This window comes from Pipistrellus kuhlii, unplaced genomic scaffold (genome assembly GCF_014108245.1).
Source record: "Pipistrellus kuhlii isolate mPipKuh1 unplaced genomic scaffold, mPipKuh1.p scaffold_m20_p_44, whole genome shotgun sequence".
NCBI lineage: Eukaryota > Metazoa > Chordata > Mammalia > Chiroptera > Vespertilionidae > Pipistrellus > Pipistrellus kuhlii.
The window spans coordinates 483,543-728,531 of NW_023425545.1; the positions used below are offsets into that span (position 1 = coordinate 483,543).

Genomic DNA, 244,989 nt, shown 5'->3' on the forward strand with positions numbered 1-244,989 from the left:
CCTTGATGGAGGACAAGAATGGGATGAACACAGGTTTGAGAGCTCAAAACGGTTCTTAATTCCTGTGCAGCACTGTTTTGAGTATGCCTGCATGGCCCCTAGATGGCAAAGGCAACTTTTAGGGGAGCGCAGACACTTGCGGTGTTAGGGGCCCATCAGCGGACAATTCCCAGTGCTCTCCAAGCCTGCCCGCAATGGCGGGGCTACAGAGCGAGGCGAGGCGAGGCTCAGCCACGCAGAGCCTGCAACCTGCAGCAAGAGAGCAATTCCTCCCCTTTCTATGCCCCTGTTCCCTTCTCAGAAAACACAAGCTTTGTGAAAGAGGAGTAACAAAGGCAGATATACTGAGGCATTCAGGTCTATTTTAGGCCTCCAGTAAAATGTCTTTAGTGTTCTCTCTTCTCAGGGCAGTACGAGTCAATGTGCAGACGGAAATAAGAAAGTGGTGTGCTGGAGGACAGGAATGCACATGAACCAAAAGCTAACCAGGAACTCTAAGACGGGGAGGACGCAATCCTTCCTAACTCTAGCCCGAGGCAGGGGCCTAAGCCCCTTTCTATTTCATTATATTAAAATGAAATGTGTGAACACCAATATGCTCATGCCCCCTTTACCCAGAGAGGGCAAATGTGGATATTTTAATCAAATTAAACTGGTCAATGCTATTCCAGCCACCTCTAAACTCGTTTTGAGACCCTAAAGAGTTATCAAATCAAATCAGAGCCACTAAAATGAAGCCGGTTTCTCCCTGAGTAATCAGATGAAGGAAGCACTGTTGTTTTTTACTAACAGCTCTTAACACAAAGCAATGGCCCTCCTCTTCACTCAGCTGCTACACAGAATTATTAGACGAAGGGCAACTACTGTATTATCACTTTTTTTTGGAGTAAAATCACAAGATTACTAACAGCTAATGGCCACGATTCAAAAGCAATAATGGCATTATGACTTCATATGCCAGTTATCTACCCAACTGGAAAGAACCAAATATACGGATTTTTCTCTCTCCCCAGAGAAAATCTGAAAGTAAGCGGGAGCACTGTGATTCACTCTCTCTCCCATCATGAATTTTCTGGGGGAATGCTAAACAGTATCACCTTCTCTAATTATAGGGTGGGGAGAGAAGGGTTTTATACTTGTTCAAGAGGTTACCAATTTATGTTGGATAACTTATAAAATGTTCAAGGTCTTGGAAAAACTTCGGTGACAGTAAATAGGGGAAGGTCTTGTCTAAAAATTCTTTAAAATCCGCAAATCCCTCCTTTATTTTGTTGCTTTAGTGCTAAATATGCAATGGGATAAACTTAAAGAGAAAAATATGAACCATGAGGCTTCCATTCAAGTTTCTATGGTGAGTTTAATAGAGAAATCAGTTTGTATTTTAAAAAAACAATGCCCGGGCAGCGTGGCTTAGTGTTTGAGCATCAGCCTATGAACCAGGAGGTCTGATTCCCAGTCCCCGCACATGTGGGCTCGATCCCAGTAGGGGTGTGCAGAAGGCAGCTGATCAGTGATTCTCTCATCATTGGTGTTTCCATCTCTCTTCATTTCCCTTCCTCTCTGAGATCAATAAAAATAAAAAATAAATAAAATAAAATAAAAACCGCTTGGCTCCAAAAGGTTTTCACACAGGCTACAAATGTAGGTATTTGAGTAGCCAATCTTATGATATCACTGGCGGATTATCTGCTGAAAACAGTCATCACGTATGGAAACACCAAATTACCTCCTCGGAACACCAATGATACAGAGTAATCGCTGTCTAAGTTACAGTTGCTCTGATTTCTAGCTCTCTAAGGAAACAGAATCAGGAGATATCCGGCATTCTAAAACCTGTAGCTGGTCTGTTTGTTTTCTGACAGTTTTGTGCTGACGGGGAGAAGACCCTCAGAGAGCTTGGCATGACAATAACAGCTCTGAACATAACGCACAGTTTTCTTCTCCTTAAAGAGCTTTTCAATCTCACCTTTTATGAAGTCCAGCTTACACATTTTACATTAAATTACTGTGCAGTCACTTCAGAGAGCTCTATGCCTTTGGCAATGAGCCCAAATAGTCACTCTCCATAGGTCTGCATAACTTAAAACAAAACAAAAAAAACAAAAAACAAAAAAAAAACACATACAAAAACCTAGTTATTTTTGAAAGGACCATATTTCTACATTTCCACCTTTTTCCTCTTTGTAAAATTCTAATCATTTCATTCAGGGATAGTCAACGAACAGTAGCAGTTTCCAGCAATCAGACTGAGGTTCAGAGAGGGGGAAAAAGTCAAAGCGTGAGACATGGTGAACAGGCAAACACTAAAGTTCAAGTTTTCCTCCTGTAAAGTGACATATTCGCTAACACCCGCCTTGTAAAAAAGGGAGCTGCATATACAAAAGGGCAGGCTGCTCCAGGTAAACAGCATAATTAACGTGCAGGGGGAGAGTGATCCTCCTGTAAATAGTGGGGTTCCAACTGAGCTGCAAACTGGAAAGCAGCTTATTTTTTTCCTAAACTGTCAGCGGGTTTCTTTTGTGCAATTATTGTTTAAAATGGGTAATTGCTCCTCAAGTTTCTTCTAAGAATATCGAAGTCTGACTTGTACAACAGTAAACTGAACCTTATTATTTAGAACTCCACTGGTTTTTTTTCAAAAAAGAATAAAGACACACTGAGTTCTTTAATGAGTTTGGCATGTATTTCTAACAACCTCTCTAAACGAGGGGAAATTAATTTCTAACCGACCAGGATCATATTCCAGAATGCAAACATCTTTTCACTAGGTAAAAGAAGACTAATGGAGTGCTTTTACATAAATACTTCAAGTTTAGGTCTTTCAAAACATCCTCTAATTTTTTAATAAAACTCTCCAAGGTAAATCCACCTACTTCCTCACTACAGTCGTATTGCTTTGACTTCACTTGAAATAGGACCAATATCAACAAGCAAAGAGAAATGCTCGAGGCGTTCACACAAAGGCAGTTAAAGACCATACATCGCACACACCACCCCGAAGTCATATTTCACGTTCTCCTCGGCGTCCATCTCGGCTCCCCGGCCTCACGCGCTGGGGAGTGCTCACGGTGGGCACCGGGAGGAGGAGCGCGGCTCCTTTGTGCGTTACCCGGCGGGAGGAGGAAGGTGAGGACACAGAGGCCATCTCGGCATTCGCTTGGCAGCAACGCTTACCTTGAGGATGTCCCCCCTTTTGAAGCTCAGCTCGTCGTCTGCAGTGGCTTTGAAGTCATATTTGGCGATGGCTTCCATTCTGCGCGCTGCTCAGGGCTCACAGCTAGCAGGGGGAAGGGAGTCTTCCCTGCCCAAGCAGCCGGCGGGCGCTCAGCCTCCTCTCCGCTCCGGCTCCGGACACAAGGCCGCCTGGACCAGAAGACGGATGATTGAGAGAGTGGCCGGGACTGAAGCAGCCCCGCCCTGCCAATAGGCCAGCCGTCCCAGCCCCCACGCCCCCTGGTCAGGCTGGCTCAGCCCTCCTCCCTCCCTTCCAAGCCAGAGCCCTGATCTCCTTCCTCTTTTCAGCCTCGGGCCCAGGCGACTGACAGGCCCGCCGGCCAATGGTGGCGGCGGCTGAGCTCCCCCAGAACACACTTCCTCTTCCTTCCCGCTGGGCGTGCGCGGAGAGGGACCCACCGGCTGGAGTCCGCTTGGTTCCCACCTTCCCTCCCTTGCCCGTTACCCTCTCCTCCAGGCACAAAACAGAGTCCCCTGAAAGCAGGCTCCCCCTGGGGATGGCCCCTCCTTCCCTCCGGTAAAAGGCCCGGCTCCCTCCTTTCCCTGCCGGCCTTCCTGCTTTTCAGAAAACGCTGGGTGCCCATGCCCAGTCCAAACGGAAGCAGTGCCAGCTTTGGTCCTGCGCTGCTTCTAACTCTTCTCCCAAACTAGACCTTGGCTGCTCCTCGGAGAGCAGGAGAGCGAACACAGGGTCTACTTTTTACTCGGTCTACTACCTGAGCATAGACACCAGAGAAGGTCCCACAGCCTTTCCTCTCCTTTTGCCGCTGAGCCTTCTGCTAGTCTTGCAATAAGGCCCCTAGAGACCCTGAAACTTTGGGTCTCGCTCGCCCTGGAAATGGACCTCCAAGGTTTCGTGTTCCAGAAGCAGCCCCCACGTTATTTTTTAAGTAGCCTACGGAGAAAGCTGAAGTCCTCACCTACATGTGAAGGAAATCCTGTTTCTAGAATGAGCTGTCAGAAATGTCTGGGAAAAGAAAGTGCGGGGAGATGGTGCCAGGAAGCCAAACAAGCCTCCCCGGTTACCGGAGCCACTGCCCTGTGCGGGCAGCCTCCGGTGTGCACAGGTGATGGGACTGAGGGCACCGCAGACCATCGCTGCGGAGCGGCCTCCAGCCCTGAATGTGGGGCACAGCCCAGACCTTTGCAGAACTGAAGGAAAGAAAGCCCCATTCTTACTTCCCAGCCGCTGTTTTCATCCGGCTGAAGAAACGCAGCAAACAACCTGGATCCTGGCAGAATGGGGACACACTATTTATAGTGACACTAATTACCACCCAGCAGAGAACCCATTTGAAGGATACAAGTGATTATTATTCCTTTGTCCTAAAGTTACCAAGTGGGGCGTTAGTCAAGCACAGCTGCAAAGGGACTAAGCGGAAAGCAGGGGGAATGTGAAGATGGAAGAAAAATGAGTGTCACCCAGGGGAAAAGAAATTACCTGGTAACAAAAAGGCCTTCAGTCAAATTCTAAAAGCCAAACGTGCTGCTGCAGGTAAACTAACAAACCAGACCAACGTTTACTGTCAGGCCAGACCTAGGACGTCCTTTGTGGCACTGGCCCCAAGGGAGCAGAGGAAGCAGGCTGTCATATATTATCAAATATAAAAAAGACCAAGATCAGTCTCAGAGTGTTTATTTTTGCATGTCTTCGAAACCCCTTACTTATACCCTCTGTAGTGTAATTCTTATCAAACTAATCCACGTATATAACTTTAAAAATCCGAGTATTGAAATTCATGAAAAAGAGCAGTTCCCTACCCCAACGCCCACAAGTACCGTATTTTTCGGACCATAAGACGCTCCGGACCATAAGACGCACCAGTTATTAGAGAAGGGAAATGAAGAAAAAAAGATTCTGAAACAAAGTGTCCTAAAATATTTTATGTGCATTAAAACCCAACATCACAGTCATAAACACATGTAATCAACCCTGTAAAGTAAACAGCAGCATTTAGAACCATTTTAGAGCCGGGCAAGCACACAGAGACCACACAGAGCCGGGCAAGTAAAAAAAACTGTTTTTTTAAAGTATATGTGTAGGCTATATTTGGACCATAAGACGCAGGGACTTTTTCCCCCCACTTCTGGGGGGGAAAAAGTGTGTCTTATGGTCCGAAAAATACGGTAATCACCCCCAAATTGGTTTTTAGCTTTCTCTTTGGATTCACTTACAATGTTTCTAAGTAATATGCTCCTGTTGCTGTTTCTTAGTTTATTCCAGCCATCATCTCTCACCTAACTACTGCACCCCTGCTAATCTCCTCTGTCCCATCCCAGCGGTGCCACATATTCTGGTGTAAGCAGTATTACAACATGAAATACTGTTCATTGGTGATTTAGATAATGTATTGCAATTTCCTCTCTAGGAAGTCCTTTAGTTTTCCCCAGCATTAGTAACCGCTTTTCCTCTTTGGCTTACTTTCCAATGTGTGTACCTACATTTGAATGGTTATAAATGCTCCGAAATCTCTGACACAGGCCCATCCATGTTTCCGCAGGCCTGGCTGCTTATCTGAAAGGGTCCCCAGGTCTGACTGCCTGGACCATGTATCAATGATGGGACTATGTATCAATGATGGGACTATGTATCAATGATGGGCAGATCTAAAAAAAAAAGCACAGAGTTTCATTTTTGCAAAATGGAAGTCAGACAGAAGCCCAGAGCCCTGGCACTGCCCAGGCACTATGCCGTCACAGGGCACAGCCGCCTGTGGTTCAGGATTTCAGACAACTGCCGTGTAACTGCACAGCCACACACAACACCAGGACCATGTTCAACACTTGTTTTACTGCTGTTACTCAACGCATCTCCCACAGGCTTCCCAGAGAAAGCCTGACAAACTAACAAGTGAAAACCATGTTTCAAGTGACCATGGCTTTGTCAGATACAACTTGATAGAAATGAAATCCAAGCACAACCGATATTTCCGTACCAAAGAGCATCTGGGGGAGAGAACTTGAAGATGTCAGCTTCCCGGGCCAGAGGGACTCCAAAGGGTGTGTTCCATTAAAGACAGAACAATACTTTATCACATACGCAACCCTGGTTATGAAAGGCAGAAATCTGGGAGTGAACACAATGTATAATCCTTCCAATAGCTGTTGCTGTTAACACCCTTCCCAAGCAGAGGGCTGGGAGTGCTCTCCACACGGAGGCCTAATGAGAGGAAGTCTCAACCTTCCCAGTGGCAAATGGCCTCATGAGGCCATTGTGATTCCTGACAGACCCACCTGTAAGGTCTCAGCAGAGCCTCTGGCGTAAGCACTGAGGTGTTAACTAGCATCCCCGGTCCCTTTTGGCATAGTATTAGTCCCCATGTTTCCGCAATCAATCTAGAACTTCTATCTACGTACAGACTATCTAATAGGCAAACTAACAGGCCTCTTTAAGCATTAACTTAAAATTACATTGCTCCACACCACAGTCCTAACAAAGTTCAAACATTTACACACACAAAAACTAATCACATCTATAGTCATGTATTCTATTAGGCTTTTAAATATTTACTCTGCACACACAGAAAAGTATACACTGAAGTCGAGTAATTTAAAGCCACATTCGTCTCATTATCCTATGGCTGCACTCTGTAACAACGGTTCTGGTCCTCGGACCAGCTGCATCAAAATCACCCTATGTAGAGGCTGATCCACTGAGGGGGGCCTTCTGGAGTTCTGCAGTGTCGTGGCCTTAGGCCCAGAACCTAGTTTTATGTAAGACTCACTGGTAGTTCTTACGCCTGCCTCATTTTAAGAATCACTGCTGTACCACTATCAGGGTGTCTTAACCAGATTTTAAACTCCGTGTTCCAGGGAAAGCACTACAACATCTTTAGATAACAGAAATCATGCATGTCCACTTGGCACAACTGAAGAAAAGCCAACTTTGACAAAACCAAGACTCTCGATGGTCAGTCAGTAGCGCCAGAAAGTTCTGAATCAAGCAAGGAACCATTACTTCCTCCCAGGAGCGCATGGTGGGTCTCTGGTCTGTGTTATTGCATTTCTCCAAAATCGATTCCTCTTCTGCTCCAGTAATAATTAGAACTGTGGCTGCACGACATGCAACACGATAACAGAAATCACCGAGAGAAACCTCTAAGTACCACCAAACCAGTGGTATTTAACACCCAATAATCCTTCCCATCTGAATATACTTCTCAGGAAGGCAACAGCCTCAAGCATTGAAATGCTTGCTTTTAGTATCAAAGAAAGCTGATTAAAAGCACTAACTTCTTTTTATTTTATTTTGGAATTCAGAAAATTTTGAACAAGCAAGACAAAAAGTTTTTTCTTTCTCTCAAAAAAAATCCAACAACAATAAAAAAGAGGGCTGATTCTAGCAGATGTAGGAAAAGATGCCCGATTTTTAAAAGCCTGGTAAAGTACACGTGAGATGAATTTAACACTGTACAGTATGTCAACTCTAACTTAAAAATAAAATTCTTTAAAAAAATAAATAAAATAAAATTCTTTTAGCCTGGTCCAAAATATTAGTGCTATTGCAATGGGCAAGTTTTAACTGATCAAAGATCTAAATAAATTCTGTTCCCTTAAATGGTTCATGTTATCTTAATTGTACTGAAATACAGGTCTATGGTTGGTTTCCGTTTTTGATGTGTTTTACCTTGACCACCCTCCCCCCTAAAAGCCAGTGAGAAGTCATACATACAGCCCTGATCGACCCAATCTCCCTAATACAAAAGTGACACCGGAAGAAAAACATCAGCTGGCACAAAAGCGCGATCCTAAAATAAAGAAAACAACTAAAACACAGACGAAACGAGCAAGTTGACCTAGTGGCAGCATCGATCACAGAGGGATGAATTCAAGCCTCGGAGCCTCGCAGTTGCCAGCGGGAGAAGCGAAGGCTCGGTGGCTCTCCAGCAACCCTCCTGGCTGGCGGAAGGAGCACCGTGGACGCTGGGAAGCAAAGGATAAAGCGGGGAAAGGGGCTCATTTCTCCGGAGAGAAAACGCGATCATCAAATGAGAAGACGAACTGCGCAAGGAGCAGAGAAACCTCAAAAAATTATGCCAGCGAGGAGACGACGAGAAAGAAGGGGAAGTAGGTTAGAAAAAGGGGGGGGGGGCAGGCGCGGAGGGGGGGCGGCAGATGACTTGCATGACACGCGAGTGAGCCTGTCGTCAGTGGAAGGGAGAGGAGCACGAAGAGGAACGGGGACAAGAAAGCCAGGGAGACGGATGCTCGTTTCCCCCGTGTCTTCTCCGCTCCTGCCTGAGTGCCCACGGGACCGGGAGACCCGGAGTGCGCTTCCCTCAGCCCCGCTGCACCCCGGCCTTTCACAGCACCCGGAGCCGGCCGCGGACACCCCCCAAACAGGCTGGGGCGCAGGCGGCTCCCAGCCACACATGGCGAGCGTCACCCATGCAAACCACCGCCCGGCGGCTCTCCCCTCTCTCGCCGGAATCTCTCTTCGGAGTGTTCCAACCCCTCAGCCGCCGCCGCTTATTTTTCTGGGCATTTTTCAGTTCGAAAAGGGGGGCCGCGTGGGGAAGGGGGGGGACAGAAGTACAGGCATCTCCACTGTCTCGGCAGCAAACGTTCCAGCGCACGGGAGTGACAGGGTTGGGGGACTCCCTCCCCTCCCGAAACTCAGCCCCAAGACACCAGGCAGATGGGGTCCGAGGGCGCCGCTCGCCCATGTGCAGCCGCAGAGAATCCCCCGCCTCCGGGCCGAGTCAGACTGACTCACGGGATGAGCAGCCGTGCTCGCGGGCTTCTCCCGAGGTCCGTCTGCGCAACCCCCCGTGAAGAAGGCACGAAGCAGGCCCAGGAGCCCCCCGCCTTCTGCTCCGGGGTCCGGGGGCTCCGTCCGGAGCCGAGGGCCCCGGGAGGACAGTCCCCAGGAAGGAAGCGCCCCAAAAGAGGAAACGCGAGTCCAGAGTCCCGGGGACCCCCTCTCCTGCCCCACACCTCGCCGTCCCGACCCCCAGGCCCGGCGGCCTCGGGAGGCTGAGCCGGGTCCCTAGGAGCCGACTCCCGCTTCGGAGCGGGGTTCGGAAGACGCACCGAGCCAGCGCCGCCGCGGCCGGCCCCGCTCACCGTGGCGCAGCTGCTCCGCTCCGCACCGGCCCCTCCACAGCGGAGTGCGTGGCCGCCGACCGCGCTGCTGCTCCCCGAGGGCAGCGCCTGTTCCGGCCGCTGTCACCGCCACAATCTCGGCCGCCGCCGCCGCCGCCCGGTCGCTGAAGCAGCACAGCCGCCTCGCTTCCGCTCCTCTCGGGAGTCCCGCGAGAACTCCTCCGCCCGGTCCCGCCCCGCCCCGCCCTGCCCCGCCCCCGCGAGATTTCCCCCGGCGGAAAAGGCCCAGAGCGCATGCGCCCCTCGGCGGCCGCCTACCGCTGTTAACCCTCCTAGACGCCAGGGCGCCTGCGCATGGCCGCCCCGCAGCAGGTGGCACCCACATGGCTCCGCCCCCGAGTCGCCTTAACCCATTCGGTGCCGGAGCCGGTAAATTACAGCGTAACCCTGAAGGAGGAAGTCTGCGCCGCCGAGTCACTTCCCTTCCCCTTCCACCAGACCAAGGCAATTGGGGGGGTCGGGGGAGAATCTCCCTCCAGCATGCAGTACCCTCAAATAGAGGACCTGCTCTTGAACTATTTGGGGATCTGGCCCCAGCCCTGCAGTGTTAGATAAATTGACAGATTCATTTGTTCACTGATCGAATCCCCCGGCTCCGCTGAGCAGGGTGCTAGATAGATAGAAGGTAACGGACAGAAACCCTGGCCCTCGAGGAATTCAGGGTCCACGGGAGTGGAGGAAACGTAAACAAAGAATGCCACCAGCAATGCTGCAATCAGCTGGGGGGTTGCTGAGCCAGCCAAAGGGGTGGGGCGGGGGTCGCTCCCCTGCCCGTCTCAGAAAGGCCTTCCCAGGGAAGGAAGATGCTGTGGGTGGTGATATCTTGCAGGACGAGTAGGAGTTCGCTAGACGGAGACGCGGGGCGAGGCGTCCCGGGCGGAGGGAGCAGCCGCACGCACCGAGCGCACCGCGGCCGGAGGCGTGGAGGTGAGGCGTTCCGGGCAATGCTCAGCAGCTGATTCCTGTACTGGGCGGGGGGAGGGCCAGGAGATGGCGCTTGGAGGAGGAACTCGGCTTTTCTGTGCCAAAAGCTCTTTCCAATTAAAGGAGAGAACAGAACGTGTCTCGTGGCAATGGGCGCTCCGGAAGCCAACAAAATAACGCTGAAGCGAGAATAAGCACACGTCTGATTCTAGAGAAAACAAGCCCGTCGAAATAAGGAAAATAAATCTTCTTTCTATTGAGAGTCAACTGCATGCAAGGAGCTAGGCAGGGGTGGACCCCACAAAGCCTGTGTTCAGCAGTTTGTAATCTAGAGGACAGCTGCCTAGACCCGTGGTCGGCAAAATGTGGCTCGCGAGTCACATGCGGCTCTTTGGCCCCTTGAGTGTGGCTCTTCCACAAAATACCACTGCCTGGGCAAGTCTGTTTTGAAGTAGTGTTTAGAAGAAGTTTAAGTTTAAAAAACTTGGCTCTCAAAAGATATTTCAATCCTTGTACTGTTGATATTTGGCTCTGTTGACTAATGAGTTTGCCAACCACTGGCCTACACTGAAGGCAAAACAGGGCCCTCGAACTACATATAGGACCTTGAAGGAGGGAGCCAATTACGTGGGTGTTTGGCCCGCCATGTGGAGGCAGGAAAGAAGAGAGATGGAATGGGACAGAGTTTAGGGTTCAGAGGGAGGGGTAATGAGAGACAAGGCCAGCCTCTGGGGCTTCAGGTTTCATTGGCAAGTGATGGGCGACCTCAGAGGGTTTTTGAGCCAATGTCTGATCTGAGGCTAAAAGACCAAGAGGGCTTTCACTGATCACTTGACGAGTACCAGAGTAACGGTCTTTCTGCAGAGCAGGTCCACTTCCCCATTTTACAGACTCGGAAACTGAGGCTTAGAGTGGTTAGTATCTTACCCAGGGGAACCCAAATATAGTAGACCCAAGATTTACACAGACACTTTTCTTGTTCTAAAACCCATAAATATCCCCCGACACACACACACACACACACACACACACACACACACTATGATACTTTGTTCTAGAATGGTGGCCAGAAAAAAAAAAAGAAAGGGAAAGACTTAGTTGCTGAGCAGAGAGGAGGGGAAAGTGAGGGAAGAGTTGCAATTCTTTGTTTTGAGAACAACAAGAAATGGGTTGGTTAGCAGCAGGTGAGGGTGTTTTACAGGGGAGGGCAGGTGAGGAGGTGATGGAAATGCAGAGTTCACCCTTCAGGCAGACATGCAGGCAGAAATACCCAGGATGCTGCGGGAAAGCTCCACACTTCCATCCATTCCCTCCAAACACTAACCGAGCATCTCCGCAGACAGCGGGATAACCTGTCACAGAGCCTCTAAGAACGTGACCCTCTTCGCCCTGCCGGCTTGGAGGGCGCGCAGTAGGGAATCTGCCTAGTCCTGGATCAGGGAAAAGAGAGGAGGGAGGTGTAAGCTGAGAACCTGGTGAGGCTGAGAAGGAAAGAGTGTTCCAGGAGAGATACTTCTCGAGATAATGTCTCAGGTCCTTTGCAAGACCCTTGGGGACCTGGCCTCTGCCTGCCAGCCCTACCCTGCAGGCTCCAGCCAGCTCCCTCTCCCCCAAAACGGCACCCCTGCGGTTTCCTGCAGGGGCCACAAGCTCATGAGAGTGTCCCTATCTTTGCATAGGCAGTTTCCTCTGCTCAGTTGGCCTCTGTCTCGTTCTTTGGGCCCCCAAGTCAGCGTTAGGGTTTCTCTCCCCCAATTCCCGCCGGACCTCCAATTTCATTGCAGCATCGTTGCTGCCCCGCGGCCTCCCGCCCCGTGCTCTGCGAGCTGCCGGAAAACAGGACTTTTCACAATCATATTCCCGGCCCAGGCACAATGCATGGGGCGGGTGCATGGATGGAGGGAGGGATGGGAGAACAAAAAAGTAAATAATCGAGGTTGACAGGAGATAAAGACATGGCAGCGTCTCTGGGCAATGTGATATTTGAAGCTGAGGAAGTGGGTGAGATCTCAGAAGAGACTAGATGCCCAAGAGAACAGGGGGAAAAAAAAAAAAAAAAAAAGTACGCACTTCCTTTTCAAATGCAACCCTGATAAAACAGACTCGGAGTACATCTGTGTAAAAATACGCGCATACGGGCCAGATTCGGAAGGGGAACATTTAAAAGTAAAAATACGAATCGAGGGGGAGGTAAGGGCAGAGGGTGGGGTGGGAACCGGGTGGAAGGGAGCTATGGGGGGGGGGGGGAACAATTGTAATAATCTGAGCAATAAAGATTTATTAAATTAAAAAAAAGCAAAAACGGCCGAAGCCGGTTTGGCTCAGTGGTAGAGCGTCGGTCTGTGGACTGAAGGGTCCCGGGTTCGATTCCAGTCGGGCATATGCATTGGTTGCGGGCATATCCCGGGTGGGGGTTGTGCGGGAGGCAGCTGGTTGATGTTTCTCTCTCATCAACGTTTCTAGTTCTCTGTCTCTCTCCCTTCCTCTCTGTAGAAAAATCAATAAAATATATTTAAAAAAAAAAAAAAAAAAAAGCAAAAACGAATCGTGTTGACATAAAACAAGTGTGGGCGACCAAACAAGAAAAAACCACCACACAACCTAGACCACCCACCCTTCAACAGCTGTCACACTGTCTTTCTGATTAAAAAATTCTCTACAGACACAGATTCAGCAACCTGAGAGAACGCTGCCCAGGATCATTTTGGGCAGAGGAAAAAGCCACGCTGGGGACAGTAGGATTGTGAGTGTGTGTGTGTGACAGGTTAAATAACAAACAGAAATTGGAGCAACAGGCAAATTGTGAAGTAAAAGGTACCCTGGTGTGAAAACCTGTTGTAACCGTAGCAAAACTTGCCAGTGACAAACTGCTCAGTCAGGGACTCCGGAATGCACAAATGAATCACCACCACCAAGGCCCTCTGTTGGGTTGGGGCTTACGGTGGTTTTTAACGGTAGAAAAGGGTTTTTCCGCTTTGCTTTTAGTACGTTGTGGTGCTGCCACCTGCTGGTAAGAACTAGGCATTGTCCTGGCACGTACTGAACCTTCAAAGCTCTCAGGAGACTAGCCTCTTGGCCCCACCCTTGGGAGCTGCCTCAGACCATCTCTGGTGCATCCCCTGAGCCCCGTTTCTTTTCTTTTCTTTTTTCTTTTCTTTTCTTTTCTTTTCTTTTCTTTTCTTTTCTTTTCTTTTCTTTTCTTTTCTTTTAAAAAATATATATTTTATTGGTTTTTTACAGAGAGGAAGGGAGAGGGATAGAGAGTTAGAAACATCGATCAGCCGAAACCGGTTTGGCTCAATGGATAGAGCGTTGGCCTGGAGACTGAAGGGCCCCGGGTTCGATTCCCATCAAGGGCGTGTACCTTGGTTGCGGGCACATCCCCGGTGGGGGTTGTGCAGGAGGCAGCTAATCGATGACTCTCTCTCATCGATGTTTCTGGCTCTCTGTCTCTGTACAAAAATCAATAAAATATTTTTTAAAATAAAATTAAAAAATAAATCTTAAAAAAAGAAAAAGAAAAAGAAACATTGATCAGCTGCCTCCTGCACACTCCCCACTGGGGATGTGCCCACAACCAAGAGACATGCCCTTGACCAGAATCGAACCCTGGACCTCTCAGTCCACAGGCCGACGCTCTATCCATTGAGCCAAACCGGCTTCTGCTGAGCCCACATTTCTGAGTTTCCCTTGTAGGGGAAGAACCAGCTAGCCAGTGACAACCTAAACTTGGTCGTTTGAAATTCTACTCCCACCTGCTCAACTCATCTGGGAAGTTTTCGTCTCAGAATGTCTTTGGCTCAGGTTGTGAGCCGAGGCTGCATACACCTCCCAGGCTCGGAGGTGGCCTCCGACGTCGAGCCGTCCTTCCTCTCCCTTGGACTCCACCTTCATCACTGCCGCAGGCCCACACGCCATCCTTCCGTGGGGGCTGCCTGCTGACCATCACCCCGCCCCCCAAGTCATTGTCCACGTGGCAGCCAGAGTGGGCTTTTTCCGAAACACAGATTGAGCCGTAGCTGGCGTGGCTCAGTGGATGAGAGTTCGCCTGCGGACTGAAGGGTCCCCGGTTTGATTCCGGTCAAGGGCACATGCTGACTCAATTCCCAGTAGGGGGCGTGCGGGAGGCAGCCCGACGATGATTCTCTCTCATCATTGATGTTCTCTTTCCCTTTCCCTCTCCGAAATTAACTTAAAAATAAAATAGCAGAGCTGAAACCAGTTTGGCTCAGTGGATAGAGCGTTGGCCTGCAGACTGAAAGGTCCTAGGTTCGATTCCGGTCAAGGGCATATACCTTGGTTGCGGGCACATCCCCAGCAGGGGGTATGCAGGAGGCAGCTGATAGATGTTTCTCTCTCGCCGATGTTTCTAGCTCTCTATCCCTCTCCCTTCCTCTCTGTAAAAAAATCAATAAAATATATTTTAAAAATAAATAAATAAATAAATAATAAAATGCAAGCTCTCGTATCCCAGCGAAAGGCCCTGAAATATGCATTTATTTTTTTATTTTAAAAAATATATATTTTATTGATCCCAGTGCTCCCCCTGGGATCTGAAGCTTCCTGCCCATGGCCGTGGTCAGGGTCTGGGTGGGGTCGCCTCTAGCACCGCAGTGTCAATAAGAAGGAAAAGGAAAAGCCCAGATAAGCAAATGGACTCTGGCCCCCACGGCGCTCTGTAGCAATGCCAAGGTCAAGTTCAGAGGAGGCTGGCCCTGCTCTATTCCTTCAGCTTCAGTTTCCAAATCTCTCTTTCACGCGAGCACACTCTGTGCATTAAGGAGACACCATCAATTCCACTTTGGCTCTGAGCTAAAATGCAAGCGATCTGTCCAAAGGGTAGAAATTTCCCCACGGCTCCCAAGCCCACGAGAAAGGAGCATGAGCCATTTTAATAACAGGACGTGTCTCCAAGATTGGTTTTATGATACTTCAAAAGGAAAACATTTCTACCTATGAGACTCTCCCTTAACATTCCCTCTTTAAAAATTCATTTTGAGCCTTTGATGTCCTTTTGCTTTTGAATTTTTATTTATTTTTATTTTCTTGCAAATTAACTTTTACATAGACATGAATTCTCTGAATCTGTTCTCCCGTGAAAGATGAAAACACTAAGCTTCAGGCCAGCTGGCAGGTACGGAGCCCTAATTTGGGGCCAGGAGAAGTCTGAGAGCATGTTATCCCACTTGGTCCCCACAGTAACCATACATGCAGATACTATGACGAAGCCCGTTTTATGGAGGGGCGATTGTCTCCATAGGAGAGACAGTCAGCTCTGTCCGGTGTCACTCAGGAGGATGGACCAGTCCCACCAGCGTGGCTCCGTGGCTGACCTATGAACCCGGAGGTCGAGGTTCGATTCCCGGTCAGGGCACCTGCCCCGGGGTGGGGGGCTCGTCCCCAGTGTGGGGCGCACAGGAGGCGGCCGATCGGTGGTTCTCATCATTGATGTTTCTATCTCTCCCTCCCCCTCTCCCTTCCTCTCTTAAAAAAATCAATAAAAACTATTTTTAAAGAAAGAGGATGGACAAAATGAGGACAGAATCAACCTCTGACCCTGGACAGACACAGTCCCAGGAGCACTCGGGGTGAGAGGCGAGAGGAGAGGAGAGAAGGCGTCGGAGGAAAGGAGAGCCCGGGAAGTGAGGAGGGCAGGCAGCGGGCGCAGGCACTGAGTTCTGCGTTGACGCAGAGAGAGCAGAGCAGAGGGAAGAGGGCCGGGGAAGAGAGTTTATTTTTTTATTTTTTAAATATATTTTATTGATTTTTTACAGAGAGGGAGAGGGACAGTTAGAAACATCGATGAGAGAGAATCATCGATCAGCTGCCTCTTGCACGCCCCCTACTGGGGATGTGCCCGCAACCAAGGTACATGCCCCTGACCGGAATCGAACCTGGGACCTTTCAGTCCGCAGACCGACGCTCTACCACTGAGAAAAACCGGTTTCGGCGCAAAATGTTTCTTAATCAGAATATTTTAGGCAGTCACCTCCCATTTTCTTTCTTCATCTTCGCAATCCCACGTGGACCCATTTCCACAGTGTTGAACACAAATGAAGCCAACATCTCTTTTATTTTAAAAAAATATATTTTATTGATATTTTACAGAAGAGGAAGGGAGAGAGGGACAGAGTGTTAGAAACGTCGATGAGAGAGAAACATCGACCAGCTGCCTCCTGCACACCCCCACCGGGGATGAGCCCACAACCAAGGTGCATGCCCTTGACCGGAATCGAACCTGGGACCCCTCAGTCTGCAGGCTGATGCTCTATTCACTGAGCCAAACCGGTTTCTGCTCATTTTTGATTCTTAGAAGTATATTTCCAGTAGGACATGAGCTCAGAGGGAGGGTGGGGATAAAAGGGAGAGATCAACCAAAGGACTTATGTGCACACATAGGAGTCTAACCAGTGGTTGAGGACAATAGGGGGGTGGGAGCATGAGTCGGAGGGGTGGGGGATTGGAATGGGGGTGAGGAAAAATATGTGATACCTTAATCAATAATGAAATTTAAAAAAAAGAATCTAGAGGCTTCTGTTGAGACAAGGAGTCCATTTCTAGGGCAATTCCTATACGGGCTGGGAAATGGGGCAGTTCCAGGGGTTGCCAGTAGAGGTCACTCTAATGGGCCAGCTCTTCCCCCAGAGGTTGGAGAACTAACTGGAAAGGAATGCTTGGCTTTTGGCTCCAAAAAAAAAAATTTCAACCTGGCTGCCTGGACTCGCCTTGAGTGCCAGGAAATGCTGGCTGCTAGTCCCCAGCCGCAGAGCGTGGAGGAAATATCCAGTTGCATCCCATACCATGAAACCCCACTTCCCGGGAACTCGGACAGAAATGGGGCTGGACACCGCAGCCTTCCCCTAGCTCCCCCCAACCCCCGAATCGCTAACCTCGAGTTTCCATTCCTCACGGTTACCAAAGAGCAGAAGTAACCTTTTCCGATTTGCTTCATAAACCCCCAGCGTTGCGTTTTCCTTGCCTTCTTCCCTGAGTCACGCTTCCCACCTCTGCCAGGCTGTTCCTTAGGTTTTATGGCCCAAGAGCATGAGGTTGTGGACTTCGCTCTCTCTCTTCTTTTCTCAGACATATTCCAGGTTTCGGTAGCTCAGTGATGAGGTATCTGGGGTCCCCCCGGCAGAGATCCTGGGTGTCTGAACATTCTGTCTCGGGAGCCTGAGTGAAACACAGCAGGCGGTGGTGTGTTGGAGTCCGGGCCTGGCCCTCGGCTCTTAAAAATGTCCGCTGTCGTTATTATCACTGTCATTACGGCGTCTGGGTCATGACGCTAAGAAAGTGGACAGCCACCCCGAAACCGGTTTGGCTCAGTGGATAGAGCGTCGGCCTGCAGACTGAAGGGTCCCAGGTTCGGTTCCGGTCAAGGGCATGTGCCTTGGTTGCGGGCACGTCCCCGGTGGGGGATGTGCAGGAGGCAGCTGATCAATGTTTTTCTCTCTCATGGATGTTTCTAAGTCTCTGTTCCTCTCCCTTTCTCTCTGTGAAAAAACAATCAAATATATTTAAAAAGAAAAAAAGCAAGTGGTCAGCCAGGACCCAGAGGAACGTGGCTGGGTGCAGGGATGCGATGCGGCCCCAGGCCCCTCCCGAGGTGGCCGGACAACCCACACCAGGCTGCTCCTGGGAGCCACCCTCCCTGAGTGGTTGGGCCACAGGAGGAGGAGAGGCAGCGTGGCATCGTGAAGCCTGTAATTTGGGGCTAATAGATGCCAGTTACGGGCTTCGTTTTCTATGACCATGGAGCCGAGAATGTCCATTGGCCGCCAGAATAGTAGCAACTGTATTGCTTCTTCTTCTTTAAAAAAAACAAACATACAGCCAAAACCGGTTTGGCTCAGTGAATAGAGCATCAGCCTGCGAACTGAAAGGTCCCAGGTTCAATTCCGGTCAAGGGCATGTATGTTGGTTGCTTGCACATCCCCGTTGGGAGTGTGCAAGAGGCGGCTGGTCGATGTTTCTCTCTCATCAATGTTTCTAGCACTCTATCCCTCTCCCTTCCTCTCTGTAAAAAATCAATAAAATGTATATATTTTTTATATTTTATTTATTTTTTACAGAGAGAAAGGGAGAAGGATAGAAAGCTGGAAACATCGGTGAGAAACATTGACCAGCCGCCTCCTGCACAACCCCCACCGGGGATGTGCCCACAACCAACGTACATGCCCTTGACTGGAATCGAACCCGGGACCTTTCAGTCCACAGGCTGACGCTCTATCCGCTGAACCAAACCGGTTTCAGCTCACCCCGATTTTCCTGCATTGCGGGCGACCAGACGGACCCCAGCTGATCGAGCTCGGGTTTGCTTCCAGTGGAAACTTCTGGACGCAGGGCTGAGCCCTGGAATGTGTCTCCAAGGCCGGGGTGATTAACGCTCCTCTGTCGGACAGAAGCTGGAGGCCAGAGGGCTGTCTTCGCTCTATATATACACACAGTCACCCTCCTAACGGGACTGCAACCAAGCCCCCTGCTTATCCCGTAAGCAGGTGTGTGCTAGGCCTGGAGCGGGTTTAAATTTACCAAGTGGGGCCCGGATAAATATAAGACCTGTGCCTTTTACGGAACAGACACTGGGCTCCGGCGGGCAGGCGGCCGGGGGCAGAATGCGGGAAGGAACCCTGGCCTGTCTCACATGGCCCCAGCCCTGTCTCTCCAGCCTGTCCCTGGGACCCCGCGGCAGCTGAGGGCCAAGCTATGCGGCCTCAGGCCCGGGGAATGCGGGCAATGTGGGCTTGGCCAGCGGGAATGTCGGGAATGAGTCCACAGTCCGGAGTTCAGATCGCACGGTGTGGCTGCGCCCTGCCCCGCCATCCTCCCCCAAAGACCAGGGCGCTGTGCTCGGGGCTCTGAGTCCCGCCTCGGAATCAGATTGCCTTTCGGAGCCCAGCGTCTTATTATAGCCGGAGAGACGGCGCCCAGACTGGCTCGGACTGCGGGACACTCCGAGCTATTAAACTCTCCCCCCCCTAAACTTGGGGTCCGACAAGACCACACGTGCAGTTGTCTTTATTATCAAGTTGCTGTGACTACTGTGTAGCAAGCCACCTCATCGCTATGTCCTTCAAGACGAATTTCCCCACAGGCCCGGCCAGTGTGGCTCAGTGGTTGAGCGTTGACCCATGACCCAGGAGGTCACGATTCGATTCCCGGTCAGGGCACATGCCCGGGTTGCGTGTTCGATCCCCAGGGTGGGGTGTGCAGGAGGCCGCCGATCCATGATTCTCTTTCATTATTGATGTTTCTCTCTCTCTATTTCCCTCTTATTTAACTTCCTTCCTCACTGAAATAAACAAAATGTATTTTAAAAAACACACAAAACTAGCTGAAACCGGTTTGGCTCAGTGGATAGAGAATTGGCCTGAGGACTGAAAGGTCCCAGGTTCGATTCCGGTCAAGGGCATATACCTTGGTTACGGGCTCATCCCCGGTGGGGGTGTGCAGGAGGCAGCTGGATGATGTTTCTCTCTCATCGATGTTTCTAGCTCTCTATCCCTCTCCCTTCCTCTTGGTAAAAAAATCAATAAAATATATTTTAAAAATAAATAAAAAAACACACAAAACAAACCTCCCTCATAAGTAGTCCTCGGAGGGTGCTCAGGAAACTCATCTATTAGTTGCCTCCACAAAAGGGAATGAGGAGGTAGCGACTGGGGTGGAGGGAAACCTGATTTTCACTGTACACTTCTTCGTACCTTTCAAATTGTTTATGCATCCCTGACTGGCTTGGCTCAGTGGATAGAGCATCGGCCTGCGGACTCAAGGGTCCCAGGTTCAATTCCTGTCCAGAGCATGGGCCTTGGTTGTGAGCACATCCCCAGTGGGAGGTGTGCAGGAGGCAGCTGGACGATGTGTCTCTCTCAAATTGATGTTTCTAGCTCTCTATCCCTCTCCCTTCCTCTCTGTAAAAAAATCAATAAAATATATTAAAAAAATAAATTGTTTATGCACGAATATTACCTATTCCAAGATAAATCTAATTATTTTTCAAGCATGAGGTTTATAAGACTCTGTGTGGAATTTAACTTAGATCCTTTTCTTCCAAATCCTCCTCCCTCCCCCCTTTTTCATTCGGTTCTCTGTTGCCTTAATGATCAGAATGACCGCGTGTCCCTTTTACTGACCACTTCCTGTGTGTGTACCAGCCACGGGGCTCGGCATCTTCTGCTCAGTATCTCAGCCAACAAGCCAATGAGAAGGCCCTTCTGCTACCCAGACAGGGAAACTGAGGCTCAGGGAGAGGTCCCATGCCCAGTGAGCGTCAGATCTGGAATTCCAACGCGGGTTTATCTGACCGGGCCCCTCTCTAACCCTCACAGGTTCCTGCCTCAGCAGCTGCAAGAACATTGGAGTGTTAACTGCTTATTAGGAACTTCCTCACCAATTTCCTTGTCAGCCAAACGCTTAAACCCTGAAAAGGCACAGACGGGATGAAACAAAATCAATGCACGTGCTTTGCCCTGATAGCAACACTGGGTTTTCAGCCTCTTCAAGGGGGGTGGGGGTGGGGTGGGGGTAAGATGCACAGATTACTCTGCGGAATGACTGACTAGCCCACTCATCCAAGTGTGAGACCTCTGGTTGCCCCCAACCTAATCCCCCCAACCCCCTCTCTAGCAAGGACCCTCTCCGTGGGACGCGTCTTAAGCAGCATTCACCTGGGAAAGGGTTTGAGATACCACCGGCAAGTACACCAGCCTTATTTCTGGCTTAAGGGGGGAGCTCTGAGCAGAGCTGTGCGGCCCCCCGGGGGCCAGGCCCTGCGTTGCTGGTGGTTCCTGTGACCTCTAGGAGAAAGGGGGCTGCAGGGAAACATAACTGAGCAGCAGCAACTCGAGACAAGGCTGCCAGGCAGGTGGACTAACAGCTGATGACACACTGCGTGCTCTCACCAGCCCTCGTCGCCCAAAGATAGAAAAGGGGGTTCATCAACAGCCATCAATAATTCCAACTTTTGGGGGTGAAATTCAAGGCAGGGATCTGGTAGTAGTTGTCCTTACATAAAATTGCCTTAAAAAAAAAAAAATATATATATATATATATATATATGTGTGTGTGTGTGTGTGTGTATATATATATATTATTGATTTCAGAGAAGCAGGGAGATAGAGATAGTGATAGAAATGTCAATCATTGATTGGCTGCCTCCTGCATGCCCCACACTGAGGATTAAGCCCAAATCCCGGACATGTGCCCTGACCGGGAATCGAACCATGACCTCGTGGTTCATAGGTTGGTGCTGTACCACTGAGCCATCCCAGCTGGGCTTTTTTTTAATTTTTTTTAATTTAATATAAAAATTGCCTTCCTTCATGTAGCTTATTCACACAGTTAGGAGGATTTAGAATATAGTTCATATATTTGGCAGTCCAAGCATCTTCACACACATTATCTCCTCTGATGAAGTATCTTCACAGACCCAATCTCGTTGATCAACCAAGGGTCCTCGTCTTCCTGGCTTCCAATGCCCTCTCTGTCCCACTCCCTCCCAACCCCTGCAACAAGCGGCCACGTCTGGCGGGCTGCTTGGAATGGCAGGTTCCAGGAAGCAGCGGCCTGCAGGTTCTGTCCAAGGTCAAGTGTTTTTGGACATGTACTCCGTCTTATTTTATTTATTTTTATTTTATTTAATATCAGAGAGGAAGGGAGAGGGAGAGAGAAACATCAATGATGAGAGAGAATCATTGATCGCTGCCTCCTGCATGCCCCACACTGGAAATCGGGCCCACAGCTCAGGCTTGTGCCCTTGACTGGAATCGAACCCGGGACCCTTCAGTTCACAACACTCTATCCACTGAGCCACACCAGCTAGGAAGACATGTACTCTGTTTTAAACCTCGAGGGTCATGCTCGGTGCTGGCACTAGAACAAAACTGAAGCCTGATTTCTCCCACCTTCCGTCCCAACGTTTGCAAGTGAAGCAGCCAGAGTGAGCCACGTGGCTGAGAAGCGGGGGCGGTGGGGCGGGGGAGGCCAGGACGGGGAGAGCCGGAGCCGAGAAAGCTCACCCATCTCTGCAGGACTAACGGTTTTTTCCGTTTCTCAATCTGCGGCCTACAGAACGACAGCTTTGGTCAAGTTGCAACTCTGGAATAGCCTGGAATAGCCTGGCATAGCCTGGCATGGCCTGGCCAGGGGTAAAAACTAGAGCTACACACTGTACCCTCCAGGTAAGCGCGGCCTTTCCCGTCTAGTCTAGAAGCTGGAAGGGCAGTCCCAGCTGGCTGGGGTCCCGGGGATGGGGGGCGGGGTGGAGGGGGTGCGGGGTGTGTGTGCACGGCAGGCATCTGCTCCCTACAGCATGCACCCTCCTCTCAGCCTGCAGGGCAGAGGCTGTGACAATGAGTGACAAGCTTAGGGCTTATTTTCAGCTTCGACCCACAGCCCTTCATGGTGCGGCCTGAGCCAGCCCCTGAGCCTGGCCATCCCACGTGCTTGTCTTCTGGAATACCGATCCGATGGTGCGGACTCTGCCCGTCTCCCAGGGAGGCCGGGGGGCAGGGGGGAGGTCACGGGGAAAAAGCTTGGGGAGAACCCAGAGGGAAGCAATTCCAGGGTTTATTGCCGGGACAGCAAACAGATCTGAACTTCAGTCCGGTGAGGACCTTCAAGGCATGCTAAAGTTCACCTGGTTCCCACCAGCCGGCTCCTACCCCCGTGATAAACCCAAACAGAACCACGGCAACGACCCTGAGCGCTGGCCTTTGCCCCGGGGAGCCGCCTGGCCCCCGGCTGTCTCCTCTCTCCACCGCCAGCGCTGTCTGGGGCGGCACCTGTCTGCCAGCCGACCTGGGGCACAGCCGTCACCCTGCCCACAGGGACAATCCCAAAGCGCCCTCCAGCCCTCCGCTCTGAGGCTGCTGGGCCTGTGGATTCCACAGCAGCGGGGACAGCTGCCTGGGCGGGGACTGGCACAGGAGTGGATGCGGCCTCTGGCCTAAGGTGCTGTGAGAACGGCTAAAGGTTGTGAGACTTCCTGGCACCTGGTCCCTAACGTCGGCAATTTTTTTTATTAACCCTTTGCACTCCGAACCACTCTGGACATTGGCTACCAGCTACTTGACCCTACTTTGCGGCGGACACGTGCGTTGAATTAACTCAATTCCCCGTAATCACTAATAAACTGCACTGTCCCCCCTGAGAGGGGACATCCGAGTGATATGCTAGAATTCCGATGTCCCCTGAGAGGGGACAGCGGAGTGCAAAGGGTTAAGAATATTCCATTCCGCCAAAACCGGTGTGGCTCAGTGGACAGAGCCTCGGCCTGCGGACTGAAGGGTCCCAGGTTCAGTCACCGGCATGTACCTCGGTTGTGGGCACATCCCCAGTAGGGGGTATGCAAGAGGCAGCTGATGGATGTTTCTCTCTCATAGATGTTTCTGACTCTCTCTCTCTTTCTCTTCCTCTCTGTAAAAAAATCAATAAAAAGCATATTTTAAAAAAAGACCAATGAATACATAGATAAGTGGAACAACAAATCCACCCCTCTCTCTCAAATCAGTTAATAAAGAAAGCAAGCATGAATCCAGAGGAGGGTGGATGCTCTGGGGGAGGGGGGCACTTCACGAGACCTTGGAAACTTTCCTCCATTCACTCATTTGTCAGAGCCTCTGAGTGTGTGCCAGGCTCTGCTCTCAGTGCTGGGAAGGCAGCAGTGACCAAAATAGACGTGATTTCCTGTTCAAATGCAGCTTCTGTCCGAACGGAGGAGACAGCGAACAAATAAACAAGAGAACGTAGCAGACAGAGATCAGGACGCTGAAAAAAGAAGGAGCTGGGATGGTGATGGCAGGGGGCATTCTAGTCAGAGGAGACCTCTGAGAGAGGGGGACCTTCTGATTATGAAAACCTTGGGGGAGGGGCATTCTGGCTGAGGGCACAGCGAGTGCAAAGGTCCTGGGGCAGGGACAGCCGAAGCGGATTGGAGAAAAGGAAAGGAGGCCAGCATGGCTGGAACATGATGAGCAGCAAGGGGCGCAGGGGTAGGGTACAGAGTTCGAAATATGAGTCGGGATCAGATTATGTAGGGTCTTGTAGGCAACATGTGACAGCCAGCACCTAGATGGTTCGCAATGATCCCCGCCTCTAGGCAGTAAGTTCCTGAGTGCCCCCCCACCCCCACTGAATAGGGCTGCCTTGTGTAACCAATAAGATATTATAGAAATTGCTGAAACCGGTATGTCTCAATGGTTAGAGCATTGGCCTGCGGACTGAAAGGTCCCAGGTTTGATTCCGGTCAAGGGCATGTATCTTGGTTGTGGGCACATCCCCAGTGGGAAATGTGCAGAAGGCAGCTGATCGATGTTTCTCTCTCATCGATTTTTCTAGCTCTCTATCTCTCTCCCTTCCTCTCTATAAAAAAATCAAGAAAAAATATATTTAAAAAAAAAGATATTATAGAAATAACTAGTAGCCCAGTGCATGAAATTTGTGCATGGGGGTGGAGGGTGTCCCGGCCAGGGCACATGTCCAGGTTTTGAGCTGGATTTGCAGTGTGGGGCGTGCAGGAGGCAGCTGATCAGTGATTCTCTCTCATCACTGATGTTTCTCTCTCTCTTCCTCTCCCCCTCCTCTCTAAAATCAATAAAAATATGTTTTTTAAAAAGACGTATTTTTAATGCTGCGGGCGCGGGCAGCCGGGGGATGCGCTGCGGGCGGACGGCCCGGCTCGGCAGAATTTCCACACTCATTTGTCAACAGTGGAAAATGTGAAGAGATGCGAGCAGGAAAAAGAGACTGAAGCAGGCCTGACGAATGATGCGCCAGGCATGACGGAGGTCGAGTCCTCCTACTCGGACTTCATCTCCTGTGACCGGACAGGCCGTTGGAACGCGGTCCCTGACATCCAGGGAGGCTCGGAGGCCGGGAGTGTGAGGAAGCTGGCTGGAGGCACGGGCGAGCTGGCGCTGAAGGGGCGATCAGACAGGCGGGGGCAGGTGCCCCAGACAAGGAGGCTAGCAACCAGCCTGCGAGCAGTGACGGGACCACCTCATCTTGAGTCTGACCCTGCCCAAGGAGAGTGGGAGAGAGACCTGCTTCCCCACCTGGACAGGGCATCCTGCTTTTCCTCCGAGCCCCGTGTTCCAGACAAGCAAGGTCAGACCGAGGCACCCCGGAGGCCCTCACCCCGGAAAGGCCCTCTGCCCACACCACAGGCTCCATGCTGCCACCTCCTCACCGTGCCCAGGTACACTTCTAAGACACTGTAACCACAGGATGTTATTTATTCACTGGGCACTGAGCCTCGGGGGCTGGGGCCTGCTCACCGGCGGGGAGCAGCCCACCTACAGCAGCTCCTCTCCTGGGCAGCCTGGGCAGGGACCGTGTCCCAGTTCTGCCCCCTCGTCTCGGTCAAGACCTTCTGATACAATCCCTTTTTTAAAAAAAGAAACTTTAAAAAATTGTAAACCCTTTTCAGCAGAGAGGGAAGGAGCTGACAATTCACTTTTTTGTGAAAGCCATTTTAATCTAATAACTCCGCGCGTCTACACAGCTCTGAGGTTCCCTCCTGGAGCTTTACAGATCCAGTTTTAGGGAAGGGATTTTTGTGCTCAAAACTACCTGATCAACTCTGTCCTTCCTTTCTACCAAGATAAATAACACCTGGGCCGGGACCCGTTTGGCTCAGTGGATGGAGCGTCGGCCTGCAGACTGAAAGGTCCTGGGTTCGATTCCGGGCAAGGGCATGTACCTTGGTTGCGGCCACATCCCCGGTGGGGGGTGTGCAAGAGGCAGCTGATCGATGATTCTTTCTCGTCGATGTTTCTAACTCTCTATCTCTCTCTTCCTCTCTGTGAAAAATCAATAAAATATATTAAAAAAAAAAACAACACCTGGGATCCAGGAAATAAATGCTGGTGATTTGTGTGTGTGTGTGTGGGGGGAACGTACACGGTAATAAAAATAATGTATAAGTGTACGAGTGTATGCAAACCGCAGCCTTCTGAAACGCCATCATTTTATCTAGCTGAACAGGTGCAAAACGCCACCTGTGTTCGTTTTAACTTCACGTTCCTTTCTTACTGGTGAGACAGGAATTTTCCCCCTGGAAAGCGATTCCGGACACGGGAGATCCTTCTTGTGCGAATGGTCACCCGCTCTGATCATGTGGTCCATCGTTCCCAAGAGCCTGTGAGTGGCTGAGACAGCCATGGATACCATACTGATCCGCCATCCGAAGAATGTGGGTCCTGCCACTGAGATTCCTGGCTCTGCCTGGAATGGCGATGCTCCTCTCGGCCAGGTGGGAAGAATTTAACCCCAGGGGGACCTTACGCAACCACCAGCTCACCCTGCGCCTTTACACTGATGATGATGATGGTGAGGCTGAGAGGCGGCTGAGGCCCAGGGTGCTGGGTGGGAGGGGGACGCTTGTTGCTGCTTGGATGCAGGCGGGCGAGTCGCTCCTTGTTAAAAAATGCAGAGCAGCTGCGGAGGTGGGCACGTGTCTGACTCACCCCCTATCTCCATCTAAAGGGCGGCCTCCGAAACACGCAGTGCACGTCTGCTCTGCTCGGTCCTTTGCTCTGCATGGGTCTTTCGAGGCACCTGGAGCTGAACAGAGGCGCTTTGTTTGTATCCCTGACACCCTGAGATCCCGGCTGTGGAAACCGAGGAGCCATGCGTTCCTCCCTCTTTGTCCCTGAACTTTAGTCCAATCAATGGCTAACGTGGCCTCATCTACCTGCTCAATCTCTCTCCTACATGCCTGTGTCTTGCCAGCCAGGCTGCTACGCCCTCCACGCAGGGGCTATGCTGCTCAGACTCTGGTCAGGTCTCTCCTCGGGGCTTTTCAAAACTGTTCTTACTGCCAAAACCGGTTTGGCTCAGTGGATAAAGTGTCAGCCTGTGGACTGAAAGGTCCCGGGTTCGATTCCGGTCAAGGGCATGTACCTGGGTTGCAGGCACATCCCCAGTAGGGGCTGTGCAAGAGGCAGCTGATCAATGATTCTCTCTCATTGATGTTTCTACCTCTCTATCCCTCTCTCTTCCTCTCTGTAAAAAAAAAAAATCAATAAAATATATTAAAAAAACAAACAAAACTGTTCTTGCTTCTCTGCAATCCATTCTCCACCCAGCAGCCAAACCGAGGATTTTGACAAATGCCAGTCAGATCGGGTCCCTCTGAAGCTTAAAACCCTCCCATAGTTTTTGGATACCCTCAAAAGTGTGTGTTGTTGTTGTTGTTTTTTTAATATATTTTTTATTGATTTTTTACAGAGAGGAAGGGAGAGAGATAGAGAGCTAGAAACGTCGATGAGAGATAAACATCAACCAGCTGCCTCTTGCACATCCCCCACCGGGGATGTGCCCGCAACCAATGTACATGCCCTTCACCGGAATCGAACCCGGGACCTTTCAGTCCACAGACCGACGCTCTACCACTGAGCCAAACCGGTTTTGGCAAAAGTGTGTTTTTTTTGTTTTGTTTTTTTACAAAAATATTTTCATTGATTTTAGAGAGGGAGAGGGAGAGAGAGAGAGAAACATCAATGAGAGAAAATCATTGGTCGGCTCCTCCTGCACACCTCACTCTGGGGATCGAGCCTGCAACCCTGGCATGCGCCCCGATGGGAGTCGAATCCGTGACCTCCTGGTCCTTAGACTGCCCTCAACCACGGAGCCACACCAGCCGGGCAAGCTCTGAACTCTTCGTCTGTTGCATAAGACGCCGCACGAGCTGCCCCTGAGCGCTCCGGCCTTGCTTCCCACACCGCACGCTTCCCCTCTCCTGTTGCAGTTGCGTAGTTATCCCCGTTAGTCCTCAGTCTCCTTCCCAGGCCTTTGCACTCACCGCCTCCTCCATCTGCAAGGTCTGTCCTCCTTTCCTTTTTTTTTTTTTTTAAATATATTTTATTGATTGTTTTTTTGTTGTTTTTTTAAAATATATTTTATTGATTTTTGCCGAAACCGGTTTGGCTCAGTGGTAGAGCGTCGGTCTGCGGACTGAAAGGTCCCATGTTCGATTCCGGTCAAGGGCATGTACCTTGGCTGCAGGCACATCCCCAGTGGGGAGTGTGCAAGAGGCAGCTGGTCGATGCTTCTCTCTCATCGACGTTTCTAACTCTCTATCCCTCTCTCTTCCTCTCTGTAAAAAATCAATAAAATATATTTAAATATATATATATATATATATTATTGATTTTGTATAGAGAGGGAGAGAGATAGAGAGTTAGAAACATCGATGAGAGAGAGTCATCAATCAGCTGCCTCTTGCACACCCCCTACTGGGGATATGCTCGCAACCAAGGTACATGCCCCTGACCGGAATCGAACCCGGGACCTTTCAGTCCCCAAGCTGACGCTCTATCCATTGAGCCAAACCGGTTTCGGCTATTTTATTGATTGTTTTTACAGAGAGGAAGGGAGAGGGATAGAGAGTTAGAAACGTCGATGAGAGAGAATCATCTATCAGCTGCCTCCTCACACCCCCCACTGGGGATGTGCCTGCAACCAAGGTACATGCCCTTGACCCGAATGGAACCTGGGACCCTTGAATCCGAAGGCTGACGCTCTATCCACTGAACCAAACCGGTTAGGGCTGTCCTCCTTCCCTTTGCTTGGCTGACTTGCAGTCATCCTTCGGATTTCCGCTGAAGCATCACTTCCTTAGGAAAGCCTTTCTGAGCCACCCAAGAGGCAGTCACCCGGATGCAATGAGAGATGCTGGTTTTCGGCACTTCACACACCGGAGACGTGTTTACTTATTGGTTTAAGATGTGTCTCCTCCACGAGAATACTGACTGGAGGGCAGGGATCCTCTCGGTTTTGTTCACCATCATAGGCCTAGCATCCAGCCCACCGGGAAATGTGGGCTGAACCGTGGGGAGGTAAGCCAACAAGGATGTATGGTGCCATCGGTCAGTTTGGAAGGGGTTCATTCCAGGCTGGTTTAACAACGTTGTAACAGCTTTCTTAAAGTCCAGTGACGTTAAAATTAGCTGAAACCGGTTTGGCTCAGTGGATAGAGTGTCGGCCTGCAGACTGAAGGGTCCCGGGTTCGATTCCGATCAAGGGCATGTACCTTGGTTGTGGGCACATCCCCAGTAGGGGGTGTGCAGGAGGCAGCTGATGAATGACTGTCTCTCATCGATGTTTCTTTTCTTTTTTTATTTATTTTTTAATATATTTTATTGATTTTGTATAGAGAGGGAGAGAGATAGAGAGTTAGAAACATCGATGAGAGAGAGTCATCAATCAGCTGCCTCTTGCACACCCCCTACTGGGGATATGCCCACAACCAAGGTACATGCCCTTGACCGGAATCGAACCCGGGACCTTTCAGTCCCCAAGCTGACGCTCTATCCATTGAGCCAAACTGGTTTCGTCTGTTTCTTTTCCTTTTTTAAAAAATATATATTTTATTGATATTTTATAGAGAGGAAGAGAGAGGGATAGAGTTAGAAACATCTATGAGAGAGAAACATGGATCGGTTGCCTCTTGCACACCCCCCACTGGGGATGCGCGCACAACCAAGATACATGCCCTTGACCGACCGCAATTGAACCTGGGACCCTTCAGTCCACAGGCCGATGCTCTATCCACTGAGCCAAACTGGTTTTGGCTCATCGATGTTTCTAACTTTCTCTCTCCCTTCCTCTGTAAAAAAATCAATAAAGTATATTTAAAAAATAAAATAAAAAATAAACAAAGTCGTGTGAAGTTGAGTGTTTCAGCTAAATCTCTTAAATATTCCAGTGGCACTAAAGGAATGAAGCAGTGATTCCCTGTGAGCTGTGCTAGCTAAGGGGAAGTCCCCGGATGTTACTACACTGGCTCCTGTAACAGTGACAACATCAGAGCGGGAGAGAGCCTCTGATGGATGGTTCATTAGCTACATGGCAGAAAGTGTCCGGAGATCAGACGACTTAATGCTGAAGGCATTTCCTCCCCCTCCTCCTCTCTCTTCCTTCTCCCCGTCTTCTCTTTTCCCTCGAGCCCACCCCTCCTCCATCTTCTGTTTTAAGAGAGATGAGAACTGTAAATGTTGATTCAGCTAGGGGGAAGATCCAATGAAAAGGAAGCAACTGAAGTTGCTAGAGAGAGTGGATAATTGGGTACTAATTCACTTATTTAGCAAACATTTATCAGGCACCTACAGTGTGCCAGGTACTTTGTTTTTGTTTCTTTAGATTTTTATTTATTTGTTTAAAAATCTTTATTACTGAAAATATTACATTTGCCCCCTTTTTTCCCATTGACCCTTCTAGCTTGCCCCCGCCCCCAGCCCCAGGCCTTCACCACCGATTGTCTGTGTCCATGGTTTTGCATACATGTGCGCTTTGCTTCTGCCATCTGAGCCACTTCTATAAAGGAGTTCCCGGAATCTGAATTCAAATATTAGGACTGGGCTTTCCCCACCCAATCAGAGCTGTGCAGCTATCTTCACTGACCAATCAGAGCAGCTCTATTCCAACCAATCAGGACAGCACCTTTTGGATGCACCAAACTGTGAGGATCTGGAGTCCTCATTTGCATGAGGATAGGCCAGTCAAGGACCATCTACAGAAGTCCGTTACCCTCTTTTTTTTTTTTTTTTTTTTAAATATATATATATATTTTATTGATTTTTTACAGAGAGGAAGAGAGAGTGATAGAGAGTCAGAAACATCGATGAGAGAGAATCATCGATCAGTCCCCTCCTGCACATCCCCTACTGGGGATGTGCCCGCAGCCAAGGTACATGCCCTTGACCGAAATCGAACCCAGGACCCTTCAGTCCGCAGGCCGACGCTCTATCCACTGAGCCAAACAGGTTTCGGCAATAAAAACATATTTTTAAAAATGCAATATCTGACTAGTCAGATTTAAAAAATATATTTTATTTATTTTTTTCAGAGAGGGAGAGGGATAGAGAGAAACATGGATCAGCTGCCTCCTGCACGCCCCTTACTGGGGATAAGGGACCTGACCTTTTTCTCCTTAGTTTGTCAAGTAAAAAAATGACAACAGCCAACACAACAATAGCGGTCAGGTGTGAATAAATCAAAATTATACTTTTCCCCCCCAAATTGGCAATAATATATATTTTGGTGTGCCACAGAATTGTAGTAATTAGTCTATGTGCCATGAGATGAAAAAGACTGAAACCCACTGATTTAGGGGATGGTGGTGAACCTGTGTGGCTGCAGGACAGTTTAGCCTGTGGGCGTTAAACCTGGAGCTAAGACTGAGTTGATTTAGGTCAGCGGTCGGCAAACTCAATTAGTCAACCATCAACAGTACGACGATTGACATTTCTTTTGAGAGCCACATTTTTTAAACTTAAACTTCTTCTAACGCCACTTCTTCAAAATAGACTCACCCAGGCCGTGGTTATTTTGTGGAAGAGCCACACTCAAGGGGCCAAAGAGCCGCATGTAGCTCGTGAGCCGCGGTTTGCTGGCCACTGATTTAGGTCTTTAAATGACTTGGCCTATTTGCAGAAACAAACTGCAGAGGATTTTTGCCAGCAGGAAAGTGACATGATTCTACCAGTGTTTTTTTTTTTTCTTTTTCTTTTTTTCCTACCAGTGTTTTAGGCAACAGCGAAAAGAGTTCAAACATACAAGATTAGGTACTCAAATGGCATCTTCTTGTCCAGCTGAGAAAAGAGATTTTTAACTCCATAATTAAATTCTCTTAGGGGGAAAGGGCACTTATTTCTCAGAGCCACATGACCCTCTTCCCATTTTATAAACAGATTTAAAAAAACAACACCCCACACAAAACAAACAAATCTCCAGACTTGGATCTCTGGGAAAACAGAAGTAAATACTGACACAGGCTTGCTTTGTTTTCCCAAGAGAGGTCTCCTAGGCGATTTCTCTAATTATCTAGGGGGGGAAATTTAACTTGCTTTTTCCCTTTTGAGGGGAGAGCAGCAGTGTTACCTTCGATTCACCAGCTTGAGTTTGGACGCAGTCTTAGTTCCTTAGGGACTCTCTCCGAGGCCTCTGAACAAGGTGTCTCTAGGCATTTGTTCCCAGCAACAAGGAGGAAGGTTAGAAGTAGGAGGCTGGGGCCCTCTCCACCAGGCTTATTTAAAAAAGACAAAAACTAAGGCGGTGCCCTTAGCTGGTTTGGTTCAGTGGATAGAGCGCTGGCCTGCGGACTCAAGGGTCCCTGGTTCGATTCCGGCCAAGGGCATGTACCTTGGTTTCAGGCACATCCCCAGTGGGGGGTGTATAGGAGGCAGCTGATGGATGTTTCTAACTCTATCCTTCTCCCTTCTTCTCTGTAAAAAAAACCAATAAAATATATTTTAAAAAAACATTAAGGCGGGCTGGGGAAAGGGAATAATCCCGTAAGCATCCCCATGGAGGCAGAAGCTGTGCCCTCGCCCCTGGAAAGGACCTCTGCACCTGGGTGATCCGCCCAAGGATGCACAGGGCTTGCCCGCTCCCCGGCTGGCTTCCCTGGGCACTTAGTTCCGCCAGGCTCCCAAAGGGGCGGTTGCAGCTTCAGCCTGGCGCGCCGCGCAGCCAATGAGAAGCCAGGAACCCGCGCCCATCTCTAACGCTGACCAATCGGCGCCCAGGACTTTAGCTTGCGAATGGCGTCTCCGCGGTCAGCGAAGGGAGCCAAGCCCCCTTCGAGCTGCCAGTAACAGACATGGCGGCGCCCCTTGGAGGAGGGGACGCGGAGTGAGGGGGGAGGCAGGGAGGGGCGTGGACGCAGGCGAGGAGGACAGACCCCCGGGCCCGGGTAAGTACCAGGAGGCCCGTGGCCCGAAGCCAGGGCGCCAGGGAGCGTGGGGCTCCGCCTTCCGCGTCCCCTGCATTCTCGGCCCGGGCGACTGACTGGAGTCTGGGGTCTGCGCCCAGGCCGGGGCCTGGGGGGTCCCTCCGGAGGGGGCGTCGGGGGACTGGCTCCTGCCTCCGGCTCCTGGCCTCAGCTTTCCTTCTCTCAGCCGCTCGCGCTCGCCCTCGGCCCCGGCGGGGCCCACGGCGTGTCCCGAGCCCGATCCAAACCTCCCGCCAACAAAGAGACCCGGCCCCCGCTGGCCCCCGGCTGGTCGGCGTGTGGCGGCCGGGCCGGGCCCGGAGGGCTGTCTCCGCGGACGGACAGGCCTCTGGGGGCAGCCCCGGCCCCCGCCCGCCTCGACCCCAACACACACCGTGGTCTCCGGGGCGCGCCCACCGCGGCCGCCGCCGCCGCGCCCCGTGCCCGCTGCCCGGCCGCCCCACCCCAGCAGCAAGCTGCAGTGTGAAGCATGCCCTGCCTTTATATTATTATTATTATTATTATTATTATTATTATTATTATTTTTTTTGCTTTTTGCTTTTCTTTCTACCTTCCCAGACTCGTTTAAAGACTCACTAGAAACCAGCCGAGGACCACCGTGCGTGGCATCCTACACACTGGTGTCGGGGCTGTGTTCTCACTCCTCTGCCGCACACCCTACCGCCCGGTTCTTACAGCCCGTTCCTCCGGTGCCGCCGGGCTCACCCGCCCGGAGCCCCGTGTCAGCGGGGGACGCCCCGCGCCCCTCCCGTTGGTGCGGAGCCGCCGGCGCACCGGCCTGTGCATTGGCGTGGTCACGTGGCGCCGCATCCCACTCGGCAGAGTTTTCCGAATTTTCGTGTGGCTCTTGGGGGGAAAGAAAGGAAGGAGCTCGGCGTTGAATCTGCTTCCCTTCTGGTGTGGGAGCCTGCGGACTGGGGGAGAGGATGGCTTTCTCAGGCTTTCTCCCAGACACCCAGCTTCTGAGGCACAGCTCGTATGCCTGGGCTCCTAGAGGAGGCAAGTGAGGAGAAGGGAGGTGTTTTGTTGTTTTTTTAAAACACGTGTATTTCATGTGTGTGCATCGTATCTGTGAGCTCTGACCTCTGAGAGGAGGGGAGTTGTTCCTTGTGTATTTTACAGATGTGGAGGCTAAGTGCTGGAAGAGGCAGAGAGGCAGGGCCAGGGTCACCAAGAGCCAGGGGTGAGCTAAGTCGAGATCCCTGAATTGTTTGTCTCGGAGAGCCAGGTGTGAGCGGACGAACTCAAGTTCCCTAACTTCTCCAGGCCTCTAGCAGGGTAGTTGGGAGCTTTAAATGAGATTGTATATAAGAGGTCCCTAGCATGGGGTCTAGCACTTACTAGGTTTTTTTTTTTTTTTTAATATATTTTATTTTTAACAGAGAGGAAGGGAGAGGGAGAGAGAGTTAGAAACATCGATGAAAGAGAGACATCAATCAGCTGCCTCCTGCACACCTCCTACTGGGGATGTGCCCACAACCAAGGTACATACCTTTGACCGGAATCGAACCTGGGACCTTTCATACCACAGGCTGAGGCTCTATCCACTAGCCACACCAGTTAGGCCTTACTAGGTTTTTAAGACATTTTTGCATTCACTAATTTTAAGTAACCAGCACGTAGGGAGTTCATGGGCTGATTGCTTGTATAAATATTTCTTGTGGTCTCTCTCTCTCTCTCTCTCTCTCTCTCTCTCTCTCTCTCTCTCTCTCTATTTTGGGCCATCAGTGATTAGCATGATCCTCAGGGAAGGCAGGGAGGGGTGGAGTCAGGGCAAAGTAGCCTCTTCCTCCATTTTCGGGAACCACTGTGGTGTCATTAGAGATGTTACTAAGGGGCAGGTGCCGTGTAAGAACGGGGCAGGGGCCTAGGAAGTCTGAGAGCCCCCGAGGAAAGAAATATCACTGTGCTCTGTCTTTCCGGTAATCTTAGCAAGAGAAGAGCTGCTCTTAGTATTCTAACCAGATAGTTTAAATTTCTTTGAAAAAGAAAACAACCATGGGCCAAAAGAATCAAATAAAAGTGACCTGTGGATTAAAACACTGAAAATCACGGTGAAGACCAGAACACACCAGAACATGACTGTCACTAAGCCTGTAAAAGGGGGGTAGCATTAACTCCCCACTACTCCGCAAGTCTTATTTCAGCTGCCATGTCAGCGTTAGCTTCCCTGCTCACGGGTTCTCTTTGTCAGAACCACAGAAAGGAGCCCTGGCTGGTGTGGCTCAGTTGGTTGGGCATCGCCCAGTCCGTGCCCATGTCCAGGTTGTGGGCTCCGTCCCCGGTAGAGGGCATTCAAGAGGCAGCCTCTTGGCCGAAACTGGTTTGGCTCAATGGATAGAGCGTCGGCCTGCGGACTGAAAGGTCCCGGGTTCGATTCCCGTCAAGGGCATGTACCTTGGTTGCGGGCACATCCCCAGTAGGGGATGTGCAAGAGGCAGCTGATTGATGATTCTCTCTCATCGATGTTTCTAACTCTCTATCCCTCTCTCTTCCTCTCTGTAAAAAACCAATAAAATATACTTAAAAAAAAGAAAAGAAAAAAAGAAAGAAAGTAGAAAAACAGATAATTAAAAAAAAAAAAAGAGGCAGCCTCTTGAATGCCCTCTACCGGTTTCTCATCTATGTTTCTCTCCCTCTCCCCCTAAAAATCAATAAAAAATCTAAACAAAATAAAAGAATTACAGAAAGGAAAACTGTTTGAGGTTGGGTACCATGGAGTAGTGCGTTGGCAGGGAGGTGGAGGACAAACCACCCCCTTGCTAATCAGCTGCCAAATAATTGAGAGTTAACTGCCCTTGAACCCCCACCCCCACCCCGCCCCTTGTCTGTGCTGACCCGACATCAGAAGATTAGACGGGAGAGCCAGGCCTGGGCCTTGAGATGCAAGAAAACAGAAAGGCCTTCACATGTCTATTTTGAGAAGTTGCTAGGGAGAGCCAGCTCCAAGGGTGGAGAATCAGCCTTTCGGAAAGCTTAACCCCTTCAGGACTAATGAGAAGTGAAGGTGGCAATCCTTGGGCCCCTCCACCCACCCATCCCCCATCCCACCACACTCTTTCCTTAACGCTGGGCTTGGGGGACAGCTTCTATAGGCAGAGGGAGGAGTGCTAATGTAAATATGACCTACACCCAAGGCTTCGTTGAATCTCATTTGGTAAGCCAAGTATGAGCTCTTACTAAGCAGCTGGAGCCTCTACCAGGGGTCCTCAAGCTTTTTAAAGTGGGGGCCAGATCACGGTCCCTCAGAGAGCTGGAGGGCCGGACTATATGAACTACTAATTCCTACTGTAACACCTCAGCTGCGCTCACTGCCCAAAAAACCTGGCAGGCCGGATCAGACTCCTCTGCGGGCCGCATGTGGCCCGCGGGCCGTAGTTTGAAGACGCCTGCACCCCTTTCTTGGCGTTCAGATGAGAAGGTTCTAGGTCATGGATGGCACTTCTCCGTTGGTAGATGTGTGTCAGTCTCTGGTTTTTTTTTTACTGAACTTGTTGGGGTGACATTGGTTAATGGAATTATATGGCTTTCAGGTGCACCATGCTGTAATACATCAGTATGTCAGTATTTTTTTAATCTTGTTATCGTGTCTTGTCTCCAGGACAGCGGTTTTCTTTACTTGAAAAGGCAGGCGCCTTTAAAGCCGTTGTTTGCATCCCAGTTTCCCGGGAGGCCGGATCTGTTGACAATAGCGCAGGTGAACCGAGGGACGCCAGAGCGAGGCCGTGGCTGTGGCAGGGACGTTTTCTCCCGGAAGGACCTGCCAGCCGCGCTGTGTGGTTTGGGTGATCATCAGGGCTTGGTGTAATCATAAGCTTTGCCAGAGACGGTAGTAAACAGTGGGTCGCGTGGCGCGGTGAGCAGGGGAAGGGCCGGAGTTAGACCCGCGGAGGCCTGCACCCGCCCGAGCGCATCTCACACGGTCGCTTTGGGTTTTGCTAGCTCCAGAGGCCTCAAGCGACCGAGGAGGGGCCGCCTTGGGAGGAGGCCCTCTCAGGGCCTTGGGGGAACTAGAAATCTTAGTGCAATCAGGTGAATCCAGTTTTCTGAATTTCAGGATCCTCTTGATAAAGAGACTCACGGTAGAAGTCTTCCTTAGCAGAACAGAAAAATATTGGGAACCACTTGGAAAAGGTGCATACTGGAGAGAGACTCAAAGGTCTCTTTAAATAGAGCATAAAACATGCTCAAGTTGATATGGAGTATCTTTTTTTTTAAAAAAAATATATATTTTATTGATTTTTTTACAGAGAGGAAGGGAGAAGGATGAGAGTTAGAAACATCGATGAGAGAGAAACACCGATCAGTTGCCTCTTGCACACACTCTACTGGGGGTGTGCCTGCAACCAAGGTACATGCCCTTGACCAGAATCAAACCCGGGACCCTTCAGTCCGCAGGCCAACGTTCTATCCACTGAGCCACACCGGTTAGGGCAACATGGAGCATCTTTTCGTATGCTATAAGCCACAGGTTTCTTAGTTTTTAATCTCTCAGGGTTGGAAAATAACATTAAATCCATCTGTTTCTCACCCTGGCCGGTGTGGCTCAGTTGGCTGAATGTCATTCCATGCACTGCAAGGTCAGAGGTTCCCGGTCAGGGCGCACGCCCAGGTCGCAGCACCTGCTCGGGTTTTGGTTTGATCCCTGGTTCGGGTGCATCCAGGAGGCAACCGTTCGATGTTTCTCTCTCTTCCTCTCTCTCTACAAAAATCAATAAAAACGTTTTAAAAAGTAGCGTTGTTTAAAAAAAAAAAAAAAAAAGTATTTTCTTATTTGCTATCTGATGTATTCATAATGTCCCGGCCTCTGCTTAGATCTCTGCGGTGACAGGGAACTCATTCCTCTTCGGGCAGCCTATTTCTATTTTAAAAAATATTTTTCTAATTATGTGAAGGATGAAGCTCGTATTGAGTCCCACACTACCTCCTTATCTCTCCCCCGAGCTGACCTAGTCCCTGTTTTCAGAGTCTCCCGGAGTAAGCCTGGCCCTCCCTCCCCCTCGCAGCCATCTCTCTCTCCTGGTCCTGCTCCCACCCGAGGGTTTTGGTGTGTGTCTGCTAGTGAGTGTCTTCCTACCATTTCTCACGCGATGATTTCTCCCATCTGACGGCCGCTGTCTGGCAGCATTCCGGTTTCGTCAGTGTCCTCCTTACAGTGTGTGACGGACAGATGAACAGCATATTCCAGGTGGGAGCGTTTTCGTACGGAGATCAGCTTAGCCCGTCTGTGGATGAGGCCTGGATGTGAGTAGAATCCGGACAGCCGTGCCGCTGGTGTTGAAATGGCTTTAAGAGGAGTCTTGCACGATAGCTCTGGAACCTAAATGCGGGACTTCGTATTGAAACAATGACGGTTTAAATGAATCTGTTAGATGTGGCCCATTATTTCAGCCTGTTGAGATCTTTTTGGATCTCGACTTTCGTCTACTTTCCAGGTTTATGCCATCTAGGAATTTGATTAGCATACCATCTGTTTCCTCACTCAAGTCATTGATCAAATTATCAACGAGGACGCCACCCACATAGAGCACTGAGGCTTGTTATTAAAACCCTCCCCCGCCTCCCCCCAGAAAACCTTCCCCCATGCCCAGCAGGTGTGGCTCAGTGGTTGAGTGTCAGCCCATGCACCAAGAGGCCACCGGATTTCCAGCCGGACCCCCAGCAGGGGCTGTACAGGAGGCAGCTGATCTATATTGATGTTTCTCATCTGATGTCTCTATCTCTCCCTCTCCTTTCCGCTCTCCCTAAAATCAATAAAAACAAAAACCTCCCCCAGCAGGACATGCATCCATCCATTAGTACTCTCTGGGCACAGCTTTGGATGAAAACAATTCCGCCCAATTGCGGTTTTGCTATGTTGGGCGTGGCTAGGACGCAAGCTCAGCTCATGAAGGTTATATTAGAAGGGCGGAGGACGGTCAACCCCTTACCTCACCTTCAACCTAAACCCATGTGGTTCATGTTCATGCCAGTTTCTGAGTTTGGCCTCAGGAAGCACCCAGTCATTTGTTTTCCTGGGTTGTTTGCTGCCTTCGCGCTAACCAAACAAGCCAGGTCAAATCAGCATCTTTTGAAAAGACGCCTGCATTTCTCTGGTGCTTTTGTTGGTTCTTGCTTGGGTTGTTCTCCCTCTTCTCACTCAAGCTTTCTTAAAGGCACAGTGCAGGCCTTGCTTCTTTTGGGAGCGATCCCTGGCTTCCCCCTCCCCTCCCCCCCCAGTGATCTCTTTCTCCCAGACATCCCGCAGCACCTGTTTGCAGTCCTCATTTAGTATTTTAATGCCCACTTGCATTTTTGTTATAATTTTTTAAAATTTCTTTATTGATTAAGGTATCACATATTTGTCCTCATCCCCCAATCCCATCCCACACCCCTCCCCACGCATGCCCCCACACCCCCGCTGTGCGTGACCACTGGTTAGGCTCATATGCACGCTCACAAGTCCTTTGGTTGATCTCTCTCCCTTACCCCCACCCTCCCCTGCCTTCCCTCTGTTGTCATTTTTTACAATAGCCCCAAGCTGGCTATATTATGTAAATCCCTTGAGGGAAGGGACCACATCTAATATGATTTGAAAACGTGATCATTCCTTACACTTATTAAATATATGCAGTATTTTCTTTAATGAATCATGGTTGTTTTTTGGTTTCTTTTTTGTTCTAAGAAATCTCTGCTTATCTTAAGATTACCCCCACCCCCCATATTTTCTTCTAGAAGTTTTGTAGCTTTTTTACATTTAGATGTGTGATCTATGTTGAGTTTAACTAAAAGACAAAAATCATTTACCTTTCCATATAAATTTTAGAATCAGTTTGTTTAATTTCTACAAAAATGTCTGCTGAGACTTTTTTTTTTTTAAATATACTTTATTGATATTTTACAGAGAGGAGGAAGGGAGAGAGATAGAGAGCTAGAAACGTCGATGAGAGAGAAACATTGACCAGCTGCCTCTTGCACACCCCTACAGGGGATGTGCCCGCAACCAATGTACATGCCCTTGACCAGAATCGAACCTGGGACCTTTCAGTCCGCAGACCAACGCTTTACCACTGAGCCAAATCGGTTTCGGCCTCTGCTGAGACTTTTGAGATTGTATTGAATCCATAGATAATTCAGGGGATAATTGACATCTTAATACAGAATCTTCCAATCCATGAACATGGTCTTCCATTTTTCCATTTATTTAGGCCTTCTTTAATTTATCTCATCAGTAAACAGATCTTATATATATTTTTGTTAAAGTCATCATTAAGTATTTCATGTTTTTTGTACTATTGGGATATTTACATTTTTCATTCTGTATTTCATAATAGCCTAGTATAATTTATGTTTGTGTTTTGTATTTTGACCTTGTGTTCTGCAACCTTGCATGTTTATTTGTTCTAATATCTTATTCGTGTATTCCTTAAGATTTTTTATACATACAATCTAGTCTTCTGCAAATACAGTTTTACTTATTTAATTACAATCTTTATGCCTTTTCTTTTTCTTCTTACTTTTGAGTCCTCATTTTTCATCTCAGCAGTACTTTGGTCATATTTCTCGTTTGCCGATAACAGTAATGACAACTATGTATTAAGACCTACTATGGCCCTGGCCGGTGTGGCTCAGTGTTTTGAGCATCATCTCCCACACCAGAAGGTCACCATTTCAATTCCAGGTCGGGGCATATGCCCAGGTTATGGCTTCCATCCCAGTTGGGGTGTGGCTGGGGTGAGGGGGTGAGTGCAGGAGGCAGCTGGTCTATGTTTCTCACATCAATCTTTCTAAAATCAATAAAAACATTTTAAAAAAACACCTACTATATATCAAATACTGTTCTCGATCCTCTGCATGTAATATTTTACATAGTTCTTGCTGCTCCTCTGTGAAATAAGTATTATCGTTTCCATTCTATGAACAGGGTCATTGGGGCTCAGAGAGACACGTCCTTTGCAAAGGTCAGTTAGCATCTGATAGTATTGGAGTCAGGATTTGAACCCAGTGGTATTTGGCTTTGTTCTCTCCCCCTCCCACCCTACCTCCTCTGTGGGCCAGGCACTGAACTGGCCCTTTAAGGACCCAGCTACTGGTTTCAGATCAGACAGTTGAGGACAGCTCTCTGCCAGAACCCCATGTATGGCGTGATGGGAAAACAGAGACTCAGAAAAATGGCCCGCTCCTGGCTGCCCTCTCTGGACCTCTGTGGTTCCAGCTGGCCGCGGAGTTATTTCCCTCCTTCATTGTTGGCAGGAGTGAAGCACAGTTGCCATCCGGTGCCTTTCCCGGTGTGGCAGCTACCTCACCCAGGCCTGCTGGCATGGTGTCCCGGGGACCTTGAGCTGTACTTGTAAACAGGGCCCGGAGGCCTGAGGCAGAGCGGCCTTGGGGAGAAGCGGATCGGCCTCTCAGGATCCCATCGCAGCTGCTGCCAGGACCCAGTGCCCTGCAGGGCCCGGCTGCTCCCAGCGCCCTGTCCGTCTCTGCCCGTGGGGCTGGCTCAGCTTTGAAAGCCCTGGCGGGAAGGGCAGGGTGGGCAGAGACTTGGCAGCGCAGGCCGGGAACATGGGCACCGATGCCTCCTGGTGCGGAATTGGATGGGACTTCAGAGAGGAGCTGGTGGCCGCGGAGCCTGGGCCTTCTGGCTGGGCTCCTCCGGACACAGCTTCTTTTGTTTCTAGACAGCGCCTTTCTGGATCATTCTCCGGGCTCCTGACCGGCCCTTCCTAACGAGGCTCTGCTGCCGGCCCGGGGAGAACTGGTTTAGTCAGCAGGTTCCCGCTTTCTCCAGGAGCACCTGGCACCAACGCCGATGACTCAGTGGCGCTCTTTACCCAATACGCCCCGCTCTGAGATCACGAAAGTGTGTTGGCAGCAGGATGGGTGGGCGAGGGTCAGGGGTCGTGTGGGGATTGTATGTCCTTGTGGACATTTGCCCGGGTGCCTGGTGGCACTGCCCTGTCAGCAAACCACACGGGGGGCCTGGCTGTCCACGGGCATGTGTGAGTTTCCCAGCACGTGGACATAGACGGATGCCCGGCTCCTGGGGGCACCTCGCCCGCCCTTGCCACCAATCTCCTGCTTATTCCAGAGGGATCTAGATTTCCATCTTACCCAACAGCTTACCTTCACTTTCTAAAACGCTGATAAGCCAAAGGCTTTTCCTGCCTGAGTCAGCGAGTGAAAGGGTACAGAGGGGTGGAGACATAGACACCTCCGAAAGTGAGAGTGAAAAGACGGACAGCTTGCACCCCTCCCCCAGCATCCTCGCTGATGGCCGCGAAGCTGGGCTCCGGAGCGGGGCTGGCCAGGGCCCCGGGGGGCAGGGCACCCCCTCTCCATCCACCGCTCTGTCCTGTAGATCAGTGTGTCCCAAACTTCTCTCATGATGGGAATCACCTGGTGGAGTTGTTAAAATACAGATTCCTGAATCCCAACTAAGAAGTGCTGAACTAGAAATTTTGGGAACATATAGGTAAAATTGTATACTTAACTAGTGCTCTAAGATTTTACCTATATGTTCCCAAAAATTCTAGTTTAGCACTTCTTAGTTGGGATTCAGGAATCTTATTTAACAACTCCACCAGGTGATTCCCATCATGAGAGAAGTTTGGGAAACCCTGCTGTAGATGATCGCCTTGTGTTTCACAAGCGCCTCCTGCTCCGAGACCGGCCTGATGTGATCTCTCTCTCCTCCTCCCCCCACAGATGCTGTGACGGTGACGGAGTCCCCGGGTTTGTACATGTCGGGGCGGAGCCTTCCCTTTGGGGGTGACCACGCGCACCTGGGCATGCCTGCAGCACCCGGGGCCCATGGAGCTCAAGGAGAAGGTGCGGTAGGCCATCGGGTCCCTGTGGGTATCGGCTGGGCGTCTGTCGGACTCTCCCTGTTTGCGTTCGCCTGGGAGGCCCTCATTCGGGGCCTCTAAACCCAAAGTGCAAGACAGGCGGGCTGTGGGCCTGGGGGTGTGAGTGCGCTCCCCAGGAGGGTGCTGTGCTGGGCTGGAAAGCAGAGCCTGGGGAGCCGGCGGGAGACAGAGATGGACCGGGAACGTGACTGCAGGGAGCAGGTTTCTGATCTGGGCTGGCTCCGAGCCAGCCTTTCACTTCTTGCCCCGGGGCGTGCGATTTTGCTTGTTTGCTCTTCGCTGGGGCTCTGTCCCAACCTGCGGAGCCCGCCGGGCACCATCCCTGTGGTTAGAGCAAAGCTCCCCGGCAGCCGGCACACGCAGGTGAGGCCAGGCCGCCCTCCCCGCCCGGCCGCGGTGCCCCGCCTCCGGGCGCTCCGCACGCTTCGCATCAGGCCCATTTGCCACCGGTCAGCTTTCCTCTCCTGGACGGAGGCTGCCCCCGAGGAGGGTCTTTCTCTCCCGCCTGGACTCCGCCACACTTCTAACGGGTCCCCGTCTCGGACTCCTCCTGCTGGGCTGTCAGAGAGAGCTGCCCAAAACGCGGAGCTGACCTTTCGTCACCCCTGCGAGGAAGTCGCCGGTGGCTTCGTGCCGCCTGCTGATGCCTGAGCCCCCCGGAGTCCCGCCCGTGGCCATGGGCCCCGCGTCCCCAGCCTCCCCAGCCTCCCCCGCTGGGGCATACCACATTTAAGCAGTGGCCCTAAAATGCTCCCGCCTTTTTTCCTGGCAAACTCCTACTGTTTGTTCTTCCAGATTCATGTAAGCGTCACCTTTTCTCCATAAACCCTCCTTCCCCTCCCCGGAGGTCCGCTGTTAGCATCACAGACCTCCGCCATCGGACTTGCTACCCTGCATTCAATAATCTGTCCCCTGGAGTGGCAGCAAGGGCTTGGTCATACTGATGCACTTGAACTTCTGTAGAGTGACCTTTCTGCCAAGGAGATCTCAGGAAGTCCGGAGAAGGAGCTGTAGCCGCCGGGGCTGCCTGGCTGAGGGCTGACTGTCAGCTCCAGGCGCCACGTGCCCCGGGTCCGGCGGGGGAACAGGCTGGTGCGCCTGAGCCTGAGGCGGGTGTGCTCAGTCTTCTGTTCACAGATGCCTGGCTGCCCTGCAGGGTGGCCTGGCCGGGCCCGGCACACCGGAAGCACGCTGGCCTCTGCCCTCGCCGCCTGGGTGCAAGGCTAGGAACCCCGAGGCTGTTGCGATGTGCCACGCGGTGGCCTGCCTGGTGAGGCCCACTGTCCGCAAAACCGAGGACAGTACTGTGCTCCGGCCCCAGCCCATGGCTGGTGAACCCAGAAGCTGGGCTCTGTGACCAGGGGGCTGGCTCCTCTCTGAAGCCGGAGGGAGAACACGGAGGGCCCAGGCCGGGTGGTTCTCAGGGGCCGCCTTTCCCGGAGGGTTTTTCTCCGTTCTCCTCGTTCTCTTTCGGGGCAGCTGAGGGCCGAGCTAAAAAGCGCCAGCAGCTGCCATGCCTGTGGACACTTCCTGCAGGCCGCTAGCCCTCTCGGCCCCGGGAGCGGCCCTGGCGTAGAGGCGCGGAGGCCGCTGAGCAGTCGGTAGCACAGGCGGCTGACGGGACCCGGGGGCTTTCTGCCTGGGCTCCCGGGCGAGGTGTGTAACTGGGCCTTTCAGGTGACCCCCGTGGCCTCGGCCGGTCATTCTTCTTGGCGGAGTGGGGGAGGGCGAGCCGATGTGGGGGAGGGCCAGCCGATGTGCGGGAGGGCCAGCCGATGTGCGGGAGGGCCAGCCGATGTGCGGGAGGGCCTGTTGTCCCTGCTCTGGCCCGGGACCAGCTTGCTGTTGCTCATTGGTTTTCTGCACCCTGTTCCCCTTCTCTTTGTGGCCTGCCGTCCTCGGGGTTCCCTTAAGAGCCCGCTCTCCCCACTGCCTCCAGCCCAGAGTGGACTTGCTGTAGCAGCAGCAGCCTGGGTGTCTGCGTCTTAGACGCAGAGCTGCCCTTTGGCTCGCTGACGTGTGTGGTGCGGAGGACCCTCTGTGCCGTCTTTCCAGGGCTCCACATGGAGGGAGAGCTTGCTTAGTTGTGGTTCCCAGGGAGCTAAAGGGGGAGCAGGAGCGGGGAGCAGGGGACAGTCCGGCATCTCTCTCCTTGCAGTTCGCGAAGGCTGCCGCGGACTCAGGGGCAGTGGCCAGAAGCTGCTCAGAAGCTGATCCCGCCTCCCCCTGGCTCGCCTCAAGGAGACTTCCTGCCCTTAACCTCTGCACTGCCCACCCCCCTCTCTTTCCCTCTCAGCCCGGTTTGGCCGGGCCCTCTGGGAGCTGGCCCGGAGGAGGGGGAGGGGAGAGGCCGCTGGAACCCTCCCTTCCCTGCGGCCGAGATGGTGTGTGTCCTCTAGGAACTGGGCCGGAGACGCAGGCTGGGGCTCAAGCCGCACTCTGTGGTCACTGGGCATCAGGCTTCTCCTCTCCCTCGGGTTGTGCAGCCCATCCTAAGGGCGGCCCACACACGTAGTCCCAGGACCTGCCCTCCTTCGCCCGGAGGTGCTGACAGCTCCCTGTGTGCCCACCTCGGGGCCCGGGGCATGCTCAGGCCCTGCTGCTGCCTGGCGGGGCGGCGGTGGGAGCCCAGGTCCCTGCCTCCTCTCTCCGCCCCGCGGCCGCCCAGGCCAAAGCACTTGGCAGGGGTGTGTGAATGCCCGGGGCCACCAGCTGCTGGCGTTGGAGAGCGCTGTGGGGCCCAGCCCCGCGGTGGCCAGCCGGCGCGGGTCCCAGGTGTGGGTCTCCTCCAGGTCCTTCCTCTGGGCCGGCTGTCCCTCTTCCGCTGGATTCTTCCGCTCGCTCCGCTCCGGGCCCTGCCCTGCCCTGGAAGCCACTGCTGCAGCCTTCCCGGTCCTTCCCCTCCTGCAGGATGTGCTGCTATTAATAACGGCGGCGCCCTCTCCCCTGCTTCCCGCACTCTGCCTGTGGGAGCTGTTGTTGGCTTGGCTCCACGCCGGGAGTCTCAGCGATTTGGGGGAGCCCTCGTGATGGCAGGCTCTCCCCTTGCGGCTCCTACCCATCCCCAGTGACTCGGGCCAAGGAAAGGCAGTCCGGGGAGGAGCCCAGGTGCTCCCTGATGCCGGCAGTTGCCCTGACAACAGCAGCGGGTCCTGCGCCGGCCCTCCTCGCCGCCTACCCCCTGGCTGCGCATCGCCCCCTGCTCGCCCCACGGTGGCCTCCTCTGACGAATGGGCCAGCCTCCCGGGCATCTGGCAGAGCATCCACAAACTTTCTCCTCTCGGCCCCCTCTCCCCCCCCCCCCCTCACCCCCCCCCCCCCCCCCCGCGCCGCTGTGCAGCCTGCCTCCTCCTCTTCCCTCCCTCCGTCTGCAGCGAGACTGGAAATAGGTTGAATTAATCAGCAGATTGGAGCTCCGCTGGCTGCATGAGCGGTCGCTGCAGCACCAGCTCCTGGCTCACACGCTCTCTAGCTCTCGCCTTTCTCCTCTCTCTCTCTCTCTCTCTCTCTCTCTCTCTCTCTCTCTCCTCTCTCTGAGGCTGGTGTTGGAAGTTCTGTAGCTGACTCCTCGTGGCTCATGCTCTTTAAACAGGCAGAGCTATGGATGCCCCTCCAGGGCAAGCACAGCAAAGTGAGTATGCCAGCGTGGGCTCACACTTCTGTTCGAATGCCTGCTCCCCGCTTGGTGCGGGAGGCTCCCGGGGTGGGTGGCCCCAGGCCTGGCCACCAGGGGCAGCTCCGGTTACTGGTGGCCGGGACCATGGGAGGGGGCGGGGATGGGAGCCAGAAAGCCGTGTTTCAGGATCTGTCAGCCAGCTCCCGAGTCCCCCAAGCAGGACGGAGCCGAGCCTCCCAGTGGGACCTGGGGCTCCTGGGTGCTGGGCCTGGGTCTCCACGCAGAGCTGGCCGGCAGCTCTGGTCTGGGTGCCAGTCCTCCTCGGGGCCAGGGAGGGCGCTTTTCTCACTGGACCACACCGGTCACGGAGACAGGGGCGACCAGGCCGCGTCTGGGTGGCGGCAGGCAGGGAAGATGGTGCAGGTGCCAAGGTCGGCCTGAGCCTGGAGAGGGAGGGAGGGAGGGCGCTGAGGCTCTGATTGGCCTGGTTACCGGCAGTCGATTCGTGGCTGGCCAGACGCAGCGGAGATTTATCACGGCTGCTGAAAACACCTGGCGTCTGGCGGCCGAGCTCGGCGTCAGTGACTCGGGCTTCGTGCGGCCTCCCCACCTGCCTGGCCACAAAGGCTGTGACCGTGGGACCCGGCACCGGGGCCAGCCAGTTCTAACGAGCGGTTAGCTACTGTCGCTGAGGCCAAGGGTCAAGGCTAAATCCATAACCATCTCCCGGGGCCTCGGGCTGTGATGCTGCTTCTCTCAAAACAGGCGCAGCGGGAAGGCAAAGAGCGGCTGCGCTGACCTCTGGGAGGGTCCCCAGAGGACAGGGGTGGGCGCCTGAGAAACCTGAGGAGGGGGCGCAGGAGAGCACAGGTGTGCTGGCTCCTTAGACCAGTGGTTGGCAAACTGCATCTCACGAGTCACATGCGGCTCTCTGGCCCCTTGAGGTTTTAGTGAAGGCCAGCTTAGGAGTACTCTAATTAAGTTAATAACAATCTACCTACCTATATAGTTTAACTTTAAAAAATGTGGCTCTCCAAAGAAATGTCAATCGTTGTACTATAGATATCTGGCTCTGGTGACTAATGAGTTTGCCGACCACGGCCTTAGACCCACACGCTCAGCTCCGGGGCCTGCAGAGCAGGGCCTGTTTAGCAGCTGGTTCCGTGTGGTTCTGATGGGCAGTCCTTCCAGCACCTGCTGCTCCCGATCCCCTACCCCCTACCCCGCAGCGTCTCCCTTGGATGGTGATCAGGGAGAAGCAGCCCAGCTGTGATGGGGTTTGCTGCCAGCCCCTCCTGACCCGGGCTTCCCAGAGCCTCAGGCTGCTCTCTCTTGGGTCCGGTTGAGCCCTGAGCAGTTAAACTAGCGGATTGGGGTGGTTCTACCTGCAAAGCATCCGTGTAAGCGGAGAAGCAGGGCTCGCCCCCTCTGGTGGAGAGGCTTCGTGTAGCCGTGGCTCTGGCCCCGGGGGCTTCTCTGGAGGCGCCTGCCTGTGGGGTTTGGGGTTTCTGAGCATCTGCGAAGCCAGAAGTGCCTCTGGGGCCTTGAGGCCGGGCAGAGTTCCCTCACCCTCGGGGCGCTGGTAGGCAAGAAAGCCCATCTCGGAGCGCACGTGGGCGCTTCAGGTCCCTGTTCTCAAACAGGCCGGACCCACCCTCGCAGTCTCCCTGCCGGTGCCCAGGCACACTGGGCGCCCAGCCTCACTCCTGCTTTGAAGAAGGTGGGCAGAGCCCGCGCGCCCACCAGCCCTTCCTGGATTTCCCGAGGAAAGGGTGGAGGGCTTCCACCAAGGCCGTCCTCAGCCTGGGCGCTCGCACCAGGAGGAGGAGAGCATGGCCCTGAGCGAACACTGACCGTCTCCGGGCCTGGGCCCTCCTGCCAGGGCCTGGCATGGGGAGAGGCTGTGGCAGGGGATAAGCCAGGCTGGGCGCGGAGAGTGGGCTGGCTCAGCAGGCTGTGTCCTTGCCCAGGGCCAGCCTGTACGGGCAAGCATTTTTGGGGGCGGCATGTAATTACAAAACGGCTTACTTTGCCCCGCTGCCTCTAATCGTTAGTCTGGAGCCAGTGCCCCCGGCCAGACACAACATGCGGGGGCGATGTGCGCAGTCAGCGCTGCGGCCCCTCCCGCCTCCGGGCCCTGCCCAGAGCATCTGCCCCCTGCGGCCTCCCCTCCCGCACCCGCCTGGACTGCAGCGGCCACGGGTCCCAGGGGCGGGGCAGAGAGCGCACGTGGACGGTTGGGCAGGAGGAGGCAGCGCTCATCTTCCCAATCCCAGAGCCGCTGTGAGATGGCTTAGCTGAGCTCTAGGCAAGGGCTCCCTCGGCGTCCGCATCCTCGGGCTGGGAAGCTGGCAGCGGGCCGGGCGGGGCCCCCTCTCAGCAGGACATGGCCCCCAGTTTGGCATCCTCTCCTCATGTCCTGTGAGGGGCGAGGCTGCCAACGCGGAGACGGGCGGGAGGAGGAAATCCAGATCGTTCGTGGGCAAAGCCAGGGCAGACCCAGGAGGGCAGCTGGGGTGATCGGCATGGAGGTGGAGGGCAATAGGCCGAGGCAGCCAGGGCGTCGCCAGCCGGACGACCTTGGCCGGGCTCAGTAGATGACCCCGGTCCCGGTGCCCCAGGCCTAGGGCTCCTCGCTCAGGACAGAATGTGTCCTGGAAGCTCACGGTGCTGCTCTCAGGTGGCCTTGAGATGGACTCCCGCCTCCGCCAATCACCGCCTTTCCTGGGGAGGCGGGCTGTGTTCCTAGGACTCGCCCCCTCCCAGCGGGAGACCTGCCATCGGGGGCTCCCTGGGGGCGCCTCACCCCCAGGAGTTCTGACTCAGTGGTCTAGGGTGGGACCTGGACATCCATGTTGTTAAAAACTCCACGTGTTCCTGATACAGATCCTGGGTGGATGGCCAATGATAAGGCATCAGTGGGGTCTGCAAAGCTACCTGTGTGTGCATTCACTCATTCATTCATTCATTCATTCATTCATCATTCACCATCCACACAGCAGGTGCGGGCTGAGCCGCGGTGTGCTGGGCACTGTGCCGGCAGCTGGCGGGAGGTGTGGGGGTGGAGGAGGCAGTGCCTGCTGTCCAGGAGCTGGCAGTCTGGTGGGAGACACAGGCCAGGCGGTCTGGAAGGACGGTTCTGAGCGAGGCGGACTGTGGGCCAGGCTGCCCAGGGGACTGTGGATACACACACACACACACACACACACACACACACACACACATACTTAGACACACACACACACACTTAGACACACAGAGACACTCACACATACACACTTAGACACACAGACACACACACACAGACACACACTTAGACACACACACACACACAGAGACAGACACACAGACAGACACACACACACAGACAGACAGACACACACAGACAGACACACACACACACAGACAGACACACACACAGAGACACACACACACAGACAGACATATACACACAGACAGACACACACACACACAGAGACAGACACACACACAGACAGACACACACACACACAGAGACAGACATACACACAGACACACACACACACAGAGACACACACAGACACACACACTTACACACACACACACTTACACAGACACACACACACAGACACACACACAGACACAGACACACACATACAGAGACAGACACACACACACACAGACACACACACAGAGACAGACACACACACACAGAGACAGACACACACACACACAGAGACAGACATACACAGACAGACACACACACACACAGAGACAGACACACACACAGACAGACACACACACACACAGAGACAGACATACACACACAGACACACACACAGAGACACACACAGACACACACACTTACACACACACACTTACACAGACACACACACACAGACACACACACACACAGACACACACACAGACACACACACACACAGAGACAGACACACACACAGACAGACACACACACACAGAGACAGACACACACACAGAGACAGACACACACACACAGACAGACATACACACAGACAGACACACACACACAGAGACAGACACACACACAGACAGACACACACACAGAGAGACAGACATACACACAGACACACACACAGAGACACACACAGACACACAGACACACACACTTACACAGACACACACACACAGACACACACACAGACACACACACACACACATACACACTCACACACAGACACATGCACAGACACACACACACACCATAAGCGCAGCCCTGGGTTTGGGGAACACCTCCTGGAGCCAGCGATGTTTGAGTCTGAAAGAGAAGTAGCTGTTGTCTGAGTGAGGAGTGTGTTCTTGGCGGAGGAGATCCAAAGTGTGTGCCGGTGAGCGGAGGAGCGGCTGCACCAGGATGGCAGGAGGGGGCTGGAGCGGGAGGAGCGGCTGCATCGGGATGGCAGGAGGGGGCTGGGAAGCCAGGGGTGCGCTCGGGCTGTGACTGGATAGGAGAGGTCAGGGGGCAGGCGGTGACACGCCTGCTCCGTGGGTGGTTTGGACAGGGAGAGGCTGAAGGCAGCAGTTTTGGGGGGAAGGAAGGCGGGTCTGGACGAGGGGGATTCCAGCTCTGGCCTGGGTGCCTGTGAGATGGTGACTGCGGGAGGGGGGCTTGGGCGGAGGCCGGGAGCGAGCTCAGGTTTGGACACGGGGACAGTGGCGCCTGGGACACAGCTGGGAGGCAGTTCCGTCCGGGCAGCTGCGGCAGGATGGGCTGTGGGTGGATGGAGGGAAGACAACAGTCAGAGAAGAGGAAACACAATGGGGGTTTCAGGCAGGAGGGAGGCGGGGTGAGGGTCACATGGACTGTAGTGTCCGCAGTGTCGGCCGGGGCCCTTCCTGCCCGCCGTCCTCGGACTGGTTCGCAGTCCTCTCTCGGGCACAGCTGCCTTTTTCCCGAGATCGTGTCCTCTCTGGTGCTGTGTGTGGCCATCCCCTCTTTTATGAACCAGTGGTTACGGAAGATGGGATTTTCTTCCTAAATTTCCCCCCAGGTACAATGGAGTGCCAGTATCTCCCTGTTAATGTCCCCCTCCGCCCCAATGGAATCTGAAGGGGCAGCGGTGCGGTAGACTGGGAGGCCAGCAGTGACTGCCTCTGATGGGCTGGGAGGTGCTGTGGCAGGGGGAGAAAGTCAAGTGAAAGGGGGGTCTGGGCCAGAGAGCACCATATAGGAAGCTTTGTTTTAAACTTGGCTTTGAAGAGCAGGAGGCTGTGTACTTCGCTGTCCTTAGTTCAGTGGCGATGGAACATGCTTACACCCCGAGGGAGGGGCTAGCGGAGGCGGAGGGGAGGGTTCGGGAGGAGGGAGGTGGGGCCTGGGACGGGAGAGACCCCCGGGCACATGCTGAGCGCTCCGGCTTCCCTGCAGGGCGAGCCCCCCTTGCCGCTGGGCCTGTCCACACGGAAGGCCCTCGGCATCCTGAAGGAGCAGCTGGAGGCGGTGCTGGAGGGGCACCTGCGTGAGCAGAGGAAGTGCCTCACCTGGAAGGTAGGGAGCCCGGCGGGGGCGGCAGAGAAGCCTGGGCCCATTCTCACGGCCCCGAGGCCCCGCGAGTCATCGCCTAAAACCCGAAAGAAGCCGGGTTTCCTTCCAGTGAGGTCCTGACCCTCCTCTGCAGGAGCCCAGCCGGCGGGCCCCAGCCAGGACCAGAGCGAGAAGACAGAGGCGGCCGGGCTGGGTCGGTGGGCGTGGGGGGAAGGTGGCCCCTTCCCACGTCCTTGTCCCTGCCTCTCACCCCTCGGCCCCCGTCCCCCCAGGAGGTGTGGCGGAGCAGCTTCCTGCACCACAGTAACCGCTGGTCCTGCTTCCACTGGCCGGGCGCCTCGCTCATGCTGCTGGCCGCGCTGCTGCTGCTGGGCTGCTATGGGGGCCAGCCGGCAGGCAGGTATGTGCTCCCGCCCAGCCTCCACCGGCTCCGGCCTTCCCTCTCCCGCCCAGCCTCCACCGGCTCCGGCCTTCCCTCTCCCGCCCAGCCTCCACCGGCTCCGGCCTTCCCTCTCCCGCCCAGCCTCCACCGGCTCCGGCCTTCCCTCTCCCGCCCAGCCTCCACCGGCTCCGGCCTTCCCTCTCCCGCCCAGCCTCCACCGGCTCCGGCCTTCCCTCTCCTGCCGCAGCCGGGTCTGCTGTCCCAGGTCCCATCTCCGGCATCCTCGGGGAGACGGGCTGCTCCCCCGGAACCGCCCCCACAGCGGCGCCTGAGCCGTTCAGGGATCCTAGCCCCTTGGCTAGTTGGTGGCGGAACCAGGCTCGCACTCTTTCGGGAGGACGGGGTGGGCAGTGACTGGAGGCCGGGCCCTGTGCTGGCTGGGCCGGTGCGAGTGGCCGTCACCTTCCTTCCCGCCAGCCACGGGGTGGAGCTGGTGAACGCCTTGGCGCTGTTTCTCCTGCTGCTTCTCAACCTGGTCCTCATCGCGCGGCAGGACCGGCTGAAGCGGCGGGAGGTGGAGTGGAGGCTCCGAGGGATCATCGACCAAATCCAGGGTGAGACCCAGGGGCAGGCGAAGGCGCTCTGTGACGGGCCAGAGGAGGGATCCCCGGAGCCCGCACAGGCGTTGCCGCTGGCCGGCGTGCTGGGGGCTCTGGGCATCGAGCGAGTGAGCAGGACAGTGCGAGCCGGGGCCGCTGTGGGTGCCAGGCAGTGGCCCGGGCAGGCAGGCAGGCTAACAGCAGCCCAGTGGGCTTGCAGGCTTTTCCCTCAGTCTCCAGCCGACAGAAATCTCACCATTCTTCAAGGCCGATCCTCCGCGCTCCCTCTTCCGTGAAGCCACCTCTGATTGCCCCAGCTCTGTGCTCCTGCAGCCCCGGACTTTCCCTAACCCTCTCAGCCCGTCTGTTTGCCTCGTTCACAGTTATCTGCTCATGTGTCTCACTCCCCCTCTTAGGTGGTGGCTCCTCAGGCAGGGCCTGTGTCCTCACCTTTGACCTTGGCACAGGGCTCAGCACGCCCTCAGCAATGGTTGTGAAATGTATCTGAACAGAACAAGGATGCAGAGAACAAGGGCTTGGGTTCAGAGGAGGGGGAAGTGCCGGGCTGAGTGGCTGGGCTGCTGTTGGCTTCATCCCAGCAGCAGCACCAACCCCAGCTTCGCGGGTCGGCCAAGCTCCGTGGTGTGTGCTGGTGCCCCGGGTCAGGTGGTCTCCCTCTTTCCATTCTCGTCAGATGCCCTCAAGGATGGCAAGGAGATCAAGTGGCCCGATGCCATGTACCCCGACCTCCACATGCCCTTTGCACCATCCTGGTCCTTGCACTGGGCCTACAGAGACGGACATCTGGTCAACCTGCCAGTGAGCCTGCTGGTGGAAGGAGACATCATCGCTCTGAGGCCCGGCCAGGAATCGTTCGCCTCTCTGAGGGGGATCAAGGTAGCACGGACGTTTCTCCTTCCCTGGGAATGCAGCCGGGGAGGCCGCAGGCCGCGGCGGGGGGAGGGGGTCCCAGGCTTGATCCGGAAGCTTCCGGGAGGCCAGCTCATAGCTTCGTGGGGAACAAAGAAGGGCTGGGCCGTCTTTCTCCTCCTTGTCCTGTTCTTTCTTCTCTGATCCTCACACCACCAGGAATCCAGCCCCACAGGCCCCACCCCGCTGGCTGCTGACGGATGGCCCTGATCCCATGGGATGCCCGCTTAGCTGGAGTTCCAGGAAGAGGGCCTCCAAGAGCAACCTTTCACCACCGCCCCCCTGTCCCCGGCAGGATGACGAGCACATCGTCCTGGAGCCCGGAGACCTGTTCCCCCCTTTCTCCCCCCCGCCCTCCCCCCGGGGGGAGCTGAAGAAAGGGCCCCAGAACCCCCAGCAGCACCGGCTGTTCCGTGTCCTTGAGACCCCGGTGATTGACAACATCCGGTACGGGTGCTGCCCTGCCTCTCCCGGCTCCCCCCACCCTGACCTCCCTCTTCCCCGGAGCCTCTGTGAGGGGGGGGAGGCGGGGGGGGGCGGTAGTGGGGACACGGACGAAGGAGCCTGTCCGTTCTGAGGCCCCTCAGGCCAGGCCTCCCAGGAGGTTCCTCTTGTCGGCACCTTGTGGGCCCAGTGATGGCTCCCCTCCCAGTCTGACTGCACGGGCCGCCCTCCTGGCCGCCCGGCTGGGCTGAGGAGCAGGAGGGACTCGCAGTCTCAGAGATGCTCGGGGCAGGTGTCAGTGAGGGTCTCCGCCTTTGCCCTGAGCATGGGGTCACCTCTGTCTGCAGATGGTGCCTGGACATGGCCCTGTCCCGCCCCACCACCGCGCTGGACAACGAGAGGTTCACGGTGCAGTCGGTGATGCTGCACTACGCCATGCCCGTGGTCCTGGTGCGTGAGGGGGCGCCGGCGCGGGGCGGGGAGTGGGGGAGCCTCAGGGCTGGCTCAGGAGTGTGAGTGGAGATGGGGTCCCGGAGTGAGCCAGCCAGTGTCAGAGGAAGGGGAGCCTCAGAGGCTGCGTCTCCTCTGGGGCCTGGCGGTTAAGGCTGCACCTCTCCCCCTCCCGACAGGCCAGCTTCCTCATCACCAACGCCCTGCGCTTCATGCTGAGCGCGCCCGGGGTCACGTCCTGGCAGTACACGCTCCTCCAGCTGCAGGTAACGCCCTCCTCTCTGTGCTGTCCTCCCTCCCGGTGGCCGCGTCCCCCATGCTCCCTGGCTGTCCCTCCTCTGCTTCCCCTCCCTCCCTCCTGCCCCGTCCCCCAGCCCTGCCCGCCTCCAGGGCCGGCCGCCCTTCCAGCGCCCTCAGTGCGGTCCCTGCCCCGCAGGTGAATGGCGTCCTGCCCATCCTCCCCCTGCTCTTCCCGGTCCTCTGGGTCCTGGCCACCGCCTGCGGAGAGGCCCGCGTCCTGGCCCAGATGAGCAGGGGCTCCCCCAGCTCCCTGGTAGGTCTTCCCGAGGCAGCGGGCCGGGCAAGGGGAACAGGACAGGAGCTGCCGGCGGAGCGGGCGCTGCCCCGGGAACAGGGGCCGGAGTGGGAGTGAGGCCCTTCCCACCCCAAAGGCCTCCAGGCCAGGCCCGGGGAGGGGAGTGCCTGGCTCTCGGCACACAGGGGGGCCGGGCTGCCTGGGGCCGCCCTTGGCCCAGATGTTGGGAGCCTCACTGGTGTGGGGCCCCCCCTGCCAGTGCGGAGGCCCGTGTGGGGCAGTGTCCTCCCTGAGCTCCCCTTCTCTCTGCGCAGCTGGCCAAGTTCTCGGAGGACACTCTCAGCAGCTACACAGAATCCGTGTCCACTCAGGTACGCTCACCGGGCCCATCCTGGAACCCTGAACGCCCCACTTTATGACCATTGGGCTCCCAGAGCCCGGGTCCCCCTCTCACACTCCCCTCCGCACCCAGCTCCCGGGGGCCCCTGGGCCGTGGCCTCTGGTGTCCCCCGTGGCCCTCTCCTGGGAAAGGTGGCCGAGTCCCAAACGGCCTCGCGGCCATTCTGCCACAGGAAATGCTGCGCAGCATCTGGGGCCACTTCCTGCGGGTGATCCAGGGCACGTCGCCGACGCTGAGCCACAGCGCCAGCCTGCTGCACAGCCTGGGCTCCGTCACGGTGAGGCCCGGGAGGCCGCCCGCAGCCCGCTCCCCTGCACCGGTGTCTCCTGGCGCTCACCGGCCCGTCTCCCCCGCCACCTCCCGCAGGTCCTGTGCTGCGTGGACAAACAGGGCATCCTGTCGTGGCCCAACCCCAGCCCAGAGACCGTGCTGTTCTTCAGCGGGAAGGTGGAGCCCCCGCACGGCAGCCACGAGGACCTGACTGACGACGTGTCCATCCGCTCCCTCTGCCACTTCGAGGTGGAGGAGGAGGTGCGGGGGCTTCCGGGAGGGCGAGGCGAAGGAGGACCATGAGGATCTGCCTCTGAGCGGCGCAGGCGCTGTCCCCAAAGGCAGAGAGGGGACGGCAGCACCCCGCCTCCCTAGTCCGGGCAGCCACGGGGGCCCTGGTCTGAGGTCTGTACCCCTGTCTCCGCAGCCCCAGGAGCGGGACGCCCTCCTGGCGGGCTCCCTGAACACCACGCTGCACCTGGCCAACGAGCAGGAGCGTGACGCCTGGCCTGCCGACGGCCCCACGGCCGCCGAGCCCTGCTCCCACCTCCGAGGCCACGGCCACAGCAAGCACCCGTCCGGCTCCAGCGTGAGCTTCAGCCGGGACCCCGAGGGCTGTGAGGAGGAGCCCGGCAAGGTGAGGGGGGCGAGAGCAGCCCCGCCCTCAGGCTCCCCTGCTGCAGGGGCCCCGGGGGTGCGGCCAGCTTCTCAGGCCCCAGGCTTGGCCTGGCAGGGCACCTCCTGGCGGCCCTTGCCCCTCCCTGGATGTTGCCTCTGGTCATGTGTGCGAGGAGGCCCCTTCCTCCTAGGCACGGCCTGCCAGTGGCTCCCGGAAAATACTCGCCCTGAGAAAGGGCCTCCATGGCTTCCTCCTTGGTCTGTCACCCTCTTAGATATTGCCCGTGTCTTTGGGCACAAGAGCTAGAAGCAGCCAGGAACTCAAGAGAGACAAGGAGGGGGTCTCTGGGCGGGGCGGGGAAGCGTGAGCACGCTGCGGTGGGAAGGGGGTCTTCTCTCAGGAGCACCCACGCCAGTCCCAGCCTGAGGCCCCTGCTCCCTCCGCACCGCCCCAGACGCAGCCGGGGCCGGAGAGCGAGCCCTACGAGGAGGAGGACTTCGTGTGCGACTACCACCTGGAGATGCTGAGCCTGTCGCAGGACCAGCAGAACCCCCCCTGCATCCAGTTCGACGACTCCAACTGGCAGCTGCACCTCACCTCCCTCAAGCCGCTGGGCCTCAACGTGCTGCTGAACCTGTGCAACGCCAGCGTCACCGAGCGGCTGTGCCGCTTCTCCGACCACCTGTGCAACATCGCGCTGCAGGAGAGCCACAGCGCCGCGCTGCCCGTGCACGTGCCCTGGGGCCTCTGCGAGCTCGCCCGCCTCATCGGTGCGTGTCCGCCCGCCGCACACCGGCCCCGGGCCTGGCGTTCACCGACGTCACCGGGAGCCCTTTTCCTCCTGTCCTTCCCCTGGAACGGGCACTGCTGTCTGACAGTGCTTCCTGCTCTGGCACAGAACCGGGGGGGGGACCTGCCAGCACGGATTTCCTCCCGTGAGGTGGAGGGTGGGGGCGGGCCAGGGGCCGGGCTTCCTCCCAGGGGCCCTGACATTGCCCTCTGCCGCAGGCTTCACCCCCGGGGCCAAGGAGCTCTTCAAGCAGCAGAACCACCTGGCGCTCTATCGCCTCCCCAGCGCCGAGATGGTGAAGGAGAGCTCCCTGGGGCGGCTGTCCTATGTCACCAAGCGGCGCCCCCCGCTCAGCCACATGATCAGCCTCTTCATCAAGGACACCACCACCAGTGAGCCTCCCGGGCTTGGCTCACGTCGGGACCAGCCTCCCAGGAGCTTGGGCCACGGCTCTGCCCTCCTCGTCCCTTTTTGGGATGAGCACAGGCAGCTTCGCAGATGTGGCGGGGAGTGGTTTGGGGAAGCAGGTGGGATGGGCACAGAGGATGGGGCTGTCTGCAGGGTAGGGAGCTCAGTGCCTGCATGATAAGCCCAGCGGCGTTCTACACAGGCTCCCCATGGCGAGGCTGGGCTAGTTCCCTCCATCCCGGGATGGCCGTGCTCCCTGTGAGGGCAGAGAGAGGGGTGGCTTGGGCACTGATGGTCGGCCTTTTTGTTCACTGCCCTCAGGCACAGAGCAGATGCTGTCCCATGGCACAGCAGACGTGGTCCTGGAGGCCTGCACAGACTTCTGGGACGGAGCTGACATCTACCCTCTTTCGAGTTCTGACAGGTGGGTGCGGGGCCGGAGCACTCGGCCCAGGCGGTCTGCCTTCCTGCCCACAGACCTGGGGCGTCCCCCGACCCCTCGCCTCACTTCCGCCTGCTTCCCGGCAGAAAGAAGGTGCTGGATTTCTACCAGCGCGCCTGCCTGTCCGGCTACTGCTCCGCCTTCGCCTACAAGCCCATGAGCTGCAGCCTGTCCTCCCAGCTCAACGGCAAGTGCATCGAGCTGGTGCAGGCGCCCGGCCAGAGCAGCATCTTCACCCTGTGCGAGCTGCCCAGCACCGTGCCCATCAAGCTGGGCACCCGCCACAACAGCTGGAGCTCCGACGGTACCGTGCGCGCCGTCCTGGGGGCCGGAGCGGGGAGGGCTTCCCGGGAATCCATCGTAGCAGAGGGGACAGCGGGCCCAGCCCTGGGCCTGGGGCGCCCGGGGGGGCAGTCACTATCCGGTGACGTGGGGGAGCCCCGTGGTCATCTCCTGTATAAACTGTCCTCCTCACGGGTTTCCTGTGACCCTCCAGCGGGACAACATATAGAAACGGCTTTCTTTGAAAGTTACACAGTAGCGGCAGTAGGGCCTGAGCCTCTCTGAGCAGACAAAAGGCAGGCCCCAGACCCCGCTGGAACAGCGGGACTCGGCTCCACTGACCCCTCCCTCCCCTCCCTCCGCCAAACACACCGGGTCTTAGATCTGAGAGACGATGAATCGAAGCCATTGCCAAGGGTAGGGCCAGCCCCCTCGCCCAGACCAGGCCGGGCTGCGGTCCCTCGGGGGCATTGTCACCGGACTGATGAGTGCCTTCCATTGTCTTTTCTCCCGTGTCTGTTGGCTCCTCCGTGCGTCCCGGCTGTGTGCGTGCGTGGCTGTGTGTGGTCCGCTGGGGCCTGCGTGCTCTTGGATTCGGGTGTGTGGCGTCTGTGTGTGGCCCGGGGCGCCTCCTGGAATGTGCTGGCTCCCGGGGTCCTGACCGGGCCGCGTGCTGGCCGGCCTGGTGTGACCTGAAGAAGGGATCGGGGAGGCTCTGGAGAAGGAAGACTGCATGCAGGCCCTGAGCGGCCAGATCTTCATGGGCATGGTGTCCTCCCAGTACCAGGCCCGGCTGGACGTCGTGCGCCTCATCGACGGGCTGGTCAATGCCTGCATCCGCTTCGTCTACTTCTCTTTGGAGGACGAGCTCAAGAGCAAGGTGGGGAGCGCCCCCCCGCCCCCCTGCTGCCACTGACCCCCGTCCCCACTGGCTTTGGGGCTCATCTGCTCACTGCTGTCCGCCTCCCGCAGGTGTTTGCGGAGAAGATGGGCCTGGAGACGGGCTGGAACTGCCACATCTCCCTCACTCCCAACGGGGACATGCCCGGCTCCGAGATCCCCCCCTCCAGCCCCAGCCACGCTGGCTCCCTGCACGACGACCTGAATCAGGGTGAGGGTAAAGGTTTGTGGTGGGGACAAGGTGGGCGTGGGGGAGCCCCCCGCCTTGGAGCTATTCTGGAAAGAACGCATAGAGCCCTCCTGGTACATACACTCCACCGGAAAAGGGCTCACACCTCCCAGGGAACAGCTGCTGAGGGAGGAGAGGGGGCCCGGGCAGGAAGTTCCATGCCACCTGCAGGGCAAGGAGAGGCCCCAGAAGGCTGGCCCCGAGGTGAGGGACGGGCTTCTGTCCCCACAGTGTCCCGAGACGATGCGGAAGGGCTCCTGATGATGGAGGAGGGCCACTCAGACCTCATCAGCTTCCAGCCCACGGACAGCGACCTCCCCAGCTTCCTGGAGGACTGCAACCGGGTACGGCGGTGGGGTCCGCGCCTCAGGCCCCTGGGAGTGGCACGTGGCAGAGAGAGGAGGGTCCCGGGGCCCTGGTCCCCGACCCCGAGGCCATGGGCATCTCTGCTTCTTCTCCAGGCCAAGCTGCCCCGGGGCATCCACCAGGTGCGGCCCCACCTGCAGAACATCGACAACGTGCCGCTGCTCGTGCCCCTGTTCACTGACTGTACCCCCGAGAGTGAGTACTGTGCCCTCGGCGCCCCAGGCAGCCTGCTCCCTTCCCCTGAGGCTGACCAGCCTGCGATGCCGTGAGCTCTTGAGGAGATGGGGTTCCCGTGCAGGAAGCAAAGGCCCCTGGGCCGGGAGGAGCTGGGGAGCCTAGTGGGCTGGAGCCGTGGGAGTGCCCATTCGGGGAGTCAGAAGCGTCACAGGACTGGGTAGGATAGTCACAAAGGGAGTCCACCTCCCCGTTTCCTGTCCTGGGGGTCTCTGCCCAGCGCCCTGCATGGGGCTCCGCCTGCCTGATTTGTGACTGACTGCCCACAGCCATGTGTGAGATGATCAAGATCATGCAGGAGTACGGGGAGGTGACCTGCTGCCTGGGCAGCTCTGCCAACCTGCGGAACAGCTGCCTCTTCCTCCAGAGCGACATCAGGTCAGGGGCACCCCCTCTGCCTCCCGGAGGCCCCAGATTGGGTTTTCAAGGGGCTGGGGCATATAGGATGGCCGATCTTGCCCTGGTTGAGGGGACCAAGGGACCTGGGCATGGTGGGAAGAGGGAGCAGGCGCTTGCCCCATGCTGCGGGAGATGGGGTCTCCTGAAGTGCAGCTGATGGGTATGCTCCCCCCTGTGCTGCTCAGCATCGCCCTGGACCCCCTGTACCCGTCCCGCTGCTCCTGGGAGACCTTCGGCTACGCCACCAGCACCAGCATGGCCCAGGCCTCGGAGGGCCTGTCTCCCCTGCAGCTCTCAGGGCAGCTCAACAGCCTGCCCTGCTCCCTGGCCTTCCGCCAGGAGGAGACCATCAGCATCATCCGCCTCATCGAGCAGGTGGGGCGTGGGCTGCCGTGGGAGCGGGCACGGGGCCTGCTTGGGGCCGGGGTGGGGGTGGGGGTTATCATGACACAGGATCTGTCTGGGTTGCCTCCAGGCAAAGCTTTCGCAGGAGCTTTGGGGCGTCTGGCTCCTGGCTGAGGTTTGTCAGCTGCAGGGTCTGAGCGAGGCCACCATCTGTCCTTCCGGTCCCTAGGCGCGGCATGCCACCTACGGCATTCGCAAGTGCTTCCTCTTCCTGCTGCAGTGCCAGTTGTCTCTCGTGGTCATCCAGGTGAGCGGGCAGCACAGACATCGTCCCCTCCCACCCACTTCTTTGCTCAGGGCCAGTCAGTCTGAGGCCAGTTGGGAGGCTGGGAGGATGCAGCACAGTCTAGGGGTCCCCAGCGCCCCTCTGACACCGCTGGGCTTTTGGAGGTGACCCCTGAGCAGAATAGTGTCCCTCTAGCCCCGCTCCGCCAGGCCAGGGCGTGAGCGTCTGTCTGGGCCCAGGGCCAGGCAGCCTTGGACTCCGTGTCCTCCGTTAGCGGAATCTGACGTGCTTCCTGGCTCTCCTGGGCCAGTTCCTCTCTTGCCTAGTCCAGCTGCCACCACTGCTCAGTACCACCGACATCCTGTGGCTGTCCTGCTTTTGTTATCCTCTGCTCAGGTGAGACGCCTCTCCCTCTGTGCCAGGCAGGCAGGGTGGGAGGTCACCCAGCACCCCAGGAGCCCGGGTTCAGGGACCCCTGCTCAGCGCTCACCTCCCCTCACAGAGGGAGCGTGTGTGTGTGTGTGTGTGTGTGTGTGTGTGTGTCCCTCTGTCCTGATCCTCCTGCTCACCATCCCCCACCGCACTCCCGACTCCTAAGAGGCTCCTCATGTGGGAAGTAAGAGACAGAGGGTCACGTGGCCGCCCTTCACCGGTCTCTGCTTTTCAGCATCTCTCTGCTGGGGAAGCCCCCCCACAGCTCCGTCATGTCTGTGGCCACAGGGAAGAACCTCCACTCCATTCCCAAGAAGGTAGGCCAGGCGGGCGGAGCCCGGGGGCCTGCGCCTTGCCCGAGGGGCTGGTCCTGGGGCAGGGAGTGATCAGGATGCGGCCTCCATCACACCAGAGGGAGGTGTGGGAGAGCTGGGACAGATCCTCGCCGGGGCGGGCAGCCCCTGCTCCTGTCCCCCGTCCGGCTGCCCCTCACTGAAGAGCCTGTTGAATCCGAGTGTCGAGTGCCGGAGGGGCCGTGGCCGTGGCCTCTGGAGTGACGGGCCTCCTTCCCCCCCACAGACCCAACACTACTTCCTGCTCTGCTTCCTGCTCAAGTTCAGCCTCACCATCGGCTCGTGCCTCATCTCCTTCGGCTTCACACTGCAGAGCTTCTGTGACAGCTCCCGGGCCCGCAACCTCACCAACTGCTCCTCCATCGTGCTGCCCAGGTGAGCCCCGCCCGGCCCCGCCCCGCCCCCACTCGCCCCGGTCCGCCGCAGGGCCCTGAGGGCTGAGTGCACACCTTGCTTTGGCAGCCACGCCGACACGGCTCCGGCCTGGTTTGATGACTTTGCCAACGGGCTGCTTCTGGCTCAGAAGCTCACTGCCGCCCTGATCGTCCTGCACACTGGTGAGGGCTCCCGGAAGGGGCCAGTGGTGGCTGGTGGGGTGCCCCGGGGACCAGGCCTTTTCCGTGGCAAGTCTGACAGGTCCCCCCCCATCCTGTTTCCTCCAGTCTTCATCTCTGTCACCCACGTGCACCGCACCAAGCCGCTGTGGAGGAAGAGCCCCCTGACCAACCTCTGGTGGTCCATGACGGTGCCCCTGGTGTGAGTGGCTCGGCTGGAGGGGCTGGGGCTCTGGCAGGGCTGTGACCTGAGGGTGGGGTTTGGGCCGGAGTTGAAGGGTGCCCTCCTTGAGCTACTGCCGTACTGAGAAAGGCGAGGGAGAGAAGAGCCCGGCTGACAGGCGCTGCCCTCCTCCTGCAGCCTGCTGGGGCAGGTGGTCCAGACGGCGGTGGACCTGCAATTGTGGACGCACAGGGACAGCCGCGTCCACTTCGGCCTGGAGGATGTGCCGCTGCTGACGTGGCTGCTGGGCTGCCTGTCCCTGGTCCTCGTGGTGGTCAGCAACGAGATTGTGAAGCTGCACGAGATCCGGTGAGCCACTGGCAGGGCGCTCCCTCTGGGCCCGGGCATGCTCCCTGAGCCCGTCACCCCCTGGGCTCTGTTCCCTGCCTCCTGTAGCCTGTCCTGACCCCATTTAACCTCCTGTCCCTCCCCTCCCCAGGGTCCGGGTCCGCTACCAGAAGCGACAGAAGCTGCAGTTTGAAACGAAGCTGGGCATGAACTCGCCCTTCTGAGCCATTGGCCACGGTGGCCACGGTGGCCCTGGTCCCCAGGGGCCGCTCCCAGACCCACTTCTGAGTCTGAGGAGTTGGTATCATGAATGTTTCAGGGTTTGCTCTTGTGCCCCTGGCACTGAGGCCCCGATCCCCGTGCCAGACCCAGCTGTCGCCTTGACCCCCAGGGCTCCTGTGGCGTGAGCCAAGGCCGTGTCAGGACAGCCGGCTTTCCGGCCGCACCAGGGCATTCTTGAACGTATGACCTCATGTGCTTAGCAGAGGGGCTCCCAGCCCAGTCCTCCCGTGGGCTGTCCTTCTTCAGGGTCCACTCAGCCCGCGCCCTGAGCGCCGGGATCCGGGCAGGGCTGTGGGCGTGCGGCCAGGGCCCGGCCGTTTTGAAGGAACACTGGCAGCAGCTCTCAAGGTCGCCGTCGAAGGTCAGGGTGAGGGTGCAGCCTCCCTGCGCCCTCCATCCTGTCTTCCTGGGACAGGGGCCTCACGGGGACCTGAAGTGAAGGCCCCCGTCACCTGGAGCTGCTCCTGTGCCTGCCTCGAGCTGGCCAGTCAGTCTCGGGGACACGGCCCAGGGCTCCATCCAGTCCCTGCAGGGTTCTCCCGGGAGAATGTTTTTATTGGTGTATATTTTTTACTGGAAATGAGCCTTTTAGGAATGAATGTAGACTGTATTAAAATTTATAAATTGTGTAAGAAAGACCGGTGGCTGGTCCCTGAGGCAGCCACTGAGGGGAGGAGGGGAGGGCCCTAGCCTCCCTCCTGCCAGCGACAGCCCCGGCTCCGGCGAGGTCCGCGCACAGACCCAGACACAGGGATCACGTAGAGTGACACTTAATTGGCGTTAGTGGGGTAGGAGGTTAATTTACAGAGCCAGGGCCCGCCATCAGGCCAGGCTGGGCAGCGGGCACTCCTGCTGTGGCCGGAAGCCCCTCCCCACTGCGTCCTCTCAGGCAGTTATAGAATAAATTCCATTTAAAATATATGCATTTCTCTCTGCTTAAAAAATAACATTTACAGTTGAAAAAGTTTGGACTTTGGGGGGGTCTGTTAGTCCCACTGCCCCCACCCCCGCCGGCTCTGCCTCGCTTCGGGCAGGCAGGGCGCCGCCAGCAAGCAGGCCCCGATGGCTTATTTACATGTCCTGTGTACACCTGTGGGGACCCAGCCAGACACGGCTCCTCCAGCCGCTGCTCCCGACAGCACCGCAGGTGGCAAGAGGACCTCGGCACGAGAACTTGAGATGCTGGCGGGGGGCCTGGGGGGGGGCAGAGAAGCACTGCCACCACCTTTCTCCCTGGGCGGAAGCTCTTACCAGGGTCCCTGACCGAAGGGTAGGGGGGCTCTTTGCTCAGGTTACACACTGGGCGGGGTTCCGCTGAGATATCAGGTCTGACAAGCCCCTTGGCCCCCGCTCCCCTGGAACTGCAATGCTGACAGCCGCTGGCTCGGAGCGGCAGGAGCTTCTGTGCTGGGGCCAAGGCAGTGGATGCTGCAGGCGGGTCGAGCTCAGTCCAGCATGGCATCCAGCTGGTCAGCCAGGGCGTCAAACATGGTGCTGATGTCATCCAGGATGTGCTTGGTGGAGGTGCTGGGGGTGCTGCGGGGAGCACTGGGTCAGACCAGCCGGTAATCAGACCGCCCGCCAGCCCTGGGCGAGGGCTGGTGCCGAGCGCCCGGCTGGTGCCAAGTGCTTTCCAAGAAGGAGCCGCTGTCCGTCCATACACCGTGCCCGTGGCTCAAATGACCTGTCCAGGCTCCCGTGCCTCTAAGCGGCAGAAGCCAGCTTCCCTGCAGGTCGGACCCAGGTGACTCCCAAGCTCTGGGCTCCTCCCCTTCCAACAGGGGGTCCCCAGACTGAGGATCTGCCCGTGAGGTCCCTGCCCCCAACAACCCCAGGACCCTGGAGAGAGGATTTGGGAGGAAGCGTTCCCCATGCCGCCACCTTCTCCCCGCCCTGCCAGCAGCCCTCACCCCTCTCGCTCCTCGGCGCCGATGCTCTTCTCCGCGGCCCGCAGTGCGGCCGCCAGGGACGAGCTGGTCCGCTCCAGTCTCCGCTGGGCCTGGCCGGAGCCCACGGCCGCCGCCCGCTCTGGACGGGGGGGCGGCACAGGGCGTGGGCCGGGCCGAGGAGCCCGCTCAGGGCCAGAAAACGCCAGCTGGGTGCAGGCCACAGACACAGGCTTGGGAGCTGTTCCTGCAGAGACAGGTTGGCTTGTGACTCAACTGGGCAGGACACAACCCCTGCCAACGTGCCCGGTGCCCGCAGGCCCTGCCTCATACCTGCTCCGGGCACCTTGATGAGGGCAGCGGGCGGAGCTGTGGGCTCCGGCTCCCCACGCTGCCGATGGCCTGCCGAGCTCTCCAGAGCTGGCCCGGGGCAGGGGGGCTTGGCGGGCGGGGTGGGAGGGCTGGGAGGAGGAGGGGCTGGAGCTCCCGGAGTGGGAAGGCTGCTAGGGTCTGGCTGAGGAGGGCTGGGAGGAGCCACAGGGGACTCGCTGGGGAGCTGGGAGGGCATGGGGACAGGGGGGACGGAGGGGCTGGGCATGGCGGTGGCCACTCCGAAGGCCAGAAGCGCCGTCTGCAGCGGCTCCCTCTCCCGGCATTTGGGCCTCCGCTTAACAGTGTCTGACTCTGTGAGGTTGAAGTCGAGGCCGGTGGGCACTGGCGTGTCTCGGGACGGGGGACCGGCCGGCTTGGGCCGCTGTTTGATGGTCAGGTTCCCCTCCTCGGCGAACGGGAGCCCCTCCCCCGAGCTGCCCCGGGACGGGGGTTTCCCCTCGGGCCCCGGGTCCTCCTCCTCCTCCGTGTCCGAGGCGGGGCCCGCGGGGGCAGGGGGGCCCGGGGGCTCTGACGGGCCGGTCGGTTCGCTCAGTGTCCGCCTCCGGGGCCCAGGGGCCCCCTCTTTGGGCCCCAGGCTCCCGTCTAGTGGAGGGGGCTCTGGGGTGGGGCCGGAGACGGAGCTGAGGCGCTTTGGAGGCGGGGGCGGCGGGCCTTTGCGTCGGGCCCGGAGGGCGAAGGACTGGCTGCGGGGAGCTCCTCGGGCTGGGGTCTGGCTGGGGCTGGTCCGGGCCAGGGCACTGCGCCCTGGTCGCCGGGTGAGGGTGGCGTAACTGCCCAAGGCACTGCCCACCGGCCCTTCGGCCTCCCCCTCGGCCTCCCCCTCGGCCGGGCCCGGGCGGCTCAGGCTGTGGGACCTGCGCTTGGGCCGGGGAGGGTCTGGGGGAGCAGCAGGGGGGCCAGCCAAGTACGAGAAGGCTCGGGGCGCCCCTGGAGGTGGCCCCGGGGCTGGGCTGGCGGAGGAGCCCTGAGGGTACATGAAAACATAAGCAGGAGGCCCTTGGCCAGGAAGCGGGGAACAAAGCTTAGGGGGCCGCTCCGTGCCCTCCGGAAGGTTCCTTTCCTGTGAGGTGCCGGGGTCCCCACTACCGGGCTGAGGGCCAGGCTGCTCCTGTGAGTGGCCAGACCCTCGTGAGCGAGCGCCAATGCTCTCCTGGCTTGGGGAGCGGGGAGGGGGCAGGGGGAGTGGCTCGGGGCCACCCCCGACCATGGCTGCCTGTAGCTCTGGGCTCAGCTCGCTGCCTTGGAAGGTGAGGAGGCGGGGGCCGGCGGCGGCAGGTGCGTCCCCGTTCTCCAGCCCCTCGATGGCCATCAGCTCCGGGCCCCTGGCCGGGCGGCAGCCGCCCTCGCCGGGGGCCTCCCCGTGCGGCAGGCCCCGCCGCAGCTCGGCCAGACGCTTCACCCCCAGCATGAGCTTCTTCTGGTGACCTGAGGGGGTGGGTCCGGGGGCAGGGTTCGCGGGGCTGCACATGGCCACCCCGCTCCCCTCAGCCCCGTCCTCTCTTCCGGGCCTGGGCCCTGAAAACGTTTTGAAGACCCGTGGCGGCAGGGGGCTCACCGAGCTTGTTGACGCCGATCTCCTGCAGCTCCTCCCAGGTGAGGTCGGCCACCAGCGCCATGGAGTCGTAGCCGCTGCCCAGCAGCTTCTTGTGGTACTGCGGCAGCCCCAGCGCGCACAGCCACTCCAGCAGGTCCGCCTGCGGCACAGCGCGGTCAGAGCAGGCTCCCGCCGGCCACGGCCCGGGCCAGGAGGCGCCACGGCCACGGCCACGGCCACGGCCACGGCCACGGCCGAGCGGGAGCTCGTGCCGCCCACTCACCGGGATGTAGTTGGGCAGCCACTCGGTGATGCTCAGCTGGGCGATCTCCGAGGCGATCTTCTTCCTGTGCCCCGGCTTGGTCACCCCGATGGCCGTCAGGTCCTGCCCCGAGGGCGGGGGGTGCCGTTAGCCTCTGCTCTGCCTGCGGGGCCCTCCCCGCCCGCCCGCAGGGACACCCACCTCCGGCGTCATGCGGCTGATGGTGGGCACGTCGTAGCCGGCCTGCAGGAAGTGGGCGGTGTAGCCCTGCAGCTGGAACTCACTGAGCCAGTTATAAATGGCCTGGGCGTCCTGAGGGCGGGAGAGGGCTGGCGTGAACGCGCCGAGTGTGCTGAGCAGGGACTTCAGTCCCTACCGAGGCCTGTGCAACCCCCACCCGGGGCCTGCGGCCCCTGCCCCGCAAGACCCCACCTTCCCCTCCAGCAGCTGCTCCGGCCGCACGTCCTGAGGGAAGAGCTGCTCCCCGGAGTGGCAGTTGGCCGGAGGGCGCTGGCTCAGGCTGCCTGTGCGGAGGGACAGAAATGGAATCGGTGGGCAGGAGGAAGGGGTGCCAAGTCCTCAGCCCTCACCCGCACCTCTGCCCGCCCGTCCAGGCCCGTTTACCTTTCCTACCTGCCAGGGCCGGGGGGTGCAGGCCTGGCGGCCCCGGGTCCTCGCCGGCAGAGGGAAGCGGCTGCACACGGGGAAGGAGCGGCTCAGCGTCCGCGGAGGTGGCAGCAGGAGGGGGAGCCCTGCCCCCGCCACACCCCCGCCCTCGTACCTGGGCGTTCTCGATCAGGAGCCCAGGGCCGTGGCCGTTGGTGCCCTCAGAACTCTGCCCGCTGCCAGCGCTGCGGATGCTGCCCACACTGCCCTCGCTGCCCACACTGTTCCTGTCACCTGCTGGAGAGGCGGGAGCAAAGGGGCCGGAGTCCCAGTTGGCCCTGCCGACCGACGGCTGCCTGGCGGTCAGACGCCCACCCTGGTGCCAAGCTGCCCCCCAGGAGGATGTACCTGGGCTGTCTGGGCTGAGGCCCACCCGAGGGAGCTGGCCGTAGGTGAGAGGGTGCAGGGGGTCGTCGGCAGGGGGCTGCGGTGTCCGGGAGAAGCTGGGGCGCAGGGGCGTGGGTGCAGGGGGCAGGCGGGGCGCGGGGACGCCCACCCGCTTGCTGACCACCTCGACGATGCCGGGCGGGAAGTAGCCCACGCGGTCGGTGCCCCGCTGGCTCTCGTGGATGTGGCCCTTCCAGCGGCCGTCAGGGTGCTGCTCGAGCACCTGGGCGAACGGGGGCCGGGGGGGGGGGCAACGGTCAGCCCTGCGGCCCCCCGCCCCCAGGAAGCCGGTCTCCGATGCACAAGCCAGCCCACGGTGCTGCCCCGGCGCCAGCAGCCAGCCCAGGCCCCGGCGCCTCTGGCACACACAGCCGAGTCCTGGCAGCCGCCCGGCCGCCATCCCAGCTGCCCCGCTTGCTAGCTACGTGGCCGGGGAAGTCACAGCCGCTTCTCTGAGCCTCTCCGCGGAGGGAAAGGGGACAGCACCCTCCTCCCCGGGCTGGAGAGAGAGCAGCGGTGCAGCTCCTGTCAGACCCCGGCAGAGCCGGCCGCAGGTCCCCGCCAGGGAAGGGATAGGACCCCGGATTCGCAGAGGAACGCCCGCGCCGTCCTCACCGTGATGACGTCCCCGGCCCGGACGTTGAGGGCCGTGGGGTCGTGGAGGTTCCAGAAGTCCTTGAGGGCTCGGACCTTCAGGATCCCCGAGGCCTCTGAGGGAAGGGGGAGGACAGGTGTCAGCCGGGGCTCAGAGCGCCTTCCGGCCCCGTTGTCCCCTCAGGCGCCTCCCGGGCCCCTGCCTCCTCCTCCTCCTCCTCCCCCACAGCATTCCCCCCCGACGGCCCAGCCCAGGAGAGCATCTCCACTCCTGCTTCCTGCACCCCCTGGACGGAGGCCCCGGGCGGGTCTTCCACACGCGCACGCGCACACACGCACACGCACACGCACACGCACGCACACACGCACGCACCCCGCAGCAGCTGCTTGATCTCCCGGCTGGCCTGGGAGGTGGTGAACTGATTCACGATGTCCAGGGCCGTCTGGTTGTACGTGTTCCGAATGTTCACGTCCACGCCGCCCTGGGGACACAGTGCGGGTGAGCGTGCCCTGAGCAGCTCGCCCGTCACTCCCACAACCCTCACCACCGCCAGGAGGCAGGTGCTGTTTCCTGTGTCACAGGTGAGGGAGTGCAGGCTCAGCGGGAGGGTCAAGGACGAGCTCCAGGTCCTTCGGTAAGAGGCAGAGGTGGGGCTGGAACCAGGTCCGTCTGCTCTCCAGCCACGTGGCCACCCCCCTGCTGGCGGGGACACCCCTCAGAGCCTCCTCGGGCAGCCTCAGACCCGGCCACACCCACCTCCAGCAGCAGCCGCACCACCTCGGTCTTGCCGTAGAGTGCGGCCTCGTGCAGCGCCGTGCCCGTCTTGGTCTGGCGGTTGATCTCGATGCCCGCTCTCAGCAGCTGCCTGCGGAGGCGGGGCAGTCACAGGGCGGAGGGGGCGGGAGAGGAAGCGGGGGCCAGGGAGGAGGTCAGCAGGGCAGGGCACTGAGGGGCGCTGCTGGCTCCCGGGAAGGGGATGAGGAAGTGAGGGTGGGGGAGCGGCCGGTACCTGATGACCTCTCTGTGGCCGTTCTTGGCAGCCAAGTGCAAGGGCGTGGTGTAGTTGGGGTCACACGGGTCCTTGGCCTCGCCCTCCAGCAGGGCCACACACAGGTGGCTGTTCAGTAGCAGCTGGGCCACCTGTGGGCAGTAGCACCAGGTAGAGCCTCCTCTTGGGACCCCCCCCCCCCCAGACGCCCAGAACCAACCCCCCAAGGGCTGCAGGCCTCACCTTGAGCCGCCCGAACTCGCAGGCCAGGTCCAGGGGCGTCTTCTTGGCCTTGTTGACCAGGCACGGGTTGGACTGGTGCTGGAGGAGCATTTCTGACTGGGGGCAAAGGGGAAGCCGAGTGAGGGGTGTGGCCTGGCCAGCCCCTCGGTGCCAGCCCTGGCCCCCTCCCAGCACCCCTGCGGGCGGGCGGCTCGCGTACCACCTCGTAGTGGCCATACTGGGCAGCCAGGTGCAGCGGGATCTGCCCGTCCAGGGACGCGGCGTTGACGGCCGCCGAGGCCCGCAGCAGCAGCCTCACGGGCTCCAGCCGGCCCTGCCAGGCGGCGTAGTGCAGCGGGCGCATGCCTGCCGGAGCGAAGGGGCTTGTGAGGGGCCTGGCCGGTGTGGGGCCCGGGCAGGGGACCGAGCAGGGTCTGGAGCCACGCCAGCGGGGAGGGAGACAGACCCGACGCCAGCGACGCTGGCTGCGCCTGGGCTTGGTCAGCAAGAGGTCCGGCCGTGCCCTGCCCACCATGGTGGCCCCCTGACAATGACCTAATCGCAACCCCCTCCCCGGATACTGGGTCGTCAGTACCCCACCCCCATGGGATGGAGACTAAGAGGTGAAGCATTTGCAGGCCCAAGAAATGATGCCAACAGGGCCAACAGGGGCTCCGGGGGCCTCACCGTTGCTGTCCTTGATGTCCACGGTGGCCTGCGCCTCCAGCAGCAGGGCAATGAGCTCCAGGCTGCCCCCCAAGGCGGCATGGTGCAGAGCAGAGAACCTAGCGGTGGGACACACCGTGGGGGTGTCAGTGAGTAGCCCCTGCCCCCCAAATCCTGTCTTCCACACCAGACCCATCCCAGGGGCCGGCAGGGCTGGGTTACTTGCCCACTGTGGGGACCCCCCCCCCCCCCCGGCTGCCGTGGGAGCGCAGAGCAGCCGGGCAGCGCCATGAAAGGGCCCAGTGTCTGGGCTGAGAGGCCTGTTTGTCTGGCTGCCCCCCCGGCCGGCCCCGGGGAGGGGGCCGTGGGAGCAGGAGCCTGAGGGCTCCCATCCTCCGGGGAGAAAAGGGGGCCTGGCAGGAATCTGACCCGAGGAGGCCCCTCAGAGAGGCCCCGGGCCCCTCCCCCCCCCCCTCCCATCAGCCGGCCCAGGACTTCAGCAAACACGCGTCCAGGGCCAAGTGAGAGGGGAAGGGGCTCCGGGCCCTCCCGCTCGGCCCTCCCCCGCGGCAGCTGCCGGAGCCGGGCTCACTCACCCGTCAGCGTCCTGGTAGTTGACGTTGAGTCTCTTTGTGGAGCCGAGCAGCTCTGGGGGTCAGAGCAGGAGGCGTCAGGACACCCTCAGCCTCACCCTAAGCCAGGGCTCCCTCTCCCCCACCTCCCAGACCCGCTGACCTCTCGGCGTGCAGGACAGCACCTGCCCCATGGCCCCCTCCTGCCAGGGCCCCGGCCCCCAGCTGAGGGCAAGGAGTGCGGGGAGCGAGCGGCCTCAGCGTGGCCCGGCTCCTTTATAGCGCCGGGGGGCGGGGCGGGGCACCGCACGCCAAGCCCTCCATGGATGGGCCCACGAGCACATGGTTAGCATTCCTGCCTGCGCGGCCAGGAGCGAGGCCCATTGTCCGGGACGGGGGCGGGGAGGACAGGAGAGCGGCGCCAGCGGCTGGAGAGTGGAAGGGCAGATGCCAGGGCCACAGTGCCCAGCCCTACCACATCCCTGAACGGAGCATGTGGAGCAGGGGGTGCCAGACAGGCCCGCACAGAGCCCCAGCTCTGCCACGTACTTGGCTGTCTGAGCTTGGACAAGTCCCAGAACCTCCCGGGCTCAGTGTCCCCATCTGTAGAATGGGCTGACCACGGAACCCGCCCACACGCAGAAGATGGGAGCTATCCCCCCTGGGCACTCCCTACCCTTCAGCCCTCATCAGCAAGACGCTGTCCTTCAGCCAAAGCTGGGACAGCCCCGCCTGGGCCCAGGCGGGAGACTGCGGGGTGGAGCGAGAGGAGCTAGAGGCCTGGGCAGGATGCTGCTTCGGCCCCGCGGGGACAGACAGGACTCATCAGGTGTGTTCCATCGGGAGCCAGGGCACCGGGGGGGGGGGTGGTCCCTGTGAGTGCTGGGGGCAGAGGCGCATGCCTGCCATGGCGGCCCCGCCTTCTGCGGGACACACCCCTGCGGGGAGGAGGAGGCTGGCTCACCCCGGGCAGGCGGGGTGCCAAGCATGCTGGTCCAGGCCTGCCCCCGGGCCCTGGAGGGCCCCGAATACCCCAGCTACACAGGGCCTCCCAACAGGGAGGGACCAGCCCCGAAGTGACGGGTGTGGGGCGGGAGGCAGGGCACAGCGCTTAGGGCTGAGCCGATGAGGCCACTGCGGAAAAGGCAAACAACCGAACCAAGGAGGAGCTCGGCGGAGCGGGGCAAGGGGCCCCGAGAACAAGCACCGGCCCCCAGCCTTCCTCTGGCCGTGGAAGGCCTGTCCCAGGGAACCAGTGGGGTCTCGGGAAGCCGGGGCTGGGGAGGCAGGAAGGGCCTGGCTCAGCGTCTTCCTGGTGGAGCCCCGCTCTGGGCCCCAGTGAAGATGACCCAGAAGATGCCTCCACCTGCGCCAGCCGGACAGCCAGGGCCGGGGCGGCCTCTCCGGGGAGTGACAAGACAATGTGACAGCGGAGACAGGAACAGGGGCCGGGCGGCCCGGCTGGGTGGCTCTGTTCTCTCCAGAACAATGGCCGGAAAGGCGGTGGGGGGAGAGGCTCGCAGGGACTGGGCCTGGGCCGGGGACCTTGGTGGGAGGGCGGAGGGGTCTGGGTTCTGGCCTGGCTCCAGGCACTTCCCCTCCGGCCGGGCTGAGGGTGGAGGGGTCACTCCTGATTTAGGCTGGGGCAGAGGATGTGAGCTCAGCGGGCCACCCCCAGCCACTCGGTTTCCTCTGGCCCAGGAGACAGTGGGAAGAGGGAGGGGGAAGGAGGGCGGGGGCGCGGCCAGAACAATCCTAGGTGATTCTGACGAGCAGCCAAGTGTGGGAGCACAGGCGGAGGGCACGGCTGGCCTCCGCTCCCAGCACAATGGCGGGGTGACCTTGGCTCTCTGGGGGTCAGGCTCCTTATCTGTAAGTGGGTGTAGTGGCAGGGAGTTAAGGGGACCACAAGTTCATGAGCTGTAGGGTCTGCACAATGTCACCTGGCCTTCCCTCCTTCTCAGAGGTCTGGGGAGGGAGACACAGGGCCAGGGCCTCCTGGGGTGTCATAGCGCCCACTCTGTGCTCACGTCCCTTTGGGGGCTCGGGGAAAGGATTGCTTCCCTGACAGACAGGGAGCCCTCCTGGAGCTCAGGATTCCCGCTGTGAGGTTCCCACCAGCCGCCAGGCCCCACCCCGTCCTCCTCTGGACCTCCCTCTGAGGCCAACGGCAGCACCACCGAGGCCTCCTGGGCAGGCTGCCAAATCCAACACAGAGGTGAGGGGAGAAGGGTGAATGCTCCCACTCCTGGGGCTCCAGGGGCCTCTTCAGCACCTTCTCCCCATCGTGCTCACCCTGCACCCGCTTCCCCAGGGCACAGGGACACCCCCACATCTCCATCTCCCTCTGCTTTGGGGCTCCGACCTTAAGCTCCCCCCTTCTAGCATCCACTGGCAGGTGTGGGTGGGATAAAGAGATGCTTTCATTAGCCAAAGTGGATCCCAGAGGCCCAGGGCCCGGGGGACCCTCTCTCCTCCAGTCCAGCGTGGTGGCAGCAGCCACTCCGCCCTGCTGGTACGGGGCTCCAGGGGACAAGTGTAGCGTCCTGGGCCGGAGAGCTCGCCCTGAGGCCGAGAGGTCTCACCCCCTGGGGTCTCACAGCAGAGGTTCCCAGGAGACGGGGCTCAGGTGTGACCCCCCACAACCGTCAGACCAGTGCCCTGGGCTCCGGGGAAACTCCGCAGATCAGCGCAGGCCACTGCCACCAGGGACACGGGGGGGGGGGGGGGGGGGGCAGGGGGAAAGGGGCTTCAGCACGTGGCTAGGTAGTGCTGGACTTTGCTTCAGGTAAACTCTGTTTAGAGCTATTTTATGGACGTGCCCGCTAACGGAAGACAGCGCAGGGATGAGCTGGTGGGGCGGTGCGGGTGGGGGCGGGGCTGTCTGTCAGTCTTTCCCAGCCCATTATCGGAAACCCCGTGGCTGCAGAGAACAATCTGAAAACCACCTGCTGGAAGAAAACCCCGAGCGCGAACGCGGGCAGGAATTCCGGTTTGTTCATTCACGGCCGGGACCCAGGGCCCCGGAGCGCGGCCTGGCCGGCGCACAATAGGCGCCCAAAACCATCTGAATGGGCCCGGAGGGTTTGGCTCAGGTTCGGCTCCCGGTCAAGGACACGTTCCCCGGCAGGGTGGGCGGGGAGGCAACCAATGGCCGTGTCTCTCACGTGGATGTCTCTCTCTCCCCCTCTCCGCCCTCCCTTCCACCCTCTCTGAAAGCAACGGGAAAAGTATCTTCGGGCGAGGAATTAAAAACCTGTTTCTAACTTGAATGAATGCACTCCAACCTTTCACTTCACAGGTGAGGAAACAGAGCCCAGAGAGGTTAGGTTAGTTGCCTAAGACACACAGCAAGCGGGGCCCGACTTCCTCTCTGGCTCTCACACAAGACAGTTCTCTCTCCCCCTCCCCAGACCCCCGTGACACCCCCTTCCTCCCCCCTCTCTCTGCAACCTGAGCTCTCAGAGGAGGGTCTCAGCCGGACAGTCCCCCCGCCCCCATCCAGTACTCACTCGTCTTTGCAGCCTTGACTTTGGCCACCAGCTTCTGCACGCCAGTCACGTCTCCGTTCTTGACGGCGAGGATCAGGTCCTGTTCACGACCCATCCTGGCCCCCAGGCCGGGCTCTGGGCTCAGACGCCCAGGGGAGCGGCCGGAAACCTGGTCTGCAGCGCTGAGGCGTCAGGGTGCCATGCCGTGGCCCTGCAGAGGGGGCCCGGCGTCCTGGGGCGCGAGTCTGGTCTCAGGCAGCGGGCCCCTTGTCAGGCACTGACAGGTATTCCCACAAGGTGCTCCGCGAGCTGCCGCCACAGGCAGGAAAGCCGATCTCCGAGGGGGCGGAGGCTGCTCGGAAATCTGGACAGATATCAGCTTGCCGCTTCCGACAGCCCGGGCTGGGCCTGGGCCGGGCGCGCCAATCTTCCCGGCGTGGCTCTGGCTCAGGAGCACCGGTGCCCACCCAGAAGGCCGCCAGCATTCCCTCGGGCAGTGGGCAGCGGCGGCGGCGGGCAGGCCTCGGGGTTCTGGAAAAGGGTCGGTGTTTTTGCTGAGGGCTAGGCCTGAGCCTGCAAGGATCCCAGAAGCGGGGCTCTGAGGACGAGCAGGTCAGGGCCTCCAGGGAGCCCCCCAACTACGCTGGCTGTCCCAGGAGCCGGGGGCAGGGGGGGGGCTGGCCACTCAAAGCGGGAAGGGAGCTGCCATGCTTGAGAGGACTCTGGAGGGGGAGAGGCGGCAATCTGCGAGGGGGCTGAGTCACCGAGGCCCCCCGGCACCTGGCAGCATCTCAACCTGGGCAGGCCGGGCAGCAGCCTGTTCTCCACAGCCCCAGGGCTGACACCCACGGGCAGCTGCGTGCCAGGAGGTGGGGCCGGGAGGGCCGGGCACAGGCAGACAGGAGGGTCACTCCCTGTGGAAGGTGCCAGCCCCCAGACGCCTCCCTCCCGCCCCACGCTTTACTAAAGCAGGGCTCTTTAGGGATTCAGAGTGGAGTGGGGAGCTCAGGGCCCCCCGTTTCTGGCAGGGAGGTTTCCCAGCACCTGTTGCTGACCTCTCCTCACGCCTCGTGCAGACTGGAGAAGCAGCTGGGCACAGAACAGAGACCAGCGCTGGGGCACTGCTGGCAAATGGGGCTGCCTGCGCCCCCCCCCCCCCCGCCCCAAGCCTGAACCTGAGGCCCCGAGCCCCAACTTCACTGCAGAAAAGCTGACGTCAGCTCCTCACGGGCCACGAATTCGCTGCCCCGAGTCCCGCGGCATGACACCGGCATGGCACCCGGGCAGGCCTGGGGCTCCGGCTGCGGACCCCTCGCTCCTCAAAGCGTCCCGAGCCCCATCCAGATGGCACTCCCTCCGAGGGCACTCCCTCCGGGGCCCCGGCCGGCGCGGGGGGAGGCGCCCCTGGCAGCGCCTGGGGTCGGGCGGGCTCCCCCGCCCCCCGGAATGCCCGCCCAGCGCCGCGCAAACCCCCAGCCCGGACCCGGCCCGGCCGACCCGGGAACAAAGCGGCGGGGGGGCCGGGCCGGGGCCGGCGCCGGAGCGATGGACGCGGGAGAAGGACGGAGTGGGGAGGCGCGAAGGAGGTCGGACGGAAGGAGCCCAGGGACGGCGGCGCCCGCGGATCCCGCAGGAAAAGTTAGTTTGCGCCCGCCCTCCAGGGCACGGCCCCCGGCCCGGGCCGCGCAGCCTCACCTCGCCCGGCCGCCCCGCCGGGGGTCCGGGTGGCCCCGCGCGGTCCCTGGCGCTGCGGACGGCGGCTCCCACGGCCCCCGGAGCCCCTTTCTCCTCCTCCTTCCCGAGGCCGCCCGGCGCCTCCCGCAGGAAATCCCGCCCCTCCCCCGTCCCTCCCGCCGGATCGGGAGCGCAGGGACCGTCCCGGCCGCGCTCCGGGCTGTCAGTCAGCGCCCGCGGCCCCGCCCCGCCCCGCGCCAGGCCCCGCCCCCTCTCTCCTGAAGCTGGCGGGTCAGCGCATGCGCCCAGGTGCAGCGGGGGTTGGCGGGGGCGGGGGAGCGGGGAGAGATCGCGTCCCTGAGTTCCAGTTGCGGAGCTTGGGCGATCTGGGGATCGAGTTTTTTAGGCCGAAAGGTGTGCGACTGGGTGGGACAGAGAGGACGTGATCTGGAGTGTGGAAACCGGGGACCCCACTTGGGGAGCCCCCCTTGGGAAGTCCCCCTTTACTCTTCGCCCCTCCTCGCCCTCCCCGGGGCTCCCGCAGTGACCTCCACCCGCCTGCAGAGTCGTCGGTGCACTGGCTGGTCGGAGCAATGGTGCCACCTAGCGGTCCGAATCGGGGCGGCCCGCGGAGGCGGCGGGGTGGACCCCCGCCTCGAGGAGGTGCTAACGACAGGCTGGGGTGGCGCTTCAGCACCATCTCGGGCCGGACAGCGCCTCCCGCCCCCTTGGGCTCTGGAAACCCGGCTTCCACCCCCTCAGAAGGGACCTAACGGGAGACCCTGAAGGAAACCCGAGCTCAGCCAGCCCGCACCTAACAGCCCCCGGCGGCCTTCGGTTTGCGGAGCCGGAGTCGGGGAGCCCACCGCTCTCCCTTCTCTAAGGCCCCTCTTTCCCGTCCTTGTCCGGCCGGATGGCGGGGACTGACGCAGCCCCGGACCGCGGGGAGGAGGAGGGTCACGCCTTTGACTCTGCCCACACTTTCAGACGCCACGGTCCTCACGTTTTACTAGCGAGGAGCCCCGAGGAGGGCTCGGGGCAGTAGAGGGAAGCGCCTACACATCCCGAAACCTGCGAACGCTCTGCCCCCGTAGTCGGGGCACACGTTTGCGCTGGGAGCCGAGCTCGGAGGGGAGGCGGGGAGCCGCGGGTCGGATCCGCAGACCTCGGGGCGCCCAGATGCGATCCATCGGCGCTAGGGCCGCGCGGAGTCCCTGCGGCGGCGGTGGGCGGAGCCTCGGCGGTGGGCGGCGCCTGGGCGGGGCGCGCGCAGGCGCAGGCGGCGGCCCGATGGAGCCCGAACCAGAACCCGCAACTATCGAGGTGCCTGCGGGGCGCGTGCTCAGGTGCGGCGCGGCCCGGCCCGGGGGACTCGCGGGGCCGTGGGGTGGGCGCGGGGCAGGGGCCGGGCGCTCAGGGCCGGAGCCGGCGTCCTCTGACCCGCGTGTCCTCCTGCCCCAGCGCCCGGGAGCTGCTCGCCGCCCGCGCGCGGCCCCAGAAGCTGCCCCAGCGCGCGCACGGCCCCAAGGACTTCCTCCCCGACGGCTCCGAGGCCCAGGCCGAGCGGCTGCGCCGGTGCCGCGCCGAGCTCTGGCAGCTGCTGGCGGAGGAGCGCGTGGAGCGCCTGTGAGCGGGGCGGGGGCGCCCTGGCCGGGGGCGGGGTAGGTAGGCTTCCGCGGTAGACTGAGCCCCACGCTTTGCCAGGGGCAGTTTGGTGGCCGCCGAATGGAGACCGGAGGAGGGGATCGTGGAGCTGAAGACGCCTGCGGTGAGCGGCGGTGCCCGGGGGCGGGGAACCGCCTTCTGGCCCCTCTCGCCCCGCTGTGACCTGTGCTGTGTGGGCCCCGCGCAGGGTAAGTTCTGGCAGACCATGGGCTTCTCGGAGCAGGGCCGGCAGCGGCTGCACCCGGAGGAGGCGCTGTATCTGCTGGAGTGTGTGAGTGGGGCCCCGGGACGGTGGGGAAGGGCGCCGGAAGAGCGTGTGCTTTGCTTTTGGGGAGAGAAGGTACACACGGCTGGGTATTCAGGGAGCTTGTAAACGGACTTATAGAGCAGGAAGCAGGGGTTCCCGTGCTTGTTAGTGTTGCTGCTGCTCCCCACTTCCTGGTTGGCAGTATCCTTGCTGTGATGCTGGGGGCGGGGGGCGGGAGGCGCACAGACATTGGAGTCTGGACGTGCTCCACTGGCTTACAAGTTGAACCGTTGGCCCCACTTCCAGGGCTCCATCCAGCTCTTCCACCAAGACCTGCCCTTGTCTGTCCAGGAGGCCTACCAGCTGCTGCTGACCGAGGGCACCGTGAGTTTCCTGCAGTACCAGGTACCCGCCACCCGGCCACTGACGAGAGTATCTACAAGTACCTGCCAGGTGCTAGCCATAGAGCCACACTGGGGCTGTGAGACAGGCAGGGGCTCTGCCGCCATGGCGCTTACCTCCTGGTGGTGGCAAGGAATGGTCAGCATGGAAGGAAAGGCGGCCTTCACAGACTGAGGGCAGGAAGAAGACAGAGGGGGGGCGCACAAGGCTGGGGTCACAGTGTGGATATCATGAGCACACGGACGGGATTTATACCTTTTTTTAAAATTGGTTTCAGAGAGGGAGAGGGGGAGAGAGATGGAAACATCAATGCTGAGAGAGAATCACTGATCAGCTGCCTCCTGCATGTCTGGGGATAGAACCTGCAAGGTGGGGGGGGAGGGGGATCGGAACCTGATCTGATTCATGGATCCTGCTCAGCCACGGAGCCACGCCAGCTGGGCAGCACATGGAGGGGATTGAACACCAGGGGGCTGTAGGAGTGTGGCCAGAGCGGAGGGCTGTATCTGAGACCCAGGGTACTCCAACATGAGGAGGTCAGGGGTCAGAGGAGAGACCAGGAGCGGCGCCTGAAGAGGTCTAGCAGCGCAGGAGGAGAGCCAGCAGGGGTGGCACCACGGAAGCCGGCAGAGGTCTTTCAAGGAAGGCGTTGTCAGTTACGTTGAAGACTGCTGAGCGGTGGAGCACGATGGGGGATGTGCCTGCATCCGTCTCTCTGGTGTGGGTCCGGGGACAGGAGGATGAGCATGTCTGGAGGGCGGAGGGGGGTGCACCACCATCTGCCCTCTTGTCCACATTGTAGGCAGGAGCTTCACTCTGTCAGCTTTAGTATAAAAAAGTTTTAGGGCATAATTATGTGCCTGGCCCATCAGCTATCAGCTTTTTGAGATTTGCATTTAAGTCAAGAAACTGCAATGTGTAATTAGTGCCAAGTAAGGTAAGCAGGAGACAGGAACTCCTTCATACTGAGACCGTAGTTTGGGGAGTGTGGTCCGACCAGTTCCCAGGATTGGAATTGAGGGGCAGAGGCGGGGTGGCGGCTTCTGTCTGAGGAACTAAGTGTTATTTTATAAAGGACACAGAACCTTTACTTTTTTCTTTCGAGGTCTTCAGCCACCTGAAGAGACTGGGCTATGTGGTTCGACGGTTCCAGCCAAGGCAAGTCCCTGTTCCATTTCCTCCTGTTTGTTCCAGTCCGGGGGTCTGGGGGACCAGCCCCAGCGTAGGAAGTGGCCTCTGCGGACCTGGGGTCCTTGGCTGGAGCTGCAGCTCCCGGACGGGGGGGGGGGCTCTGGTGGAAATGCTCCACTGAGAGGCGTGTGGGGTAATCTAGGCCATTGCAGCGTCTCCTGGGTTATCACACTGAGCCCATCTCCAGCCTGCTCCCTCCACAGGTGATTGAGCACCTGCAGGGAGCATGGAGAGGCAGGTACCGGAACAGAGCTTGGCGCTTAGTAGGTGTGCAAGCAGATTTGTTGAGTGCAGGCGTGAGGGAAGGGCCCAGTGAAGAATGAGCAGCTGAGTGGAGTTTAACAAGCTTTTTGCTAGATTAGATGCTCTTTCCTCCTGGGGCCTCTGAAGGTCATCAGCTCGGTAATCCATCATTGCCGAGAGCCACAGAGACCTGGGGCTTAGCCCTTGGGTGTGGCTCTGACCCTGGCCCACTGACTGTGTACTGGGCCAGCCCCTTACAAACTCCCCGGGGAGCCCCAGGCTGAGAACGTGGATCTGTTGCTTGCCTCGCTCTCGCCCCGCAGCTCCATCCTGTCCCCTTACGAGAGGCAGCTGAAGCTGGCCAGCAGCACCCAGTGCCTGGCGGATGGGACTGGCAAGAGGAAGAGGAGGGGCTCCGGCTCTCGGTAATGCTCCCCACACGGCCACCCCAGGAGCCCCGAGGGGCAGAGCTGTGGGAGTGCTGGCTTTGGGGCCTGGGAGAACGCATGGGTGGGTCTGAGAGCTGGGCCTGGGCAGCCCCCGTGGGCTCGCCTGGGACGCGGGCACCTCGGCAACCAGGAGCAGACGGGTGCGTTTCCTCCCCTCGTCCCTCAGGTCCGTTCATAAGAAGCCCAAGACCCTGGAGAACCCCCTACAGGGAGCAGATGGGACACCCAAGAGCCTGGGAACCTCTGTCCCCCCTTCCCTCAGCCAGGACCGCCGGTGCCCGGAGGAGGAACCCCAGGAGGAAAGGCCCTTAAAGGGCCCGGCGGGCCTCTCTCAGCCTGGGGGTTCCCCGGAGCCCGGCCCTGGCCTGGCCGGGGAGGTGGGGGCGTGCAGCCAGGAAGGGGGCAGAGTGGAGAACGGAGTCACGGGGCCTCGGAAGCCACGCTGGGACTTTGAGCGGATCTCCTTCCCCAACATGGCTGCAGACAGCCGCCACACCCGCCTGCTTGCCCCGGCCCCGGAGCTGCTCCCGGCCAACGTCTCGGGGCGGGAGATGGACGCCGAGCCCTGGTGCCAGAAGCTGAACCAGCGCCAGGAGAGGCTCTCCCGACGCGAACGGGAGCAGCAGGCAGAGGCCCAGCCCCTGCGTGAGGATGTGAACGCCGACTCCGAGGTGCAGCTCTGCTCCAGCTGGCGGGAGTACAAGCAGCTGCTGCGGAGGCGGCACCTGCAGGCCGCCCCGAGCCGCCCCCCGCACCTGTGGGGCCAGCCCGCCACCCCCCTGCTGAGTCCCAGCCAGGCCGACTCCCCAGGTACCGCCTCCCCTGCCTTTAGCCCACGGGCCCTGGCAGCTAAGAAACCACAAAGCTTTGAACAGGGCAGGGATTGCATACGACTGACCGAGGCTTAAGAAAGGTGAGGGCGGAGAGCTGTCCGGGAAGTGGCGCTCTCGGGGCCAGACTGTTCTGGAAAGCAGCAAAAGGACCCAGGTGGGAAGGTTCAGAGGTGGAGAATCAGTGCTGGAGGGGAAGATGAAAACTACGACCATGTTCTTCCAGTCATATGCAAGGTTTACTGCCTGCCCCGCAGTGTTAAGAATAGGGCAGTGATTTTCAATCAGTGTGCTGCAAAAATTTTTATTTTAGAGGAAGAAACATCGATTTGTTTCACTTATTTGTGCATTCATTGGTTGATTTTTTAAAAATATATTTTATTGATTTTTTAGAGAGGAAGGGAGAGGGAGAGAGAGTTAGAAACATCGATCAGCTGCCTCCTGCACCCCCCCCCCCCCCACTAGGGATGTGCTCGAAACCAAGGTACATGCCCTTGACTGGAATCGAACCTGGGACCTTCCAGTCTGTAGGCTGACGCTCTATCCACTGAGCCACACCGGTTTCAGCCATTGGTTGATTCTTTTATGTGCTTTAACCAGGGATTGAACCTGAAACCTTGCTGTATTGGGTGGTTGCTCTAGCCAACTGAGCTACCTCGCCAGTGCAAAAAATCTTTAAACGTGCAATATGTGACTAGTCAGGGGCACTGACCTCTTTTCCCTTAGATTGTCAAATAAAAAGTGACAGCTGCCAACACAATAATAGCCATCTGGTATGAATGAATCAAAATTAAACCTTCTTTGTCAGCTTGGCAAAAGAATGTTGTTGTTTTTTGTGTGTGGCAGAATTTTAGTAGTTGGTTTAGGTGTGCCATGAGTTGGAAATGTTGAAAATCACTGTAATAGGGCAAGAACAGAATTAACAGATTCAGAAATACTTTCAATGCTTATGGGGACATGGTAGATTAGGGTCATAACGACCAGTTATATTTCAGATAAACAACATGGGACATAGCTACACTTAAAAATCTGCTAAGTCTGGGAACCCTAACTAGATGGCAGATTTGAGAAATGTCAGGGGAGTCTGTAGCTGGCTGCGCCCCCCAACAGCTTATGCTCCCTGTCCTTCAGCCGCAGTCCTCCAACTCATCTCTGTGCTGCAGGCGACACACCTTGCTGAGGGGGGTGCCCGGTGAGTTCCCGGTAGGGCCTGTCTCCATGGGTGCCCGGTGAGTCCCCGGGTGGGGCCTGTCTCTATGGGTGCCCGGTGAGTCCCCGGGTGGGGCCTGTCTCTATGGGTGCCCGGTGAGTCCCCGGGTGGGGCCTGTCTCCACGGCATTGTGGCTGCCAGCAGGAGTTGGCAGCTGGGATTTGACTCCTAAAGTTGGGTACGAGCTGGAGGATCATTCCATGAACCCCCCCCCCCAACCTGGCTAATATCCTTGTGTCTGGGGGAGTGGGAGGAGTGGGGGACAAGGGTTCTATCTGAGATAGGCAGCTGAGCCTCCCCCTGCCCCTCCAGTGGCACCCACACCAGGACCCCAGCTCCCCTGGGCAGGCTGCTTCCTGGAACCGGTGATGTGGGAGGAAAAGGGGGGGCGGGAGAGCCCCTAAAGTTTCTCCCTCTGTTCTCAGGCTGCAAGAGAAGCCTGGGAGCTTGGAGATCAGCTTTGATGTTTACCAGGCTGACGCCGTGGCCACGTTCCGGAAGAATAACCCTGGCAAGCCCTATGCCCGGATGTGCATCAGTGGGTAGGAGACCAGCGAGCACTGCCCCCTGGCCGCTGCGAGTCCTATAAACCCAGGTGGACCTCTTCATGCCCCTGGCCAGTGTGCCGGTGCCTGAAAGGCCCAGAGAGGTTATGTCACTGCACTGAGGCCACACAGCCTGCTGGTGCTGTGGGGACCCACGATTCCCAGCCCCATTCCTGGCATTTGCACGCCGTCTCTCCTGTGCCATGTTGGACCTGGGCTCAGGGAGAACCCCCCTCTCCCTGCCCCCTCACCCAGCCAGGACTGGTTCCTCTGGCACTTAGCCATGCAGTATGCAGAGAGGAGAGCCCAGGCCCAGACTTCCTGCACCCCCAACTCTTAGTCTCCCTTCCCTGGGAGCCAGAGGGCTGGGGTCTCAAAGCCGGTGGGTAGGCTGTATCCAGGTCTCAGCCTGACTTTTATCCCCGCAGATTTGATGAGCCAGTCCCAGACCTCTGCACCCTCAAGCGGCTGTCCTACCAGAGCGGGGATGTTCCTCTGGTGTTTGCCCTGGTGGACCACGGAGACCTCTCCTTCTACAGCTTCCGGGACTTCACTCTGCCCAGGGACCTGGGACAGTGACCCGCTCCGGCAGGGCCTGGGGCCTGCTTAGGGGGGGCTTGGACCATCTCAGTGCCTCCTACGCCCTGTAGCTGCAGGGCTAGCCTGGGCCTTGGCCCTGGGTATCTGATGCTTGCAGAAGAGCCACGCTGAGCCTCCCATCTGGCTGCTGCAGTGCTTCCAGCCCCAGGACTGCCTCTGCCGCCTGCAGTGATGTCCTTGGAACTCAGCACCAGATTCTGGAGACCCAGTGAGGTGCGGCAGAGAGGACTCTGTGCCTTGAAACGAGAGGGTGCCTGCTTCCTGCAATAAAGCCAAAAGCCATAGCCATTAAAAGAATAGGTCCTTTTTCTCCGTGGCTGGATGTACTGCACAAGTCCCCCAGCCCCAGCCCGCTGTCCTTCGAACTGGTCCCCAGGCCTGAGCCTCAGCTTTGCCCACCCTCCGAGAGTGCTTTCTGCTGTGGGGACTAAGAAGTCTGAGACCCCGCACCTGCAGGGAAGGCACGGGCCTCGTCAACTAATCTTTCTGCAAGGTAGCCCAGGGCGGGGGCGGCACCCCACAGGCCTTTCCCTGAACGCCGCGGGTCCGGGCAGAAGGCCGGCAGAGGGGTGCCATGGCGGTGTGGTCGCTCAAATTTGTGCAGTGAGTCCCGCCATACACGGGCCTGGCCCCGCGCCCCTTCCGCGCCCGCCTCTCCCGCTCCCGCCTCTCCTTGCTCCAACCTCCAACCCTCAACCCCCTTCATCGGGCTAAGAACTCCCGACACTGGCGGTCCCTTGGGGCCCGGGCGCCGGCCAGCCCCAGCTGGGCCTCGGAGGGAGGAGGGGAGTCCAGGCTGGGAGCCCGCCCCGAGGGGAGGCACTTCGCGGCGACGCCCCATCCTCGGGCCACCTCGCTCTCGGGTCCCAAACCTGGCCGTGTCTCCTGGGTCCCCCACTGCTGGGGGTGGGCGCGCTCAGGAGGAGCCGGCCGGCTCTGCCTCCCCCTCAGCGCCCGGGACGGGGTGGGAGGGCCAGCGCGGAGGCCCGGCCGCTGCGAGTCCCGGAACTACTTCCTCCGGGGAGGCGGCGGGACACCGGCGCGGCGCACACCTCCGGCCGCCAGGTGCGCGCAGGTGAGCCGGCGGCGCGGCGCCTCGTGCATATTCACGCGGGAAGAGGCCCCGCCCCCGCCCCGTCCGGGCCGCGGATTGGCCCAGCGCGGGCCCCGCCCCCGGAGAGCCCCGCGCGGGGCCCCGCCCCCCGGCGCCGGGAGGGGGCGGGGCGGCCGCGGCTCGCCCTTTATGTAAATAGAGCGCTCGCCCCGCCCGCGCGGAGGTGAGCAGGAAGGAGGCAGCCGCCCAGCACCGAGGGCCCGCGGCGGCGGCGCGAGCGGAGTGAGGGCGGCGCTGAGAGACCCGGTCGGAGGCCTCGGCCGGGGGCCGGCCCGGGGTTCCAGGTGAGGCGCGGGCCGGGGCCCCCCCAGCCGGGCCCGCCCCCTCGGGGCGCCGGCCACGCGGGGCGTACGGGCTCCGGAGGGCCAGGACCCGGGCTGGGCGGGCGGGGCGGGGAGGGCTGCGCCCAGGTCCGCCCGCCTCTCCCCGGATCCCGTCCCCCCGCCGGTCCGGGCGGAAGACGCCCTAGGAAGTGCCGCCAGGAGTTTTCACAGAATTTGGGTTCAGAGTTTGCACAATCGTGTTGGCGCTGGGGAGCGGGGAGACAGGTGCCCCGCCCGGCCGAGGGCGAGGGTCGCGGCGAGGGGGTCCCCGGGTGGGTCCCCACGGGCCGGGGGTCTGGCCGGTGAGGCCGGCGGCTCGCGTCGCCGGGGGCCCCTCTCTGTCCGCGAGCGGCGGCTTAGCCCGGCGCTGCCATCTGGGCCCTTTGTGCCTCCTAATCCCCGGGCGCAGAGCCCGCGGGAGGGACAGGTCCCGGGGCCTCCCTCTGCCCGGGCCGTGGGCACCGCAGGGGCCAGTGCGGACACCTGGCCTGCTTCCCACGCCGGCGGGGGTGGCGCTGCGCGGTGAGACGCTGGGCTTGGCGAGGAGCGAAAATGTCCGACTTCCCAGAGAAAGTGTGCAAAGTTTGCTCTTGGCTGCCTCTGGCCGGCCGTCGGCAGACACCTTGAGTTCTGGCTGTGGGAGAACCGAGTGTAACCGGAGAGCCCGGTGTGGTCCCCTGAGGCGCTCACCTGACGCAGGTGAGCCCGGGGGGAGGCGGGGGGGGGCCTCCGCTCAGGCCCCTTCCCCTGGGGATCCAGCTGCCAGACGCAGGGAGTCAGCCTGGCCCAGCTCTAGGGACCCTGTGCAGGTTCACAGCTCAAGGCTGCTGAGGGGTTCGGAAGGGGAAGGGGTGGGAGGGGGAGCTGGGAGCAGGTGAGTGGGAGACCGGAGGCCCCCGGTGGGACATGGCAGCCGCAGCAGAGAGGACCTGTGGCCCCGCTCTGGTGAGACGTGGCTTTAGGGGAAGGGCCCTGGGAGGTGGTCTGTGCGGTGTGGGCAGGGGATCCAGATTGGGTTTCCTTAAGTGACCCGCCCACCGTGCCCACCCACAGCAGGCAGCACTCAAACCTGCCTCCGGGGCTCTGACCAGGGCTGGCTCCTCTGCTCAGAAGTTAGACGGGGCCAGTCTCTGTGGGGGCCGCTGGGCAGTGCGTCCAGGGCTTGGGCATGCTGCAGCCCTCCTGTCCTCACTGAGGCAATGGACTGTCCCCTTTGGTGGCAGGTTAAGGCAATTTTCATAACTTAGTAACTTCTTTTTAAAAATATATATATTGTTTTCTTTACAGAGAGGAAGGGAGAGGGACAGAGAGTTAGAAACATCGATGAGAGAGAAACATCGACCAGCTGCCTCCTGCACCCCCCCCGCCCCCACTGGGGATGTGCCCACAACCAAGGTACATGCCCTTGACCGGAACCGAACCGGGGACCCCTCAGCCCATAGGCCGACACTCCATCCACTGAGCCAAACCATTTCCGGCAAACTTAGCAACTTCTTAATTCACAATAGCAGTAAAAGGAAAACACCCATAATTCCCAATGACCCCTATTGGTTTAAGAAGTAAAAAGGTAATGGGTGCCCATCGCGGGGGAGAGGAAACGTTTTAGAAAGTGTAAGAGGGGAAACCGGGTCCCTCTCGCCTCCGTCCTGCCTCGGACATAGTATAGCGTTCATTAAGTGCTTTAGCGTCTCTACGCTCGGGTGTAAGTGTAAATGGTGCCTAGCCAGTGTCTTACTGCATGACCTGGGCTCGGCCAGGTAGCCATTCGGCACCGCTGCTGAGCCTGGTTTCACAGAGGCTGATGGATGGGTGAAAAAGGAGGCAGAAGCGGAGGGCAGTGGCCTGTCCTGACCTTGTTCATAGGCCAGTGGCCATGGTGGCTCTCCTGCTCGTCGGCGGAGCCAGAAGAGGCCCAACGGCCAGACCCCAGCTGAATGCCTCGGGGAAAGGGGAGTGTGTGTGTGTGTGTGTAGAACCTGATCTGCTCTGCTTTCTGCTCAGGGGAGGGCTCGGCTGTGGGCATTCTGCCCCCTGTTGGGGGAGGGGAGCGCATTCCTGGGCTGCTCTGTTGTCATTGAGGAGATTTTCAGAGCACTCCAGAGTGCTCTCTCTCAACCTTAGTTAGGGAATGCGTTCCTGGCCCAGGACCCTCTTCCTGGGAGAAGGTGGTGCATAGAGCTGGAGAGTTCGGGGCCTCTGCCTTCGGTCTGTGATCACCCCATTGGAGGCAGTTAGCGTCCTGGTCAAGAGTCTCCAGGAGCAATGTGGGCTGCCTACAGGGTTCCTCAGCCTTCCTGGTCCACCCACAGGTGTTGGGAGCAGCTGCTGAGACACCGGAGTTGAGGAGCAGGGTCGGTGGTCCTCGCTCCTGGGTTGGCTGTTGGGGTGCAGGGTCGGTGGTCCTCGCTCCTGGGTTGGCTGTTGGGGTGCAGGGTCGGTGGTCCTTCCTCCTGGGTTAGCTGCTCCGAGCAGCGTGGGCCACTGGTACTGCTGCCCTTCCCCAACCCTGGCCCCGGGGCTCCCCGGGCGGCACCCCTCCCTGTGCCGAGCCCCCTTTGGTGGGACCTTCCCTTCCCGCCCTGCCTCTCGGGGGAAACTGGTCCTTTGAAAAGTCACCTCACTGCTTCCCCTTCCCGGAACCACGGCGAATTCTTGAGCGAGGAGAGGCTCCTGGGGCGTGGACACGGGGAAGCTGCAAGGGACCTGACTCTACGCTTCAGGAATTCAGCAGTGACCAGGGCTGCTCTGGAAACACCTGTGCTACCGGGGTTTGATGGAAGGGAGCTCTGGGCGCAGGGCTGCTTGACAGGACAAGTGATGATATTGCTGGATTGTCCTTGCCAAGGAGCTGGCTGTCCTGGAGCCTCGGACTGAGGCAGAGCCCACAGAAGTGTACCCAGCAGAATAGTGGCCATCGTGTCCATGTGGCCCAAGCCTGGGACCTGACAACGGGGGGGGCAGTTCCCTGAGGGACCCTCTGGTCCCCCAACACGGTGTTCTTTGGCGTTAGTAGCTCCTTGAAGGAGATCTTTGTCTAGTTGGTCCCCATTCAGCCCTGGCTGTTCATTCGTTCATTCATTCATTCATCATTCCACAAGCATTTACTGGTACCTCTGCGTGTACAATGGGATCTAGAATCAGGGCATTAGCCTTCCGGAAGGCAAAGATCTGTTATCACAGGAGTCGAATGCTACAGGGTGGAGAGCTCCGCGACAGAAGCTGGTGTGAGTGATACATAGTGTGTTAGAGGTGATGTGGCTACAGAGCAGCAGGGGTAGGACGCTGCCTGGGGGGGGGGGGGGTGTTGCACCCTAAAAGGTGTCAGGATGGGCCTTGACGAGGTCACATCTGAGCGCAGATTGGCAGGGGCAGAGAATCCTTTCAGTAAAACGTGGATGTCTCCAAAGGCAGGGCACTAAGCCCTGGGGCACAGCCATGGACAGAACAGACACAGTCCCTTCCTTCTGCAGCTGGCACCTTCTAGAAGCTCCTCAGGACAGCAGCTCAGGTCCTGAGGCAAGTGGGAGGCCGTGGAATGGGGCTGGATAGGAGGGACCAGGCAGCCTACCCACCTCCACCCTGGCTGGCTGTCCACCTTCTCCTGGTGGCTTGGCCCTTCCTTGTGGGTGGCCACATCGGTCCATCCATCACGTCCCTGGAGAGAGTCTGACACTGGATGGCAGAAGGGGACTGAGGCCCCCAGAGTGGTGATGGGGAGGGGGTGGCCCATGCATTTCAACTTCCCACCCATCCTCACCCCCAGGCTGGAGAGGGAGACCCTGGAGGAGGACCCTCAGGTGCTGCGGGCTGGTGGGCGGGTCCTCGCTGAGCGTGAGACTGGCCTGTGGCTCCAGAGGATGGTAGTGGGGAGGGTGGTGGCAGCTGACCTGGATCCAGCTGGAGAGGGCCAGGTCAGCTGGTGGCTGCTGATCCAGCTGGTCCCACCCAGACTCCTGCTGGCCAGTCCCTCTGTTCTGGGAGAGAGGCCTGAACTGAGCAGAGGGTCGTGCACTCGCCAGAGTTCAGGGACTTGGTCTTGGACGCCTTTGGAATTGGCCGTTTCATAAGAATTGTAGGAGTTACGTGAGATGATGCCAGTCAGGTGTTTAACGCAGCAGCCGGCGTGGTTTACTCTGGTCCCTCTCATTACCTACAGCAGCGGCCGGCGCTCTGGCCCCGCCCCTCCTGTGCCCTGAGTCCCACCTCCACAAGGTGCCCCTGCCGCTGAGCTTTGGTTGCTAAGCTGCTGGCCAGGGGCTGCCCGTGTCTCTGCGAGATTGGGGCTCCCAGGGTAACATGGGTGCTTGCAAAGCAGCCGTGGGCATCTGAGTTGGCGTGGACAGAGGCCAGAGGGGTCAGGAGAGCCCGGCCCCTCCTCTCCCCACCGGGGAAGGCTGCAGGGGTGTATTCACACCGAGGCAGACTGCAGACGAGGCCCCGGCCGCACAGGCCGAGCACAGGATGTGGGGAAGGAAGGGCCGCTTCCCTGCAGCAGCAGGCGGGGGGCGCACAGGCCCGGGGAGAGGGGAGCCCGGACTCCTGTGTGGCTTCTGGGGGCCCCGCACACAGGTGGGCGGTGTGGCCCCACCAGCCTCTCGCTCGCTTGCTCGGCCCCAGAGGCCCAGAGGCCTGGTACGGCCTCTCTGCGGATTGTTGAACCGCCCCGGGTACTGAGGCCCTGGCCCATCACACACCTCCCGGGCAGGTGGGCCGGCTTAGTGTGCCACGCCTTGTCTCCTGGGGATCCATTAGCCCAGGTAACCCAAACAATGCCAGCGGGGGACAAGCAGCCTGGGGTCCCCCTTCTCTCTTCCTGCTGCTTCTATTGGGGGCCCAAGACAACCCACCCCATGCAGTGATTCCTTCTTTGCCTCCGCTGGTCTCTCTCCTGAGCTCCTGAGGTGCAGGGTCGGCACACACAGGATTGGGGAAGGAAACTCAGGGTGTGAATGTGCGAGCCTGTGACTAAGCTGACTGCACCCCTATTTTCCGCCCCCATGGGGGGGGCACCGGGCTGTGGGTAGCCCGGCGGTGGCAGTGGTGGGTGATAGAGCAGTGGAATGAAAGGAGATCGCAGGCCAGCTGCCCACAGGCTAGTCCACACGCAGGCTCAGCCGTGTGGAAATGAGTGAGAACCGGCCACAGGCCAGCCAGCCTCGTGTGGCCCGGCCCTAAGCCCTGAGCGCCCACCCCAGAGGCCCGGAGCAGGGCCACAGCTCAGGGTGTGGCTGGTGAGGACAGAGGCTGCTGGGCGGTCCTCAGAAGTCAGGGTTGGAAAGTGTTCCTCTCAGGAGCTCCTCTGGGGCTGTGCCCTGGCCAGGTGGCATCCTGTGCGGGAAGCCAGGGTCCTCGGGCCTCCTAACTGCCCAGTGACTTCGCCTCAGACCCTTGGCATCAGGCCTGGGGGCTCCTCGGCTTGGGGGGCTCCTGAACTTGTCTCTGCCCCCACATGCCTCTCGGTGGAAGCGGCACTGAGGCGGCCAGCATCCCAGGTCCTCCTCGGAGTCCGGGAGCCCAAGGTCCCCTATGGTCCCCCCTGCCTGCATTGTCCCTGCCTCTGCGCCCATGTGGTATCCTGAGGGGTGTCCTCTCCCCTGTCTGGTTAACGTGGCTGGAGAGGAACCCAGGCCCCCTCCCCGCCCCCCCTCATCCCTCCCTATGGCCTGCACTGGGCCCTCCCTGTCTTCCCCCCTCCTGAAACCTGCCTGACATGCCCTGCCCCTGAATCTGCCTCGCTGACCACTTCCTATTGTTCAGGGCTGGGTGGGGATATCCCTCCTCCTCCTTCTCGGTCATTCATTCATTTTCATTCATTCGACCGCCTGGCCTGCGGGTGCCACAGGGCGGAAGGGGCCAAAGTCCCCGAGTGGGAGAGAAGGCGTGTCCTGTGGAGGCGGCACGGGCCACAAACAAGGTCAGCGAGGAACCCAGGCCGCTGTGGCCGGTACCGAGGAGGAAAGCAAAGCTGGGAGTCGGAGAGGATGTCGGGAGGGTGGGAGGGAGGCATCCCGGGCGGAAGGCACGGGCCCAGGTACAGGAATGGCCGCTGCGTCCTCCTGACCACAAAGCCGTGGCCGCTGTATCTTACCTAGCATCTCCCTTATTCCTCTGCCAGCCCGAAACCATTCGCTGACTAACTAGTGAGTCATCACACTCTCCCTTGCAAGGCTGTAAGCTTGGTGGCATAAGGAATCTCGTCTGTCATTAGTGGATCCCCGTCCCAGGACGGTGCCTGCTCCGTGCCAAGCGCTGCGCCAGGCGCTCGGCATTGGTCTCGGCTCCACTCCGCCCGGCAGACCTGTGTGGAGGGAGTGGCCCCTCTCCGCAGGCGAGCTCGCTGGGCTCAGACGGGTACCCACAGCCCACCTCACTGGCGTGGAGCAGACGCACTGTGGCGGGTGAGCCCTGGCTGTTGGCGATGGGGGCCAAGCCCAGGAGCAGACTGAGTAGGGAGGACCCGTCCACACCAGGGACATCCAGGCCCAGGTTCCTGAAGTTTCTCTATAGAGAACCTGCTGGGCCAGGGTGAGTGGGACTGAAGGTGGGTCCAGCCAACCCAGGCCTGTCCCAGGTCAAGAAGGGGCGGCGGCCGAAATCGGTGTGGCTCAGTGGTAGAGCATCGGTCTGCGGACTGAAGGGTCTCAGGTTCGATTCCGGTCAGGGGCATGTACTTTGGTTGCAGGCACATCCCCGGTGGGGGGTGTGCAAGAGGCAGCTGGTCGATGTTTCTCTCTCATCGATGTTTCTGGCTCTCTATCTCTCTCCCTCCCTCTCTGTAAAAAAAAAAAAAAAAAAGAAAGAAAGAAGGGGCGGCAGTTTTCAAGCCTTGACCTGGGCAGCCATTTCTGTATTGGGAGCTGCACTGAGGGGTTGGCTGGAGTGAGGAGCCGATGCATGCCAGTGAGGTCCCAGCCCTCTGCCCAGCCAGACCTCATCAGCACCCCACAAGCAGCGGCCAGGCCCCGGCCCCCAAGGTGCTTGGCTGGCTCCGAGGGGAAGGCATGTGGGTGTGCCCGTGCCCCCGTGTCCGTGCCTTTCGGCTGCACCGTGTCACTGGGCATTTGCCCTGTCCTGTCCATCCTGCGCTGCCTCCCGGCGCCCTGAGGTTTGGGAGTTCGCCAGACCTGGGGTCAACTCCAAGTTCTGCTGGTCTCTCCGTGACCTTGGGCCGGCAGCCGGCCTCTGTGGTCTTCCTTTCCTGCCTGCCAGGTGGGGATATTCCACTCACCTCGGAGAGGCCCGAGGGAGGGGAAGGAGCCGGGGCTGGGCTCAGTAGGTGTGCTTCGTTCACAGAGAGCCAAGGAGAGGGGCGCTCAGAGGTGTGCCCACAGCCCACCTCTCTGCCCGGGAGGGGGGGGTTTGGGGAGGGTTTTTCCCCTTGCGCTTGTTTGCTTTTTGGACAGTGAGCAGAGATTGCTTAAGCAGAATGACAGAAAGTAATAGAATGAACCCGCAGGGGCCTTAGTGCCTGGGAGGCACAGGTGCTCCGGGGCGTTCGGGTGGATGGAGTGTCCACCCTGCCCTCCTGAGTGGGGCCACCTCCCGCCCATCCCCACATCCCCTCTCCCTTCCTCCCGCTCCTCCTCCACCTCACACTCCAGCCTGTGGGTCCTTGGCACAGAGCCCCACCCAGGGCCTGCATGGCTCTGGAGGACAGCCCAGGTCAGACTCCAGGGAGAGGCTACCTCCCCCTGCAACACCCCCCCCCCTTCCCGACCCCACTCCCAGCTTCCTCCCACTTCTGACCGATGACCTCGGCCTGAGAGGGGAGAGGGAGCACCCCCAGGACCTGCAGTGGCTGATTTATGAACTTGGGCACCCTCCTCCCCCTCCACCCACACCCCCCCGCACTGCGGGCCTCCCGCACAGTGGGACATTGAGGCCGCAGCGCAGCTGTGTGTCCGGGGCAGGCCCCGGAGCGGATCTGCTCACTCCCAGTCCCAGGAGCCTCCACTTCCCCGGTGTGTTCCCCCATCTCCTTCAGGGCCTGGGGCCAGGTGGGCACCTGGGAGTTTCCCGACCACCTGCCGTTCCAAAGCAGAGCGGAGCAGGGCTCCCCACTCTGCTCTGGCCCCCCCAAATGTGAAGCACAAACCTCCCCTCCCCTCCACTCCCTCCCCCTCCCGCAAGTGGTGGCCTCTGTGATGCCCCTGGAAAGTGCCGGTGCCCTGAGTGAGGGCTGTCCTCTGCCTCTTCCCAGTTGAGGTGGCACTTGGAATGCCCGGGATGTGTGTGTCTACCGAGTGGGGTGACCTCTCCCCATGGTCAGGCCTCTGGGAGCCCTGAGTCTGGCCACACGGGGGCCTTTCACGTGCAAAGTTGATTGGGTATCTTTGTTTTGGTCACTTCCCAAGAAGCCAGAAACTTCGGGGTAACCTCCTTCAGGTCTCGGCCTAGACACTCTCTCCTGTAGGACACTCTCCTGTAGGACACCCCCGTACCCCAGAGCGAGCTCCTCCCCTTTATGGCGCCTCTGGGGTGGGCCTGGGCCCCTGTGTCCTGTGGTCAGTGGGTGGCCGCTGCCGGAAGCCGGAAGCCGGAGCGCAGATGATCCCCCTCCCCCCCAGGAGGATCCAGAAATAGTTTCCCTCGGGTTGGGGAGGCATTCTCCAGTGGGCGGCCCGCTCCCGGGGCTGGTTCTTACTCGGGGAGGTTTCTCCTGGCCAGCTTCACTGGGGCCCACGGGAAGGGGGCCTGTCTGAGCGCACCCCGTCAGGTCGGGAGGCCTGGGGCCGGGCCGTGGCTACAGAGACCCCGGCAGCCTGGCAGGACAGACCCAGCGCCACCGTGGGCCCAGGCGTGTGGTGGGAGGGCCCGCACCCGACTGCATGCTCTGCGCTCCCCCTCCATCCCCCGGCCCCGGGCCTCGGCGGCTGGGAGCAGCGTGAACGAGAGAGGACACAGCCTGCCCTGAGGTCAGCAGGCAGAGCTCTGCCAGGTGTGCTGGTGCCGAGAGGCTGCTGCCGGCCGCCCCGCCCCCGCCCCCGCCCCCGCCCGGTGCGGGAGGCCTGCTGGTCAGCCTTCGCATTCCCGCCTCCCCGCGGCTGGGAGAGAGGCCTGTGAGGTTTCCCTTTCTGTTTAACCGGAGCTTTATGGTTTTTCAGAAACCAGGTTAACAATTAAGCTAATTAACCTCGGGCCTGCTGTTGCTATAAAGCCTGGCTAAATGGCTTCCTCCCCGCTTCTCGGCGCGGTTTACGAGGCCGCAGGTGGCCACAGCAGCGTCGGAGCATCACCCAGGTCTGGGCCCCGGGTACCGGCGCCGGTTCCCAGAGGATGGAGCTTGGGGAAGCCAAGGTGGCGGGGCTGACCCGGCCCGGGGCGGCCACCTGCTGGGCTGGGCTGGGCCTGGGCTGCGTTGGCCTCGCCCTGGCGCTCAGCAGCAGCTCGTCTCTCTGCAGGGGCTGCACGCCAGCACGATGAGGCGGTTCCTGCGGTCGGGACATGACCCCGCGCGGGAGAGGCTCAAGCGGGACCTCTTCCAGTTCAACAAGGTAAGGCGCGGGCTCGGGAGACAGCAGGTGCTCCGTGAGCGCGGCGTCAGCGGCCCCCGCAGGCTGGCCGGGCGCTCACAGCCTCTACCTGACGAAGGTCCTTCCTGGGCACTGCCCCACTGCCTCAGGGGAATGTGGCTTTGGAAACGGGTTTGACTCGAGGGCTTTCCCCCGGGAAGGGCATTGGGGTGCCCAGGAGTTAGGACTCCTTGTCCCAAACCTCTCATCGGCTGTGCGACCTCTGCAAATCACCCGGCCTCTTCCGGCCTCGGTTTCCCCACCTGTGGAATGGGGACAACACAGTCCGCCCTGGCTACCTCCTCGCAGGGTTGTCAGGAGGCTTAGGGACAGGAGAGATGGAAGGATATCGAAGCCTGCCACCTGTAATGATGTTCCCTGACGCAGGCCCCCGGGGGCGTGGCCACAGGCCAGGACTGTTCCCACCTCCTCCCGTTGCTTCCTCGCGTGGCCCCCAGAGGCGAAGGCAACCTTTCCTGTGGGCGGACACCTGATGCCTGGCAGGCTCCGGGCCTGGGTGCGTGGGGAGGGGCCCTGGGGGAACTTGCCAGGGTTGGCATTTGACTATCCAACCCCACACCTGTCCCAGGGCCCCCAAAGCCAGAGCGGCCTGTCACCTGAGATCACAGGGAGGGTCCCAGAAACTCCTCGGGGCTCCCCCACGGGGACAGGTGCCGAGAAGGCGGCGCTGTAAACAGGATGAGCACAGCTGCGGTTTATTGGCTGTGGGGCCGCCTGGCAATCCGCAGCATCTGAGCCGCTTCGCGGTAATTGGCCCTCTCACCTCGGCCCTGCTCTAGGGCCAGGCGTCCTCAAACTTTTTAAAGTGGGGGCCAGATCACGGTCCATCAGAGAGCTGGAGGGCCGGACTATATGAACTACTAATTCCTACTGTAACACCTCGGCTGCATTCACTGCCCAAAAAACCTGGCGGGCCGGATCAGAGTCCTCTTCCAGCTGCATGTGGCCCGAGGGCCGTAGTTTGAAGCCCCTGGGCTAGGCCGCCTCTGCCCCAGCGGGGGGGGGGGGGGGGGGGGGGGGGCTGCAGGAAGAGGCGGGCTGGGGACCCCTCCGGGAGGTGGCGACGGACAGGGTGACCCTGTGCACGGGCCCGGCACGTGGGATTGGATCGTGTAAGTGCCAGACGCCGAGAGCTCCCGGGCTCTGAGGTGGGCGGTTCTCCCCGCACACTCCTCTGTCCTCCTCCTCCTGGGCCTGGGGGCGGCGTGGCTGCCCTCAGCGCTGGCCGCGCGGCCACCGGCCTCCGAGCCCGGCTTCCCTACGCGAGTGCCTCCTCCCCTGGCGGAAGGAAGCTGTGGGCAGGGCTTTTGGGCCTTGGGGGAGAATGGGGGGCAGTGTTGGAACTGGGGGGTCTCGGGGCCCTTGGGGAGAACGGGTTACTCCCCTGCCTGTCTCAGAGCCTCCGCACCGGCTGGAGGATCGGTGACCCCTGTGTGCCTCCATGCCCCCGGTGACGGTGACGCCAGGATCTCACACCCTGAACGGTGGCCAATTTCAGTGGAAACTGGAAAAACAGGCTCCGCAAGGAGGGACAACCCCCGCCCCAAGTTCCGCTGTTGAGCGGGGTGGGGCCGGGGTGCAGCTGGCCTAGAGGAATCATCCCTCCTGTTCCCCAACTGGTGGTCCCCACACCTGGCCACCCCAGCCTGGGCCTGGTCAGGAAGGGGGAGGGGAGGCTCCTTCCATCCCTTCCTCCTTCCATTCACTTGCAAAAATTGAGCACCTACTGTATATACTGCCCAGGCCTGGGGCTCTGGGAGTCTCAGATAAGACCTTTGCCTTCCTGGTGGGAGGGAGGGGGCTGGGTTGGGAGCCGATGGGGAGAAGGGGAGAATCTGGCTCTGGGTGAATGGTGGAGCCTGGAGGGTTGGGGCTGGAAGGTGAGGCCACCTCCTGGAAGACTGGGAACCTACAAGGTTCCACCCAGGCTAGCCCCTCCCCAGGCTTCCCCCAGGCTGTTGAGTGGAGAACCGGGAAGGCTGGGGCCTGGGTGTCTGGGCCTCACCCAGCAGAGCCCTGGGTAGGGAATGCTCTGGAGGTGCCTGGCACACGGGGGCCATACCAGGGTTTGCCTCGTCCCAAGGTCGACGCACAGATGGGTGCTGTTCCCACTGAGGCCTCAGGGCTCGCCCATTGCGGAGGGCACTGGCTGGGCAGGAGGACCCGGCTCCATCCACCACCGGCGGTGTGGTTGGTCACTTCACCCCTTGAGCCTCCGTGTGTCCGGTCTGTGGTGTGTGGTGGGCCCTCCGGCCGCTGGGAGACAGAGGAGTCAGCGGCAGGATCGATGGAGGGTCGCAGGGACCCATGGGCACCTCAGTAGAGAGGAAGTGACTCCGAGCGGACAGAAGCTCGTGTCAGAGTCAAACCCCTTCCTCGGAGATCCCTCCTGGCCTTCCTCTCCCGGATGAAACTGGCCCGCCCCTCCGCTCCGGCCCTGAGCCGACTGTGCCCGCCTGGCCGCCCGTCCTGGGCCAGGTTGTTTTGTCTTGGCTTTTTCATGGCTGAGCCCCTGGTGTCAGGTGACAGCCACACCGGGCCGGCCAGGTTGCTGCCACCGCCAGGAATCTGAGCTGACCACACCCGGTCTGGGGCAGTGCCACCCAGCCAGCCCGGTGTGCCCCCTGTGGCCCTGGCAGCCCTGCTTCCCATCGCCCCAAGCTCTGGGGGCTCCTCAGCCCGCAGTCTTGCTCAGGGCGGGAGGAAGGACCCCCACGCTCTCTGACTAAGAGCCTTCGCCGTCTCCCCCCGGAGCCTGGGCCGGGGCCGGAGCCAGCGCAGACGGGCGGCTTTCTCCCCGCGCCGGGCTAGTGTTGCAGTTTGGCGGCTCCTGCAAATCTCTCCTTTCCCAGCTCTCCTCAAAGGCGCCATTGTTCTCTGCTCCCTGGCAGAGGCCACCTGAGCCGGGAGCCGGGAGCCGGGGGCGGGGGCGGGGCAGGGCCAGGTGGGCTGGGCGCTGAGCTGGGAGGCAGGGGCGGTTGGCTGCCAGGCACTGGCCATCCTTCCAGCTTGAACCTGAGCTGGAGAAGCTGGGGTCGGGGCTTGGAGGGCCACCCCGGAATCCGTGCCTGCTGTCCCACCCCCGCTGCCTGGCAGGCCATCTACCCTCCCTGCTCCGGGGACCTGGAGGGAAGGCTGCTGCCCGTGGGCAACTTGTGTGTCCAGTGGAAGCTGAGTCTTAAAAGGCTGTTGGGAGGGTCAGGGAGGGACAACCAAGGAGTGGGCAGGGCACCTGAGGTTGAGGGGACAGCTGGACCCAGGCCACCCTGCTCCCCCTCCCGCTCCCAGTTTCCCGCTCCGCCCTGTCACCTCTATTATCTACCTCGATCCTCTCCCCAAGTCCAAGTCCTTTCCCAATTTCTAACACAACCCCCCGCCCCATACCTGCCCTAGGGCCCACACCTGCTTGCCTGCCAGGTCTCTGCAGCAGGACGAGCTTTGCCTCATTCAGGGATCTGGGGGCCTTGTTCGCATGTTGAATTGGCACTGCCACCGCTCCTCTCCCCCCCCCCCCCCCCCGTCACCACACTATTCTCCTTTGAACCCACTCTCTTGGCCCCTGGCCAAGTAGGGTCATTGTGAAATTTCCCTTATTTGTGTGTTTGTGTGTTTTTTAAATATATTTTTATTTATTTCAGAGAGGGAGGGAGAGAAACATCAATGATGAGGGAGAATCGTTGATCACCTGCCTCCTGCACACCCCACACTGGGGATCGAGCCCGCAACTTGGGCATATGCCCTGATCGGGAATCGAACTGTGACCTCCTGGTTCATAGGTTAACATTCAACCACTGAGCCACACCGGCCAGGCCCCTTATTTGTTCTTAAGGGAGCTGTTAACTTAGGACACCCTGAGGGACACGGGACAAGGAGAGCCTGGGAAGGACGATGGCCTCAGGGGCTCAGTGGTTGAGTGTTGACCTATGACCAGGAGGTCAGGGTTCAATTCCTAGTCAGGCCACATGCCCGGTTGTGGGCTCGATCCCCAGTGTGGGGTATGCAGAAGGCAGCTGATCAATGATTCTCTCTCACCATTGATGTTTCTATCTCCCTCTCCCTTCCTCTCTGAGATCAATAAAAATATTTATTTATTTTTTTAAATATATTTTATTGATTTTTTACAGAGATGAAGAGAGAGGGATAGAGAGTTAGAAACATCGATGAGAGAGAATCATCGATCAGCTGCCTCTTGCACACCCCCTACCGGGGATGTGCCCGCAACCAAGGTACATGCCCTTGACCGGAATCGAACCCGGGACCTTTCAGTTCGCAGGCCGACGCTCTATCCACTGAGCCAAACCGGTTTCGGCAAAAATATATATTTTTTAAAAGAAGATCCAAAGCGTGGTCTGCCTGACTCCAGCCCGTTCTTTGAAATCCAAGAACGTTCCTACAGAGTTTTCTAGTAACTGAAGCGAGCGTCCATTCTGAAATGCAAGTTAATTAAAATAGAATGAAATTAAGAATTCTGCCCCGGGTGGCACTAGCCACCTCCCAAGTGCTCAGTGTCGCCTTGCAGCTGTCCCATTGGCCACCAGGCTCCTGCCGCCCAGTCCTCCAACCGCCAGCGGCTCTGGCCCCGGGCTGCCGCCCCTGGTCCTGGGAGAATGCTCCCGTCCCGGACCGTCTTCCCTGGCCTTGGCCTACGGGACCCCTGGGAAGCTGGACCCACCCCCCTCCTGTGCCTGCCCTCCTTTTCCTGGGAAATGTTTGCATTCCAGACGCTCACTGGCTCCCCGAGGCTCCTGCAGGCCCTGCATTTTTCACATAGCTGAGCGGGACCTGGGCGCCAGGGCTCCTGCTGGTCCCTGCTGCCCTCACAGCCATGTCCAGGGCAAAGAGCCAGGCCGCGGACGCCTCCACACCTGGTGTCCGCGAAACAGGCCCCCGTGGGCTGCTCCCGGGCCCGCCCCAGCACAGGGCCTCCGACCGTGGACCCCGGGCCTGGACAGAGGCGGGCAGATCATTTTTGTTTTCTGTGGGAGCCGGGAAGGGACTCGGCTCTGCCGCGGCCTCTGGGACGTGTCTGAAGGCCGAGTGGCTGTCGTTGCAGACGGTGGAGCATGGCTTTCCGCACCAGCCCAGCGCCCTCGGCTACAGCCCCGCCCTGCGCATCCTGGCCATCGGCACCCGCTCCGGAGCCGTCAAGCTGTATCCTTTCCGTGCTCCCAGCCCCCTGCGGCTCCCCCCGCCGCCCCCTCCTCAGGAAGCCCTCGAAGCGGCGAGGACCCTGCCCTCCAAGAAAGAAGCAAAGCAAGTTGGGGTGGCCCTTCTTGTTCAGGGGTGTCCCAGACAGCCTCTCAGGAGGCAGCCCTGCACGCAGACCCAGGAGCCAAGCTTTTCCCAGGGGAGTCCGTGGACTGGCCCCGACTCCTTGCAGACCAGAGAGCAGTGCCGGGGCCGCTCTTCCAGGTTCTCCACCCCGCACTGCCCCGCAAACACACCACACACACACCACACACACACATCACACACATCACACACACACACACACCAAACACACATCACACACACACATCACACACACACACCACACACACATCACACACACACACACACACACACATCACACACACACACCACACACCAAACACACATCAGACACACCACACACACACACACATCACACACATCACACACCAAACACACATCAGACACACCACACACACACACACATCACACACACACACACCAAACACACACCACACACACACACATCACACACACATCACACACACACATCACATCACACATCAGACACACCACACACACACACACACATCACACACACACACCACACATCACACACACACACATCACACACCAAACACACATCAGACACACCACACACACACACACATCACACACACACACCACACATCACACACACACACACACCACACACATCACACACACACATCACACACACACACACACCAAACACACACCACACACACACACACACACATCACACACATCACACACACCAAACACACATCAGACACACCACACACACACACACCACACACATCACACACACACACACCAAACACACACCACACACACACACATCACACACACACATCACACACACACATCACACCACACATCACACACACACCACACATCACACACACACATCACATCACACACACACACACATCACACACACACACATCACACACACACATCACACACCAAACACACATCAGACACACCACACACACACACACCACACACACACACATCACACACACACATCACACCACACATCACACACACACACCACACATCACACACACACATCACATCACATCACACACACACACACATCACACACACACACACACATCACACACACACATCACACACCAAACACACATCAGACACACCACACACACACACACCACACACATCACACACACACATCACACACACACACACACCAAACACACACCACACACACACACATCACACACACACACATCACACACACACACATCACATCACACATCACACACACACACACATCACACACACATCACACACACACACCACACATCACACACACACATCACACACACATCCGCGCACACACACATACAGTGAGTGGACTCCCGCTTGGCGGGGACAGCCCGCCTGGTCGAGGCTGGTAGTTTCCGGTTGGGCCGTCTTTTGTCTAAGCCTTAGCTCTGGGCCCTGTCAGAGGCAGCCGTGGGCCCAGGACCGAGGGCACTGCTCAGCCAGGCCGGCTGGGCTGCACATCTCAGCACACTCCTCCCCTCTGACCTGAGCCCCCAGGGGGAGCCAGCGCCGCTCCCCCCCCCCCCCCCAGCAGAGGCGGGAAGGCTGGTGCCTGCAGCCTCGGGCTGGGCTGGAGGTGGTGTAAACACAGCTGGGCAGGGGCGCAGTCCCAGTGCTGGCTCAGCCCTCCCTCGCGGTTAATCATTGCCAGGCCATGGCCATATCCTGGTGGCCAATCCCCTTGCCCAGACTCCTGGTCACAGCTCTTGGGGTTGGGCCCACAGGGGGACCCGTGGCTTCTCACAGGTGCCACCAAGTGGCAGCTGGTGGGCCTGTGGCAGCTCAGGTTGCAGGGCTGGGGTGAGGTGGGAGGTAGCGCTGAGCAGCCTACGTTGGCCAAGGGTCACCCCTACACAGTCCTCCCCACCTGCCTGGCTGGGAAAGCTCCCCTGGTTGGCTGTTCCCACCCTCAGGGGTCAGGTCACTGGCCAGGAGCCGCCTCTGCCCCCAGGCCCCAGGCCTGCTGTCTGGGGAAAGGGTGAGCCCCGTGTGCTACCACCACCGTATGCTACCGCCTTGCCAGGCAGGGAGGGGGGGCGCTGCCTTCTGGAGGTTTTCCTGACCCTCTGCTCGCAGCTACGGCGCCCCCGGGGTGGAGTTCATGGGGCTGCACCGGGAGAACAACGCCGTGGTGCAGATCCACTTCCTGCCCGGCCAGGTGAGGCCCTCCGCCTTCTTCCTCTCACATCTTCCGAGGAGACGGGCATCTGGGTGTGGGGCTGATGGGAAGACCTAAGAGGAGGGGCCTTTGGGATTGGGGCTCTCTGAGGCCACCCCAGTGTGTACATACTGGTGCTCCCGTCCCCTCCCCAGTGCCAGCTGGTCACCCTGCTGGACGACAACAGCCTGCACCTGTGGAGCCTGAAGGCCAAAGGCGGGGTGTCCGAGCTGCAGGAGGACGAGAGCTTCACGCTGCGGGGTCCCCCAGGGTAAGCATTCGGCCCCCCTGACTGCTCCCAGCCCGGGGGTGGGGTCACCTTTGGGGGTCCTAGGAGCCTTGGGGGACTTAGCAGGCGCCTGAGCCACACGCTCCACCCAGAGGTGCCGTGGGTGAGAGGGCAGGGATGCGGGCAGGGGTGCGCAGGAGGCTCCCGATGGTGGTGGGGGGAAGGTCTCTGCTCCTGGGCAGACTGCCATCTGCTTCCTGTCTCAGTAGAAGGTAGCCGATATCTTAGTCCCGGCTAATCTATTAAAACAGACCGCACAGCCTGCTTTCCTGGGAATGGCCTTCCCGGGGCGGGCGGGCAGCCAGGGCCAGAAGCCCTCCATGGGGTCCCTGCCTGGGCAGCCGCCAGCTCACGGGTGGCTGTCCCCCTCCCAGGGCCGCCCCCAGCGCCACCCAGATCACCGTGGTGCTGCCACACTCCTCCTCCAAGACACTCTACCTGGGCACCGAGAGCGGCAGCGTGTTCGCGGTGCAGGTGCCGGGCTTCCGCCCGCTGGAGGACCGCACCATCAGCTCGGACGCCGTGCTGCAGCGGTGAGCCCGCAGCCCCGTTAGAACCCGGGACCCTCTCCCTCCGGCCCCGGGGACGCGTCGGGAGCTTCTCTCTCTCCTGGGGAGTCCGTGCGGACGGGGAGTCTGTGTCCCCCAAAGTGAGAGTCTTAGAATTTATCAGCTCTGGGCCTCTGCCCCGGTGCCATGTATTTCACACCCCCGGGCTCCGCAGTGGGCAGCCACGACACCGCCCCACGCCAGCCGGCGGCTTCCGCCCGTGCCTGTGCCTCGGCGTCTGTGTAGGTTCCCCTTCGCGCAGGCCCCGCGGCCAGAGGTGCTGACAGCCACAACCCGGGGTGCAGAGCTCGGTCCAGAAGCTGCGCCCCGAAGCTTTGGTGCGGCGTCCACCGCAGAAGGCGGCGGATCAGGGGGTCCGGTCTGGGCGAGGGGAGCAGATGAGGCTGCGGCAGGAGAGCGGCCTGCAGTTCTGGGGGGCGGGGGGAGCTCGGGTGCTGATACTGTGGAGAAGGAGCTCCCTGAGGGAGGTCCCTGGGGGCGAGGGGCATCAGCCCTGCTGCACAGCTTCCTTTTGATAGTATTCTTTTTTTCTATATTTGATATTATTTCTTCTCTGTATTTTCCAAGGTGGTGTAATTCTCACATTGCTTACTTTTTAAAATATATATATATATATATATATATATATATATATATATTAGTGATTTTTTACAGAGAGGAAGGGAGAGGGACAGAGTTAGAAACATCCATGAGAGAGAAACATCGATCAGCTGCCTCCTGCACACGCCCTACTGGAGATGTCCCTGAAACCAAGGTACATGCCCTTAACCGGAATCAAACCTGGGACCTTTCAGTCTGCAGGCCAACACTCTATCCACTGAGCCAGACCGGTTTTGGACATTGCTTACTTCTAAGTGAAGGGGGAAAATGTTTAAATATATAAGTTGTAGATCACTATAAAACCCTTCAAAAGCTGAGCCGGTACAGATAAGGATTCAGGGGGTTGACTGCCCACTGGAGGCTGGTGCTCACAGGCCTGTGGTACAGCCCTGAGATGCGGGCTGTGGTTCGGGCATAGACATGCTCTCAGGGTCCAGGCTGCTTTCATTTCCCGCTGACCATCCTCAGTGTTGGCTCCTGAGCCAGGCCTGCCACCTCGTGGCCCCCTGTTGGCTGCAGGAGCTCCAGACTTCACATCCCCGTTCCAGGCCCGGGGGGGGGGGGGGGGGGGGGGGGGTGTCAAGGCTCAGGGCCAGGCCAGCTAGTAGAGAGCCAGGTTCTGTGGGTCCTAAGAACTTACTCTGATGAAATGCAGAAATGCACTAGGTGTGACTGTGAGGTCAGTGGATTGTACAGGAAGCATCCCTACAGCCACCCCCGAGCCTCCACATGCCCTTCCCGGCATGGGCTCCCTCCCTCCCTCCCACCACACCGACGTTTCTAGAAGCCACTTCGCTGCCTTTCCTTCTCGGCGTGCTGCCGGCATCTCCCTCCTGGCGGAGCAGCACTGTCCTAGTCTGTGCGCTGCTCCTCTCCCCCGGATGCTGTGTGCCGCAGCCTCCCGTGCTGCACGTTCGGTGCCCGAGGCCACGGGGAGTGCGTGTGCGGCTGGGCCGGTGCACGCCGGCGTGGCTAACGGCGCTCCCCTCGCCCAGGTTGCCGGAGGAGGCCCGCCAACGGCGGGTGTTTGAGATGGTGGAGGCGCTGCAGGAACACCCTCGCGACCCCAACCAGGTCCTCATCGGCTACAGCCGCGGCCTCATCGTCATCTGGGACCTGCGGGGCAGCCGCGTGCTCTGCCACTTCCTCTGCAGCCAGGTAGGGGGCGCCCGATGGGGGCAGCGCCCAGGGCTCTCCCAGACCCCACTCTCACACCCCCTCCCTGTGCGGGGCTGAGGGGGGGGAGTGGTATCAGGACCATCGCCGTGACCCGAACCTGCGCCCTCTCCCTTTCCTCCCCTTAAGCAACTGGACAGTGTATGCTGGCAGCGGGATGGCCGCCTGATTGTCAGCTGCCACTCGGACGGCAGCTACTGCCAGTGGCCTGTGAACCCCGACACCCAGCAGGGGGAGCCCCTGCGCAGCTGCGTGCCTTACGGTCAGCGCCCCGCCCTGCCACCTGGGGCTGCCCCCGCCCTGCCACCTGGGGCTGCCTTCCTGTGGGGACCAATGTCCTCCTGTTCCCAGCCGGCCTCCCCTGCATGCGGGTGGAGGCACCTGCTCAGAAAAGCAAACCTGGGGTCCAGGAAGGTGACGGCTTTGTCCAAGCCCCACGGGGGGGGGGGGGGGGGGTTCCTGGCGCCTGTGTGGCCTTCTCAGGGCAGAGCTCCTGAGCATGGGCCTGCGGAGAGGGCGTGGGTGAGAGACCTGCTCATGCAGACCACGCGTCTCTGCGGGCGGGCAGCCCCGTTCCAGCCGATTCCTGTTCTTGCAGGTCCCTTTCCCTGCAAAGCTATTACCAAAATCTTCTGGCTGACCACCAAGCAGGGGTAGGCACCGGTCTCTGTCCTTGGCCCTTCCAGATTCTCCCTGGAGAGCTGAGGGCCTCCGCGGGAGGGGAGCGGGGCGGGTGAGGGGGTGGAACTGTGTCTTAGGGTCTGACTCCAGGGGAGGAGCGGGCCATTCACACCTCATGGCCAGGTCCTGAAAAGACATTCCCCCTCTCCCTCTCTTGCCCCCCTCCTCTCCCTCCCGCCCCCCTTCCCCTCCCCCCCTCTCCCCCTCCTACCCCCCTCTCCCCCTCTTACCCCCTTCTCCCCCTCCTGTCCCCCTCCTCTCCCTCCCGCCCCCCTCCTCTCCCTCCCACCCCCTCCTCTCCCTCCCGCCCCCCCTCTCTCCCTCCCGCCCCCGGGAAGTGGTTCAGAGCAGCAGGTTTCAGACCTGTTTCTTCACAGTCACACAGGGAGACCGTGGATGAGCAGGAGGGCCTGCAGACTCAGCCCCCAGCCTGCCTGCCCCTCACCCCCAAGGCCCCCTGGGCTGCTGCAGTCAGGAAGAGATGGGGGTCTGGCCTGTTGACCCCCCTCCTGGGGACCTTGAGGGGTCACTCACCCTGAGACGAGGCTCCCTCCCGGCTCCACTCGGAGGCCAGTCACAGGCCCCCGCTGCCAGCTCAGCCAGCGCGTCTGCTCTTGTGCCGAGCGCCCCGGCCCACCGCCTTCCCTCTGTGCCCGCAGGCTGCCCTTCACCATCTTCCAGGGCGGCATGCCGCGGGCCAGCTACGGGGACCGCCACTGCATCTCCGTGGTCCATGACGGCCAGCAGACCGCCTTCGACTTCACGTCCCGCGTCATCGACTTCACCGTCCTCCGCGAGGCGGACCCCGCGGCGGGTAGGCGCGGCGGGGAGTGGTGTGGGGGGGCCGTCCTGTCTGTGCATCAAGAGGAGGGGCCTGCACAGAGGTCCCCAAACCGGCCAGCCCCTGGATACCACTGAGGCAGCAGCCACAGCCCCTCTCCCTCTCTGCCAGCCCGGTGGCTCCGTCCTCGCTGGCCACACCTCCTGCCCACTCCACTCTGCCCCTCGCTGGCTCCAGTGGGGTTTGGGCGGAAGGGGCCAGCTCTGTACCATCGGGTTTAGCACCCACCCCGCTGAGAAAAAGGGCCCCGTGTGGACATGGGGAAGGCCGCATGGCTTGGGGCAGGGAGCACCGCACGGGGCCAGCTCTGAGCCGGCCTCTGGAGCTCCACCAGGCCAGCAAAGCCCTGGGTCAGCCTCCTAAGCGGTGGCAGGCAGGACCCGAGAGGCTGCTGTCACACCTGGAGGGGGGCCTGGCGGGAGGTCACCTGTGAGCCCGGACAGTTTTGTGTCCTCCGTCCCGGTCCCCACACCGGTTCCCTCTCCTCTCCTTGGCTGCACCTAAACAGGAACTTGGTTCCCGCGCTTAGCGGGGAAGCTTCGTGTCTCACGTGACGATGTGAGCTGCGGGGGAGGAATTCCCTCTGGTCCTAGTTTCCTGGGAGTTTTGTCCTCAGTGGTGGGTTTGGGGTTTAGTCAGAGGCTTTTTCTGGCTGTGATCCGGGGCTTTTCTCTGTGGGCCTGTCCACATGGTGGTTTTTTAAGGTTGAAACAGCCTCGCACACCGGGGCTAAACCCCACCTGGTCGAGGCGTGTGTTTCCTTTCATTCATGGCTAGATTTTGAGCTTCTTTTGAATGCAGATTCCCTGGTTCCAGCCCTTAAAAGCATCAGATTCCTCCGGGCCGGGCCAGGCGAATGGCTCCCTGCTGGCCCTGGCCGGCCTGACCTTGTCCTGTCCCCCAGCCTTCGACGACCCCTCTGCGCTGGTGGTGCTGGCCGAGGAGGAGCTGGTGGTACTGGACCTGCGGACGGCGGGCTGGCCGCCCGTGCAGCCGCCCTACCTGGCCTCGCTGCACTGCTCCGCCATCACCTGCTCCCACCACGTCTCCAACATCCCCCTCAAGCTGTGGGAGCGGATCATCGCCGCAGGCAGCTGGCAGAACACGCACTTCTCCGCCATGGTAGGCCCCGCCCCGTGCCGCCTGCCGCCCACCGGGAGCCCGGCTCCCGCGCGCACTCCTCCGTCTCCTCCTCCAGGAATGGCCTGTGGACGGCGGCACCAGCCTGGCCCCCACCCCGCCCCAGAGGGACCTGCTGCTCACGGGGTAGGTGGCTGGTGCTGAGCAGGGCGTGCGGGGCGGGAGCGGCCCTGGCACTGCCCGGCCTCCCGCTCACGGCCCCGCCCACAGGCACGAGGACGGCACCGTGCGCTTCTGGGACGCCTCGGGCGTCTGCCTGCGGCTGCTCTACAAGCTCAGCACGGTCCCCGTGTTCCTCACCGACTCGGACCCCGGCGAGCACCTCCACGCCCAGGGCGAGGACGAGTGGCCCCCGCTCCGCAAGGTGAGGCCGGGAGCCCGGGCGCCGGGAGGGAGGGCGGGGGCAGGCCCGGCCCCGGGCTCACAGCCGCTCGCCGGCCTCCTCTCCCGCCAGGTGGGCTCCTTCGATCCCTACAGCGACGACCCCCGCCTGGGCATCCAGAAGATCTTCCTGTGCAAGTACAGCGGCTACCTGGCGGTGGCAGGCACGGCGGGGCAGGTAGCAGGCCGGGGCGGGGCGGGCGCAGGGGGAGGAGCGGTCAGGTGGCTCGGGTGACGTCCAGGCCCTCGAGCTTCCTTTTCGGGATGAGGGCGCAGCAGGACAGGAGCCGGCCCCGGTGTCAGGATTGGCTCAGCCCCCTGCCCTCCCGCCCAGGTGCTGGTGCTGGAGCTGAATGACGAGGAGGCGGAGCACGCGGTGGAGCAGGCGGAGGCGGACCTGCTGCAGGATCAGGAGGGCTACCGCTGGAAGGGGCACGAGCGCCTGTGCGCCCGCCCGGGGCCCGTGCGCTTCGAGCCCGGCTTCCAGCCCTTCGTGCTGGTGCAGTGCCAGCCGCCGGCGGTGGTCACGTCCCTGGCGCTGCACTCCGAGTGGCGGCTCGTGGCCTTCGGCACCAGCCACGGCTTCGGCCTCTTCGACCACCAGCAGCGGCGGCAGGTCTTTGTCAAGTGAGCAGCCAGCCGCCCGCGGTGGCGGGCTGGGTCCGGGGCCGGGGCCGGGGAGGACGCCCGGGCCTGGCCGTACTGAGGGTCTGACGTCCCCCCCAGGTGCACCCTGCACCCCAGCGACCAGCTCGCCTTGGAGGGCCCCCTGTCCCGCGTGAAGTCCCTCAAGAAGTCCCTGCGCCAGTCCTTCCGCCGCATGCGCCGCAGCCGGGTGTCCAAGCGGCGGCCCGCGGGGTCCCCGGGAGAGGTGAGGCCGCCCGGGCTGAGCAGGGGCAGCCGGCAGCAAGCCCCACCCGCCCCCCCCCACTCGCACTCGCTGTGGCTGCAAGCGCAGGCCTGGGCCCACCGATAGGCTTACCTCCTGCCCTCTGCCCACTGCCCTCTGCCACCAGTTATGTGGCCTCAGTTTTGTCCCACTCTCCTCTGGGCCTCAGCTTCCCCGATGTAAGAGGCAATGACGGCAGCACCTCAGGGCCAAGGCCTCGGTGAAGGTCACCGGGCGGGGAGTGGCGTGAGCCGGGACCAGTCTCCCCCAGGATGATGGGTGCTGAGCCATAGACGCCTCAGGGAGGTCAGGCAGAGCCCCCCCTCAGGCCGCCCCCCCCACCCCCTACCCCCGCAGGTGCCGGGGCGGAGCGGACGGGCGGAGCGGACGGGCCTGCAGAACATGGAGCTGGCGCCCGTGCAGCGCAAGATCGAGGCCCGCACGGCGGAGGACTCCTTCACCGGCTTCGTCCGCACCCTCTACTTCGCCGACACCTACCTGCGGGACAGTGAGTAGCCGGCCGGGGGTGGGGGCCCGGGCCTGCGCCCCCTGGCACGAGGGCAGGCTGGAGGGCCCCTCAGGGGGGTTTTCCCTTTGTGAGCGGTGGAACCAGGGCCTGCCTCTCCCTCCCCCGCCCGGCTTCCTGTCCGGTCCCCCCCTCTCTAGAAGGTGGGTCTCAGCCTGTCCCCTGTAAAATGGGGGAATGTCTTCCTAGAATGGCTGTGGGGTGGGACATCCCGCTGCTACGCCATGGGCCTGCACAAGCCCCCTCATTGTCCCCCCTGTCCTCCTCTCCTGTCCTCCCCCTCCCCCCTCACCCCCCCAGGGTACGGGTGGGGCGTGGGCTGTCCGCTCCTGCAGTGCAGGGGCCGCTGTCCAGGCTCAGAACCAGCAGGGTTTAGGGCCCTCGGTTGTCAGAGCCGGCCGAGCCTTCTCCCCGTCTACAGCCTGGAGGCAGGCAGAGCCGCAGGCGGAGGAGGGAAGTGAGGCTGACAGGGTTTGCCCACGTGACCTTGGAGTCACACAAGGGACTGGAAAGGCCACCTGGCTCCCCCTGACCTCAGGCCCAGGGTCACATCTGGACCTTTGCCTCTGGGCAGGCTCCCGCCACTGCCCCTCGCTGTGGGCCGGCACCAACGGGGGCACCGTCTACGCCTTTGCCCTGCATGTGCCCCCGGCGGAGCGGAGGACGGACGAACCCGTGCGGGCGGAGCAGGGTGAGTGCTGAGCCGGGGGGCGGGGGGTGGGGGGCGAGGGTGCCGCCTGCCAGGGCTGGGGACAGGGCGGTGCTGCCGGCCTCGCCCTTCGCCCGCCAGCCCCACCGCCGCCCTTCCTCCCTGCAGTCAAGGAGATCCAGCTGATGCACCGCGCGCCCGTCGTGGGCATCCTGGTGCTGGACGGACACAGCGTGCCCCTCCCCGAGCCCCTGGAAGTCGCCCACGACCTGTCCAAGAGCCCGGACATGCAGGGGAGCCACCAGCTGCTCGTGGTGTCCGAGGAGCAGTTCAAGGTGCCGCGGGGGGGGGGGGCGGGGCTCCCCAGGGGCTCACACTCGGGCACAGTGACAGTGGCTGGGACCCGCTTAAAGCTGTGAACGCAGGTGGCATGCGCAGTGAGGGGAGGAGAGGGCTCTGTGTGGTGTCCCGGGCCCAGGTCCGCGGTGGGGACCCCGAAACGGGACCCGTCCGTGGGAGGACGTGGCCGGCACCCTCCGGCCCAGGTGCGCCGAGCGCCTGTCCCGGAGCCGAGGCCGGGCAGTGACCGCCGCCCCGTGCCCCAGGTGTTCACCCTGCCCAAGGTGAGCGCCAGGCTGAAGCTGAAGCTCACCGCCCTGGAGGGCTCGAGGGTGCGGCGGGTCAGCGTGGCCCACTTCGGCAGCTGCCGGGCCGAGGACTACGGGGAGCACCACCTGGCGGTGCTCACCAACCTGGGCGACATCCAGGTGGTCTCGCTGCCCCTGCTCAGGCCGCAGGTGCGCTACAGCTGCATCCGCCGTGAGGACGTCAGCGGCATCGCCTCCTGCGTCTTCACCAAGCACGGCCAAGGTGCGCGCCGGGCGGGCGGGCGGGCGGGCCGGCCTGGGCGCCCGCTGCGCGGCAGGGCTGCTGGGAGGCACTGAGGGGAGCCCTGGTCCCCGTGTCCCTGGTCGGAAGCCCGGTTGTCAGCAGCCGCAGGCTCTGAGAGACCAGGCTGGCCTCGCCTACTAGTCTCCACCCCCAGGTTTCTACCTGATCTCGCCCTCGGAGTTTGAGCGCTTCTCCCTGTCCACCAAGTGGCTGGTGGAGCCCCGGTGCCTGGTGGACTCCGCGGAAACCAAGCACCACAATCGTCCCCGCAACGGGTCAGGCCCCGAGAAGGCCTTGGGCCGAGCCAGGTGGGTAAGGGCAGGCGGCCTTGGCCTCAGCCCCTCCCCCTCCCGATGCGCCCACTGGGAGCTGCCGCACTCCCCTCCCCTGTGAGCTCGGCCCACCCTCCTGGCGCTGGCTCTTTGTTCCCCCCTCCCCCCCGTATGCCCCTCCTCCCCTGTGAGCTGGCACCCTGGCCGGGGCTTGGCTTGCCTCCCAGGCGCCCCTGCTCAGGGCAGGCCCGGGAGCCGGCCTCATGGGACCAGAGCAGAGAGCCTAGTGCCCCCCGATCTTTACTCTCTCCCCCACAGGAACTCAGGGAGCCAGAGTGATGGCGAAGGTAAGATGGCAGGGGAGTGTGTGAGCATACCTGGGCCAGCCTCGGCCCAGACATGGGATGGATGGAGAGGGGACCCCAGGGGAACAGGGGTGTGTGTGTGTGTGTGTGTGTGTGTGTGTGTGTGTGTTTCCAGGCTGGGGGTAGAGACAGCCTCCCCTCCAGCTGGGAGCCTCCTAACCTGGCCTCTACCTTCCAGAGAAGAGACCGGACCCCGTGATGGCGCACGCTCTGCTCAGCGATGAGAGTGAGTTGGGTGGGAGTTGGGGGCTGACGGAGGGATGTTCTTGGGGGGTGGTGGAACTGAGGGAGGCAGACCCCCCAGCACCCCATCAGTGAGGAAGGGACAGGCTTGGCCTCACAGCCGCCCTCCCCCAGGGGTCCTGAAGGAGATCCAGAGCACACTGGAGGGAGACCGGGGGTGAGTCACTGCCGCGTGCAGGGGGCCCCTGAGCCAGGAGACTGCCCCCGTCCCGTGGAGGGTGACTGCCCTGTCTTTGCCCACGCAGGAGCTACGGCGATTGGCGATCCCAGCAGGTGGCCATGAGGTACGGCCTCAGCAAAGGGGAGGAGGGGCCCTGAGGACGCTGCGCAGGGGGTGGGGCGGCCGGAGGGCAGCTCCTGGGGGGGCATGGGAGGAAGAGCCCCATCCCCAAGATCCTGCCGGCCAGTGTCCATCCGCCCGGACACACACCCTGGCTGTCCCGGAGAGCTCCATGACGGGGCCCCTCCCGCCCAGCACGCCCCTGAAGGTCCATCTCTCTCTCCTCCCGCAGCCAAGTGAGCCGGCCGGGCGCCCAGGCCGCGCGGTGAACACTACTGAGGGCTCTGCCTCCGGGGCCGGCCAGCTGGAGGGGCCCACACCGGCCGGGCCGCAGGCTGGGGCGCCCTCAGCCTCCACTCTGCTGCTGCTCCGGCCCCGGCAAGGGGGGCCCGGCTCCAGGCTGTCCCTCCCCGGGCCCTGTCCGGCTCGGTCCTTTTGTCAATGTTGCACAGTTTTTATCATCCCCCTCCCCCTGCTTTTTGTAGTGGGTTGGGTTTTAAATTATAAATTTTAACTGCCTCTGGGTGAGAAAGTTTTTAATAAACACCTTATTACCTCTTCACTGGTCCAGCTACCTCAATTTTTCAACTACGTAGAAAATTCCCGAATAAAACCATCAGCTGGCTCCTCGCCTCTGGCCTGGAGCTCGTCCTGGGACCAGGCTGGCTCGGGAGGGTCCGCTGCTTCGGCGTTGGAGGCAGAGCTAACGGTCCCTGGGGTCCGAGCACTGCTGTTCTGCTGTCTTTAGGAATAAAGAGCAGGAGTTCACCATCTGGATGCGTCTGACCACATCCCTGCGTCAGGGCAGAGGGAGCCCCCTTGCTGTCAGAAGGGGAAGACACCCAGCCTGGCCAGTGTTGCTCAGTGGTTGAGGGTCAACCTATGAACCAGGAGGGTCTGGTTTGATTCCTGGTCAGCGCACATGCCCCGGTTTTCAGTCCCCAGTGGGAGGTGTGCAGAAGGCATCACTGATTCTTTCTCATCATTGATGTTTCTCTCCCTCCCTCTCTGAAATCAATAAAAATATATTTAAAAAATAAATACAAAAATCTGGTTAGCTAAACTAACTCAGAAATGAACAAGTGGCCAAAGCCGGTTTGGCTCAATGGGATAGAGCATCAGCTTGGAGACTGAAGGGTCCCGGGTTCGATTCCGGTCAAGGGCATATCCCCAGTGGGGGGTGTGCAAGAGGCAGCTGATAGATGACTCTCATCGATGTTTCTAACTCTCTCCCTTCCTCTCTGTACAAAATCAATAAAATATTAAAAAATATAAAAATAACCGAAACCAGTTTGGCTCAGTGGAAGAGCATCGGTCTGCTGACTGAAAGGTCCCAGGTTCAATTCCGGTCAGGGGCATGTGCATTGGTTTCGGGCACATCCCCAGTAGGGGGTGTACAAGAGGCAGCTGGTCGATGATTCTCATCAACATCTCTAGCTCTCTATCTCCCTTCCTCTCTGTAAAAAATCAATAAAATGTATTTTTAATAAATTAAATAAATAAAAATTTTAAAAAGGAAATTCTTAAAAAACAAAAAAAAATGAACAAGTGACATGAAGGTTCCTGCCAAGAAGCTGAGAATTGAAGATAATGGTGATATCAACAGCACCAGCTCAGGAGAACATGGCACAGCCGGCTCTGCCAGGGAGCAGGATGCTTTCTGGCGGCGGTAGGATCTGGCTAATCAGGCTGAACAAGATGTTCTCTCTCTCTGTCTCTCTCCTGAAAAGATCACAGACTCATTGACAATGGATTTATACCCACACATTAAGGATGAGCTTTGTGTTAAGTACACTGTGTTTTGAAATGTTAGCTAATGTCGGCTAACATTTCAGTTGGCGTGTTTCAGTTCTAAGAAAACATCCTCATACTGAGAGTGAGACCACTGTTTTCACTGAGAGCTGCTCACGACGGAGGGGCTTGGCAGCCTCTGGAAAGTGCGAATGAAGCTGGAGGCACGGAGAGGAAGGCAGGTCCTCCAGCAGCAGGCCGGGGGCGGGGGGGAGGGCGGGAGGGGCGAAATGGAGATGTGAGCGGCTGCACTGACAGAGCTGCCATGGAGAAGGCGAATCAGGAAGAGGGGGTCACTGCCGATCCCAGGGCCGGGGAGATGTTCAGAGCAGCGGGACACCTGGTCTGCAGACGTGGACCTTAGAAGCCAGGCAGACCCAACCACTGGCCACGGGCTTTGCCAGTGACTGGCCATATGACCTTGAGCAAATGACCACAGTCCTGGGCCTCAGTTTACTTCTCTGTAAAATGGGGCAGATAATAGGGCCTGACCAGAGGGCTGTAATGATTAAAACAAGAGTCTAACGTTACACAACACCTGGCTCCCAGGAAACACCCAACCAACGGAGTGAAAGTCGACGGTGGATGGGTGAGGCGGGAGAGAGGGAGGTGGTTCTGGAAGGAGGGAGGGTGGAGTCAGAAAAGGGCACAGGGTGCCGGCGACCACAATATGCGTGGACTGTGCCGAGCCGGCACGGCCAAGGGTGAGCCTGAGAGGGGGCCTGTAAGCCATCTCTTGGACAGTAGATTCTATCAGGCAAAGGAAGGGCGCGGTCAAGATGTTTACAGCATTCTCAAGGGTTTCCAATTCACACAATTACACGCACCTGAACTCTATCAAGCCCACGTCACTCAGACACGTGGGGCCACGAGTTCAGACCACAGGTCCAAGCTCACAACCACAGCTGTTGGCTGTCATGGTGCTGGGAAGCTCTGCCCTCCAGGCTCAAACTTGCATGTGGCCTCGAGAGGACTGGGTCCTCTCATGAGTCCCAGTCTTGAACCTGTCCACATGCTGCAGCCCCTCTCCACACAGCACCCTCCAAGCTCGTCAAGGTCATTACAAACAAAGATGACTGGAGACACTGCACAGACGGGGCTAAAGGCAGTGCGGGGTTCTGGGTCGATCCTCCAACAGAAGAAGGCTATTAGTGAAAGACTAGGAAAACACAAGTCTATAGTCCGGTTCAAGCAGGACACAAGCACTCACTTGTTAGCTGTGTCGGCCCAGGGGTTACGGAAGCTGTGAACAACCGGACAGACTAGCTATGCAGACCTGTGCGCAGGAACCCTGTACTCACTGTGCAATTGTGGGGTAAATCTAGAATCATTCCCAAATAAAAAAATAAAAATAAACTATTTTTAAAAAATGTAATGAACAGCTCTGGCCAATTATGTTCAGTGGTAAGAGCAACAGCCCTAGGACTAGTTTGTTGGTCCCACCCCTCAACAACCATTGGGTGAGTTTGGAAGATGGTTCCGCCCATCAACTACCATTGGGTGAGGTTAGAAGTGGGACAAGCCTCTCAACAACTATTGGGTGAGGTTCCAAAAGGGTCACACCTCTCCAGAACCATTAGGTGAGGTAGGCAGTGGGACCAGCCCCTCAACTCCCACTGGCTGAGATTAGCTGAGAGACCCACTCAACCACTAACATTCGCTGAAATAGGCAGTGGGACCGGCCCCTCAACTACCATTGGGTGATGATGGCTGTGGGACCCGTGCCTCAGCTACCATTGGCTGAGGTAGGCAGTGGGACCCACCCCTCAACTCCCATTGGCTGAGGTTTATAGTGGGACAAGCCCCTCAACTACCATTGGATAAGGTTTGCAGAGGGACCTGCCCCTCAACTACCATTGGCTGAGTTGTCAGTGGCACCCGCTCCTCAACTCCAATTGGCTGAGGTTGGCAGTGGGACCTGCCCCTCACTCCCATTGGCTGAGATGGCAGTGGGACCCGCCCCTTGGGTGAGGTTCCAAATGAGTAATACCTCTCCACAAGCATTGGCTGAGATTGGCAATGGGACCCGCCCCTCAACTCCCATTGGGCGAGGTTGGCACTTGGACCCGCCCTTCAACTCCCATTGGATGAGGTTGGCAGTGAGACCAGCCCCTAAACTGCCATTGGCTGAGGTTGGCAGTGGGACCTGCCCCTCAGCTACCATTGGCTGAGGTTGCCAGTGGGACGCAACCCTCAACTACCATTGGGTGAGCTTGGTAGTGGGACCCAACCCTCAGCTACCATTGGCTGAGGTTGGCCATGGGACCAGCCCCTCAATTTCCATTGGATGAGATTGGCAGTGGGACCAGCCCCTCAACTCCCATTGGCTGAGGTTGGCAGTAGGACCCGCCCCTCAACTACAATTTTGTGAGGTTCAAAGTGGGTCCCACCCCTTAAAAACCATTGGGTGAGGTAGCAAGTAGGTCCACAAGGCAGGACACAAATTAATTACAGAAATACAGATCTCTCTGAACAACCCCCACCTTTAGGCCCAGCCCACTTTTACTGGTCCCGCCTCCTCCTCACTGCTCATGGCCAATCTACCCTCAAGGACCCGAGGCAATTGTGTCATCCCTAAGCACCTCCTGACCCCCCTCCCCCGCCTTCCTCCCATTACCAGTTGGCTCTATGTGTCTCTCCAGTGCTCAGACTGTGGGATGGAAACCACAGCAGGTGTACAGTGAAGACCCTGGCAGACACCCCAGGATCCTGGTGACCAAGGCCAACATCACCAGGGATCCACGGATAAATCGTGTTGGTACCACGTGCCCTGACTCCTGATGAGCATGCTCCACACCAGTGGTGCTCTTCCCTCAACCCGTCTATTGTGAGGAAAACATCAGAGAATCCAAAAGGCATCCTTCAACTCTCGCTGTTGGCTATCGTGCTGGGAGGCTCCCTCTGAGCTGGGACTTGCAGGTGGCCACTCATCAGTCCAGTGCTTGAACCTGTCCAAACTCTATAGCTGCTCTCCCCAGAGGACAAAGCAGGGGAGGGGCTGCATGGGAAAAGTGGGAGGGATCTGCTCTGGGGGGTGGGGCCTCCCTTTCCTGGGTGTCACGTTGACCAGCTGAGGGTGTCCATGTATGTGGTGCTGTTTCTTTAATTATATTTCACAATCTCAAACGACAGCAAACTAATAAAACTCATGCAGTGTTCACTGTGCACCCAGCTCAGCCTAGTCCCAGTCTGGGGCAGTCCAGGGGCTAAGGAAGGTGGGTGGGTGCCTCCTAGAGCCCCAGGACTGAGAGGAGGGCCCAGACGGGTTCCTTCCGCACCCCTCACCCCTGCCCGCCAGCAGCGAGGCAGCGGCAGCTCAGCGTGGCCGGGTGCCAGGCCGGCCTAGCAGGCAGCGACTCCCTGGTGCCGTGGTCGGCAAACTCATCCATCCACAGAGCCAAATAGCAACAGGACGACTGAAATTTGAGAGCCACATTTTTTAAATTTAAACTTCTTCTAACGCCACTTCTTCAAAACAGACTCGCCCAGGCCGTGGTATTTGGTGAAGAGCCATTCTCAAAGGGCCGAAGAGCCGTATGCGGCCAGTTGCCCTGTCCTCGGCCTTTGCCTGCAGTGTCAGCAGCATCTCCTCTTTCCTGGGCGGCTCTGCTCCATTGTGTGGAGGGTCAGGGCCCGCGCCACCTGCATTATTGATGCTCCCCCTGAGGCCTGAGGCGGGCAGTGGGCGGGCAGGTGTGAGGCGCCGACCAGGGCGGCGCACGGTAGCCTGCGGAGGGCGTCGGAGGGCTGAGGGGGTCCAGGGCAGCCAGGTCGCAGGAAAGGGAAAGGGAGAGGAGCAAGCCACCGGGAAGCCCCTCTCCCCTGCGCCTGCCATGGGCGGGAGAAAGGGCAAAGCGCCCCGGTGCCCGGAGGGAGCAAGGAGGCCAGACTCAGGGGAGCAGGAGTCCGGCTCTGCCAGCGGCGAGGGCGCGGCCCGCGGGGACCGCCGCCGGGGCCGCGGGAAGGCCGGAGGCCGGGGACCTGCCTTGGATCCCGCCCTGGGAGGCCAGGGGAGCCCCGGTGGCCGCAGGAAGCCCCCGGCAGAGGGGCAGGGCGGCTGCCCGCGGCCCGGGGCTGGTTCTCCGCCAGCTGCTCAGGGGAGGAGGCCGGGCAGTGCCAGGCCCCGGGGGCGCGGGCCGGGGGAGAGCCGGGAGCCCGGGGACGGCCGCGGGGGGCGCCTGGAGGACGGTGTCCCCCGAGGAGAAGGGAGGAGCGGCGGGCACGGCCGCCGCCGGAGGAAAGGCAAAGGGCGGGGACGCCGGGCGCCGCGGAGCCCCGGCGGCGGGGACACGTCGGGCGGGGACCGGGGCAGCTCCTGCCCGGACAGCGAGGCCCGCGGGGACCCGGACAGCGGCAGCCGGGGCGGCGGGACCCCGGAGCCGCGGTCCAGCCCGGCGCAAACGGACGCGAGCTCGGGGGACCCCCACCCCGGGCCGGCGGCAGCGCGGGCGCAGGGCGCGCCCCGGAGCAGCGACGGCGGGAGCAGCGACTCCGAGCCGCACTGCGCGCCCCGAGACCCGGGAGGGTCCCTGCGGACCGGGCCCCGGGGAGCGACGGCGGGCTCCGGGTCCGACACGGACCAGAGGCGGGAGGAGGCCGGGCCTGGGCCGGGCTCGCCGGCAGCCCCAGGGCCAGGGAGCCGGGCCCCGGAGGCCGAGCCGGGGGGCAGGACGGCCGCGACCGCCGGCGCCCTCGAGGGCGGCCCCGCCGGCGGCCCCACGAGCTCGCGGGCTCCAGGGGACCCGAGCGCCGCCGGGGCGCGGCCAGAGGCTGAGCCCGGAGGGGCCCCGCGCCGCCGGGTGGGAGCGGAGCCGGGGAAGGCGCAGGCGGCGGCGGGCGAGGGCGCCGCGGAGGGCGGAGGGGGCGACGCGCCCGGGGACCCCGCGCCGCTGGCCGCCCTGGTGGCGCTGCACCGGCTCCGCGCGAGGGCGCCCCCGGGTCCCGCGCCCCAGGATGCGGGTCCCCATCGCCCAAACCTCAAGGAAAGGCTCCTCCGCGTGGCCCGGGCCCTGGGCCTCCTGCGCTGGCTCTGGCGGCTGCTCGGGCTGCGCGGGGCCGCGGGGCCGGGGCCGGGCCGGGGCCGGGGCCGGGCGGGGCGGAGGCACCGGCGGGCGAGGGCCCGGGGCGCGCGCGGGGGCTGCGGCGCCGTCTGGGGCAGCGCCTGGCCGGCGTCGTGGGACTCCGGGGGCGGCCGCGGGCTCCCCCTGCCGGCGGCCCGGGCTCCCCGCAGGTCGCCTGCCCGGACCCGACCCCGGACCCCAAGTTCGCGGTCGTGTTCCCCAGCACCCACCGGGCCGGGAGGGCACCGAGCAGCCGGAGCTCGGAGGACGCGTCCGCGGGCGCCCCCTCCAGGCAGGGGCGCGTCTGGCCCGGGGCAGGGGCCGCAGGGGCCGGGGAGGGGCGCCGGGAGAGCGGGGAGGGGGCGGCGGGCCCCCCGCGGGACGGCAGCGGCTCCGGCAGCGAAGCGGAGCCCGGGACCGCGGCGGCGGCGGCGGCGGCCCCGGGGCACTGGGCGCGGGACCCCGGCGCCCGCGGGGACCCCGGGCCCGGCGCCGGCGCGCTGCTGCCCCAGCTCACCCTGGAGAAGCGCCCGGGCCCCTCCCGGCCCCGCGGGGACCCCTGGGAGCCGGAGGACGAGGCGGAGGAGGCGCTGGAGCGCGAGCTGGAGCGGAGCCTTGGGCCGGGCCTGGAGGCGCCGTGCTTCCCGGGCGCCGAGGGCAGGCCCCCAGGGGCCCCCCTGGAGGACACCGAGGACCTGGCCCGGCTGCGGTGAGCGCCCTGCCCGCCGCCCGGCCTGGGCGCCTCCTCCGCCTTTTCTGCAGCCTGTGGAGGGGTCGGGCCTCCCTAACGTGGGACGGGAGGGGGGGGGGTGACCAGCAGATGTCCCTGCTTGGGACTTCCTTCTCTAACCCACACGAAGCTTCCCTGTTTGCCAGCCCCTTGGGTGGGCTGCTTACCTAGCAGCCGGCCGTTAGGATGGGCCCAGAGAGGGGCATTGCCCAGTGCCTGCAGCCAGTGGCAGAACCCCAGTAACCTGGGACCTCCCCCCTCCTCTCCCCGCCCCCCCCCCATGCTGGCCCGCCTGCCCGCAGCCCGCTGTGTGACAGCGCCGTCCTGCTGTGCCTCAAGAAGAGGTTTCGCCTGGGCCGCATCTACGTATGGGGCACCCGAGGGGACGGGGGCTGGGACTCCCCTTCTCCCGGGACCCGAGGGCCCTCCAGCACCCAGAGCATCTCCTCTCCTCCTTCCTGGCTGGCCGAACCCTCTCGGGCCCTGCAGAGCGGGCTGGGGTCTGGGCGGGAAGCATTGAGCCCCGTTCCATCTGCCCCTCCCGCCTGCTCCAAGTTCTGGTGGGAGCTCGTGCTTCCCTCCCCAGACCTTTGGGGGGCCCCTCCTGCTCGCTCTGAACCCCCGCCGGCCGCTGCCTGTCTTCTCGCCTGAGATCCTGGCCCGCTACGGCCCCCAGGAGGCCCCCAGTGACCCGTGAGTGACCTTCTCCACCAACCTTTGGTTCAACCCCCAGCGGCTAAGCCCGGGCGGGTCCCACTGACTGGGGTCCTGGGGGGACGGCGGGGCACCCCGCCTCCACCTGCGAGGGCCCAGAGGCCCCTGCGGCCTGCCCGCCCGCCCGCCCTCTCCCCAGGCACGTCTTCGCCATCGGGGCATCGGCCCGCAGCCTGGCTCAGAGCGCGGGGCGGGACGCAGGCATCCTCCTCAGGTGAGGGCTGGCTGCCTGGCCGGGAACCCACAGGCCGCACGAGGCGGGCCGGGCGGGGAGGGCTGTGTGCAAACTGCCGCTCTGCTCCACGGCCTGGCCGCTCCGGACGCTGAGGGCCTGGTGCTGGCTGGCGTCACCGCCTGTGCCCTGGAACGAGGCAGCTCGGGGGCTTTTTCTGTTGGGTCTCCGTGCCCCGGGGCTATCTGCCTTTGGGGCGTGTCCCCACTGCACGGCTCAGTGGGGAGATGCGATGGGCCCTCCCCGGAGGCCTGCCAGCCCCTCCCTCCCGCAGTGGGCACAGCGGCTCAGGGAAGACAGAAGCCGCCAAGCAGATCGTGCGCTTCCTGAGCGGCCTGGAGCAGCGGCAGGCGGGGGCCGGAGGATGTCAGGTGGGGGCAGCTGGCCGTTTCCCGGGACCACCCTTCTCCTTCCGGCCGGGACGGGGTTTTCGGGCCCTGGCGTCTCCTCAGGGACAGCCCCGGGCATTGCCTGCTGTGGGGGCACCAGCCGGGTCCCAGGCACAGAGTGCCCACAGCGGGGAGGCCTGGCCAGGGGCTCATTGCTCTGCTGGGCTGATCTGAATGCCCGTCCCCACCAGCTGGACGACGTGCTGCCCTGGCTGGGCAGCTTTGGCCATGCCAAGACAGTCCTCAACGCCAACGCCAGCCGCTTCGGGCAGGTCCTGGGTCTCTGCCTGCAGCGGTAAGTGAGGGGGGCCAGGTGGGCACAGGAGCCTGAGACGCCGCCCATGGTGGGTCCCATTCTCAGGGGCACCCTCCCCCTCCCCCGGTGTCCTGTGCCCACAGCGGGGTCATCGTGGGAGCGTCCGTGTCCCATTATCTGCTTGAGACCTCGAGGGTGGTGTTTCAGGTGAGACCCACGCTGCAACTCACCCCTTCCCAGCCCCTGGAGTGGGGAAGAGGGAGGGGTTGGGGGGGGGGTTCCTAGGCCCCCAGGCCTGCCCTCCCCAGGACCCGTCCTTGCTGCCCTGGGCACAGGACCAGGCCACGGTCCCCCTAAGCCAGGCCTTCTCCGCCAAGGCCCAGGCCGAGAGGAGCTTCCATGTTTTCTATGAGCTGCTGGCGGGGCTGGACCCCACGGAACGGGAGCAGCTGTCCCTGCAGGAGCCGGAGACCTACCACTACCTCAACCAGGTTGGGGCAGGGCCCGCCCAGGAGGGGTCTTGGTAGGGGGGTCTGAAGAGGAGCTGGGGTAGAGCAAGGCGGGGGGGCCAGGCCCTGCTGCCCACCCCTGCTGTGCCCCTCAGGGCCAGGCCTGCAGGCTCCAGGGCAAGGAGGATGCCCAGGACTTCACGGGACTGGTGAAGGCGCTGCAGGCGCTGGGCTTGTGCCCGGAGGAGCTGACTGCAGTGTGGGCCGTGCTGGCTACCATCCTGCAGCTGGGCAACATCTGCTTCTCCTCGACAGAGGTGGGCTCCCCGGAGGCGCCGAGCCCATGGGGCTTGTGTGCATAATCAGGGCAGCAGTCACGATGCCCAAGCTGCGTGTATGTGGGAGACTGTGCAGCCCGGGGCCTCCCAGCTGCTCCGGAAAGCAGGCAGACCCCCACCAGCCAGATGGGCAGCAGACCTGGAGTTTTGGCATCTGTGCCACTGCCTGTCCCACTCAGCTGCCACCCCCGGAAGCACACCTGGTACTAACTGAGCAGCTGTTATGGACCAGGCCCTGTGTAAGCCACTGTACATACGTTTTCTAATTTGGTTCTCAGGAAAACCCTGGAATGTAAGTGTGCTGGGCCAGCATGGCCATGGGTGAACCTGGGGGGGGAGGGGGAGGCAGTGAAGGATTACAAAAGACAGACGAGAATAAAGCTGGGGCCAGATGGGGCGCTGCCCTCTCATTAGAGACAGTGCTGCAGCCTGCAAACCGAGTGTTTTATAGCCAGATCCCACCAGGCAAAGGAAGGGCGTAGTCAAGATGTTTACAATGTTCTCGCGGGTTTCGAATCTCCTCAATGACTCGCACCTGGTCAAGCTTTGTTTACTTGCTGCACCTCCCGCAGCCCGCATCACTCAGCCACCTGGGAGCCGCCCTCCACAATAAGGGCTGTGTCTCCCCTTTTGCCATAAGACAGTGGCGGTTCAGAGAGGAAAGAGACGTGTGAGGCGGGCCAGCTAGTGGAGACGTGACGTCAGGACTCACACTCAGGGCCCTTGGACCCTAGAGCGGGCTCCTGCGGCCCAGACCCATCGATCTACCTTCGGGGAACCGGGCAGCTGCTGTGCAAAGCAAGGCCGGCCCCTGCCCTGAGGGACGTGGCCGCTGCCCAAGCACAGCGCCCCCTGTCCCTGCCCCCTCCTTCCCCTGCCCAGAGGGAGTCCCAGGAGGTGGCTGCCGTGTCCAGCTGGGCCGAGATCCACACCGCAGCCCGGCTGCTGCGGGTGCCGCCCGAGCGCCTGGAGGGGGCTGTCACCAGGCGGGTCACGGTGAGCTGGAGGGTTCCGGGAGGCGTGGGCACGGCCGGACCGCCCGATGGCTGGCCGAGTGCCCGTGTGGGCCTAGGCCTGACGTGCCCCGTGCACACGCTCTGCCCCCAGGAGACTCCCTATGGCCCGGCCTCGAGATCGCTGTCGCTGGAGAGGGCCATAGATGCCAGGTGCCCTGGGGGCGAGAGAGAGCCGGAGCCTCGCCTGGCAGTCCGCTGCACGTGCTCACACCCCGTGCCCACAGGGACGCCCTGGCCACGGCCCTGTACGCGCGGCTCTTCGGCTGGCTTCTGAGGAGGACCAACACGCGGCTGGCCCCGCCCGGGGAGGGAGGCAGCACGGAGACCATCACCGTCGCGGATGTCTACGGTTTTGAGGTCACCCCCTGGCGGTGGGGCCCAGACAGGGCGCCCACTTCGCACTGATTGTTTCCGGGGGCCCCAGCAGCGCCAGCTCCCCTGTGAGGGCACCGGTGACCTGTTAGCCTGCCAGTCCCCGATGGCCCATGAGTCAGCTGCACACCCTGTAGGGGCAGCCCGTCTGCCGGGCTCGGCCCAGGCCCGGCATCGCCTCTGGGGCAGCGGGAGGTGAAGGCCCAGCGCGGGGCGGCCACAGCCTCGCCTCCGGTGCACCACGGGCCCTCCAGTCCCCCCGGCTTTCACAAGCTCTCTACCCCTTCCCAGGGGGTCCTGCCTCCTCAGGGCAGGGAGGAGGGACTAGAACAAGAGGGAGCCCCCCCTGGACGGCCCTGTTCGCTGCCCGCCCCTCCAGGGTGTCCTTGGTGACCATGACAAGTGTGTGTGCGCCCGTGTGCATGCGTGCTCTTGTGTGTTTAAGATAAGGCAACCAGACACCCTGCTTTTGGCGGGACAGTCCCGACTTTGAACAATTTGTCTCGTGTCCCGCGGCGTTTTAAAAATGTCCTGATTGGGACTTTTTTTAAAACGCCGCGGGACACGAGACAAATTGTTCAAAATCGGGATGTCTGGTCACCTTAGTTTAAGAATGTGTCAAAGCCCTCTATCCAAAGCTACAGGAAGTGGGGGCTGTGCTGGGGGCCACGCAGGAAGGAGTCTGTAATCCCCTACAGGAGCAATATGCAAAGGCTTCTGGAGGCAGCAGCCTGGAGCCCTGCTGATGAGGGTGTGGGATTGTGAAAGCCAGCAGGCTAGGTCGTAGGCAGAGTCTTCCAGACCACAGGGTGTCCGTGGCTCATGCCGAGGCAGAGGGCAGGGGTGGAAACCTAGGGGGAGGCCTGACTGTGGCCTGTGCGCCTGACCCTATAGGGTGCGCCTGACCCTATAGGGTGCGCCTGACCCTATAGGGTGCACCTGACCCTATAGGGTGCGCCGTTAGCCCGGGGCACCGCTCCGCCCTGCATGCTGGGAGGATGCAGGCAGCTTGTGGGAGGGGGGTGAAGGGCACCAGGCCTGGGTGCCCAGCCCCCACCCCTGCCCGGTGCCCTCATCTCAGGGGTGCCCACCTCACTGCCCGTGTGCCCCCAGGCGCTGCGGGTGAACGGCCTAGAGCAACTGTGCAGCAACCTCGCCAGCGAGCGCCTGCAGCTCTTCGCCAGCCGGATGCTGCTGGCCCAGGAGGAGGTGAGGGACCAGGGCATGGACAGGGCCGGGGGACACGCAGAACGGAGGCCATGCGTGCAGGGAGGGCACTGCGCCGAGAGCTCTGCCCCAAAGCCCGCTTGCTTGCTGTGGGCTGCCTCGGTCCTTCTGAACCTCAGTTTTCTCATCTGTAAAATGGGAAGGCTATCCCTGCTCCGGCTCAGATGAGGTCACCCGTGAATGCGGGTGGGCTCCGTAAAAGGCCAGGTGCTGGCTGTTCCCAGGAGGAGTGTCGGCGAGAGTTGCTGCCCTGGGCGCCCATCCCCCAGTCTCCGAGGGAATCCTGCCTGGACCTCCTGGTAGACCAGCCCCTGAGCCTCCTGCGTATCCTGGATGCCCAGACATGGCTGTCCCAGGTGAGCCCCCTGGGGCAGGACAAGGAGGGGGGGAACCAATAAGGAGATGGGTTCAGAGACACCACTCACACACCTTCAGTACAGCTTGGGAAGGCAGTGGCCAAACTGGGTTCACACCCTGTGCTGGGTGACCGTGAGCAGGAGGTCTGACCTCTCTGAGGGTCCCCAAGTCCTCACTGCAGAAGAGAGGCCATCATGCCTGAGGGGCACGGAGGAGGGGACTGAGCAGCGCCCCCCAGAGGTGAGCAAATGCTGCCTTCCACCACCCGGCCTCCGCTCCCTGCTGCTCCCAGGCTGCTGCCTTACAGGTGGCCACACTGTGTCCATGGCAATGGCATTGCATATTTACTCACTGACTCTCCCGGGGTAGACTGGGCCCGCCTCTGGAGGCTTTCAGCCCCGTCTCAGCGCCTGGCACATGGTTCAGGGGCACTGAATACTAAGTGGATGAATATCTGTGCCAGGACAAAAAGGTGAGCAAAATACCCAGCCCCTCCCTTAGAGTCCGCAGCGTAGCAGGAGAGAGGTGTTGACATGCACAGAGCACACACACCGCACGGTAAGCCACGCCTGCGTGGCGCGGTGCATGGATGTGCAGCGTGGGCCTCCTCTGCATGTGAGGCCATTGAAGCTAATTGCACCGCGACCCGGATATAAGGCGGCACCTTCCCGTCTTCCCACTTCATCAGAGGCTGAAGATAATGGCGAAAAACATCATCATTATTATAAAACTCCAACGTGATAGGATTTCATTGATCGATATAATCTTAATATAAAAGTATTCACATGTAGCCCTGGCCGGTGTGGCTCGATTGGAGCGTCATTCTGTACACCAAAAGGTCCCGGGTTCAACCCCTGGTCACGGTGCATAGGGAAGGCAACCGAGGATTTTTCTCTCTCACATCAATGTTTCTCTCCTTCCCTCTCCCTTCATCTCTGAAATCAATAAAAATATATTTAAAAAGAATAAAAAGACTGCCGAAACTGGTTTGGCTCAGTGGATAGAGTGTTGGCCTGCGGACCGAAGGGTCCCAGGTTCGATTCCGGTCAAGGGCATGTGCCTTGGTTGCGGGCGCATCCCCAGTGGGGGGTGTGCAGGAGGCAGCTGGTCGATGTTTCTCTCTCATCAATGTTTCTAGCTCTCTATCCATTTCCCTTCCTCTCTGTGAAAAATCAATAGGATATATTTTTTTAAAAAATAAAAAGGCTGATGTAGAAACACCTGCAGCTGTGCGTGCCCGCTGCACCCGTCTTAAAGGCCCTGCGCCTTTAAATGGTCGGTGTTTGTTGACAGAGGCGGTTTCCTGGTCTCAAACAGCACTTTGTCGTCCAAACAGTTCCTGGGAAGAGGGAGGCGCCCTTCCCAGGTCACAGGGACTCGGGTTCGCAGCGACTCCTATCGGGGCGTCTGGGGCACAGGGGCAGGGAGGCAGGGCCTGAGGGAGCCATCTCTCTTGTCAGGCCACCGACCACACCTTCCTGCAGAAGTGCCACTATCACCATGGCGACCACCCCTGCTACGCCAAGCCCCAGCTGCCCCTGCCCATCTTCACCGTGCGGCATTTCGCAGGGGCCGTCACCTACCAGGTATGGGGGCGCCAGGGGGGCCTGGGACCCTGGTGTTTCCCTTCGGAGCTGTCAAATGGCAGGTGACAGGAGCGGGGAGGGGAGGCCCCCTCCAGGGCGTGGCCATCTTTGGTTGTAGAAGAAATACAGACTACCCCAACGCTAACCCAAACAAGAAACAGAAGGAGGATGACAATTATACCTCCAAAAAAATCACAGCAGAAAGAGAGAAAGACAGAAACACATGGCGATTGAATAGAAATATAAAACTGTTGCATTGAAGGTCACAAAGATTTAAAAGCAAGGGACAGTCCAGCTGGTGTGGCTCAGTAGTTGAGTGTCAACCTCTGACCCCGGAGGCATGGTTTGATTCCCAGTCGGGCACATGCTGGTTCCAGGCTGGTGGTATATAAAGGAGCCGGGCACATGACCGAGGTGGCCTTAAAAATGTCACAAACTGGCTTCCCCGCCGCGCGCCCGCCCGCGCGCGCCCCCGACGGCCTGGCTCACCCCAACCGGCCGCGCGCCGCCGCGCCGCCCGCGCTCCCCGCGCCGCCGCCGCCGCCGCACCGGGACCGGCCCCGGGGCGACGCGGAGCCCGGCGCCGAGCCCTGCGCGCACGCCTGCCGCGTGGAGCTGGACGAGCGCGAGTCCTTCTGCGCCAGCGAGTTCGCAGTGAACGGCATCGTGCACGATGTGGACGTGGTGGGCCCGGGCATCCAGCTGGTGACGCTGCTGGTGGACCGGGACGGGCTGTACAAGATGAACCGCCTGTACATCACCCCGGACGGCTTTTTCTTCCGCGTCCACCTCTTAGCCCTGGACTCCTCCAGCTGCAACAAGACATGCCCAGAGTTGAAACCCGGCAGCAGGTATATTGTGATGGGCCACATCTACCATAAGAGGCGGCAGCTCCCTACGGCTCTGCTCCAGGTCCTAAGAGGGCGGCTCCGGCCAGGAGATGGGCTGCTCCAGAGCAGCAGCAGCTACGTGAAAAGGTTTAACCGAAAAAGGGATGTGCAAGTTCAAGGTGCAATTCACACCCAATGCATTTGAACTTACCATCCCAGCATGTCTGGATCGTAAGAGACTTGGAATTAAGACAGGAGAGGTCTATCTTCATGTAATCATGTAATCCCTGCCCCTAAAAACCTGTGTTTTGTGTGAAGGGCCATTGTAATGGGACCTTCCTTTATAATAGGGCACATGGCTCTTTTTTATGAACTAGTTGCATAGTTCCAACTCTAATCGTGAAGTTTGTCACCTTATTTACAAGATGCTTCTTAAATGTATGCTTCTGAACTCGGTGGCAGAGTTATTCTTAGTGCTAGTCATGCACCTGGCTACTGACCTGTCCCATTAACAGATCACTGCTTCATGCTGTTTATTTTTAATTATTTTAATTTAAATACATTCTCAATAGAAATCGTTCACAAAAAAACATTTCCTTGATTTTATATACAACATTGAATAGTTTATATCACGTATCAAACCAAATGGCATACCTACAGCATCACATTTTAAGTTCTGTACATAACAGTAAGTGCACTAGTCAAAGACATGTATGGTGTCATATAGATCAAACATATGGGTCAGAGCCCCAAGACACGTTATGAAGTTTTACACTTAAAGAATATTAAAGGGCTTAATTCAAGCAAAATATTACTCAAACAAGTGTTTCTGATGTACCAAAGGGTAAGATAGCTTATTTTCATGCCTCCCTGCTCCTAAAAACCTATGTTTTGTGCAGAAACTGTGAGCTATCCCAATGCTAAACAGAGTCAGGGTGTATCTGATGTCATTTTTCTATTAAGACCAAATATCATGTTTGTTTTGTAAAGCAGTAAACCTTGCCTTGAAATCAAAAAAAAAAAAAAAATGTCACAAACTATTCATTACATCGATTTTACCATTTTAACCACTTTTAAAAAATGTGTTTATTGATTTCAGAGAGGAAGGGAGAGGGAGAGGGAGAGAGAGAGAAACATCAATGATGAGAGAGAATCATTGATTGGTTGCCTCCTGCACCACCCCTGCTGGGGATCGAGCCTGCAACCCAGGCACAAGCTCTTGACCAGAATCGAACCTGGGACCCTTCGGTCCTCAGGCCAACTCTCTATCCACTGAGCCAAACCTGCCAGGGCAATTTTAACCTTTTTTTTTTAATATCTTTTTTTAAAAATGTTTTATTGATATTTTACAGAGAGGAGAGAGGGATAGAGAGTTAGAAACATCGATGAAAGAGAATCATCAACCAGCTGCCTCTTGCACGCCCCCTACCGGGGATGTGCCCGCAACCAAGGTACATGCCCCTGACCGGAATCGAACCCGGGACCTTTCAGTCTGCAGGCTGACGCTCTATCCACTGAGCCAAACCAGTGTTGCCCCATTTTAACCATTTTTAAGGGTCTGATTCAGTGTCCACCTTCCAGCTGAGGAAGGGCACGGGAGTGGCTGCTGCCTTTTTGGCTGCTGTGACTAGAGCCACTGTGGACACGGTGTGCGAGCATCTGCTTCGTCTCTGCCCTCCGTCCTTCGGTCTCTCCCTAGCACCAGGATGGCTGGCCTCACGGTGGTTCTATGTGCCGAGGAGCCACCGGATGGTTTTTCCTCGGCGGCTGCACCGTTTTAATTCCCACCAGCGTGTAGGAGGGTTCCGACTTCCCCACGTCCTTGCCAAAATGTGTTATTTTCCATTTTAAAAAAACTGTAGCCGTCCTCGTTGGGTGTGAAACTGTATCTCACTGTGGTTTTATTTGCATTTCCCTAATGGTGTTGAGAGTCTTTCCAGGCGCTTCGGGGCTGTTTGCGTAGCTTCAGAGAAACGTCTGCCCGAGGCCTTTGACCGTTTTTTGTTTGTTTTTTTAAATATATTTTATTGATTTTTTACCGAGAGGAAGGGAGAGAGATAGAGAGCCAGAAACGTCGATGAGAGAGAATCATCGATCAGCTGCCTCTTGCACACCCCCTACCGGGGATGTGCCCGCAACCAAGGTGCATGCCCCTGACCGGAATCGAACCTGGGACCCTTCAGTCCGCAGACCGATGCTCTACCACTGAGCCAAACCGGGTTCGGCTGGCCTTTGCCTGTTTTTGAACGGTTGAGTTGGTTGTAGGAGCTCTGGGTAGTCCATCCCTTATCTGCTCTGCAGTATTTCCTCCCATCCTGTGGGTGGTCTCTGCTCCCTGACTAGTGGGTTTTGACACACAGACGTTTGTAGTTGTGCTGACATCGAATTGAACTACTTTTTTCTTTTGCTGTCTGTGCCCTCAGTGTTGTGTTCAGGAAATCGTTGCCAAGTCCAATGTCATGACGCTTTCTCCCTGTTTTCTTCTTCGCGTTTGCAGTCCCCGCTCTCCCGCCGACGTCTTTGATCTGTGCGCTTGGAGTTAACTTTTGTGCCTGGTGTCCGATAAGAGCCCAGTTTATTGCTTTGCATGTGGGTTTCCAGGGTTCCCGGCACAGCCAGCCAACGAGACAAAGGCGGCCTTTAACGCCGAGGGGAGAGGCAGAACGTTTGGCAAAGGGGCGGCCTCCACACCCTTGGCTTCCCCCGCTTCCCCGCCTTGTCGTTTGCAGGTTCACAAATTTTTAAACAGAAACCGGGATCACCTTGACCCTGCCGTGGCAGAAATGCTTGCCCAGAGCCAGCTCCAGGTGCCCTGCCGCCCTCCGGCCCTGCCTCTCCGCACTCTGCCCGCCCCCCCCCCCGCCCTTCTTGCATGGACACGCTTGCTCAAGGGGCTTGCCCTCCAGGCCCTGGCACCGTGGGCCGTGGCCTGAGCTTGCCAGGGTCTGGGTGCTGTGGGCTGGTCCACCCTAGCTCCCCCAGGCGGGGGCGGGCTGGGCTGTGAACTACCCTCCTCTCTCCCCACAGCTGGTGGGCAGCCTGTTCCAGGAAGCAGAGCCCCAGGGCGAGGGAGGGCAAGGCAAGCCCACCCTGGCCTCGCGGTTCCAGCAGTCCCTGGGGGACCTCCTAGCCAGGCTGGGCAGGTGAGAGCAGCGCCCCAGAACCAACGGCGGGGCGGTGGATAGGAGCCTGATCTGTACCTCAGGGCCCCCCCCTCACCCCTCAGGAGCCGCATCTACTTCATCCAGTGCCTCACCCCCAACCCCGGGAAGGTGAGCTCCCCCCTCCGCTCCTGGCCCAGCCCAGAGCCCTCCCTGCTGCCCCTGCCCTGCCCTTCTCACCCCTCCCCTCAACGGGCCCCGCCCTACATTCCCCCTCCCCCCCAAATGTAAGCCCCTGACTCCTCCTCAGCTCCCAGGCCTCTTTGATGTGGGACACGTGGCCGAGCAGCTGCGCCAGGCGGGCGTCCTGGAGGCCGTTGGCGCCCGCAGCGCCCACTTCCCTGTGCGCCTGCCCTTCCAGGCCTTCCTGGCCAGGTAGGGCTCCAGGGTGGGGGCGGCCGGGGGCCCGTGCCCTTCAGGGCCTGGGCACACAGGAAGGCTCCCCACGGTGACTGGTCCACGTGGGTTCCCTCCCCGTGGCGGTGCACCGCGTTCCCAGGGTCCTCTGGCCTGGCATCCGGCCCTTCCTCCTGTCACTCTTCTCTCTCCTCCTCTCCCGCCATCGCTCTCTCCTTTCCCTCCTCACTGTCCGTCCTCCCTCCGCGCCTGCGGGAGCTCATCTGCCCCTCCTCCATTCAGCAGCCCCCTCCCAGGCGCCCAGCACGTAGTAGGTGCTTTCCAAATCCTCGTCGAGTGTCTGAGTGGCCGAATGGACACCATGAGGCTCGGGTGTCCAACCACTGTGGCTGCGCCTGCTCCGACCTTGGCCCTGTCCTCCCGGCAGGTTCCGGACCCTGGGGACCGGGGAGCAGGGAGAGCCCTCCGACCAGGAGAGGTGTGGCGCCATCCTGAGCCAGGTGCTGGGGGCTGAGTCGCCCCTCTGTCACCTCGGAACCACCCAGGTGGGGGTGTGCCAGGGGCAGCCTGGCTAGGAAGGGAGAGGAGGGTTTGGGGACACGCCCAGGGTTTGGGGGTCCTTCTGGGCAGCCGGGAGATGGGCTGGGCTGGCTGGCAGGTGCCCTGGGCAGCTCGGGAGAGACCTCTGGCTGGAGGGAGGAGGCACCCCCGCCTGGCCTGCCCCAGCACCCGCTCTGGCCCAGGTCCTGCTGCAGGAGCCGGGCTGGCTGCAGCTGGAGCAGCACCGGGCCCAGCGGCGAGCCCAGGCCCTGCTCATCCTGCACCGTGGGCTGCGGGCCTGCATCTCCCGCCAGCGCCTCCGCCTCCTGCCCCGGCTGCAGGCTCGCGTGCGGGGGCTCCAGGCCAGGTCTGCAGGGGTGGGGCCCTGGGGCTTTTCAAGGTGGTGGGGCAGGGTGGGGACACGTAAGGTCTCAAGGCCAGCACAGTGCCCCGTCCCGTCAGCACTGGGCTCTCCTTACAGCATCCCTGCCCTTAGCCGTCGTCTCTGCTTGAAGACCCCAGTCACGGGACACTCAGGATCTATCTACCCGGCCTGCAGTCTTTTTTTTTTTTAAATATATTTTATTGATTTTTTACAGAGAGGAAGGGAGAGGGATAGAGAGCTAGAAACGTTGATGAGAGAGAAACATCGACCAGATGCCTCCTGCACACCCCCTACTGGGGATGTGCTCGCAACCAAGGTACATGCCCTTGACCGGAATCGAACCTGGGACCCTTCAGTCTGCAGGCCAACGCTCTATCCATTGAGCCAAACCGGTTAGGCTATGATTAGCTTTTTGAGGAGCCGCCAAACTGTTCTGCAAAGTGGCTGCCGCATTTTATCTTTCCACCAGCGGTATAAGAGGGTTCTCATTTCCCTACTTGACAATACTCATTTTCCTTTTTCTTTTTAAAACAATGACAGCCTGCCCCGGGGTGTGAGCGGGCCTCCCTGGGTGGGGACAGGAGACTGCGGTGTGGTTTGCATTTCCCTGAGACTAATGGTGTGAGCTCCTTTCATGTGCTTGTGGGCCATCGGTGTGTTTTCTTTGGACAAATTTAAGTCCTCTGTCTGCTTTTTAATTGGGTTATTTGTCTTTTTGTTGTTGAGTTGGGGGAATTTTTTTTTTTAAATATATATATTTTTTTATTGATTTCAGAGAGGAAGGGAGAGGGGGGAGAGAGAGAATCATTGATCGGCTGCCTCCTGCACGCCCCACACTGGGGATCGAGCCCCCAGCCCGAGCATGTGCCCTGACTGGGAATCGATCCGTGACCTCCTGGTTTATGGGTCGATGCTCAGCCACTGAGCCACACGGCCAGGCACCTCGGGTCAGTTCTTACAGCTTGTCTTGGCGGGGAGGGTCCAGGAACCGGTGTAAGCTTGGGCTCCCCACCCCCTTCCCGCTCCCAGAAAGCGGTACCTCCTGCGCCGGGCGGCCCTGGGACAGCTGAACGCGGTGCTGCTGGCGGCCCGGCCCCTGCTCCGGAGGAGGCGGAGGCTGCAGGTGAGGCGGCCAGGGCCCTGGCAGCTCAGGCAGAAGCCAGGCATCGGTGCCCACCCTCCGAGCCCAGCCTCACAAGGTCAAGGCCTCAGGGCATTGCCGGCTGAGCTCTTCCCACCTCTGTCTGCCTGGCCATTTGCCTTCCTCCATCCCTGCCCCCGGCCCGCGGCCCCTCCCTGCCCGACGTGTCTCCCCATCCCCTCGGACCCTCCTGGGACCCACCTGCTCCCCTCTCTCGTCTGATGACTCCTAGTTGAGGCCATAAAGCAGCTCAAAGGTCAGTGCCCAGACACTGCCCCCTCCCGGCCGCTCCCCGGCTGGACTTTGCCCCCGAGACCATTCCTTCCTGTCTTCCTGCCCTCCCACCTGCTCCTCTGCCCTGACAGCCGGGCAGGGACGCCCACTCAGGCGGGTGAGGGCTCCGGGGAGCTGGGCGCAGGCAGCTGGCCCCTCCGGGTCTGTGCTTGCTCCTCTGTCTGAGTTGGGGCCCCCAAGGGGGCAGGCGGCGGGGCCGCCGAACTGCCTGGCTGGGGAGGGCCCTCTGGGGACATCAGCTCCTCCTGTGTCTCCCCTGGCAGCTCGGGCACTGGTGTGGCTGGCACGGCGGCGGGTCCTCCGGGAGCGGGCCAAGCATGGTAGGTGGCCTGGGAGCTGAGGGTGTGGCCGGTTATGGACCCGGTGAAGCGGGCGCGGCGGAGGGGGCGTATGGGCTGGGAGGGTGCTGTCCCTCAGGGGCACCTGTGTGCGCCCAGGGTCTCGGGAGGGGAAGCCATGGGCCTGGGGGAGGCACCGGGGCCCGGGCCCCTTCCTCACGCCGGGCCCTGCCCTCCGGCAGGAGCTGGCGCGCCTGGAAATCCCGGCCGAGCTGGCCGTCCTGCTGAGGAAGGAGGAAGGTGAGTCCTGCCTGATGGGCGTCCCTCTGCCTGTGACCCCCCCTAGCCCCTCGTTCTGTGAGGGTCTGTCCCTGTGGCCCCTCCCTCTGCGGCCCCAGTCCGTCCGGCTCCCTCTGCACGGGGCCCGGGGGCCAGGGTGATGGTGAGGGCTGGCGGCAGGGCCAGAGCCGGCGCCTGACCCCGCACCTCCCGGCGCCGTCGGTCCCCAGGCCGCCAGCACACGCTGGCCCAGAGCATCACCGAGGCCAAGCCCCCCGAGGTTCCCGCAAGGCCCAGCCTGACACTGCCGCCGGACATCGACCGCTTCCCCTTCTCCAGCTTCATCGCCACCGGCTTCCAGGTGGGCCCCCGGCCGCAGCCCTCCCCGGCGGGTCCCACAGGCCCCGGATGTAAGCCCCCGCCAGGCAGCGGCTGGCTGTCCCTCCCTGTCCCCACCCAGCCCCTCCCTCCCCGCCTGGGCTGTGGACACAGCTGTCTTCCCCGGAAAACACTCACTGAGCCGCGGTGACTCACTGGCCCGTGTTGTTCCCTCTGAAGCCACACCTGGTCCACCTGTGCCCGGCTGCCGGCGCGTGTTAAAGCGTGTGTCACGGCCAGGCCACGGTCCGGCTGCAGTGTGTGCTCCAGAGCCGCACACAGAATAAGGCCTCGGTTTGCAGAAACCGCAGCAGGGGGCGGCGATGGCTGTATTTGCACCAGAACTAGGAAGCAGGACGAGAAAGGGAGGCCAAGACGCCAACCGGCCGTGCCTGGCGGTGGAACCCCAGGGTGGTTTTACTTTCTCTTTTTCTGTGTCTTCTGAGTTTCCCGTGTGCGTGGACATCAATATTCTCATCAGAACGAGCAATTAAGCCTCTTTTTAAATATGTTTGTATTGATGTCAGAGAGGAAGGGAGAGGGAGTGAGAGAAGCATCGGTGATGAGAGGGAATCGTGGACCGGCTGCCTCCTGCACGCCCACCCTGGCGATCGAGCCCACAACCTGGGCCTGCGCCCTGACCCGGAATCAAACCGTGACCTCCTGGTTCCTAGGTCGACGCTCAACCGCGTTAGCCAGGCTGAGCTGCACTTTAAAGATGGCCTTCCATGCCAGTCTGTCCTGTCTCCAGCAGGCCAGCGGGGCCAGCTGCTCAGCCTCTGGGTTGCCCTCCTTCCTTGCAGGAGCCATCTCTGCCCACGCCCGGGCAGCTGCTGGACAAGCCCCTGACCCGGCTGGATGGGGAGAACCCTCAGCGTGCCCTGGACATCAACAAGGTGGTGAGTGACACCCGGGGGCGGGGGGGGACAGGGCAGCCCGCGCCCCCTGCGGGCTGGGACCCCGGAGCCCACACCCCGCCCTCGCCTGGCCCTGCAGATGTTGCGGCTCCTGCGGGATGAGTCCCTGCCGGCCTGGCAGGAGCAGACCATGGGCGCCTACCTGGTGCGGCAGGGCCAGCGCCGGCCGGGCCTGCGGGACGAGCTCTTCAGCCAGCTCGTGGCCCAGCTCTGGCACAGCCCCAGCGAGCAGCAGAGCCTGCGCGGCTGGGCCCTCATGGCCGTCCTGCTCAGCGCCTTCCCCCCGACGCCCTCCCTGCAGAAGCCGCTGCTCAAGTAAGAGGCCCAGAACCAGGGGTCAGGTGGAGGCTGGGGCAGGGGTCAGATGGAGGCTGGGGGGGTCAGATGGAGGCTGGGGGTCAGGTGGAGGCTGGGGCAGGGGTCAGGTGGAGGCTTGGGGGGTCAGGTGGAGGCTGGGGGGTCAGGTGGAGGCTGGGGGGTCAGGTGGAGGCTGGGGGAGGTCAGGTGGAGGCTGGGGGTCAGGTGGAGGCTGGGGGAGTCAGGTGGAGGCTGGGGGTCAGGTGGAGGCTGGGGGTCAGGTGGAGGCTGGGGGTCAGGTGGAGGCTGGGGGTCAGGTGGAGGCTGGGGGTCAGGTGGAGGCTGGGGGGGTCAGTGGAGGCTGGGGGCACAAGTGGAGGCCGGTGGGGGGGCACAGGTGGAGGCCGGGGGAGGGTTAGGTAGAGGCTGGAGAGGGGGCACAGGTGGAGGCTGGTGGGAGGTCAGCGGCCGCCCCACCCCCCGCCTTGTCCTGTCCCCACAGATTTGTGTCGGACCACGCCCCCAGCGGCATGGCAGCGCTGTGCCAGCACAAGCTGCTGGTGGCCCTGGAGCAGGCCCGGCTGGCCCCTGAGACCACCCGCGCCCACCCCCCCACTCAGCTCGAGTGGACGGCCGGACGGCGCCGAGGCCGCATGGTGCTGGACGTCTTCACGCTCAACGGTGATGCGCCCGCAGGGGAGCCAGCCTGCCCCTCCACGCCCCGGACCCCTCCCTGCCGCCCCGAGACCCTGCTCTCCCTCCTGCCTGCTTTCGGACCCCCTGGGGGACAGCCTCCCCCCTCCCCGCCGCCCCGTATCTCACTCCCGGTCCCACCCCTCGTCCTGCAGACGAGTGCCTCTCGGCAGAGGTGGAGTCCTGGACGACGGGGGAGCAGCTCGCGGGGTGGATTCTGCAGAGCAGGTGCGGGGGGCTGGGCTGGGAGGGTGCAGCCAACACCGAGCGTGTCCCGTCCTCCTCAGGAGCCCATCCTCCCAGCCCCTCTGCCACCAAGCACCCCCTGCAGCTGCCCCGGCCCAGGGCACAGCCTGCACCCATGGGCGGGGCGGCGGGGGGAGCGGACAGGATCCAGAGCGCATAGGGAAAGGTTCCAATCGAATAGGTGAATGAAGGAACCTGTGCGTCAGAGCCGACAAGTGGGAGGGTTGTGAGGTGCAACCTGTGCGCAAACCGGAGTCTTCCCCCAGGTCCTGTCCCCTCCGCCCCTCACCGTGGCCCCCTCAGGCCCTGGCCCTTCCGGGACGTCCCCTGCCCGGCTGACCGCACTCCTAATGCACACCTCTGCCCACCCAGAGGCCTGGAGGGGCCCCCCCGTGGCTGGTCCGTGTCACTGCACTCCGGGGACTCCTGGCAGGACTTGGCTGGCTGCGACTTCGTGCTGGACCTGATCGGCCAGACTGAGGACCCCGGGGACCCTGCTGACCCCCACAGCTACCCCATTGCCCCCTGGAGCTTGTAGGTGCTGCCCCAGCACCTGTCCCCGGCCTGCTCCCATCCCTACCCTGACCCCACTGCGTCACCCTGGTGCTTACAGGGGCGGCCAGACCCACTCCCCTGACCTCTGACCCCCACAAGCCTCCTCCCCCTCCACTGGGACACCCCCCAGCAGCTTCTATACCTCGCCTCCGCCTGGCACTGCCCGCAGCCAGGTGCCCACTCTCTCCCGCAGAGCCGAGGACATCCCTCCCGCCCCTGACGTCCAGGCCCCCTCCCTGTCCGCACGCCCCCCTCCAGGTCCAGCCCCGGCGCTGCCCAGCAGGGGCCTCACAGGTGAGGCTGGGGTGGGCACACTGAGGTTGGCAGAGCTGGGATGGGGGTGGAGGGAGCCCATGCCCCAGGCGGTGACCCTGCGCCCCTCCGGCTCCACAGGTGGGTCCCGGGCCCCGGGGAGCCTGGACAGCTACCTGGACCACATCTTCGAGCCAGTCCTCTCCCCGGGCCTCAGCGTGAGTGTCCTGCACACAACCTCCACCCTGCCCCCGCCCCCGCCCCTGCCCCTGCCCCACCGCTCCTCTGCCGCCCCTCCCATCTCTCCCAGGGCTCCAGCTCTGACCCTGTGACCTGTGACCTTTGTCCCTTCAGGATCTGGAGCAAGCCAGGGCCCTGAGCAGCCGCCTGAAGGGAGGGGGCGGCATCGGGCCCATGCAGCAAGGAAGCTACCCTATGGGTGAGTAGGGGGTGGAGCAGCCCAGGCCAGCATGGCCAACCGCGGCTCGAGAGCCACAGGTGGCTCTTTGGCCCCTTGAGTGTGGCTCTTCCACAAAACACCACGGCCTGGGCGAGTCTGTGTTGAAGAAGTGGCGTTAGAAGAAGTTTAAATGTAAAAAAGGTGGCTCTCCAAAGAAATGTCAGTGGTTGTCCTGTTGACATTTGGCTCTGTGGGCCGATGAGTTTGCCGACCACGGGCCTAGGACCCTGGAACTGGGGTGAGAGCTCCAGCCGGCACCCTGGGCCTGAACTCTTGGCCTGGAGCTGGAGGGAGGGGGTCCAGGGGCCCAGCTAGGGACCAACCTGGGAGGGCCCGTCCCCTCAGTGTACCCAGGGATGATGCAGATGCCTGGATACCAGCCAGCTATGATGCCTGCTCCCATGCCCATGATGCCGGCCGTGGGCACAGTCCCTGCCATGCCAGGTAAGGCTGGGCTGGGGCACCGGGTCTGGAGGAGGGAGGGTCCTGCCAGAGGCCCAGAGGGCACCGTGGGCAGAGGGCTTCCAGCTTGGCCCCGGTGCTCACCTGCCCCGCCCACCTGCCACCCTGCAGCCATGATGGTGCCACCGCAGCCGCAGCCACAGCCGCTGCTCCCCAGCGTGGACGCCAGGCAGCTGGCAGCCCAGCAGCAGAGCTTCATCAACCAGCAGGCGCTGCTCCTGGTGAGGGCGGGCGGGGCCCCCGGCTGCCGGGCGGGGAGGCCCGTGGGCAGGGCCGGCCAGCTCTCACCTGGTCCATCCTCCCCTCAGGCCCAGCAGATGACCGCCCAGGCCATGTCCCTGTCCCTGGAGCAGCAGACTCGCCAGCGCCAGCGCGAGGCCCCGGCAACCTCAGCCGTGGCCCCGAAGCCCAAGCAGCCCCCGGCCGCCCGGAGAGAGCCGGAGCCGGAGCCGGAGCCGGAGCCGGAGCCGGTGGGTGTCTGCCTGGGGGAGTGAGGGAAGGGTGGAGACCAGAGGGGCAGCGGGCTCCGGGGTCTCAGGGCTGTACGGGCAGGGGAGCAGGAAGATCCAGAAAAGATGCCGTCGGGCCCCAGTCCCAGGGATTTGAGGGGTTCACCCTGAGAGGGACAACTTGGCTGGCAGGGCTGTTCCCTCACTGCCCCTTCCTGACCCCCCAGGAGACCCCGCAGGAGACCCCCCAGGAGACCCCGCAGGACGAGGAGGAGAGGCGCAGGAGCTTCCAGCAGAAGCGGGACTATTTCCAGAAGATGGGTGAGGGCCTGGGGGTGGCAGCCCCGCCCCAGCCCGGCCAGGGGCCAGCGGAGTCCGTGTGGCCTGTCCAGGGCATGGATGGGCGTCCGGGTGGAGGGTGACGGCCATCGGCACTTACAGGGCAGCAGCAGATCAAGGTGAAGGTGGCGAAGCCTCCGGCCAAGGTGCAGATCCCCCGCGGGGAGGAGCCGGAAGAGGAGGAGCCCCGTGCAGGTGGCAGGGAGACGGGGTGGAGGATCAGGGGGCGGGGTCGCCTGGCTCTGCGGTTTTGCACTGGGTCTCACGTGTTTCCTCCTCGGCAGCGCCATCGCCGCCTCCTGCCCGGGTAGTGAAGAAGCCACCGGCACCAGCACCGGGTGGGGCCAAAGCCGTCCGGAAGGCGGAGGCAGAGCCGGCCCGGGAGGCGAAGCCGGCCCGGGAGCCGGGGCCGGAGCCGGAGGGTGCTGCGGTGCCCGGCTCGGAGCCCCCGAGGCAGCCCAGCAGGGAGATCCGTAACATCATCCGCATGTACCAGAGCCGCCCGGGCCCCGTGCCCGTGCCCGTGCAGCCAGCCAGGTGGGCGGGCCGCCGGCCGGCGCTGCCCCTCCCGGGGAGAGGCCTGCGGACTCCTGACCTTTCCCTTCCCTCAGGAAGCCCCCCCAAAGTTTCCTGAAGAAAAACAACCCCAAGGACGAGGCTCTGGCTAAGCTGGGGATCAGCAGTGACCAGCTGCCCCCCCAGGTGAGGCCCGTCCCATCCCATCGGGGGGCGGCTGCTCTGCTCAGGGGTCCGAGGCTCTCAGGGGCCCACGTGGCCTTCTCCCCAGACCCAGCTTGTGTGGTGAGCGCCCCCTGTGCCCCTGCAGCCGCTGTCCCCCAGCCCCGAGAAGGGCCCTCCGCCCGCTGTGGCCGCCCGGCCCAAGGCCACTCCCCGGATGAAGACCTCCAGCACCATCCGGGAGAAGCAGGGCCCCCTCCAGGAGCTGTTTGGCCATAACCCCCCCACTGCCCAGGCACCCGCACCCCCACCAGTGCCCCCTCTGCCTCCACCGGGGGCCCCGGGGACCCCTTCGGCCGAGCCCCGCGGTAAGGAGCCCGGACCCCGTGCGGTGGGCCTCCTTGGCGGGAGGGGTGACGGGGCCGGGTGCCCTGCGGCTTCTGGGCGCGCCTGGCTGGCTGAGGTCAGCTGCTCTGGCTTCTGGACTTTGGAGCCCCAGCTTCCACGTTCCCGCCCAGGGCAGGGCCCGGCACCCCTAGGACCCGACTGGCCCCGAGGGGCGGTCACACACAGGGTGTTGTCCTCCACGCAGAGCTGGCAGCTCTGTCAGAAGTTAATGGCCCTGCTGAGGTCCAGGACGGGGAAAGTCTGAGGCAGGGGCTGGGGCTGGGGGCGGGGCCATGCGACGGGGGTGTGGCCATGAGGCGGGGCCAGGGGCTGGGCGGGGCCGAGGGGTGGGGCCGAGGGCGGGGCCTGGGCCGAGGGTCTTCCCTTCCCCAGCCCGTCATTCCGGCTCTGGCCGCTCCTCACCGGCGCTCCCGCACCTCCTCCGCCAGGCTCCCTGGGGGCCATGGGAGACCAGGGGGTCAGCACCCAGCTCCTCGTGCCCTCCGGCAGCGTGTGCTTCTCCTACACCAGTGCGCCCTGGAAGCTGTTCCTGCGCAAGGAGGTGGGCATGAGGGCTGGGAGGCGGGCAGGCTGTGCGGGACCCGCTGGGAACCCCAGTATCTGCTTCTCCTGCACAAACACCGGAGCTGCCGCCCACGGCCACCTCGGGGAGGGGGTTTTCTGTCTGTCCTGGAAGGCAGGGGCGGGGGGGGGGCGTGAAGGGGCTGCGGGGACGCCATGCCACCCTCGCTCTGTGCCCTCCTCCAGGTCTTCTACCCCCGCGAGAGCTTCAGCCACCCTTACAACCTGCGGCTCCTCTGTGAGCAGGTGAGAGCACACCCACCCCTGGGCGGTGCCCACCCCTCCCCGTGGGAGGGCAGGGTAACAGCCCGCACCTGTGGGGCAGTAAGCCTCACCCCGCTGTGAGGGGGGACCCGTGAGGATTAAGGGGAGTGGACAGTGTGCAGCAGGCTCCCGCACACAGGAGGCGCTCACTGGTGTGGTTCCTTGGCCGCTCTGGGTGCTCCCAGTGCCATGCTGTCCCCGGTCTCCATAGCCTCCCCCAGGGAGCTGCTCCAGGGAGGCGACTCCCGCTGGCCAAGGAGCGGCCGGCGCTGGGGGGCAGGCGGGGCTCTGGGTGGTCGAGCCCTGGGCTTGAAGCCCCATGTTTCTCCTGCCCCGTCTCTGCCCCTGGGCTCCCCGTCTCCGGGGGGTGTGATGCTTTCGTGGGGGGCACTGGCCTCGGCACCTGGTGGTGACCGCCGGCTCTGCCCCAGATCCTGAGGGACACCTTTTCCGAGTCCTGCCCCCGGATCTCCCAGGACGAGCGGTGCAGAATGAAAGACCTGCTGGGTAGGTCCGGGAGCCAGGAGGCAGGGAGCGGGGTGCTGGGAGGGAGAGCAGGCCTGGGGTTCGCTCTGCGGGAGCCTCAGGACAGGCGGGGCCGCCTCTGCCCGCAGGCGACCTGGAGGTGGGCCTGGACTCGCTGGGCGCCGCCGAGGACAATGTCAAGAAGCGCATCGTGGTGGCCGCCAGGGACAACTGGGCCAACTACTTCTCCCGCATCTTCCCCGTCTCCGTGAGTGAGCGGGAGGGCCGGCGGCAGCACCCGCTCCGGGCCCGGGGCACGGCCTGGGCTTCTGCTGCAGGGATGGGAATCGGGGGTGGGATGGGGTGGGGTGGGCCCCAGAGGAAGCATAACGGCATCGTGGATGTGGGGGGGACTCAGCAGCCTGTCTGTGACCCCCTTTCTGGGCAGGGCGACAGTGGCAGCAACGTGCAGCTGCTGGGGGTGTCCCACCGGGGGCTGAGGCTGCTCAAGTGGGCCCGCGGCCCGGGCATCTGCCTCCACCAGCTGAAGACTCTCTGCTCCTACAGGTGGGGCTGGGCTGGCGGGGGCGGGGCTGGCAGGGGGCTGGGCTGGCAGGGGGCGGGGCTGGGAAGGGGCGGGGCTGGCGGGGGCGGGGCTGGCGGGGGCGGAGCTGGCGGGGCGGGACTGGCGGGGGCGGGGCTGGCATGGGCGGGGGCTGGTGGGCGGGGCTGGAAGGGGGTGGGGCTGGAAGGGGGCGGGGTTGACATGGGGCTGGGCTGTGAAGGGGCTGGGCTGGTGGGGGCGGGGCTGGGAGCGGCGGGGCTGGGGTGACAAGAGGGCCCCCAGCTCATGCCCGCACCCTGTGCACAGCTTCGCCGAGGTGCTGGGCGTGGAGTGCCGGGGCGGCTCCACGCTGGAGCTGACGCTGAAGGCCGAGCAGTTGGTGCTGCGCTCGGCCCGGGCAGGTGCCATCCGGGCCATGATCGAGCTCTTCCTGAGTGAGCTCAAGAAGGCAAGTGCGCGGAGAGGGCCGGCGGGCCTCCGCGCTCCGCGGGCCGTCTGGGTTGGCTGGTCTCGGGCTGTGAGCCAAGCTCCCCCCAGCTTCCTGGGTGGGGGTGGGTCCCTGAGACTCTGGGGTGCTGAGGTGGGAATGGGCCAATGGAGGGCGAGCAGGTAGGGCGGCAGGTCAGGGGTCACAGGCAGGCTGGCCGCTCACCCGCGCCCCCCCTGCCGGCAGGACTCCGGCTACGTGGTCGCCTTGCGAAGCTATATCACCGATGACCGCAGCCTCCTCAGCTTCCACCGCGGGGACCTCATCAAGCTGCTGCCGGCCATGGATCTGGAGCCAGGTCTCTGCAGGGGCAAGCAGGGCGCTGACGAGGGAGGGTGGCCCGGGGAGGGGGGTGAGAGACGACCCTGAGGACAGAGGGGCAGGTGGGTAAGGCGCTGTCCCTGCGTGCCTTCCAGGCTGGCAGTTCGGCTCTGCCGGGGGCCGCTCCGGGCTGTTTCCCGTGGACATGGTGCAGCCGGCGGCTGCCCCGGACTTCTCCTTCTCGCTGCTGCGCAGAGAGCCGAGCCCGGCGCAGCGGGAGAGGGCGCTGGAGGTGAGGGAGTAGACGCTGAGGGCTCGATGGCCCCAGAGCCGTGAGGATCGCCCTGCCCTCCCTTCCCAATGCCTCCTCCTCTCTGCAGCGGGACTGGGAGCTCCCTGCGGGCCGGCTGGACTGAGCGCCCTGCCCCCCCCCCGCCACGGGTCCCCGGTGCTGCCCTAGAAGATGCTCAATAAAAAGCTCTTGACTCTTCCTGACTCTGGTGTGCTCACTGCAGCTGCTCTCCTGCTCCTCCGGGTGGGGCGGGGCCGGGCGGGGCTGGGGAGGGGTCTCCAGAGAGGCCAGGTCCGGGGTGGCACCAGGTCTCCTGTGCTCCCAGGTCCCCGCCAGACGCCAGAGCCAGGCACTCAGTGACAACTTGGAGGCCAGCAGCCTGCCCCTCTCCGGGGTCTCGGCCTCGCTGTCCGGTGTCTCCCACAGCTATACCATGCAGGACTTTGCCTTGAAATACTTCCGGAAGCCCCAGACCCTGTGAGTGCCCTGAGCCACCTACCTGCCTGTCCCCCGCTTCTGTGAAGGGGGCTCAGGGCCGCCAGGCCACAGCCTGGGACGGGCGGACGGGCCGAGCAAGCAGGGCTGTGCTCTCTCTGCCCCTCAGGCTGGCCCAGGCAGGTGGAGACGCCCAGAAAGCCATGGCCAGCCTGGTGCAGTACTCCAAGGTAGGGGGCCGCCTGGGAGTCGGGCCAGTGGACCTGCCCCCTGGGCCTCAGAGACCCCAGACCCATGGCCCCACCTCTCTGCCTGCAGGCCCCCATCCGGGAGTCGCTCATCAGCCTCAGTGACGAGGACTTGAACAGGCGGGCTGTGGACAGCTTCCAGGGTGAGTGGCCGGCCTGGGCCCCATGTCCGTGGTGCCTTCTCCTATGAGCTTGCCACTGCAGGGTAGCTCAGGGGCGATTCCTGTACCCCGGCGGCCTCCACCCACTTCCACTCCTGCCCAAGAGGCTGTGGGTTGTGTAGGTTCTGGGCTGGAAGGCCGTGGCGGTGCACCGTGGGGGGCTGTGGGCACCCACAGAATTTCTGAGCTTGTTTCCCCATCGGGAAAGCTGCGTCTGCCACCTTTCCTGGCTCACACACATTGTGAGAGCGAGGCATCGGATGGCGGGGGAAGCCCTGTGTGGGGACGCGTGGGCCAGGGCCAGCCAGGCCCCGCCCGGCTCCCACGCTTCTCATCCCGCCTGCAGTCCTGATGCAGTTTATGGGGGACCAGCCGAAGCCCCGGGGCAAGGACGAGATCGAGCTGCTCTATGAGCTGCTGAAGGTAAGCGAGGGCTGCGTGCGCTGGGACCTGGGGAGACACCCTCGGTCACTGTCCATTCAAATCATCCCCCGTGTTTACTGAGCACCTACTGTATGCTGGGGGATGGCAGAGCCGAGGACCCAGGAGGAGGGGCAGGTGCAATGTGTCAGGGGCTAAGTGCCGCGGGGAGGGCAGGGGAGGGGCTGAGCCAGTGCAGAGGCTGGCACATGGGCAGAGGGAGGGAGGCCTGTGGGCACCGGGGCAACTCATTGGGCAGAGGGAGGGGCCGGGTGACATCCTGGTGGGAGGGTGAGCTCAGCACCAGCAAGGCCAGCCTGGCTGCAGCCAGTGGGCGAGGGGCGAGTGGAGGATGCAGCCCCGGGACGGACAGTGGGTCCAGGTCACGGCAGGCCTTGCAGGCCATTGTCAGGACTTGGATTTTGAGAGAGAGAGAGAGAGAGAGGGAGAGAGAGAGAGAGAGAGAGAGAGAGGGAGAGAACGGCACTGGGATGTAGCTTGTGTTTGCTGGGGGAGAGAGAGAGAGAGAGAGAGAGAGAGAGAGGGAGGGGGGGGAGGGAGAGAGAGAGAACGGCACTGGGATGTAGCTTGTGTTTGCTGGGTCGCTCCAGCTGTGGCTTGCTCTTCTGGGGGCCTAAGGGCAAAGGAGGTGATTTCGGTGATGCCAGTTGAGAGGCGGTGCCAGCGGAGGCTGAGAGGTGGCAGCAGGGAGCGGGGCTCCGAGCACGGGTTCCAGGAATGCATGTGGGGTGTGCGAGGCGCCCGGGAGGCCGCAGGCTCTGGCCGTTTGATCAGGAAGCCGGGGAGGGGCGGGCCTGAGCTGCTGCAGGAATCTGAAGGGCAGGCGAGGTCTGAAGGCCCAGACTTCCCCCGGGAGGGCCGGGTTCCAGGGAGAAGTGTGAGCAGGAGGCAGGCACAGTCACCAGCAGAGGGGAGCCGGGAGAGCATCCGGGAGGAGCGCACTGCGGCCCTTAGAGGCCAACGAGGCAAATAAGAGGGACAGAGAAGGCGGAGGGCGGGCCGGGCACGCCGGAAGCCGGCGGAGACAGTGACTGGAGTGACAGTAGTGCAGACACCATTAAACCCAGTGAGATGACAGAGATGACCCCTGACTGGGCTGACACCCCCACTTGACCCCCAGCCTCTAGCCATCCGCCCCCACGCCACCCCCCCCCCCTCCATTGCGCTCCGCCCGGCCCTGGCTACCCCTCCCTGCCCACCTGCCCTCTCTGTGCCGTAGCTGTGCCGGGAGAAGGAGAACCTCAGGGATGAGATTTACTGCCAGGCCGTCAAGCAGGTCACGGGACACCCCCGGCCGTGAGTGTTGGGTGCAGGGTGGGCGGCGGGCAGCCCGCTGTGTGGCCCGACAGGCCGAGCCCAGGCTCTGTGCCCACAGGGAGTTCTGTGCTCGAGGCTGGAGCCTCCTCAGCCTCCTCACCGGCTTCCTGCCCCCGTCCACCACGCTGATGCCCTACGTGACCCAGTTTCTGCAGGACGCGGGCAGGAGCCAAGGTGCCCACGGGAGGGGCTCCGGGCTGGGGCTGGGCAGCGTGGGGAGGGGTCGGAAGAGGCTGCTGACCACAGCCCGGTCCTCTGCAGAGCTGGCCCGCACCTGCCAGGAGCACCTCCAGCGCACGGTCAAATTCGGGGGGCGCCGGCGGCTGCTGCCCCCCGGGGAAATGAAGGCGTTCCTGGTACGGGGGTGCAGGCGGCAGCGTTCTGGGTCTCCCTCGGGGGCTGGGGGGAGCCAGGGCCTTGGTCCGGGGAGGACTGACCCGCCACGTGCCTCGCAGCAAGGGAAAATGGCCCGCCAGCTCCTGATCTACCTGCCCGGAGGCGTGGGCTACAAGACCAACATCGGCACCTTCACCGTGAGCGCCCGGAGGGGCTGGGGGAGGAGGGGGAGCTGCGGGCATCCGGCCCGCCCCGGCCCCGGCCCCGGCCCCCGCCCTCGTCACGCCCTGTCCGCGTGCCCAGGTGGCAGCAGAGGTGCTGGAGGAGCTGTGTGGGAAGATGGGCATCACAGAACCCGAGGAGGTCCAGGAATTCGCCCTGTTTCTCATCAAAGGGGAAGGTGAGCGGCGGGGAGGACGGCAGGCTGCCTTCAGGGGGGCGCCCCTGCCCGGTCCCCCTCTGCGCCCCTGGGGGAGGCGGTTCCCACCCTGCGGCTGGCGGGGGCAGGCGGGGCCTGGGCAGCAGGGCGGGGCCTAGGCAGCGGGGCGGGGCCTGGGCAGCAGGGGGCGGGGCCTGAGCAGCAGGGGGCGGGCCTGGGCAGCAGGGGCGGGGCCTGGGCAGCGGGGCGGGGCCTGGGCAGCAGGGGGCGGGGCCTGGGCAGCAGGGCAGTGAACCCGAGCTCGCCTGCAGGGGAGCTGGTGCGGCCCCTGGGGCCCGGGGAGTACCTCAACAACGCACTGGCCGCCCCGGACACCAGCCTGCATAGCCGGCGGCTCGGCTGGGAGACGCGCCTGCACTTCGATAACCCCACCTACATCGGCACCCACTACAGCCAGGTCAGCACCCGCTACAGCCCCGTGCCCGGGCGGGCCCTCCGCGCCTCCCCACCTCCCACAAGGAGAAGGGACGGTGGCAGGACTGTGGGCGGCTTTAGGGCACAGCTGCCCGCACTGTGCTCTGCCCTCAGGTGCAGCGAGACTACCTGCAGGGGAAGCTGTTGGTCAGCGCCCAGGCAGACGCCCAGGTTGCCAGGCTGGCTGCCCTACAGCACGTCAGCAGGCCCCACGGGGCGCCCCCCTCAGAGTGAGTGTGTACTCCCCCCACCCCCACCCCCCCGCCTCCTGTCACTCCCGTCTCTCCTGGGGCTGAGGTCCACCACAGCATCCACCCCAAGGGCCTTGCCTCAGCCCACAATCCCAGGTCAAGGCCACCTGACTGGTACCCTCCCGGGCCCTAACCAGATGGGGCTGGACCAGTGCAGGCCCTGTCCTCCCCAGCTCATGGGCAGGGACACCCACAGCAGCCACTGGTTCACTCATTCGGCACCGGCTGTGTGCCAGCTTGACCCACCACTGTGTCCTAGGCAAGACCTGCTGGCGTACCTGCCGAGGCCGCTGCAGGGCCAGGTGAACATGGCCACCCTCCGGGGCCTGGTGGACCAGGAGCTGAGCCAGCTGCAGGGACGCAGCGCCCAGGAGGCTCAGATCGGCTTCATCGGTGCGTGTGGGGCCGGGGTCAGCTGGGGAGGAGGCAGGAGGTGGAGGCCCAGGAGCAAGGAGGGGAGGATGGAGGGGCCGAGAAAGCTGCTCCACCTTCCCTGTCCCTCACCCCCCGGGGGCCAAGGAGGGCAGGTCCCCAGGGGCCAGAACCCCCATCTTCCGTCTCACCCCTGCACCCCCAGAGGCGGCCAGCCAGCTGCCCCTCTTCGGTTACACCGTCTACGTGGTGCTGCGAGCGAGCGACCCGACGCTGCCCAGACCCAGCCTCCTGGGGCTGAACCGCCAGCACCTCGTCCTCATGGACCCCAGCTCCCAGGTGGGCGGGCTCCTGCTCCCATGCGGGCTGGGCACCAGGGCCGTTCCCCTCCCCCACCCGCACTGTCCCCCGCGAGAGGGTCACGCCTGTCCCTCTGCCCCAGACGCCGTGCTGCTCCATCGCCCTGCGGGACCTGCAGCGGCTGCACCTGCTGAGCCCCCTGGAGGAGGACAGGCCCCCGGGCCTGGAACTCAACTACGGCGCCGTGGACAACCCCCAGACCATCTGGTTCGAGCTGCCGCAGGTGAGTGGCAGGGCCTCTGACCACTGGGAGGCTGGCATGCCCGGGCGTGGTGTGGGCAGGCGGTGGGGGGAACGGGGGGTGGGGAAGCTGTCCTCACAGCCTGTGCCCGCAGGCCCAGGAGCTGCAGCACACCATCGCCTTCCTGCTCAGCAGCAGCGACAGCTCCGCCTAGCGGCCTCCTCCCCCAGGAGCTGGAGGTGGAGAGGAGGAAGGGCCCCCCTGGATCCAGCCTCACCGATGGTCTCCCTTGGGTGCTGTCAGGTCACGTTGGTTTGGACTTGGTGGCTGGGCTGTTCTGGACCCTGCCCGGCACAGCCCGCTGGCCCACGTGGAGGTCACAGGCCGGGCTGCTGCAGGGACATCACCGGGGGGAGACTAGAAAGACCCCTCCTTGGGGGCGCAAGGGGCTGTGGGAACCCGGCGTGGGCAGCTAATGTTGCCCGTCTGGGGGAGAGGGCACCTGGCCCCTCAGGGTGGCACAGCCGCTGCGGAGGAAATAAAGCCCCGAGAGAAAACTGTGCGTGCACGTGTCCCAACGGCCTTTATTCCTCTGGGCGCGCCTGGTCCAGCCTCGCCTTCCCGAGCAGCAGCGAGAGCGGGGCCGGCCGCTGCCCGCACCCTCAGCTCTGCCCCGGAGCCCCCGCTGCGCACAGGGGGGCTCCCCGGCTTACAACCCGGGTACAGAGGTGGAGGGGCCGTTTCTTCCTCCTGTTCCCCTGGCAGCAGCCACGCCCCCCATGTCCTCCGAAGGCGGGGCTCCGTGAGGCCAGGAGAGAGAGGGTTTCAGGAAGGTGGGCTGACCTCTGGCCTCTGACCCTGATTTGGGGGTGACCGGGGCCATCTCCACAGCGAGGTGTGGTTGGAAGGGGAAGGACCCTGAGGAGAGATGCCCCTGGCGGCCCAGGCTGTCCGCCTGCCCATTCCTGAGTCGGGGGGAGGGGGAAAGGGGATGCGGAGAGGACACCGGCCCGCTGGGCACCAGTAGGTCATCTCTGTGGGTCACACAGGCCGTGCCAGTCAGCTTCGCTCTCGCAGCGGGCGCGGCCCAGGAAGAACTGCTTGATGAGGTGCTGGGCCTCCTCCTTCACTAGAGAGTCGGGGGGAGGGGGGTGGCAGTGTGAGGGTCACCTCCCTGCAGGGCCCCCAGTGCTGCCTGGCCGGGCACCCAGGCACTCACCGCTCCTCCCGGGAGAGGGTTTCTGAGCCAGCGAATGGGAGAGGTGGCGGGCGAAGGCTTTGAACAGGTCCTGCGGGTGGAGTGAGGAGCAGAGGGCTCAGACGCCAGCTCTGCCCCGAGCGGCCACGGCCACGGCCACGGCCACAGGGCGAGGCAGCCGAGGACGGGCAGGGGCCGGGCTTGCCTGCTGCCCACGGCTCCCCTGCCCTGCCCTCCCCCCACCGTGCCCAAGGCCCGGGGAGGGCAGAGCCCACCCGCTGGCCTACCTTGGAGGCAAACCTGCCCTCCTTGTAGAAAGGGGTCAGGCACTGGACCACAGCGTTCGCCGCCGCCTTCAGGGAGGCGCCCTGGGCCGTGCGGCTCCCGGCGCTCTGACCGCTGGCCAGGATGTTGTCGTTGGCCTCGGCTAAAACGGAGGCGCCGGCTGAGGGGTGAGGCCTCTTCCGAGCCTGGCTCTCCGGGTTCTCCTGGGCAGGGCCATGGTGGAGGGTCACTCCTGGCTCCGTCACCGGCCCCTCCCCTTCCTCTGGAAGACTGGCCACAGCACGGCTGCCCCCCTCCCGCCCAGCCCCCCTGGACGTAGAGACAGAGCAGAGGGGCCGGTGACAGCCCCCTCCCTGGCAGTACCTGCTGGGGCCTGGGCCGCTTGCCCCTCGGTGCCCCCTCAAGGAGGGTGAGCTGGCCTTCCGGCCCCGGGTCTCGCAGTGGGCAGGCACTGGCGAGGAGAGAGCAGGCGTCAGGGCTCCGGGCAGCCCGCAGAGCCCACTGTCAGAGAGGGTCACAGAGGACCCTGAGGAAAGGGGATTCCAGAGGCTCCGGGCCTGCCCGGCCCTCACCTTGGCCCCTCCCTGGTGCACGCAGCCTGGGGGTGAGCGGCCGAACGTCCCAGGGCTCCATCCTCCCGTGTCCGTGTCTCTGGGGCCTCAGCCAGGGGTCCCCGCGCCCCAGCACGGGAAGGGCTGGCACCTTCGGGCCCTGGGGCTGCAGCCAGGCCAGCCGGGCTCTTGGCCCGCTGGCAGAGGAAGCGGGCGATGTTCTGAGAGTCCTTGTGGGCCGCCGCGGCCAGGAGCTGCCGCTTCTTGGCCTGGGCCTTGGCCGCGGGACTGCCCCCCGAGGGGCCCTTTGCCTTCTCAGGGGAGGGCCCCCCACAAGGAGCACTGCTTCCGGGGGCCTCATTGGGCCTGGGGACAGGCTCACTGCTGTCCGCATCCTGGAGGCCACATGGCGGGCTGGGGGGCTCCTGCTGGCCTCTCCGCTCAGGCCGCGGGGCCTGCCCCCCAGCCCGCATCTCCTCCATCAGCTGCGAGGCTGTCTGGAACGGGATGGAGCCTTTGGGAAAACCGGCTCCCACCCGCTTGGGTTTGAGCTGTGAGGAGGAGAGAGGGTGCTGACCAGCAGGCCCCTCCAGAGCACTCCCAGGCTGGTCCAGGTATGGCCGTGCCAGTGGCGATCCGAAGGGTGGGGGTGGGTCAGGCTGTGGGGCTGGAGAGGCAGGCGGGAGCAGACAGGCTCACGGGCCTGCCTGGGGCACCCCAGCGCCAGGACTGCGATGTCAGGGGAAGCAGGGCTGGGGGTGCTGTCGGGGAGGCGGGGATGTGCCGTAGCTGGAGGACAGGAAGTGGCGCCCTCCCCACAGGAAGTGGCGCTGCTCACCGAGTACACCTGGGAGGCCGGCAGGATGTCGTGCTCGTTGGGCTCTGGGGGCTCGGCATGGGCACTGCAGCCCTTGGCACTGCCTGCTGGGTGGTAGAGCTGCCCGTCCTTGGAGGTCCTATGGATCTCGGCCACCTGGGGCAGGATGGGCAGGCTGGGCAGGCATGCTGGGCACCCACAGGCTCCCGCAGCCCCCACCCAGGCCCCCACAGGCGGGCTTCTGTGGTCTGTGACCATAGGTGCCTGGACACTAGACAAGGTCCAGTCTTTAGGGGCTTGGCTAGAAGGGCCTCCAGCTGGCAAAGCGGTGAGTGGGCTCCCCCCAAATGAGTGGCTTGGTGAGGAGTGGATTCTGGGCTGCCTGGGCCGGGGGGTGGCAGCCAGCCTGGGGGCTACCTCTCCCACCCTGACCAGGAGCAAGCTCCGCCCACCCTGCCCCGCCCACCTTCTTCAGCACGCTGGCCTTGTACAGGTTGGCAGCCTTGGCGTTTCGGAACATCTCATGTTCTATCTCCACGGCCTTGGCCTGCAGGTCCGGTCTGAGGAGGGAGTGGAGGTGACGGGCAGACCTGAGCCCTCTGCCTGCTGAGCTCCGGGTGGGTGCTCCTGGGGGACCCTGCACATGGCTCTGGGCCAACCTGGCCACCCTGGGCAGCCTGCAGCCCCTTGGGGTGACCGAGCCTGCCCTGTGGTGGAGCTGTAGGGGGCGCATCCCCTGGGAGTAGGGTGGGCCATAATCAGGAGAGGGAGCCCCCAGACAGGCTGGGGACCCAGAGTTCCAGCAGCTTCCACAGGAACAGGCTGTGGAGAACCCTCCCCGGCCCCGGGACCTGGGACACTCACCCCTGAGTGGTGCCTGCAGCCTGGCAGTTGCTGCCCAGCGCCTCTTCCAGCAGCCGCAGGCAGTGCTCCCGGGCCTGCGGGGGGGAGTGGGAGAAGGCGCTCACACAAGCCTGAGGCTGGGGGCCGGGGTGAGGCGCCGCCACCTCTTACCTTCACAGTGAGCCTGGGGATCTTCCTGCTAGAAGCCTCTTTCAGCGGACAGTCCTCATCTGGGGGGAGCGGGGAGGCTTCTACTCTCTGGAGTCCCGACCCCCCAAGGAGGCACCCTCCATCCACACCCGGAAACAGCCCACGGCCCCTATACTGACCTGGGGCCACAAATTCTTCTGTCTTGGGGTCTTTGCCCTGGAAGAGGACAGGAAAGGCTGGTGAGGCATCCCGCCCGCTGCGGGACAGCACCCAGGTCAGCACCGGGGAAGGGGTGCTGAGGGTGTGAGCGAGCAGGCGGCACCTGGGCCCCCAGAGGCCCCACCCCTTCACCTGGAGCCCCCAGAGGCCCCACCCCTTCACCTGGGCCCCCAGAGGCCCCACCCCTTCACCTGGGCCCCCAGAGGCCCCACCCCTTCACCTGGGCCCCCAGAGGCCCCACCCCTTCACCTGGGCCCCCAGAGGCCCCACCCCTTCACCTTGCGCAGACTCATCTGCTTCCGGAAGAAGAGGTTCCACTCCCGCTTGTGGGCCTCGTCTCGGCCCTCGTCCCCGCTGCCTCCAGAACCCTCGTCATACCTGGGAGCAGGCTGGGCATGAGCAGCCCTGCCTGGCCTCTGCCCCCCTCCACACCTCGGGAGGCCTGGCAGCCCCAGCGTGGCCCATGGTGCAGGATGGCCCCGCGGTGGCGCCGGGGAGAGAATGCCAGGCGTTTCCAGTGGGCGGGGCCCCGGCTGCACTGGCCTCACCTGCTGAAGCCGCCGTAGCCCCTGCGGCCGCCCTCATACAGCTCGGGGTCGAAGCCGCTGCCCTGGGAGGGCCCGATGCAGGTCCTGCTCCAGCTGCTGCTGCGCTCCAAGGCGTCCAGCTGCTTCCGCACGGCCGCGGGGTTCTTGCAGTGGTCACAGCCCTTGGTGCAGGCGGGGGGCGCATCCCCAAAGTACTTGGCAATGGCGGCGTGGCGGCACCTGGAGCAGGCAGCACGGCAGAGACGGGTGAGGGCCCGGGCAGTCCCTAGCTCGGGCTGAGCATTGCTACAGTCGGCACTGAGTTAAGCATCGCAGACTCCTCTCTCATAGGAGTCGTTCAGCTCTGTCCAGTCCCTCACAAATGGCCAGTCCAGCTGCAAGCGTGTGCGTGTGCGTGTGTGTGTGTGGGCAGAGCTGTCCAGGTGCCCCGTCGCAGGGACAAGAGGAGCTGGTGCGAGAAACCCGTAACAGCTGAGACCTGAGGAGCAGCTTCAGGAACAAGAGCCGACTGTCACCCAGCCCCCGGGAAGCCGGTGTGGCTGCCTTCGTTAGCTGAGCAGAGGATGCTCGCTGAATGGCCAGAAGCAAGGAGGCCAAGACGGCCACCAGAGGGCGCTGCCGGCGCCGCTCCGAAAACCAATGAGTAACGCGTTCTGTCGCCAAAGCTGGTACCTCGGCACAGTGGCCGCCTGTCCGGCCTCAGGGAGGCCCTGGCATCCAAGTGGTGTGGCCGCAAGGTTGGCTTCCTTACCCCTCCCCTCCCCCAAGCCTGACTCACTGGGGTTTTGTGCTCACACTCAAAGGGCTCCATTGACAGCTCGGAGACGCAGGCTGGGGTGGGCTCCTGTCCTGTTCCAGGCACAGTCTGGTCGACGGGGTGGCACAACCAGCCAAATGCCAAAGGGCCCAGCAGCCGCCCCGAGGCCCCGAGTGCAGCCACGGCCTGGCACGCTCTTTGGCAAGGAGACCGCAGGGTCCTCTCCCCCCGCCGGAGGCACACTCCTGCCAGCAGGCCGAGCACGGCCACTCCCAGGTCACTGGGACTCCTGAGCCCGTCCCCAGAATTCCTGTGGGGGTGGGGCTGGCTTCTTGGGTGGTCGGGCACCTCCCCCGCTATTTACTCTTTCCCTAGAGAGGCGGAGTGAGGACCAGCCGGGGAGTTGCCTGAGGTTGCAGGTTGGGGTGGTGGGATGTGAGCCAGAGGCCCTCCTGAGGGGAGGGCGGGAGCCAGGAGCCGGCCTCCCTCCCGCCCGGCCCACTCCACACCTCGGCGGGAAGCTCCCTGGGGTCATCGCGGCTGGGGAACGGAGAACCCTCCCCTTCATCAGCTCCCGGCCAGGCCCAGCCCACGTGGCTTAGCTCACACCCACCAGGAGGGAGAGGAAGAGGAGGAACAAGCCAGAGACAGCCGGGAGCAGGGCCATTCCTGGGACCTCCCGGACAGGGCAAGTTCTCCGCAGGCTCCCGCCCGCCCGTGGCTCCCCCTCGGTGGCCGGCTCCCCCGCTCCTCCCAGGGGCCGCCCCTGTAATTTGACACTTGGATCTCCGGGACGACCGACAACGAAAAAGCTGAAGCCCAGATAGCAGCTGGCTGTCAGCACAGCGGAGGGAGGAGGGAGGAGGGAGCGCTCCCTGGCTCCAGGGGCAGAGGCACCGGGAGCAGCACTGGTCACCAGAGGCGGGTGACCAGCAAGGCGAGGTGGCGGGAGGCCGAGGGCAGGCCCGGGAGGAGAGGCCGGGCTGCCTGGCCCCCGGCACCGCGGCAGCACCCGCAGCGCCGGCACCTGAGCCCCCAGGTGAGTGGCCACAGCTGAGGGGCGGGAGGAGGGGATGGAGGGAGGAGGGCAGGAGAGGGCCTCCATTCACAGTGGGGGACACACTGGTCCCAGTCTGCAGTTGGCTTCCAGTTCCAACCTGGGCTCTCCCTGCTTTGCAGCGCCCAGCACCGGGCGGGCCGAGGGGCAGGGCCGCTTACTCTGCACATCAGGGTAAGCGCTTTCCATTCGGGGCCTCCACGGGGCATGGGGCTGCCCGGCTTGGGAGAGGAACGCCCGCCCGCGGAGCTCCCCTTTCCCAGGACCGAGGCAGCGCCGCCCTGGCCAGGTCCACCGGCCATGTGGCAGGGCCCGGGCGGCTCTGCCTGTGTCCAGACCAGCACCGCCGCTGCCATCTCTCGTGGGGGCTTGGTCTGCTGACCACCGTGTCCTCAGCCCGGGGCTCAGCCACTGAGAGCCCACGAGCCCGCATCTCCCTACAGGCTGCACAGGAGTGCGGGGGCCGGTCTCCCACCCGGGCCGGGGAGGGGGGGAGGAGGAGAGGACGGTGGGGCTGAAGTTGGGGGGGGGAGGACAAAGAGGGGGTCCCTAGTGCCTGGCCCTCTGCTGCGCAGGTAACACTGTCCTTAGGTGTCCTCCAGGCAGCATGGAGAGCGGCCCTGCCCTCCAGCCAGGGTTAAAGTCTCCCGGCCGGTGCGTCCCCAAACGAACAGCCTGTCTACGGAGAAACAAGGCCCGCGGCCACCTGGGGCCAAGGGTCGTCCAAGGCTGTGGGCTCTGGTCTGGCGGTGACTGGGGAGACTCGGCAGAGGCTGTGGGCTGTGGGCTCTGGCCTGGCGGAGGCCGGGAGACTCGGTCCTGCAGCTGGGGCAGCACACGGGAGGAGACACGTCACTGGGCTGTAAGAGGCAGCGGGTAAGGTGGGGAGGGTCCCACTGCAAGACGGAGCGGAGACAGAAAGGGGCGTCCTGGGGCGGCTCGCTGGGGCACACCGGGGGCAGGCACCTCTGCCCTGCCGGCCACCCAGGCCTCCCACACGGTCAGGTTATTATTCTTTCTAGCTCTTTCTCCATGAGACATGCCCTGGGGGCAGGGTGGCTACAATCCCCCAACCCCCAGAACAACAGGCTGAGCCGGCAGCCAGCCCGGCCCTGAGCGCTGTACTTATCAGTCACAAACACGCCCGCCGCTTCCCGGGGAGCGGGTATCAGCCCTGCGGGAGGAAGCAGGGAGGCTGTGTCCCAGTGGCAGGTGTCTGGCCGCCTGGCCGCTCGGCTGCAAGGCTGTCTGTTCCAGATGACACACTCAGGAATGTGTCCCGTCCGGCCAGCTCGGCCAGCCTTGCCCTCTGCCCTGCTCACCCCCCCCCCCCACCCGCCCCCGCCGGCGGCTCCAACGGGGAGCACCCTGGGAAGGTCCAAAAAGGGCCAACGCTTGTTCTGGCTGCTTCTGTCGCCCTGCCCTCTCCCTGTCCCCATCCCCCCAGCACGGGGTTGGGGGGGACTCTGGTTCCCTGGTCCATAGGCGGAAGGTAGTTTTACAGAATTTGGTGAGCCAGAGACAGAAAGATCAGAAAGATGGAGAATTCTCAGTAGCCCCACTAGACTGGCCTGCCCCCCGCCCTCCAACCAGCCCAGAGCACCCCTCTCCCCAGGGCTCCCTCCAGAGCGGCAGCTGGGGCGGCAGCTCGTGGTCACCTGACGCTGCTGGCTATATCGGGCAGGCGCCCCCTTGGCCCTGGCTTTAAATAGCCCACTGGGAGGACCGCCGGGACCAGCTGGAATGTGCCGCTCCCTCTCAGGAACGGGCCCTCCAGCTCCCGGGGGCCCCCACGGAGCTCCTGCTCCAGCCCAAGCTGAGAAGCCGGGGGCTATGGGGCTCCGCCCCACGCTGTGCCGGCGCAGATGGGCCCAGGGAGCAGCCCCGATGGGCGAGGCTGGCCAGCTCTGGTCTCCAGAGGCCCTGGTGCAAGGCCAGCATGCCACCCGGTCCACGCCTGCTGCTGGCCAGTCCCCCTGGGGGGCCGGGTCCTCCGGGCAGGGGTCTGCGCTCTCTGACTCTGACATCCCTGGAGGAGGCTGACTTTAGAGCTGAGGCTTCGGATCAACAAACCCCGGCTTTCCCAACCCGGCTACCTCCCTCCTCCCCACGCCCCTCTGCCGGCCTCCATGCCACACCCTCTGCGCCCTCCTGGGGCTTTGGGTGGGAGCACCAGTGAAGCGCTCCCCCTGCCCTCCGTCCACGCTTAAGGAGCGTGTCTGATGGACACATTAGGCAGTGCAGGCACCGGGCCAAGCAGGCTGGAAAAGCCGAGAGTGTGGACGAAGAGGGAGAGAGAAAGCTCCTCAACCCAGTGCCTTCTCCCTGGAATGAGACCCGAGGGAGCCGCCTGTCCTGGGTCAATGGGGGACAGCGGTTCAGTGACCACTGGAGAATGGCCCTATGCCCTGGGAGGAACATGGAGGACCTTCTCTCAGAGCAGGGGTGGCGGGGCCTGGGGGAGCCGGGTCTGGGGAAAGCAGCCCTCCAGCTGCCCCGCAGAGCCCACCTGCTCCCCAGGGCCCAGGGCACCGAGCCCAGCCCCCGCTGGGCAGTGGTGCCCGTGGGCGGTTAGCTCGCTGGTTAGAGAGGAGCCGCCGGAGAGGAGACAGCCTCCGCTGAGGCAAGGTGGGGCGCACAGGGAGGGCTGGTCAGACCTGTCCGGCCGGTGACCTCGGGAAGTCACTTCCTCTCTCGGGTCTCAGTTTCCCCATTTGTAAAAGAAGGGAGGCAGGAGTGATGCCTGTGGCATTCTGGGTGTCCGTGCCTTCGCACCTTTGGGAACCGGGTCCCAGTCGCCTTTGCGGAAGCGGCTGCCCCGGGAGGGGCTGAGAGAAGGAAGGTCCCGCGTTAGACAGGAAAGCGGCTAGTTTCCCATGGAGCCATCACTGCCTGCCGCCCCAGCATCACTTAAAACAGCTCCGTCCCCAGCCGGCCTCCCTCCCGCCCCTCCTACGCCACAAACATGCCGGAAGGAAGGACGCAGTGAAACTGCCCAGGTGCTGCAGGAAGGTCCTACCCCACAGCCACCTCCACTCGCCTGCGCTGGCCAGACCCCACCCAGGGGGAGCCCCATGGGCTGGGCTCCTCCCTGTGCCAGGCTCTGTGCTGCCAGGTGGCCAGTCCCCCCCCAGCCCCGAAACACTGGCACCTCTTCCTCCCGTAACGAGAGAGACTCAGAGGAGACATCAGTCACCGAAGCAGGAAGGGGGGCAGCTTCAAATCCAAGACGGGGCACACAGAGCTACGGCGGGCAGCTGGCCAAACCGCCAGAGAGGGCCTGGAGGCGGCCCAGGGCAGAGGGCGGCTCTACGCAGGCACCACAGCCGCCCCCGGACGACCCCTGGCTGACCCCGGGACGCGGCGCAGTCACCAGAGCCCAAGGCCTGGCACAGCCCCGGCCACCTGTCGGCCGCCCTGGCATACAGCTGCCTTGGAGAGCAGGTGCAGGCTGGGGTGGCACATGGCGCTGCCCTGTCCTAAGACGCCAGGCTCCCGTGGCCAGGTGAGGTGGAGGGCGGGGCCTCTGCTCCACAACACGCCCATGCAGGCCCGCTGGCCCTTCACTTCGGCCCCGTTCTCCCTGCCGGCACCCCGGTCCTGAGTGACCCAGGGCCACCAGGGGAGCCGCCCGTCCAGGGCACCTGGGAAACCTAGGACTGTTGTCTGAGACCCAGCAATGTGAGCGCGAAGTCAACCGAACACAGACAACGGCCAACCTTGGAAGCTGGCAGACCCCTCAGGCCATCATCACCAGCTTCCCTCCCCCCGGGCAGTGCCAGCTGCGGGGGGCTGGGGCCCACCGCTGAGCTGGGGCCCACGGCTCCCTCCCTCCTGAGCCGCCAGGTGTGCCGAGTGGGGCAGGGTGAGACCTGACAAACCCGTTCTGCGGCCCAGGGGAGCGGAGGGTGGATCTCGGAGACTCGGTGCTCTGTCTCTGCAGCGCCCCGGCGGGAGCCAGGAGCTGGCCGGCATGGGGGCCGCCGACTTCCTGCAGGAGATGCGCTGGGTGGGGGAGAGGCTGCTGCTGAAGCTGCAGAGGCTGCCGCAGGCCGAGCCGGTGGAGATCGTGGCCTTCTCGGTCATCGTCCTCTTCACAGGTCAGTCGGGCTCCGGTTCTCCTTGGCTCTTCCCGCACCCGGGAGGGGAGACCATGGCGCTGACTGGGGGGTTTGGGGGGGCTGACGGAGTGGCTCGCATCTCCCAGGCAGAGGAGGGAAAGCAGAAGTGCCTTGGGGGAAACGAGGCATTTCCGCTGGTCCTGGGACAGGCCTCCAAGGAGGGGCTGGGCGGTGTGGGGACCGGAGGCACCTAGCATCCTGCCCAGGGATGAAGGGACCAGAGCTCTGGAGGCGGCGGAGGTGCCACCGGGAGGAGGGCCGGCTCCAGGGCCGCATGGAGATCCAGGGCATTTGTGCTCAGCGTGCCCGGCTCCGGGCAGAGGCCCACACCCTCCAGAGGGCTGTGGGGAACAGGTGGGCGTTCCTTCTCTTCCCACCTCGGAGCTCGGTGCCCTCTGCCTGTCCCGCCTCCAGGCACCGTGCTGCTGCTGCTGCTGGTGGCCTGTAGCTGCTGCTGCACGCAGTGCTGCTGCCCCGAGCCCCGGGCCAGGAAGGCCCAGGTGCGGCCTGTGACCCCGCCATGAGGCCGGGGGGCTGACCGAGAAGCTGGAGGAGACTGTGACGCCGCGCCCGGTGTCGGCCTGGCCCCCAGCCCTGACTCCTCGAGACCAAGTCCACGGCCACGGCTCTGGCCCCGCCCAGGACCCGGACCCGGACCCGGCACGTGGGGGCTTGTCAAGGAAGCCAGGGCCGTTACGGTCACAGGACCTCCCCCCGCAGTGAGCACGGTGCCGAGGAGGAGCCGCCATTTCAAGGACAGAGCCCACCACCGGGGATCTTGGCAACCTGCACTTTTTAGCAAAACACGAAAGCGGGGTCCCCAAACCTCGACGGAGAACAGCCCGCACCTGGGGCAGCTGGCCTTGGGGTTCTGCTGACCAGACCACGCCCAGAGGAGCCGCCCAGCGCGGGGACTTTGTGAAGGGCTCCTGGGCCCCCGCCCCCCGCCAGAGGGAGCGTGTCAGCATCCCGGCCCAGGGTCTGCCTGTTTCTTTCCCAGTAAAAGCTTTTGCATTATGTTTCCGGGCATCAGACTCGCTGGGCTGGGTTCTGTGCGTGAGCAGCGCTGCATGCCAGATACCGGGGCGTGGCCAGCGCGCTCCTGTGCCCGAGAGAGCGGGAGGACCACGCGGCGGGATGCAGGGGGACCAGGCCGGGGGCAGGGCGATGCCTGTCACCACCAGCTGCGGAGGGCTCCGGCTCCAGGCGCCCACTGGGCAGTGATGGGCGCTGCATGTCCCGGGCATGTGCTGGCTCTGACAGGCCACTCGGCAGCTGCCACTGCCATTAGCTTGAGCCAGCACCTGCGTGCTGGAGGCTCAGGCCTCTGGTCTTCCCCTACTGCCGAGAAAGAGAGGGGCCCGGCCCCAGTTCTGTCCACGCCTGTGTCCCGATGCCCTCGCCCTCAAACCCTCGCCAGCCTCCAGCTGGAACGCGGGTCAGTGAGGCACCCTGCCCGAGCCGCGCTTGCTCCCTGGGAAAAGGGCTAGTCCTGTCACTGCTCCTGGGCGCGCTCAGGATGACAGAGATGGCCCGTCCAGCACTGGCTCACCGCAGGACACGTGCTAAGAGCTTGGAGATGTCCCCCTGCGCCTCAGTCCGCTCTCTCCCAGAGAACAGGGCACGGGGGTGCTAGCCCAGGATGACGCAGGGAGGCAGAGGCTCCTCCGTCCCCACTGGTCCCCAGAGCCACAGAGGTGTGCGTGTGCCTCTGTCACCTTGGCCGGGCAGCCCATGCTCTGGCCGCCTGAGGGCAGGAGCCTGTGGCCCAGAAAACGGGGCGGGGAGGGGACGGCAGCCCTGCCACCACCGCCCCCCCAGCTGGAGGCGGGCGGGGAAGCGCTCTGGCTGTTTCACTTCCTGGTGTCCAGGGACTTGTGGGTTTGGTTTTGATGGGAGATTCAGAGAGGAAGTGCATCTGTACAAGATCTGCCGAATTCTCAACCCCACCCCTCTCCCTGAAGAATGGGATTCAGAAAGCTGATGACAACAGTGACGATGGTGCGGCCATAAAGGCAACAGAAACCCAGAGGCTCACAGGCGCGTGCTCAGGCACTGTCGTAAGAGTCTGCGGCATCATGTAATCATCGCAATGACAAAGCTGCAGATAACACTAGCACCCGCTTTTTAAAGATGAGGAAATTGAGCCTGAGTGACGCTGGATAATGTGTCTACGTTCAGCCAGCTGCAGAGGGCAGAGCCGCCTCCGGGCCAGCCTCCCCACTCCCCGCCCCCCACCCCCCCCTCCGGCCACAGAGCCCCCACTCCCACCCCCAGCCCACCTCCCGGAGCGAAGGCTAATTCCTTCACCTCCACCAAACCCCACATCCCAAACACCACATCCCAACTGTCTCAGAATAACCTCCATGAGCGGGTGGGGCCAACCAGGCCTCGCTCCTGGAAGGAAAATTCCAGGAGGAAGGTGAGGGGGTTGGGGGGAGGCCCTGCCTCCCTCAGTCCCGGCACCACCGCCACCGCCACCGCACCGGCTGGAGGGTCCCCAGGAAGCCCCGGGCCAGGAGCTGCTCCAACAGCACAGCGGCCCAGTCCCTGCGACTTCACCCGCATGGAGATGTCCCTTCCGTGCTCGCTTTGGCAGCACAGACACTAAAACTGGAACAACACAGAGAAGATGAGCATGGCCCCTGTGCAAGGATGACATGCAAAAGTATACATATGTGTATATACACATACACATACATGAAGGATGTCCTTCCTGGGGGTGGCTGAGCACAGACCTCTTTGTTAGAAAAGAGCCTTGCTTCCTGGTCCAGCTGCCAGGAGGTGGAGGACACAGGGACAGCCCCAATGCTGACGGGCGGGCGGGCTGGTTTATTTGCATTTTTCTCCTCTGGGCCACACAGTACTAACTGCTGTGTCCAAACAAGACATGTCCCTGTCCTCAGGGGACTGGCTCCTCCCCATTCCTTGGCAAAAGGGCACACCCTGAGCCCTCCCCACCCCCTGCCAATTGGGCCAAGCCCCAGGCTGGCTTCAATCACACCCAGAGCTGCGTCAGTGAAGGCAGCTGCCAGCCTGGGTGTCTCTGGGGCAGGTGGGATGGACAGACGGCAGCAATCCCACCCCCGAGGCCCCCGTGGTGGGAAAGGAGAAACAGGCACAGCAGGATGGGGGGTGGCCCTGGAAGGGGCGCCTTCAGGTTGTCTTGGGCTCTGAGACCAGACTGTCTGGCTGACTCCAGACCCAACACTTCTCCATTCCCCTCTGGACCGCAGCCCCTGGTCCGAGCCGCAGCCGCTGGACCGAGCCGCAGCCGCAGCCGCCTGCGGTGGCTGCCCGTGTCCGAGGCGGGCTCAGCTCGCCCAGCAGGCTCTCCGGGCCTCCCCGTGGCCCCTGAGCTCTCAGTTCCTCAAAAGGGCTCACTCTGCACTGAAGGCCGTGCAGCCACCGTCTGTACAACGTGCCTTTTCAGACGCCACCGTGCAGCCACCCGTGCAGGAGTCATTGAAGGCTCTGCAAAATGTGGCGCAGAGCCCGCAAACCGGTTTGGTCCTGCAACTTGTCTCTCAAACATTAACTACCGAAAGCAATCACAACCAAACCTTCCCGGCGACGAGCCTATCTGCTGTGGGTAAAACCAGTTCCAGACCATAAAACACTGAGGCGAACCAATTCGTCCTTGAAGACAGTTCCCTCACCGTCCTTGGGGCCAGCCGCCTGCCACAGAACCCAGCTCCCAATTCCAGGTGTGACCTAGCCTCGGTGTGTTCCGGGGCGTCCCCTCAGGCCCCGGCCAGGCTCCCACAGGCACCAGCACCCGCTCCCCCTCCCAGCCCACTGCTGTCCACGGGGGTCCCCTCAGCAGCATGTTCTGGTCGGGGCCAGCAAGTGACTGAAAAGGTGGCGAAGGCAACGGTCTTCCTGACGCCGGTGGCTCGCTGCCCAGAGCTCCTGGATTGTCTCGTTGGTTTCGTGGAAGCAGAGCAAGAACATAAAAACACCTCCAGAGACACCGAGTGGGAGATCCTCCTGCATTTGCACAGAACGTGCACAGCCGTCCGCACCGCGGCGGCACATGGGCGGGAACATTAGGTGAATGATTCCGGAGTCACACCAGAGCGGTCAGAGAGGCAGTGACCGAGAGACGGCTCCCCACGCACTGAGGTCCGCGCGGCTCCGGAGCGGAGTTCACACCCAGCACTCTCACTCCTCGGCCCTATGCGCGTGCCCAGCTGTGAAACTGGGGCTTCGGCTATCCCTGTTGCTTCATTTTCCACGTAATATTAAGCGCAATTATGTAATTACAATGACAACCGCCACAAACAGGTTAGGCACGACCGGCTGATTCTTGGTAAGCATTGACTTCACGGATGGAGCGGAAGTGCAGGGCATCCTACAGACCCGCCCAGGGCCGGGAGCGGTGAGCAGGCCACTGGCATTAGTCAGGTCGGCCTGGTCAGTGAAGCCCATGCTGCTCAGAGGGACTTGCACCTGCTGCACATCCGCATCACCTGGCCAGTTCTTTGAAGCAGGGGACACGCCCAGGGAGTGACGTCAGTGGTAGGAGCCGCGGCTTGGGCAGGCGCTTAGAAAAGCTCCTAGGACGGTGGTCCTACAAGCCGGGTGAGGACAGGGCGCCAGAATGTCAGCTCTGGGAGGGCCTGCCTCTCTGACTCAGGCTGGGCAGCAGCGCCTGGCACAGCGGAGCTTGACACCTGACTTGTGGAGTGAGCGGTGGCCGCCAGGCATCCCATGCCAGGGCACCGGCCGTTCCCGCTTCCTAGCTGCCTGTCACACCCGTGGGCAGCAGCCAACCACACAAAGCGGCTGCAGACAAAGGCCCGGGAGAAGGTAGGCCCACAGCACCCACAGCCTCCATGGGGATAAGCACTTCCGCCCAGAGAGGGGTTCCAGGAGGTGCCAGCAGGAGGCGCAGTTACCCATTGGCCCTGCCCCGCAGGAGGGAGCCTGAGGGGTGGTTCCAGCCCCAGGGCGCCTGAGCTCCCGGCTCTGGCCACAGCTCACCCTGCCAGAGGGAGGCAGGACCCGCTTCCGGAGGCGATGGAAGGCCTGGGGCAAGGGCCCTGGCTCCAGTCTCCTCCCCCACTCACCCAAGGCTGACTTCTCTTAGTCAGGACAGCTCCACACCTGTGCCCCGAGCAGCACCGTGTCCCCCCCCACCCCCCATGACCTCAGAGGACAGAATGCAGCTGAGGGAGGAAGTGTGAATGGCAGAAAGGGACCAGAAGTTGCTAGGTAACGGGCTCTGGCCCACCTTTGTGACAGCAATGAGGTCTGGTCAGGGCCACTTGGCACTGAGGACACCTTTCCCTCCCATCAGCTGCTTCTGAGTCAGAGCACAGCTCTGGTCACCTGCTGGCCTCTCCAGCTCGTCCCCTAAGTGTGGGCTCCTAAAGGTCACCCCGTCCGCCCTCTCAGGACTCAGGAGTGTTAACCGCAGAGTCAGGTAAGACTCCTTCCTTCTCTGCCCTGCCTCCTTCTGCTGGCTGCAGGCTGTTTTTGGAGGGCCCCGCTCCGGGCTGTCCACTCCTCCGCAGCCATGCTGATCTCTCAAAATGCTTCCAATGTTCGCCCATCGAGGCAGGAAAATAGGACTAGCGAGAAGCTTTAGCCGAGCAGGCCTCAGGCTGGGAGGGGAAGTCCTGCTCTCGCCTCCGCCTCTGCGGTCTCGGAGATGGCCCAGCGGGTGAACCTGGGGGCGGGCCGGTGCCCGGGGCGGGTGGAGAGGCCCTGCCCTCAGCACCTCTGTCCCCTCAGGTCCGCATGGACATACTGGCCGGAGACCAGAGGCGCCTCTGGAAGGAAGAGTTCTGGCAGAACCCCTGGGACCAGGGCGGCCTGGCCGTGATCAGCATCTTCATCATCACCATGCTGCTGCTCATGCTGTTCGCCATCGTGTTTGGGGCACTCCCGCTGCCTGAGAAGGCGGACCCGTCCGAAGAGTCATGACCTGCCTTTCGGGGCCCAGGAGGGGGGCCACCTGTCCCCTCTCCGCACACTGCCGACCTTCCCCTCACAGCCCCTGACAGCCTGGGTTATACATTTTGTGTGATTCTCTGATAGCGTCTGTCTGCTCACTGAGCCGAGCCCCCTCTAAGCAGGTCCCTGTGCTCACCACTGAGTCCCCCGCGGCTCCCCAGAGCCCAGTTCAATCGAGGCCAAAACACAGGGAGGCCTGGAGGCTGGAGGTCGCTTCAAACCTAACGGCCATTCCCTCTGACACCAGTAGGTAAAGAGCCGGGTCACGAATAGTCAAACGCTCCCCATGGCCGCAGCTCAGGAAGCGGAGGATGGAGGAGCGTTTAGACCGAAGGGCTAACAAGTGCAAGGGGGTCCCAGCTTGGCCAGAGCCCCCCGGACGTCCCGCCCGCACTGCTCACAGCGGCCGGGCTCGGAACCTGCCCGCCGCCCCTGCCGGTCACCGCAGCTCCCGGCTCCTGGCGGCCCGCGGGCAGCACATGCAGATTAGATACCGAGTTTCCAGCGGGCAGGCTGGCGCAGTTGAGGGAAGCTGATCTCTCGCCAAGCCCGTCACGCACACCCGCCGAGAGAGAAGCCTCGCCACATGCCTGTTCTCCTCCAGTGAAGCCAGAGGCCCTGCTCAGTGGCACATGATGACCACAATGCCAGGGGCTCAGGCCTGAGCTGCGCACGGGGCCATCCATTCCAAAGGGGGGAAAAGCAGGGTGGATGGACGACGACCCAAAACATCAACAGGTCCTCCCGCCGTCTGTTTCTGGGGCCTTCCGAGAAAGAAAGGGTCCCCGACTTCCAGGCTGCCTGGCCGGAGACCCCCCATGCAGGCAGGGTCCCTGGTGGCCAGAGTGGCCCCACGTTAGCTGGTTAACGAGTGGGTGCGGGGCGTGGCAAAGATCGCAGTGACATTTTGTAAGGAAACATGCGGATGAGTCACTCACCCCAGTTCTTCGCAGAAGGTCACCAAGGCCTCGAAGGCCAGGAGGGCTGCTTTGTCAGAGGCTTTGTGCCCCCTCTTTTCCTGGAGACAAGAAGCGACATTTGGTCTGGTGGTGACCAGAGGGGAAGCGGGGGGAGGTGGGAGGGGGGATATGGAGGAAGGCCTGGCTTGGGGTGGTGAACACACAATACAACGTGCAGGTGATGTGTCACAGAACTGGACACCTGGAACCCGTATAATTTTATCAACCAATGTTGCCCCAATAAATCCAGTTTAAAAAAGGCAACGACCATTTAGCACAAGACTTACATAAGTGAACTACCTTGTAGCTCAAAAAATGAGAGAAAATCATCAAATTAGAGTAAGAAAGCCACTTACAAAACGGCGCCCCAGCATTACCTGGGTAACTAAGGGGGACGCAGGCCCGTCCCCGGGCCACACACGTGCCAAACCTTTCACTTGAGATTGCATGTATGTGGTCACTGATGACCGTCTCCAGATGAGCTTTTCTCATGTCCTTGGTTTTGTGCAGGGCGTGGAAGCTCTCTATTTAGTCTCAACTCCAGCCTTTTGTTTGCCTTCCACATTCTATATTTTTCCAGATCTATTTAGTTTATGGTTTCTTTTTCATTTCCATTCCTAGGTACTTATGCTAATGCACAGAAAAGCTGCTGCTTTTAAAAATAGGTCTTACATTCATCCGTCTTGCCAGGTTTTCTTTTTTTAATTTTTTTAAAATTTTTATTTCAGAGTGGGAGAGAGAGAAACATCAATGCTGAGAGAGAAACATTGACCGGCTGCCTCCTGCACGCCCCCTACTGGGATCAAGCTCACAACCCAGGTATGTGCCCTTGACTGGAATTGAACCTGAGACTCTTCAGTCCACAGGCCGACGCTCTACCCACCGAGCCAAACCAGCTAGGGCTCGCCAGGTTTGCTTATAAATTCTTATAAATGGGCAGACATGCATTGACATTCCTATCTCCTGGTGTCTTCTTTCCTGTCCTCCTTATCCCCGCAAGTGTTTGTGTGTGTGTGTGTGTGCGCGCACGGTTCTGTTGTCCTTTTAATGGGACTGGAAATAATACTGTAGTTGTGTTTCATCGTTCTTTAGGAAAACTCTACATGTATTCTTTTATACGCATATATATTTTTAATTGATTTTTTTTACAGAGAGGGAGAGGGATAGAGAGTTAGAAACATCCATGAGAGAGAAACATCGATCAGCTGCCTCCTGCACACCCCCCATTGGGGATGTGCCCGCAACCAAAGTACATGCCCTTGACTGAAGTTGAACCTGGGATCCTTCAGTCCACAGGCCCGCTCTATCCAGAGCCAAACCGGTTTTGGCAACAGGTATTCTTTTGCAACTTCACACATTATGCTTTGGGGGATTTATCCACGTTGATTCACGTAGATTTCCCGGGTCATTTTTCTCTGTTCTAGCCCGTTCCCCTGTGACTAACCCACTGTTTTCTTATCCAACACTCTACAGAGGAAGAGTCTGACTATTAGGTGCTGCAGCCAACATCCCTGTACATCCCTGTACACCTGACAGGTAGTCTACGCAGACGTGGGGTTACCGAATCACAGAGCACAGCATCCTCCCCTTACGTGTTATCGCCTCCTCTCTTCGAAGCAGCCGGACGAGTTTCCGCTCCTGACAGCACTGAGTCGCCCTCCCCATGTCCCCAGAGGGTTTCCATGGCTGCCGCTCTGGTGGGCGTCAGCAGCTCGTCACCCGGCCTGCGTTTCTCCCGTCCCTCCGTGATGGTGAGCATCTCTTCCCACGCTCACCAGTCCGGTTTCCTTCCCTGTGACACTCAGACTTCTGCTCCCAGCAGCCACCTTTCCCTCACCTGTAAGAGTTCCCTACGTGCTCGGTCACTTACGTATGCTGCAAACACTTCCCCAGCAATGGCTCCTTTATCACTGTGTTTATAGAAATTTTTAGTTTGAATTTAGTCAAATAAGAGTATCTTCCTTGATGGTTTCTGCTTTTCAAATCTTGATATCCTCTTCCCTTCCTTTTTCTATTGATTTGCAATGCTACCTGTGTGACATCAATTTTCCTTATATACGTGGGTCTGTTTCTAAGCTCTGTACAAAGAATGCATGCTCAGTTTTCTTTTTAAGACTAAAAAGAAAAAGAACTTATATAAAAATATGAGAAAGTGCTTATGTAACAATGCTGATTAAAACAAGGCAGGATTGATCTTGACTATGAGAAACAGCATGCACACACAAGACAGTAGTAAGATAAAGTAACATAAAGAGAGAAGTCTAGCCCGGGCTGGTATGACTCAGTTGGTTGGGCGTTGTCCTATGCACCGATAAGTTGCCAATTCGATATCCTGCCGGGGCACCTGCGTGGGTTGTGGGCTCGATCGCTGGTAGGGGGCGTGCAGGAGGCAGACGGCTGATGTTTTGCTCTCACATGGATGTTTCTCTCTCTCCCTCCTTCTCTAAAAATCAATTTTAAAATCTTAAAAAGAGTCTAACCACTTGTTGCAATGCCCATCAACCAACGTACAATTCCCCTTTGCTATACCGTCTGGCCCCAGAAGCGCCCCTCCCATTTACAGAATCTCCACCTGAGTTCAGATTTAAGCTGCGCGAAATCGGAGTGGTGAGCTTGGACAGAAAGGGCTCCTACTGCCTGGGACTTACCTGCAGTTTTGCTACTTCCTTCCTGACCAGGAAGCTCACTTGGTCCCGGTCGCTCCTGGAGTAATAGAGGCGGCACCAGGAGGGCTTCCCGTCCCTGCCCGCGCGGCCAGACTCTTGGTAGTACCCAGCCATAGACTTGGCAATATTCCAGTGGGCGACAAACCTGCAGGACCCAAAGGGCAAGCAGCATGAGGCGAGGCAGGAGACCGAGGGAGGAGTGATTCTGAGCAGGTGGAGCAGGGCTCGCCAGTGAGCAGGGCTGGGTGGGCGAACAGGCAGAGTGGACCCCAGGGTGAGGTGTGGCTAGTACAAGACTGTGTGTGCAGAAGAGCTCCGTAAGCCGTGCGCTGATCACTGCTGGGGCTATCCAGAACCCAGCGCTTCGGTCTGCAGCCCAAATGTCTCCCCAAGGCCAGAGCCAACCGCTGCCAGCGGGGCCAGGGAGGCCGGCTGTATGTCTCCTCCGGCCCGTCAGCCGGCAGTAACCAGCGGCGGTGGGAACAAGCACTCTCCCTCCGACTTCCCGCAGGAGCAGGTTAAGATGGTTCATTCCACCTCTCACAGGGCCCGCTGGCGCTAGAAGGAACGAGGGGCCTGGTCCCCCTGGCAGCCCACCCGAGCCGGGCCCTGACCAGGGAGGTAAGACGAGAACCAGAGCTCACCTGACGTTGGCTTTGTCCACTCCCATCCCGAAGCTGATGGTGGCAACGATGACGGGGACCTTCTCCTCCATCCATTCGTTCTGCACCTGCGTCCTTTCAGAGGCCTTCAGCCCTACAAAGGGGGGAAGGGGGAGAAGGGAGCTCGCATTTCCCTTGGGGTTCTCTTGGGGTCTGTGTTGGGTTTGACACTATGTACACCCTGAATTCATTACTTTCCTGCACTCAGCCTCTCTGAGCCTGAGCTAATACACATAAAGGCCCCGGCTGTGTTCTCAGTGAAGGTTAGAGCCGAGATTCAAACCCAGGTCCGCTGGCCTCCAGAGCAGGTGCCCTTTCCACACCGCCAGCAGCTGGGCCGTACCCACTGCTCCCCGGCTGCTGGGCCCAGGGCGAGAGAGAGCGTTCAGAGTCCCAGTCTTATTTTAGAACCCGTTCTTGGCCAGACGCCTTCTTGTGGACTTAAGGGAACCACTTTAGCTCCGCCCGGGAAGCGAGGACTGACGTCAGACCATCTGATTTCTCAGGGGCCACGGGAACAAGAAACGCGCCCAGAGGCCTGAGAGGGGAGGGACCACGTGGCCCAGGCGGCCCTCACCTGCGTGGTAGGCCTTGGCACTCAACCCCCTGGAACTGAGCTCCATCGCCAGCTGTTCACAAGCCTCTCTGGTCCTGCAGTAGACGATGCCGCAACCGGACAGTACCTGACGGCGGAGACAGGACACGGGAAGGAAATCAGCGCTGGGAAAGCGAGCCATCAGCCCATCGTCCTGCGGTGTCCGTAGCAGGAGCTCTGCACGGTCTCCCATCAGCCCCAGTCTCCCCGAGGCAGGCCGCCCAGCAGGGCTCTGCCCTCACAGAGCAGGACAGAAGTGGCTCAGCCCTCCTGGGGCCCAGCCAACCAAAGTCCTCTGCTCCTCCCCCAAACCCTGACCAGGTAGGTCAGCAGAGGCCACAGCCAGAGGATTTCCGCCCAGTGAAGGGACAACGCCAGGAAGCCAGAGGGACGAGCCTGTGCTTTAAGCAGCTACAGCTCGTCTGGGCTAAGAAAGCCAGGAAAAGCCAAGGTCTTAGACAAGCAATCCCAGCTCTGTGCTCCCCAGCTGTGCTCCCAGCTCTGTGCTCCCAGCTCGGTGCCCTCACCCCTTTCCCAGCCTTCTGGCCCAGCGCCTTCAGGCAGAAGTCCCGCAGGCTCCCGTAGGGATCGGAAAGCAGCTCCTTGAACTGCACGTCGTAGAAGAGATTGGCCCGGAAGCAGGGGGTCTTGAAGGCAGCAACCGGCTGCTTGAGGTGCAGAGCCGCAAACACATCCTCCCGGACCTGCGGGGTGGCCGTGGCGGTCAGCGCCACACACGGGGCATGTGCAAGGCGGGAGCGCAGGGCACCCAGGCGCAGGTAGTCGGGGCGGAAGTCGTGTCCCCACTGGGAAACACAATGAGCTTCATCCACCACCAGGTAGGAGAGCAGGTGGCGGGACACCAGCGAGTTCAGGGTGGGCTGGAAGGAGGCGGAGGCCGCCATCTCCGGCGTGATGTACAGGAGCTTGGTCTGGGGCTTCTCCTGCTCCAGGTCGGACAGCAGCTCCTGCTTCTCCTGCGCCGAGAGCTTGGAGTTCAGGGACCTCACTCGCACCTTCAGGGCCAGCAGGTGGTCCACTTGGTCCTGAGGGCAGAAGGGGAAACGCACTGAGCGAAGTCAACGGGCCCTCAGCATCTCAGGGCTATTTCCCAATCATCTAGCGCCCTCCTCCCACCCTCCAATGCGTCCTTTCTCTGCCTGCAAGGAGGACTGAAGGGGACATGGCTCTCTGGAGCCAGACAGACCTGGATTATTTTTTAATATATTTTTATTGATTTCAGAGAAGGAAGAGAGAAAGAAACATCAATTATGAGAGAGAATCATTGACTGCCTGCCTCCTGCACGCCCCCTATGAGAAATTGAGTCCACAACCCGGGCTTGTGCCCTGACAGGGAATCAACCATTGACCTCCTGATTCATAGGTTGACTCTCAACCACTGAGCCACACCGGCCGGGCAGATAGACCTGGATTTAATCCTTGCTCACTTACCTGCCACATGCTTTAGGGCTGGTTCTTTAGCCTGTCCATTTCCTCACTCTCTCTCCTATAAAATAGTGACCCCTAATAGGATTGTCGTGAGAATGAAATCTTCTGTCTCAAAGGTGTGATGAATGCACATAAAGCCCCAGCAACCGCCCATTAAGCACTCTTATCGTTCTTTCCTGTCTCTTTCTTCACGGTTGATAGCTCTTAACCACTAGTACACGGCTACACTTCCTCATTTCTGATTCTGGCCGAGAGCAGGTGTTAACAACATCCCAATCGGCCTCTCACCGTTTTTCTATCCTAGATGCACCCTTGCCAGAACAAAGCAGGACGCCAGAGATCGGCGCGCGCCCCCCCCCCCCCCCCCCCCGCCGCATCAATTAGCACTCTACCCATCTGCAAGCGTGTGCACGAGACAGTTCCATGTCCATCTGGACAAAAAGTAACACGTGAAGGTAAGAGACCACACAGTACTACGCACTAGTGGAGAAGCCCACATATGGGCAATTTAGAAACCCAGTAGAGGGGGGGATAAGCAAATCAAAGAATGTAAGCGGCAAAAGACCAAAGAAAGCAGAAGTGAAATTTCCAGCGATTCAAACAACCTTCCCCTAAACTTTCTGGGCCAGCACCTTCATGTCCCTAAGCCTCACCTGAATCAGTGCAATGAGGGGAGAGATGACCACCGTGATGCCTTTGGCCAGCAGAGCAGGCAGCTGATAGCAGAGGGACTTCCCTGCCCCTGTGGGCATGCACACGAAAACATCCTTGTCTCCTGAAAAGATACAAGAGGACAGCGTCTCAGTGCTTCCTGCCTTGTATCTTTCCTTCCTCGAGGCTATTGGAAATTAAGCAAGTGTAGGAAAAGCCCTAGCGGGGGTAGGAAGTGGGAGGGGGGCGGGGCGGGAGGGTGTCTCAATATATTAATTCCCCTCCCATCCTTTCTATGAAAAGGGACACAGGGACATTTGGAAAAGCACACAAACCATTTCTGATCATGGCAGTAACAACTACAATGGTAAGAAGTCTGAGTCTGCTGGGATATAGAAGATTGAACTAAGTAGCCATGAAAGCTGATGCTTCTGCATGAGTGTATCTGTGTAGGCATGGAAGCAACATCACTCAGATGTCTTGTTTATAAACATCACAGTGCAGTTAACAGTACACAGCTGCTCCCCTCTTGACAACCTCCATTTGTCCACAAATCTCCAAGTTGATAATAATTATGAATTCTTCCCTAGTTGGGACCCAGGCCACTCAATCTTTAACAAAGGGATGACCTAGGTCAGTGACTGGCTGAGGCCTTTGCGGCCACTCCCACACAAACCAATAGGCATCAATGACCTGTTTTCAAAGACAGACTGTAGCTCTGCCTATGCAATGTAAGAAACAGAACAGCTGGGTGGTTCTGCCCATAAAACTGCAAGTTTGGGGTCGATCAGATTTCCAAAACCAATTATGGACCAAGGGTGGGAGTGGGAGGGGTCAGGAGGAGGGTGCAGGACGGCAGTGCTGTGGTATCGCCGGGGTCCATGTAAGCAGAGGAAGTGTGGCCTCGTTACCTTTCACTACAGCCATGGTGGCACTCTCCTGTAACGGTGTCTTAAAAGAGTCAAACCCGAAGACCTTCTTCAGTGTGCTCCGGACTCGATGCTCAGGGTCAAAGGGAGAGGAACGGTGGTGGGTGGTCATCTTAGCGACAGACAGTAGCTAAAGGTTAAGGCAAAGGTGTGACCACAGGGTTGTGACAGAAACCCTGTTCTGCTTTTAAAATACTGCCTATTTTTTTCTCTTTAGTATAAATTTGCTTGATTACACTACTCAAGCAATATATAATTTTCAAGTAATACACCAATAATTAACATCTCCACTTTCACAGCAGTGAAAATAAAAACACTGAACTATATCCTGGGCCCCCGTATGCACAGAGAAGCTAGAAATCAGACGAGCAAAAACGCAAACGTCTTCTGAATCATTTGGAGAAGGTGGAATTGTTTGTCTAAGATCCACCTTCTGCAGAAACCGGTGTGGCTCAGTGGATAGAGCGTCAGGCTGCAGACTGAAAGGTCCCAGGTTCGATTCAGGTCAAGGGCATGTACCTTGGTTGGGACACATCCCCAGTAGGGGGTGTGCAGGAGGCAGCTGATCAATGTTTCTCTCTCATCGATCTATCACTCTCCCTTCCCTTCTGTAAAAAAAAAAAACAAAAAAAAAAAACAAACATATATATATATATATATATATATATATATATATATATATATATATATATATATATAAAAATAAGATCCACCCTCTGCTCCTTCTCTAAGCATAGCCATGAGGCCCATTCTTTCCCCCCAGGACCGGATCCCTTCTTCCCAACTCCCAGGGTGAGAGCTCCTCCCCTTTCCGTCTCTGAGCCCCCACCCCGCTTCACCCCAGGATATCAGAGCAGGCCGCGGGCCGCCCTGGAGCGGAGGGCTCTCGTTCGGAGGGCGGCCGTCGCCTGCAGGTTCGGGAACTACTCCTAGACCCCCATCGCCACCGCCAACTCTGAGAAGCCAACCAGCTGGACACCACAATCGGGCGTTTCCGTCGTGCGGTAATGACGTAGAGCGAGCGCTGGGTGAGGGGCGGGGCCCAGCGCAGAAACAGCCGTTCTGATTGGCTCCCGGCTTGAAACGCGCGCGGGGCCTTCTGGGATCCGGAAGAGGCCGCCTTTCGGCGCGGAAGTCGGCTCGCGGGAGTCGGCGCCGTGGGCCGCCCCGCGGCCCTGGGAGTAAGATGGCGGGGAAGAAGAGCGTCCTGTCTTCTCTGGCGGTTTACGCGGAAGACTCAGAGCCCGAGTCGGACAGCGAGGCCGGAGTGGAGGCGGCGGGCAGCGCGGCTGGTGAGGCCCGAGGCGGGGAGGCGGGCGGGGGGAGGGGAGAAGCGGGCGTTCGCTCGGAACGCGGCTGTCCTTGCGGGGCGGGAGGGAAAGCCCTGGGCATTGTGCGCCAATATGGGGCCCCCGAACTCCCCACAGCGCGATCCGAACACTCTGCGGGTAAGAATGGGCCCTCTCCTTCCGCTGGTTCCATTATTCTGCTGAGACTCATTGAAAATCTCATCCCGCTAGGCAGAGGGATGGACAAAGGGTGGAGAGGGTCCAAGGCTGCGGAAACGCTACCCATTCTCTCCGAGCGTGTTTGGTGGAGAGAGAGAGGGATGAGTAACAAGTAGGTGGAGGGTTTGTGTGTGTGTGTGTTTTACTTGAATAACTGATAACTAGCAATATGCCTAGACGCATCTCGGAGCTTTTAAAACATATATCTGGTCTTTACTGTGAGATTCTGTAGATCTGGGGTAGGATCTGGGCCACAGAGAGGGGGATAAGCAAGGCCCCTCGCTGATTGCATTGTTTTGTGAGTTAAGTGCCCTCCGTGATTTTGTTGCCCTGCTCAGGTTGAGAATCACCATGCTAGGAAGTGGGCACAAATTTACTTGGGAGCAGAGAGAGGCAGTGAGTTCCCTAATCCGCTGGGCCTTGGTTTCCTCACCTGGAGAGAGAGGGGGTTGGACTAGGTCAGCTCCTCTCTGTTTTGTGTGGTCTTGGCCAGTCAGAAGGTTCTCGGTGGTTTCTCAGTCATTTGTATTGTTTGGGGGAGACCGGGTGTTTGTTTGTTTTGTCTTGAATGTAGAAAAAGATCGTTTCTCAGGTAGGATTGAGAACCCCTTGGAGTACCCCCTCCCCTGTTCAAGGGGAGGACACACAAAAATGAGGACGACAGTCCTTGTCTTGTATGAGAAGATGAGTCCGCTGGTGCCTGTGACCCGAGGCAGACATCACTAGCGGCTGTCACCCAACAGAGTCTGGGCCTGAGGCCATTTAACATGAGACTTCGGTTCCTTTTTGACGTTAAGATATAATTCTAGTCAGTCACATCACCGAAAGGTTTTCTTGCATTCCCCGCCCCCCACCCTCCCAATCTGTTCATTTTTATTTTTTCCCTTTGTTTAAGAGGAGAAAGGCGGATTGGTATCGGATGCGTACGGAGAGGACGATTTTTCTCGCCTTGGGAATGATGAAGATGGCTATGAGGAAGAGGAGGAGGAGAACAGCAAACAATCGGTAAGTAGCTCTGTTCCCATATCCAGAGCCGCTCATGGCACCATTCCGCTTGTTAGAAACTTTCCGGACTGTTCCAGCAGCGTGCCATTTCACATCCCCTCTCCTCCCACTCTGTTTAGCGTCAATTAAGAAAACTGGGTTGGATATTGGCAGTTCTGTTTGAAAATCAAGTTTGTTTTCAACCTGGACCACTTTGCATTTATCTTTGAACTTAAAATTTGGGGGGGAAATAGTGAGTTATTTTATTTGACCCAGATATCGTTTTCCCCGTTTAGATAGTTTATTCCATTTGCAACAGTATAATCATTCTAATTGGTGCAATCAGCTCTGTATTATTATTTTTTTAAAATATATTTTATTGATTTTGTACAGAGAGGAAGGGAGAGAGATAGAGAGTTAGAAACATCGATGAGAGAGAGTCATCGACCAGCTGCCTCTTGCACGCCCCCCACTGGGGATATGCCCGCAACCAAGGTACATGCCCCTGATCTGAATCGAACACGGGTCCCTTCAGTCCCCAAGCCGTTGCTCTATCCATTGAGCCAAACCGGTTTCGGCTCTGTATTATTTTTAATCTTGGTTGGGGCTCATTCAAATCTGTCCATGTATTCAAAAGATTAGGAAGGGAAGTTATTATTATTGTGTGTGTCTGATTCATTCCTTAACTTCCTTCTTGACATTTTACTTGGCACTTTTTATCACAGAGCCCGGCTCCTGATCACCAATCTTGCCTGAAATTTAGTATGTGTGGCTAACAAAAGAGAACTTGTGACTTAACCAAAAAGACTTTAGATACACTATTGCATAAGCAACACGAGCCAGAATTTTAAAGTTTGGGGGGAAATGAGGACTCCGCTGGTGCTTGGCACAAAAACATCCCAAGTTGAATGTGGATATTTGACAACAGCTTTAATTGAAACATTCATTGTACTTTTATCATGTGTTTGAAGACTTTGCTACCCATTGAGATTTAAATGTTACCGTTAAAAATGCTTTCCAAGTTAAACAAAACTGTACTTTGTATTTTATGTTCTTTTGGGAGGTATTTTCATGCCCTTAGCCCCACCATCAATGCTAATAACTCAGAATGGACTGAAACGGGTTAGAAAAGCTTTGCATGTTATGTTCTTTCCCTGACTTTTCTTCTGTGCAAACGTTCTGGCTGTTTTCTTCCGTAAACCTGCATAGTGTGTTTTGAAGTGTAATTCCACATTTGCTTTGCTCAGGATATTCATCATATTTAAGCTTTATTTTATATTTCAGTAAAATCCTCTCATCAAATTCCAGTCTAGACCTTCTAAAATGTGATTGTATTTGGCTGAGCCACATCTCTGATATTTGGCCTGATCGGACTCATTTTAAGGAGATTGCATTTAAAACCTTTGGCTCATTTAAAATGCCTTCCAGGACAGTGACATCTCAAACCCATCAGTATAGTTTATCCACGCCTCTCCGGTGATGTGTATGTTAACATCTGGACTGCTGTTTAATGTGGGGGTTAAAATGTAGCTCGATTGAAAAAAAAAAGTTTCAAATGACACTTGAGTTTTTCCTCATGGTAAGTTAAAGGGCCATACACTGGGGGGTTCTGGGTAGTGGCACTACCTGTGGTCTCCGTTCGCGTTCAGGGGAATGGTGGGCCTGCTCTTGGAGGCCGCGTGTGCTTTGGAGGACGGTGCTTTGTGTGGAGCAGGCCGTTTGGGTAAGGAGCAAGGCTGGAGAGAACTTGGCCGGAAGTGGGGCACACTCACTGGACCCAGAAAAGGCTGGGCCCTGCTCTGTAGTCATGCCTCTCCCGAGTCACTTGACGCCTGCCTTCCTAGTGTTCACGTCGGTGCAAACAAATGCTACTGAGTTGGACTGCCGGGGCACAGGTGCGTGGGGGTCACTCTGGCGGTGAACGGTGTCATGGTCTGGGTCCGGTTATTTGTGTATATGAAAAGCAAAGAAGGAAACAGCTTGTGTTTCTGGTTTAAGTGATGGCTGTTTCATTGGGAACAGTATGACTTTATCCTGTGGGGCCTGGCCTTGCCTCCGCTTTTCTGTTGGCGATTTTTCATCTCAGGCATTCTCATTCGTGCAGGCGATGGTCCTGTTGGAGTATCTGCTTTGAGCCCCAGGTCTTTCTCTCCCCTCCACCCCCCAGAACATCTCCTTTTGTTCTGGGTCATACAGAGGGGAAGGGTCTTGGTGGGATGACCCAGGCTGAGTGAGTTTGCTCCAACCCCTAGTTGTGCATACGGGAACCCGCAGGCCCGATCCTGTAAGCTTAATCCTCTAAATTCTTTGTCTTGTAGGAAGATGACGATTCAGAGACTGAAAAACCTGAGACTGATGACCCAAAGGTACTTGGTGTTGGCTGTGGTGGGTGGCTGGATGCGAATGAGGCATTTTAACATGTGGCTCAGTTCATGTGTCTGATCAAGGTCCGTCCCGCTGACACACTGCAACCACGTGTCAATGTTCTGGGCTGACATCGGTTGCATGCAGAAGCCTGGAGGCACTCTGAAGGAGCACGTCCTGGAGCGGCCTGGACCCTGGCCTTGTAGGGAGTGCCGGTCTCCAGCCTAGAGCACCTGGAGCCTGTGAGCGCAGCAGCCTCCCTGTGCTCTGCAGCCAGGGGTGCTTTGTGGGTCTCCTCCCGCAGGGCGTTAGATGTGGGATGTTTCCTCTGACTTCCCAGTGAGCCAGAACAGCCCGCCTGAGCTCTCCTGTTTCCCTGTCTCCGGCTTTAATAAATGCGCTCTCAAATACTAAAAAAAAAAAAACAAAAGCCCAGCGGGAGGCCTGTAAGGTGATTTAGTGGAATTTAGGAAAGTTATACCCAGTTAGGATCTAAAGTAGCATATTTGAAAATACAGCATCATTTCCAAATTGGAACTGATTCGGTGGATAGGACTGTGTGCAGGCACAGAAGTCTGCCCATGAAAGGCTGGGATTGCTGCAGAGAAGAAAACACTTCACCAAGAAGTGTTGGCATCAGCAGGAGAAAAAAAGGCATCCTAGGTACACAGACGCAGACTGCTTTCTGAGCTGGGAGGAGCCCCGGCCTGCTCGTCAAGCAGTACTGGCAGGAGGGCAGGCTGTGGCCTGGAAGGAAGGTACAGCTCCTTTGGGCTGGCAGAGTGAAAGTGGTCAGCAGCATTCGTACTTGGCTTTCTGTCTTAGTTTTCGGGGTGTGTAGGTCTTTGGGCTCCCCAATAGGGACAGGAATTGTTACTCTATGCGTGGTCTCTGACAGGAGTCTTTTCTGTGCCCGATTTCCTTAGAGGGCCCTGCCTTCCTCTCCAGCCTGCCATCAGCTCTTCTCCACTCAAACCCCTCTCAGCCCTCCCTCTGTCCTGTCACATTTAAGCTTTACTTCAATTGATATTTAACAGTGTTTTTGTATGTTAAACCTTTATTTTCAAACTAGTGGCCTGGTGCACAAATTTGTGCAAGGGGCTCCGCCCTCGCAGCCATGGCGGCCTGCCTCGGCCCTTGCAGTCAGCTTCATCTGGAAGCTCGTCCGGCTGTCCAGTCTAATTAGCATATTACACTTTTATTATATAGATGTTTCTGCCTTAAGTATGTGACGTTTCTAACAACAGGATGTCCTTTATTTTGCTAACAAATGGTTTGATGTCTCATTTGTCTTTTCTACTAGATGGCACTCCTTCCTACTTTGGCTTTTAAAGATCTGCTTTTGATTTTTTGCTGTGGCAGCTCTCTCAGAACATTCTGGCTCCTTTACACAATTGAAAGTTAGGATCCCATAGAGCTTTTCTTCATTTTGGCTTTGTCTGTGACAATCTCTGAGCAGTTAAAACCGAGGAAAATGTTATTCATTTTAAGATAACAAGTCTATTACATATTAACATAAATAACATTCTTATGAAAAATTACTATTTCCGAAATTTAAAAAAAAGTTAGTACAAAGAGAGGAATCGTTTGACCATGTTACGAGTTTCCTTGGTGTCTAAAGTCCAGCTTAGGGACAGCGAGGCTCTCCTAACTGCTGCATCAGTCTGGGTGTGGGCTGAAGTTTGAAGAAGCCGTCTTCACACAGCCAGGCCGTTGGAAAGAGAAGCATTTTAATAGATACTCGAGGACTCGTGGGTTTTCTCCTCTGATACTTGATCAAAGCTCAGCAAGCGGGAATTTTCTAAAGTTAACTGATTGCCGGGTGGAACGGGAAGCCCTGGCGGTGAACTTTTATGCTCGGCTGCACTGAAGCACGGTCTCTCTCACACTTGGACCGGCCCTTTTCGCCAGGCACCATCCCAATCACCGGGTGCTAGCGATTTGGAAAGGGGTTCTCTGCGTTACGCACATGTCCTCGGTGCTGACACATTTGCTTCTATAGTAGCCCCCCAATCGTATGTGACAGTGACATCACTGACCCGCAGACAGGCCAGCAAGCGGCGGGAGCACACATCTCCCCAGCTTCCAGCTTTGCCGGAGAGCTGGGATGTTACACTCTCAGCTTTCCTCGAAGTGACAGGCTCTGTGTTTTAGGAAATGGTGGCCAAACTCCTGCATCGAAGTGACCATAGTCTGTCAGTCGTTCTTTCAGGTAAATGGTGTTCTGGGAAGGAAGCCGCTAGGTCAGCTCGGAACCCACATAACCGCACGGGTGCTCTCCTCGATGCCCAAGTTTATGCTCACCTCTCGTCACCACACAAAATGCTAACAGAACAACACTGCACCGAGCGTCAAGGACATGCGGAAGTGAGATGGGCTTTTTTTTTTAACTGAGAGTATGGCTCCTGCTAGAATTCGGTGCTGCTGCCTTGGTTTGTTCTAAAGGGCCAACAAGTTGACCCACCATGCTCCTGTAAATGTCACCACGGTGAATCAGGTAAATGTCTTCATGTTATGAAAATCATTTCGACCTTGCTGACCTCCAGGGGTCCACAGATCAGCTTTGAGAATCACTGTTCTTCAGAAGCAAAGCTCTCGGGTGGGTAACATTACATAACGGTGGTGACTGCATTCATTGCTCTGCATGTGTCCTTATGGGGCCTTGCGCTGCCCGAGGCAGCAGAGCGCCCAGAGGAAGAGGAAACGGCCCGGGTGGGGGGGAGAAGCCAAAGCCCTGGGTTAGAGACCTGGTCTGAACTCCAGCTGTCCTTGGGGAAGTCCTCTCACCTCAGTGTTCCTCATCTGCAAAATGGGCATCCTGATAAATGGGCCTCGTTTGTCTTAAAGGCTGAACTGAGTAAAATGTAAATGAGCACTTAGCTCCGCAGTGTCCGGCATGTCTGCGCTCAGCAGCGTTAGGTACGACGACCAGTGCTCCTCTGCTCCCTCCCCAGGTGGTCACTCGTGTCGTTGAGGCGTTTTTTGGAATATTGAATTCCGCATTTAAACTGGAGCACACTCAGAGGAGAGAAAGCTTCAAGGTGAGGGGACGTAACCACATCATGTGCGGACGAGTGAAGGAGCGGGGAGGGGGGAGACGGGGAGAGCTGGTCGCTCTGCTGCTCGGTGCCCGGTAAGGGAAGGGGGGCGGCCATGGAGCGGAGCGTAGAACGTTCCGTTACCTCTGGCCAAAAGTGGGCGAGCTGCTGCTGGAGGGAGTGAGCTCCCTGCTCCTGGGCCTCTCTGACAAGGTGGAAGAGTCCACCGTGTCCTAAGAAACGTGGGGCTGGGGCTGGACGGAACCCCCAGAGGGCTTCCTGGGGAAAGACCTGGGCATTATGAGTGTTCCCTGACCTCATTCTTCCCACTCCGATGTTTGGGGTTACCAGTGAGTGCAAAGTCCACATTTGTGTAAGAAATGACGACTCCAGACCAGCTCTGGGGAGCCTCTGGACCTGGCCCCCAGCCTGGGTGTCAGGGATGCGGGGTGGCGCTGGGTTCCTGAGTTGGCCTGAACTAGAGAAAAGGAGGCTGGAGAAGGTGGCCGAGCGTTCCCCGGAAGCAGTATGCTGGGGCCCCTCGGGCCCTCTTGTCTTCTCACTTCAATTTTCTGGTCTTGCCTCTTCAGTAAGCAGCCCGGCTCCGATGTTCTGCTTACTGAACAGAAGGTGGCGCTGCTGTCCCAGAAAAAGCCAGCCAAGCCGAGGAAGCCTGGTCCAGCTCCTCGCCTCAGGGGCAGGGAGCCTGCTGGCTTAAGTGTTTCCTGCATCTGTTTGCCCTTGGCACACCAGCTTCCCGTTTCACACTCTCCTTTGTCCGGGCTTTACCTCGGTTGCCCTGGGACATTTTCCCTTGTTTATTTTTTTCCCCTGCGCACAATTCCTGTGGATGAAGGTATTTCCACTCACTCCTGCCTTTGACACACCCTTCCTTTGGAAGCAAACACGGGCAACAAGGGCCCAGCTCAAGAGAACTGGAGGGCCTGGCCAGCTACCTGGGAGGCCGGCCTCGGCCTTGCTGCGTGGGGCGGGCTCGCGGCTCCCCGGGGTGCTGTGTCCAGGCTGCGACCCAGGGAAAGAATCCTGGCCCAAGGAGCTAACATCTGTCAAAACAAAACTGTCTCGGGTCAAGGAGGTGGCACATGCTGTGAGAACAATGGTTCCAGCATTTTTTAAAAGGCGTGTGTGATCCCAGTTAAAAGAAAACATGCCGAGACCGGTTTGGCTCAATGGATAGAGCGTCAGCTTGGGGACTAAGGGGTCCCGGGTTCGATTCTGGTCAAGGGCATGTACCTTGGTTGCGGGCATATCCCCAGTAGGGGGTGTGCAAGAGGCAGCTGATCGATGACTCTCTCATCGATGTTTCTAACTCTGTCTCTCCCTTCCTCTCTGTACAAAATCAATAAAATATATATATTTTTTAAAAGTCCTATGGGCCCAAAAGTCATGCAGAAATGTGGAGCAGAGTGTGGAGCCAGTCTGGTGAACTTGGTCGGGAGGCCTGGGTCAGGTGTGGCGGCGTGGACCACAGGCCCACGGCGTAACCTGCGCCCGCTGCCCGTGGGGCCAGGCTCGGGCCCTTTGCCAGCGGACGGCGGCAGCGGCACGGGAAGATGGGTGGCCGTGCTTTGGACAGTCTGACCTCAGCCGTCTGCTGTGGACGTGAGACAATGGGCCACGTGTTATCAGATGTAGGAAACTTGCACAGCGCAGTTGTCAGCATTTCTTAGCTTTCGGCCAAAGTGAGCCCAGTCTCCCGCCCTCATGCAGGTCAGAAGTTTCCACATTTCTCAGTTCCCGGCACAGACCAAAAACCCCCTAAATTCTGTTCTGGTAACTGGCTCCAGCAGTCGGCATTACTGTCCACGCAACTCAGGAGCCGCTTGGAAAAATAATGCGCACATGTGTGCACAGCCTGACAGATGCTGAGTAACTGTTCCCCTTGACCTTGTTAAAAGTCACTGCGCTTCTGAGTTTGCTGGGGGGCGGTTTGGGAAGGGTATTGGCAGTTTGTGTTAGAGTTCCATGGTGGCGGCGCCTGGGGAGTTCTCACCCTGCCAGCAGGCCTAGCCAGCCAGGCGATGGCCTCCGCCTCGGCGGCCGGACGATCTGAACTTCCCGTGCGGTCCGGTGCTTCGGTTGCCGTGTTGTTAGTGGACTCCGAGTCTAGATGAAGGGTTTGCATTGGCAGAGCTGACCCTGCAGTATTTTAAAGTATCAGAACCCAAGATCTGGAACCGGAGAACTGCCCCAGCAGCTTGTCTCCAGGAATCTGCTGTTGATTTACTGATTTTCAGAAGAGCTTTCAGAAGCCTGCCAGCAGTTGCGACATGTCAGGTGGAAATCTTACATCTCTGTTGACCGTGTCAGGAAAGAGGCCGCACACAAGTGCCAGCTTCTGCAGGGTCACTGAGCAGGTGTGGGCTGTGTGCGCTGCTCGCTGCTCGCTGCTCGCTCAACTGCAGGAGCCGAAAGCAGAAAGGGAGACGCCGAGGCTTCAGATTCTCAGCTTGGGGTTCTGTTCAGCCAGAGGGACGCTCTGGGGAGCACGTTGTGTGGCGTGACCGGAAGCCGAGTCCCTTTCCAGCCTTTGGAAATGGCTGTGTGTGCCTCTGCGTGGGGAGCTTCTGAGGGACCCTCACTGGGGGATTGGGGGGGGTTACTGACAGCTGTTGTACAGGATGTGACAGCAAAGGTGGTCTGTCGGAACTTCCGCTTGGACTTTTCCCTAGAGGTCTTTGACTTGGAAAGGGTTAGATGGCCCTTTTTTTCTGGAGGTTAACCTCGGGTTTGTTTCGTTTTGTTGAAACGCCCTTAACGGGAGAACGGCCCTCTGTCGAGAAGGTCGTCCTCTCCACCAGAGCGTGAGAGACGCACGGGAGCAGGCAGGAAGGGAGGGGACAGCGGCCGAGCAGCGGTCAGTGGGGTGACAGATGGTCCCAGGCGGATCCCCCTCAGTCCTGGTTTGTTTTTTATATCGTGCATATTTTATTGTCAAATGATTCTTATAGCAAGAATAACTATTTACAAAAGTCAGGAACTTCCTCATTCCACAGTCCTCACAGTGCGGCCTGTCCTCACATCCTTCTGTTGGCCGAATAGCGAGTGTATTTTCTATCCAGTTTTGTTCCATTTGTATTTTAAACCTCTTCAGTGTTGCTGCAGTCTGGGTAATTTAACATAAGGACACGAATGAACAATTGAAAACAAAACACTTAAGAACTGTGTGATATGTGAGCAATAAAACTGCCCAGAAAAAAAATTATTTGAATTTTTTAAATACTTCCACGGGGGGAAGTATTTAAAAGATTAAGGTGTGCCCTGACCTGTTTGGCTCGGTGGATAGAGCATCAGCCTGCGGATTAAAGGGTCCCAGGTTCCATTCCGGTTAAGGGCATGTACCTTGGTTGCGGGCACATTCTCAGAGGGGGGGGGGTGCAAGAGGCAGCTGATCGATGTTTCTAGCTCTCTATCCTCCCTTCCTCTCTGTAAAAAATCAATAAAATATATATTTTAAAAAAAAGATTACGGGCCGGCACCGGTTTGGCTCAGTGGATAGAGCATCGGCCTGCGAACTGAAAGGTCCCAGGTTCGATTCCGGTGAAGGGCATGTACCTTGGTTGCGGGCACATCCCCAGTAGGGGGTGTGCAAGAGGCAGCTGGTCGATGATTCTCTCTCATCAACGTTTCTAACTCTCTATCCCTCTCTCTTCCTCTCTGTGAAAAATCAATTAAAAAAAAATTTAAAAAAAAAAAAGATTACGGTGCAATCTAACAACTTTTGTTCTAATACTGATACCAATCATTAGCAGCACAGTCTCCCACACCCATTTCTTTCCTCCTGTCTTCAGCCAGCTTGGCTAAAGTCCAGAATTCATACGCTGGAGGAGAGCCTGTGTGTGTGCTGTTGTGGCTGTTATTGACTAAAGCACTGTGGGCCGTGTCTTCCCAGTGAGGCTCTCAGACAGGAAGCGTGCCCTGCCCTTGATGTGGGTCAGAAGAAATAGCTCCTTTAAAGCTGGAGTTCATTGGACGGCCCGCTGATGGTTCTCCCGGTCAGGGAGGAGGGCTCAGTAGAAGTTGGGGTTGGGTAGCATTCTTTCTGTATGCCCCCCGGAAGTCTCTAAGCTTAGGACACGGGTGGCGGCACCCACTGTTTATACCATTAAGCCTTGTGGGCCAGCCCTTCCATTCAAGTCAACTCAGACGTTACTCATTGGGGCATCATAGAATCTTGAGCTGTTTTGCCTGATCCTTAGAATTAAAGGTAATAAATTTGGCCCTGGCCTGTGTGGCTCAGTTGGTTGTGCGTCAGTCTGTGCACCGAAGGGTTGATGATTCACCTCCTGGTCAGGACAAATGCCTAGCAGGGGGTATGCAGGAGACAGCTGATTGAGGTTTCCCTCTCACATCAGTGTTTCTTTCCCTCTTCCTCTCTCTCTCTCTCTCTCTCTCTCTCTCTCTCTCTCTCTAAAAATCAGTTTTAAAAAGCTGTTTTTAAAAAGATAATAACGGGCTGACTTCCCCTTAGGTTGAAGGTTGAACCCCTGCTTTGCTCGGTGGCGGCTGTGGCATCTTCTGAAGACCTTTCCCTCCTCGGTCTGTGCTGTTGGCTTCCCCAACGGGTGAGCCAAGGGCTTCACAGAAACTCATTCTTTGCAGCCTCCTGGTCCAGAGGGAGGAGGTGAGACCCGGGAGATGGTGTCCCTGGGCTTGGGAGTCGGACAAAGGGGTCTGGATTTTGGCACGTCCTTTACCGCTTTGGCCTCCGTGTCTTACTCAGCTGTGAATCGGACACAGTGAGGTCTGCCTCGTTGAGTTTAGGTGCTGGTTATTAAACACTTGCCGTGTGACTCACCTAGGGCCGGAAAAGGAAGTGGCCCTTGACCTGCTGGAATGGGAGCCATCCGATCTGAACTTCTCGCTGGAAGTTGCCATGCGGCCTTTGAACTGTTGAGGCGCGTGCCAAGCCTGCGTAGCCTGTGGCGTTTCCTTTCTCACCAAATCGAATGGCCTTCTTCAGACTCACCTTTAACAAGGCCAGGGTTGCCTTGCAGAAGTGGGTGACATGGCATTTCTGTGCTGGGGGGACTAGCCATCCCCGCTCTGCTCTGCCGGGGCGTCTGGGTGCTGAGCTGAGCTGAGCAGCCAACAGCACAGAGGTGGGAGTCATTCTGTCGTTCAGGCTGAAGAAATCCAAGCGAGGTCCTTCGTCTTGCCATCTTCCAAAGGAGGCCTGGGGGCATCTTAAGCTGAGCACTGCTGGTAGACACCTTCATCGCTGGAAGTTGTCGCATGCAAAGGAGACGAATGACCATTGTTCTCCCTCTGACACCCCCTCCACACACACCCCCTCTGCTCCCTCCCTCGCAGCCAGCAGGACCTTCTTGATTGCACTTGCTCCAGGTCATCTGGAACTCAGATTCCCAAAAGCCACACCCGCTTCTGCTTGGGCTGGCCCTGTAGCCAGGAGGATCCTGCCCGCCCCCTCGCCCTGCAAGCCCCAGCACAGTTCCTCCCTGCGGGCCCAGATGCCACAGATTGCTAACCGAGGTGTGGCCGCCCCTCCCTCCCCGGCTGGGATCTATCTTTTTGGGAATGTATGATGCCGAAAGCCAGCTGTCTGTCCTAGGGGGTCCTCTTCCCTCTTTGTTCTGTGTTTCTCATTTTTTGTTTTGGAATTTTTTTTTTTATGTTTACTTTCTTATAAGTGTCATTAATTGATAGGTATGTTTTATGATTGCTGCTCAGATGAGGTCATGATGATTTAAAAGGGACAAAACAATATTATTTGATGCCTAAGTTATCAGATGGGCAGCCCCCACTCAGAAATGGAGTTATTACTTGGAAATTATAAGTAGATTGGTTGTCTGAAATTTGGAATATATTTTCCAATATAAACAACACCCTTTAAAAAAAAGATTAGATGTCTGGCCAGTGTGGCTCAGTTGGTTGAGCGTCATCCCGTGCACCAAAAGGCCGCCGGTCAGCTCTCAGGCAGGGCACAGGCCAGGTTGTGGGTTCAGTCCCCAGACGGTTTGCTGGGAGGCAGCCAGTGTTTCTCTTACACTGATGTTTATATCTATCTATCTCTCTATCTATCTATCTATCTCTATCTCTGAGAAAGCAAGAAAGCCCTACTTGGTTCAGCTCTGTGGATAGAGTGTCAGCCTGTGGACTGAAGAGTTCTAGGTTTGATTCCAGCCAAGGAGCATCCCTGGGTTGCAGGCTTGATCCCCAGTGTGGGGCACGCAGGAGGCAGCCAATCAATGATTCCCTCATCGTTAACGTTTAGTTAAGGATATAAATCACAGGAGAGTTGGAGGGTTTCTTTGGGAAGTATTCATAGTATTCTCGACGGTTGATCTGGTGTCGCATTGGAAGGCAGGTGGCAAAGTCTCCCCTTTGGCAATGCTCCGCCCAGAGCTCTGCCTTCACGCTGAAGTCTGGCTGGTCCCGGGGTCCGCGCTGTCCTGCGGGCTTCGTGGCTGCCAGATCGTTCAGGTAGAGAGAGAGACCGCTCCTCCCTCCTCCCTACCTTTGCCTAGGCCACCAGGCGGTTCCAGAGCCGGCGGTTCCAGAGCCGGCGGTTCCAGAGCCAGCTTCATTTGTTCTGGCAGGCGCCTCGTTAACCCTTCCCTAGAGACCTCCGCTGCCTGGGGAGCTGAGCCGTCCGGTCAGGACCCTGGGATTGGAGGCGGTCCATTGAATCCAAAGTGGCCCCACCGGCTTCCGCCCATTTGTCTGTAAGTTGAGTGTTTCCATCCCAGGCAGGCAGCAGGCCATGGCAGTGGCCCGCCCGGGCCCACAGGATACAACTGAAGGAAATGTGCTGGTGACGGCCTTCTCCGGAGCAGCACTGGTCTCGGGGACTTCCTCAGAGCCTTGGGGTTACTGACAGCTCTCCATCCTGTCTGTCAGGCTGCAATAATTTTGTTCTGGGGCTTGGAGACAAAGGTTCCAGAATTTCTGCCGTGTGTGTGTGTGTGTGTGTGTGTGTGTATAAAATTGATTATATATGTGTATATATAATTGATTTCAGGGAGGAAGGGAGAAAGAGATGGAAACATCGATGATGAGAGAATCATCTAATCATCGATTAGATGCCTCCTACACATACCCCTACTGGGGATCCAGCCCAAACGTGGGCATATGCCCTGACCGGGAACCCCGCTGACCTCCCTGGTTCATAAGTCAATTCTCAGCCACTGAGCCACACCAGCCAGACCAGTTTCTGCTTTCTTGGCAACATGAGGTGACTCCCATCTCAGAAAAGTGCCCTGGCTGTCATTGTGATGCCTTTGCAGGCCCCTTGGTCCTCTGAAGCAGCAGCATTGTGGCCACACCTTCATGGTGGTTGTGAGAATTGAGTGCTTAGCATCGTGCCTGCAATCATCCCCTCGGTTGAGCTTTGTTTATATTCCATCCCCAGTGTTTGCCCATTGCCTGGTCTGTAATAAATGCTCACTGATTACTTGTGGAGAAGATAAGTGAGTTAACTATGTGATAATTCTGTCTTTTTGTTTTAGGATTAGGAATACCAGGCTTGATGTAAGTTTTTCCAGCTCAGTGTTGATGCCTCCCCCTTCCTTCTGCCAGTCCAGCCCCTTTATTAGTCCTCTTCTGCCGCCTCCCTTTCTGATGCTGAGTCCGCACCGTGAGAGTAGAATGGACTTGAACAGTTCGGAGTCCGGGGAGGACCGGGTTCTGCTCTGTAGCTGAAGCTGGCTGTGAAATCCTAAACTAGGTGCTCTGCTCGTGAAGTGAGGTGTTCTGAGGACTGCCTTGGGCAGCCCCGGTGTGAGCACAGTTTGGAAGGCATTGTTTACCAATCTCCCTCTCCAGCCGCTCCTACTCGGGAGACTCCGATGACATTACCCAACAGAAAAAGGTGCAGTCTGTGTCCTCCTTACCCTGGGGGCGGGGCGGGGCTGCCCTCTGTGCCCAGCTTTCTCTGCCTGAGGCTCCCAAGGCCGAGGAGCTGGACTTGGCACACCCCAGTGGAGCTGCCTGAGGCTGGCTGCTTTGTCTGAGTTGGACCCTGGACCTCTGAGTGTGCTCTGTGGGGCAGGTTCCGGGAAGGACTGGTGAATCATGGCTGCAAATAACCCTCCGTCCCTCTGCTGGGCCTGCTCTGCACCCATCCCGAGCCCATCCTCACAGCTCGCAGCCTGGCCCGCTTCATGGGGCGTGTCATCCCCACCCCGTCCTCTGCCTCAGCCTCAGTGGCCGCTGGACTTTGTGTTCTCTGCAGGGCGCCACGTCCAGGTCCTGTCTTGAGCATGAGACCCCTGCTGGGGATATTGTTCTTACAAGTCTCAGACACGATTGGTTGAGAACCAAAGTCTAGCAGGTTCGAATCCCCGCTCTCCAGGGCCTGTTGTGCAGCCTCGCGCCTGTGGGCTCAGGCTCGGGAGCCTGGGGAGGCTGGCGGTAGACAGATGAGGGGTCTGCCTCCGAGTGCTCTCACTCCTCGTCCTCTTGGCTGCTTAGGGGGCTGTGGGCTTTGTTTGGTTTTCCTGGTGTCTGAGTTGGACTGGGACTACAGCTGAGGCTGTTCACCTGGGCTTCCTCCAGCAGCCGCGAGGTGAGTGCTTTGTTCTCACCTTCCTCGTGCCCTGGGGAGGCCTCGGCCCCCTGTGTCTGAGAGCGCGGCTGGTGGCCAGGTCTGTCCAGTCTCGGCCCCTCCCTCCCCGCTGGCACAGACACGGGTTGGGATGGGTCTCCAGACTGAGCTCAGACTTTGACCAGCGGCAGTGTCTCCTGCGGGTCCGGAGGCGGATCCATCCAGTCCGCGGCCGTCCCCGCGCACAAGTCAGGACAGGTGTGTGTGCGTTTCGAAACCCTGCCTTGGGCAAGAGGAAGAGGGAACAGTGGCTCCTTGTTGCCCTTGACGGTACCCCTCACTGCCCCCTCCTGCCCGCGTGAGGGCGCAGGCTCGCCCGGCGGCAGCCTTTGTCAGACCGGTTTCGTGAACTCCCGACAGTTGAAGAGCGTGAACTTTTGTCTGTCGTTGAAACACTGTCGCATGTTTGTCCTGACACCAGGCTGGCTGCCCAGATCGCTGTCGTGGGCGCTTGGTCCTTCCCTTACTGAATCCCTGGTACGTGGCTGGCCGTGCCTGGGAGGAGGCTGTCTCCTGTCTTCATCCTGCGTGTGGCCACCCTCACGCACCCCAGTCCTGCCCTCCCCGAGGCTGAAGCTGACCTCAGAGGCCGGTGGTGCGTAGATGGTTCTGGGGCGCATAGTTTGGGTGTCTGACACCTGTCCTCACCGCTCTCTCCAGACACTCCGGCTCCTTCCTCGTCGCTCGAAGGCCTGGACCTGCTGGGTGCAGAGCGCATGCCGATGGCTGCAGGGCGGGCTGTGGGCACACTCAGGCCTTGCCTTCTCGGGCGCAGGCAGGGGTGGGGTAAGCAGCATTAGGGTCCAGAGAACTCGGGTTGCTGGTGTCCTTGTTCGGGGACACGCTGGTTCGGTGACACGTGCCGGGAAGAATTACCTTCTGAAACGGGACAAGCTGTGGCCTCAGGCGCAGGTTCCCATCGGTTGCCGCCTGTGACAAACGGGGAATCCGCACAACCCGAGTTCGTGCGGAATTGTGGCTTCTCACCTGTGGAGGCTCATTTACACGTTTGGCCGACGGGTAAGGAGGACAGTCTTCTCGCACTTGGCATTGGTCCACGCCCGCTGGCCGGTCCTTTGCTTGGAGTGACCGTGGAGCTGGACTCCTGCGGAGAAGTTCCTGGGGACATGGGGTTGTGAGTTAGAGTCCAGAGCTCCAGGGGCTCAGGGCACACATCGTGTGTGTGTGTGTGTGTGTGTGTGTGTGTGTGTGTGTGTTTGCACATGAACATTTTGTGAGGGTAAAACAAAGACTAGACTAGTTGGCACATTGAAACCAGCTGTTTTTATTTTGTGGGAGCGGAGTGATTAGTTTGGGGGGAAGGGGAGCCAAGCCACAAACAGAAAGACGAAGCCGCCTCAGCTAAGCCAGGCCCGGACCTTGTGAAATGCCGGGATTCCCGCCTCCCGCCTCCCATGCTCTGATCGCAAACCCACAGAAGCCACGGGCGGCGCAGGGCCTCCACCTGCCTGGGGGCCTCCGGAGTAGACCTTTGAAGAGACTCGTCTGGGACTGGCCTCCTGTGCCTCTGGAGTAGGCGCCCAGGATTCTCACAATTCCTCACGACAGCTGGCCGCCTGGCTCTGCATCGGGGCTTTGGGAAGAGCCAGGCGGCCTGGATGGCAGCGGTCAGTACTCCTGTGACCGGCCGTGGCCAGGGAAGAGGTGGCTGTGCCCAGCTGATATTTTCCCACAATGAGCCCCCAGAAGGCTGCCCCCATTAGTTACTGTCACGCTCTCAGCATTTGTTGCCTCGGAGCCCTCCACAAAGGGGCTGTTGTGGGGCCCTGCAGGCTGGCACTGTCCGCGGAGCAGTGATGGATGACCAGCCTGGGTTTGGCATGGCAGGCCGGCTTCCTCTTTGCCCACCTGATTGGCGGGGTGAGAGGCGGGGAAGCAGGTTGCTAAGCAGCCTGGCCGGACCCGGTGCCGGTCCGGTGGCAGCCGCAGTGTTCAGGGGAGTGGGCGGTTTGGGCCCGCCCCACACTCAGGAGGACTTTGGGGGGAAGGGGCTGGGGTCTCCTCTGGCCTCAGCGTGGGACCAGGCGAGGGCGGTGAGGCCTCCCGCACCCCACTTTCTGGCACGGTGTCTCGGAGTGAGGTCTCCTCGTGAGCGGAGTGCAGGGCTCTGCCGCGGTTTCCACGTGCGGCCGTGCCCGGAGCCCTCGCTGCTTCTCCCCTCCCTCACCGACCAGAGCGAAAGGACGGGGGTCCAGCCACTTCCGGGAGCCCAGCTTCTGCCCCTGTGGCGGGTGGTGGCACTCGAGGCCCCCAGTCTGCCTGTCGGGTCTGAGTTTCCCCAGAAATGGAGAGGCGGGTCCCTGCCGGGTACGTGTGGGACAGGCTGGGCCTCTTGCCCCGTAGGCCGGGGCGGGAAGCCGAGGCCCAGTGGGAAGGCACAGCCAGGCTAGCAGACCCGTTCAGACCTCCGCTCTTAGGGTCTGCGCACGCCCACAACCGAGGGCCGTGGAAGTGGGTGTCGGGGCAGCAGTTTGCATGAAGGTCAGAGAGCTTTTCTTCGCGGGAATAAAAGCCGGCGGGAAAGAGCCGAGGGGAGCAGAAGAGCCGGGGTTGCACTCTGGTTGTCACTGATCAGAGGCCATCCGTGCCGGCTCCGGGTTCCGGGGGCTGCCCGCTCCGGGTTCCAGGGGCTGCCCGCTGTGACGAATCTCCCCTTAAACTAAAAGTTAGAAAAATCTCTTCGGAGTAGCTAGTCTTCTGTGCTCAGTGTTGGTATTTCATGTTATAAGTAGCCCCCCTCTTGCTTCCTCAGTGGCAGGCAGGTCAGGGCAGCCGTGTTCGGGTGACTGGCCAGGTACGGCATCGGGAGGGTCCCGGTGTGCGGGGGACACTGGCTGCCATTGGTCTCCGTCGTGGTGGTATTGGTGCCTGCTGGAGGCTATGAGCAGGGGCTGAAGCAGGCGACGTGAGCATCCCAGCTGCTCTGATGAAGGAAGAAGGGGGTCAGGGATCCCCAAAGCCCCTCCCCCCAGCATCGCTCACTCTTAGGATGCCTTCACCTTTTTTCCTTCCTCGATCTCCTGAGTGGTCTCTGCGTAAAGCAGCGTGGGGCAGGAGCCAGGCTTACTCCTGTGTCTGTTTGTCTTTGCAGGATAACCCGGAAGTAGAAAAGCGGGATCCGCAGGAATTAGTTGGTAAGTTCCCAGGCAGCTCAGAGCTGGGCCTTGCCGGGGCCTGTGGGCACGGCCCCTCTGCTGTGATCCTGGTCTCTCCTCCTCTCTCTCAGGGCCTTTGGCATTTCCTAAATGTCCGGGTAAGACACCCAGAACAATTCTTCTTTGGAAATCACAGTCACGTGTGTTTCACTGGCTCTGGTCAGTTGCCAGTGCTGTAGGGGGACTCGGGCCCCATTCAGCCGGGAGCTCGTTCCCCTGGGCCCGTCCTCCGTCCCTGTACTCCCTTCTCGCCCTCTGCTGGCACATTCATGTGCTCAGGGAGCGGACACGCGGCCTCTGCTGGCACTTGGCTCTGTCCCCGGGGGAGAGCACGCTCCCCAGGCCTGGAGTGCGGGAGCCTTTGTGACTGAAGGACAGGGCGTTCCATTTCTGGGAAATGGCATCGAGGTCTGTTAAACTCCAGCCCCCTAATCCTTTTGCAAGCCCCTTAGCTCCTTCGGCGTGGCCTGGACTGCGTACCTGCTCTCCCGCAGCCCAGCCAGCCTCACCGGGGGCTGGACGCTCCTCCCCGTGGCGGCCCCTCTCTGCCTGCTGACTCTCACACAGCTGGGAGCACTGCTTCCGGGTGCCCTCCCTCTGTCCTTCCCCCGACAGGACCCTTCACGGGGGGAGGGGGGGACCCATTCTGGTTTCCTCCTGGCAGAACTGAACGTCATTCCTGTTTGTCTTCTGAGGAAGGATTGGGTAGGAACGTGACCACTCTGAGTGGCCCTTAATTCCGAGTTCTCTGATGGAGTGTGAGTCCTTCAAATCCTGTGACAGTCACACCTTCCTAAGGCCTTAGGGTTTGCTCTTTAGAAAATGGCGCGGTAGGGGCACTGGCTGGCTTTGTGGCAGAGGAAAAGCAGCCCCTGCCAGGATGCCCGTGGCCTCCCGGTGTGACTGGAGCCCCTCCTGCGCCCCATCGTCTTTGCTTGTTACCAAGAAACGAGGGGGGTGGGCGGTGGGGTCAGAGAGCAGCCCAGCCAGGAGCCCGAGGCCACAGTGTCCTCCAGTGGAATGTGTGTGGGCGTCAGCCCTGTCCACACCAACTTCCACTTCTCTCTGCTCACCACTTTGAGAAAATAGCTGTACCGAGGTTTAAGGTGCCATCTGGTGCATTTCAAATGGTGCTGCCCACAGACATGGTACAGGGCCCTCTGGATCCGGAATGTCCGCTCGGCCCCTCCCTCGGCCCAGGCCAGCAGAGGCCTTTCTTCTCGGGGGCTTTCCTCCTCGGGAAGGTCACGGTCAGGCTTCTCAGCCTCGCACTGTCCATGCTTGGGGGCTGGATAACGTGCTGTGGGGCCTGGCCTGTGCACCGGGCAGTGTGAGCATCACTGGGCTCTGGACTAGATTCCATAGAACTGCCCCTCCAGCCCCCGTGTGACCGTCAGAAATGTTTCCAGACGGTGCCAGGCGTTCCCTTCAGGGGAACGTTTATTTTTGTTGTTTTGTTGTCTGCACCATTTTATTTGTTTTCATTGTTTTCATTGTTTTGTCTGCACCATTGCTGTGATCCATTCACCTGCAGGGGACACAGATCTGTGAGCCTCATTGTTTTGATCACCGTTACCCTGTCACACTGAGGAGACACAGCTGGACACAGTGCCCGTTCCCGCTCCTTTTGTCCATCCTCTGGATGGGGGACTCGGTGCTCCCCTAGTGAGAAAGCATTTCATCTCTGGACAGCCTGGGTGTAACGGAGCAAGTGACCGCAAAGAGCTGACCTATCGGTCTCTCCAGCTGCTTGAGCACACTCTCCGTCCCCTCCAGGTGCCACCGATGCCCATGGGCGTGCCTGGCACCATGGCACCCGGGTGATGTTCTTCATGTCACTTGTGAGCTAGTGCCTCCTGCCCACAGCCCACAGTCCCTGCCAGGCACCCTTCCCTCCCTGGTACTAAGCCAGCTGACTGGCTGCCCCCGCTAGATGGGCACCTGCCAACTATGGGTGCCATCGCTGTTTCATGACTTGGGTGTGCACGGGGGTAAGTCACAAGCTTCTCAGATCCCGAGTGTGGCTGCCTGTCAGACCTAGGAGGAGCCAGACATGGCTGCCCCCCCCCTCGTCCCCCAATGCTGGGCACGTTTCTCAGTGTGTCTTCTGGGGAAATGGAGGCTCCGGCCACGCAGACAGCCACATAGATGGGTCTGGTGTTTTCTTTGGAGTCACCCTAGGACTTAGGAATGAATTGCTGAAAGGTTGCTCCTGAAATCGAAGGGATAACCTTTACCTCGTTTCCTGAACGTATGGCTTCATTTGCCAGCTGCCTCCTAGAAATTCTCTTGTTCTAACCCAGCGTCTCCGGAGGGGCTCTCCCTGCCCCTGCCACGCTGTGTACCATTTGAGCCCAAGAGTGGTTGGGTTGCTATGGCAACTCTGTCACACCCTGTTTTCCTGAAGGTTTCCTGGAAAATGCCAAAGGGCACTCTTTGTCTGTGTGTCACGTGCACATGGGCGCGCTCCGCCAGGAAGAGCCTGCCCCTCCCTGCCGTGTGCCCGCAGCCTGCCCGGGCCCTGCCCGCGCTTGTTGCTGATGCTCAGGAAATCGGAGGCCCAGCTCACCCAGCCGTTCCCTCCGGCTCCACTCTGCAGCCTTGGATCTGGGCCCTCGAACTCTGTTTCTCCAGGGTGGGGAGGAGGGGGAGTCAGGATGAGTTTGAACGGCAGCCAGTCTGGGTGTCACCCTGGAGGCAGGGAGGTGCTGGGCAGAGGAGCGCGGGGTTTCCTGATGGAAACGGCTCCGAGGGCCCACAGCAGCACGTCACCCAGCGCGTCCTGTCCTCGCCCACGTGGCAGCCCTAGTGCTCGGCTCCTGGGCGGTGGGCACCTGGGGCGGCCCACTGAGACGCGGAGAGGGGACACCCCGCCCTGGCTGAGCCCAGTCTCGGTGCTGGCAGTGTGTGCGGGCGTGTTCTGCCACCCCTGAAACTGGTTACGCCAACAAGCCATACCCTCAACTTATCAGCACCGAGTTCTTCACAGTAACAACGGAAATCAAAGCACCCTGTCTGCTAAGACACGTCTTCCCCCGGCCCTGGAGAAGGGGCGGCGGTGCCAGCCCCCCAGGCAGAGCGCAGCCACTGGGCGCCGGCACACAGAGGGTCCCAGTGGGTGCTGCTGGTGCTTTTTGTTCATTCTTTCTCTTCATCCTGCCCCACCCCGCTCCGCCGGCTGTTTTGCTCATTGTATGGGCCTTTTCATGAGCGAGTGTTCTAAAGAGCACACGCAGACAGACCTCCAACAAGCAGGGCATTGTCTGGGCGATCCAGAGCGGGACTGCGGCCTGCGGGAGAGGAATGGGGGTGGGGAGAGGGCCTTGGGTGGGCAGTGGCAGGTCTCCCAGGGAATGGTCCCTCGGGAGTTGTGGTTCTCCACTTCAGAATCAGGCCTTTTGTTCCCAGGAATGAGGTGGACCAAAGAGGGCCGATTGGTCCATGTGTTTGTTTTTTAAAGACCCCAAGCTAATTTCTGACATAATTTTTTTAATGCCTTTTATGCACAAAGGAGCTTTGAGTACTTGGAGTCCCCACATCCGGGAGCCTCGTGCCCTCTTTATCTTTTTTTTTTTTTAATAGTATATGATGATTTTATTTTTTTTTTTTAATATATTTTTATTGATTTTTTTACAGAGAAGAAGGGAGAGAGATAGAGAGCTAGAAATGTCGAGAGAGCAACACCGACCAGCTGCCTTTTGCACACCCCCTACCGGGGATGTGCCTGCAACCAACGTACATGCCCCTGACCAGAATCGAACCTGGGACCTTTCAGTCCACAGACCCGACGCTCTACCACTGAGCCAAACCGGTTTCAGCTATTTTATTTTTTTAATATATATTTTTTAAATATATTTTATTGATTTTTAACAGAGAAGAAGGGAGAGAGAGAGAGATCTAGAAACATCCATGAGAGAGAATCATCGATCAGCTGCCTCCTGCACACCCCCTACTGGGGATGTGCCTGCAACCAATGTACATGCCCTTGACTGGAATCCAACCTGGGACCTTTCAGTCCGCAGACTGACGCTCTATCCACTGAGCCAAACCGGCTTCGGCTCCTCTTTATCCTTTATCTTAGGGTGAGAAGGGTGGCAGTAAGCAGCTCTGCGTTTCCGGAACCCGGGAGGCTGCTTTAAGGACGCAGCGGTGGAGGGCGGGAGTCAGCGGGAGCCCGTGTGCACGGCCCTCCCCGGCCCCGGCCCCGGCCCCAGCCCCGGCCCCGGCCCAGCGGCTTCTCACTGGTAGCTTGGCGCTGGCAGGGCAGAGTTTACACCACGGGCACCGGCAGGTCCTGCAGATAGTGGTTGTCCCCACTTCCCGTTTGCCAGCACCCCCCGGCACACTCTTGCCTTGAAAGTCACCGCTGTGACATGTTGGCGTGCATCCTTTACCCTCACACCCTCCGCCTGCACTTCCTCCGAGTGGGCACGTGCTGCTCCTTCTGGTCACATGACCTCAACTCAGGTGACCCCGCCCTCTGAGAGGCTACTCGGAACACTTCATGGCGTTCATCCCTCCCTGAAAACATTGCACGTGCTTTCCCCCCATTGGCCTGGTATACCCCCCTTTGCCCATGTGTAACCCCTATCCTGCCCCCACCTCCCTACAGAATTTTCCTCTGTTCTCTCAACAAACAGCCTCCTTTTCTGAAAGAGTCCGGAACATGTCACCTGATGAGATCAAGATCCCACCAGAGCCTCCGGGCAGATGCTCCAACCACCTGCAGGTAGGCACCGCGCTGACTGCTGTGGCCGGGCAGGCGTCTGGCTTCTACAGCTTCTGTAAGAGAAATGCCCGGGGGAGGGAGTCGCGGCCCTGTTACCTCCCTCAACCGCTCTCAGGAGTTGCTGTGAACCTGCCACCCTCCGCCACCTCACCTGGCGCTGCTGTGTACTAACTGCCACCCTCCGCCACCTCACCTGGCGCTGCGCTGGCTGGAACACCCTGGCTGGCCCTCCGTGAGGTCCTGTGCTAGACAGAGAGGATGATACACCTTTTCTGTGCAACCCGCTGAGCCAATGAGAACATTTCAGAAGGAACTTCGTTGAGAAGCCGAGGGACGCTCAGAACGTAAAGTTATAGAAATGTAAAACGCCTTTTTATGCCTAAAACCCCCGTGCTCGTAGCCCAGCCATGCCCACTCACCAGCTCTGGCCGTAGTCTCTCAGGCCTGAGCGAGGCTCTGACCGAGGACGTGGAGCAGTGAGAGAAGCGCCTCGGGGACAGCTGGGCTTCGGCTTTTCAGCCTCTGAGGCGGTTGTCGCTCTTCAGGTCCCCGGTGAGTGGGACCTGTGACAAACAGCAGGCCGACACCCACTGCCGCTGCATAGCGGCCCGGGGCTAGCTGCTCTGCCTTCGACCCGCAGCCTCCTGGCGCCTCGTGGCCGGGTGACTCACGGCCCAGGCTGCGGAATGCAGCGGCCTGGGGCTTCGCAGCGAAGGTTCTCTTCCTTTTCCGGAAGTCTCCTCCCTCTGCTGAGTCGTCAACCCCCTGCCCGCCACCCCCACGCCTAGTGTAACCTCCACATCAAGCAACAAGTCACAGCCTGTCAGGACAGTCTAGCCAGCCGCCGGCACAGCCAGCCGCTCAGCCTTAAGCCAGGATGTTTCTCCTCTTGGCTTCTCCTAAGGGTAGAGAGAGTGACTCAGCACGCCTTCCCAGTCACCGGAGATGGGGGAATCGTCTTATGGCCCAGGAGACCCCAAAAGTCCTGTAAGATGGGGCTGCCCCCCAGGCCGGCCTTCTATGGGCCTCCCTGCCTCCCCTGCCATAGACTCAGGTCTGTCCCTCTCGGCTCCTCTCTCCTCGGTGCTCCGCTGGCCACGGCAGAAAGGTGGGCCTCCTCGGTCACCTCTCCCCACGTCCCCAGGGACATCCACTGGGTTCTCACCCGCCGCCGCCTCTCACCAGTGAGCTGCACCGCACCCCTGCCGGTGCCCCTCGATGAAGGGGTGGGGCCCACAGAGACATTCTGGAAGTGTGTGAGGCCAGATCCTGCCCTCCTCCGAAAGGGCAGCCGCTGGCCTCCCGCCGCGGACTCGCCCCCGTGTTAGCATTAGAGCAGCCTCCAGCCCCTGACCGTCCCCTCGTGCCTGACACTCCTCTGCGGTGGCTCAGGAGCTGCCGGACCAGGTGGGCACTTGTCCACGGCCCTCTCCGTGGCTTCCCGGCCTTGGCCTTTTCGCTGCTCCCTCGACCGCTCTGCAGAGGGACCGGGAGAAGGCACGGCTGAACTGGCTGGGCGGAGGAAGACTGGCTGGAGCAGGCCTCCTGTGTCCGTGTGTCCACATCGCCCACGTGACCACAGACTGGCACGGGGCTCGGTGGGGTCATGGGCCCTGTTTCTCTTCCGTAGGACAAGATCCAGAAGCTGTATGAGCGGAAGGTGAAGGAGGGGATGGATATGAACTACATGATCCAAAGGAAGAAAGAGTTCCGGAACCCCAGGTGCATTTCCCATGAGCCTGCAGGGTTGGTGGAGTCATTGATGTTGGACCAGAGGTGCCCCATGGATGTGGCAAGGGGAGACCCAGCTAGGATCCCACCTGAGCCCAAAGGACCATCAGCCAGTCTGCCGTCCCAGCGGGACATTTACCACTTCTGGTCCAGGCCGAACATAAACCGGCGTGTGGAGGGGGAGCCGAGAGGCCAGGCCTAGAACAGGGCCCGGCTTGGTCCTCATCCCTGCTCTGCTTCTGAAGCACGTGACCTCACAAGGCCTCGGTTTCCTCGGCCATGAGTGAGGGGTTGGACTAGACCAGTGGTCGGCAAACTGCGGCTCTTTGGCCCCTGGAGTGTGGCTCTTGCACAAAATACTATGTGCGGTGCGCATGTACAGTGCGATTGAAACTTCATGGCCCATGCGCAGAAGTCGGTTTTCGGCTCTCCAAAAAAATTTCAGTCGTTGTACTGTTGATATTTGGCTCTGTTGACTAATGAGTTTGCTGACCACTGGCCTAGACCATTGTGGGTTCTTCTGTCACCTCTAAGGAGTCCCTGGTTCCTATGTGGGTAAAGGCTTTAGGACAGAGCTGTCTGGCCTTACACCGCCCGGTGCCGGAGCGAGCGGCACCCTGGGAAAGTGGTGTGGCGGCAGCAGGGACCTGCCCAGGCCTTTGTGTGGGCCTGAGTGTGGTAGCCCCAATCCGGCCACAGCTGGAGGACACATGTCCGGGTCAGACCTTACAAACGCAGCCGCTCAGCCCAGCCCCTGGCGAGCCGTGCATCCCGAGAGAGTGGCGGCAGAAACGACTGGTCGTGTCAGGCCGCGCACACTTCCTGCCCGCCGGGAAGCTTGAGAACAGTCCCGCTGGGTTTTTAGTTTGTCTGAGCCCAGGAGCTGGGTGGTGGTGATCTCTTACTCTGGCGCCCCCAGGGCCACGGGCCTGCTCAGGGCCTCTCTCTTCTTTCAGCATCTACGAGAAGCTGATCCAGTTCTGTGCCATTGATGAGCTTGGCACCAACTACCCGAAGGTACGTCCCGCGCACGGAGGTGAGCTGCGGGGAGAGATGGCCCTTATGACCGGTGTTAACCTGTCTTTTTCAGGACATGTTTGACCCCCATGGCTGGTCTGAGGACTCCTATTACGAGGCATTAAGTAAGTAGTCATCTGTCTGTCTGTCCACCTGCACACCCATCTGTCCCTCCATCTGTTCGTCTGTCCGTGCAGTCATTCAGTCACCAGGCAACATGCGTTTCAAGGCCTCCTCTGTTAGTCCCTGTCCACGGAGCTGGTGTAAGCCCTGAACCAGGCAGGCCCGTCCCTGGCTTCGGAGACTTATGACTCAAACCAGAGGGCTGAGGGGAATTCCAGCTGTGCGGCTGTGCGAGGGGGTGCAGGCAGGGCCCTGACCAGGCCAGGGGCTGGCACTGAGGAAACGGCCAAGCAGAGGTTGAAGATGCCAAGGCCAGCCCAGCAGATGGAGACGGGTCGCAGGCAGGGGGGTGGCGTGTTGTGAGGCCGCGAGAGCACAGCTTTATCCCAAGGGGGCCCGTTAGGGGCACGGGGAGGAGCTTCAGAGGGTCCATGCCCTCAAGTGACAGGTGTCAAACAGCAGCCGTGGACCAGCCCCGGCCTGCAGACGGGCTTTGTGTGGCCCACACACACAGATCTTGTCTTGCTTTAACTTGAACAGCTGACAACATTCTACCTCAAAAACCGTAACCCCCGCTTCTCGAGGTCACTGGGAAGGTGGTCCACGCTGGGCCTCCTGTATTCCCACACGGAGAGTCAGCGCGTGCGCGCCTGGGCCTTTGGGCTGAGGCCCGCGGCCCAGAGTGTGGGAGCCTCTGTGACAGCTGCTCTTGTCTTTGCAGCCAAAGCCCAGAAGGTGGAAATGGACAAACTGGAAAAGGCCAAAAAGGAGCGAACCAAAGTAAGGGCAGGCACGGGTCCTGGGGGGAAGGGGAAGTGTTTGTGGAGCTTGTGGGTCCTGCTGCCTGGGCCCCGAGGCTCCGGGCTGCTCTCCCGTCCGCACCCCCTCCCCCCAGGTTCATTGCTTGGGGGCGCTCGGAGCAGCCTTAGTGGTGCCTGTGGAGGGACAGGCCTTCCTGCTTTCCCGCCGCCCTCAGCTTGAAGTTACTTCCATTTGGTTTCTTGGATCTTGTCGTTGCTGCCTTGTCCCTCCGGCCCCTCCCTTTGCAGCTGCAGAGCCCTGGTGGCTCTCTGTGGGGCCATCAGTGTCCTCCTGGCCTGAATGGAGGCCAGTGTTTCCTCCTGAGAGCTTTGGCAGTGCCTTGCGTGGCCTCCAGAGCCGACCTCGGTGGCACCCAGTGCTTCCCTGTAGGCCCCTCGTCTGATGGCCAGGTGACCCCTCACGTTCGGGCCCTGAGCCTGCTCCTTCCCAAGCAGGAGGGACCTTCGGGGAGCCCCCATGTCCTCCAGCACTTTGTGGCCAGAGTCTCCGAAGGAAAGCTCGGGCTCGGCCCCCAGCAGAGGGGCTGCTGGCGGCCTCTGGAGGTTGTGCTGGGCCGTCTTAGCCCTGGACTGAGATTCCCTCTCCTTTCCCTCCCCCTTCCGAGCCCAGGCTTGTGCGCAGCTCCTGGGGTCCCAGCTCCCTTCCCCTGAGCCCCCGGCACCCTTCCTGGCGGGTGTGAGGAGAGGGCCTGGCATGGGGGTGGGCGCGGGAAGGGGTTCCCCTGGCGTGTTCCTCTGAGGAGTAACGTCCCCTTCAGCGCCTCAAACACCTCCCCTCCCCCACGGTCACGATGGCGCTGGTTCTCAATGCCTGCCTGTGAGATGCCAGCCACAGGCCTCTCCCCCAGGGCAGACGGCTGGCACGAAGGTGGGACCCGCAGCGTGGCCCGGTCTTACTCCCGCCCCTCCTCCCCTCCAGATCGAGTTTGTGACGGGCACCAAGAAAGGCACCACGACCAGCACCACGGCCACCACCACCACCACGGCCAGCACCACCGTTGCAGGTCTGTCTCCTGCTGCGCCGCGGGGACCCAGGCGCGCACCCCCTCCCTGTGCTTTGTCTGAGCCCAGGGGTGGGAGCCAGCCTTGGAGGCGGGCGGCTCCCCGGGTCCCGGGCGGCCCTTGGCTTCCTGGCCGCCCTGAGGTGCCGCCCTCGCCCGGCCGCTGGCTCTGGGAGGCGGTGCTGTGTGGTTGTCTGGTCCTGACTCCTCTCCGCTCTGTCTCCAGACGCTCAGAAGAGAAAGAGCAAGTGGGACTCTGCCATCCCCGTGACCACCATAGCCCAGCCCACCATCCTCACCACCACGGCCACCCTGCCCGCCGTGGTCACCGTGACCACCAGCGCCAGCGGCTCCAAGACCACCGTCATCTCCGCCGTGGGCACCATCGTGAAGAAGGCCAAGCAGTGACCCGGCACCAGCTGGGCGGCTCGGACACTCCTTCCCTTCGAGGGCAGCCGCCCCAGGGCTTGGTCAGAGATGAGACTGCGTGATGCCGCCCGCGGGGGGTGTGAGGACTGGGACCGCTCCCAGCGGCCGCCCCAGGGCGCCTCTGTGGCCTCCGCCAGAGGAGGCTGCAGCAGAGGCGTGGGCTGTGGACAGGGTCCCCCCGCCGCCCGGGTCCGCGCCCCATTAAAAGTGCTGTGTTCTGGATCTGCGGTCTGTGTGCAGGCGAACACGGAGCTCAGTGCCCTCTCCGTCTTCCGGTTGGGGCTGTTCCTCCGTGGTGAGGGGTGGCCAGACAGGGGTGAGGCCCCGTGTGGCTGCTGCCTGCTGTCCCGCTTCCAAAACCGCCAGTTCTCATACCGGAGCGGAGGCTGCCATTCCCTCAGGGGTGATTGAGCTTCCGGGCCCCTTGGACACACCCACACTTGAGAGTCCAGCCAGTTCCCAGGAGGGCTGGGTGGGTCCCGCCCACAGGGAGGGGCAGAGCCTGGGCTCCCGGCCGCAGGTCCCGGGCACCCCCAGCACTGCCTGGTGCGCGGGATGAATCACCTCCTGGCGGCTCATTGTTTACAGGAGCCCCGGCTCCTGGGAGGATCCGCCTCCCGCCCTTCCTGAGCTGTTATCTCTGCCCCGCAGCAGCCCCTGGCAGCGCCCCTGGCAGCGCCGGCTCCTCTGGGGCCAAAACATTTCCCAGCCGCCGCCAACCTGGGGCCCGTATGCCTCTCGCTCTCTGCCACGTCTCCCTCCGGGCTGTGAAGAGCCCCCTGCTCCCCTGGGGCAGCGGTCGGGAAGTGCCCCTAACGTGCTCTTAGGTGCATCTGCCCTGCCGTCTCCCCTCCCTCCCCTGCCCCTGCAGCCTCCACCAGGGGCCCCTGCGATGGACCATGGGGCCTCGAATAAATGGGGCTGCCATGTGGTTCCTCAGTCACGTTGGGGTATATGTCCCAAAGGAAAGCAGGGCTCGAAGTTCCATAGTCACAGTGTCCCAGCGGCGAGAGCAACCAGGCTCCGCTGAAGGCCGTGGGTGAACAGGAGTGGCCCAGACATACAGGGGACCTTACTCTGCCTGGAGAAGAGGAATCTGACCCTGCCACACCAGCTGGGAACCTGGGACACGGTGCTCGGAGAAGCAAGCCGGTCACAGACACGCGTGTGTGATTCCACGTTCAGGAGGGAGCTTTACCAAAGGAGTAAAAGTCAAAGAGGCAGACGGAACAGTACCCAGGGGCTGTTTAATAAGCATAAAGTTTCTGTGAGAAAGTTCTGGAGATCTGTTGCCCAAAAATGTGAATATACTTAACCTATTGAACTATACATTTAAAAAATAAGATGGCAATTTTTTTTTAATTGGGTTGCTTTGTAATAGTAATTAAAAAAACTTTTACCCCTAGCCCCATGGTCGGCAAACGGGCTTGAGAACCACCTGTGGCTCTTTGGCCCCTTGAGTGTGGCTCTTCCACAAAATACCACGGCCTGGACGAGTCTATTTTGAAGAAGTGGCATTAGAAGAAGTTTAAGTTTAAAATATTTGGCTCTCAAAAGAAATCTCAATCGTACTGCTCATATTTGACTCTGTTGACTAATGAGTTTGCTGACCACTGCCCTCGTCAGTTTGGTTCAGCGGATACCAAAGGGTACCGGGTTCAATTCTGACGGGCACATGCCTGTTACAGGCTCCTCCCCACCTGGTTGGGGCTTGTGCAGGACGCAGCCAATCAATGTTTTTCTCCCTCATCAATGTTTCTGTCTTTCCCTCCCACTCTCTAAAAATCGATGGGAAAATATCCTCTGGTGAGGATTTAAAAAAATTTTTTTTTTTTAACAAAAAAAAAAAAATAAAAGCAACATTCCCCCTGTGTTTTTGGAGGCACATAGTTCATCCCCTGTTGATGAAGGGAACCTCTCTTTTTTTTTATCAGAAGGATGCCTCCTATTAAATGTAGAAACAGAAAGTCACAATTCTGCAACGTCAAAAGAACAATCCAGGCAAGGATTGATAGTGGATCCTTCGTTGAGAGTAACAGGAAACCGGGCAGGGTGACAAGGCGACCCCTGCTCTAGATTACTTCTGAATCACCAAGTGAAAAACGATTTTCTACAAAGAAGACTGATGGCTGTCACAACCTAAGACCCCTCTTGCCAAAAACATTTCACCTGGCCCTAGCCGGTTTGGCTCAGTGGATAGAGCGTTGGCCTGCGGACTGAAGGGTCCTGGGTTCAATTTCAGTCAAGGACACAGGCCCAGAGGGAGGGCACACCCCGGATGGGCAAAAGGACGTGAACAAATGGAAGTCGATCAGTGATTCTCATCATTGATGTTTCTCTCCCTCTTCCTCTCTGAAATGAATAAGAATATATATTTTAAATGTTTCACCTGAATCTAATCAGACTTTTAGATGTAACTTCCAGTTTGCAGGAGGCTAAAAAAACCAAGCCCAGTGACACCATGCGGAATCAACCAGACAAATCCAGACAGAGGGACATTGCAGGTCAGCTGGCTTTTAAGGTCAATGGGGGCAGGTGCTGTTTTAGAGTGAGAGAGAAAGCAGTCGAAATGGGTGCCATGGGGTGGATGCTAATTCAAAAGGAAATCATTACAACAGTTTGGGGACAACTAAGAAATTTTTAAAAGGATTGAGTCCGATATTAGGACATTCTTGTTCATTTTTTTAGGTGTGATAAAGTTACTGTGGTTGTATAGGGAACCAGACACACATTTGGAGTGTGGAGAGAGAATGTCATGATATCTTAAATTCAAATAGAAAAATCTATGCCTAGCTTTGAGCAGTGACAGTAACGTAGGTGTATCCAAGGCATGGTTATTGCTAATTGGGGGTGAGGGTGAGGGATAAAGTAATACATGACAAACATACAAAATAAATATGACAAAATGTTAATTCTTGGTTAGGTCCAGGTAGTAAAAATGCAAATGGTCTTTATACTCTTTTCAACTTTTTTACATATTTGAAAATATTCAAAGTAAAGTTGGGGGAATTATCATCTTAAAGGGTGTCTACTGGCAACCCCTGGCCCTCGGAGAGACCAGTCCTAGCCACTGTCCACCTTGGAGGCCTCTCCCTCAGACGGGGCGGTTGGCACTGCCCCCAAACTGTTCACATGTAACATGAATAAGGGATTGAACTAATGGGTGCTCTGGCCTGGCCTGCCGGGCCCCGTGGGAGTGCGGGGCAGTGGGAGTGGCGGTATGGAGCCCTGTCCTGGCAGAGCCCCGAGGGTGGGCCCTGCACGCCGGCCTCACGCTGGCCCTGTGGCCTGCGAGCGGAACAGGCAGGTCTTATTTTGTATCGAATGAATATGGAACGCAGTCATTCTTAACCCCCTTGGGGCCAGTAACCTAGCTGGGAATACAAGTAAACTAAGGGCCCCTTCCCAGCCAGTCACATCCCCTATACCACGTACACTGGGGTTTTCCTTTGTTTTTTTTTTAAATATATTTTATTGATTTTTTTACAGAGAGGAGGGATAGAGAGTTAGAAACTTCATAAGAGAGAAACATCCATCAGCTGCCTCCTGCACACTCCCTACTGGGGATGTGTCTGCAACCAAAGTACATGCCCTTGACTGGAATCGAACCTGGGACCCCTCAGTCTGCAGGCCGACACTCTATCCACTGAGCCACACCGGCCAGGGCTACGCCTGGAGTTTTTTTGTTTTTTTTTAATTTTTTTAAAATATATTTTATTGATTTTTTACAGAGAGGAAGGGAGAGAGATAGAGAGCTAGAAATGTCGATGAGAGAGAAACATCGACCAGCTGCCTCCTGCACACCCCCTACCGGGGATGTGCCCGCAACCAAGGTACATGCCCTTGACCGGAATCGAACCTGGGACCCTTCGATCCGCAGACCGACGCTCTACCACTGAGCCAAACCGGTTTCGGCACGCCTGGAGTTTTGCACATGATCTCAGATGGTTCACAGACACCACCATCCCTTCACCCGCCCCCAGGTCCACACACAGACTCCAGGTTAGGACATTCCAGACTCCCAGAAACCTGGGAACCGGGGGCTTGTCTTAGACCTGAGTACCGCCACCAAGCGGGCTCCTTCCGCAGTGTTCCCAGCCCAGAGCCAGCCTGCCGAATGCCCGTGCAGGGCAGCACTCAGAGGCGGCTGGGCAGTGGCTCCCAGCTGCTCCCACCATCACTGACCCACAAGAGCCCTGAGGCTGGGGGAGGCCGCGTAGCAAACCGCCTGGGCTCGGCCACCCCGGGGTGGAGCACTGCTCGCCTGAGGGAGCACCACACGTGCCGGACTGTGCGAGGAGCTGGGGACAGAGAGATGTGCTAGAGCGCCCTTCCTCAGGGTCCAGCCAGTGGAGAAGAGAGACCTCAGGCAGGTCCTTTGGGACCAGCGTGGTGGCCGGAAGCGGCAGGGTGCGGCCGGGCTGCCAGAGACCTGCAGAGTGGCACTGTTGGCGGGTGGGGCTGGAGAAATAGACGGTGGGGTCTGGCCAGCCTGGAGGCTCCAGCTTTGTTGGAGCCCCGGAGAGAGGGCAGGGGGAGGCGGGAGGGCAGGTGTGTGAACCAGCACGTGAAGAACTGCAGCGATCGCGGGCGCTGGCCTCTGGGTGGTGGTGGTTCACCAGGGAAGGAGGTTTGAGTGGTTGCCTGGGGGCCCTCGTCCTAGCTGACCGCCCTCTGGACACACGTGGAGGCTGGGCGGGAGGGGACGGGAGAACCTAGCGAAGGGCAGACCCGGCTGGGACAGTTTCTGGGCCCGCCCCTGCGCTGGCACAGGAGGGGGCGTGGTGCCCGCTCACTGCCGTCGGGCCGCCCCAGCACCGGGAGCGGGAGGGGTGGGAGGGCCGCGCCGCCCGGGCAGGACTGGAGCTCAGGGTGGCTCCTCCCCGGCCACGCCGCCCGGGTCCGGGAGCCGGGCCGGAGCCGGAGCCGCAGTGCTTTCCGGAGGGGCGGGCCGGCTGCGCCCGCTCCTGCCCCGACAGGTGTGCACCGCGTGCAGGAATGCGCCCGGCCTGACTCACCAGCGCCGCCTCTACCTGCCGCCGCCCATAAAGCGGCCTCCCGCCGCCGCGCCCCGCGCTCCCGCCTCCGGCCGAGAGCTCCGAGCGCCGCCCGCCGCCCGCTGCCCAGGAGCCCGCCGCCCGCCGCCCGCCGCCCGCCGCCCAGGAGCCCGCCGCCCGCCGCCCGCCGCCCGCCGCCCGCCGCCCGCCGCCCGCCGCCCGCCGCCCGCCGCCCGCCGCCCAGGAGCCCGCCGCCCGCCGCCCGCCGCCCGCCGCCCGCCGCCCGCCGCCCGCCGCCCGCCGCCCACTGCCCAGGAGCCCGCCGCCCAGGAGCCCGCCGCCCGCCGCCCGCCGCCCGCCGCCCGCCGCCCGCCGCCCAGGAGCCCGCCGCCCGCCGCCCGCCGCCCGCCGCCCGCCGCCCACCGCCCGCCGCCCGCCGCCCGCTGCCCAGGAGCCCGCCGCCCAGGAGCCCAGGAGCCTGGCGCGGGGAGGGCGTCCAGGTAGGTGAGGCCCCCGCCTGGCAGAGGCAGGGGCAGAGGCAGGGGCAGGGGCAGAGGCAGGGGCAGGGCAGGGGCAGGGGCAGGGGCAGGGGCAGGGGCAGGGGCAGGGCAGGGCAGGGCAGGGGCAGGGGCAGGGGCGGGAAGGCAGTCAGAGGTCGCCGGGAGGCACCCGCCTGCCCTCCGGGTCCCCTGGCCAGCAGGGCGCTGCGGGTTCTGAGACCGGCCGGCCGGGAGAAGGGGGCACACCGGGGCCCGGGGCGGGTGCAGGGGAGTGGGGTGGGAGGGCTGGCTGGCTTTTGTTTCCCAGTTCTTCCCCTTCCTGGAGCCTGGCCGGCGCTGGCCCCCCTGCCATGCTGCACGGGGCCAGTGCCAAGCCTGCCAGGTTGCCCAGGGGCAGAGGCGGGGGGGTCCCGGGGGGACGCGCTTGGCCAGCAGCCCTCTGGCCAGCGGAAGGTGCAGGCAGAGGGGCCCGGGTGCCAGTGGGTGGGTGTGCACCACGCAGAGGCCAGGGCCCTCGCTGCTGGGCTGGGCAGGGCCTGGGGCGGGGGGGGGGCCGTCCCCTGGGGCCTGGGGAGTCCCTGACTCTCCTCTGGGCTGAGCACACGCCCGCCCTCCCCACAGAGCAGCTCAGGCACCCCCTCCAGGAAGCTCCCAGGTCTCAGCAGCAGCAGCCCCGGGGCTGTGCCGCCCTGTGACCTCCTCTGACGCAGCCCCTGCCCACCTGCTGGGCCCACGGGTGCGGGGGGCGGGGGGGGGGGGCCTCCGGTTGTGGCTCCAGGCTGGGCTCCTGCCCCTGCCTGGTGGCTTGGCCACACCCGAGCCCGAGGCGGGGGCATCAGTGGCCGGGGCATCAGTGGCCGGGGCATCAGTGGCCGGGGCATCAGTGGCCGGGTGTGGCTGCCTCCCACAGAGCTGGCGTGCGGGCTGAGGCCCCATCCTGGAAGCAGGAAAGGGGTGCCTGTCTCCCTGACCTCGGTTTCCGCGGAGGGGCCGGGAAGTGGGAAGGTGGGAGGGTGGGGCTGTGGCAGGTGGTGCTCGTGGGCCCAGTGGTCCCAGGGGTGCGGGGGGGGGGGGGGAGCTCTGAGCCTCGGCCATGCACCGTGTGGCCATGCACTTGTCCTCTGTGCTGCAGGGTCACCCACGGGGTGGCAGCCCCGTATTCTCAGGACCTGGCTGGTCCATGGGGGGGTCAGGGAGGGGGGACCCAGCCCGACATAGCCACACCTTCTGATAAGCCCACCACCCTAACTTTTTTAAAATATATTTTATTGATTTTTTTACAGAGAGGGATAGAGAGTTAGAAACATCGATGAGAGAGAAACATTGATCAGCTGCCTCCTGCACGCCCCCCACTGGGGATGTGCCCGCAACCAGTGTACATGCCCCTGACCGGAATCGAACCTGGGACTCTTCCGTCCGCAGGCCGACGCTCTATCCACTGAGCTACACCGGTTTCGGCTACCACCCTAACTTTTATGTGACGCCACATTGTTTTTCATGCTGAAAACCACGTTTAAAACGTTATGAACACAAGTTGAGTCAAACAAAACACTCGAGTGCATGACTAGCCCCCTGACCCCTCGTTACAGCCTCGGGGGGTCAGCACGGAGGTCAAATGGGGAACCCATCCAGGCTCCCCCACTGCTGGCTGTGGGTGGGGCAGCCCAGCCACCTGTGTCTTGTCTCCTCATTGGGAAACGGGGTGCTGAGCACCCCCACTGGGTCCGTTCAAGAGCAGCCAGGCCCCGCTGCCATGGCCAGCGTGGGCAGGGAGGCTGAGAGCCTGCACCCACACCCCCGTGAGGAATGGTGCCCCAGGGCGCCCTGAGCGCAGCCCGTGCTGTGTGTCATGTGGGTGTGGTGCCCGCACCCGAGGCTGCAGGGACGTCATTTCCCTCCAGGAGCCGACCCGCTCTGCCCGCCGGGGGTGCTGGAGCTGCTGGGGCCTCCGGGGCCCCGTGCCTTCGGAGGAGAGAGGCAGTGCCTGCCCCCGCGTCCCCCTCCGGGCCTGCCCCCCGGCCTGCCCGGCACCGTGGGCGCCTCAGTCCTCGGAGCCGGCCCTGCCCCGTGAGCCCAGGGCTGGGAGAGGACGGGGGAGCGGGGGCCAATGGGCACGGGGCGGCCTAGTCCCTGGGGACCGGCCCTGAGGGAGGCAGGCTGGTTTGATGGGCTGATTTCAGAGGAAGAGGAAGGAGGGAGAGAGCTCAGAGAGTGCTGGCTGTCCCACCTGTGGACGGGTCACTGGCTGCTGCTTGTGTGTGCCTGACCGTGGAGCCTCGCCCTCAGCCTGGGCGGAGCGGGACGCTGCTGTCCCTGACCGGGCTCCCGCGGGAGGAGGCCCCCGGGCCCGGCTCTGCCCGGCTCTGCCCGGCTCTGCCCGGCTCTGCGGGCCTGGGCGCTGGCCAGCCCTCTCCCTGCCCCGGGCGGCGCTGTGCCTGCCCTGGAGGCCGCCGATGGGCTGAGACGGTTTAATACGGACCGAGGCAGACGAGGCTCCTGGGCGGCTGGCACAGTGTGTGTGTGCGTGTGTACATGTGTGTGCACGTGTACATGTGTGTGCATGTGTGTGAGTGTGTGTACATGTTTGGGTGTGAATGTGTGTGCATGTGTGTGTGTGTGCGTGCGTGGGGGAGGGGCAGACGGGGCTGCGCTCTGTCTCCAGGCGAACTTGTGAAAGGGTGAGCTACTCAGAGGCCTCGCCACTCAACTGCGGGGCAGCAGAGGGGGGTGTGGGGCAGGGAACCCGCCTGTGAGGGGGCAGCTGAGGGCAGGGTGCCCCTCCTCCTCTCCGAGACCCAGATATCAGAGAGGGGGAGGGACCCTCTCCTCCTGGCTGCCCACCCACAGGGGGGAGGGGCCAGGGCGGAGAGGGGCGGCAGGGAGAGTGGCCCAGCCTGACCAGGCCCTCGGGGGTCTGGAAGGCGGTCGGGCCGGCAGGAAGCGGCCCAGAGCCCCAAAGGCACGCCGTGGGCGGTCCCCCGGGCGGCGGGAACGGGGCCTGGCCGTGCCGGGACCAGACGCTGCTCTGCTCCGCGCCGGCGTGAACTGCTGTCTGTCCCGCAGGAGGAAGAGGATGGTGGGGCCGCGGCCGAGCCCGTGGGCCAGGCTGCTGCTGGCAGCCCTGCTGAGCGCCAGCATCCCCGGGGCCATGGGTGAGTCCACACACCCCCGCGCACCCCTCCTGTGCGGGCACCCTCCTGTGCGGGCACCCCCCATGTGCGGGCACCCCCCCTGTGCGGGCACCCCCCTGTGCGGGCACCCTCCTGTGCGGGCACCCCCCATGTGCGGGCACCCCCCATGTGCGGGCACCCTCCTGTGCGGGCACCCCCCTGTGCGGGCACCCTCCTGTGCGGGCACCCCCCTGTGCGGGCACCCTCCTGTGCGGGCACCCCCCCCTGTGCGGGCACCCCCCTGTGCGGGCACCCTCCTGTGCGGGCACCCCCCCCTGTGCGGGCACCCTCCTGTGCGGGCACCCCCCCCTGTGCGGGCACCCCCCTGTGCGGGCACCCTCCTGTGCGGGCACCCCCCCCTGTGCGGGCACCCCCCCTGTGCGGGCACCCCCCCCTGTGCTGGCACCCCCCCTGTGCGGGCACCCCCCCTGTGCGGGCACCCCCCTGTGCGGGCACCCCCCCTGTGCGGGCACCCCCCCCTGTGCTGGCACCCCCCCTGTGCGGGCCCCCCCCCTGTGCGGGCACCCTCCTGTGCGGGCACCCCCCCTGGGCGGGCACCCTCCCCTGTGCGGGCACCCCCCCTGTGCGGGCACCCCCCTGTGCGGGCACCCTCCTGTGCGGGCACCCCCCCTGTGCGGGCACCCCCCCTGGGCGGGCACCCTCCTGTGCGGGCACCCCCTCCTGTGCGGGCACCCCCCCCTGTGCGGGCACCCCCCCCTGTGCGGGCACCCCCTCCTGTGCGGGCACCCCCTCCTGTGCGGGCACCCTCCTGTGCGGGCACCCCCTCCTGTGCGGGCACCCCCTCCTGTGCGGGCCCCCCCTCCTGTGCGGGCACCCTCCTGTGCGGGCACCCCCTCCTGTGCGGGCACCCCCTCCTGTGCGGGCACCCTCCTGTGCGGGCACCCCCCCCTGTGCGGGCCCCCCCCCTGTGCGGGCACCCTCCCTGTGCGGGCACCCCCCCTGTGCGGGCACCCTCCTGTGCGGGCACCCCCTCCTGTGCGGGCACCCCCTCCTGTGCGGGCACCCTCCTGTGCGGGCACCCCCCCTGTGCGGGCACCCCCCCTGTGCGGGCACCCCCCCTGTGCGGGCACCCCCCTGTGCGGGCACCCCCCCCTGTGCGGGCACCCTCCTGTGCGGGCACCCCCCCTGTGCGGGCACCCTCCTGTGCGGGCACCCCCCCCTGTGCGGGCCCCCCCCCCTGTGCGGGCACCCTCCTGTGCGGGCACCCCCCCCTGTGCGGGCACCCTCCTGTGCGGGCACCCCCCCCTGTGCGGGCACCCTCCTGTGCGGGCACCCCCCTGTGCGGGCACCCTCCTGTGCGGGCACCCCCCTGTGCGGGCACCCCCCTGTGCGGGCACCCCCTCCTGTGCGGGCACCCCCCCTGTGCGGGCACCCCCCCTGACACACCCTCACACGCTGGGCCTCTGTCTGAGCCATTCAACCAATGGCCACGGCCCACGGAGGGGGCTCCCCAGTGAAGGCGGGGAGCCATGAGCCCTGCGGCTGGAGAGAAGGGGAGGGGCGGGGAGGGGAGCGGCGGGGAGGGGAGCGGCGGGGAGGGGCGGGGAGGGGAGCGGCCTTGGTCTGGGAGAGGAAGATGCCGCTCAGGGAATGGAGCTCCAGCAGGATGTGCTGAGGCCTGGAGCCCGGGCAGAGACCGGTGACTCACCACCTGGTGCCCCTGCCAGCCCCTCCTCCGTGAAATGGGATGTGGCCTGCGGGTGGAGGCGGTGTGGACAGGGTGAGGGGGACCAGGGCAGTGTTTACACCCCAGGGATTGGCAGCGGCCGCAGGTCAGGGCTCCCACCACTCTGGCCAGCCCCATGGTTCAACAGTGACCACAGGCCATCGTCTGGGGCCCAGGAGACCACCCACTGGGCACAGGGTGCACCTAGTAGGACTTCACTGTGGTTTAAACCGAATAGAACCAGCGGGAATCACAGGAGTTTTAGCTCATTCCTTTGCTGAGAGCCTATTGAGTCGGGCCTTGGGCAGGGGATGGAGCGGCCAGGGGGTCCCCCAGCAAATGGGCCGGCACCCCAGGCTGACAAGTTCCAGGCGCGAGCCCCAGGTCTAGGTGTACCCCTAGGGGCAGACTGCGCAGCCGCCGCCTCCGTTTCCTCCGTGAACTGGGGAGACCCCGCCCCTCCAGTGCGGGTGCAGGTGGGGATGGCCGGTCCCAGGGTGCAGCTCAGTGTCTGCCCGGTCCCCACCAGGCAACCGCTGCCGCAAGGCCCAGGTGAAGAGCTGCACCGAGTGCGTCCGTGTGGACAAGGACTGCGCCTACTGCACCGACCAGGTCAGCCGCCCGCCGCCCCGCCCTCCCGGCCCCCTCACCCCCGGCCACGTCCGCCCGGCCGCCCGCAGCCCAGCCTCCCGCCCCTGCCGGCGGGCGTGGGAGACGGGCGAGGTCGGGGGACTCAGAGGGGCACATCCAGGGGCAGGCACCGCGCCCCCTGACCCGTCTCCTTCCGGCCAGGAGTTCAAGGACCGGCGCTGCAACACGCAGGCGGAGCTGCTGGCCGCGGGCTGCCGGCCGGGGAGCGTGGTGGTCATGGAGAGCAGCTTCGAGATCACGGAGGTGCGGGGCGGGCCGGGGCCGGGGCGGGCGGGGAGCACCGCCAGCATCCGGCGTGACCCCTCTGCGTCCTCCCCCGCCCCCCGGCACAGGAGACCCAGATCGACACCACCCAGCGCCGCAGCCAGGTGTGGCCCCAGGCGCTGCAGGTCCGGCTGCGGCCCGGCGAGGAGCGGCTCTTCGAGCTGGAGGTGTTCGAGCCGCTGGAGAGCCCCGTGGACCTGTACATCCTCATGGACTTCTCCAACTCCATGTCCGACGACCTGGACAACCTCAAGCAGATGGGGGAGCACCTGGGTACGGCCGGCCAGCATGGAGGACGGGGGGCGGGGAGGGGGCGGGGCCTCGCCCGCTGGCTGGGCACCTGCTCAGCGGCCGGGGCTCAGGACAGCTGCCCTGCCCCACAGGAAGGATAGCACATCACACACACACCCACACCCAGGACGCCCCACGTTCTCAGGGGAGCGTCCCAGGGCCTGGGATTCAGAGAAGGCCGCCCTCTCTGGCGGCCCCTGCAGGACGCTGGGACCCGGGTCCCGGGCCCTCACCTGTGAGGAGGGACAGGCACTGTGTGTCCGCAGAGGTCACCCCTCCTGCCGAGCCGGCCCCGCCCCCACGGCGCTGTGAGGGCCCGGCTCAGCAGCCCTCGCTCTTCCCTGTTGACGCCCAGCCCGGGTCCTGAGCCTGCTCACCAGCGACTACACCATTGGATTCGGCAAGTTTGTGGACAAGGTCAGCGTCCCTCAGACGGACATGCGGCCGGAGAAGTGAGTGGCCGGGGGGCAGGGGTCCCGGCTGTTGCCCGAGGGAGGGGTCCAGGGAGGACGGGCGGGCGGGCGGGGGTGGGGGTGGGAGTGGGGTGCGGGCGGGTCCTGGCCCTGACTCCCCCCTCCCCCTCTGCCCAGGCTGAAGGAGCCCTGGCCCAACAGCGACGCCCCCTTCTCCTTCAAGAACGTCATCAGCCTCACGCACGACGTGGCCGAGTTCCGGAGGAAGCTGCAGCAGGAGCGCATCTCGGGCAACCTGGACGCCCCCGAGGGCGGCTTTGACGCCATCCTGCAGACGGCCGTGTGCACGGTGTGCGAGGGGCCGCCGCGGGGGGGGGGGGTGCTTCTCTGCCCGGGCACCGCTGCCCACCGGCCTGCCCGCTGCCCGGCGAGGCCCCACACCCCCAGACGCTGGGATGGCCCTCCGTTGCCGTGCGGCTTTCCTTGTGCCGGGAGTCACAGCCCCTCGCCCTGGTCATTGGCGGGAAGGCAGACGTGAGTCCCAGATCTCTGGAACCCTCCGAGCCCTGATGCCAGCCTCCCACCCGGTCTCCTCCCTGATGCCAGGCTTCCACGGGCTGCCCGGTCTCCATCAGTGCCGGGCCGCTGAAGCAGGCACTTGGTTTTACGTGCACGTGGACGTTTTCCCGTTTTTTTTGTTTTGTTTTGTTTTAATATATTTTATTGATTTTTCACAGAGAGGAAGAGAGAGGGATAGAGAGTTAGAAAAATCGATGAGAGAGAAACATTGATCAGCTGCCTCCTGCACACCCCCACTGAGGACGTGCCCACAACCAAGGTACATGTCCTGGACCGGAATCGAACCCGGGACCTTTCAGTCTGCAGGCCTAATCTGGCTCTATCCACTGAGCCACACCGGTTTCAGCCCCGGTCAGATCCTGCATGGTGCCCACGGTGGGCACAGACCCGCACCCATCGCCTCCCCCGTCACCGGCTCCTGTTGTCTGTGTTGTCACTCATTAATGACGACAGCATGCCGTCCGCCCCGTGGCCTCGCCGTCGCACACGCCAGCGCCGTGACCGCCCTCCTTGCTCTCCCCAGAGGGACATCGGCTGGCGCCCTGACAGCACCCACCTGCTGGTGTTCTCCACCGAGTCCGCCTTCCACTACGAGGCCGACGGCGCCAACGTGCTGGCCGGCATCATGAGCCGGAACGACGAGGAGTGCCACCTGGATGCCACAGGCTCCTACACCCAGTACCGGGCCCAGGACTACCCGTCGGTGCCCACGCTGGTGCGCCTGCTGGCCAAGCACAACATCATCCCCATCTTCGCCGTCACCAACTACTCCTACAGCTACTACGAGGTGACCTGGGCCTCACCGGCCGAGAAAGGGGGGGTGGGGGTCCATGGATCTTCTCGGACATCTCTCCTCTCTCTCGTCTCTGCTCCCTCCCTTCATCCCATACTCCTGCCCCGGCCAGCCAGCGCCTCCGGGGAGTGCCCTGGTGGGACAGGGAGGTCCTGGGCCGGCTCACCAGGCGGGCGGGGCTAAGAGGTCGGACTCTGGCTGCAGCAGCGGGGTCCAGGCCTCCGCGATCCCTCTGCAAAGTGGGGTAACCCCGAGCTGTGGTCTGGATGCCGCCGGCTGTCACTCAGTCAGCCCGACGCTCTCTCTCTCTCGCAGAAGTTGCACCGCTACTTCCCCGTGTCCTCGCTGGGCGTGCTGCAGGAGGACTCGTCCAACATCGTGGAGCTGCTGCAGGAGGCCTTCAACGTGAGCCGGGCCCCGGGCGGGGCTGGGAGGCCCCCGGGCGGGGGTGTCCCCAGGCAGGGAGGAGACACAGGACAGGCCAGTGAGGCAGGGTCCCGGGGAGCCCGCCTGAGCCCTGCCACCCTGATGCCACCCAGGCCCCACACAGGGCAGAGCACAGCAGGCCCTGGGGCTGAGCCCAGGCTCCCCCAGGCCCTGACCCCTGCCCTCCTTTAGCGCATTCACTCCAACCTGGACATCCGGGCCCTGGACAGCCCCCGCGGCCTGCGGACCGAGGTCACCTCCAAGATGTTCCAGAAGACGGAGACTGGGTCCTTTCACATCCGGCGAGGAGAGGTGGTGCGTGTCCACGGGGCCCCGGGGCAGGGCGGGCGGCCTCCGGAGTCAGACAGCCTGGGTTCAAAGGCCCCGGGTCGGCCCCTCGGGTGAGCTGGGCACCTCCCTCGGCGTGTCTGTGGCCTCGTCCGCAGCGGGGTCCGCCTGCCCGGAGCTCAGGGGGTCGCCCAGAGGAGGAGGGTCCTGCTGGTGTCACGCGATGTGCCCAGAGCGAGCCGGTTTCCAGTCCCGAGGGCGAGCAGGCAGGGAGCTGGGTGCCGGGACCCAGGCACCTCCGGAGCTGGCGGCCCGGTCCCTGCAGGGCACCTACCAAGTCCAGCTGCGGGCCATCGAGGACGTGGACGGGACGCACGTGTGCCAGCTGCCCGAGCAGGACCGGAAGGGTAACATCCACCTGAAGCCGTCCTTCTCCGACGGGCTCCGGATGGACGTGGGCATCATCTGCGACCTGTGCGCCTGCGAGCTGGTACGGCCGTGCCCGGGCGGGGGGGCGGGGGGCAGCGGAGCCAGGTGCCCAAGCCCTGCGCCCGTGGCCGCCCCCCCCCCATACACCCCGCACGCTCTCATTCCAGCAAAGAGAGGCGGGCTCCCCTCGGTGCAGCGGCAACGGAGACTTCATGTGCGGACACTGCGTGTGCAACGAGGGCTGGTGAGTGCGTGCCAGCGTGCCAGCGGCTCCCCCGGGCCCCGCACGGGCCTGACGGGAGAGGGCACCCTTGTGAGGTGCGTCCCGTTCGAAGCACTTTGAGCTGCTTAGACCTGCAGGACGCAGCTGGCAAGGCGTGCGAGAACCAGGAGAACCAGAGTCAGGGCGTGGGGGCTGGGCCGGGGACAGGCCTGGGCGGGAGACGGACTCTGCACTTCATGCCTCTTGTATTTTTTTTTTTAATATATTTTATTGATTTTTTTACAGAGAGGAAGGGAGAGGGACAAAGAGTTAGAAACATCAATGAGAGAGAATCATCAATCAGCTGCCTCTTGCACACACACACACCCTGCACTGGGGATGTGCCCGACACATGCCCTTGACCGGAATCAAACCTGGAACTTTTCAGTCCGCAGGCCGACGCTCTACCCGCTGAGCCACACCGGTTTTGGCAAGAACCACACACACACACACACACACACACACGCACACACGTGTTACCTAGTCAGAGAGGAGCTCCTAGGAAGGGTGCGTTGGACACGTCCTTCGTGAGGAAGGGACCAGGGGGCGGAGGTTTGAGTCGGTTCAGCCACTGCCGTCGGCGGGACTCGGAGGCGGCCCTCTCGGAGCCTCAGTTCTCTCGTCTGTGAAACGGGCGGGTCCGAGGCCCGGCCTGGCAGCGGGAAGTGACCGGCTCCGTCCTCCCTCAGGAGCGGCAAGACCTGCAGCTGCTCCACGGGCTCGCTGAGCGACATCCAGCCGTGCCTGCGGGAGGGCGAGGACAAGCCGTGCTCCGGGCGCGGCGAGTGCCAGTGCGGGCGCTGCGTGTGCTACGGCGAGGGCCGCTACGAGGGCCAGTTCTGCGAGTTTGACAACTTCCAGTGCCCGCGCACCTCCGGCTTCCTCTGCAACGGTGAGCTCAGCACTACCTCACTGCGACCTCACAACTGCCTGGACACTCTTCCTGGTGTTTGGTGACAGGTTCCCAGACCTGGAAGTAAGGGCAGTTTTTTTGTTTTTTGTTTTTTAAAATATTTTATTGATTTTTTTACAGAGAGGGAGAGAGCTAAAGAGAGTTAGAAACATCGATGAGAGAGAGTCATCGATCAGCTGCCTCCTCCACACTCCCCACTGGGGATGTGCCTGCAACCAAGGTACATGCCCTTGACAGGAATCGAACCTGGGACCCTTCAGTCCACAGGCCGACGCTCTATCCACTGAGCCAAACCGGTTTTGGCAGTAAGGACAGTTTTATTTCTTACTTCTCAATATTGATAGGGTTTTGTTATTATTATTTTTTTAAATATATTTTATTGATTTTGTTCAGAGAGGAAGAGAGAAAGATAGAGAGTTAGAAACATCGATGAGAGAGAGTCATCGATCAGCTGCCTCTTGCACACCCCTTACTGGGGATGTGCCCACAACCAAGGTACATGCCCTTGACTGGAATCGAACCTGGGACCCTTGAGTCCGCAGGCCGACGCTCTGTCCACTGAGCCAAACCGGTTTCGGCATCCCGATACTGATGGGTTTTGTTTTCTCTTTTCCCTTATGGCATCGGCCAAGACTCAATAGAGGCTCTTAAACAGGGGGCCCCACGGTCGGGCTTGTGTTTGGGGTGGTCGCTCTCGCTGCAGAGGGGAAAGTAGAAGGCGGGATGGAGGGGAACAGGTGGAGGGAAGGTTTTTGAAGAAACAGGAGGAGATGGCTCTGCCCCTGAGCTCAGCGCCCACAGGCCCTCCCCGGCAGGTGGGCCCCCAGGACCGTGGGTCTGATGGGCTCTCCCCTCCCCGGCCCCTCCCCGCAGACCGAGGCCGCTGCTCCATGGGCCGGTGTGAGTGTGAACCCGGCTGGACGGGCCTGAGCTGTGACTGCCCGCTCAGCAATGCCACCTGCATCGACAGCAGCGGGGTAGGCCTGGCACGGGGCGGGCGAGGGGGATCCGGTCCAGACCGCCCACCCCCTGGGGCAGGGATGGGGGTGCCGCTGGCTCACGGTGCCCCCTCTCGCCTCAGGGCATCTGCAACGGGCGGGGCCACTGCGAGTGCGGCCGGTGCCACTGCAGCCAGCAGTCCCTCTACACAGACACCATCTGCGAGATCAACTACTCGGCGGTGAGGCCGGGGTGGCACAGGGCCCGTGGGCGGAGGGGCGGAGCCTGGTGCTGTGGGAGCGGGCGGGTGCGAGGTTGGCAGAGAGGCCTGGCGGAGGCCGGCCCAGCATGGCGCTCACCGGCCCCTCCTCCCCCACCAGGTCCGCCTGGGCCTCTGTGAGGACCTGCGCTCCTGCGTGCAGTGCCAGGCCTGGGGCACCGGCGAGAAGAAGGGCCGCACGTGCGAGGAGTGCAGCTTCAAGGTCAAGATGGTGGACGAGCTGAAGAACGGTGAGGGGTGGGGCGGAGGGGCGGGGGTGCTGAGAGCCGGGGCCAGGGGCACTCGGGGGTAGGAGGTGTCGCTGATCGGGACAGGGGCACAGAGCTGGGCAGGGGCCTCATCATCTGAATCGAGGCTGTGCAGCCCTAGCCGGTGTGGCTCAGTGGATAGAGCGTCCGCCTGTGGACTTGAAGGGTCCAGGTTTGATTCTGGTCAAGGGCACGTGCCCTGGTTGTGAGCTCCATCCCCAGTGGGGGGCCTGCAGGAGGCAGCCGATCAATGATTCTCTCTTATCATTGACGTTTCTATCTGTCCCTCTCCCTTCCTCTCGGAAAGCAATGAAACTATATTTAAATATATATATGTAATAAAAACCTAATATGCAAATCAATCGAACGGCAGTCCGGACGACCTTCCAGTCGCAGCCTGGGCTGCAGCCTCGGGATCCAGGCAGCGGCAAAGGCCCCTTTATACGAATTTCGTGCGTTGGGCCTCTGGTGTATACACTGAGGCTGAGGCCGCGCGGTGAGACGGGGGTTCCAGACCGGGAGGGGCTGCAGAATCCGGGCAGGAGGCAGAGCTGGTTAGGGACCAAAGAGTCTGGGACAGGCGTCCCCCCCCCCCGGACTGGGTGTGAACACAGCGGGGCCTGTGCCAGGCCATGGGGGCCCACAGTGTCCTCTCCCTGGGTCAGACTTTCCCAGAAGCCCAGCTCCCAGGTGAGGCTCCGGATGGGAGAGAGGCGCAGATTTGCAGACTCTGATGCTTCTGGTCAGGGCAGGCCCCATGTCTGTGCAATGACTTGCGTTCTTCCCCAGGGAGATGCCTCTGGCCCTGGGGGTGGGCCCTGGGGGGCAGGGACCCAGGGGGTGGGCCCTGGGTGGGGGCGGCCCTGGGTGGGAGTGGACCCTGGGGGGGGCAGCCCTGGGTGGGGGTGGGTTCTGGAGGGGGGGCGGCCCGGGGTGGGGGGACTCAGGGGGCAGGCCTGGGTGGGGGTGAGCCCTGGGTGGGGGCAGACCCTGGGTGGGGGTGAGCCCTGGGTGGGGGCGGCCCTGGGTGGGGGCGGCCCTGGGTGGGGGCGGGCCTGGGTGGGAGTGGACCCTGGGTGGGGGCGGGCCTGGGTGGGGGCGGCCCTGGGTGGGGGCGGCCCTGGGGGCGGCCCTGGGGGCGGGCCCGGGTGCGAGGGCGCCACTGACAGCCTGTGTGCAGCGGAGGAGGTGGTGGAGCGCTGCTCCTTCCGGGACGAGGACGACGACTGTAACTACAGCTACACCGTGGAGGGCGACGGCTCGCCCGGGCCCAACAGCACGGTGCTGGTGCACAGGAAGAAGGGTGAGCTGGCGCGGCCCCGGGTGGGGGCCCTCGGACGGTGCCCAGGGCTGAGCCCGCCTTCTCCTCCCCCTAGACTGCCCTCCCGGCTCCTTCTGGTGGCTCATCCCCCTGCTCATCTTCCTCCTGCTGCTCCTGGCGCTGCTGCTGCTGCTCTGCTGGAAGTACTGCGCCTGCTGCAAGGTGCGGCTCCGGCCCCCGGCCCGCCCGCCCCGGGCCTGGCAGCTGGCAGAGGCCGGTCTTCTGCCAGCTCTCATGCCCCCGTCCCCCCGCCCAGCCCCTCGGCTCTGCCACCATCCGCGGCTGGCTGGCTGGGAGCACCTGCCCTGGGGTCAGCCACCTGCAGAGGGCCCGGGAGCCCTCGGCCCTCCCTCCAGGAGCTGCCGGTCGCATTGTGACCACAGACAGGAGGCAGGAGAGGGTGGGGCGGCCGGGCCCAGGGGCTGCGCTGCGGGAGCCTCCAGGCTGTGGGACAGCAGCGTGAGTTACAGGGAGAGAGCTCTGTGACCAAATGCACTGAGCTCGCGTGGCCTCTGCAGGACTCCTCAGAGCCTCTGGTCCATAGGAGGGCAACGAGCTCAGAGCCTCCCAAAGGGGCCTGCTCACAGAGCCTTCACTTTACAGAGGATCTTGCAAGACCAGGGTCCCCCGGCACACACTTTGGGAACACTCTGCCCCATCACCCTCTGTGCTGCCCTCTGGGCCCCACCCTAGTCCCTGCAGCTGCCTGGCTGTCCCGGCGTCTGGGGGAGGCACTGTGGCCTCTGGGCCATGGCTGCGGGTTGGGAGGAGGGGGCAGGGCGGGGTGACTGGGCTGGGCAGCTGTCCCAGCCCTCACCCCCGCCCCTTGTCCCCTAGGCATGCCTGGCACTGCTCCCTTGCTGCAACCGAGGTACGGGCCTGGCATCCTGGCATCGGCAGAGGCAGGGGCGGCGGGTGGGGCTCCGGCCACTCCTTGCCCAGCGGAGTGCGGGACGGGGAGCAGGCCCCGGGCTGCCCTGAGGGCCGTGCAGGGAGGACTGGCGCGGGGAGCACCCGGAGAGGGGCCTCACGCCGAGGACCCGCCCGCAGGCCACATCGTGGGCTTCAAGGAGGACCACTACATGCTGCGGGAGAGCCTCATGGCCTCCGACCACCTGGACACGCCCATGCTGCGCAGCGGCAACTTCAAGGGCATCGACCGGGTGCGCTGGAAGGTCACCAACAACGTGCAGCGGCCGGGCTTTGCCAGCCACGCGGCCAGCACCAACCCCACGGAGCTGGGTGAGGCCCGGCGGCTCCGGGACCAGCCTCTCCCGTTTTCCCTGCGCTGGGTGCGGGCACGGGCCTGGCCACCTTCGGCCCTTCGTGATGGCGCTACCGTGGTGCCCCCCGGCCTGGAGGGGCTTCTGCGGTGCCCGCCATGCCAGGCGCTAACGCCTACCCCGCCCCCCCAGTGCCCTACGGGCTGTCCCTGCGCCTCGCCCGCCTGTGCACCGAGAACCTGCTGAAGCCGGACACGCGGGAGTGCGGCCAGCTGCGCCGGGAGGTGGAGGAGAACGTAAGGCGCCTCTGGGCCGGGCCGGACCTGGGAGGGCCCCCCTGGCAGCCCCCCGGGACCCGGGTGCTCCCGGTGGGACGGGGCCTCCGTGGGCATGGTTTGGGGTGGCGGCTCCTGGGAGCGGCTCCCGGCGGGGAGGAGGCCCGGGCGTGCCCACGGGGAGGCCGGCCAGCCCAGACAGGCCCTCACGCCCGCCCTTGCCCGGCAGCTGAACGAGGTGTACAGGCAGATCGCCGGCTCGCACAAGCTCCAGCAGACCAAGTTCCGGTGGGTCCTGCCGGTGCCGGGCGGGTGCCGGGCGGGTGCGGGAGCCACCCAGGCCCGGGCTCACATCCCCTCTTCTCCCCACAGGCAGCAGCCCAACGCCGGCAAGAAGTGAGTTGAAGACACGGTGGGCGGGCCGGGGGGGTGTGCCCGAGGAGGGACAGCCCCAGCCACCTGCCCGCCTGCCCCTACCCCACCCCCGCCCCATGGCCATCCTGCAGGTGGGGAAGGCTGTGTGTCTGTCACGGGGTGGGACCTGCATTTCAGAAATGCTGGCGTGAGCCCTCCTAGGAGCCAGCCCTGTTCAGACAGGGAGACCAGGGTGGCCCCTGCAAACCGAGGCTAAAGAAGGTTCCGGAAGGCCACCTGGTAATTAAGAAATAGGGCCGGCCCTCATTGGTGTGGCTCAGTGGATAGAGCATCGGCCTGCAGACCAAAGGGTTCTGGGTTCGATTCCGGTCAAGCACATGTACCTCGGTTGCAGGCTCCTCCCCAGCCTGGGCCTTGGTCAGGGCACATGCAAGAGGCAACCCATTGATGTGCTTCTCTCACATGATGTTTCTCTGTCTTTCCCTCTCTCTCTCTCCCTAAACATCAATGGAGCCAAAATGGGTTTGGCTCAGCGGATAGAGCGTCAGCCTGCGGACTGAAGGGTCCCAGGTTCGATTCCGGTCAAGGGCATGTACGTTGGTTGTGGGCACATCCCCAGTAGGGGGTGTGCAGGAGGCAGCTGATCGATGTTTCTAACTCTCTATCTCTCTTCATTCCTCTCTGCAAAAAATCAGTAAAATATATATATTTTTTAATAATAAAAATCAATGGAAAAATACCCTCGAATGAGGATTGCAAAAAAAAAGAAGGAAGGAAATGGGGGCAGGACGCCTGCACCCTCAGCATCTCTGCGCCCTGCCTCTCGGGGGAGAACAGCCCGCTCCCCAGAGGAGCCGCAGCGGCCGGAGGCCCAGGGCCTGGTGCTGAGGAACCTGCCCTGTTCGCTGCCCCTCATCTCTCCTGGAAGATGGGCACAGTGCCACCCCCGGCCGCTGACCCCGCCCCTGCCCGCCCAGGCAGGACCACACCATCGTGGACACGGTGCTGATGGCGCCCCGCTCGGCCAAGCAGGCCCTGCTCAAGCTGACGGAGAAGCACGTGGCCCAGCGGGCCTTCCACGAGCTCAAGGTGGCCCCGGGGTACTACACCCTCACGGCGGACCAGGGTGAGCGGCGCCCCCGGCTCCGTGTCCGCCCCGGGCTCCGTGTCCCCCCCGGGCTCCGTGCCCCCCCCCGGGCTCCGTGTCCCCTCCCCCGGGCTCCGTGTCCCCCCCGGGCTCCGTGTCCCCCCCGGGCTCCGTGTCCCCCCCCGGGCTCCGTGTCCCCCCCGGGCTCCGTGTCCCCCCCGGGCTCCGTGTCCCCCCCGGGCTCCGTGCCCCCCCCCGGGCTCCGTGCCCCCCCGGGCTCTGTATCCCCTCCCCCGGGCTCCGTGCCCCCCCGGGCTCCGTGTCCCCCCCAGGGCTCCGTGTCCCCCCCCCGGCTCCATGTCCCCCCCCCGGGCTCCGTGTCCCCCCCCGGGCTCCGTGCCCCCCCCCCGGGCTCCGTGTCCCTCCCCGGGCTCCGTGTCCCCCCCCGGGCTCCGTGTCCCCCCCCGGGCTCCGTGTCCCCCCCCCGGGCTCCGTGTCCCTCTCCGGGCTCCGTGTCCCCCCCCGGGCTTCGTGTCCCCCCTCGGGCTCCATGTCCCCCCCCGGGCTCCGTGTCCCCCCCCGGGCTCCGTGTCCCTCCCCGGGCTTCGTGTCCCCCCCGGCTCTGTGTCCCCCCCCGACTCCGTGTCCCCCCCCCGGGCTCCGTGTCCCCCCCCGGGCTCTGTGTCCCCCCCCCGTCTCCATGTCCCCCCCGGGCTCCGGGTCCCCCCGGGCTCCGTGTCCCCCCCCCCGGGCTCCGTGTCCCCCCCCCGGGCTCCGTGTCCCCCCCGGGCTCCGTGTCCCGCCCCCGGGCTCCGTGTCCACCCCCCCGGGCTCCGTGTCCCCCCCCGGGCTCCGTGTCCCCCCCGGCTCCGTGTCCCTCCCCCGGGCTCTGTGTCCGTCCCCCCCCCCCCGCCTGCCCGGTGCGGCCCACCTCTGACCCCCCTCCCGCCCCCGCAGACGCCCGGGGCATGGTGGAGTTCCAGGAGGGCGTGGAGCTGGTGGACGTCCGGGTGCCGCTCTTCATTCGGCCGGAGGACGATGACGAGAAGCAGCTGCTGGTGGAGGCGCTCAACGTGCCCATGGGCACCGCCACCCTGGGCCGCCGCCTGGTGAACATCACCATCATCAAGGAGCAAGGTGGGCCGGGCGTGGGCACAAGAGGCGGGGGGGAGTCCGGCCCTGGCTGCTGTGGCTCCGTGGATAGAGCGTCAGCCTGCGGACGGGAGGGTCCCGGGTTCCATTCCGGTCAAGGGCACATGCCCAGGTTGCAGGCTCGATCCCCAGTGGGGGGCGTGCACAAGGCAGCTGATCAATGATTCTCTCTCATCGTTGATGTGTCTCGCTCTCCCCCTCCCTTCCCTCTGGAATCAATAAAAAACAGAATGAGGATGGGGAGCTGGGGCCCCTGGCATTCGAGTGGAAGTGGACCTGGCTGTGGGCCTGGGCAGGTCACGTAACCTCTGCGAGCCTTGGTTTCTCCATCTGTAAAATGGGCGCAGGCTCTTACACAGAGCTTCCCTTACAATCACTCACGGGAGCCGAGTCTGCCTGGAGCCATCCCCCGTCCCTCCCTGCCCTCTCCCCTCCGGCCTTTGAACCAGGCCGTTGGCTGGACCTCCTGGGATGCCCGGCCGCCAGAGCAGGAAGGAGTGGGGCCCCTGTGCCCAGGCCTATCCAGGGAGCGGGCAAGGCTTCGCATCACGGCCACGCAAGCTGCTCCGTGCACTCAGGGCCTCACCTCGGCTGTGCCCCCACCTGGCCCCTCCAGGATGTGTGCTGGGCACTGCCCCAGCCCCTTCAGCCTTTTCTGGAAAAATGTCCCATCGCCTTCCTCGGCCCTCCCAGGCCCTCCCCAGAGCGGTGGGGTGCGGGGGGACAGGCAGCCTGCTGGAGTCTGGGCCGGGCAGGGGCAGGGGCGGGAGGAGGGGGGGACTGAGGTTGGGACCCTCTGACTGTGCCGGCCCCTCGCAGCCAACGGCATAGTGTCCTTCGAGCACCCTGAGCACCTGGTCAGCGTCGGGGAGCAAGTGGCCCGCGTGCCCGTCGTCCGGCACATCCTGGACAACGGCAAGTCCCAGGTGTCCTTCCGCACCCAGGACAGCACGGCGCAGGCCCACCGGGTGAGCTCCACGGGCGGGGGCGCGTCCGGGGGGGTGGGGGTCAGGTGTCCTTCCGCACCCAGGACAGCACGGCGCAGGCCCACCGGGTGAGCTCCGCGGGCGGGGGCGCGTCCGGGGGCAGGGGGGGGCGAGGGGGGGGCGGGACATGGTGCTGCCTGGGTCCCTGGCACCTGTCGGTGGGTGTGCGTGGTGTGACTTGCAGGCTTGTTGGTTTGTGTTTTGGAGTTTATTGGCAGTATTTAAGAACTAAAAATATTCCAGTCAAAAATTAACTCATAAAACACTAAAATCTAGTCTTACGGGGCCCACAGGGCCATTTGGCCAAGGCAGGGGGCATGCACCCAGCAGGTCCCAAGTCTTCTTTTCATTGGTCGGAGCAGTTTTCATTACTGATTCGATGCCCCCAATAAAAATTCCAAAGGAGAATGTGTATGTCCAGAAATTTCCCAGAATAGGCCATAATCTACAAGAGGTTCCGGCTGTCCTGTTAGGCTTTTATAAAAATGCTTTTGGTATTTAACGATTTTTAAAAACCATTTATTATTTCCCAACTTTTTTATTTTGAAAAATGTCAAACCTCCTGAAAAATGGAAAAACTAATAAAATTAGCCTGTGTGCCCTTTAGATAGCTCCACCTGCTGTTACTATGCTTTCTCTGTCTTTCTGTACAGACCAGGTATCCATGCATATGGATACAGACGTATTTGTACTTCCTCATCTGTATGATTGTAGGGAGAGGGGAGAGGGATCTGGCTTAGTTCTACACTAAGTGGCCAGATTATGATGATCTCTGAACACATAATAATCTGGCCACTCAGTGTATAGCCAATATAATAAAAGGCTAATATGCAAATTGTCCCCTCAACCAGCAGACGGGCCAGCCAACTGCCCATGTTCCCTCCCCTTGGCTAGGCTGGCCGGACCCCACCCATGAACGAATTCATGCACTGGGCCTCTAATACACACACACACACACACACACACACACATACACACACTCTCTGAGTGGCCAGACTATTATGCGTTCAGAGGTCACCATAATCTGGCCACTCCGTGCATTTGCTGAACTCTCCACAACTGTAGCTTTCATGTGGACCCTACATACATGGGGCACCTGCCAGGAACCCGGTCATTCCTTCTGCAAAACTGCGACAGCATAACCACACTCAGGAAGCGTCCCGTCAAACCCACACCTGATGTCAGTCCGCATTCAGAGCTCCCTGCGCTCGGGGTGCCCGTGTGTGTCCCTGACTGCCTGTCCTACTCCAGGGGGCAGAGCTGGCATCGGCCTGAGGCCCTTGTCTGGAGGCTCCTTTAATCCAGAGCAGTTTCCAGCTTTGAGTTTCATGACTTCGACATTTTAGACCGCCCCCCACCCCGCCCCCGCCGGCCCACGGCAAAGGTCTTGCAGGGATTCCTGCCTGTCTCACGCTGGGTTTGGTAGCACTCGGATTGGCCTGGTGGGCACCGCGGGCCGGACCTCTGTGCCTGGAATTGAACTGTTAGTCTCGGAGCGCCACCTAGTGGTCGCATGTGGGGGTTGCCGCCCCACGCCCGTTTCAGCGGATTCCTCCCCGCGCGCACGTGGGACAGACGCTCAGGAAAGCTCTGGGCGCCGCGCGGGGAAAGTGGGAGCTGATAGAAGCACCCGGCCCAGCAGGCGGGCCTGGGGCTGGCAGGGTCCCAGGCTGCAGAGCACAGCGCCCGGGGCCTGAGTCCCAGCGCCTCGGGGATGAGCGCCTCGTCTGTAAAATGGGGACAATGCTCTCTCCCGCCCTCTGCTCTGAGCATGAGCTGAGCTAATCCTTGTCAGTGCGGCACAGGGGGAGCCATGGGAGCTGTGCGTGGGGGCAGCCGTGGGGGCGGCCCGGGCGGGATGCGCCGCAGTGTCCCCGGGGTCGGGGCGCGGCGGGCGGCCCGGCTGACCCTCCCCACCCGCAGGACTACGTCCCGGCGGAGGGCGAGCTGCTGTTCCTGCCGGGGGAGACCTGGAAGGAGCTGCAGGTGAAGCTGCTGGAGCCGCAGGAGGTGGACTCGCTGCTGCGGACCCGCCAGGCCCGCCGCTTCCACATCCAGCTCAGCAACCCCAAGTTCGGGGCGCGCCTGGGCCAGCCGCACGCGGCCACCGTGGTCATCGGGGAGCGAGGTGGGCAGCGGGGGCCGCGGGCGGGGGGGGGCCGGTCCCGCCGCGGGGCGTCCGGCCGCGCCTCCGCTCCAGCGCCCACCAGCGCGTTCGCAGCCTAGTCCGCCCCCCGCGATGCTTAGGATTTTCTTACCCCGAGAAAAGTGTGGGTGGCTTGTTGGAGATTCTAATGTTCCGAGGCATCCTGCATTTTACCTGGCACCCCTGTGCTCACCGCGAACCCCAGGATTTTTACACTTTAGGGGTGAAAGGGTTAGTGCTGATGGGATCCTAGCCTCCTGGATGTGAGCGCCCCCCAGAGGCGCTTGTGGGAAAAATTAAAGAGGAGGGTTCTTGGAAGGAGGAGCAAATGTCCTCCTTGGCTGCCAGACCGTCTCCCTCCTCCTCTTCCTCCTCCTCGTTTCTCCAAAAACCCTCCTGGGCCCGCCTCCAAGCTGGGCAGGATGCCCGGGGGCACCCCTCAGGGCAGGTGTCCCAGCACCCTGGGTGTTGCACGGGCCCCTGCGCCCCCTGGTGGCGGGAGTGAGAGTCTGCGGTGGGAGGGGATGTCCCAACTGGCTGCCCGCCCTGGCTTCACCCTCTGCAGACGAGATGGACCTGACCTTCCAGAACCAGACGCAGTCTGCATTCCCAGTCCCCCACGGCGCCCTGGGCGCCCCGCAGAACCCCAATGCCAAAGCCGCCGGGTCTCGGAAGATCCACTTCAACTGGCTCCCGCCTCCTGGCAAACCAACAGGGTACCGGGTAAGGCGGGGGCGGTGAGGGAGGGCCTCGAGGGGGAGCGGGGCATGTGGCCCCGGTGGGCCGGGCATCTGTGCCCAGGAGCTTTCAGACGTTTTCCCCCCTTCCTGGAGCGTGGCCCCTCCGTTCCCTCCCCCGGCCCTGCTGTGTGAGGGAGCTTTGGTGTCTCACTGGGCAGAGGGGACAGTAGGGCAGGTCAGCGGAGTCCCAGCCGCTTGGTGCTCCTGCTGACCGGCCCCTCCCCTGCGGCAGGTGAGGTACTGGGTCCAGGGGGACTCCGAGTCCGAAGCCCACGTGCTCGAGAGCAAGGTGCCCTCGGTGGAGCTCACCAACCTGTACCCGTACTGCGACTACGAGATGAAGGTGTGCGCCTTCGGCACACAGGGCGAGGGCCCCTACAGCCCCCTGGTGTCCTGCCGCACCCACCAGGAAGGTGAGCCTGCCACGTCCGGGCGCCCAGCCTGATACCCTGACACCCTGATGCCTGTATGCCCAGCCCTGATACCCTGGTACCTGTATGCCCAGCCCTGATACCCTGATGCCTGTATGCCCAACCCTGATCCCCTGGTACCTGTATGCCCAGCCTGATACCCTGACACCCTGATGCCTGTATGCCCAGCCCTGATACCCTGGTACCTGTATGCCCAGCCCTAATGCCCTGGTACCTGTATTCCCAGCCCTGATACCCTGGTACCTGTATGCCCAGCCTGATACCCTGGTACCTGTATTCCCAGCCCTGATGCCCTGGTACCTGTATGCCCAGCCCTGATGCCCTGGTACCTGTATGCCCAGCCCTGACGTCCTGATGCCCGTATGCCCAGCCCTGACACCCCGATGCCTGTATGCCCAGCCTGCCCTCTGCCTCCCGGATCCCCGCCCTCTTCTGCCGCTGACCGCTCTCTTCCTGTGCCCCCCCCCCAGTACCCAGCGAGCCAGGGCGGCTGGCTTTCAACGTCGTCTCCTCCACGGTGACCCAGCTGAGCTGGGCTGAGCCCGCTGAGACCAACGGCGAGATCACGGCCTATGAGGTCTGCTACGGCCTGGTCAACGAGGACAACCGTGAGCCTCCTTCTGCCTGGGGAGGGGGCGCCGTGGAGGGCGGGCCACGTGGGAGGGAGGCCGCCTGGTCCCGCCAGCGGCCGGCCCTGCACCCGGGCGCCTGGGGCATCACTGGGTTTCGGGTCCGGTGCAAGCTGGTTGCATTCGGAGGTCAGGCCCAGAGGCCTCCAGGCCCGGAGGGGGCAGGAGGCCTGAGGTTACACCGGTGCCGCGGGCTCAGAGGCAGGTGCTTCCCACACCGGTAACCAGGCGGCTAGTTTTCACACTGTTCTCTTGGGGGCAGAGTAGAGTCGCTCGATTTAGCAAATAAGAACAGAGGACACCTTGAACTTCAGATAAACACGTTTTTAGTACATTTCACGCCACACTTTCCGGCAGCACTAGTCTGGGAAGGGAGGCAGGTGTGGGCGATCGCTGCCAGACCTCAAGATGAGGGGGAATCTGAGGAAGGTGGTCCAGACCCTCGCCAGGCACAGGGACCGCGCCCTGGCACCCTCGCCGCTGTGTGGTCAGTCCCGGAGGGAGAGCTCGCACCCCTCTGCCCGGCGGCCCCGGCGCGGGTCAGGCTCAGCGCCCGGTGGCCCCTGGGCAGAGGGAGCGGGGCTGGTGGCGCTGGGCACCGGCTTGTGGCTCTGTGCCAGCCAGGCGCACCACGCACCGCCTCCTCAGCATCTGCGGCACATCCTGGGCTCGTTCTGAGTCCACGGCACTTGGTCCACGTCCGGAAGCCGCCTCTGACCCTGCCTCTAACCCCAGGGGGACAGGCACCCGCCGGAAGCTCACGGCCGGGGGTCTCAGTGCACGGCTTCCGCTTGAAAGGGGCCCAGCCCAGGGGCATCAGCACTTGGTGCCCCCTCCCCTGCTCCCACCAGCCTAGAGGATGGGAGGGGCCGGGCCCAGGCGTTAGAGACCCGCAGGCAGACAGTCTTCGTCACGGTCCTGTGAGCGGGTCCTGGCGGGGGGACATCGGGCCCCGTGGGAACTGAGACGCGTGCTGGTCTCCGGGGATCCGTTACCCGTTAGAGGTGACGCTGGGTCTAGACCTGATGCCGCCACTTACCTTAGTGCTGAGCCTTTGGAGAGCTGGCGACACGTGTCTGAACCAGTCCCCCAGGCTCTCGGGGGCGGGCTCCCCAGGGGTTCGGCACTGCCCGCTCCCTGCTGTCCCGGAGCCCCCGCCTCCCCCGGGTGCCAGGGGCAGGCGGGGCCGGGCGGGCCCCGGGCGGCCCTCTGAAGCCCTCCCTCCCGCCCAGGACCCATCGGGCCCATGAAGAAGGTGCTGGTGGACACCCCCAAGAAGCGGATGCTGCTCATCGAGAACCTGCGTGAGAACCAGCCGTACCGCTACACCGTGAAGGCGCGCAACGGGGCGGGCTGGGGGCCCGAGCGGGAGGCCATCATCAACCTGGCCACGCAGCCCAAGCGGCCCATGTCCAGTGAGTGGGGGGGGCACGGGGTGGACGGGAGCCCGGGAGGGGCAGACGGGGGCCCGGGGAGGCACAGGGCAGACGGGGGGGCCTGGGAGGGGCGGACAGGGGCCCGGGAGGGGTGGACGGGGGGCCTGGGGAGGCACAGGGTGGATGGGGGGCCCTGGAGGGGCGGACGGGGGGCCCGGGGAGGCCCGGGGAGGCACAGGGCAGATGGGGGGGTCTGGGAGGGGCGGACGAGGGGCCTGGGGAGGCCCGGGGAGGCATAGGGTGGACGGGGGCCCCAGAGGGGTGGACGGGGGCCCGGGAGGGGCGGACGGGGGGCCCGGGGAGGCACAGGCCGGACGGAGGCCCGGGAGGCCAGCCGGGGGCTCCGCTCACCCCCCCTCTCCCCACAGTTCCCATCATCCCCGACATCCCCATCGTGGACGCGCAGGGCGGGGAGGACTACGACAGCTACCTCATGTACAGCGACGAGGTGCTGCGCTCCCCAGCTGGCAGCCAGCGGCCCAGCGTCTCCGACGACACTGGTGAGAGGGTCCCCTGAGGAAGCTGGGGGTCGGGAGAGGGAGGGGCTGGCACCGGTGTCCAGAGAGAACACAGGCCAGTGACCTCGGGCATGAAGGTCAGACTCAGGTCAGTGGTGTGACAGGGACAAAGAGCGCATGGCCCGTGTGCAAACACGGTGCGCCTGTGCACGGGGGCAGGGAGACACACGGCTCTGCAGCTGGAGGCCTGCCAGCTGTGCCGTGGAGTCAGGACCCCCGGGGCCTCCCAGGGACGGGGCTGAGAGGAGGCAGGCATGGCCCAGAGGCCTCCTCTGTTCCCACACACGGCGGTGCAAAGCGCCCCCTGCTGGACTCCCAGCCACACAGTTGGAGCTTCTGGCTCTGCTGCAGTTCAGACAAATCACTCACAGGCTGTGGGCCTCAGTTTCCTGATCTGTACAATGGGCTGCCCTCGCACCAGGAATGAGGCCCAGGGACCGCACTCCTGCCCGGACGGGCAGAGCGTGGGCTTAAGGAGCCTCAGCCTGGGCGTCTTGGGGGGGCTCAGTCTGGGGGCCAGAGGAGCCCCAGTTCAACGGCTACTGACACCCCCCCACTCCCCCCCCCCGAACATCCTGGCTTGGGGAAGTGTCCCTGGGAGGCTGGCAGGAAGAGATGGGGAAACTGAGGCTCAGAGCAGGGAGCCCTCACAGCTGGTGGCAGAGCCAGGGCCGCGGCCCCCAGGCTGCACCGGCTCAGTCACGGGAGAGGGGCCTTCGCCTGCCGCCTGGCCCCCGCCCCGCCGGGCCCCGCCCCGCCCCCACCGGACCCCAAAGAGCCCGAGGACCGCCCGCTCCGCCGCCGCCCGCCCGCCGGGGTGCCAACGCGCCCTTCGTTGTTCCCAAGGCGGCGGCTGGCGGTTCGAGGCCCTGCCGGGGGCGGAGCTGGACCTGCGGCGCGTCACGTGGCGGCTGCCCCCGGAGCTCATCCCGCGCCTGTCCTCCTGCAGCGGGCGCTCCTCCGACGCCTCCGACCCCCCCGGGCCCCCCGACCGCGCCGACAGGGGCGCCGGGGGCGAGGGCGGCAGTGGGGCCCCCGGAGGTGACCGGCGCAGCCCGACCCCACACCCACCAGGCTCACCCCCTGGCTGTCGGGGGCCCAGCCGGAGGCCAGGCTGCCCACTGAGGCCCTCCCCCGCCAGGCTGAGCCGGGGCTGAGCCGGGGCGTGGAGGCAGCCTCCCTCCCCTCCCCCAGAGCCGAGGCCCCGCGGGGCAGGGCTGACTGCAGGACTGCGTCTCCAGCTGGCCCAGCGGGCTCGCCTGTCCACAGTGGCCGGAGACCGGGGGCTGCAGGACCTGTGTGGCTCCGTGGACTCCCCCTCGTGGGCCAAGGGAGGCCCCAGTGGCCAGGGGATTCCCAGGGCCGCCCGGTGTCGGCCTGGCGGTGACTGGTGACCTGCTCTCCCCCGCAGAGCACCTGGTGAACGGCCGGATGGACTTCGCCTTCCCGGGCAGCGCCAACTCCCTGCACAGGCTGGCGGCCACCGGCACCTACGGCGCCTCCTACGGCACCCACCTGAGCCCGCACCTGCCCCACCGCGTGCTGAGCGCCGCCTCCACCCTCACCAGGGACTACCACTCGCTGACGCGCACCGAGCACTCGGGCGCGGGGACGCTGCCCAGGGACTACTCCACCCTCACCTCCCTCTCCTCGCAGAGTGAGTGCACGCCACCCGCCTCTCCTCTGCCCTTTCTTTTAAAAAATATGTTCTAAAATTAAATACTTTAAATTGATGTTAGAGAAGGAGAGGGAGAGAGAGAAACATCAATGATGAGAGAGAATCATGGATCAGCTGCCTCCTGGACGCCCCCAGGTGGGGATGGAACCCGCAACCCGGGCCTGTGCCCTGATTGGGAATCAAACCGTTACCTCCTGGTTCAGAGGTCGATGCTCAGCCACCGAGCCCCGCTGGGCAGGCTGACCTCTCCTTTCCTCCGGCTCCTGGGCTGCCCCGGCCTGCCGTGCCCCCTGCCCGCCTCCAGCACACGTTCTTCCCCCCCTCACTCCCGTTTCGTCCACCCCAGGCCTCCCTCCCATCTGGGAAGGCGGGAGGAGCAGGCTTCCGCTGTCCTGGTCCTTGGGGTCCTGGAGTCGGGCTCAGATGAAGGGGTTCCCCCCTTCCAGGGACTCACCAGACTCTATAGTCCTGGCCGGGCAGCCAGCAGCGCCCCCCTGGGGCCCAGGTAGTACAGCGTGGCCGCCAAGTCTCCACAGCCGTCCGCTCCATCTGTCACCCACGGCATCGCAGTCACCGCCATGACCCGCATCCCCCCATCCATCCACATCCCGCTGTCGCTAACCGCCTCGCCTTCCCGGGGGGCGGGCTGGGCAGGAGGGGCCGGGCCTGCCGAGGGGCGGGGGCTCACGGCGCTTGGCACAGGCAGGGCTCACACCCACCCTGAGGACAGGCGGGAGGCGCCAGGGGGTCTGGACGGGCTGTTGCCGGGGAGTGAGCCGCCTGGCCAGCAGGCAGCGTGGGCGGGACAGCCGAGGGCGGTCAGGAGCTGGACTCCGACTCCTGCCCTGGGACCCCGAGCCGGACTGACTGTGGCTCCTGCCTCCAGGTTCCCGCTTGGCTGCCGGTCTGCCCAACACCCCCACCCGCCTGGTGTTCTCGGCCCTGGGGCCCACGTCCCTGAAAGTGAGCTGGCAGGAGCCGCAGTGCGAGCGGGCGCTGCAGGGCTACAGCGTGGAGTACCAGCTGCTCAACGGCGGTGAGGCCCGGCCCCGTGACCCCGGGCACCGGGCTGAGGCAGGAACCCACCCACGCCACCCAGCCTGAGAGGGTCTCACTGCTGAGCCCTCCCCCTCCCCGGGGCCCCCAGGCTACTCCCCGGGCAAGACGCTGCCCGGTGAGGCCTCGCTGGCCTACAGGCCTTTTGGGAACTGGCACCTTCTGGGCAGACAAACTCTCAGCAGCATGACCCGAGCCACTGACAGCACGGGGTTTCCAGCCCCCTCTTCCCTGGGGAGCAGGCAACCTGCCCCCAGACCGCAGCAGGCTGGCCCCAAACCAGCAGCTCCCGGTGGGTGCTGACCAGGTCTTAGCAGCAGCCCGGGGCGGGGAGGGGGGGAGGCGGGGAGGGGAGTGGAAGGGGGAGGACCAGGCAGGAGCAGGAATAAGGCTGCTCCCCGCCCCCCCCCCCCAGGTGAGCTGCATCGGCTCAACATCCCCCACCCCGGGCAGACGTCGGTGGTGGTGGAAGACCTCCTGCCCAACCACTCCTACGTGTTCCGCGTGCGGGCCCAGAGCCAGGAAGGCTGGGGCCCGGAGCGCGAGGGCGTCATCACCATCGAGTCCCAGGTGCACCCCCAGAGCCCGCTGCTGCCCCTGCCAGGTGAGCTGCCCCCCATCAGCACCTCCCCAGCTGCCCCCCGCACCCGCCTCTCCGGGCGCGCCGGCCCCACATGCCCACATGGCCTCTCCCCCGCCAGGCTCCGCCTTCACCCTGAGCACGCCCAGCGCGCCGGGCCCGCTGGTGTTCACGGCCCTGAGCCCGGACTCGCTGCAGCTGAGCTGGGAGCGGCCGCGCAGGCCGGACGGAGACATCCTGGGCTACATGGTCACGTGCGAGCGGGCCCACGGAGGAGGTGCCGCCCGCCCCGGGCAGGGTGGCCGGGAGGGCGGGCGGAGGGGGCGCCAGAGGCTCACGGCTCCTCCCCGGCCCAGAGCCAGCCATCAGCTTCCAGGTGGACGGCGACTGCGCCGAGAGCAGGCTGACGGTGCCGGGCCTCCGCGAGAACGTGCCCTACAAGTTCAAGGTGCAGGCCAGGACCACCCAGGGCTTCGGGCCGGAGCGTGAGGGCATCATCACCATCGAGTCCCAGGCTGGAGGTAGGGCATCTCGCCCCTTCGCGCCCCATCCTTCCCGTGACCACACCCCTGGCACCGTCCCTGAGGCGCCAGTCTGTCCCCTCCAGGCCCCTTCCCACAGCTGGGGGCCCTCTCGGGGCTGTACCAGCACCCGCTGCCCGGCGAGTACAGCAGCGTCACCACCACCCACACCAGCTCCGCCGAGCCCTTCCTGCTGGGTGAGTGGCCGAGGCCCAGGCTCTCCCGGGGGAGACAGAGCTAACGGGCGAGGAGGGCAGGGACCCTCAACACCTCTTGCCCCGCAGATGGCCTGGCCCTGGGGCCCCGGGGCCTGGAGGCCGGGGGCTCCCTCACCCGGCACGTGACCCAGGAGTTTGTGAGCCAGACGCTGACCACCAGCGGGACCCTCAGCAGCCAGGTGGACCAGCAGTTCTTCCAGACCTGAGCGCCCCCTCGGCCAGGCGGCCTCGAACCTGGGCCCCCTGCCCCCCTCCCCGGGGCTGCCGCAGCCACACCGTCCTCGGACCCCCTGTGGCCCCACCCACTCGCATGCTGACCACAGGACCAGGGCTTCTGGGGCAGGTGCCCTCTGGGGGGCAGGAAGAGGGCAGAGGTCCCAGAAGGCCCCCCGTCTGCCCCCAATCCCTCACCCGCCAAGCGCGTTTGTAACCGAAGCGCCGGGCCCAGCATGCACGGGCCCAGCTTTGTTCTGCACTTAATAAAGCGTTTGCTGCCATTTAGCCCCGCCCTGCCCAGTCTCTGGGACCGGCCCAGTGCTGGCCGAGCACGCACCATCGGAGGTCCTGAGTCTGAGGCACACGTTTATTGAGCTCCAGGTGCGGGGGCAGGCCCAGCGGCACGGCGCTTCCCGGCTGCCGCCTGCAGGCCCCGCGTGGAGCTCCCAGGGCAGCTCATCAGCGCAGCACCCGCGCTCCGCTGGCGGCCTGGGAGAGGTAGAAGGTGGCGGTGCCGCTATACTGCGCCTGCGGGAGAGGCAGAGGCCTGAGCCCGGGGATCCTGGGAACCGGCCCCCCCTCGCCCCGGCCTCGCGTCCACCCACCTGGATGTGCTGCATGGCCTGGGGAGCCGTGGAAGCTTCCAGCAAAGTCACCGTGCAGCCCCCGAAGCCGCCGCCCGTCATGCGGCTGCCGTAGACCCCGGGCGCCGACAGCGCAGCCTGCACCAGCTGGTCCAGCTCCGGGCAGCTCACCTCGAAGTCGTCCCTGCGGAGCAGACGCAGCGGGCCTGGGACCGGCCCCCCGCCGGGGCAGCTGTGCCCGGCCCCTCGCCAGGGGCAGCTGTGCCCGAGCCCGCGCCCGCCCGGCCTCACCTGAGGGAGTTGTGGCTCTCCACCATGAGGCGGCCGAAGGCTCGGTAGTCGCCCCGGTGGAGGGCGTCCGCCGCCTGGGCCGTGCGCTGGATCTCCCCCACGACGTGCCGCGCCCGCAGGAAGCCCTCCTTGCTTATCAGGTCTCTGCCCGCTGGGGGGGGAAAGGGGCTCAGCAGACCCACCACCCCTGGCCGGGGGCCCCCGAGGGCGTGGGGCCGGGACCGCGGCTCCAGGCGGGGGAGCCTCTGCTGGGAGGCCTGGCTCTGGCAAGGCCAGGAAGGAGCTCGTGCTGGTCACTGAGCTCCCAGCGCCTCCCTCAGCTTAGAGGGGGGCACCCTCTTGATTCGGGGCGCCCTGGCACACATGGGTGCTCACGTCCAGCCGTTCAAGTCCCAGCCCCCGGGTTTCCGAGGTGAGGGGGGCGCAGTGCCTCCTGGGGGCCGCGGGGGAGCAGGAGGGAGAATCCCTCCGAGGGCTGGGGCTCAGGGGATGGGAGAGGCACAGGCAAGGGCACACAGGAACCAGCAGGCTTCGCCCCCTCCATATCCACACACACACACACACACACACCGAGGGGAGAGGGCCAGCCGCAGCCCCGAGGCCAGGCACCACTTATGCTCTGTGCTTGTCTACGACCCTCATGTTAGCAACAACAGCACTGATCCCAGCAGCCTGCTGCGGGGGGAGCCCTACGCTAATGGGGTTTGGGGAGGGGGCAGAGCACGGCGGGGTCCTGGGGGTGAGGCCCCGCCGGCTCACCCTCCAGCTCCTCCATCTGCACCTCCCGGAGGCTCTCCTTGCCCAGCGCCTGGGCCACCTCCTCGCACTGGCGGCGCCGCAGTGGGTACTCGCTGGAGGCCAGGGCGTGGCGGACGTTGGAGTTGGTGATGAGCACGGCCAGCTTGGGGTCAGACAGCGGCACCAGGCTTGTCTCCAGGGACCTGGCGCGGAGTCGGAGTGGGGGTGACCGGGCGGAGTGTCTGCCCGCCACGCCCCGCAGCGGGCACGCTCTGCCCCAGGCGGGGAGACAGGGCGCCCTCACCTGCAGTCGATGAGCAGCGCGTGGCCCTCCTGCCCCAGCAGGGCCACGAGCTGGTCCATGATGCCGCAGGGCACCCCCGCGAAGCTGTGCTCGGCCTGCTGGCACGCCTGGGCCCGCGCGGCGACTGTCCCCGAGTCTGTGGCACAGGGTGGGGGGCTGGGCCTCAGCGAGAGAAGCAGCGCCCACAGGGGCCTGGCGCGGGGAGGCCGGGGGTGGGAGCGGCCCTGGAGGTACCTGGGCAGAGCTGCTGCAGGAAGGTGTACGTGGCCACTTCCAGGGCCGCCGAGCTGGACAGCCCGCCGCCCAGGGGCACCGAGCTGACCACCGCTGCGCTGAAGCCGGGGAGCGGGGCGGCTGCGGGGGACAGGGGGAGGCGGTCTGAGGACGGGCACAGGAAGGCACTACAGGGTTTCGGTCTGACGTGAGGCGGCTGCCTGGTGCCCGCTTCCAGGAAAGGGTCTCAATTGGCAAAGGTCACCAACCTGCCGGGCCCAGGGGCCCCGGCCCTCCCCCTTCCACCCTGCGGTTCCCGGACACAGGCTTCCCAGCTCTCCGGAGGCCACGGGTTAGGGTTCGAATCCTGACTCCTCCAATCATGGAATGGGCAGCCCAGGGCGAGGTCCGGACCCCCTCGGGGTGTCGGTTTGTCCATCTGTACAATGGGATGCTCTGTCCTGCAAGCCTACCCCACAGTGGATTAGGTGGGCTAACGGGTTTTATGGCCGGGGCCCAGGCCCGGGGCCATACCTGGGTAGTGCTGAATCACTCCCTTAACATAGTTGGCCCATCGGGGGGTGCCCGGCTCCAGGGCCCGCTGGGCTGTGGGCAAGGGGAACTGCAGCAGCCGGGGCTCGTCCGCTTCCTCGGAGGCGGTGAGGAGGGAGACCAGGCCGTCGGTCCGGGGGCTGCCCACCATCACGGTCACCAGCTCCAGAGCCTGGCGGGAGGGACAGAGAGGCCTCTCTCCTACTAAAGTCCCCAGGAATGTGGGACGGGCAGGAGCACAGGAAGCGACCCGCAGTGTCTGTCGGAGCCTGAGGCCCTGCCCCCCCACCTTCAGGGGCGGGGCCAGCGCCCAGAGCACACCTGGACTCTGCCCTCCACGTGGGCGCCCAGCTGGGGGCACAGCGGGCCCGAGCTCAACAGGAAAACAGAATCAGGAGCCCCATCAATGCCTTCCCGTTTGGGGGTGCCCGCAGGTGTGCTGCAGGGTGGGGTGAAGGGAACCCCTGGCTGAGCTGGGAGGCCTCCTGAGTCCAGAGGGGCCCGCCGAGCACCAGCTGTGTGGCCCTGAGCAGCCACGGCCCTCTGGGCTGCCTCCCACTCCATACGGCTAAGTGGGCCGGGCTGGAGGCTCAGGGCCGGCTCTTAGGGTCTGCAGGGCCTCCTGGGAGCCAGAGTCTGAAGCACCTCCTTCCACTTGCAAAACACGGGGGGGACCTCCACATTTTGGGGTGCTCCCAGGTGGCCGGTGAGCATAGCAGCCCACAGGGGCGAGCTGGAGCCCAGAGGCTGGGCACACCCCTCCCGGCCCACTTCCTCCCGGATCGCCTTCCTGCCTTCCTCCCTCCTCCCTCCTCCCCTCCTACGTGCGGAAGGTCCCGTCCCGCTCCCTCCCACGTGCTCCGCCCAAACTCGCCGGAGCCGGAGTTCGGTCCCGGGGACCCGGGCCGCCCGCGCCCTCCGCCCGGAGGCCGGCCCGTCCCGGGCCTCACCATGGGCAGCACCAGGCCCTGGTTGTAGTCCGTGTGCTCCCCGATGAGGTTGACGCGGCCGGGCGCCGCCACCGCCAGCGCGGGCTCGGCCCCGAACTCCGCCAGGAAGGCCGCCCGCGCCCGGGCCAGCAGCTCCGCCACCGGCGGGGGCCTCGCCGCGGCCATGGCCTCGCCCTCCGCCCCGAGTGCCGCCCGAGCGGAGCGGGATGCCCGGCCGGGCGTGCGTTACTGTGCCTGCCCCGCCCCGGCCCCGCCCCCGATTCTTCCGGCCCCGCCCTCCGGTCCTGGCCCCGCCCTCCGGCCCTGGCCCCGCCCCGCCCGCCGCCGCGCCGTCCGGTTCCTCCCGCGGGGGCGGGCCCGGACCTGGGGAAGGAGCGCGGGCGCCCACTCCCGTGGTACCGGCCCCACTGGGAGGTCTGAGTGCCCCCTGGCTCTGTGCCCACTCCCCCTCCCCCCAGCGACCCCGCTGCCACCCAGCCGACGGGGTGGGGGTGTCCCAGAGACCTTCCAGGTCCCTGCAGCTGGGAGGTGGCCTGGCCTCAGGGCAGAGCGACAGAGCCAGTTTCGGGGGGAGAGGGAGTGGCCCCCACAGGCTCCTTCCCCGGGGACACAGGCCCGGCTCCTGGCTGGGGGACACAGGCCCGGCTCCTGGCTGGGGGGACACAGGCCCGGCTCCTGGCTGGGGGCTGAGGTCCGGCTCCTGGCTGGGGGGCACAGGCCCGGCTCCTGGCTGGGGGGACACAGGCCCGGCTCCTGGCTGGGGGGTGAGGCCCGCTCCTGGCTGGGGGCTGAGGCCCGGCTCCTGGCTCGGGGGTGAGGCCCGGCTCCTGGCTGGGGGGACACAGGCCCGGCTCCTGGCTGGGGGGACACAGGCCCGGCTCCTGGCTGGGGGCTGAGGCCCGCTCCTGGCTGGGGGGACACAGGCCCGGCTCCTGGCTGGGGGCTGAGGCCCGCTCCTGGCTGGGGGGACACAGGCCCGGCTCCTGGCTGGGGGCTGAGGCCCGCTCCTGGCTGGGGGCTGAGGCCCGCTCCTGGCTGGGGGGACACAGGCCCGGCTCCTGGCTGGGGGGACACAGGCCCGGCTCCTGGCTGGGGGGACACAGGCCCGGCTCCTGGCTGGGGGGACACAGGCCCGGCTCCTGGCTGGGGGTGAGGCCCGCTCCTGGCTGGGAGGTGAGGCCCGGCTCCTGGCTGGGGCTGAGGCCCGGCTCCTGGCTGGGGGGACACAGGCCGGGCTCCTGGCTGGGGGGTGAGGCCCGCTCCTGGCTGGGGGCTGAGGCCGGGGCATGGGCAGCAGCGGGCTGCCCCCGCTGGAAGGACCTACCGCGGCTGCCAAGGTAGGCTGGGCAGCGGCTCCGGGACATGGGGGGTGGCGGGGTGAGAGGGTGAGAGCTAGGGGTACTGAGTTCTCTGCGGCAAATGCTCTAAGGTAGACTGTGGTGATGGTTGTAGGTATCTGAATACACTAAAACCACGGAATTGTTCACTTTTTAAAAAAACAAACATGTTTTCATTGCTTTCAGAGAGGAAGGGAGGCATAAATGATGAGGTTCATTGATCAGCTGCCTCCCGCATGCCCCCTACTGAGGATCGAGCTGGCAACCTGGGCCTGTGCCCTTGTCCAGAATCAAAGCTGGGACCCTTCAGTCCGCAGGCTGGCGTTCTATCCACTGAGCCACACCGGCTAGGGCACGGAGTTGTACACGTCACGTGGGTGAACTGTGTGGTATGTGGAGTAGGCCTTGGGGCAAGTGGAAATGAATTTTAAAGCCACAAGCCATGTCTCCCCAAGGAGGCCCGCTGTGTTGGGGCAGCGATGAGCGAGGCAACAGCCCCCTTCCAGGAATCCTTCACCATCTCAGCCTCGACGGCCAGCCGTCCTGAGCCCAGTCTCCCCAGGCTGCTGTGTGATCTCAGGCAGGTGCCTGGGCTCCTCTGAGCCTCGGTCTCTCCTCTGTAAAAGGAGGCTAGAGATTCCTGGTTGACAGATTGTTATAAAAGGAACTAATGAGATCATCTGACTGAGTGCCCAGCCCGGCTCCTCGAGCACTTAGTAAACACAGAGGAAGTGTTCGCTATTAGGATGTCATCCATGAGTGCAGCAGACACTCTCCTGCGGGCACCTGGCCAGGCAGATACAAGCCTGGGGCGCTCACTCTGGTGGGAGGCAGGCACAATCTGGCCACTGAGACCAAGGCGCTTTCTGAGGAAGGAGGCGGAGGAGGAATTCCGCCTGCTGCGAAGCCCGCACACTTGTTTTTTATTTCCATCGTTTCATTTTGATTGGAAACACGTCCATGTGCCCTCACTGGTTTGCTAAGTGGTTAGAGCGTCGGCCAGTGGACTGGAGGGCTGGAGGGCTGGGGCAGGTGCAGGTGCAGGAGGCAACCGATTGATGTCTCTCTCACAGCAATGTTTCTCCCTCTGTCTCTCCCCCCCTCCCTTCCACTCTCTCTGAGAATCACTGGGAAAAATACCCTCGGGTGAGGATGAACAGAAGGGCACGGGCCCCCGTGTCTCGTCTCCATCCTTTCACTGGGTATTTGTTCTTGGAGAACCTGGACGGCATCTCAGAGGGGAACGCTTCCATTTGCTCAGGATGGACTCTGAAACATTGATTTTATTTGTGTTTGCACTCATTTTTGGTTTGGGCTTTTGTTGTTTGTTTTAGGTTTTTGGGTGTGTGTGTTTTTTCCAGAAGGCGGTTCACATCCAGAGACAAGGGAGTTAATGCTCAGAGATCTGGCTCTACTCAGTTGTTTTTAAATATGTTCTTATTGATTTCTGAGAGGGAGAGAGAGAATCATCAACGATGAGCGAGAATCATCGATCGGCTGCCTCCTGCACACCCTAAGGTGGGGATCGAGCCCAAACCCCTGGCATGTGCCCTGTCTGGGAATCGAACCGTGACTTCCTGCTTCATAGGTCGATGCTCAACCACTGACCAACGCTGGCTGGGATACTCAGTTTTTTAATCCCATCTAGCATGTTTCGTGAAATGTGTTGAGAAGTCTGCCTTAACCTTTGACCTCCCTCCCATTCCCTGGCCAGAAGTTACAAGATGGGGAGGGGTGGACCTGGCCCACCAGTGAGGACTGGTGCTTCAGCGGCGCCTCTCCTCTCCCAGAGTCTGTGTGTCTGCGCCCAATTCTTTTTCCCCAAAAAAAGACAGAAGCCCCTGGCGCTCACTCTCTGGTTGGGAGGCAGACAGCCTGGCCACTGAGGCCGAGGCTGGCACGGAGGAGGGAAGACGGGCTGCCTCCATCACACCCCCTACAGGGAACCGAGCCCCAGCCTTTCAGTGCACAGGATGGTGTCCCACCAGCCGAGCCCCCGGCCAGGGCTCTGCGCCAGTCTTAGCCTCGGGCCCTCCCTGCTGGTTCTTTTTCACGGGATGAAGGTCTGCAGGCTCCACGCAGCTCTGGCTTCTCCACTGTAATCACAGCCTGGCTCGCTGACGGGACTTGAGGAGACATCGCACAAGCAAATCTCTACCCACAAGGTCTCAGAGTGTTTGCCCTCGGAAGATGGCCACCTCTCACCCCTTCTGGGAGGTTCTTTTTGATTTTTAAAAAAATATATTTTTTATTGAGGAATAGAGAGTTAGAAACATGGTTGAGAGAGAATCATCGATATCAGCTGCCTCTTGCACACCTCCTATTGGGGATGTGCCCACAACCAAAGTACAAGCCCTTGACCGGAATCGAACCTGGGACCTTTCAGTCCGCAGGCTGACGCTCTATCCATTGAGCCAAACCGGTTTCAGCTGGGAGGCTCTTTTTGTAATTGTTCCACAGCATTAGCCTGATGATGTGGGCCCGGCTGGCCTTTCTGCAGTATTAGTGATAACTGCCTCTGGGCGTGGATAATGGTCGCCGGACCTTGTGGCAGCCCCGGTATCAGGGCTGGTACACAGCTTGCAGGGCCGTGCTGTTGTGTACTGATTGGTCAGTGCCCTTGACTTCTGTTGTCACTTATTTTAAAAATCACCAGAGTTTGCACTGATTGTTTCTTTAAATCCTCACAGGCCATTTTAAAGATGCGGAAAAGCAGCACAGCTGTAAGGGAACCATCCAAGTGGGACAGCTGGGCCTTGAACCTGGGCCTTTCCGCCCGAGTCCATTCTCAGCTACCCCCGTCCCATGAGTACCTACAGCTCAGCCTCTCAGGGAGGGGCGGAGGCACAGCTGCTCCCCCAGGCCGTGGAGGGGTTCCCATTGGAAAGCCAGGCCGGTGACCAGCGGGGGGCGCTAGGAACTGGCCTGGTTCTTTGCCACGTGTGCCAGGAGCAGAGCCAGCCAGCTGGGCTGCGGGGCTGCCAGGACCCCTGGGGCTGGTCAGCAAGCATGCCTGGAACCTCTCCATGTGTCAGGCCCGACTCCAGAGGCAGGCAGGCGAGATTGAGATCTGGCCTCCGGAGCACCGGGCTTCTCACCCTTCCCTGACCCCGGTGCCCTGCTGAGGCGCTCAGCCGCGGCCCTGTCTTTATCTGCCTGCCCTCTGGGCTGAGGACCACCCTGTCAGAGGCCACAGAGCAAATCGGGACCCAGAGATGTTGAGCGCTCAGGGCCGCAGCCATCTCCTGCTGCTCACAAGGCACTGCAGCTGGCAGGGGCTGCAGGCCTGGGGGGCGGGGGGCCAAGGGACAGGCCTGAGTCTGGTGAAAAGCAAGTGTGGGAAGGGGGAGGCTGTGAGCTGCAGGACTACAGGCTCCTGAAGCCTGGGCCTTCAACCCAACCCCATCCTGTCCCCTCTGCGGACAGTCTTGGCTCAGTGCTGGGAGGTGAGGAGCTTATGGGGAAGGCCCTGGGGCTCTGTATGTCCGGCGGTGGGGGCAGGGGGCGGGAAGGGAGGGGATCTGTGCAGACCCCCATGCAGCCCTCAGGAAAAGCCACCTGCCCCAAGCCTCATTCCTCAGCTCCCAACTGACCAGTTTCCTCACGGACACTGGCCAGGCAGCAGCAGTGGTCACTGGCTGGGGGCCTGGCTATGGGGCAGGAGCTGGTCCTTGCTGACCTCTCCTGGTCTGTTCCTGCCTCTGATGGTAATGGGGAGACAATGCATCTTCTGTGAAAGGACATCTCTGGAAATAAGCTGGATTTGGAGTGCACGCTCCATATACTTTGTTTTTATTGATTTCTGAGGGAAAGGGAAACAATGAAAGCAAATAAATCACCTGCCTCCTGCACGCCCCCTACTGGGGGATCGAACCTGCAACCCAGGCATGTGCCCCGACTGGGAACCTGTGACCCACACCAAAGGGAAAGAGGCGCTAATATGCAAGTTCGACAAGCATCAATGGGCCTGTCCTGGGCAAATGGTGACATAGATCCCTTTAAGGATAAGGGGTCTGCCTGTCTCCTCACTGAGGGCCCTCCTCTCACCACCGAGTCAGAGGCAGGGCTTTCTGGGAGTTTGCCAGAGGAAACGTGTGAAACATTTCAAATGAAGACCATTAACAAGTCCCAACTTCAACAACTTTATTTTTGTGTTCAAGGGCACAGGCTAGCTTCGTCAGCTCCAGCTTTTCTGTTTACAGACTCTGTTCCATCACTTTACCCAGGGATATGCCGTGTGGCCAGCTTCCTAGAACCAAAA

General features: G+C 61.3%; 13 protein-coding genes and 2 pseudogenes across 65 annotated transcripts in view; 11 read left to right on the top strand and 4 right to left on the bottom strand.

Annotated features, from left to right (window-relative positions):
- The window catches only part of GRB2 (growth factor receptor bound protein 2), a 55,382-nt gene extending 45,889 nt beyond the window's left edge, over window positions 1-9,493 (bottom strand). Inside the window, exons 1-2 of one of the 3 annotated variants that reach the window (XM_036412135.2) lie at window positions 9,301-9,493; window positions 3,175-3,363 (exon numbers count right to left, since the gene is read on the bottom strand). In XM_036412135.2, coding sequence (XP_036268028.1) covers window positions 3,175-3,252 — 78 coding nt within the window. In that variant the 5' untranslated portion in view covers window positions 3,253-3,363; window positions 9,301-9,493. The remainder of the gene's footprint in view (window positions 1-3,174; window positions 3,364-9,300) is intronic. The other 2 variants (XM_036412136.2, XM_045572337.1) reach the window with 2 other exon arrangements.
- Window positions 9,494-24,897: 15,404 nt separating this feature from the next.
- LOC118704627 lies at window positions 24,898-25,875 on the top strand (annotated as a pseudogene).
- A 6,966-nt stretch (window positions 25,876-32,841) lies between these two features.
- Window positions 32,842-64,328, top strand: TMEM94 (transmembrane protein 94). 11 transcript variants are annotated; one of them, XM_045572188.1, is made up of 32 exons: window positions 32,842-32,959; window positions 42,686-42,808; window positions 51,849-51,968; window positions 52,238-52,365; window positions 52,825-52,961; window positions 53,641-53,843; window positions 54,172-54,323; window positions 54,668-54,770; window positions 54,950-55,036; window positions 55,207-55,323; window positions 55,620-55,676; window positions 55,878-55,982; window positions 56,072-56,236; window positions 56,403-56,612; window positions 57,049-57,364; window positions 57,603-57,776; window positions 58,114-58,216; window positions 58,321-58,538; window positions 59,215-59,396; window positions 59,489-59,639; window positions 59,877-59,989; window positions 60,107-60,206; window positions 60,515-60,623; window positions 60,830-61,019; window positions 61,219-61,296; window positions 61,586-61,671; window positions 61,943-62,024; window positions 62,287-62,435; window positions 62,523-62,617; window positions 62,723-62,816; window positions 62,976-63,146; window positions 63,277-64,328. In XM_045572188.1, exons 2-32 carry the CDS (start codon window positions 42,791-42,793, stop codon window positions 63,347-63,349), a joined length of 4,086 nt encoding a protein of 1,361 aa, XP_045428144.1. In that variant the 5' UTR covers window positions 32,842-32,959; window positions 42,686-42,790; the 3' UTR covers window positions 63,350-64,328. The 11 variants fall into 11 exon arrangements, with proteins under 11 accessions (XP_045428144.1, XP_036268378.2, XP_036268379.2 ...); XM_036412485.2 differs by having other exon boundaries at window positions 32,848-32,959; window positions 42,686-42,813; XM_036412486.2 differs by having other exon boundaries at window positions 32,851-32,959; window positions 42,686-42,813; window positions 59,489-59,627.
- Window positions 64,162-76,910, bottom strand: CASKIN2 (CASK interacting protein 2). Of its 5 annotated transcripts, none has more exons than XM_036412491.2 (20): window positions 76,765-76,910; window positions 75,091-75,642; window positions 71,603-71,654; window positions 71,028-71,125; window positions 70,561-70,706; window positions 70,362-70,457; window positions 70,140-70,270; window positions 69,887-69,995; window positions 69,503-69,611; window positions 69,151-69,245; window positions 68,497-68,758; window positions 68,264-68,382; window positions 68,107-68,176; window positions 67,915-68,006; window positions 67,684-67,794; window positions 67,504-67,605; window positions 67,242-67,380; window positions 65,627-67,111; window positions 65,318-65,540; window positions 64,162-64,943 (listed from the first exon to the last, which is right to left on the bottom strand). In XM_036412491.2, the coding sequence occupies exons 2-20, from the start codon at window positions 75,182-75,184 to the stop codon at window positions 64,853-64,855; spliced, it is 3,624 nt and encodes a 1,207-aa protein (XP_036268384.1). In that variant the 5' UTR covers window positions 75,185-75,642; window positions 76,765-76,910; the 3' UTR covers window positions 64,162-64,852. The 5 variants fall into 5 exon arrangements, with proteins under 5 accessions (XP_036268384.1, XP_036268385.1, XP_036268383.1 ...); XM_036412492.2 differs by having other exon boundaries at window positions 68,116-68,176; window positions 68,264-68,385; XM_036412490.2 differs by having other exon boundaries at window positions 68,264-68,385.
- On the top strand, window positions 67,477-112,911 carry LLGL2 (LLGL scribble cell polarity complex component 2). Of its 18 annotated transcripts, XM_036412502.1 has the most exons (28): window positions 67,483-67,488; window positions 70,797-70,803; window positions 85,488-85,523; window positions 94,964-95,056; window positions 100,149-100,246; window positions 102,476-102,557; window positions 102,713-102,828; window positions 103,221-103,379; window positions 105,011-105,173; window positions 105,321-105,453; window positions 105,790-105,844; window positions 106,532-106,686; window positions 107,618-107,835; window positions 107,912-107,979; window positions 108,064-108,217; window positions 108,308-108,412; window positions 108,569-108,861; window positions 108,961-109,105; window positions 109,481-109,631; window positions 110,224-110,340; window positions 110,467-110,633; window positions 110,904-111,168; window positions 111,344-111,497; window positions 111,780-111,808; window positions 112,005-112,052; window positions 112,184-112,226; window positions 112,315-112,353; window positions 112,582-112,911. In XM_036412502.1, exons 4-28 carry the CDS (start codon window positions 94,982-94,984, stop codon window positions 112,616-112,618), a joined length of 3,069 nt encoding a protein of 1,022 aa, XP_036268395.1. In that variant the 5' UTR covers window positions 67,483-67,488; window positions 70,797-70,803; window positions 85,488-85,523; window positions 94,964-94,981; the 3' UTR covers window positions 112,619-112,911. The 18 variants fall into 18 exon arrangements, with proteins under 18 accessions (XP_036268405.1, XP_036268395.1, XP_036268406.1 ...); XM_036412512.1 differs by lacking the exon at window positions 102,713-102,828 and having other exon boundaries at window positions 67,477-67,488; XM_036412503.1 differs by lacking the exons at window positions 67,483-67,488; window positions 70,797-70,803 and adding an exon at window positions 77,590-77,595 and having other exon boundaries at window positions 85,467-85,523.
- Window positions 77,958-84,431, top strand: TSEN54 (tRNA splicing endonuclease subunit 54). 3 transcript variants are annotated; one of them, XM_045572206.1, is made up of 12 exons: window positions 77,958-78,089; window positions 78,205-78,369; window positions 78,448-78,511; window positions 78,596-78,679; window positions 78,962-79,060; window positions 80,163-80,215; window positions 80,815-80,916; window positions 81,107-81,243; window positions 81,298-81,750; window positions 82,902-82,962; window positions 83,406-83,522; window positions 83,954-84,431. In XM_045572206.1, the coding sequence occupies exons 1-12, from the start codon at window positions 78,034-78,036 to the stop codon at window positions 84,102-84,104; spliced, it is 1,542 nt and encodes a 513-aa protein (XP_045428162.1). In that variant the 5' UTR covers window positions 77,958-78,033; the 3' UTR covers window positions 84,105-84,431. The 3 variants fall into 3 exon arrangements, with proteins under 3 accessions (XP_045428162.1, XP_036268418.1, XP_045428163.1); XM_036412525.2 differs by having other exon boundaries at window positions 81,107-81,750; XM_045572207.1 differs by lacking the exon at window positions 78,596-78,679 and having other exon boundaries at window positions 81,107-81,750.
- LOC118704450 (UPF0450 protein C17orf58) lies at window positions 111,898-128,724 on the top strand. Its single transcript, XM_036412155.2, has 4 exons — window positions 111,898-111,913; window positions 113,751-113,759; window positions 127,522-127,968; window positions 128,015-128,724. Exon 3 carries the CDS (start codon window positions 127,608-127,610, stop codon window positions 127,899-127,901), a length of 294 nt encoding a protein of 97 aa, XP_036268048.2. The 5' UTR covers window positions 111,898-111,913; window positions 113,751-113,759; window positions 127,522-127,607; the 3' UTR covers window positions 127,902-127,968; window positions 128,015-128,724.
- MYO15B (myosin XVB) lies at window positions 117,974-148,673 on the top strand. Its single transcript, XM_045572103.1, has 66 exons — window positions 117,974-118,725; window positions 118,810-119,208; window positions 119,589-119,909; window positions 120,233-120,296; window positions 120,517-120,623; window positions 120,784-120,858; window positions 121,151-121,247; window positions 121,457-121,560; window positions 121,665-121,728; window positions 121,830-122,012; window positions 122,075-122,287; window positions 123,191-123,304; window positions 123,416-123,474; window positions 123,549-123,681; window positions 124,810-124,905; window positions 125,148-125,279; window positions 126,741-126,866; window positions 130,426-130,503; window positions 130,724-130,839; window positions 130,923-130,968; window positions 131,108-131,232; window positions 131,642-131,759; window positions 131,958-132,121; window positions 133,169-133,308; window positions 133,677-133,894; window positions 134,095-134,152; window positions 134,362-134,492; window positions 135,313-135,408; window positions 135,506-135,741; window positions 136,226-136,404; window positions 136,572-136,644; window positions 137,035-137,196; window positions 137,411-137,511; window positions 137,611-137,687; window positions 137,824-137,908; window positions 138,275-138,373; window positions 138,503-138,612; window positions 138,700-138,858; window positions 139,059-139,161; window positions 139,282-139,374; window positions 139,461-139,716; window positions 139,791-139,881; window positions 140,006-140,225; window positions 140,694-140,806; window positions 141,013-141,072; window positions 141,522-141,597; window positions 141,705-141,823; window positions 142,004-142,122; window positions 142,427-142,568; window positions 142,794-142,905; window positions 143,024-143,160; window positions 143,486-143,637; window positions 143,765-143,825; window positions 143,914-143,986; window positions 144,351-144,427; window positions 145,665-145,741; window positions 145,821-145,936; window positions 146,024-146,118; window positions 146,218-146,295; window positions 146,402-146,498; window positions 146,789-146,934; window positions 147,066-147,181; window positions 147,462-147,595; window positions 147,780-147,913; window positions 148,017-148,157; window positions 148,270-148,673. Exons 1-66 carry the CDS (start codon window positions 117,974-117,976, stop codon window positions 148,327-148,329), a joined length of 8,808 nt encoding a protein of 2,935 aa, XP_045428059.1. The 3' UTR covers window positions 148,330-148,673.
- A 3-nt stretch (window positions 148,674-148,676) lies between these two features.
- RECQL5 (RecQ like helicase 5) lies at window positions 148,677-172,647 on the bottom strand. Of its 13 annotated transcripts, XM_036412498.2 has the most exons (19): window positions 172,516-172,647; window positions 171,607-171,728; window positions 170,032-170,550; window positions 169,487-169,592; window positions 168,892-169,003; window positions 168,230-168,392; window positions 165,561-165,640; window positions 152,727-152,945; window positions 152,457-152,556; window positions 152,139-152,175; window positions 151,981-152,039; window positions 151,831-151,904; window positions 151,433-151,526; window positions 150,988-151,122; window positions 150,171-150,700; window positions 149,962-150,049; window positions 149,601-149,801; window positions 149,335-149,404; window positions 148,677-149,244 (listed from the first exon to the last, which is right to left on the bottom strand). In XM_036412498.2, exons 1-19 carry the CDS (start codon window positions 172,643-172,645, stop codon window positions 149,144-149,146), a joined length of 2,940 nt encoding a protein of 979 aa, XP_036268391.1. In that variant the 5' UTR covers window positions 172,646-172,647; the 3' UTR covers window positions 148,677-149,143. The 13 variants fall into 13 exon arrangements, 6 of the variants coding, with proteins under 6 accessions (XP_036268391.1, XP_036268389.1, XP_045428159.1 ...); XM_036412496.2 differs by having other exon boundaries at window positions 151,981-152,175; XM_045572203.1 differs by lacking the exons at window positions 151,981-152,039; window positions 152,457-152,556.
- On the top strand, window positions 154,344-159,677 carry SMIM5 (small integral membrane protein 5). Its single transcript, XM_036412545.2, has 3 exons — window positions 154,344-154,537; window positions 158,484-158,640; window positions 159,076-159,677. The coding sequence occupies exons 2-3, from the start codon at window positions 158,514-158,516 to the stop codon at window positions 159,183-159,185; spliced, it is 237 nt and encodes a 78-aa protein (XP_036268438.1). The 5' UTR covers window positions 154,344-154,537; window positions 158,484-158,513; the 3' UTR covers window positions 159,186-159,677.
- Window positions 161,245-161,345, top strand: LOC118704655 (annotated as a pseudogene).
- Window positions 161,744-165,126, top strand: SMIM6 (small integral membrane protein 6). The gene is made up of 2 exons (XM_036412541.2): window positions 161,744-164,089; window positions 164,401-165,126. The coding sequence occupies exon 2, from the start codon at window positions 164,407-164,409 to the stop codon at window positions 164,590-164,592; it is 186 nt and encodes a 61-aa protein (XP_036268434.1). The 5' UTR covers window positions 161,744-164,089; window positions 164,401-164,406; the 3' UTR covers window positions 164,593-165,126.
- Window positions 172,648-173,524: 877 nt separating the features above from the next.
- LOC118704645 (SAP30 binding protein) lies at window positions 173,525-202,260 on the top strand. 3 transcript variants are annotated; one of them, XM_036412532.2, is made up of 12 exons: window positions 173,629-173,825; window positions 174,937-175,046; window positions 177,344-177,391; window positions 180,344-180,430; window positions 192,127-192,169; window positions 196,831-196,919; window positions 198,550-198,641; window positions 199,607-199,667; window positions 199,741-199,792; window positions 200,512-200,570; window positions 201,531-201,615; window positions 201,839-202,260. In XM_036412532.2, the coding sequence occupies exons 1-12, from the start codon at window positions 173,720-173,722 to the stop codon at window positions 202,018-202,020; spliced, it is 1,014 nt and encodes a 337-aa protein (XP_036268425.1). In that variant the 5' UTR covers window positions 173,629-173,719; the 3' UTR covers window positions 202,021-202,260. The 3 variants fall into 3 exon arrangements, with proteins under 3 accessions (XP_036268426.1, XP_036268425.1, XP_036268427.1); XM_036412533.2 differs by lacking the exon at window positions 180,344-180,430 and having other exon boundaries at window positions 173,525-173,825; XM_036412534.2 differs by lacking the exons at window positions 177,344-177,391; window positions 180,344-180,430 and having other exon boundaries at window positions 173,631-173,825.
- An 8,341-nt stretch (window positions 202,261-210,601) lies between these two features.
- On the top strand, window positions 210,602-236,039 carry ITGB4 (integrin subunit beta 4). Of its 4 annotated transcripts, XM_036412483.2 has the most exons (40): window positions 210,602-210,690; window positions 212,925-213,007; window positions 213,188-213,289; window positions 213,379-213,583; window positions 213,957-214,053; window positions 214,192-214,363; window positions 215,117-215,380; window positions 215,702-215,791; window positions 216,005-216,127; window positions 216,426-216,590; window positions 216,697-216,773; window positions 217,481-217,683; window positions 218,578-218,681; window positions 218,786-218,884; window positions 219,024-219,153; window positions 220,352-220,474; window positions 220,548-220,654; window positions 221,330-221,363; window positions 221,543-221,734; window positions 221,908-222,011; window positions 222,220-222,278; window positions 222,363-222,386; window positions 223,343-223,491; window positions 224,410-224,589; window positions 225,424-225,572; window positions 227,514-227,718; window positions 228,302-228,459; window positions 228,709-228,889; window positions 229,378-229,515; window positions 230,769-230,951; window positions 231,341-231,472; window positions 232,337-232,531; window positions 232,902-233,147; window positions 233,515-233,673; window positions 234,055-234,204; window positions 234,640-234,828; window positions 234,926-235,081; window positions 235,161-235,325; window positions 235,412-235,522; window positions 235,610-236,039. In XM_036412483.2, exons 1-40 carry the CDS (start codon window positions 210,612-210,614, stop codon window positions 235,747-235,749), a joined length of 5,622 nt encoding a protein of 1,873 aa, XP_036268376.1. In that variant the 5' UTR covers window positions 210,602-210,611; the 3' UTR covers window positions 235,750-236,039. The 4 variants fall into 4 exon arrangements, with proteins under 4 accessions (XP_036268376.1, XP_036268377.1, XP_036268374.1 ...); XM_036412484.2 differs by lacking the exon at window positions 233,515-233,673 and having other exon boundaries at window positions 232,337-232,576; XM_036412481.2 differs by lacking the exon at window positions 232,337-232,531.
- A 73-nt stretch (window positions 236,040-236,112) lies between these two features.
- Window positions 236,113-239,621, bottom strand: GALK1 (galactokinase 1). The gene is made up of 8 exons (XM_036412531.2): window positions 239,392-239,621; window positions 238,424-238,613; window positions 237,911-238,030; window positions 237,677-237,812; window positions 237,394-237,575; window positions 236,635-236,785; window positions 236,365-236,527; window positions 236,113-236,287 (listed from the first exon to the last, which is right to left on the bottom strand). Exons 1-8 carry the CDS (start codon window positions 239,554-239,556, stop codon window positions 236,219-236,221), a joined length of 1,176 nt encoding a protein of 391 aa, XP_036268424.1. The 5' UTR covers window positions 239,557-239,621; the 3' UTR covers window positions 236,113-236,218.
- Between the last annotated feature and the right edge of the window lie 5,368 nt (window positions 239,622-244,989).

Bases quoted from the DNA above. Each gene is read 5' to 3' on its own strand.
- ITGB4 (XM_036412483.2), top strand. From the start codon at position 210,612: ATGGTGGGGCCGCGGCCGAGCCCGTGGGCCAGGCTGCTGCTGGCAGCC. The intron at 222,012-222,219 runs GTAAGGCGCCTC...CTTGCCCGGCAG, and splicing joins GCCGGGAGGTGGAGGAGAAC to CTGAACGAGGTGTACAGGCA. The intron at 227,719-228,301 runs GTGGGCAGCGGG...CACCCTCTGCAG, and splicing joins CGTGGTCATCGGGGAGCGAG to ACGAGATGGACCTGACCTTC.
- SMIM6 (XM_036412541.2), top strand. From the start codon at position 164,407: ATGGACATACTGGCCGGAGACCAGAGGCGCCTCTGGAAGGAAGAGTTC.
- RECQL5 (XM_036412496.2), bottom strand. From the start codon at position 172,645: ATGACCACCCACCACCGTTCCTCTCCCTTTGACCCTGAGCATCGAGTC. The intron at 152,946-165,560 runs GTGAGTGACTCA...TGCCTGCTCCAG, and splicing joins ACCTTCTGCGAAGAACTGGG to GTGCCGCCACGCCGCCATTG. The intron at 149,405-149,600 runs GTAGGCCAGCGG...CTCCACCCGCAG, and splicing joins AGGGCAGGTTTGCCTCCAAG to GACCTGTTCAAAGCCTTCGC.
- LOC118704645 (XM_036412532.2), top strand. From the start codon at position 173,720: ATGGCGGGGAAGAAGAGCGTCCTGTCTTCTCTGGCGGTTTACGCGGAA. The intron at 175,047-177,343 runs GTAAGTAGCTCT...TTTGTCTTGTAG, and splicing joins AGGAGAACAGCAAACAATCG to GAAGATGACGATTCAGAGAC. The intron at 199,668-199,740 runs GTACGTCCCGCG...TGTCTTTTTCAG, and splicing joins TTGGCACCAACTACCCGAAG to GACATGTTTGACCCCCATGG.
- TMEM94 (XM_036412485.2), top strand. From the start codon at position 42,721: ATGTCGGGGCGGAGCCTTCCCTTTGGGGGTGACCACGCGCACCTGGGC. The intron at 42,814-51,848 runs GTAGGCCATCGG...GCTTCCCTGCAG, and splicing joins GAGCTCAAGGAGAAGGTGCG to GGCGAGCCCCCCTTGCCGCT. The intron at 62,436-62,522 runs GTGAGCCCCGCC...TTGCTTTGGCAG, and splicing joins TCCTCCATCGTGCTGCCCAG to CCACGCCGACACGGCTCCGG.
- TSEN54 (XM_036412525.2), top strand. From the start codon at position 78,034: ATGGAGCCCGAACCAGAACCCGCAACTATCGAGGTGCCTGCGGGGCGC. The intron at 78,512-78,595 runs GTGAGCGGCGGT...GGCCCCGCGCAG, and splicing joins TGGAGCTGAAGACGCCTGCG to GGTAAGTTCTGGCAGACCAT. The intron at 78,680-78,961 runs GTGAGTGGGGCC...CCCCACTTCCAG, and splicing joins CGCTGTATCTGCTGGAGTGT to GGCTCCATCCAGCTCTTCCA.
- LLGL2 (XM_036412502.1), top strand. From the start codon at position 94,982: ATGAGGCGGTTCCTGCGGTCGGGACATGACCCCGCGCGGGAGAGGCTC. The intron at 109,106-109,480 runs GTGAGGCCGCCC...CTACCCCCGCAG, and splicing joins CCGCGGGGTCCCCGGGAGAG to GTGCCGGGGCGGAGCGGACG. The intron at 112,354-112,581 runs GTACGGCCTCAG...CTCCTCCCGCAG, and splicing joins TCCCAGCAGGTGGCCATGAG to CCAAGTGAGCCGGCCGGGCG.
- CASKIN2 (XM_036412490.2), bottom strand. From the start codon at position 75,184: ATGGGTCGTGAACAGGACCTGATCCTCGCCGTCAAGAACGGAGACGTG. The intron at 68,177-68,263 runs GTACGAGGGCGG...CCCCGTGTGCAG, and splicing joins TCCTGATCGAGAACGCCCAG to CCGCTTCCCTCTGCCGGCGA. The intron at 67,606-67,683 runs GTGGGTGTCCCT...CCCTCGGGGCAG, and splicing joins TCAGCCGCATGACGCCGGAG to GACCTGACGGCCATCGGGGT.
- GALK1 (XM_036412531.2), bottom strand. From the start codon at position 239,556: ATGGCCGCGGCGAGGCCCCCGCCGGTGGCGGAGCTGCTGGCCCGGGCG. The intron at 237,576-237,676 runs GTGAGGGCGCCC...ACTCCGCGCCAG, and splicing joins GCGCTGCTCATCGACTGCAG to GTCCCTGGAGACAAGCCTGG. The intron at 236,528-236,634 runs GTGAGGCCGGGC...TCTGCTCCGCAG, and splicing joins GAGAGCCACAACTCCCTCAG to GGACGACTTCGAGGTGAGCT.
- SMIM5 (XM_036412545.2), top strand. From the start codon at position 158,514: ATGGGGGCCGCCGACTTCCTGCAGGAGATGCGCTGGGTGGGGGAGAGG. The intron at 158,641-159,075 runs GTCAGTCGGGCT...TCCCGCCTCCAG, and splicing joins GGTCATCGTCCTCTTCACAG to GCACCGTGCTGCTGCTGCTG.
- LOC118704450 (XM_036412155.2), top strand. From the start codon at position 127,608: ATGAACCGCCTGTACATCACCCCGGACGGCTTTTTCTTCCGCGTCCAC.
- MYO15B (XM_045572103.1), top strand. From the start codon at position 117,974: ATGGGCGGGAGAAAGGGCAAAGCGCCCCGGTGCCCGGAGGGAGCAAGG. The intron at 142,906-143,023 runs GTCTCTGCAGGG...CGTGCCTTCCAG, and splicing joins GGCCATGGATCTGGAGCCAG to GCTGGCAGTTCGGCTCTGCC. The intron at 143,987-144,350 runs GTGAGTGGCCGG...TCCCGCCTGCAG, and splicing joins GGCTGTGGACAGCTTCCAGG to TCCTGATGCAGTTTATGGGG.